Genomic DNA, 288358 nt, shown 5'->3' with positions numbered 1-288358 from the left:
AATAGATAAGCACATGTTCCAGATTCTCCTTGGATAATCCTATGACTTTTCTTCTCTTTCACATCAGGATTTATTATCCTGTGGCAGTGACTTTTATAGGATGGTAGTGTTATTGCTTTGATTTAGATTCTTTGCAAATACCACAGTCTATTAAAAGCATCAGTTCATCAAAGTCCACAGTATTAATTTACCAGGAATATCCCCACAGGATTTTTAAAAATAATTTTGTATTATGAAATCATGCTTCAAACTGAACTAATAGAAATCTAATTATAAATGGGAGCATAGTGCTAATTAAACCACCCACTCCAGCATTAAGGCCCACTTGGGGGTATTCACATTGGTAAATTGCCAATTTAAGCTAAATTGCAGGATATAATATCCAAGTATTTTCAAGCCCTACCTTTCTGCTACTTTCTCTCCTTTGGTCTGCTCCATAATAATAAAGTGCAGGAGACAAGAAATCTGAACAGTTTTCAATTACTGGAATTTTTTTTTTGTGAATAACCACAGCTTGACTCTTCACAGAGTTAAATGCAACCTGGTGTGTTCTCTAACACACTTGGCCTGTCCAGATCATCTTGTCTGCCCAAGAAACACCAAAGAAGTAAAGAAAGCAATTGTGTGCTAATCCATGCTCAGAGCTCTGTCATTTTCCAGCAGAGTGTCTCATTTCAGAAGAAAGGGATCCTCAGTACCCAGTGGCCTGAGCCATCACACTGATACGGCTCATGTAGCTTCTCAGCCTTGAGTCTTCATGATAGAGGGTAAATTCTGCAGCAGAACAGCCATTAAAAGCCTCTGATGAACCCTGTTGGATCTGCAGCCTCTGGTAGTACAAAAGCCAAGTGTCATCTGGGCCGGGCAGCCTTGATCTTGTTTCCAGTCATTCAGACTGAAAGTCTCCTAAAAAACAAGGAACTTGTGTATGACAAAATAACCTGCTCTGTTCTGATATTTTGTTCAGAGGGAGAGAGAGATTAAAATGAATTCTCAGAGCATTCATTTTAATGAGAAGGGAGATTATTTGATTCCCAGTAAGCCAGTATTCTGCTGAGAGAGACCACAAAAGTGACATGACATATTCAAGGACTTGATTTCAGAGCAAGGATAGCGGTGCAAATCTTTTGCTCTGAGCAAGTTAATTAGGTCACAGATTCCTTACCTCTCTGACTAGAGAGAGAGAAGGACAGATGGAGCAGAGTCATGACCATCAGTCTTTAGTTAGTAGTGACAGCCTGAAGATTAGGAGAAAATAAGAATAAAAGGAGAAATCTTAAAAGATTTTGTCTAGGATTGTACATGCATTACGTCTCTTATCTTTCCAATATCTATTTAGTACACCAGCTTCAGCTTCTTGGTAACTCCTTGGTGTTGCTAGCAAACACTAAGAGGAGTTTCATCTCTTTAGTGAACAGATCCATAGTCTGGGACCTTTTTTTACCCACTCACAATGTTTCCTTCCAATAGTGTATGCCTGGAGAGATCCCATGGGTAAATTTGAAAGGTTTGTTAGTGATGTATCACTACGGAGCAGTGTGATTCCATACAGTAACTTACCAAATAAATGATGTCAAGCTTGTTCACAGTTTGGCTGACAAATCCCTGAAGAAGCACAAGCACTTTGCAGGTAGAAAGGTCCAACACACAGAGAGCAGTGGAACACTGCCTAGTGCACCAGGGCTCCAAGCCAACAAGGGGAAGGCTGTGACAGATTACTTGTCATTACAACACCAAAGTGTTGACCAAAGCAAACATAGCTCCTCAACAGGAAAAATAATCCTGTATAAGAAGAAAATTTCCTCTATATATAATATTATTCTTTTGTTTTCTAGTAAGTATGGTAGCCATCATTTTTTCTTTTGTGTTTGTGTACCCTTTGTATCTCCTATACCATTCTATGTTATTAATTGCCGTAATTCATACCAGATTTTTGTCTTCCACAGAAAAATCCAATTTCTTCTTTGGGAAGTTCTATTGCTTTGAAAGATGTTATGCTTTTACATGCCTGCAAAAAAAAATCCTGAGTAAAAACATGAAGTAAAAACAGGCATTAAGCAAATAGACTGGACATACCTTATAAAATTAGATTTTCTTGATGCTGAAACCCAGTTCTCAGTCTCTTGCAATTTTTTTGAACTTTGACAGTCATGGCTGAAATTTATTATCCTGAACATTTGCCCTAAGCTTTATCAGTGTCCTGGAGGAGGTGAGAAGGATAACAGTCATGAGGTTTTTAAATTACATGAGGTTGATGGGAACAGTTTAAATGAATGAGGGAAGAACTTCCATTCAGAGGAACATAGAGAGCCTGGAGAAATGGCCACACAGGAATTTCAATATGGAAAAATAAAGACACCTGTAGTGGTACAGGTTGGGGACTGATGGGGTGGGGATCAGCTCTGCAGAAAACAATCTGGATACTCAGGCAGAGAATGAGCTGGATATGAACCTGCAGTGTGCCTTGGCCAATAGGACCCTGGGCTGTATTCACAGCACAGCCAGGAGGTTGAAAATGCTTTTTTTCCCCCTGTACTTGTCAAACACTATTGTATCTAGGCTACTGCATCCAACTTTGGGCCCCCAATACAGGACAGACACCAAGAAACTGAAGGAAGTTCACTGGGCCCACTGAGATGTCCAGGAGCAGCAGTGCTTGTCCTGTTAGGAGAGACTGAAGTGAGCAGGCTTGTTCAGTTCAGAGAAGGAAAAATTTATGGGCAGCCTCTTATTACCTATGAGGAGGTTTTATATATATATATTTTTTATTTTTTTTTTTTCTACTTCTCCACAATGAAGACAGCCAACCAGAGAAGAGGCTATGCAATCTCTGTCCTTGGACATGGTCAAGATCACATTGAAAAAAAATCTTGAGGAAACCAGTTTGATCTAATGTCTGACTTTTGTTGGAACAGGAATTTAGACTAGAGAACCCCTGAAGTTCCTTCTGACCTGAATTCTATGATAAACTCATTTTTTAAAGTTTCAGTCAGGAGATTTTGCTCATTCCCAAGAAAACTCTAGTTCCATAGGGTCTGTAAAGATGACTTTTTCAAATTTTCATTTGAAACTGCCTCTGTGTTGGAGATGTTCTTTTTGCTGTTCCATTAAAACACATTCAAGACAGAAAACCTCTTCCCAAACTGACATGGTGGGAATGTGTTTCACATAGGTAAAGCCTTATAAAATAAGGGCCTTGTTACTCATGTATAATCATGGCTCAGGCCTGCTGCTCAGGCTAAGTAGAAGGGAACTCTGGGAGAGTGACTCAGCTGGGACAAGGGAAGAGAGATGAGGGATGTGAGAGACGCTGCGTGACTGCCGCATGCCTACATCATGGGGTATGGTGGCTGCTCGACTTGGGCTTGTGCTTTAAAGCTATGCAAACTGATAACCAGATAACTGCTTTAAAAGGCCTGGGTTTTGCAATAAAGAAGCTCCTCTCTGCACCTGCCTGGAGACTCTGAGTCACTCTGCTTCATACAGGAACAAGTTAGAATTTACCAAGAAAGCTACCTGAAAATGTCCTTCTCTCTTTCCACTGACTGCGTAAAAGGACTCGTGTTGAGATTTACCTTGCCTACCTTTGGAAGTCTACAGTGTAGGTGTTAATTTCTGAGCTAGTCAGCCCATGTTCCCTTTATAGCAGAGTGTGGGCGTTAACAGCTGGTTAGTTGAGTCCTGCCTTGGATGACTAGCCTAGACACAGAACTTTTAGGAGATTTAAATTAAATTAGATTAATCTCATGACTAAGGACAGCTATCTAGCATGTGTTTGGTTTTCTACACCTTCCCTTCCTTCGAAAATGTGACCTGAAAGCAGTTTTATGTTATCATATGGCTTTCTGTAAAACCCAAATATTTTGAACACAGGCAGTATTATTTTAATCTTGGCTTGATTCTATTATTCTTAGTTTATAGATGGAGGACTGCACTATCTGCAATAAGAAATACCCATAGACATATTTGTCTATGGTCACTTTATCTCCAAGTACCTGTCCTTATCCTTGTTGGTTTGAATTAGCTTGATGTGACCTTACAGGAGCCCTTTACGTGGCCTGAAATATGGTTTCTACAACTTTTTACAAAAACCAGGCTTGTCACATAATCCACTCTCCCACACTGGCTGCAAAATGTTCCACAAATGAATGTCAGCAGGGAAGCTGTATTTATCCTCATTTAAGAGCAGAAAAATTAATACATTATTTCTGATTTTGGCTTGAAGAAGGATTCAAATTGTCATGCTAATTCTCTTAAGTGAATTGACCTCACAAGGTTTTTCTCAGCTGAAGGAAAAATATGCTTAGAATGCTTGACAGTGATCCTTGGGACTAATAAATTTCCTAATAAAAAGGAATTCTAGGAGGAAAACAGAATAATTATTAAATATCCTTTTTCTTCCAGGAAAAAAATGAATCTTGAGAAAGTTTCAAGGAGAAACCAATGGGAAATGAATGGCATGACTGATCCTACAGCACGTGCAGTGCAAGTGAAATGGACATAACCCACTGCATCTGGCGTTTTCTCTCAGATCTCTGAGCTTGTTTCTCCTCTGTCATACATCTGCATGAACAGCATGAGTCAGATCTTTGCCCTGATGCTTTTGGAACAAATGTGTCTCTGACCACACTGTTGTGAAAAGATGAATCTTACAAAAAGGTAAAACATAGATTTGACTCATTAAATTACAGCCCGCTGAAGCTGTCCACTAAAGCTTGCTCAGAAAATGCTCAGAGCATTCTTGTGGGCCTCCTCTAGACTCTCTCCAATAGATCCAGGTCTTTCACAGACTGCAACAATTTTAAATTACAAAAAGGGAGAAAAATTCAATTTTTTATTTCATACAAGGAATAAATGTTGTCTTGTGAAATGTTCCACTTATTGGTCCACATAACTACACAAGAAGAACATCCTTTTATCCCTTAGGTTCAAATAACTAGAAGGAGTCCTTGTGCAAAACACATAAACCACAGAAGTATTTAAACTTAAAGGCTAAGAGATTATCTGCAAGAAAACAATATGAACCTAAGAGATTCTTGCAATAAATTATCAAATCATATGTTTTGAAGAGCAAAACTGCTTAGATTTGGAAGATGATATGCTGAAACAAACTTTCCCATTGTCTCATTATTTTTTAATAAACTAAAAATCTTGATTAAAAATAAATTCATGCATGCTGAGGAAAGCTGCAAGAGAATATGTTAGATTAGCAAAGTTAGATTTATATTTCGTAAGTATTTCTACAGAAATTAAATCCCCAGGAAGGCAGCCATGATATCTCTGCACATACTGTGACTACTGCATGAGCAGGAAATAATCCTTTGCAATGACCTGGGAACTCAGTGAACTCTGCACATAAAAATGCTAAATTAATCCACTCACTACCCAGGAAAAAAAAAAAAAAAAAAAAAAAAAAAAAAAAAGCCCCAAAACTAAAAAACGCAACCCCAACAACAAAAGAGAGAAGGGGGGAAAACTAAGGTGACTGCAGGAGTAGTTTTCTAGAGGAAAACAGAAAAAAATCTGAGTGAAGAAAATAGTGCAAACTTATTCAAACTTTAATGTTGAAAGCAATGTGGATTAAGACAAAAAAATTAGGGTCTAACAAAAAATGCCTCAAAGGGTTACAGCAGGCTCTATTATTGTTGTTGCTCTTCCCTTTAAATGTGTGTATTACCATTTTGTGTAAGAACCCAGACACCAGCCATAATCCCCTGTGTTAGACACAGCACAAGAAGAGAACAAGAGAAGTGTCTGCTGCCCAGTGAAGGTCTAGTCCAGAGCTGGGGCCCAATAGAGCCAGGTCTGAGTGTATGTCACATCTTCCACCTTCTCACTGCATCCATCCTTTCTCTGCTACTTTTATTTCCACAAAAAATCTGTTCTAGCTGACTGGCATCTTTTTTGTAATATGTAAATAAAATGTCTATTCTGTGAAATTGGCAATATTAGTGTGCTCAGGCCAAATGTTCATTGAAATTCAGGTACTTCAAAATGCAGATTTATGATTAAGATTATTTCAAAGTTTCTCATGCATACAAGCTATTTAGATGGACTTTTATTATTTTTTATATGCTGCTCAAAATATGATAAAAGAGAAACATACTTAACACGGAGGAGAAGATAGTCATATAAATTACCAGGAGAGTCAGAACTATGTGCAGATCTAGGAACTACTCTACTTCTTTTGCAGACTGAGCATTTCAACTAGAAGTACAGTGCCAGTCAGCACAGCAGCTGTTTACAACATGGGGGGTTTTTGCCCATTTTTATCATTTAGTTCCTGGAAACTCAGACAATGCAGCAAGTAACTCTGTAACTTATTTCATGTTTAAAGGAGTTGTCTGCTTCACAGCTCTGTGTATCTAATGGAGATTTCAAGTGAATGTAAGTGTAATCGAAACCTCTTTAGAACATAAAGAATATCACATGTTCCTCAAGTCCTCAAGAGCATGCCTATGGTAAACATTCCTCTGTGGCATCTTTCCATCTGAGCATCACAGTCTCACAAAGACTTCCTGAGCTAGAGGTTGTAACCCAACATTTGTGTTGAATAGCTGCCAAACTCTTTGAGGGCTTTCTGTAGCGTAAATTTTCCAGACAATGTAAAAATAAAAAGCAAACAAACAAACCAAAAAACACATAAGAATCCCATCAGCCATCTCTCAAGCAATAGAGGATGTCCAGAAACCTGCAAGGTGATAGGGAAGGATGTCTAGAGTAGTTCTTGTTCATTCCTGTTTGTAATCTGCACTGAAGACACAGCATAGCTTGTCCTGGTTTAACAGCAAATTTTGGGAGGAAACCTCCGAAGGGGTCTCCTCTAGAAAAGCAGAATTCAGCAGCCTCTCACCCAACAGAAAGAGAAAAGAAAAAAAATCTCCTTGGAGAAAAGTGGGAAAAAACTTTATTTAACAGGCAAAGTATTCACAAGCATGAAAAATGAATAATATTAAAAAATAAAACTTCTCGCTGTTCTGAAGAGATGACAAATTCAGAAAGGTCCTTCTGTGGGTGTGGTTCAGTGTCTCAGTCTCTCCAGGGCTCAGGCCCAGCGTGCAGCTTGGGGGCCCCCTGGGTAATTCTCCTGGACCGGAGAGAAAATGGACAGTCCCAGAAGAAGAAGGCACAGTCCAGGGAAAAAGCTTTCTTACCATAGCCAATGAGGAAAAACAGTGAAAAAAACAAAGAAAAACTCCCTGTTTCTCTCTCTCTCTCTCAAAAGCTGAGCACTCAGAGAGCACTGCTGGCAGCTCCAGGAGAGTGGCACTCTTATCTCTATGTTTTCAACACAATCCGTAAAAAATTCCACTGCTTCTCCTTCTCCCCCCGTTCACTCTCGGATCTGCTTTAAAAGCACAGAACTTAAGAACCAACATAAGCAGAACAGATGACTGGGCATACAAGCATCATGAAGTCACCCTAGGACAATAGATGAAAAGGCATCTGCAGCTATTTACCAGGCTCTGGCAGGGGGTGGTCTCACTTTCAGTCCATCATAGGCTGAAGGTATGTCACAGACTCCTCCACACAAAGACAAAATTCTCAGTCCTGCAGAATTCCAGCAACTCAAAAAGGAATGGATGTGTATATTCATGTAGGGGTATTTTTCTTCCTGAGTAACATGTAAAATATTTTTAATCAGAATTAACTGCATTAAGGCTGATGGGAGACATTTTTATTCAAACTGCTGTAAATATGCAACTTTTACCAGTCGGCAGTCAGAAAAACATGTTTGTTGTTTAGAGATAATATATGTAAAGAGTTTGTAGGAATGAGCCAATATGTAGATAGTGAATAGAGATACACAGAAAGGAAAAGCATTCTCAAAGGATATTTTGTGTTCTTTGGAAAACTCTCCTCCATATACACTCCATTTTTCCAATACAGTGTAGAAGGAAAATCACTAGATTCAGAACCGAAACCTCTTTACACTCATAAATCACTCACACTCACAGTCTGTGGAATTAAGTGCTGTTACTTTCAGGCTCAGTGAATATTTAATTATTTATGCAAAGTACAGTTTTTCCATACATGTGGAGACATACAGAAATGTTAATGTGTCTAAATGGACACAGAAAGAGATGAGCACAAAGTAATAGTCAGTAATCCATTCCTAATGGCCAGAAGTTTAATTTTAATCAAAGAGTTCTGTGATTTAAAAACTTTGTAGCTAGGCACAAATTTCAGTAGAACAGTGATTAGGGATTTCCTCTCACCTAATCCAGTTGAAGATTACAAAGCCCCTTGGAATGGCAATTCCTTTCACTGCCCAAGAGCTCTGATTTCCTCAGATGAACATTCCATCCAAAGAACCCAATAGATTTGGTTGGGTTTTGGGGATGTTTTGGATGGGGGCTTTGGGATTTCATTTGATTGGTTAGGATTTGGGTTTTGGTTTGTGTTTTTTATTGGTTTTGGGGTTTTTTTTGGGGGGGGGGTGGAGAATTAATTGATTTTTTTAAATTTTAACATAAGCACTTTGTTACAATATGTATGTTCCTCACACTTTAAAATGTCTAGTTTGTCTAAAAATCGGCTAAACAGAAGATTCTCAGCCATGAGCAGCATATCCCACCCAACACTTCTATCATGTACATTAATGTAATGATATGTACCTATATGATAATGATATGCACATATATGCACATATCATTACCATATATGAACACTTGTTTGATAAACTGAATTGGAGCTTTGCTTTGACTTGCTTTAGTTGGAGTGAGGGGAGTAGAGGGTGGTGAATAAATGATGGAACAAGGAAAATGGCAAAGTTAATTTTTTTTCTGTTCTTGCAGATGTGTTTCTTCATTTAGCCATTACTTTTTGCATATGCATATGTATGTGTAAAGTAGGTTTCAGTGCTTATGTAAGCTTCTGGTTAATATACTTTAAGGGCTTCGTGAAGAACGTGGTCTGAATTATTTATCATTACAGGAGCTTTTAAGGCACTTATCACCCTGATATCTGGATGAGCTTTTTAGAGTTTGTATTAGGTCATTAATAGCTAAAAAGAGAGAGGGAAAAAAAGTATCATTCTGCTCTGCAGTACCCCAGTACCTTGTAGCTGAAGGCAAAGGGGGTGCTTTTGGTCAGACAATTTAACAGAAGACTGTTGCTTTAGATCAATTACAGTCCTTGAGTACTCCCAAATATACTCTAAAGTATTTCTCATATAAGCTAATTGCAGAGATAGACCTCTGTTCCAGAATGTCCTCCCTCCTTATCTTAGAACCCTGGTCTTATAGATCTTATGACTAAGACCATAATGAGTAGATCCCTAATCAGGATAAATGAACTGCATTCCTTGGCCACCAAATTGATGGGAATGGCAGAACTCTCAATAGCTGTGTCTCTGTTCTTGTGAGACTTTCTGCCCAACTCCAGGAACATGGGGGTGTTATGGGTGGAATATGGAACAGGCTTCCTGCATGATGTTATCTTCTGGTGTTTGATTAAGAGCTATTTTAACTTTATTTCACTAGACTCAGTAAAGTTGAACTATTTTTCATCTGCTCCAGGCTAAAAGGAAGCATAGAAGCAATTACTGCAGTAGTTGACACTCAATAACCCGTTAGCTAAGTAACCTTTGTTCATACATCTAAACTATTAGACAACTCTGATACCAAGAAAGATACCTTGAGGTAATTCCCAAAATAAAAAATAAAACCACAACTGCAGGTCCATGTCTCTAAAGTATAAGCAAGAGTTTTTTAATCTTTAGAGAAATCAATGTTTAAGGGACAAGCAGAGAAGGGTTAAAAATCTCATATCATCTTATGCAAAATGGATGTGCTTTCCTGTCCTGATTCTAAATTTTGGCAACAGACTGGCAAAGCCATTGCTGAGCAGACTTACGTTTTTTAGAGCATCAGCAGTCAGACTGTTCAATACAGCACTTCCCCTGAATCTCTCTCTCATCTTATATTCTGGATTTATTATTCACATCATGAAGCTTCCCTGGCAACATGCTGGACTTGCTGCTGCTTCTGGTGTTGCATTTCACTCATTTCCTTTTTTTTTTATTCATTCTTTCTTACTTTCTGGTTTTGGTTTTGGTTTTTTGGTTTTTTTTTTGGGGGGGGGGATTGATAGTTCAACTTCTTTCTTCAGAAAAAAAAGTAGTTTTCACTAGTTTTATTTTTTTGGTAATCTTGGCGATCTGCCCATGATTCAAGAAATAAAACAGTACAGCTGAGCATTACTCCAGCTACATTGAATCAGCCTGTAAAAATTCACACTTCTTTTTTTTTTTTTTTTTCAGAAAATAAAGATATCATTATGACCATAATCAACTGTGACAAATCACTAGCCAATAGTACAAATTTGCAAAAATATATAAGATTAAGGTAAGTTTACAGTGATACTTCCTTACTATAATATACAAGATTTTAGCAATGTCTAGTTTAGAGATGTCCTGATACAGAGATTGTACCTTCATCTTTGAATTTTGTACACTTCAGTCAACTTGTCTTCTATGAATATGTCTATTTTTCCTGAACCAACTTATAATTTGGGGCACTGCAACAATCTGAAGTAGCACATCTTTCAGTTTCATTGTAAGAAAAATACTCTCCTTTTAATTTCTTAATTTAAAAACATCCGATTCTTGCACTGTATCCTACTTCCTCTACATTTTTGGAGGGTGTGTAGAGCTCTACCAAATTCCTCTTTGACCATCTCTTCTGCAAGCTGAAAACACTAATGTGCTTAACCTTTCTCACACAGAAACCTCTAGTCCTGCTTCTGTTTTTGTACCACAACTCAGCTGATTTCCCCTATACTACACGTGGTCTTGATACACCATCCTTACCTTACCATCATCAAGGTTAGAGGCCAAAATTTAGTTATCCCAAAATGCAAGAAACCTGACTTGTGTTTTAAAATAAATGTCTTAGACCTCATAATTTGCTGAGAAAGCCACGAAGAAGAAAAACAATACATTTTTTATGTCTTCCTGGCTAAGTGTTCCATGTTTCACTGCAGCCGTGGGTTTGAATGAAACAAAGAGAAATTTCTGTCAACAGTTCCAGATTCTATTTCTTGTGCTAAAGTAGCAGAGTCTTTTTAATGTAGGAAGCTCATATGAATGCTTAAAATTTGCATGGAATTCTTTCTCAGAATTGCAGATAGAGATTCCATGAAGGCATAAACTAAAGGATTAAAAGAGAAATCACTTGCAGTAAGTGCTCTTCCACCACGTTTTTGAGCCACAGCTGAAGTACCTGAGATGCAAACGAAGGAAGCTACTTGGAAGACAATAATTACAATGAGGTAGGACACTGACAGCTCTTGGCCAGAGAAGGAAGAGCTGCCAAAAGCATTTTCTGCAAGGATATCCTATCAATAAGCAGAAATACTGAATCCTATGATTTATCAATATATTTATTCACCTTCAGACATCAAATGTATTCCAGGTTCCATATAATTGTGGTCAAAAGAAACAGAAAGTAATTATCTAGTTAGCCCCTCCTGATTCCTCTGCTAGGTAATTTAGGAGTTAATATCCTTATGTGTTAGTACTGATGAAGAAATTACTTCAGGAGCTTCCTGTTGATTACATCATATAAATCTTGTAAATGGATATTCTCTCCAGATATCAAAGAGCAACATTTGAAAACAGTTGTGTTTTTCTGTACCACTGGAATTATTTCCATTTCTTGAAATTTATCACTTTTCTCTACTAAGTTTAGTGAAATGATTAGGTAAGCCAAAGGACATAAAGTATCATGCTTGGTCAGCAGACCAAGGTAAATATTTTAGGAAAAAAAAAAACGTGAATCCATGATCAAATTTTCAATAGTAATATAGAAAAGGTTAGTGTGAGATAAACACTATACTCTGTTTAGGAAAACCAAATATGGGTTTATGTCATCCATAAGAAGCTTTGACGTGAGGGCTGAAGATGTAATTTTTCCCAGATTCAAGCTGTGCAAAATTAACATATTGGAGATGGAATATGAGTACTTCAAAACTTGGAAACTTAGCATCATGCAGCAGTCCAACAGAGAAAAGGCAAACTTGAGGCTGAAGAGCATTGCCAGATAAAGTTCTATCAGGTAGGATGAGGAGGAAAACTGACACCAACCAAAGTGTGATTTCTTTCTTTTTAATTTAAAATTAGTACAGAATATCTCTCTATTCTAGGCAGCCTGGGCATTTATCCTGCTGCCTATCAAATCATGTCAAATCTTTTGCAATTGGCACCCAATGCGCTAATCCTTGAGTAGTCAGACAAAATTAAAAGCCAAAGAAATGTCATTCCATCAAAGATCCTTAAAATCTGAAAATTTGTGTTTTCCTTCTGAAAATAATGCTTCAGTCTAACCAGAGAAGCTGTTGAAGGGTGGTGCCTTTAACACCTCTGATGCATTTGTTGAAGGTAGCCCGGTGCAACACAAACACTGAAGGAGACTTAGGAATCATTTCTAAGCGTGGTCCTAGAGGAAAATAATTATATAATTGCTCAAGACATAAAGGGTAACTATTTATGAAGAAGCCACATGTTGAGATCATGGAGACAATCCAAGTCTGCAAAGTTTTCATCCATAAAAGGCAAGTCAGACAAGGCAAGGGATATTCATTTCTGGCTTCTAGTTACAAGTTACCAGTTCTCCCTTTGCACAAAACAACAAACTGTTGCATGAATATGCAAATGGCAGGGTTTATGCTGGGTTTTGGCTAAAGTTTAAACCATAGAGGAGTCAATACTCTGATCAATTTTGCAATTAAGCCTAGTGAGTAATTTGAGAGTCATTACCAAATTATTAAAATAAAAAATACAGGAAGCTTGGGAATATTGCAAACAATGGGAGAAGTCCTTCAAAAAGCATCATCTTTGTCATGAGACTTTAAGCAACAGAGTTATCCCAAACCTTGGAGAATGTAGCCAGTGGAGGAATAACATAAATAGCAAAAACAAAGCAGTACACTAGTGCATAATTAGGAAGATGTCTGCACAAAAGGAGAAACTGTAAATAAGGAGAAAAGCTGTAAGAACTGAGAGGTGGGACAGGCCTGACAATGATACTGCATATCATTGCTTTAGCCAGAAATACATCTGTCCCTTGTATCTGATGACAGCCCCAACTTCTGAGTCATGGATTAATCCTGTCCCCACCCTCAGTGATACTTCTAAAATTATATTTTGCTATTGAAATATTTTTTGTCTCACATAGAAGTTAAGGAATTGGTACAGAATTTAACAAGTGAACCATATGGCTTGTGCTGTACAAAAAGTCAAGTCAGATGGACTTAGCAACAATCCTCTCCAGCTTTAATATCCTTTAGTCTGGATAGATCAGACTTTAGAACAGCTTCTCCAACTGTTCTATCTTAAAATAGGAAACTGAAGTCGATTTTATGTGGTGGCTGAGATCCCAGCTCAGTTTCCTGGTGTACTGACACTACAAAACCACAAGTTATGCAGTCTCGCAGAATTCAGGAGAATTATCCATTTTTTGTACAGACCTCTGAATCTTAAAAGAACTTATGTAAAGTACACCTGCAGGTTCAGACTTTACACTTGAAACCCTGAGTGCTTAGGTTTCTCAAATTGCCTTTACACTTCTTTGGCTGTGGGTAGGAAGGATTAGAAGATTTTCACCTCTCTGAATCCTATAGGTGTCAGGGCTATCCATTCTTCAACTCCTTTGTGTTGATGCTATTTACAGCTTTAAAATGGCACTTCAATCTGTTTAGGTAAATCATAAACACAGAACACAAATCACAGATATTTATAATAGTAAATAAAAATTTCCCGAAGGGAAAAGATAACTTCCAACTTAGTTTACATGGGGAAAATGACCCTGCACTACATTCTAGTCTTAAGGGAAAGTAGCAGGAAAGGGCTTTGAAGGACAAAATTGCATCTCCTATTATCATCTGTTTGCATTTGATCTAGACAGTATAAACCAGGCTTGTGTACTTAAGCAATAAAGCCAGGATGTTCAAAAGAGGACAACAACATTATAAAGTAGTTGTGTCAGCACTTTACATTTTCACAGAATTGAGGAAGTGGGGGAAAGAGGGAGGAAGTGGCACATGTAAAGACATCTGAGGATATTAGATTTAATACTTTCCATGATCAAGCTTATACAGCCATTCCTCTGCAGTATTTCCCAGCAGCTGACATGTTTTCCATTAAACCTATAAACCTCTCCTTAATTTAATAGTGCAAATATTCATAGCTCTGATAAAGATCTATATATGCTGATGTCTTTTAGCTGTATTATTTCTTTCCTAGACTATACAAATGTAGCTACCTATGTCTCATCCTTCAATCCTTGAACCATATTTATGGATTGGTTTTGTTGCTGTTGTTTTGTTGTTGTTGTTGTTCTTGGGGTTTTTTGGTTTTTTTTTTTGTTTTTGTTTTTGTTTCTTTCTGCACTTCTTTCTTCCTGAAAAACCACCTAAATCTCTGGCTCTCAAATCACTATTCAGTTTGACCACTTAAATGTACCTGTCCCCCTGAGTCAGACCCACTGTGATCATCACAAAACCTGAGAGTTAATCTTACTTGACCACTTAATCTTCACCTTCATTGCTGAAACCGACAACAGAGGTGACAAATAACTTGAATTACAGTGGACACCTACTTGGGAAAGAAAAAAAAAGGTAAGTAAAAGATTTGAGAAGAAATTTTCAATCAACATGATTTAGCAACTGAAAAAGCAGCATTGGGAAAACTGCAATGTTTGTAGACTATGAGAGCAAACAGATGTGCAAGACATACATTCTCCTCCCACTCTAGAAAATATCTTCATCACTACAGCACCCAAAGGAAATACAATTTAATGAAGGACACATTTGAGTCATTGCAACAAAGCATTCAGATTTAGAAATGTTGAGGATTCTTGTTCTTAGAGAGAACTGAAAATTAAATACTCTGCTATATCTGAGTTAAAAATGCAATGAAGTTTTGGTCATGTGGAAAAAGTATTTCACCTTTTATAAGTTCAGTAACACAAGGAATGCAGGAATTTAGTACAGAACTGAAGCCCTGATTTTTGCTTGGAGGTACCCTGCCTTGACTAAGTGCCTCCCAGAAACTCATTTCACAGAATAATTGCACAGGCATTAGATCAGCATGCCAGCACTTCACTGGTCTAAACTGAGAATCTATGATGGAGAAGCAGTCTGAAAATTTGCTTTTGTACTGGTAGCTCTTGGAAGATGCTCTGGACTTTCAATTAATACAGGGAAACTATCATATCAAAAAATGACATACAATGCATTAAAGGCCTTAACTTCTTGTAGAAAAACATTTTAAAGGGAATTAAAGTGAATCTATGAAATCTGCTACACTGTGAAAATCTCTGAGACCTAAGATTTTATCATCACTGAAGAAAGACTTGGATATTTATATAGATGATGAGGACATTTGTATGCTTGTTAACCAGACATGATAACCTACATAAATTAAGAGGCATAGAAACCTTCACATCTTTATTACCAGTTCTGAATAGGGATGATGCTGTCCCGAGAGATGTGCTGTTTACAGATGTCCATCCTTCAGATACTTACACTACTCATTGCAGAATCCTGTTTAACAGACAACAGTGTTAAATGGACTGCTAAAATGATCAGGCCACAGTCATCCTCCATTCAGAGAGATCTGGCTAGCATGCTCTGGATGGGTATGTGAGGACTTTCCTAATGGGTTGCTTTGCTCTCTCTGTAGATTTACCAACAAATGATTGGATAGGTGTGTTTATGAACACCAGATTCAGCCATCTGTAATGTCAAGCAGCAGAGAGTGGCTAAAAATATTTCTATACTTTCCTTATACCAACAGCAGCCCTCTTCTCTTCCCTCTTCTCTGGAACCAAATGGAACTTTAAAGAGAAGACATCTAGAAACCAGAGATGATGAAGACAAATAAGTTGGTTCAATGGAGGCATGCTGACTTGTGATATGCCTCTCTGCACTGCAGCATGGATCCATCCTGCTGCAGAAAGTAGATTCACAAACTTTGTCCTGGCTGACACCTCTGGTTAATGCAGAAATGTACCCCTGTCTACTCAACAAGTGTTTTAAAACTCCCAGGGGGATCAGTGCAACTAATCCACCACAAGCTACTCCCTAGAGGTTTACTTTGCAGAGCCCTACATCTTTTTGACAGTGACTTTCTGGAAGGATTGCTGAGTAATTATCACTAATTATCACTGTCAGGAAAACTGTTGTGAGAGCAGTCTGTAAACACGAGAGTGAAGCCACCCATATGCATCACTTGAGTACAGGATTCATTTTTGTGAAGTTCTCAAAAAGGTAAAAGAGGAGCAGCCAATGTTTCTGCTCTTCAACTGGCAATGATCTTGTGAGGGCTGCACAGAGTTAAGACATTCAGAAGTCTGCAGTTTTAGGCCCCAAGATGTGCTTGGAGACTGCTGAATCCACAATTCACCAGACAGAAGATATTTCTGGTGCTCAGACTAAATTTTCTTTATCAAGATGTTTCCTGGGTACCACCCAAACAGCTCCTTTCCTTTTTGCCTGGTGTACTGCAGCCTGCAGATCTGCTTTACAGCACTATCTCAGGGGAGGGAGGTAGAGGGAGAAAGAAAGGAAAGATAGGGTAAAATTAATTTCATTTCAGGCAGGATCAGCACATACTGCACCATTTATAGGGGGCCCATTTCTTCACAGAACTGCTCAGATACCATTGTGAAACAAGAAGCACAATTATGCATACTAGGACATCCATTTAGCCCATGCAGTCCCTTAATTTACAATAACTTAATTCTGAACTTCTGTATCATCTACTAAAGTTAAAAAAAAAAAAAAAAAAAAAAAAGCAGCAAAATAAATCTAAGAACCACTGTCCATATCAGAAGCTATTATTAAATTCATTCAGTAAACAGCCTGTACCATTTTCAGTGACTCGTGCTGCAACAGGAACTAGGCTGTAACAGGAACTGCCAAGACAGATTTAGGCTGTAACAAAGTGAAATTGACTGTTTTCATGATATTTAAAGTACACAGCAAACCATCATAAATCCTGCTCTCTGTGTATATATACTGCCATGCAGGGCACTAGCAGCCCATATTTTAAATAGCTCCAAAATCGGCCTATTTGTAATGTTTCTTATTTATTGACTGTATCACAGAATTTTTATTTTTTTTTTTTTGTTACCATGTAGGTAGGAAGTAATGCTGCTAAGTCTTCAAGGAGCCTGAAACTTGGAGGAGTTCTGTGGCAGAGTGGGTATATCTAAACAGTGGGAGTCCTTAAAGTTGTGGGGTCTGCTGCAGAAGGTTTATGTAAAACCAAGCCTTACACAGGAAAGTAAGAAGTGTTTAGTGACACTGCTTTTAACTCTATCTCTCATCCTCCTCCTCTGTCAGTCAAGCACTTAAAAGGGAATTAAAAATGGAGGTTCAAGATGGAAAATAGCTAGTGGAAGAAAAAAGGTTAGGGGAAATCTGACCAATTAAAAATTAACCTGCAAGCTGGAAAATATTTTTTCCTCTGTAAAGCATAATTGCAGTTTCCCTTGTTTCTCTAGTAAATGAGCTGTAAATATTTAACCAGCGTACTGGCATCACAATGCCTGCAGCATGTGCCATCCCCTGCCCAGGAGAGGCAGAACAAATGTTGCAGAACTAAAGCATCCCTGCTGCTCTCTGCTCCATGGGGCTGCTTGGCTCTGCAGTTCATCCACCCCTTCCACTCATGGCAGCTCTGCTATCCCTAGGCAGCTGCAGAGGGTGGTTCCAATACACATGAGCCAGGAGTTACCAGGTGCTGCTGGTGGTGCACTTTACATCAGATATAAGCAAAAGCCAGTGGGACAGCAGCCCTTCACAAAGAGTCCCATGGTCTACTATAGCCAGGTAAAGTAATGAATCTCCTTCATGTTGCAAGATTAAAAAATCCAATAGACGTTTCATGGAGACAAAAACGAGAATGAGATCATTGACAAGCAATAACCTGTTATTATTCTGAAGAATTTAACACCCACAGGTCTTGCTAAAATCAGTGTTAGAAACAGCCATGTGAAGCATTTGAGAAACCAGACCACAAACCAGGTAACACCCAGGCTCCCTCCAAAGACAGCATGGTTCCTTGGGCATGTATACTCAATAACACTCTGTCCAGTCTGCTTTTTCAGGTGGCATATGTAGCAAAGCCTCCATCACAGCCCTTGGTAACTATCTCATAACCTAACATGTCTCTTTTCTTGCTGTTCTGCTAAGTGTTCCCTCTTAACATACTTATCCTCATCCTACCCACTTGTACTCACTTTAAAATCGCTTTGTGAGACTATTTGGGACCTGCACTTCTAGATACTCCAAGACTGCTTTTCCCATGCTTGTTTAAAGATTAATTGCTTCCCTTTTGTAGGGGCACTAGAAAGAGAGGCAGCAATGCTCTCTCCTGTGGTTCCTTTGGCATAGAGTAGGGATCATAGCTGTGCTATGCTTGGCTAAAGAACAGGCATGGATAAGATTCTTTATGCAGGGTATGTTACTGTGGACACTAAAAGTACCTAAGAGCAGTGCCTACTTCAACCTTTGTCTAGGTAAGGAGTCCTGCTCAGTGACTCCCAGCCAACATTAAAGCTTGGACTCTGTCCTCATATTTTTTGATATCAGACTTACCAAGTCACCCTTAAGGAAGCATAGATGTCTGTAAAAAGCTGAGAAAGGCTTCTGCCTGACCAGACCTCAACCAGGGGACACAATGCAGCATGCTCTAGGATGAGTTAAATGCCAATGGCTGAAGCCTGAGTGAAGCCTTTGAAAAGAAAATCATATCACAAGATGACAGCTTACTCTGCTTCCAGCATTGCCTCACATTGGAGCAGAAGCCCAAACCTTCTGGGGCACACAGAAAGCCACACAGAGTAACTATTATGGCTCGTTCTGATATTAATTCCTATGAGTGTCTAAGGAGTCATCCCCTTCTCTGAAAGTGAAAATCTATAAATATTGACAACTCATTTCACAAGGAAAGAGCTATAATAAAAAACCAAACCTTTCCTTCATAGTGGTAAAGAGTGTAAATCCAAATTTGCCTCTCTTTTCCTTCTAATAGCTCTGCTTTTTTTGATGCAGGAAAAACACTCTGTCTCTGAAGTAACCTTTTTCCTTTTGTTCTTATAAAATCAGGTGTTCATTGTCAAATGAAATCCCAAAGAAGGAACACCTGAGTTAGCAGATTCTCTGCTCATCAGAGCCATTACACAGTCAGTGGAGTCCTCCACAAGCAGCAATGAGTTTTACAAAGTGGTTTATTTGAGAATGGCAGTATGATTTTCTGCAGTGTCATGTGAGTGAAGGGGGTCAGGAATAAGGCGAGTCTTTATTTGATTTTCTTGATTAGAACTCCTAAGATTTTACTGCAGTGATTCTAATCACAGATAATCCTTTAGATAAAAGGTAGCTGGAGTTTGGGACATAAGACTCTGTGGCTCTTGCTGATGCTTCCACTTGCAAAACAGTGTTTTCTCTAGGGTGTTGATATTTGAGCATGAAGCTGCTCTGCTTTGTAGCTCCCTTAAGCTTATATGGGAGATGAATTCAGAAGGAAAGAAAACAACAACCAAACAAACAGAACCCAAAACCAAAACCAAACAAACCCAAACAAAACAAAAACCACAAAAAAAAAAAAAAAAAAAAAAAAAAAAAAAAAAAAAAAAAAAAGTGAGAGACCAGTAGAGCTGGAGAGAAAAATTAAGGGGATGAGGGAACGTGAACAGTTTTATCTAAATCCCTGAGTGAGTGTGAGGAAATGAGCATGGCCAAAGAAGAGGAGCAAAGTCAGTGAAGAGTCTAGACAACAGGACTTATGAGAAATAGCTGGGTGATTTTCAATGCATTCATACTCAAATGAGAATTCTTTAGGAAATAGATAATATCTGTGCACCCAAAGCAACTTCCACATTAGCTGATCACTCTCTGGGAAATTCAAATCCAATGTAAAACTTCTCAAAGAGGTAGTCCATTCTGACAGAAAAAACACACTCTTCAGGTCACTAAGCTTCTTTCACCCTTGTCCTCAGAAAGATCAGACTTGAGAAGAATCCAGGTGGGTGGAAGCCTAATGTGTAAACTCACAATATAAGCCTGATTGCAGTGATCATACAACATTGTAGCTAGCTAAGTTTCTTCTCTTTTAGCTAATTCAGAAAACCACTTTATTTATTGTTGTCCTAGAAAAGCGAGGTGCTGCAAGCCCCTGAAGCTGCAGCCTGGAGCAAATGCATCTTATATTAGAAAAAGAGAGAGAGGAAGAGAGGTGATGCCTTAAAGCTTGGCACACATAAGTCTATTTCATCATTCTTGTTTGAAACAGGAGACAAAGTTTCTTCCTATATTATGGTGATTGCTTTTGTAGAAATAAGGAATAACTGTTCCATTGAGAACAGTTTTACCTATTTTATCAGAAGAGTTTTCTTGTGTAATGAAGATCCCCCAAGCTGTTTCACAGAGCTCTTCAGAGAACTCAGAGAATAAAATGAGGCAATCTTCTGCAGGAGTACTAATTTAGCAGGGTCATGTAGCACTCAAAGCGAAAAGTTAAGGAGTCCTGAGAGTTTTGCTGGTTTTCCACCTCCAGTATTAATTTGCTGGGTATCTTTGGGCAGCAGAATTGATCACTGCAAGACCCACTTTTTAAAAAATGGGTCACTCAGCGTTCTCTTACTTGTGTGGAAACTGCTGAAATGGGATGGGTAAAAGTACCTGTATTATTAAGATAAATACTTCCTCATTAAACAGAGTGCCCAAAGAGAGCCCAGTCAGCTCACACTACTTCAGACTAAACCAGGATGAGGGTGCATATGACAAACACTCATCTACCATCTTTAAATCTCTTAAGAAATTGCAGGCTTCAGATCCTTATCTCGCTAAAATCTATCCCAAACTGGCCATTGTGAAGATGAATTAATGGCTAAAAAATAGTAGATATCTCAATTCAGTTCTGCCTCAGCAGCAGGACAAGCATGCTGTATGCTAGCTACTGATCACCTCGACTGGCAAAGCAGGCTCAGTGAATCACAGCCCCTCCACCCTCTTGCAGCTGTGTGATGAAAGACTTGGCCACACCACAGAGAAGCTTATCCCTGTTAAAGTACAAGGGTGCCTGCCTTAGTCAGCAAGGGTCTCCCTGCACAGAATTAAAGGCCAGCATGTACTTAAGCGCTCCATGCCTTGAGGGCTTAAGCTCTTACCCAGCACAAGTCTAGTACTTCAAGAGTCATATTCTGCTTTCATTTAACACTGATGTAAGCATGAAGAACTTCACTGAGATTAGCAGCATTACTTTAGCTTTTACCACTGTGCAACAACACCTGAATTTGACTGTATTAACCCTTTCTTACTGTGCTCGGCTCTTCTGAGGATATCTTTGCCAGAAATTCTATATTTCTGAATTTGCTGAACTGTCTATTATTTGGGGCAAGTGAGAGATTTCCATCTCTGTAATGATAATTTCTTGGCTTCCTTTAGCATGGTGCTAAGGAACAATCTAACTTCTTTCAACAGAGATACTGATACATTCCCTAAGACGTACACTGCTTTCCTTTTCCATGTTTGAACTGAATAGATTTATAAGGCAGATATTACTTTAATCTGGAAAATATTCCCCACCAGTGAACATGCTATTGTTCTGATGGCTTAGCTGAGATGCTGTTCCTTTCTTCACCCTAGTAACAGCTTTGGCTGGTGAAAGAAATGTTGAACCAAAGAGATCTCTGGGCATCTAGTGGTTCACCAGGAAAACTGCATCTGCATGCCAGAGGCTCGGGGATGAGCCACGAGCACGGGAGAAGGTGATGAGGAATGCTGCAGGGGAACATTGCCGCCTGATCTGAGCCCAGCCGGCCCTTACTGGGCTCACAGGCACACAAGTTCAGTGTCTCTGCATGTGTCGCTGTCATTATCACCACTAGATGACACTGATACAAACCAGACAGGCTGGGGGAGTGCAGAGATGTGATTGTTTGCTCTCTGCATCCATTCACAAACTAATAAAGCAGACCTTTCCTAATGGAGCAGTAAAAATGGGGACTATCCTTGTGATTCATGGAATACAAAGCCATGAATGGGATACAAAGACATGCCTCCATTTTCCTCATATTATTAATGGCACATATTAAAAATTGAGTGTTTACAATGTGAAAAAGCTGCTCACACCCACAGGAACTGTCCCTCTGAGTACAGCAGCACAGGATATTGAGTGTAGCTGCCACAGTCACACACATATCATTCAAATCCTTATTTTTGTCCATGTAAGTGCAGATAGCTTGGCCAACTATGGTAATTTTGCAGACTATTATACACTTTTTAAGGTTAATGTTTGGCCTAGAGCTAGACTACAAGGGGCTTCTCTCTAAACTCTGCATCTTGCAGGCAACAGTTAAAATTTAGATTTCCAGAGGGCCCAGCTGAGATCAGAGCTTTGTGCCAAGCAATGAGTAAATATATGAAAGAGAGCCCCAAGTACAAATTAAAATTCTGAAAGAAACTGAAGTGAAAGAAAAGGCAATTGATGGGTAGAAACAGACAGTTTAGTGCAAGGAAATAGAACAGAGATAAGCAAGGAGGACAAATAAATGGAAACCAATTATCACTTCTATGTCCATCATCTCCCCTAAAGGCCTCTCCCCAGCCTGAAATGTTGCCTTATGTTTTAATGTAGTACAAAATAAAGCACAGAATCTCTGATTTAAATGCCATAGCCGAGAAAGCAACAAGTGCATTTCTTTCTTGATTGTAAATTAGATCTCCACACTATAAGAAGTGAATTTTTTTTTTATTAGGATTGCAACTTCACAGTGCAAAATCAGAAAGTGGCAAAACAGTTGAAGTACGCAGGATCTTGATTTGATCCTTTTGTGTCTCTATTACGGTACACTTCAGTTTCTTGATTATATGCTATTTTTCTCAGCAGCCCCCTGACATATATTGCAGACCAGGGCTGACCTGATCATCAAAATAATGCACAGCAACTAGCAGGGAAGCTGTCAGCCACTGGAGAGATTTACAACGAATTCAGTAATACCAGCAAAAATGAGATGCCTGTAGTTCACCTGAACGAGGTTAGAGTTCCGATCCATGTATATGCAGAATTTTCCAAAACAGTTTTATAGGACTTCTGATACACAAATGCAAACAAAGACAAGTGTATGATTAATGTCCTTATCAGACAGTGAACAGCTTAATATGTAAATATGTTTGGAGCCCCTTAGCAAATGCATGGTGCAATGACAGAACACATCTCCATGCAAAGGAAGGTGTGGCTGGTTTGAGTTCCAGCTACCACACAGAATGCTGCTGGCCCTTTCTTTTCCAGCACCATACAAATACTGTGCTATTTGGTGGTTGCCAAAGTAAATATATCTAAGTGGTGGTTCTAGGACAAGGTATATCATAGATAAATAGCTGGAAAAGGTAAGCAGCTAAAAGGTGAGTAGTGATGGCTAGTTCTGCCAGAGCCACTTTATTAAAAGCAATTAATACAACTTTCCTCCAGAGCAATTTGCTCTTGGAGCAGATAAGTCAGTGATGTGAACTTTCTGTGAAATAATACACAAGACAGATGTCCTTGAATTCCCAAATGATGACAGATTTGCATTTTCATCAGGTAATTTTAACAGATGTTATTCCAGTTTAAATGTCTCTCTCAGTAGATTGATCTCTGCCATGTTAAAAACCAGCACGTGAGAAATGCAACAGATCTATCTCATTCAGGCTACAGAGTCCAGGTTGATGGCAAAGATGATACTGATGACTGCAAATACCTCAAAGAGACACAATGCAGTGTGAACCAGAGTGCTTGACTTAATTTCAAAGTGAAAGTATTCTGGGCAGTAGAAATGCTTAAAAATATGAAGAAAGAAAAATTCAAACATTGATCTAAAAGAAAAAAGTTATTCTAGCTGTGCAGTGTTTAGTAATTCAATCACAGGAAAGCTACTTGAGGAAAACAAAGATTTAAAATAGTGACAGATACAATAAAGAATAAGATAATTCAGAATTATTATGAAGAATACCAGTATTAAGAAGAGTGTTTTAATGCTGAATGTTCCTGCCAGGATGAAAACTGAGAAAAAGGTTTGTGTCCTTGCTCCAGAATACCTAGCAAAATTGTTTTTTAAAAAAACCCTTATAAGATCATTGAACAAGAGTACTCTACTCATGTATGAGTACTCCTACCTATCCTACCCACAATTATTCATTCCTATTTAGCAGTTATCTGAGGTAAGCTTGTACATATCCTTAACACTGATATATTTTAGTGTTCTCTTCTTGTAACTCCAACTTGAATCAGTTGCTAATCAGTTTCCAATAATTTTAGTTAAGAAGCAGCATTTTTTTATCCCTGGCAGAGCTGTGTGAGGAGTTCTGAAAACTGTGTCTGTGAAGATTCAAATAGGTGCTCTGTAGGGCAATTTCTTACTCCTTGGATGAAAAAAGAAAGTTGTTTGCACACATGTGTATCTACTTTTTCACCAGATTATGGAAACAGACACTGGAGAAAAATAACCTTACAGTGGTTCTATTAAGAAAAGATAAGTAAGACCCATTTCTTCATTAAAATTGTGTTGTTTTCTTTCTTGTAAAAGCATAAACTGTATTATGTGTCAGCTTTTGATCTTTTTCTCCCTCCTCTGGAGTATATCTAACTCCTCATAATAACATGGGGAAAGTGGAATTGTAGGAAAGGGATAATAATGTTGTACAACTGCATCAAAAGAGATTGCTTTAGAAGGTTCTCACCACAGAGGTTAGATGGATGTCATTGTTTCTTGAAGGCAGGCTTGTTGTCAGGTGAATGGACTGACTCCAAACATGTTCTACTTGCTCCAGGTGAAGAACAGAGGCCTAGTCCTACATCATCTATTAGGGAAATCATGTGGATAATTGTTTTTTAAATTTTCTTCTATGTTTTTGGGTTTTTTTTGGTTTGTTTTTTTTTTACCCCCACAGCCTTAATGACATTCAGGGTAGCAGTCTGACTTAATCCATGAGGCAAGACTCCAGTTCCTCTCTGTAACTTCATGTCAAAATCTCAAAATCTAACCAGTTCACCCCCTTCATCTTTTTTCAGAAAAAAAATCATCAAAACTGGTGAAAGGGAGAGAGCTTTGCAGCAGACCTGAGCGTCAAAACTCTTTTATTGTCTCTCTGATTGTGCTCTGATTTGCTGTGTTACCTTGCAAATAAGGTACTTGGATCTCTCCTTGTTCATCTTGCTTGAGCTCTGTGAAATGGAGGTAATTAACACCTGCCTCAGGGAATGCCTTACATTGATACTTAATGGATTAACATTTGTAAAGCTCTTTGAAAGCCTTAGATGTGGGTCTGTATGGAAATTCAAAGCATTGTTATCTTGTGGGATAAACAGTTCAATTTCTCAAGGCCAATCCTGCTTTATGTGAAAGACAACAAACTGTGAGGGTAGATACAGCATCATAATTCAGATGAAGCAAAGCCAGCTGGCTTCCCTGTGCATATAATAGTATCATTCTGTCTTCAATATCATCTGCTTATATATTAGCCTGGAAGTCCCTGTGGGTGTAAGGGTAACTGGTACCTTTGACACAAATCCATGGATTTTTAAAATTCCATGATAGGTGTTAGAAAAAGGCATATCCTGATCAGAATCCAGAACAAATATGCGTTTTTACTTCATGGAGTGAACAAGCTAAGAGAGAAATAACTTTATCAGACTTTCTCTCCCTGCCTGTGGAAGGATGTCAATCCTTCTGACTACAAGTATTGCCCCCCTAGACCCTGGCACCAAGATAACTTTTAACTTTAGCTATTAAAGTTATCTCTTAATTCTATCAGCAGGGGCTGTACATTTTAGAGATAGTGGAAAAAAGGTTTATATCTAGTTTTTTGCTTGTATGTAGGTTCTGTAGCAGGTTTGTCTGTGAAGGAGAGACCTTCCATTTTAAAATCTCTCCAGTATGCAATGGAGACCCCTAACAGGTCAAATATGTAAATAGCACAACCAAGGTCTTCAGCACATATCAGATCACACAACTGCAAAAACAGGTGAATACTGGACCATACCAATTATTGTATTCCCCATACTTTGAGAGAAGTGAAAGCCACTGAGATTTAAATCAGGTTATCCTTTTACATGCATCTTGTGACTCTTCAATAGATATTTTTGGAATACAGCTTTTAAATATAGCAAAGCATTTTCATCCCTCCTCTAATTCTTCTGCTGCCTTCATCCTTTCCTACAAAAAATGCACCATTCTGTTTGTAATCTGACCACAGGCAGAGGAAGTGAATCAAGTCCTTTCTTTGTTGTTCTTAACAAATATAATATTCACCCAACATGTTACAATCACAAAAACACTGACAATCCTAAATAAGGTGTTTGTGGTGAAGATAATAAAGGAGGCAAAATAAAACTATTTCAGACTGAGAAAATAACTATGAGGAAATCTTTAAAAAGTTTTCATTTATTTTCATCCTTGAGAAACATATAAAGAGAGGTATTAGCTTTATAATGAATAAAATATTCTCTCTATATACTACAGAAAAATGAGAAAAGATTTCTTTAATTTTAGCAGAGATTTAGATTGAATAGGAGGAGTTTCATGCTATGATGCAGACTAATAATGTGCTACATTGGGCAGTCTAGAAATGTGAAATCAGCTTCATCAGTAATTTAAAGGAGAAGCCAAACAATCTTAGGATCTTACAGTCTTAGTTTTCCAGCAAGTTGGACTTGTACAAGAGCTGGTGGTGGAATGTTTTTGGTCTGTTACACACACACACCCACACACTCATGTGACAGATTAAAAAGAGTCCTATGGGTTCTTTTAAACATCAATAAGCAGTATAACCTGATGTAGAATGTGTATTATCAGCAAATCTGCATTCCATCATTGCAACTTGTGTGAAATCCTACCGACACCCCTAAACTTACCCTGGAATGGAATCTGACCCAAGAGGTCATCAAAGAGCAGCGTGGTGTACTCTGATCTGATGAGGCAATTATGAGCTGGTGCACTGAGGTCCTGTTCTGGCTGCATGCTGGTTTTGCATAGGAGTCATTTCTTGACTTCACTGAATTTGCATCAGAATCAAGCTTGTCCCCTTTCTTATTGCATATTTGGATCCATTAATAAATGTTTATTTTACAGGGAGAACATTGTTGGATCTCAGTCACTTCCACTCTCTGGGATTCCATGACTAACACAAGCAAAATCCTGGCCACATACAGCATGAAGCAGCATGACTGTAACAGCAGAGCATTAAAAATGAGTCACTTAACAAAGGCAGGGAGTGATTAGTACAGAACAGAATAAATGGTACTCAGCTAAAAATATTTTTCCATGACCCATTCTTTGAATTTATTTTTTCTTTGAATTATATGGATTAGGGACACTAGACTGAAATATTTCATCATATACTTCCAGCCTGAATATTGTGGTAACAACTAACAGTGTAAGTTAAGTATGCAACAAGTTACTCTGAAGAAACTCATTTCAAGTTGTGTTGGGTGAGGATCTCCTTTGACAGGGCAATTTTAAGTCAGCTAATGGTGACTCCTAGAATGCTCCACAGTGAAATATGTTCTCTCTTGTATGTCTTTGCAAGCCATTTATCTAGACACAAACAATAAAGAAAATATCAGGTGTATTGATATAGAAATAAAGAAATACTCTGAATTTACAAATGTATGTATGATACTATAATTTATCCCATTTCTGACTATCAAAGATAAGTATTTTCTGATTATTGACTAACAGATTGCTTTTATATATTTAAATTACTGTACTCTGTTCTGCACTTCTTGTTTTCTGTCTAAATCTGGAATACTCTCATCCTATTCTGTCATGTCAGCTAGTCATTTCTCGTGTCATTCTTCTATTAAACTGAAATAAGCCTGGCTATTAGCAGGCTTTCCCTTCCTCTTACTTGCAATGCTCATTTCTGCTGCCTTTCTTGTTGATCACCTCATTACTGACAGCAGCTCACTGAAAATCTTTTTTTTAAAAGTCAGAAAATTCTATATACTGTCTTCTTGATGGTCCATTATGAAGAAAACAGGATCACAATCAATGCATTTGGTCACATGAGCCTCCTCCCAAGGGTTTATAGGGACAATCTGCTCTCCTCATCTCTAAAATGGAGATGAAAATTGTGGTTTACAGGAGGGGAAGGTTAAAACAGTTTATGGACTGTTTCAGTCAGATGGCAGGAGTTATAAAAGTACTGCATAAATAACAGAAAAATGCAAATCACAACCAAGGCAGAGAGAAATCCCTGGGCTTGAATAATAAAGTACTGCAGGACAACGATGGAAGACGCACTGTAAGGTAACTTGAAAACTTCCATGCAGTACCAAGCTGAAGCCACACTGACCAGTCCTCTTTTCTAAAAGTAAAATTCTGTCAAAAGATGAATGTTAATAGGAGCACAAACAACTGCTTCTGATAAGCTTCTTATGGACTCCTATGTATCCACAGGAAATTTAGAGCAAAAGAGAATGTGATTAGAGGCAGCTGCTAAAATTGGAGGGTAGATGGAAACAAAACTCCAGAGTTACATAGGAAATGAGGTAAAATGAAATGAACTAGCCCAGCTGAGATAATAGAATGGTATATGCATTTGCCACACTTATAAATAAAACATTGACTTATTATTGCACTTGTAGGGTGTACAGATCCCAGGGAATTTAACATAGTATGATGTAAATGTGGGGGCAGAAGGCAAGGCCATATACAAATATGTGATGCTGAAAATTACTTTCATGGTGTCTGTAGGGGGAGGAAAGGAAAAAAAAGAGCAAGGACCATTCAAACCTGATTATTGTTTTTCCCTTTAAAGCAAAATTCTAATCAGTGCTTGGGCACAGAAAATTTGTTAGCCTTCTAACAGAGTCATTCAAATTATAGAGGTAGAAGGGTCCATTTATGACTGTCTTTGAAAAGCTTCTATATCTTTTTATCTATAGTTTTTGTCACCATCTCAATCTGTTGGAGCACAATGTTCTTTTCATTTCCAGTTGATGCACACCTTCCTGGTAAACAGGAAAAACCATCCATGTAACGTGAAGCATCTTGTTGAAAACACATAAACATTTGGACTTTAAAAAGCAGGTTCTCTTTCTTTAACTCCTAATGTTTTGAAAGGAAGGAGAAACTCAATAGTGTATGTTCCAAATGGAGTGGGCGAGTATTTGATGAATGAACATGAACACAATACAGAGGTATCCTGTGGAGTGTCTTTGATGTAAATAGGATTTCAAGCACTTTATGGAATTTAAATTGGGTAGAAGGAAGCAAAAATTAAAAGCAAGGAAGGCAAGGAGATTAGGAGAATTTTTTGTTCACCGGATGAGATAGAAAGAAAATTTTCAGCTCTCACATGACAGTAGAGAAAATTCTCAAACTCAGGTAGCAGAGATAAAGTCTAAATTAATAAAATACAAATGGAGGGAACTTCTAAATGTGCTTATAAAACATATTTAAAATTCCCTGATGTTTTTGCACAGTCCATTGGAAACCCAGACCTTTAGTAGGAGGAAAAATACAAAAGATATTTTAAGAGAAATAACTTCATAGCCTCTCAAATGGTGTGCCAGAAAGACAAAAGAATGTTTTCTGCTGCTCCAGAAATATTTTAGAGGAGGCAGAAAAACTGGCTCTGTGTACAAATTAAACAGTTGTCACCTTTTTAATGAATCCTATTATGTAAACATCTGTTAGTTTTTCCATGCCTTTTTGTTTGGGGTAGTTTTTCTGGTTTGTTTACATGAGTTTGCATACCCTCCTTCAAGCAAGAGCTGCCTTGGGCAGGGTTTTGTTGGTCCTCTGAAGAACTATAAATGTGAAATTGATTGTACATTCTTAGCAGTCATTCCCTGAAAGTCTGTCAATGACTCCATTACTGCTGACTTCAAATATTTGTCTTTGTGGGCCAAAGAGGGTACAACAGGTATGACATCATGTGCAACACCTTTTTGCTGCCTATTACTTTATTCCTGCACCTAGAAATGCAGGCTGCTTTCAGTTAATTTACTTTTTCATAAAAGTGCCTTGGTCATCTTGACATACACTTCTGTGTTGTGGGCAAGATGTGATACAAAGGAACTCTCAAGTCACAATTCTGCTCATGCTGTGCTGATTGTGATAATCCCAAATGCTGGATAGAGTGACATAGTTATGTTTGCCATGCCTGGAAGTTTTAATGCTGGAGAAAAACAGTATCTGGCATTCAGATATATGGACTGCTTCTGATTTATTTAAGGGTTGTACTTCCCAAGCAGTCTTTGTATCATTATTTATAGCAACAGTGTACATGCTATTGGGTATCTGCAAGTTGGCTCTGAAGGCTTACTAATATTTACAGATATCCCAGACATTTGCACTACAGCAGGGAAATTGACTATTTTTATGCTGAAATGGCTCAATGCATTTGGCCAGGTCCATTAAAATGAGTGAAAATTAATCTAATAACATACTTAGAAAAGCAAGGAAGGTCATTTACAGGACACGTTGTCAATACACTTCCCTGATGGTTATTTTCTTCTTTTTAATTTTTTTCTTTGCAAGAAAAAAAAGAAGAACATAGCCCTCATTGTCCATTTGTTCTTGAGCACCTTGAACCAACTTTGTACTGACAGCTTTACCTGTGCAATTAAGTCCTTCAAATCAGCTGGCAAAAGCTCATGGAAAGCATTGCCTTATGAAAGACCTGGGTACCAATGACCCAGCCATCTGACCAGCTTGGTTGTGTGATAACAGTGAAAAATAGTCCTGCTGAGAAAAAGAGCATCATCCCCTGATGGCTACATGGTGACGAAGAGGCTCTGAGACGGGCTCAATACATGCTCTGCTTGATGCTTCATCAGCCTGCCACCTCAAAGATGGATGTTTGTATAAGAGTGCCCCACAGGATGCTAGCACAGCACTGAACTGTGTGTTCTGGCTGTGGCTGAGATCATTTTTGCAGAGTTGCTACAGAAAAGAGGGTCAGGGCAGCCTGTCAGAGCCCACAGATGAATATGCCATCCTACTGAGACACATGAAGGGCTGCATTCCCAGGTTTGTATGCACCATATCTCCAGAGGTAAAAGCCACTGGACTGAGCCTTCTCAGAGTAAGACATCAATCAGGGTACCTGAATGTCACACATTAGCTTGCAAATGTGATTATAGGAAGTATTAATGGAAACCTTCCTCATTCCTACTGTTAACCTGTCTGGCTAAGGTCCCCTGTGATGATAATAATAATGGCGTTTCTCATGGCATTAGTCATTTCTTTACATTTGGTGAGTTGTGACTGGTAAAGACATAAAAATAAACAAGACACAATACAGATAAGCAGTAGGTAACAATTTTCCATACAATTGCACTGTACACATTTTCACTGAAAATGTCACTGTAAGAACTGTATAATCAAGGCACAAATAAGCAAAGAGCACAGAATAAATAGAACAGCCCTCTTTCTGTAACTTATATGGCTTGTACTTATTGAACTGTAAAGAGTGTACTGAACACTCAAGAATGGATCACCTGCAGTAAGCTAAATTGTTTTTCTGCTGACGATACAGTTCCACATGGTGTGGTGATTCAAAGGGAGAAGGATGGTGAAAGGAGTAGAAAGAGGAGAAAAAAATACAGCTCTCCATCATAAGAAGAGAATGAAATGCATAAACTAGAGGAAATGCAACTCAGGAAAGAAATTCAGTTGTGAGTGATGGTTCCCCTTCTCAAGTGCAGGGCGAACTCAAAGATTTTAATCCATTCAGTGACTTCAAGGTTAGACACCATAAAGGTCCTCCTTGTGGCATGAAACAGGGGCATAATTTTCAGGTAGTGCTTGAAGTCAGATGGTCTCAACAGCTCACTGAATCTTTTGGCACCTAAATTGCAGACAAGTCTCAGTTCAGATGGAGTCCCATTTCCTATTCTGCTAATGCACAACTTCCAAAGGCACTGTGACCATGTGAACTGCAGTAAGCACGGGAGCAACAGGCAAAATTAGCCAGACTTCTAGACAGATGCATATGTTATGAAAAGAGATTCAAGAAAATCACATCTCCTACTTCAGCTGAACCCTGCATTGCAGTAATTGTGTGCTATTGGGTTCAAGCTAGTGAGCACACAGTTCTGATGCTCTGTCAAATGCATTCATGCAGTCATAATGCATTTGTAATCTGTATCATTTATACTGTGCCACACAGCATTGTAAAAATCAGAAGCTGACCTCAAAATCTATATTGTTAGGAAGCACAGGAAAGATTCATCTAAAATTGTTCTGCAAAGCTCAAGAGTGGTCTGAAAGTATGCTATCTGGAAAATAAGTCATAAATATACTTAACTTGCCTTTTCCCCCAGCTGTGCAAGATTTCCATGGGAGTTTCATAAGAAAATACTTGCTATTTTTGAGGTGTTTAGGGGAGTCAAGGAAAAGTAAAGGGAATGAGGGGATTACTATTTAAGGGTAAATAAAAAAATTTGAATGTAGTATTCAGGAGAGTATCACTACAGTATATACTTCCATGTGCACTACTAGCTGAAGACACCAAACATTAAACTAAATTATCGATGTCTGTAGTTTCTCCTAGAATCTTGTATTGTTCAACTCCAGTCTCAGTGTCCTGTGGTTTTGGTAGATCTTATTTCATATTTAGCACCTGTATGCGTGAGCTTGAAGAGCTCATACAGAATTTCAGTATATGTCAGGACCTCATTACTACCTAAATTCTGGTGCTCTGCAAAAGGGTCTTGTAATTTCTATTTGATTTAAGGGTGTCAGGAGACAGGAAACAAAACTGAAGTGGCTACTATTCCTGCAGCATTAGAGATAGCAAAGCCCGTCCTCTGAAGCAGTTTATGACTCCTAGATCACAGCCTGCTTTCATACACCATCAAGTGTAGAATGGAAGTCCTCTTATAAAGCATCCCTAATTTGATTGGGATTGCATAAGCCTATGGCACCATCTAGCTGCAAACACTTGGGGTTTATTATTCTTCCATTTCAAACCCACCATTTTAATTTCAGTAGTACTTAATTAAGAAGGAGGATATGTATTTACTACGAATGTACTTATCATCTGATCTATGTTTCCCCAGACCTGCTCCAAGTCTTCTGTATGTTCTGAATTATCTCATTTGTTTGTTATAGGATGGTGCCTTAGTGCTGATCTACAGGCACTGATTTGGTGGCAAGAACTCAGCTGTCTCGGGCTCATGTCTAAGTACAAGTCTGAGCCAAGATCCTAACTGTATTTCCTCCTTCTGAACTAGGACACTTCCTGAAGTTATTTGTCTGCTAAATAGTAAAACTGCGTTATCACCCTAAACACAAAAATAAAAAAACTAGGAATATAAAACTAACCATGAAAAAAATATACTTATTTTACAGGAATTATAGAAATTACAGGAATCTACAGGAATTACAGTAGGAATTACATATGCACTTTGAAAAAAAAATCCAAAAACTTGACAAATTAGTGTATCAAACTCTGTCTTCTTTCCTGCAGCTTCTCAAAAGCACGGAAGATATTTTTTCTATAAAAATATACTCTTTTTTTCTAGTATAAATGAAAAATTAAACAAGAAATTACACAATATCCTCAATATAGGTGTCAAAATGAACATTCTTACTTTATACAGAGGGGTATTTTGTCTATTTTCCTTTAAAATATAGTAGTTTCTAGGTTAATCTAAGCCAATATGTCTTCATTCTGTTTCCTAGGATATGTCTTAGAGCCATTGAACAAAATCAAATACGTTGTAATTTGGTCAGCTCCACAAAGCAGTCTGGAGACACATGAAATATATTAATATCTTCATTTCTTTATATGTTTCCCAGAAACCTTGGCATAAAATAAGTAGAATTTGACATTTATAAAAAGGGTCTTTCATGAACTTGGTAGCCTTTGATACACTTACATTTAGATAAGATGCTTGAGTTGTAATGGAAAAGCCTTCATGACTGAGTGATGACTGACTGATTACAGCATTAATAGTTATATTTGGTGCAAGAACAGCAGGCAGATGTTTTTCTTTGTTGCTGTTCATCTCAGGCAGAGTTTAGAAAAATACCTTTGAGGAAAAAGCAGCACGTGCTTTAGAGAGCCAAGAATAGCTTGGGTGTGACTTTTGTCCTTAGAGATGCATTTCAGACACATCAACTTCCTTGTCTCTCTGCAGTATGCACAGAAGATTTGCTTATGCCATTGCTCAGAATTACTTAACCTTATAAACTGTACAGATGCTTCTTTCTGTACTATTATCAAAAGTCTTGTAGAAAAGTCAAAACTACAGATACAATACAGTCAAACGTTTTCTCAGCATGCAGCTATCTCCTTCACCTGTCCTGTGGTTGGTATTTCAGATTTATTTTAGAAGCTGAAGGAAGGAAAAGCAGGTGAAAAGGAGATCATAGTACCAGCACCTTCAATCTCATTCTTCAGACCTCAAAGAATGCTACCACAGACATGAACAAGATGCAAACTTTCTCCCCCAGAAGTCTATATTTGCAATTAATCAGAGTGCTATAAAATTTTTATTAAGCACACTGATGCTTAAGGCAAGTTGAGCTGTTTGAACCAGAGAGGTAACACTACTCTGCATTTCATTGTTTCCAATGAATTGGAAACTTAGGTGCTGATTTCCCTTAGCTGCACTGTACACAGCTTGGGGAAGTTACTGCATCCTTATTAATGCAAGACTGCATCCTGACAGCTCTGGGTAGCAAGGCCAGAGAGGTGAACTCCTGCCTTCTCAGGTCCAAGAAGCAATGTGCACCCTAAAAAACAGTATAGTTGGGGAAAAGGGGAAACATGTCATGTTTTTTGCCTTGTACTCTGTGTTGTCAGAAAGCATTTTGATATTTCGTTTCTTCCACACTGCTTTACTAGAATCTCCTTTAATTAAAAAAAAACAAAAAACAAACAATTCCAAAGAAACGAGACAAAACAAAACAAAACAAAACAAAACAAAACAAAACAAAACAAAACAAAACAAAACAAACAAACAAACCAAAAAAGAACAACAGAAAAAAACACAAAGGAAAAACTTACAAAATAGATACTTGGCCATGACAGTTGGGAAGACTTTCTGTAATTCTGAATCTTGGTTAGAGGCAGACTGTCCAAAATGTCAGAGTACACTCCCCATTGACAAGAGCAACGGGGCCTAAATATTAGTTTGTTCTAGAATTCTTAATCTGATGAGCAAGACTGTTTTTTTTTTCCTACCACAAGTCCCTAAAACAGTAACAATTGCTTCTGGTTAGAGTATGTTTCCATATGGATATTATAAAAGAATCAAATAACTGCTTATACTGATAATTAGTGAAGTTATTTAAAATTAAAGTCCTTAATTATTTAGTTTAATAAGACAAATTTTGAAAAATTGCTGAAGCACAGACATAGAAGATACTGAATAGAAAGGATTTTTTCATATTTAAAAAATGAAAAGTGATTTATTCATAGAAGTAAGACAACTGCTATTCCCTTCTGTACCAACTCCTGCAGTACCTGCCATGATATAATCTATGAGTTTGGATAACCCTTATCCAAACTGAGTCATTTATATCCAAATCAAGAGGGAAAATCCATAAGGATGACCTTTGAAGATAAGAATCTCAAGAATATTGGGAATAAGAATTTTGTGAGGAGGAAAGCTTTGACCAGAAAAGCTTTTGAAATCCAAAGATGAAAACAGAAAATTAGTTGAAAAACATTAATGTGCAGTGTTAACAAAAATAAATGGAAAAATGTTGCTTATTTGCATAAATAAAAACTAATACATTAAACAAGTGGTCCTGCTATGTATAAGGATAGTATGGACTAAATATAACTGGTATAGGGGCAAACAGTCAGTAATATGTTGATATGGGCATAGAGTGCTATAGCACAAAGACTTCAGTATGACTTTCCCTGTAATGGGATTTTAGCAGGACTTGTTCTGCTCTTGCTTGGATCTTTTTTCTCTGTGGGAGTTTTGTGTGCTGCTACCACCAGCCAAGGAGGTCAGTCTCTTTCTGCTTCCTTAGAATATGTCCAGATAGCTCTTCAATGCAGAAGCCCACAGATTAAGGTCCTGCAGGCTGATGTGCTATAGTAGGTCTAGACTACAAGGGCATTAGATCACATTACTAACACAGGAAATGAAGGATGCTGACACTGACATTCTGTTCCCTGCTCTGGACTCTCACATATCTAGCTGTTGGAGTAGTGAATTGAGGATACACCTTGACTGTCTGACACTGCTTTGGCAGTTTCTCTTCAACATAACTTATTCAACACCCCTAGGAGCTAAATAAATGAATGCCACACTTAACAAGTGGGTCAGGACTGGAGGATCCCACATACCAAGTCATAACGATGAGAGAAGGCAGCAGCAAATGCTGCAGTAAAATTAAGCAAGTATTCCTTGCTCACATCTTTAATGAGGACCATTTGGTCTATGTTACAGCTATCTTGTCACTCCTTCCAAAACTATGCTAAAAGCACATAAGCACAATTCAACAATTCCTGGGCTAGCACTCAAGTGGTAGCCCCAGAAGCAGAACAATTTAATCAGTGTATTGCTGCATGCACACAAATTATCTTTGTTAGGATTCAGGTGCTGTGGTATTATGTTTGTGCTTCTCTTGATCCGATCTGATCAGATCTGGTAGCTCTGCAGATCCAGGCAGCGTACCCTGTGATTATATCTGCTCCCTTAGCTTCAGCTTAGCAGGGTCCTGGCCCTGCTGTGTTATGCAGTATAGATAGTTCTCTAGCTTGTAAAGACCAGAGTTTCTCCTTGGAAACCCTGCCGACACCACAAGCTGTCTTTTGAGCCAGTTGTCTTTCTTAAGATGCATAAACTGAAAAAGGAGCTCCTCTGGACTGCTGAGAAATGATACATAGAGTTACTTTTATATTTTTCTCAAAGACACGTACTGTTCAAAATTCAGTACTGAAGGAGTAATCTGAACTAAGTAGGTTTCATATTCTTCGTTATTTTGTCAAATATTAAAAAAATATATAATGACACTCATACAAGTGAGTGAATATAAAATAAATTATGTTACTATAATTAAAAGTGAGAATTTGATCAGACTGTTTAAATCATAATACCTTGGAAAACTTAGGGTAAAGAAGGGAATCAGTAAGGAAGATATTTTGTTTAGTAACAGTCGTTGTGCTGTTATTAACTGTCACTGAGACTGATGCACATATTCTAACAATAGGTATAACAGGGAAAGTCAAATTTCCAGACTGGAAATAATGTTCCAGTTGCAGTCTTCTGAAATTACAGGTAATGAAGTTATAAACAATGCCTTTTACCAGAAGCAGGGTTGCACACAAGAGAAAAATCCAGTTAGAAGAGATATCACTTTTTCAGGAGACAGTAGTGGAACATCACAGGATTGCAGTTAGAGTTCCTAACCAGTTCCCAACCAAATACATGAATCTTTCAGACAGCAAGGCTGTCCTGCAGATGTTTGCAGTGGGTTTTAATTTTTTTCTGTGGCTATGACTATCTGTTTCTGCTCACTAACAGAGCCTCACAAGATAACATATGATTTCTCTCATTCCCCCATCTCAAATGCTAAGCAAGTAGATGTGAGGGAAAGAATTTAAAGGAGGAAAATAGAAAATTAGAAATAAGAAGGTTAGAAAAGGAGATGGACAGCAGGACAAGTGGGCAAGAAGCCTTGAGATGAATTTAAGAGAATGGAAAAGATAAGAAAACACACACACTGAAAATGATATGTGTGTAAGGGAATGATTTAAGAGAGTGCAGAGATGGATGGCAAAACTGGCGCTGTTTGTTTTATCTCTTAAGTACTTGGTTTTGCAACTTTAACATAGGGATTGGCTGCTGAGGGAATACCCTATAACTCTGTTATTAAAAATAAAAATAAAATAAAGGCAAATATTATTATCCAAGAGGATAGATTTGGATATCCAGTGTTGGGAATTTCAGCTAATTCCCTCTGTACCTCAGGACTGATGGTCTTTCTTGTACCTATTTCCTTTGTGTCTTAAGTACTCTCCCTGTTTTTCAGGAAGTACTATGTTGCACTGCAGATAAAGCTGAAGTTATGTGGAGAAATCAGTCTCTTGTAGAAACACGCTGGATGTTTAGCAGAACAATTACAATTAATTGAAAATGTGCAAAATCATTTTAGAAACTTCAAGGTCAGGTTTGCGCATGTTTGGCTCCAGGTTTCTTGATTGCAGTTATCTTTTTCAGCAATATCTGAAATTTAAAGTAAACTTGAAAATCAGATATCTCAGTCCCACTTCTCTGCATTGGCTTTGTTTTCTCCTCTTTCTCTTCATTTTCTGCCATTCTGTGTTCAGTCAGAGCGCTCAGCTTTCCTCATGGGTATCTCATGAGTGCTGCATATGGAGATGAAGGACATGAACAATAGCAAGATGCATACTGTCAGACCAGTACTGCCAAACTTTGTTGGATGCTTTTTGGAAGAGGAAGATTTCATCAAGATAAAGCTATTTTCTTCTTTTAGAGGAAAAAGCAACCTTACAAAGAGCAGAGAGCAGCAGCATAAAACCCCTTGACTCAAAGTGTCAAGCTTAAAAAAAAAGTAAAGATGTTCCACTGGCTAAGATGGAAAGACTTTTCAGCAAAAAAGAGTCCATTCAGGTCAGCATCAAATCAGCCTCTTCCACTTTTGTGCTTTGTTTTATAATTAATTTTCTTTATACACACAGCATTTGAAGTTGAAATAACTGGGTCAGAAGACCAGATCTCCAAGGCCAGGATTGCAATGAATACTCCATTACCCATGAGGAAATAAAAGGCCAGTAGGGTGTCCTTTTTCCCATGAAATAAATAATCCATTCCCATTTCCCCACAACAGAGTATTTCAGAGGCCCAGTGGTCAGCCAGCCACAAGAGCTGTAGTGAGACAAAGGTTTTAGAGGAACAGCTATGACAGAAAATAAAGCCTACCCCTCTCCAATGTAGTGAGGCATAGCTGTCATAACCTTTGAAACCTCCTTCCTAATGGCTTCTTGAGGTTAGTTTGAGTGCCAGGAGCTACAGCTACCTCTCAAGGGCTTGATTTTCTGTTATCTTAAAGGTTATTTGTAATCACTGATGTGAAAGTGATTGGCAGGAATCAGGAGAGCAGAATTCTCTTCTCCTCTAGGCCCACTTTCCCATCACCTAAGTGACTGAGCTGTGCAGAACAAAGTAATGATCCTCTCTCCAAAAACTCAAATTAAATTCTTTCGAGGCATTGTCATATTTTCACCTTTGTTTTTTGGAAACACATCTTAGAATCTAGCAGTACTGAAAACACTGGGAAGAGGAGATGACAGAACAGAGTGAATACGCAAACAGCTCCTTTCTATTTTCTTCTAAAATATCATAGCCAAAGATATAAAAGAGGGAATCAGACAGTGAGATTTGGTTTATAGAATCAAAATTCTTTAATGTGATTTGCAAGAACTCAAAAGAACTGAACTGCTTAAGGAATCTGAAATGACAAAGAGAAATAACAGCCTGATGCTAAATCTGGAAGTGACTCAACAGTATCTGGAAAAGTAAAGTCTTTGATGTAATCATCTAGAAAATAATGCCAACAGCCCGAAAAGATGCCCTGGTATTTTTTGTTGTTTAGGTTTTTTGGGCTTTTTTTTTGTTGGTTGAGGTTTTTTGATTGTTTGTTTGTTTGTTTGTTTGATTTTGTTTGTTCCAGTTTTCTGGCTTTTGATTTTTTAACATGGTAAATCTCTTTGGATAAGAATTAACTTTCTCAAAGTGATTTTTGTTACAGATTCACTTACCTTGATTAGATGCTTAGCAGACTGGAAATTTGGTGGTTTTTTTACAGTAATATAAGCCAAGAAATAAGCAGAAAAAAAGTCCTCTCCTAGGTAGACTGAAAACCTGGCTATAAACACTACCACCTAGTTTTGAAAGGTACAATGCAAGGCAGGTATACATCAGAACCTTAATGGAACTTAATTTATTTCCAAGTCACATAAAAGTCTTTCAGAAAGACTTGACTGTCTGTGATCTTAGCTTATTGTTTTGTTGGTATTTGGAGAAGGTTTTTTGTTGTTATCGATGAAACTTCTTGCTTCGATGCAAATTAAATGAGAAATGTTAATCACATTTCATCTGATATTATGTCCAGTTGTTTAACTAAATTAACTGCTGTTCCAAATCACTCCTAGTCCACAGGGACTAGCTTCAAGAGAGCAAGACAGTACCAGTATTGGAAAAGATTTTATTACTTTTTTTATATTTTCATAATGCTTAAGGACCAGTATGTTTCTTTCAGAGCAGTGAAGGCATAATTCCTTCTCTTAGGGTAGATAAAGACCAAAAGCTGGATCTGCACTTCAAGGAAAATGAAGGACCATGATTTTTTTTTTTGTCCAAAATACTGCAGAATTCTCAGTATTGAGAATCATCTGACCCTGTGCCTGACTACTGGAGTATCAGTTGTGCCGCTACATGGGGACCATCACATACAACCAATAGAGTTAACTTCAGTCTATAAAGTTAAGCAGGGTTTCTTTAACATGGAAGGGAGCAATGGGAGTTACTTGTGTGATGAGAGGGTAGAGCATCAGAAGTAGGGATCATCTGTCAGAAAGGAAAAAGAGTCTCCTGGTGTTTTCTAACTCAGGTAGCTCCTTTTACCATGCTCTTGAATTCAGTCAAATACAAAACAATATAGGCATTCCAACAGATTAAACTCAATCCAACACCTGGAACTGCCTGGGGCAGAAGCAGCCCACCTAGAGTTAGTCTAAGACAATGTACAACTTTGTCTAAACTTTCCTTTGGTTATGTCTATGTCAATATGATTGGATGGGGTTGTCCTGTGACCCTACATTCATTCTCTCACAGTTCTCAGGCATTAAATGAACTAAGCACATAGTCAGGCCAGTAAAAGTGTTATCAGCCCATGAACAGCCTGTTTACAAGGAATGTTGTGCAAGGGTGGAACTGTGCACTCCTGCTCCAGATACACAGAAGTTTTGCAGCTGAGCATGCAGATAAAAAAAGAGGGGACTAAACTGTGTAATACTGAGGGTGGGATGATAATATTTCATGTAAAGAAAGGAAGCCAAGAGAGAATGATATGGTCATGGTCATGCATAAATAATAAGGTCAAACTCGTATCAAAAATCCTTTCCTTCCTCCCTTTCTCTTTCCCTCTCTCTCTCAAAATCTTTCCCTTTCTCTCTCCCTTCCTTCCTCTGTCTCTTCCTCTCTCCTTTTCTCCCTTTCTAGCCTTCTTTTCTTCCTTCCTTTTCTCCCCTTTTCTAATTATATTAACCTCTACTTTATATGCATTTCTTAATTCCCTTAATCCCCTCGTTGGGTGGTTTTGCAAAAGCAAGGAAGAGTAAACATATTCTTTGCTTTAATGTGTAGGATTTCAGTTGGATTTCTAAGTATTATACTCTGGATACCACTAGATTATGCTCAAACAGAGAATACAGATAATTTCAACACTAGGTTTAGTAATATTATTATTTTTCTTTTCTCATGGTGAGCAGAAGAGATGAATGATATCAAAGGAAATGCAGCAAAAGAGGAGGGTAATAAGGTGATGGAGGAGAGGGTTTCTCCAACACACAGAAGGTAAGGAGGGAAAGGAGAAGACAGCATTGACACATATTTTCTAACCAGCATGGCTAGTTCCATACCAATTATTTTCAGACCAATTTGTTCTGATTTCTTCTTCATCTGTGAGAGTGCATCTGTTTTTGTGGCAGCCTTGGCAGTGGTATTTACCAAATCCCTGTTTGTAAGTCTGTGTGGTTTGCAACACATACTTTTTAATTCCATGGAAGCAGCATGTTCTAGAAAACTGCAGATGTTATTTTGTGTCAGCTACCAGGAAGAAACATTAGGAAGGCTCTCCTGCCTTTTTGTAATGAGGAAAGCAAACTGTAACAGAAGCCTCTGCTCTATCAGCTCCCTAGGATTTCTCAAGTGTAGACAAGAATTACTCAGCGGTGTGCTTTGAACTGAAAAATGTCATGATGGTCCTGAGCAATTGTGAGACATTCTAAGGTAGTCATTCGTACCTCACACGTGCCCTGAAGTTTGACAGTGAATCTCTTTGTAGAAGTTTCTTTTAAGAAAGGCCTATGCTGTTCACAAGCAACAAATGTGGAGAGGAATGTGTTCCGCTGTTCTGCTCTTGCAAGAGATAGACAAAACAGTGAGTATGTCTTGCAAGTTTTGTTATTTCATGCTCAGTTTGCAGGAAGCTGGACATGGAGGCTTTCCCTTGGCTTACATTCACGCAGTCTATCCTAACAGCTTTCCCAGCATGAGTCCTGATTGTGTTCCAGCTCCACCAGAGGACAGCATCAGGTCTTCCACTTTGCCCTGGTTTCTGTTCAGGCATGTAGCCCGAAGTTTCAGAAAGGTGTTGAGTAACTCTTGATGGATGCCTTGTTTCGACTATGAGGCAATTGTGATTCAGTGTGGCAGATGCATCCAGCTCACAGCTTGAGCTCCCTCGTGAGACTTTTAAGTCATTATTATTTCATTAGTAACATCTCTAAAACTTTGTTCAGTGCTTATTTGAAGCATGAATGACACTGGAAGCAGTCCAATACCTTGCATTTTTATATTGTTTTGGCCTATGCTCCCAGAGGATATGGACAGGACTCTGCCCTTCAGCTGCCCATGTGGGCTTAACTCCCCTTGGCAGGCACACAGACCTTTACAAACTGCACAGTGCAGTCTTTGGGGAAAGCTGGCTAATCCCTTGATGCGTAGAGTGCTGAGAGACCCACCCCTCAGACATTAAGTGTGAATTCAGCAAAATCTTGAAACAAATAAGCAGGCAAATAAAACAGGGCAAATCTAGGGTCCCTGGGAGTCAGAAAGGAAGACAGCAGCAGGAAGAACAGGAAATGTCTCTCTTTGGAGATTGGACTAAATAATTACCTAAATAATTACATTTAAGGCTGGGCAAGTGTTTCTGGAAACCAGCAGTAGATATTTCTGGGAGTAAAAGTTTGCCTTTAGAGGTGTAAAAGCTAATTTTAGGCTGGTTTAGTGAAACATGCTTATATTTGTACAATCTGAAAGCTAAAAATGATATAAGGCTTCAACTTGGCAAAGACAATCCATTTCTTACCTTTCCAGTTATGCCGAGCACCACCATATTCAACTAGACTGCAGATGCTGATGAAGCAAGCAAGATTTTTTTTTTTCTCTTGATGAGTTTATAACAAATTTTCATCTTTATCCATTGCACATCTAATTAAATCTCTTTTGCAACTGAGAAGTTCATTGAATTGAACAATTATGACATTTAATATGAAGCTAAATTCAACTGTCATTATCACTTGCTCGTCAAATAAATCCAGAAAATCCTTTAATTACAGTTATTCCAGTTCTACAGGGAGAAGTGATGCTTCATAAAACTACTATAAATGTCAACAGCAAACTTGTTTCTGCACCTTTTGAAAATTGCAATTTGAACCAATATTTTGCCTACTGTTTTGGTCTGTGTGTATGTTACCTTGACATCACACTGGTTTAAGTGGCTTCAGACTGGATATTTTGCCACATTGTAGATCAGTCAAGTCTGAATTTCTTTTCAAATGGCTTAAGCTTTGGGTAGGGGGAGGGAAATAGCAATACGGCCTTAAGTTTTTCTGTTAGTCTGTAACCAGCCTGAAGACTACATAAAGTCTAAAGTCCAGAATGAATTGGACAGAAGAAGGGGTTTTGTTATAGAGCAAAGATTTAAGATAACCTGGCTAAACAATTTAATCTGCAGCACACATAACTTCATCTGGAAATGATGGCTGACGCAAGCAATAGTAAGGTCAAGTTACTCAAACATCAACAAGTAATGCCCAGGACAAACACTAAAGGATTAAGACTGTGCAGAGAATTGCTAATGTGTTTTCAGTCAGTAGTTGCAAATTAAATACCTCTGACACAGCAATTTTGTAATCAAAACCAAAATTCTTTTAAAATGGAAGTGTGATCATAGAGTAGCATGGTGTATAAAATTGTGAGTTTTACTCTTAACAGCTGCACAGTTCTAAGTCTAAGAGCAGTAAAAGTCATTAAGGGAATCACATGTCTTTTGGAAGAGTAGCTGACATGATTCAGGGAAGGAGTCCAAGGGAAAATTTGGGCACCCAGCCAAGCACTCCTTTCATGTGTAGAGCATGATCAGAACAAGTGCCCCAGCTCAGCTTGGAAAAGGGTGACCATGCTCTGCAGATCTTCACCTGGATGTGGAAGCAGGATACTGGACCTTTCATCACAAGCTGTGAAACACTGAGAGTGTGAGAAAAGCTATATAAGGCAGGAAAACTGAAATACTGCTTTCTTATGACCCATCAAATCCTTTATGCCTCATTTAGTCCCCGTGCCTATCCCTGTCAAGGTTGTACAGATTTTACTTGATACTGGTGCTGGACTAGAGCTGTTTCCACTGGAAATGTTCCCCAGCTAATGTCATTCATGATTCCCAGTGCTCCGGCAGCCTTGCTGGGATGCACACCTTGTGTGTATGTCCTTCAGTGCCCACGTTTCCTTTGAAGGCAGCCAGAGCTCCGGCTCTACACCTGCCTTATGGAGGGCTGGGGAGAGGCTGGGGAAAGGCAGAGAGCAAGGCTGTCAGTGCAGCTTTTGTCTTTGCTGCTGAGGGGCATGGGGCTTGTGTCACCAACAGAGACGGTGACAGGCCTTTGAGGGGAAGCGGTGTGAGAAGTGGCTGAGGTCGCTTGGTCTGATCAGCCTGGAGGAGGCTGAGGGACACCCCATCACCTTCCTCTTGAGGGGAAGCAGAGAAGCAGGGCAGACACTGATCTCTTTACTGGCGACCAGTGAGAGACCTTGAGGGAATGGCATTAAGCTGTGTCAGGGGAGATTTGCGCTGGATATTAGAAAAAGGTTTTTCACCCAGAGAGTGGCTGGGCATTGGAACAGGCTCACGGCAGCACAGAGAAGTGCTCACAGCACCAAGCCTGTCTGAATTATAGAGGCAATACTCTTGGGCACGTGGGTATGGTCCGTCGCAGGGCTAAGAGTTACACTCGATGATCCTTGTGGGTCCCTCTCAACTTAGGATGTTCCATGATTCTGTGAGTTGCCGCTGCCCAGGGAGTACACAGCGGTGACGACGGACCCGCGAGAACCCTCCCTCCTGCCCTGGGCCCGCTGGCCTGAGGGGCAGGAACTACAACTCCCGGCGTGCAGCACGGCACCGCCCGCCGCTCCGATTGGCTGCCTCCCCCCCGCCCTCCGCGCGTGACGGCGCGGGGCTGGCGGCGGCGCCCCCCGCGCGCTGGGGCAGGGGAGCGCATGGCGGCGGCGGCGGCGGCGTGGGGGCGGCTCCTGCGGGGGGCGCGCGGGGCGGCCTCACGCCGCGCCTGCAGCACCGGGGCGCGCGCCAGGGCCGCCTCGGCCGCCGCGCAGGTGAGGGGGAGCGGGGCCGGCGGGGGCTCGGGCCGGCAGCGGGCGGGGGGCGCCGGGCAGGTGAGCCGAGCCGAGCCGAGCCGTGCCGAGCCGTGCCGAGCCGAGCCGAGCCGAGCCGAGCCGTGCCGAGCCGAGCCGAGCCGAGCCGTGCCGAGCCGTGCCGAGCCGAGCCGAGCCGAGCCGAGCCGTGCCGAGCCGAGCCGAGCCGAGCCGAGCCGAGCCGAGCCGAGCCGCGCTGCCGGTCTCTTTTGCGGGTTTGCATCGTCCCTAAGATGTGTTTTGTGGAGGGGCGCTCTGGTAACCGTGGCAGCGCCTGGCGGGGTGGCCAGGGGTCTTGGGCACCGCGCGTTCCAGAGAAATGCAACCTGTCCATAGAATTTTGCAACGTATCCCGGCCGACCTGTGGTTTGTGCGGTGAACTTGACCTGATTATGTATAGGGGGAGGGAAGAGTCAACAAAACATGTATTACTGCATAATGCTGTTGTTTTTGTTCCTTTGTTGAAATGTCACCCTTATTTTGGAAGTACGTGGGACACCCGGTCCCCTGGACCGAGCCGGTCCTGTGCTCCTGCCCAGGCAAAGGAGAGATTACACAATGGTCTTTGAGCAGCATGGGTCAAAACCCGGGTTTGGCAGCTTTCCGTGGTTGTGCTCCGATGGTCATGCGAACTTTGCGCTGAACCTGTTTGTTCTGGCGCAAAATCAACTCAGGTGTTGCCCTGATACAGCTTTCGGTCCCTCGGGTGGATTCGGTCTCCTCGTGTCCAAATGCAGGAGAAAAAGCTGTGTGGAAAGGCAAAGGTTCTGTAACTGTCTAGCAGAAACAGGGCATGGCACACGGAGCAATTCCAGCTGGAGCATGATTTATTGAGTTACTTGCAATTGCATGGCTGCCTTTAACAAACAGAAAATAAGCTAAAGCTACTAGTGACAGACTCCATGTCGCCAGAATTGAATGTATTCACTGCCACTTATTTACAGGAAACCAAATGGATTTGGGCATTGCTTTGTTGCATACTTACTTGGCTCAGAAAACTAGAAAGGTTATTGAATTTGTTTTGTTTATTTGTTTTCCTAGGCCATGAACAATTTTATAAATTCAGATCAGAATTACTTTTCACTACTTTCTTTACATCGGGTAGCTTTAACAAACATTCAGGAATACTTTTGAGAGAGCTTGATTATAATCGATCTGAAAGCCCTACATCCCTTAGGGGCAAAAAGCCGTGGCAGCTGGAAAAATGGAATGGGGGATACACATTTGTGGCATAGTAAATATGAAAAGTGTGATAACATGATAACATATGTCCAGATTCTATTACTGAATTAAAATGATCAGGTGGGATGACTTATTTCTACTACAGAATTGGAAATCAGCATCTTCTTTTAAAATTCTGTTCTAGATGTATGGTGTCCAATAAGGGTCTTGATAAAAAGTTTTGCTTCATCTTTCTTCATCTGCTCTTGTAGATCCTGTAATCCAAACACAACTACCTGAAAATTTCTGTGGCCACAATGAAGCCTTCAGTACTGGATAAAGCAAGAGTTCAGCTTGCCCAGAAAGACCTCACATGGCCCTAATTCTCTGCCAGTGGTGTCTGAAACTCTGTGTGTACTGCTGCTCTTTTGTGGGTAGCCGGTGGCAGTCCCTGGGCAGTGCTCTCCATGCCAGTACCCACAAGTGTAGCCTGCTGTTTGGGGTCAGCTGTTGGCCAGCAGCTGCTGAGCCCTCACAAAAACATTTGTCTTGGACTTCTCTGCTCAGACCTCATTCTGGCACTTGGCCTACTTAGACCCATTTCACCCTCTGCGGTTGTCTGACTTCCAGGTTGAACCAAGGACATGATGTCACCACTTCCCAAGAGACTAAGATGCTAAAGGTGAGGCATGAAAGGGAAGAGCTCTTGCTGAGTTGTGTCGGTGATGCTGCAGCAGTGTTAGGTACCACGCTGAGACAGCAGTGCTGTGCACAAACCCAGCAGGATTGCTGGAGCTTGAAGAGCCAGTGGATGCAGGAGCAGCACTAACAGTGTCATGGGTACACAGGCTGTGGTAGTCCCTGAGGCCTGTGCAGAACTCTTTGCAAGTTTTACTCTTTTTCCAGTGCACAAATATCACTGGGGATGAAGTGAAGGTGGAAGAGTAGAGCAAGGATGGTACTAGATCTTCAGCTTGATTAGTAGTTAAGAATTCTGTTGTCTGCCCCCTTGTGTTTAACTGAGCCTTTCTAGTATCTGTCAGTTTGTGGTGTTTCTGGTGGTTATTGATACCTCTGCTGACAGCTTCCAATTTTGCTGCATTGTTAGACTAGTTCTGCTGGAAATCACAGGTGAATTGTCAGGTCTGAAGGGTTGACAGCTTGTCAAAATGTAGCTGCTAGGTGCAGTCATCTAAGCTCTCATTCTTTCAGTACTAGTATAGAACATGTGATTGACAGCCCAGAGAATGAACCTGTTTTTTTCATGGATCAGATAAAGCACACTGTGTGACAGGGCATACTCCTCCTATGTGCAGAAGTGTCTCCTGTTGGCTATGGAGAGAGGGGAGTGGGGACTTGTGGGTTATAGTCATCCCTTTTGAGTGAACAAGTTATGCAATTGGGCAATGATATGTTAAAATACCAGCAACCATCCACCTTTTCCTACTTCAGGGAACCGAATAACCCTTTGTCCTGTAGCATGGGAGTTGTAGCCTTTTCCTGTAGCAGGCTTTTGCTTTCTTCCTGTTCCAATAGCTCTCACAAAGGCTGCAAGTGACAAGGTTCAACCTCAACCTATTGTTCCCCTTCAGAGAATCTACTTACACAACAGCCTGAGAGAATGCTTCATCCTTGCCCTGAGTTACTAGGAAGGCAGCTGAGTTTTCATCTCTGATAATTGGCCTTTTCTGTGGTATTGATAAAAATATGAGTCAGTGCTGGGTGCAGTAGCAGTTTTGGTAGTATTGGATCCACCTCTTCTGGAGTTCAAGCTGATGGTACTGGCTTATGGGTATCTCCTGTCTCTACTGAAATCTAATGGGACAGCTTAAAAATTCCATCTCCTGTCATTCTTCCATCCCAGACAAACCCATTTCAGTATACAACAAGAAAATTATGGAAAGAAGTTCTAGTAGCTGTGTAAAATACTTTTCTTTTCCCTGTTCTAAAACCCACTACTTTGCAGCAAGAGTTAGTTATTTCCAATAGAAACTTTAAAGTTTATTGACACCAATTTATTGCTGAGTGCCTGTTCTTTTAATAGTTTCTTGACAGTTCATTTTACAGTTATTAATGAAGGATGGTGTTATTCCTCTTACTTTAGCTACCTTACCTTTACCAGCCATGCAGATGGGTGACAGACCAGCAGCAGAACTGGCCTCCTGTGTCCCTCTCCAGTGGTGGCTCCTTCCTGAAAACAGGAAATTATTTTAAGCTTATTACTGTCTTTGAAAGTATGCAGTTTTGTCTTTCAATACATTAAAGTATTAAGTGTCCCTCATTTGTCCTCACCTTTCCTCCAGGGAGGACAACTTTTCTCTTCTTTCCCTTCCTGTAGTGCACACTCTAAAACTGGGAGGCAGGAGGTTTGTACTGCTGTGTCTTCAAGTGGAGTGGTAAGGAAGCCCAGTCCGGAAAAAAATGCGAAAAAGAGTTACTGGGAAAGAAATGTGAAAGAAGGGCTCCTACAAGAGGGGCTCAGATAATTTTAATAAACCTAGGAGTGCTTTCTCTCTCAAATGTGAACACGAAGAAGAACATCAGCTATCCAACCAGGCCAGGAAGCAGCATAGTTTTCAAGAAAAAAAAACACTTTTTTGTGTTCTGTTTTTTTCTGAGTATGGCAGATTTAAAATGTCCTTAGATTTAGTTTGTTCAGGGGTGAATTTTCTGACTGGGGAAGGTGAAAAATTGAAGTCTGGGTTTGGCATTTTTTTGGTAACGTAAAGCTGTGTAGAGCTCTTTAGGCTGGAGCATTTTCCCGGGGTGTTTAAAAACCAGATGACTTTTTCTGCCTGCTGGAGGAAGGGGAGGTGAAGGAAAGGGAGTGAGCAGCGGGTGTGGCTGCACAGTGGTTGCCAATTACACTCGTGCTGCTGCAGGAAGGGAAGGCCAGTCTATGGCCTTGCACCCCATACGCCTCTGCTGTTGCAGCCCCTGAAACTGAAAGGAATTGCTTTCTTCCGGCAGAAAAGCAATTCCAAAGAAACTACTGCTGCAGTTTTATCGGGGTAAACAGATGTTTTCTGGGCTTTGAAACAGCCACTTTGTATCTCCTTTGTCTCTTCTAGCTCCTCACTCTTGTGGATATTCTTAGAGTAAGGTCTTATCTTACCACAAAGCTGTTTGGATTGTTTAAAGTTTAGTGAATAGATTGTGCTGCCAAGAACGACTGCTCCTGCTTGTAAGTTTAGCAGAAGCCTGGTTGTTAGCACAGCTGGAAACAAAATTGCTGCAGCTGCTGGTGGCTGAAGTTGGGTCTCTCCCCAGATAACCTTTGCTGTCTGGCTGATTTGATCACTGAGGGTCCTCTATGGCTTCCACCCACCCACAAGTGTTTCTTACAAATGTTTTCAGAATTAAATGTTTTGAGGAAGCATGCCTTGGTGGTTCAACATTTTAGCTGTCAATTTCTAGGTTTCTTGCAAGGGCTGTGCAGAAATCCTATGCAGGATTAGCTCCTTTGGTTATTGGTGATGACCAGAGCCAGGGAGCTGATGGCTGTGGCTATGTGTGTTCCTGCCCAGTCCCTTGGCATCATCCCATGCATTCTGATTTTAGTATGTCCGGAGATTTCACAGGTCTGTTTTTCACTGGATGTGAGTCATGACTTTTGGTTAGGTAAGCAGTTTAAATACCCACTAGTATACAATTTTGTCTGGTTCCTAATTCTACATTTTAAATTTACGTCAAAACTGTATTTAATGCTTTGCCTACTGCACCCTATCTCGATTAGTCAGCACAATTTGAACTTGAGGCACAATTCTGCAGCTGATTCACACATATACACAAACTTTGTGAACACCATGTATACAGAAATGGTTTTGTATGTACCTTATCACTAGATATGAAATTCACTGTATATCCAGGAATCCTTTATTTGTCTTCTGGTTTCCCTGGCTGACAGTTAAAGGCTGTATGTGGTTAACTAATGAGGACCCAGGGAAGGTGGTTCCCTTAATTACTTTTTCTTTGGTTTATTTTGTGATGCTAGGCAGCTGGCCTCATTCATGAATTACCAAACTGACCTCCTATAAAATGTTAATGTAACTCTGATGTAGTTGATGAAAATACTTAGCAGAGTTTGAATTATGTTGTTTTTGAAGTTGGTACGTAGTGCCTGAACCAAGTATCTACCAGCTGATAAAAGTATGTTGGTAAACTCTTGCTGCTTTTCTGGAGTACTGTGATAAGAGTTTATTCAGTTACTGTGAGTTTCACTTGAGATAGCAGAATATTTTCCAAAAGTAGCAGAGTGGTTTCAGCTGTGCTTTACAGGTATAGGAAAGGAGAGCTATAACACTGTAATTTGAAAGTCATAGGCTAAAGGCAATGGAACTCCCTGCATTCAGACCTTGCTGTAACTAGTTGTTCTGGCATTGATGGTACTGATATTTTTAAGTTATTTGGTATAAACTTGAACTGCATTTGTTTGCAGCTACTATTTAGGATATTTATTGATACCTAATATCAATATGGTCATGGAAGCTTAGAATGGTTTGGGTTGGAAGGGGCCTTGAATATCCTCTAGTTCCAACCCCCTGCCAGGAGGCAGGAACACCTTGCAATAGACCAGCTTGCCCAAAGTTCATCCAGCATTTCCAGGGATGGGCATTCATGACTTCTCTGGGAAGCCTGTTTCAGTGCCTCACCACCTTCACAGTAAAGAATTTCTTCCTAATATCTAAATCTCCTCTTTTCAGTTTAAAATAATTTCCTTCTGTCCTATCACTGCAGGCCCTTGTAAGAAGTCCCTCTCCAGCTCTCCTGTAGTCCCCTTTAGGTACTGGAAAGTGTGAATTATGTTATAATGTCTCCCCAAAGCCATCTCTTCCCCAGGCTGAACAAATCCAGTTCTCTCTCTTTCTCCTTTCTTAGGAGAGGTGCTCCAGGCCATCTGAGCAGCTTTGTGGCCTGCCTCATCTGATCTTGCTCCAGCAGGTCCTCATCGTTCTTATGCCCTCATTCCAGAGGGCAAATACTCAGACTTCCTAAAAATCATGTTGTTTTAGAATATATTACATTGTGCTTAAAAAAACACTCCAAAATTGTAAGTAGAAATCACTTGTAGTGCTCACTTCATGACAGTAAAGAAATTTTTTAAATTCTGATCTTTTTTATTCAATTTGAACAGGTGTTCAGAATCACACATTTCTCTTCCAGTTCCACCATTCCCTGCATTATTTGTCACCTTTTAACTGAGACAAGCCTTTTGGAAGTATTCTGTTATATGGGTTTAGGCAGGAAGACTTCATTGGAAATGAAGACAGGTGTCATAAAACACAATTGTATGTAGCAGTAATTCAATTTTGCTGTTAACAAGATGTTAATATTGCACATGGAATATGGTAGGGACACAAGCAGAGATGAAGTGTTTCATCAGCTTCAGGTTCTCTTGTGCTGAAGTACAGGAAGGGCCTCTTCTGTAATTTCATTTACCCAAGGGCTGTAGTGAGTGTAGGTGATATTGGATCGTTGAATTTGGGAAGAGATAGGCAGTTGAACAGGGTGTGAAACTTAATAAATGGCCAGTTTTGACAATGGTTTTCCTTTCCTGCTGATTTCACCCCAGGCAACACCTTAGATGCAACAGGAAGAATGAAATAATAATTATCAGTTAAGTTCAAAGTTGATATTTATACAGCAAGTTGACAGAGTAACTATTCAAATATTAACACTTGCTTGTTTTTGTTATAGGAATCACAAAGCTCAGGAAGAGGACGCTTTGTGCTAGAACATGGTGCTCCATTCTCTGCTTTTTTGATGGACAGCTTTGGGCGGCACCACAATTACTTGCGAATTTCGTTGACTGAGAAATGCAACCTCAGGTGTAAGTGTGAGCTGTTTCCTTGCACAAAACTGCTCTGCAAATATTGTGCAAAGGCCAAGGTTTGGGTTAGGGTATTATTGCTGTGTTGGCCCTGTGCTGTTTGTTGTCTTCACAAACTAACAATAAAGGACAGATAGAGGCTAATTGGGGCTGAGCTATTGGTGGGATGGGAAACCTGAACAAGCGTAGAGATCTGCCAGAGACAGGTGGAAGTGGCAGATCTTTTATCAGATTTGGTGTGGTTTAGATAATGATGCTTGTGTGCCCAAAGTCTCTGTAAGCACACAGAGCTCAAACCTAGGCATTCCCACAATTACACCTGCAAAGTCTGTGATGACGTCCCAGTGCTTGCTGGTTGAACTTAGTGTCTCTGTTTGAATGCAGGTTAGATAGAAATTAGGTCATCTTTTTCTTCAAAGTGTATCCATTCTAATTTTGAGGCTCATCAAATTAGTCTTGGGTTTTCCTCTGAAGTAAACCAGGAAATTGTTAGGAGATTGTAAAATTTTTGCATGGTTGGTGTCATTTGACATCCATTAAAGACGAGTGCCCTTTCTGCATTTTGCCCATCGATATTAAATTAATTGTGATGGGTTATTTTTTTCTTTATGTATTTCTGTAATCTTTGTTTCAGGTCAGTACTGTATGCCTGAGGAAGGTGTTCAGCTTACTCCAAAATCAGAGCTACTAACTGCCCAGGAGATAATCACCTTAGCCAGACTGTTTGTGAAAGAAGGTGTGGAGAAGATCCGACTGACAGGCGGAGAGCCTCTTATCCGTCCCGATGTGGTGGATATTGTGGGTGAGTTCCAAATCAGTGCAGAGTGCTTCAGAGTGACTTGGTACATGTCAATGCAAGAATTGCTCTTACATTATCTACTGACACAGTTTGCCAGCTGGAAGAATAGTTACACATTTAACTGGTGTTTTTTCCCAACATTGTGAAATGCAAGGTACCTTTCAGAACATTTCCAGTTCTGTTCTGTTGCTTGGATGGAACTTACGTGTCCTTGTATTACACCAGCTGAACATAGCATTGTTTTTATACTCAGCATCTGCTACAGTAACTTGAAATAATGCAGCCTGAGGGTGAAAAATCAAGAACTTATATGTTCAGGTCCTCAATGGGGAGGAAGAAATGATATATTACAAACAAAACAAGCTTTCTCTTTGATTTTTTAGGAGTGTGGTTTTTTGGTGGTTTTGTTTTGCTGCCTTGATAGCAGTTGTCACTTGTGTTTAATAACAAATGGTGGAAAAACCTGTATTTACAATTATTGGTGAAGACTGTTACTTCTGGGTAAATTTTAAAAGTCTGTCTGCTTTGATTGGTACTGTGTTAAATGACACTGTGTGGATCTCTTTTGTCAGGTGGTTTTTTACCTCTGTCAAAAGTCTCATATGTTTAGAAAACTGCAGTAGATTTGTGTAGTGGTGATGTATTAGATTAAGGCTGTGTAGGTGGGTGCACTTTGGTGTATTGTAGACAACTGAACTTGTCTATTTCTGGACATACACTCTTCTAAGTATTGAAGATAAGAAAAGGTTTATGTGGAAGAAGAAGGTCTTGAAAGAAGAAAAATTGCCTACCAATGCAGTGAGCTTTTGTGCAGAAAACAGTTGATCTCTTCCTCTACTTTGTTTAGTTGAGGATTTTTCCAAAGAAGATGACCTTCCAAAGGAAGCAGCAGAGCTGTTGAAGTTTGTAGAACTGACCTGTTCATAGCTGGTGTGACTGGAGTGAGTTGCGGTGTATCTTCTTGAACTTTGATTGTGAGGAGTTCTAAAACTGCACTAACTTTTTTAAACTCTGAAATATCATTGTCTAGAGCATTTTGCCCATGCATGATGGGATTGGGGTGGTTTTAGTACTTAGGAAGCTATATGCCTTTCAAGAGGCATATTTCTTTCAAGATAACAGATTCTTTCCAATGATAATAGGTGTAATTATTGGCTCCTCTAAAAGGAAACTATAAACTTTATAAATTAGATTGCAATTTAAAATAAAATAAAGCTTTGCAGTTCCGCACATAATATTGGCATGAAAACAAGTTGAAACCAACCATGTCATCAGTTCAGTGCAGAACTTTCCTTCCTAGTGTATTGTAGGCACCTGTTTTTTTTACCAGTGGTAGCTGATGACTTACCACAGCTCTTCTGATGATGGTGGTCTAAGTGGAGTAGTCATGTCAAAATCATTATTGTATTGCTGCACTCCAGAAGTATTGGTTCTGGAAGAATAGACGTCTTAGTAGAATTCCCAAAGGTTTATTTTTATGCCTGAAGGAAAGAAATGGATCTTTTTCAACCACTGGGTTTTCATTATTCTGCCCATGTTCCTGTTCACAGCTGAAGTTTGACAGATTCATAGTGATCTTTTTAGTGGATAACAGTAGTGATCTTGGGGTGAAGGTAAGGGATGTTAAGATGTTTGTCCTCTTGTATTAGTTCATTCTGTTGTGGATTTGTATTAGTCTGGCTGGGTTTTTTTAAGGCCTGTTTCTCAGACTGTTGTGTTACTCTATGACCCACTCTGGGGTCAAGATAAAAGACTCAAAACTAAATAGATCAGTGTAATAACTATGGGAGAACTCATTGAGAGAAAATCAAGCCCAAAAATGTCTTCTGCAGAATTTGAGTAAAGCAGCTTTATTGAAGCCATCTTAGCACAATAACTTATTTAGTCTGGGATGGAGTTAGTCTGATTTTCTGGATGGTTTTGGAGAAGCTGGCTACAATATCTCAGGTTCTGAACTGGGTTGAGGTTTAAGTTAGGTTTACTTTCAGCAAGCCTTTCTCCAAGCTATAAATGATCTGTGAAATATCAGTAAAGCTCGAAAATGTTAATTGTGGATTTCTGTTACCGAATTTTTTAGTACGTACGTTTCACATTTTACAGTTGTTTCAATGAACAGATGAAATTTGAAGCTACTGTAGGAGACCATGCTATTCAGAGACCTGCTGCAGTTCTTTAGATTATTTAAAATATTCTAACAGATGCATGTACATAAACTATGAGTCAGCATTGAACACTTGCTGAAAGCTAAATCATGTCCTGAGGACTGCTGAAAACATATGTTTGAGACTTTTCTGAAGCAGCTGATAGTGGGGTATAGAATCCATCTCCTTTGAGATACTCCAAGTTTAAATAAGCACCGGATATAAACTCTGTGATAGTTGTTTGTTATTAGTAGTCTGAGAAGTACACATCTGCCACTGACAAAATCATTTTCCATGGGGTGGAGGATAGACTATTGGATGACTTTTTATAGCAACTTTTTATACCCATTTCAAGAGTGAAGTGGTATGGGATAGACTTGTTAGTTCATGTGTTAGGAAGTATATACACCTTTTATGGAGTCAGTCGGGAAAAGTGCCATTAAGGAAATGATTGGAAAAGAATATGTAAGAAAATTGTCTATTTAAGAAGATGCTCCTGATCCTAAAGGAAAACATAAATGTAAAATGGTTTACTTCATGGCACAAGCTTGACATAAAAATTTTAGCTTCATGCTATGGACTTACAGCATCTCTTCTGTTTGTTTTTCTACTTGTTAGTTTTTGTTAGTTGCCTTTGCTTGTTCTGATTGGTGCTAAAGCAGTGACTAAAGGTACGAGGAGAATTACAAAGTTATGAAGTCTCTTCAGTCCCTTTTAATTTTAGAGGCCAACAAGCCAAGAAACCAGGACACTGTGAAGGTTACACCTGGTAGAGTGTTCTGACTGTTTTAACTTTCTGGTCTTAGTGTTTAGCCTCCATCTCTAACTTCTCACAGTTGTCTAATGTCCAATTTGTTACTGCAGGTGATTCCATATATTAGTGTATTTCCAGTGCTTCATCCTGTATTTTTAATTTTTTTCCATTTTAGGCTGCAAATGACATTAGTTTTATTCAGTACCTTTATACATTTTACGTTTCTGGCAATGAAACCTGTATGGCACCTAGACTTTTTTCCCCAGTTATTTTGAGGTTGAGCATTTTTTTGAGTTTTGAGGCTATAAATAAAAGTAATGTTCATAAACTGTCCCCTGGCTGCAGCATGTATCCTTTACTCTCACAAAGATTAGGCTGCTAGTGATAGCTAGTGTTAAATAATCTTTGACAAAATTGAGCCAGTAGTACTTATCCTCTAGGGAGGGGTTATTCTTGGTCATTTGGGAGGAATTTGAAAAGGCCAGGAAAAAAATCTCTTAGTAAAGATTGCTCTTTCCCTACAACCTCATGTCTTTATGGAGCTCTTAATCATGTTCAAAAATGCTGCTGCTGTAAACTTCAGCATCTTTGCTATGACCTAGCTTGACCCATTTGAGACTCAGCTTAGGGTGAATATTTCGAAAAGAGCTAGGAAATGAGATAAAGCAGAAATAAAGCCCTTATCAACATGAAAAAACAGAGGTAAAATTGTGAGGGAAGAAGGAACCATGAAATATTTGTCCTGTAATTACAGCTGCCTCAAGAGTAAAGGTTCTTCAAATATTTCTTAAATAATTAGGGCGGAGGCTGAGGGAAGGAGGAAAAACCAAAGTAAATTACTTTGCTGTGGCTCTGCTTCTGTGAGTTGTTTATGAGGGTTTTTTTCTTATTTGTTATTGTACTGATAACTGGAGGTTTTAAAGCTTGATCTCTGGAGATCTGGTATGCTGAGGATTTCTGCATTTGCCTTATGTGGAGGCAGCTCATTTCTAAACCTTAATCTCATGATATTAACTGTTTCTTACGCTGTTTTATTTTGTTAGCCATTTTTAGTGCCTTGCGTAAGCACTCTCCAGCCGGCCAGGCTACCACTGGTAATGGAAATATTTCAGTTGTCAAGTGCACATGTTTTGTCCCTTTGAATGTTGTTGCCTTGGATTCTCTGTAATAGTCTAGTATGTTGACCTTTTTATGTTTAGTTAGGACTGCATGTGGTATTTCTTTCACAAGTTAAAGGTTCTACTGCTGGCAGCTACCTCTGGGTTAGAACTGGTTTTTGGTAAAGCATTGTAGGATGAATGTTGCTAAATAAACAGATTAGGTGTCAGTTGTGAAAGGGATGGCTTGCTGCTTATTATTGCAGAACATAAAATTTGGTTTGCAAAGATGGATGAGAAGCAGAAGGTACACAAAATCAGAGGCTGCCTTTCAACAATAAAGTAGGTATTTAAGAAATGAAGAACAAAATTAGTGTGCATTTTAATAAAACAAAACTTTACCACCAGTTTTGCTTGCAACAAACTGCTCTCTCATACTTTTGAAATGGATTTGTGCTGAAATTGGTTTCTTAAACCCATACAGGTAGAAGAAGGCCAAAGCACTGAAGCGTCCACACTTTCTTCAGAGATACCTTTTTCTTTCACATTTGTTTCACAAATCTTTTGGGTTTTCTGTGTAACTTACAGTTAAACTTATAGTTTAACTACTTCTTCAAAGTGTTCTTTTTAATTTTTATTTCCTAGGTCAACTGTACAAGCTAGAAGGGCTGAAAACCATTGCTGTCACAACCAATGGGATCAACTTAGCCAGACTGCTGCCCCGGCTGAAGGAGGCAGGACTGAATGCCATTAACATTAGCCTGGATACTTTGGTGCCAGCTAAATTTGAGTTCATTGTCCGAAGGAAAGGTACAAACTTGTCGTCTAAGGCAACTGTGTTAATACTTGTGGTAATGTCTTGAGTTGCTTACTGTATCTTTCACAGTCAGTTACTTTGGGAGGGAAGTGAATTGCTGTTCTTCTGAGGCTAGGAAAAGTAGTCAGTACTAGGTTATTCAACAGTGACTCTTTTTCCTTCCTTCTGTGATGCTTAGCAGGTAGAGCCCCCTTTTCTTGGAGCTGGTGAAGCAGTTAGTCATGTGGTTAGTTGTATAATCTATAATGGGTTAGTCACAGCTGTCAAGAGGACTCTCCAAATCTTGTGTTGGTCTTGTGTGCTGCTCTTCTTTAATACTGTTCAAAAAACCCAGATGTTTCTGTTATACCCTCTGGAGACAAAGATGCCACAAGAACTGAGCTTCTTGTCATGAATAGTGGCAGTTTCTGGAAGTTATATTTGGGGTGTGCTAGCAGTGGTCTTGCTTGTGGTTAGTGATGCTCTTTATCCACTACTTTTTAATAGGAATAAACATAAACCATGCCTGAAGTAATTTGAGGAGGGCTGTTGGCTTTGTAACTTCTCTTCTACTGAGCAAGTAGTTGCAAATAAAATTTAAAAAATGCCTGGATATGCCCAGTGTTTCAGATTCTAGTTTAAATGAATTCTGAAGCTGATCATAGAGCTCAGCTTCATGAAGGTTGGGCTTCCTTCTAAAGTAAAATTGATTTGATGTTGTATCGCTCTCTTTCTGACTTCAGCAGTCTGTGAACTTCTCATTCTGACAAAACCTCTAAGTAGCCACCAGGTGGTGCAACAGCCTCAGATGTAGGGAAAGGATCTGGGAAAGAAATCTGGAACTCTGTGAGAATGTCAGCATTGTAATCACTGTTAACAAACCGAAGTTCTGCTGGCAGGTGCAGAAAGGTGTTCTTGTCAACAGTCTCTGTGAGAGCAGTACTTCAGGTGCAGAAATCAATTCCTGTCAAAAAGCTGACTGGAGCATTATCCTTCCAGTCTAGGCTATTGCATTGATCTGGTTGTGTCTTGGCACAGTTGGCTCCCATAGTAATATATGGGAGTATCTAATCACAAACAGGTATTGACTGTGCTCTTTCCTTCTGCTCTCTGTGTTTGAGTATTACCTGGTTTGTGACATTCATCAGGAACAAGCCCTTCTTTTGCCACTGAAGGGGCAAAACTTCAGCTTCCTGAATTATAAGGCCAGAGATCTTCATATCTGATTAGAAGCTGTTAGGAATGTGCTGTTTATAAAGTAAACTAAAAGTTATTACAGGATGAGAGTAATTTTTATTCATTTAAATGTTCTCTTCTGCCTTTAAAGAAAAAAATATCTTTTACCAACAAAGAGAGAAGTCACTCAGCTGAACAGCATAGACAATGAACAGGGAAATTTCTATTACTGAATAATTTTAGGAGGAGAAAAAGTCTCCAAATCAGAGATATTTTTTCTAAGCAGAGATCAGGTAAAAATAGTAACATTTAGTTCTATTGCTTTGGGATTTTTTTTCTTTTGTTAAGGTTGAAGGCTGAAAATATGCTTTTTTTTTTTTTTTTTTTTTTTTTTTTTTTTTTTTTTTTTGAGGGTTTTTATTGACTAGGAGATTTCCAAGTATGGAATGAGCAATGAATAGAGTGCCTGCCCTACTGAGCTACCTGTCTTCTGTGGCAGTTCCAGAGGCAACAAGATATAGCTCTGTTAAGGTGAGAGGGATTCCAGGTCTTGGACTTCTACAGGCTGATAACTTCTCTGGAAAGTAAAGGTGGTGTCTGATTATGGAGCTTACCAGGATCTTGAGAAACTTGGAATAATTTCTCTGTTTAGCTGGGAAGTTGATGTAGGGTTTTAAGAAGATGCAGAAAATGTGTGCCTTTGGTGCAGGTGCCCTGCAGCACATCTACTCCTACTTGCAGGTGGTTGGGATAGACAAAATGATTGTGAATTTGTCAGAGATTTCATTGATGGGTGAAAGTACTTTAGAGTACTATATATTTCTACTTAATCTACCACATTCTAAGGGATGAACAAATGAAAAATACTTTCATGCATGTAGCTAGTCCAACCTGTTTCATGGTCTGTCCCTTTTTTTGTGTGTGTTTCATACAAGGGTAGTGAGGTAATGATGTGCTGTAACTGTATCATCAAATGTAGGCCTGAAGCCTTTTTTCCTATAAGGATTAAATGCTGTGAGGTTTTGTTCATATAGGATTTTTCTGTATGGATCTAAGGTTCTCTGTACTATGAAGCTGGCTAAAGCTCTGACTTCAGAAGAAATCAAATATGATGAAAGTATTGTAATTTTTCATTGGATGAAAGGGAAGTGGTTGCTTCCTGGCCTATTTGGTTATGTTGAGTTTCTCCTTTCTGTAATCCTATGGTCACAGATTAGATTTTCTGAGCAATAGCAGAGATTTTGATCCCATTCATGGCTCTGGGTTGTGCTTACAGCAGTTGCCACAATCTGCCTGCAATCTTGCTTAATTGGAATGAGATCTGCCACAGGTGCTGGGAACTTCATGGGCACATGCACGTGTAGGTGATGACTGAGAAGGGTTACAGGCCATAACTTCAAACAATTGCTTGCAAGACTGATTTCACTGTGTGAAATAACTTGCTTATCAACACTCTTTGCAGCCAGGATTAGCATTAGAACTGGCTTATAAAATAATTGTTTCTTCTGCTTTCCTATGTCCATGCTTTATGATGCCTTTACTAGCCAGAGAGCAGTGAAGTGAAATTTTTGTATCTTTAGTTTGTTTTTTTTTTTAATTTTGAATGCATCCCATATTAAGCATGCACAGAATACTACTGAATTATTGCCTTTTTCTGCTAAAGTACCTACAGAGTAATGAAGGTGTGATCTGTTCACTAGAGAATCTGAGTTTCCAGTAGATCATAGATAAGGAAAGGAGGGTGATGGACCTATGCAGGAAAACGTATGACTGGGAGCAGCATAGGGGTTGTCATCAAAACTTCTGAGACTTACTGCCCTTTTATTAGCATGTGTGAAGTATTTGCTGTTGGAGACTGCAGCTTTGGAAGGAGGAAAATGCTGCCTCTGATCTTCTGACTAATGGATAGTCGATAGCTTCAGGAAGCCAATTACATCTGTAGCCAGGGTGGAACAGGGAATCAAGGGGCTTTTTCTTGTTCCTAAACCCATTCCACCCCAAATGTACTTTAGAAAAATCCTTTTAAAATTCACTTAGCAACATTGTTGTCTGATTCAGAACAGAGAAATTGTGTCATTGTAGAAAATACACAAGCCATTATTATAAAATAAACATTAATTTATTATTCTTTCTTCATTGCATCTGGAGGAAGTTCATAAATTCTTTCCACTCCCTTTAAGAAGAATGTTAGACAAGGAAAACTGGCTTAGAGGGAAGTGCAGAATCATATGCTAATAATACATGGATATCCAAAAATACAAAAAAACATACCAATATTGTTGATTACTCAAATATGAGTTAAATATTGATCTAAGTGAGTTGAGCACAGTAACTTGGTAGTCTTTGGGGGTTGTGAGGGTGTTATAATTAAAGTCTCTTTATTTGCAGCTCCTCTTACTTGCAGCTCTCTGTTCTGAATCAGATTGGTTTTGTTTGTCATCTCTTTGTCTTGTACTAAATAACCACCTTTTGCATTCTGCTTTGAAACAATAAATAATTTTTTCACTCTCTGTATCTTAGGCTTTCACAAGGTAATGGAAGGAATCCACAAAGCCACTGAACTTGGCTACCATCCTGTTAAGGTAAAGCCAGTGTTTATTTACTCTGAAACTGTTGTGTTTTACCACACATGCAGATCACCTGATAAGGAATTTATTATATTCCATCTCACCTCCCAACGCACACTGTAAAAAATTTTTAGTAAAACTGGAGAAAAACTTGAAGAGCACATAAAGAAGTAACAAAGAGAATTCATATAATCAATCTCCTTGTGCAGCTGGGGGTGCAGGTCAAGCTCTGCTCACTAGTTTCTGCTTTGCCTGCAGGTGAACTGTGTGGTGATGCGAGGCTTCAACGAGGATGAAGTTCTGGACTTTGTGGATTTCACAAAGGATCTGCCCCTGGACGTGCGGTTCATAGAGTACATGCCCTTTGATGGTGAGTGCTGCTGCTTTGAGATTCTTCTTGCACAGAAGTGAGCTGGTTGGTGAATATTCACTCCATAGCCTTGTCTCAGAGGTTTTGGTAAGCTCTTTTAGGGAATTAAGAATTGCCTGAAGTTTTCTGCAGTTTATGCTATTCCCTCCATAAGCTGTAGAAGGACTAGTTTGAGCTGGGGCGCCTACAGCTAAAGTGACACTTACAGAGAATGTCAAGGTGATTCTCTGCTACTTAAGAAAACAAAATCCACGGTCTAAGGTTGGGCTGGTTTTATTAATTCTAGGCAATAAATGGAACTTCAAGAAGATGGTGAGCTACAAAGAAATGCTTGATACAATTAAACAGCGATGGCCAGAATTGGAGAAATTACCCTGTGAGACTTCCAGCACAGCCAAGGTGGGGTTGGACAGAGAACGTGTGAAATGTACCCCCATTCCCTTCCTGCCCCAAATCCCCAGATTCTCCCAAGTTCAGCATTGACATTTGACAATCAAAGTAATAAATAGTCAGTGTGGTAGCTCTTGGGTTTTGCTCAAGCTGCCTGTATGAGACTTGATGCTTATGAAGTCCTAGTTATAGTCTGTACCTTTATAAATAGAATGTGTTTTCTAGATGTATTTTCAGTCAGATATCAGGAATGCCAGGCCTGTATCCTGTATTTACAGCTTTGAAACTTTTGTCAGTCTATGTCTGCACATTTAACAATCCTGATGGAAGAGTTGTTCAGTGAAAATACTATTGCTTTAGATTGTACAGTGCCAAATGGGGAATTTCTAGCTCATGCTCCCTACAGGCATCACCTGTTAGTCGATAACTACAAGAGCAAGCATTTAACAAGTTTGAGAATTTCTAGAAACAGAGCAGAATAGATTGGAATACTTGAAAAAACTGGTTTTGCTTTTACTTTTTCTTTGATACGATCTTAAGGCTGAAGAAAATCTATGTTAAAATAGATTTTCTGGCCTTTAGGCAAGTGGAGCTATAAAAGCTAGGAGTCTGTATTTGACTTATTTGACTTTGTTTTTTTTTTTTCTCCTCTGCATTTCTTTAGAGTTACAAGGTGCCACATTTCCAGGGACAAATCAGCTTTATCACCTCCATGTCAGAGCACTTCTGTGGATCCTGCAATCGGCTGAGGATAACAGCAGATGGGAATCTAAAGGTTGGTAGTGAAACAGGATTTTCTTTGATTTAATGCAGTGAAAATAGTGTTGAAATTCATGCCCTAAAAGTAGCTGGGATGTAAAAGTGTGTAATTATTACCAGCTAGCTCCTGTTTATTTATCCTGTATGTATTCTTGTTACATTTTGTCAGGCTGTTAGGGAGATGTTACATCACCTTTTTTTTGGTTTCTGTTTTGCTACCATAGTTAACTATGGTTATAAAATATGGTTGCAAGGCCAGTAAATATAAATATTTATTCTAATCTTTGATTCAAAATCATCTTAAACATGTGACAAGCAGATGATTTCCCATTAAAAAAGGGTCCAAACAGCTGTGAGGGCTTAGCTTTTGCATTCCACAAGGATCCTGTCTTCTATCCCAAACAACTTGTAACTCTTCTCCTTCAAGAGCAGCCTGTACATTTGCTTAATGACTGTAGAACAAGGAGGGATAGCCATTTCCTGCCACGTTGAAACTGGCAGTTTCTGGGGAAAAATTAAAGTTTTCAATTAAAAATTGGCACTTATGCATTGTCACCTGATACTGACAACAGCTGTGCTGCTGCCTAACATGAGATGACCTAGGCAGCCTGGAGGCCCAATGAGTTTAGGCTGCATAAACATCCCAGGCTGTGTCTGAGTGTACAGGAGGGGAGATAAAGAAAACAATCTCCATAAATGTTCCCTTCAGTAGGATAGGCCTCTTCAAAACTCTTCACTCTGAGGTTAGTACCAAATACTTGTAAAAGTAATTTATTTTATTCTTTCTCTTTTCTCCTCCTCTACTTCCCTGGGTTGGCTGCAGGTGTGCCTTTTTGGGAATTCGGAAGTGTCCTTGAGGGATCACCTACGGTCGGGTGCCTCAGAGGAGGAGTTGATTCAAATCATTGGAGCAGCAGTGGGCAGAAAAAAGAAACAGCATGCTGGTATGTTTGTTGTACTTGAGAAATAACAGCAGTGATAGGGAAAATGATGTCCTGGTACTTATAACCTTCCATGAGAGTTAGAATCCAAACTGCCTGAAAGACTTTCAAACTGACTTTTCTTCTCAAATAGATGCGAATACCACTGCTCACAACAACTTCAGCAAATTGTAAATCTAAGTAGTTGTACTGGATCCCATTTTTTTTTTTTTTAACTAGCTTGGTGTAAAAGGACTAAAGTGAACTGTTGATACTGCATTAACATCTTTCTAGAAGTGACAAGTCTCTTTTTCACCATGCTGGATTTTGTGGGTGCACATTAGTGCTCTGCATAAGGTCATGACACAAGGTCCATGACAATTCAAGGACCATTCTCAGGCTGTATTCATCTTTTCTGAATTTATGTTGATATAAACATTCACATTTGAACCTGATTTTTTGTAATCTGGCTCCAGCTGGAAGTGCTGACCTCTTGTACATGAACTGGCTTTATAATCATGGATAAGTCCCCTATACACTAAAAATATGCTTTTGTCCTTTTATTTTCTTGCAGATTCTGACAGATTAATACGTATAGGTTTTCCCCTTTTTTCCTAATGTGTAAAACAAATTTAAAGGTAGCTTTTAAATCTAAGTGTAGAGTAACTTGCAAAGGACATTGGTCTGACCCAGATAAAATAATGCTTTATAAACCTAAGGGAAGGTGTGAAGGGATTGGTTCTTTTATTTGTAGACCCTTTATTTATGAATGCTGGTTTGGGAAAGCAGGGGGTGGATGGGGAAGAATCTACTGAAGTCATCTTGCCATCAGCAGCATCTACCTTACATTGTGTATCTTCTCCCAGTTTGGGTTAATCTCATTATTGTCCCTGGAGCTTTCTGTGATTGAACTTCTTTGAACTGGAACAGTTGAAAACAGCTTAGCTATGGAACTAGAACAGTCAAATACCGTTGTTAGAGACAGGACAGTCTCAAATAGATTGAATTCTGTAGTAGGTAGGCTGTAATTTACATTATGGCAAGCTTTCTGGGAAAGGGTTCTGCAGTGTGACAGACCCAGAGCAGCTGGATGCCTGGATACTCAGGCAAGCTGTAGTTTCAAATAATACTGCACTGGATTCCCCCTCCTCCAGCTCCCTTGGTCTTTACTGAGCTTTGTTTTTCCTAGTATGCAGATTGCACTGTGAAGAGCAGAAAATTAAACATGTAAAGCAGATGCATGACTTAAAGCCTGAAAAGCTGGGATTTTTATGTCTTCCTTATTTTATTTCTAGGCATGTTTAACATTTCCCGGATGAAAAACCGGCCAATGGTCCTGATTGGTGGGTGACAAATCAGTACGTAAAAAACATACAATGACTTTATTTGGTTTCTGCCTTTGGGAAAGCAGAGTAGATTAGGCTCCTAAGTCTAGCTTGTGGTTCTGCCTTAGATTTAGGCAAAGAAATGGGCTTCTTAATTAGCCAGGTGTAGTTAACACACTGAAGTGGAAAAGGAGGAAAGGTTTAGTGTCCCTACAAAGCCTTACCTGGTTTCCCTGGTTTTGTTTTCTCTAATTATGACAGTTCATTACATTTTCCAAAGGGATAATCAACTTTCCTACTTTATTTCCTATCAGCTTCCTTGTACTTAAGTAGAACAGTGTAGTTACTTACAAGATAGTTTGAGGTGAGTTTTCACTGTATTGCCATATAAATACAAAGGATGTAGAATGGAGTTTTATCCATGGATCAAGAAATTCAACTTTGTTTATAACATATATATATATAGCCATCAAGCTGACAGAAATGCAAGTGTTCCTACCTCACTAATACTTTAGAATCTGAGATGTGAGGCTTCATTCTTTTGAAGTTGCTTCTTATTGCTGCAAAATCTCAGAACATAACTAAGAACTATGAACCAAGAGCCTTTCCTTTCCTTCTAGTGTCTATTGAAGCTGTTTACTAACTTTCCCTTCTGCCTGAAGCTTGTTCATGAGTGATGTAGCACTGCTGTGGTTCTCTTACTGATTTTTAACATCTCCTTCAGTGTGATTTTACGTTCTTCATGCCTATGTTTACCCATTCTGTAAGATCGCTGTCTTTCCAAAAAGCTCAAGAAATGAATAGAAGAGTTAGTTCTGTGAGGTCAATTGCAAGATGTTGCTTATTCCTTATCAACAACATGTGGGTAAAAAAAACAAACAAGGGTGAAAGACATGAACATTATGTTTTAAATCCAAACTCTCATCCTCCCATTGGTGTTTTGGAGGAGGTTAGCTTCTAGGCAGCTTAAAACACAGGTTTTAAAAGTGGTATCCTTGGGGAGTATCTGCATTAATTTGCAGGTCTTTGCAACAGGTGATTTAATAACAACTACTTTATTTTTAAACCAAGCCCCTAGGGCTTGTACTTTTGTTGCCAGTATTAGGAAATAGGATCCACAGAGGTATTTAACATAGATCTTCACATGGAGTGTTTTTTCACTTGGTGTGCTACTTTAAAGGGCCATAATTTTCCATGTTGACTGGTGCAAGATTGTGTATTTGCTTGCTTGTATTTGGCCACTGCTGCACTGTGTTCCAGAAAAATGGTAAGGAGTACCCTTTGTTTAAAGTATGTATTGATTTACTGCATAAGAAAAAAAAAATGGTTGGTTTTTGCCTTTTTTTTTAAGATGAAAAATGCTGTATTAAACTCTTGACAGCTCACTGGGATCTACATAATTTTTCAAGTTGCTTTTGAAAGAATTCCCACACTGCAGAGTTAGAATTCATAGCAATGTTTGGATGTCTACAGATCAGATCAATCCAACTTCCTTTTGAAAAGTGCTTTAACATTGTCTTACATGCAGTGAAGGAGGCAGCCTGTCCAGGTCCTCCTCCTTGAGCTGTTCCATCTCCCTTGGAGACTGACTGCTGGCAGTCACTGCATCAGTGGAGATACGGGAGATGAGTGGAGAATATCCCACTGTGACACATGGAGAATCATTAGGAGATTTCCTAATTGTGTTTTAAATTAGTTACAGACTTCAAATAATGCTGGCGTGCAAGCAGTCAGTGGGGGAGTGTGTGTATGGAATTAATTTAATGAAATTTAATGAATGCTGTGGAAATCACTAATTGGTTTGCTAGATCCAGTAAGCCAAACCTAGTGTCTTCCCTGCACTGCTGTTGTCCAGTCCTTTGATATATGGTTTATATCTTATTGCCCTTAATCAAAATATTCCTTTCAGCAGGTGGTTCTTCTCTTGGGTTCATTTCAGTTATGGGAATTTCCTCATTAATTTAAGTATCTCCTGCCTTCTTTTCTCCTCCTGAGATTGTGCCAGTTGGAAGCTTAGACAATTAAACTTGAGGTGTAGTAATAGGATATGAGGAGATAGAATTTGTCAGATGGTTTCAATATACGGTGCAGTAGAAAACCACATTTTTTTGGTTTTTTTTTTTTTTTTTTTTGTAGGTATATGAGCAATTTGGGTGCAAATAGAAATGACTAGGTTCAATTTCAAGAAGTATAGGTTGTTCAGAAAAGCAAAGATGCTTTGCACTCATTACCATCTCTTGCTGTCTGTTTACTTCCCACTCTACTTGAGCATACTTTTCTCCCTGCTCCCACCCATGTGTGTTTACCCTGTGGAAGGAAGTACTTGTCTGCCTTTGCCGTCTGGCTTCTCCTTAAAACAAGACACTTTCACAGGGGTTTAGCTTCAGCTTTAGAGCTAATCAAGGAATGCAGAAGAACAGAGTGCTTTGAGTTCCTGGATTTTAAAAGGAATATTCAGGTTAGGCCCCACTATGAAAAGAGAGAGCAAGAGAAGAGGAATAAGAGAAGTAATTTTCTGTGCTTTTCTAAAGCAGAGCAATGTTGCACTCAGTACATTTATGTCCATTTAATCCCATTCCTCTGAGGTAATCACATGCCTTCAAATTTGCAGGAATCTTAATTTTACTGTATAGGCCATCAGCTGCAGATGAAAAAAGGCCTTTGCCTTAATTTAGGTTATTGCAGTGGTTATAGTCATGAAATCTAGTTGATTTAAGCTTCAGGAATGATACTTTCAGACCAGTGTTTGAAGGGTACTCTGGGTGAAAATGGTGCTAAGTGCATCAGTCTTGTTTTAGCAGAGGCTAGGACTAACAAGGAAGAGTTTGGTGGGTTTGTTTTTAAAAAAGATGGAGAAGCACAATGAGACCTTTGTCCACACTGTGTCTGTGATTGCCATATGGATAGTGCCTGGGCAGCAGAGGGGCAGGAAGCTGCTTTGAGGCACCTCTGGATAGGCTGAAAAGGGAGTCCTTGAATACCAGAGCTACCAGAGGAAGTTATTGAGCACTACCTAATTCCACATTTCTCAGAGAAAAAGAGGAGCTTCAGAAAAAGAAACATGCTTACCAATTTTGCTGTTAAACCAGGGCTTAGGCACTTACTTCTATACTGCTTTCTTTGCTTGCAAAACATTTTATTCACTTGTATGTGAAAGAGACTCCTCCTGTCTTCACACTTGGCATTTAGCCCTGTGCAAATGCCAAAACCAAAGGATTAAATGGTGAAAAGGGGCAGGAGGGCTTACTACCTCTCTGCCAGTTGGGAGCTCTGCCAGCTCAACATAGAAAATGCTTCTGAGTAGACTTAGAATCTGTCAGTGAGGGGACTGTGGTCTTTCCAATGCTTAAACTTCAGTTGTCATTAACATGTTAAGAGCTGGCAATAATACAAGGGGTTCCCATCACCCTCTGAGCTTGTAGACAGTGCAGTTGCAGTGCTTCTGGTCCCTGCTGTCCTCAAGTGCTGGCATGACCCTTCCCTGCAGAAGGAGATGAAAGGAGGAAGTGCAGCTGCCTGTGCTGGGAGGGAGGTGTTTGGAAAGGCAGAGTTGAGAATCTGAGTGTAAGAATTTCCTATTAACCCTGCCAGGCTTTTTAAAGAAGGCTGGTGCTGGGATGGTCCCAAATGGATTCTGAGATGCTGTGATTCACTTTGCTTCAGAACTGATGCTCCTATAAGCTTTCTCGGCTGCTGTTTCTCAACAGGTGTTGATACTTTTAGAAAGTAAGTTGTTTCTTTTTGTCAAGGACCTTGAAATGAGTGTTCTGAGTCTTGACATTTGTAATAGCAAACCAGGACATGCAGGGAAGTGATGAGAGAGAAGGAGCTTGAGGAAAAAATGTTTTCAGGCTTATTGAGGTTTTTGCAGCACAGGAAGTCCCAAGCAATGCTCTGACAGGGTTCTCAGCTGCTACAGACAGCTTAGCTTTTCAGTTAGTAAGATGTTCTTCTCATGTTACTTTTTGTTTTTTTCCCCAGAGCCTGCATTGATGTCATTCCCACTATGCCAAGATGCCCTACAGAATCCCCTAAATTCAAAACAGTGGGGCCACACATTTAGCCATTGGCTGACTTTGAGAGCGAGTTTACCCAAACAAAAGGGAAAAGCATCAATGAAAAATAAATTCACAGGACAACTTTTCCTGCCAGGATCTCACCCAGAGAAACAGCAGCACATAGCAACAGGAATTCTACAAACCCAGCTCCGAGGCTACTGTGTCTTCCAGAAGGACCCAAGCTCCACATTTGATACAAAGTGCCTTGATGCTTCTGTTGGCCAAGTTCCTGTGGACTGTCAGTCCAAAGAGGTGTACTCAGGATCTGAATTCCTTACCAGGGATTCAGGATCTTGCACCAAGGTACCTCGTGCCTCTGACAACTTAACTCACACTGATGAGGAAGGACGGGCCACAATGGTTGATGTTGGAGGGAAGCCAGATTCCAGAAGAACTGCTGTTGCTGGTGCCGTGGTCCTCCTGGGTGAGAAGGCATTCAGGATGGTGAGGCAAAACCAGGTGAAGAAAGGGGATGTGCTGGCAGTTGCCCAAATTGCAGGAATTCAGGGAGCCAAGCTGACCAGCCAGTTGATCCCATTGTGTCACAACATCCCTCTGTACCATGTTGAGGTGTCTCTGAGCCTGGATGAGGCCAGGCATGCAGTGGTGATTCGCAGCTCCTGTCACACCTGGGGGAGGACAGGTGTGGAGATGGAGGCTCTCACAGCTGCCAGCCTGGCTGCACTGACAGTGTATGACATGTGCAAAGCAGTCACTCATGACATCGTCATCCAAGAGCTGAAGTTGCTTAGTAAGACAGGTGGGCAGAGGGGAGACTTCTCAAGGGTCTAGATAATATCCAGATACTTCCAGCCCTCCAAGTGACCACTGCACCTGTTCAGCCTCTTACAGAAGTCCTTTTGCTCAGCTGGTGGGCTTGGAGACCTCAGCAGGCGTGTACAGTGCAGCAGCCCCATGCCTCCAGCACTGCCTTACTCTGTAAGCTCACTGCTGGGTGAACAGTGGAGCCACTTAGCCCTGTTGAAAACCATGTGTATTTCCTAGAGGACAGACTTCTCCATACTGATTTCAGTGTCCTCATGAAGAGATTGAGAAAAGATTCCTGCTTATACCACAGAGGTTTTTGGTTTATGTTTTTATTTCTTTGTGCTGTGAAATACACCTGCTGTCATCATACCATGCAACTGTGAGCTCTGGAAATTATGCCACTGCTGAAAGTGCTGTTATTTGGCAACTATTTTTAAGTCAACGATTAAGATTTCAGAATTGTGAATGCCCATCTTTTCCCTGACCTCCTTCATTGAATATAGAGGGTGACAGAAGAACACAGCTGGGGAACTTCACCATACAGCAGATATTATAAACATGGAACAGTTAGTGTCAAGGTGCAGCTCCCATCCCTATGCAGTGCTACTGCTTCCCTTCACAGAATCAAAGAATCCCATAATGGATGGGTCAGGTTGGAAAGGACAACAGTGGGTCACCTGGTCCAAATTCCCTGCTCTGTCACCCAGAGCACATGCACAGAGCTGTGTCCAGACTGGAATATATCCCATGAGGGAGCCTCCATAACTTCTCTCAATAATCTCTTTCAGTGCTGAGTCACCTGCAGAGTGAAGTTCGGTGGAACTTCCTGTGCATCCATTTCTGCTCCTTGCCTCTTGTCCTATTGCTCGGCACCACCAAGAAGAGCCTGGCTTTGTGTTCTTGGCATCTCTCCCTTAGACACTGATATACACTGAACATCAGTCATCTCTTTTGGGTGCTGAATAGGCCCAGCTCCCTTAGCCTTTCCTCATTAGACACCTGCAAGTGGGAAATATCCCCATATCAGTTTCAAAAGAAAAAAAAAAAAAAAAAGGCAGCTGCCTAGTTTTCTGCCTTGTGCTCTGTAAGACATAATGCAGAAAGAAGATTTCTGGGTTTGGAAGAATTATTTTTCTGATCTGGAAGATATGTTTTACAATGTTAGAAGCATGTTCCAGCATTTTGACCTTAGCACTGAAATACATGGATGCTCTGTTTGCATGCTTAAGAGATTAATTTGCCATGCACAGAGGTAAGTATTAAGCTCTCCCTAGCTTTAGAAAGGGATGTTGCACCAAGCCCTAGAAGACTCCAAATTTTTAATGCTATTATGCAGCTCCTAGTAACCAGCAACCTGCATACTCCTGACAGATGAAACAGACTTTAATGCTGGTGCGCACTTGGAAAATTAAGGTAGTTATATTTTCTCTGCCAGAGAGTTTTCCTGCATGTTTCTCTCTAATTTAGTTTCCATGAAGTCTTCTGGCCTTGGAGCACTTAAGTGTCCCCATAAATGTAGCAGTGGCCACAGCCACATAGCATTAATTAGGTTTGGTAATTAACTGTCCTACATAAGAAATTGCTCAGCATTCTTGTTAGTATTAATGACTGCTTCTCAAATGTTTAAGTGCTCTAAACAGGGTGCTAGTGGTTCTTTATGGCTAATGTGAAGCTGCACATGATTCAGGGTGCTCCCTCCATGCACACAGGGTTGAATACAATGCTAGTAAGGTCAAAGACACCACCAAAAATCATCTTAAGCTCAAGAGATTAAAGTACTGTGAGCACACCACACTGGCACACACATTCTGCTCACATAAAGTAAAGCACAGGTCTCAAATGGGAGCACAAATCTCATACACCAGCCAGAACAAAGGCACTCTCCATTGCAGGTGAATTGATTCTTCATTGGTTGTCACTGTGAGATAAGGTACATAAAGTGATAGACGTAGCAGCTATAGCTGAAAGGGAAAGAAATCTGGAAAGCTTGGTGCCCAGAAGCCATAACTATTTGTACATCAGTGATGTGGTTTAGGAATGGTGTTCCTCAGTTTAGTGTACCACTCTCACTCACGCCTCCTTCCGTGTGGCAGGCTGGAAAGGAGAATTGGAGTCACAGTAGGTAAAGATCATGGGTTCAGATAAAAACAATTTACTGGAAGCAGCAATGGAATAAAAAAATGAGCAGTAGCACTTTCAGTCATAGAGGGAACAGGCACTAATGGAAAAGACCCCTTCCCTGGTCCCCATAACCCCCCATGCTGTCAGCCATGCCCCCTCTTGACTCCTGCAAAAATTACCCGTGTCCTGTCCAGAAGCAAGACAATTTACATTCATTGTTACATCTTGTCCTTCCCAGGAGTGTGGCTAGCACTGCCATACTGACACCAACAATCCCCCCCAGTCCTGCAAATACAAGAGATTGCATTCATCTGTGGAGCTGCTGTACCCATAGCACAAAAGTATCCTTAGCTCAGCGTGGAAACGAGGTGCCAGGAAAAGGAAGCACACATGTAGCCTGCTAAGTCAACTGACTGACAGAAACACCTCCCCTCACCATGCACAACACACCCTGCCCTCCCCCCAGGCTCTAGCTAATCTTGAAAATGAAGAAGAAACTCGATATACTCAGTAGTAATAAAACAATGCTTTGAACAGGTGATTCTTTGGCTTCTGAGAAGTTTGCTGTCATGAGGACTCAGGGCCATACCAGGGACTGCTGAGCACACAGATGATCACCACGCACATGTCGCTACTTAACGCACATTTCACCACTTCCTTGGTTTGAGAGTGGCTGGAAGTGCACAGCAAACTGACTTTGGTGCCATTTTATGCTCATGTTACATTATCAAGTCTTTAAGCTATGCACATTTATAGGTAATGAACAAACATGAGTCAACATTTTGTGAGAGAAATGGGTTGAGAGTGCTCTGTGTTTCTGTGGTGCTGGGTGGGCCATGGTGTAATATATGTTGATGAGCTGACTACTTTTTGGAGGCTTGCTTTTTTCGTCCACTGTATTTTTAATAAATACTAGTTGCAATAGAGTGTGGTTTGAATTGCTTTGAATATCATTTTCATTTTTCTTTCTATGTTTTAACCCAAAAGCTTCTATGAATAGTTACCTCGGGACAAGCAACAAGACAGGCTTTGCAAGTTGCATGATGAGTCAGCAATTAGTGAGAAATCAGTTATAATAACTTATTACTATAAGGAATCTGATTTTTTGCTGTTGTTGAGTGAAACTCATTTTAATCTGGCTGCTCTTAAACTGTGTAATCCTGTGGGTTTAACGTCATAATTTATCATCTCTTGTCATTATTCCAGCTTCTCCCACATGCTGTATATATCACCACTGCTTTTTGTTGCAGAACTGGGGCCTCCAGAGCTCTTCCTCCTAGTCTGAGTGACCTCAACTGAAACCAAGGTTCAGAGAAGTGCCTGTATAAAAGTCCATCCCTCCTGTATCATTCCTCTTCTCATCCATCTGAACTTCCAGGAAAGCTTTCAGGTCTCCTGCTACCAAGAAGGCATCAACACTCATAGGGTTTTTTTCCAACCTAAATGATATTAAGATTCCAAATGTTGTCAATCCTAAAATAAGCACATCATTTTTCTGGGAGCAGAAACAGAGTAGAGCACCAAGCCCACCACCCCCTTCTCTTGAAGGATGCCATAAGAGTTCAAGCTGCACTTTGAAACACAAGTACTGCAGATCACAGTAACCCTCACAATGCACATACAGTAGAGATTTTGCCTGCTGGAAACTCAGCTGTCCCAGCTCCTGGCCCATTTGTGTGTTACAGTCTGTTTACTACTAATCCAGGCTGAATCCTTTGAGGCATCTCAGCCTGGCTTTCCCCTTCATGCCCACATCCTGACACTATGTTACTCCACCTTCACACTGTCCCGTTAAAAACTGGATGCAGCATATAAAGGAGAAGCTGGTCATTAAGAATTCTTAAATATATTAAATCTATGTCAAAAGACCAGTGCTTTCAGGAAGTGCTGGGGGAAGGAGAATGGGCCACAGGGGAAAGATAGCTTGAAATACCTCAAGGAGGGACTTCTTTTTTTCTGAATGGGAACTGCTCAAAACCAGATCCTGAAAGCAACAAGAGCTGAACAGTAAAAAGAGCAATGAATTTTGTTAGCTGTTTTCAGCCCCTGGTGACCTGCAGCGATTCCCTGTAAATTCCCTGTTACTGAGCTTTACATGGGATGTGATTGAACAGAATCTGGCCCTTGATCCTGCCCCTTCCTTGGCGCTTTGCTGGTTCTCAGCTCCCTCTGGCTGCCTCAGCAGAGTCAGGCAGGCTTGGAACAGCTGAAAAATGGCTGGTGCATGGTGTGTTCTTTGGCCAAGACAGAGCTGCTAATTAGCTAAACGGAAACACAGTTAGTTCACTTCCCTCCACGCACCAGAGCCTCACTCCAAGAGAAGCTCAGCATTCCAGGGAATCTAAAATCGGTTGGAGGAATTGCTGGTTGCAGTGGGCTGACCAAATTTTGCAGATGTCAGGTAAAAGCTTCATCTTAGATCTCAAAACCAGCAGATGTGAGGAGCTTTACAAAGCCATGATGATGGCAGATAACACCCTGACATGCCTGGCGTGGTGCCAGGATGAAGAGTTGAATTCTTTGTCACAGGCTGTGCCTGAAGGGCTTTGGGTGCACTCAGTGCACCCTGTCATCAGAGCAGATTCTCAATTTGGGCACAGCAAGCTTAAACAGTGGGTGGCTGAGACACAAATCCAGCTGTCTCTACCTTCCCCTGTCCCTCATTGCTGCCAGTGCCGTGTTTAGAAAGCTTCCAGTTTAGCATCTCTATCTTTGTGCTTACCCTGTTTGCTCCTTTGGGGAGTAAAGGGAACCCAAAATAGTAGCAGTAAAGTGCAGATGAGTGCAAGTCCACAGGAAGGGATGGGATGGACACTGCTGTGCTTTCCTCCAAGCAGAGAAGCACAACAAAGCAGGCACTGCTCAGCTGCACGTGCAGAACCCACCTGCAATGGCACAGCCACGGCCATGGCTCTCCAAGGTGCTGTCCACACAACACTTACTCCAGAGAACAGTTTCATGCTTAAAGATTGCTTAGGATTTGCTTCCAGAACCCCAAATTAGCAGTAGATAATTGCTTCATCAATGACTCCATCAACAGAGCGGGCATGATCTCAAATTCTGGACAGCCCACTCAAAACCAGAAACTCGGTTCTACTGAGCTCTTCCTGCATGAATTTAGCCTTAAAATCAGGTTCAACAGAAACACTCTCTTCTATACCCATGATACTTTCCGGGTGTGCAGCTGAAAGGACACGAGACCAGCAAAAGCAGAGTTTGTGTTTGCAAAGTCAAGGGCAGCTTGGCTGCAGTGGGACAGGAGGTAGGGGAGGAAGAGGAGGATGCAGCAGGAGGGCCAGGCAGCTGTAAAGTTGTGTTAATATTATGCTTGGAAGACAACACAGGCTATCAGATACACAACTGCTCCACAGGTAGTGTCCCAGGCCAGTCACCTGCTGGTGCAGGTTGTGGCAAAGCTCTGTCAACACCAGCAGAGCTGTGCAGTGTCACACCAGGCAGCATCTGCTGCTGGGAGCTTGGAGAGAGAGGTTCAGCTGCACAGCCCTGACCTGCCTCTACTGCATCCTTAACCAACTTAGGTTTCATTATCAGGGTAATTTCAGCACTCAAGGCTCCCCACGTGCACAGTTGCAGCAAGACTGGAATTGCTGTTGTGTGAGACAGTGCCTGGAATTACACCACCCATCCATCCCTCTCTCCCTCCATCCCCTCCCAGCTGCCACCCACAGTCTCAGTGCTTCAGAGAGCTGCACTTCCCCACCCTGGGCCTGACAGTGAATGGAAATGTTTTAGCTCTGTGTGGCTCATTTGGCTTCTGCACATCAACCCTTGGGGCCATCCTCAGCCCAGATCCAAGAAATGAGCTGAGCTGAGGGAAGGGAATAATTTCTGCTGCCCCTGAAGCCTCATCTCTCCTATTGCAGCTGGCAGCTCAAAAGGCTCCATCCTGCCAATACTGAATCTTAATTGGGATCAGTGGAAAAGACAAGCTGCTGCCAGGGCCGCCCTGATCCTGGGCTCACAGGGAACATGGGCAGAGCTTGCCCAACCCCACAAGAGAAGACCTTCACTATGGTATACAAAAAATAAAATTTCCTTCAGAGTATCAGTGGAAGCAGCAGGAGGAGGCCAAGGAGAGGACATGGCATAGCTGGGTAGTTTTCAGAGGAAGAGCAGGCAGAACCACACCACATGAAAAATCCTCCTGTCCCTGTAGCCTGCTGGGAAGGGAAGCCACCACCAAAGCTGAGGTACAGCTAGTAATCCCCAGGCCCTGCAATAAATTTAAATACACAAAACACACAAAACTATTGCAGTCATGCCCAGAACTGCTCTTGCCAAGTGCTACAGGAAGAAGGACAAGAGAAAGACTAGAGCAAAATCTCTTCAGGCATCCCATCTGCACGTGGCACCAGGATGCTACATGATGCTTTTTCCAAGCCACAGCTGCTGACTCCAAGCCCACTTGCTTCAAAGACCCTGGCAGAGCTCACTCATGCCTCCGTGATTAGGCACAGTCTAGCCACCCCTTTGGCTTTGTGGAGGCAACCAGAATCAACACTGCCAACTCCTAATGCACCCAAGATGGGTGAACCTGACCCAGTTTCCTTACAAGCACAGAGTCCTGTCATCTCAGCACTGCCTTGTCCCAGCAGCAGCAAAGTGCAGCAGTAGTGGAGCAGAGCAAGCAGCTGTCAGCCTCGGTTATTTTTACACCATTTTTTTCCACCTTGCATATTTAGGTTCACCTCCAAGTCCACACATCAAAGGAAGGCCACCGTGGCAAGTCTTGCTCAGACTGGGAGCTTTGGAAGAGCCTCCCTTGCTGACTCAGGGGAACAGAGTTACCAGCAGCTCATGCAGCAGATGCCATGTCAGGGCTGCTGGATCTGAGCAATAGGAATGGGCTCTTGCTCTGGTAAAATGGCTTTAATGGGATTTTCCAGCCAGCAAACATGCTTTGAGGGACACACCCAGGACATTCAGCAACAAGACTGCATGCAGAAGGCTCTTGGCCAGCCAAACTGGGAGAGGCACTTAAACACAAGTTTCTTGCCTTCATCTTTATAGCCTGCTATTTCTCTCCTGGGTTGCTAAGGATGCCCAGAGCACATCCCTCTGGATGTCCCAGATGCAGCAGAGGCACAGTCAGTAACAGCCCATCACCACTAAACTGTAGCTTTAGCAAACCTGTGCCAGAGAACTCCAGCTGAACCCCAGCAGCTGGAGGGGTTTTCATTTCCACTTCTCCAAGGCTGGTATTTCAAGGTGTTTTTATTTCTTTTTAATCAATGCACATGGCCAGCTCTGGAGGGGGCTGAACAAAGAGAGGGAGGCGGTGCAGCCACTGTTTCTGTACAAAGTATTTCCACATGCAAGTGAAGTGGGGCTCAACTTGCTCGGTGCGTGTTTTGCAGTGCGGTTACAGGCTGTCATTCCACCTCCACAAAGCTGTTATTTATTTACTTAAAGACTTGCATTCCATGGAAAAAGATGCCCCAAGATAGCACTGTGTTTCTAAAATTAAACCCAGCTGGATGGAGTGGGGAGCAAGCAAGTGAGCACTCCTGTGCTCCCAACACAGCAGCGGGAACAGGGCTCCCCATGTCCTGCACTCCCCCACCCTCGCTGAGCAGCAGGAGGGCCTGGCAAAATGCCTCCTGTGTCCTCAGCCATGAGGGAGGCAGCTCTCTGGGAAGTTAAACTAAGTGCCTTACTCAACAGCAGGGGTGCCACTTCTTCCCGTGTCAGGGGATCAGGGTTTAAGAGCAGTGATGGCCCTTCCTGCCCCAGCAGCTCTGCAAAGCCCCACCCTGCTGCAGGACAGCAGACACCTCACCATGTGCCTGACAGAGGTCTGAGTGTGGCCAGAAGTCCTTTAGCAGAATTTGTGAGGAAGGCTGCATTCATGAGGCTCATCCCCTACCTAACCTAGCCAACATAGTTTATGTGCCACTGAGCATCCTGCTCACAGTAAAGCTCAATTAGCCCTCACTGTTGTAACCTAAGTTAAGAAACCTGTTCTCACAAAAGCCATTTATAGAAGGGAAGGGGAAAACCCGAGTATTCCTCCAACCTCTCATGGCACCAGCAAGAAATCCCTCCCAGACACACTCTCAGCACCTGTTCCCCACCCACATGAGCACAGGGGCCGCCTCTACATCCACAAGTGGCTCTGCTCAGAAATGAGCACATCAGCTCATCAGAGCAGCTGTGCCAGAGGGGCTTTACCATGGCCTGCATTTAGCCTCATCCCTCAGACAAAATGTCTCCTCACACACACAGCTGAAGCTTTCCAAAGGACAGGCTGGGCACTCATGGAGCCCCCTGCACCTTGGAGGCTCTAGGGAAGCAAAGCTCCAGCAATGGCAGAGATGGCTCTGCAAGGGCCGTGGGAAGGAAATGGAGTACAGCCCCCAGACCTTGCTTCTCTGCACCAGAAGGTTCACACACATGTGAGACAAGAAAAGCTGGCAAAGCAGTCTGAGCCAGACCCAGAATGAACAGGAAAAGAAACAAGGATGATGGCTGATGGGAATGGCTGAGCAACAGGAAAAATTATGAAAACGGTGAGGTCAGGGTGCCCATGCACCTGCTGCCTCCAAGGCTCATGTGCCAGTTCTCCCAGGGCCTCAGGACATGTCCTGTCCTGAGAACAGGCAGGAGCTGCTGCTCCTTCACCTAAGAGCAAAGAGACAGTCCCTGGCATCCCATGAAGCTTGTTTCAACTGAGGCAGAAAGGACAGTTCCACCACTATTGGCCTAGACTGTGATCCAAGAGAACCTGACCACACATATGTGGGCCAGACCAACATGTCATGCTTGGTAAGTCACTCAAATTATTGTTTGCAGATGGGGACACTAAACTGGCATTCCCATTGATCTGTGCACTCTGCAGTGAGTGCCTGGAGACATTTCCAAGCCTCAGTGCTCCTCATATCTGGTGTGCAACTGGAGAAAATTATGTTTGCTACCAGATTGACAAGTTTGTTTTTAGCAGATGGGCTTTTGTCCCTTGATTTCTCCTAAATATCCGAGGAAGATTTCACCTTGCTGCCTCCCAAGGGAAAACCTTCACATGTGCTGGTGACAGCCCAGACTCTGTTCTAATGGGAGTGAGAGGTGCAGACTTTGAGGGTTCATTGCAGAGCTGAAGGGTGAGGAGGAGTAAGAAGAGAAGCAAGCTAGCCACCAGAGAAGATCTCGGGAAAGATTCTCTCATCAAAGCTCAGCTATTTCTGTGACTATGCCCATTTTCCCATAATTATACTGATTCTGCTCTGCACAGCACTAAGTTAGGTCTACTGATCCCTGTCCAAACTCCTGCTGCCTTCCTGTTTGTATTAGGGCGCCAGCATGGGTTAAAAATTAGAGAGTAAGATTGCCTCAGTATCTGATTTATCCCCTTTCTTCCTTCCATCTTGATTTGGGATGTACTGGTCAGCATCCCCCAGGGAGAGGATTAATCATGAACAGACAGAGAGCTGGCAGCTGCCTGACAAGGACAAGACCATGGCTATGGAACAAGCTGCAATTTGGAATCTCTTGCTTTGACCCTGATACAAGTCCAAGACATGCTTGCTGATGCATCCCAGCACTGACACCCCAGGAGCTGGCACAAGATCAGCACCCCCGAGGCCACAGCTAGCTCTGGTCCCGATGTCACATTGCTCAGTGCTGGGGATGCTTCTGCGGTGAAAGGCCCATCCCTGAGACTCCAGAGGCAGCTCCAGCTCTCCAGCTGCAGAAAGGGCCTCCCCTCCACTTACAGAGAAGCTCTCATTTCAGAGACCAGAGGAAGGGAAGATGTTACTGCCATTCCAGAAGGGTAACACAACACCTTGAATATTTTGTCCCTGGATGAACAACAGCTGCAGCACAAGGAGGACAATGGGAAGGTAGGACACAGCACCCAACCTGCCTGGCAACTCCAGCATTTGTGCCACAGTCAGTCCTCTGCCAGGCTTCATCTGGAGCCTGAGGTGCTCAAGCTCCTGCAGCTGTTACTACCACAGAGAAAGGGCAGCAGATTGTCCCAAGGCGGGCAAGCAAAGGGTCATGGCAACAGAAAGGAATTGTGAGGGCACAAGAGGGAGGTGAACAGAGCCCAGATATTCAAGAAAATCAGGAGCACAAGCAAGGGGTATTTCACAGCAGAATGGGGCATTGCTCTGAAGAGTTATTTTCTGCTCGGGACCCCAAAAGGAAAGAAAAACACTGGATTGGACAACCTTGGGAAAAATCTGCACTTTGGGGTTACCCAGCTTCTTGTACAAAGCAAGAGCAGATCCAGACATGTTCAGGAGCACAAACACAGAGTGTGTTACCCATGGAAACACTTGCCCACTCAAAACACTTTATTATGATCCATGGGACAGGTGAGTACTGGGCTGATTGGTACTTCTGCCCCTGAAAACACCTGGTGACTATGCAGGGGCTGACAGTTACCATCGCCCCCAAAGGCCATCACCCAGACAGCATTCAGCCAGGCAGAGCCTGATCACAGGAATATGCAATGAGATGCTGCAGAACACCATTTCTTACCTCTTAAACTCAGGGACTATCCAACCTTCTTGCGAGGGGGGGCGGAGGGCAGGAATCCATTTTGTTCTTTTACAGTATTGCCACAACCAAATGAAAAATAGCTTAAGCTTAAAGTAGATGGACATTCATTTTCCTCCTATTTTGTTTGCTTCCTTCTGTGGGCAAGGGAGCATGCACAAACTTTTGATAGCTTCTTTTCATTCCTCAGCCTCTGTGCACAAAGCATGCTCTGATAGCTTTATAGAAGACTGGCTTTCCAGGAACCACCACTGGCAAAACAGTGGCAGAGTCTGACTATCAGACCATGAGCTATGGATTCACCAGAGGCAAGTTCTTGGTAGTCTCTCATGGGTCATCCAGGCCAATTCTTACAACACTCGTGATATTTTAGGGGATGATAAAACATGAATTTTGCCCCTACAGACCTACTGGTAAGGGAAAGTCTTTACTTAAGAACAAGAAAATAACAAGTATTTGTCAGATTTCTTGAGACAATCTCAGTTCTCCCCTTCACCAGTCTTTTAAAACCTTTGCAAGGAATATGGAGAGACAGGAGTCCTCCTCCCTCCTCTCTGCAGGGGCAGGCAGCAACATCACACAATGCCCAGCACATGTCTGCCCCATAGGAAGGGGTGTCCAGGGCTGATGTCAGCCCTGATCCCCCGGTCCCTGCAGCCTCTGCATGACTGTTGTACTTTCCTTGGTTATCAGCTGCCTCAGTCCTTGCTGGAAGTGCTCACAGTAGCTTTTCCATGAAGAGAGACTATGGCAAAGCTCCTGCTATAACACAACAGACCCAACCACTACTGGTCATAGACACTTCTAGCAAACAAAAGCCTTTTTCCACATCTCACAGCCATAAATTATGAAAGTCTTTTCCCAGATCACAGAAGATTCTGAGTTGGAAGGGACCCACAAGAATCATCAAGTCTAATTCCTATGTGAATGGCCTGCACAGGGATTGAACCCACAATCTTGGTAGTTTTAGCATCATGGTCAGACCAACTGAGCTAATCTTCCCCCCTCCCATTTTCTGATTTTTTTTTTTTTTAATTAATGTAACTAGACATGCTTTCTCCTTCCATAAGCACTCAAGAAATTGGCTCAACACAATTGTGCCCTGCATCTAAAACAAGGTGGACAAAACACAATTTCTTGATTTCCACTTTAAACTATTCACAGCATTTCAGACCTTTGTGGATCCCTGGGGTTCAATGCTGTAACATGGTAGGAAAGATGCAGCAGCTCACTCAAGGAAAACTTCATTGAAAATACTCCTCTTCACTCCCAGTCATCCAGGGCAGTTAAACCCCAGCCCTAGTTTTGCTCAGAAAAAGCCATTGAGGCACTTACCTTGCTCTGTACACTGATGACAAGGACAGGGAGGTCCATGATCATGGGAAAGGCATCAACCAGGATACAGAAGGAGGCTTCTGTGATGGACCCATGCTGCAGGGCAGAACATCAGCTCCTCACTGTGAGATCCAACTCCAAATAAAATATTAAAGAAAAGTCTTCTGACCATCCAGGCAGGATGTCTGTCTTGTTCAAAGCAGCTAATTCAAATGCCACTGGATTCCACCTCCAATAAGAGGAAAAACAATGGTTTGATTTCCTTTTCCAAACCCCAGCTGCCAGGGTAGAGAGCTCAGGAAAGTCCCTGCATTTTCATCCTGCCTCTACCACTCACACAATGCAGATATTTCAGAAACATCCCTTTGCTCTACCCTTGCATCTGTACAGCAAGAGCCTAAAAGTCAGAATTTTAGCAAAGTGTGAACCAAATAGTTCAAAACAGAGAAACTGAAAGCCTTTTTAAGAACTGAAAGCCAAGAACCGTCCCACAGAGCACTAAGACTTCCATTTGCTGCCTCTTGATCTTCAGCCTGTGCAAGCAATTACACCCTGATTACTTCTGCTCGTTTCCACAATTCTTCCCACCTGAGAGCCAGAGCTAACAGCTAGGGCTTTGTCTGGGGTCCCTGGGAACATCAGTGCTGCAGGAATGGGCTGCATAGCCAGCAAGGCTCCCACTGGAAACTAGGCATGATCTTCTCAGGAGCTCAAGGTTAAAGCATTGCCCTTTGATGGGCTGAAGAATGAAATGTTGTGGCTTAAGGATAATTTTGTCAGCGGGCTCTTTCCATTAACAGAAATGGGGAGATCTGTGTATGAATGAAAAAGCTGTACTCCTTGCCTCTATGATGAGGACAAGGTTCTGCCCCTGAGTGCCAAGGAATTCCTCAGCACACCCTTCAATTCAGCCACAAATTAGCCCTAACCCTTGTATGCTTCTTGCTCACCCTGCTGTTCTGTGTCTAACTTCTCTTCAGACTCCTCACTCTGCTTTTCTGAAGTCTTCACTCCTGAAAGCTTTCCTGCTTTCTTTTCAGCTGGCCTTATTTAACTCCTTGCTTGACAGCAGTGCTCTCCTGCCCACTCCTCCTCTGAGTTGACGCTCTTGCTGTCAGGATGTTGCTCAGTTATGTAAGTGAGCTCAGGGTCAGTGCTGCTGCCCTGCAGTCCCTTCCTTTTTGGGATAGTCATGTCCAGCCATGAATTATGAGCTCCTAGATATCAGAACCCTCTTACTTTTATATTTTTCTTTAAGTGAACTCCTGTGTAGGTATGTAGTTCTGAAAGAGGAAGGAGTGAGATCTTTTTAAGAGGACCCTTGGATGTGGTAACCTGCTGTCTCCATGATCAGCTCTTCACCATTGCATGGTGTGGGGATGATGTGCTTGTGATCCATGATGTTGCTTGCTCCCCCAGAACAACCTGTGGAGTTTCTCACCAGCTCTGCAGAGACAGTGGCACCTAAAGAGCTGAACACTCTTGACCAAAAAACCCACAGCTTAACAAAAAACTGCACTCAAACCCTGATTTGTCTATCAGACTTTGTGCCAAAATGCACAGAAAATGAAGCTACAAAGAAATGTACAGAGACGCAGCGGGGGCAATATATCTTTAATTTTTTTTGCTTTTGTTTTTTAGTATTACAGTATATTCTTATAAAAAGATACAGATAAAAAGGACACTACAGGATTTGTACATTTAATTCACTTATAGTCTTAAACTGACTAAGAAATGAGGATAGGCCAAGGCATTACAGCAGCATACAACCTCCCACTTCAGTAAGCAGCACTGTACTTTCTAGCTTGGCAGGCAGGGCCACCTCCCAAGGTGACCTGCAAGTTTCAAGCTGAGCAGGCTTGCAGGGGAGCAGAACAGCTGCAGGTGGGGATGATTTGGAAGGGAGGCATTGAGTACAGAGCGGCTCAGGTACCAAACATTCCCTCACAATTCCAAAAACTGCAAAGAGCTTTAAAGATCCTCTTTGAAGGTGAGCAGGAAGGGGCAAATGGCTTGGCAGAGAGGCTTTTCTAGATCACTTGGCTCAGAGCTCCTAGTGAGGGAGGCTGAAAGGACCAAGCCCTACATGAGCTATGGCAGAAATTAGGTGGCCAATGGAGACTACTTCTTTGGATGGCAGGCAATCAGAAACCTCCTGTGTCAAGTAAAGAGGCCAAGGAGCCATGGCCATGTGATGGCCAGAGACTCCATGGGTAACAAACCTGTAGGAAGATTTTGCTGACCTGGGGTAACCTGAGGAGGTGGGCTGGAGGAGAAAAGAGGTAAAGCAGATGAAATCTTTCTTTGGCCATGAAGATAGGCAGGAATATTAGCTCTGAGGAAGGAGAACTGTCCCAGTTTGTCTCACTAGTGTGTTAAATCTGGTGAGAAGTTACAGAGCATGAACCACTTTTGGCCACCTAGCCAAGCTTCTCTGCAATTATGGACCGAATTTGTGTGGAAAGGTGAAGTTTGAGTGAGCAACAGTGCACCTTAACTCTTCTCAATCTTCTCACCATGATGCATGATTAAAAAAAACATATTTTGTAGAAAGTGTTCTAAAATAACCAGCCTCCATCAGTTCACCACAAGCTTTAAAATAAGTGCTTTCCCAGAACCAGGATCACCAGGGGCAGAGTAATTATGACAAAAGCCAAAAGGTTTTTTTCTTACCTCCCTTCCCAGATCTCATCTCACTGCTCACCTGCATCCCCTGGCCTGGCTCAGCTGGCACAGGGGCCAAGCCAGCTCTCCAGCTGGTGTAATGCCCTGGCACAGTCTCAATAGTCTTTGCTGTAATGCAGTGTATACATACAAACATAGCAAACTAAAATAAGGCAAAATAAATAGAGGTGTCAGATTTACAGGTTCCCCTTAGTGATTCCTAAAACCGTTTTTTTTTTTTTTAAATCATTTTACCCCCAAACAAACAGACAAACAAAACCCAAAACAACCAACCTAGAAACAAAACTGCATATATCATGTACATCATCTACTGTACAACAGATCTCCTTTCCCCTCATGGAAACTTCTGACACAAGCTTCTCCCGTGCAACCCAGCTCAAAGTGTGATCTTTCCTAAAGAAAAGGAAAGATTTAGCCAGTGGGGCTGATCATTATGGAAACACCTGCCCCACAGCCTCCCACCAGGATCCTTTGCAATTCCTTTCCCTTCCTCAGACATTGTGAACACATTACAGATATGCTTCTGAAAGACATCCAGGTTGTTTCCCCAGTGAGGAAGTCTCTCAGCCCTGAACACTAGTCCTACTTCTGCTCTTGTAGGGAACTGGTGCCTGGACAATGGCTGTGCTACAGACCATGGAAAGGTCTTGCTCCTTGAAGTCACTTTACCTTGTAGCATTTCTAAAGACTGATAGACTGAGAAGAGTGACTCAGTTCAAAGCAAGTGGAAGGGAGAGGGAGTCTTCTTCAGTCTTTTCTGGGATCAACCTAATGCAACCTATGCAGCAATAGTGCAGAGACACAGAGGTGAGTGAGCACTAGACCTTTAGGGACAGATTCTGGGGAGTTTGAAAGTACCTCTGCTGGGTGTGAGGAACTTCATCTTAAAGTCAGCAATTACTGTATTTCTGCAGGATGCAGAACAAGCCCTCAATTATGCCTTTCTTTCTCACATCTCTTCTTCTCCACTTATTTCCAATGACAGTGTCTTCTCTTAAAATGCTGTTTCTAGGCACAGGTGCAAGGACAACAGCAGACCCTAGCTCTTCTCCAGCTTCTCCAGATGTTAGACCTCAGACTGCTTCCTAAACCTACTCAGGAATAATATTTTCCATTATCCTTCAGCAGCTGGCAACTCAACCACAGCTGCTGGAGAAGAGAGTATTATATGCACTCACAGTACCCAAGAGATGAGAAACATGGACAAACTTGGTCTCAACAAGAATCTGATGCCAGGCCCTACAGCAGAGCCAATTTTTTCCTTATCTTCTGTGTGGGTAATCTAATCTCATACAGTAGATAATTTAATGGGTCTCTCTACTTGTCACCACTTGTATGAAAACACTGCTTGCCTCAGTGTGAAACTGAGCTTTTCCAAAACCTTCTTTATGAACTTTCACCATAAAGTCTAGCCTGGAGGACTGTCCAGCCCACTGAACGAAGCTTTTGGCCACCATCGCTGATGCAAAACAGGGAGAGCTTGGGGTGCTGGAATGCTGAGAAAGTCAAGCTGTATTGAATCAGGGCATGACTCTGAGCTTTCTGTCCATCCCCTAAAGGATCCCACAGATGATTTAGAGGAGTTGCACAATCTCTCATTATTAATGTATGAATCAAAGAAGTGGCAAAATGACAGCAGCTTTCTTTGACTCCCAGTGGCTGGAATGTTGTCGCGTACCATCATACAGAACCTCTTTAAATCAGGGCTGAACTGTGTACACAAAGGGACAGAGGATTTATCACTCTCTGCTTTTGCTACATTTGTGGCCTGGCAAAGTGACTTCAGTTTCAGAAAGCACAGCACAAACCTGGTTTGACAAATACCAGAGCAGGGGAAATGCTGTATTTATATTCAAAGGGTTTGCCCTGAGGTGTTTCTTCTCTGGCAGCTGCCATGCTGACAGGCTGCCTTATCAAACAAGTACCTGGGGAGCAAGCAAGCAGCTGTACTTGCACATCATCCTGCACCAGGACTGACCTTGGCACTACATAAGAAGTTCTGGGTGAGTTCTAAACCCAGAGAGAACAAAGAGGGAGGGAAAAAGCCCTACAATGTTCTAATCCCTAAAAGCATAATCTTTGGAATTCAGGGATTATTCAAATCTAAACTCAATTGTATACCAATTTGGCACATATTACCACCTCTCATATGGCTTACATGGCATAGGTTACATGGCATGCTTTAAAACAAGACAAACAAAAGGGCTGGGATATATAGCAAGTCTAATTCAGGGAGCAGCAAGGAGCTTGTTAATATAATTTACAAGAGACATTTCTAAAAATCCATTTGTAATTTAAAATAAAAATGCTTTAAAAAGTGAGATTTCTTTCTTAAACTTTCAAAAACCTTTATGAAATAGTCTTTCTTCTACAAGGTGCTTGTGTCCACTGCAATAGGCATTGCTGTTAATAGCTAATCCCAGAAAGGGAGTGGGATAGTAAGGGAGGAGAATGCACCCAGCTCTTGTAAGATACCAGCTCTTTACGGTGAGTATTATACAGAGGCGCGGCAGTCTGGAATGTCCTAAATAGGGAAATCCTGGGGTGGGAGACTCAAAATTCAGTAAACAATGAAACATCAGAGTTTAACAATTCTGACTTTTTTGCTTCTCTTCTCTCAATTCTCTCTTTTTTTTAACTTTTAATAGTTTACATAATTATTTAACTCTCAGAATGTTCAGAAAACCACCACAGTTTGCTTCTTCAATATCATAGTGTGTAATACTGATCAGGCAGCGTGCATTGCAGAGGAAGTTCTGTTCTGCAGACTCAGTGCAGAGCCTGAGGTTAAGTGACATTCAGAGAAAAATCAAACCAAATGATTAAACTTCCCTGGGATTCCTTGACATTTTGTGCTGTTGACTAATGCATCAATTTATAGATGGCGAGTCCCTTTCCTCAAATGTTATCCCTTTTCTTCCTGTCTAGAAGGACGAATCTATCACCATTCTTTCTTCTCCTCTTTTCCTTCTCCAGGGAAGATAATAAAAAAAGAAGACAAGTTTGAAAAAAAGGTAAAAAAAAAGGCCATGATAGCCCACAATCCAGTCCCTTTCCTAGAACCATGAAGACGTAGAATTCAAGCCTCTTCTTGTGTTCTTTGCTTTTCTGCTTATATTTAATTAATGTAACTGAACTACAAATTTATTTGTTTCTTCTGAATAAGCCCAACTCCTAAGCCTGCTTGGCTTGCACAATTCTGTGTCCTCCTCGAAAAACTCTCAGTTTTAATAATGGGGCTCTCCCTTGGTTCGTCCCGAGTGATTTCTTCAAAAGAGTCAGCGTGGCTCCAAGGCTCTTCTTTGACACCATCCATATCTTACTGAGTGATGTGGTTCCCCTTGGCAGGAGTGAGGTGTGTGCAGTGGAGGTCAGGCTGTTAGACAGAAAGACCAGTTCATGCCAACAGCAATCACAGCTAGCATCAAGAGGCAAAGAGATCTCACTTCTGGCAGGCAGTGAGCCTGTTCGCTGTTTGCTACTGGAGACCTGCGGATGATACCAGGGAGCTCCCAATTTCCAATCTTGCACAAACAGATAAGAAATTTTCCACTGATTCTCTGCCAGCCTCTAGCAATGACAAGGCTCTACAGTCATCTACTTGTAATCCCAACCTGGCAGTAGCTTAGTTTTCTAAAGGAAAGCCAGAGTTTCTTTCTAAGAAGATGCATTTCATAGCTTTGAGACTCAACCACCAAGAAATTTCAGAAAATTCCTTCTAGCAAAGCAGAATCCAAAAGACTTTTGCAAATTATTGTATGTTGATCTTGAATTTCATTTTGTTACAGAAACTGAAGACTTCTTTCTAAGCTTCACTTGCTTTGGACAGCATAGGCCACACAAAAATACTATACAGGACATGTGCTTAAATGCATTTTTCAGGTGCTAATCAATGGCTTATAAAATCCAATTCTAGAAGGGAATTGGAAACTTGAGAACCACATCCCAATAAACCCCTGAAGGCCAGTCTAGATCCTGAAGAAGTGATAATTGCTTACAGAGTTGGTCTGAAATTAGTCTTCCTTGTTATCAGCAAGATGGAGATCATGACTAGTTTTTATTTTGGCACACAGAAAATTATCTTGTTCCAGCTGTGAGGCTGTCTGCAAGGCCCAAGTGCTTTCTGTCATCACCAGGAGGCCTTTGATGACACAACAAACTCCCAGAAGCAAACCTGTCAGCTTGCATGGCCCAGTCACAGGCCCTGCTGGATCCACAGAGGCACTTTTATAATGGTTCAAATCAGGAGCACAGAAGAGGGATGAGAGGAAAGCTGACCATGGAAAGGTAACGTCTCTAGCTACAGACCAAAGAAAGCCTTTGTGGCAGCTGTCAGCCAGGCGCCATCGCACACATTCATCCTCCTTCTTTTGCACTTTTTCATCACCTTCTTTTGGTTGATTATTTCTCTTCCTCTTGTAATTAATAATTTAGCTTTGTCACCACCCGCTCACGGCTTGTCTCTAGGCCTTGGTTCCCCGAACGCTTGCGGTTCCGCTTGAGCTTGGATAAGTCTTTGTCAAAGACTTCACCCGACCGTAGTGCCGACACCAGGTCATCAAACTCCCCGCTCTCTTCAGAGATGCTTCCAGCTTTTGCTTTCTTTTGTCGCCTCTCTTTTTCCCTCTGCTCTTTTAGCTGTGGAGAAGGACACAGAGTTTTAGGATTAGCTAACCAAGATGCCAGATCACTGGGTGCATTGCCAAGAAGCAGCTAGAATGCATCAGCGCAGATTAGGGGAAAAAAAAGAGTGGGAGCTTATCCACAAGGCCATCACCTGTGCCAAAAACAACAACAGGCCATGCTCTTCTACACAGGCGAGAAAAAAGCAAGAGAAATGAGGAATGAGTAGCAGTGCATGTCTGCCTCACAAAGCACAATCGGCCTGCAGCAAGAGGACACACGGGATCTGTCCATGCTGCTGCTGTTTTGCACTAATTTTACAGCAGGACAGTGCCAGCTCAGCTCTCTCTTTCCACTTCTTAGCTCCAGAATCAGTAGAACTGGCAAGGGATGGTGGTGGCTATCAGGAAGCAGGTCACTCACTCTGCTAGCACACTCTGTGTGCTAGCCTCACACTGCAGGAAGACTCTTTCCATAAGGCCTCTCTCACAGCGTAGTTCGCCTAAGGAACTATCGCACAGTGCTTTAACAGTGAGCCCTGAGCTTTCCAGGCTGGCTGAGAGGAAACTTGAGCCTATGTCCTGGCATTCTATCCTTGTGTCTAGCAGTAAGGCTGCTGGCATCCTGGTGTTTTACCTCTCTCCTCCTCTGAACAGCAAAACCCTACTGCTTTTGGCTCAGCAAACATTTAAATCAGCAGCTCCCTGCAACCCGGCCTGGGGCCATGGCAGCAGCCAGGGGGAAGGAGGCAAGGCACTGCTGAGATCTCAGACAGCACAGAGGCTGAGCTCAGAGGGGCAGCCTGGTTCACACCACCCCCTGGGGACACACACGTCTGTCTCCCTGCAGCAAAACCCACAGAAAGCTCTCCTGCCATGTCAAGGCCAGACACGGCCCCAGTAATCAAGGCATTAAGGCTGGCCAGAGAGAAACACTGCTGGTGTGGGCTGCAGCAGGTGCCAGGGCATCTGCTGGGTCACTGTGCACTGCCAGAAGACAGGCACACAGCAGATGATGATGGAGTCTGACTGCAAGCTCACCAGCTTGGCAGCACTGAGGGAGATCTGGCTTCTTTGCTTGCATCCCAAAAGCATGATAGTCTGGCATGGGCTGGTGGCAACCCCATCCTGCAAAGTGCCAGGGCAAAAATGCCTGGGCTAGATTTGGTATCTGAATCCAAAAGCAGGTAATTTGGGAATCAAACTGTACATCCTTGAGAGCTGACAAGACAGACAGCAGGGAAAATGTCATCATGTGAGAACAGAATGATGCCAAAGAGAGGTGTCAGGGAGAAGAACATAAAACAGTGACAAACAGTGAGCATTGGAATTTCTCTCAAGACATGAAAAGGTGAGGTAAGGAAACATCTTCCTGTACCCAGATCCTCACCATGGCCTCCATGCGTGCCCTGCGCTCCTCCTCTTCCTTTTTCTTCCTCATATTCTCCAGATCTTGCTTGGCCTCTGCAAATGACTGTAAGAAAGTGTCAAAGATGCCAAAAAATTCATCTGGCTGCATCTTGCCCTCGGTCTCTCCAAAATGCTTCAGTGCCTTGGCATACTGTCAAGGGGGCAGAAAACACAAGAGCCATAATTAGGTAGGCAGTTTGGTGAAGACAGCAAGGATAGCTTATGAGTAACCACACCATGTAATTCAATACCCTCTAAGCATTCATGTGGCAAGAGTAGAAACTACCCCCAGCAACAGCAGTGCTTCTCTTTAAGGCAGGTGCCTCCATCCCTGAAGAGTCTGCCCTCCTGGAAATCCTTTGGGCAATATACAGCAATAGTGCTGGAGAGCACTGTCTGCTGATACAAAAAATGATGTTTAGTTCCCGAGGGCAATGGAGTAATTTCAGAGGATGACACTGTGGCCACATCACGGCTGCAGCTGCAGGACAGCCACGGCATGGAAGACAGCAAGCTAGCTGGGGAAACAAGTAGTTTTAGTCCATACTTTTCCCTTCCATCCCTTCAGATCCACTTTTAAAATGCTTGGAGGTAAAAGGTTTCTGCAATAAAGCTACAGTCTGTCCTCTCAGAAACCTTCTGCCATGACATCCATCTCTCTGGAGTCCTCTGAGTCAGGGTGTTGCCTGGGAGAGAGGAGACTGTAGACAGACAAGGCATGAGAGAGGAGCAAGGAAAGCAGCCAGGGCTCCCAGGCAGACTTAAAAGAGAGTGAATACATCACAAGTGGTTTTTATTTTAAAAGGCAAATGTTGAGGCTGCAGGACACATATGGAAGCAGCCAACTGGCAGGACTTAAGTCACAGGGCAGTCCTGATGGGGATATGGTAAATTCACAGCAACTCCTGACTCTTGGACATCAGTCCTGCAGTAGTTGTACTCTCTCCTTTGCATTCTCACACTCCCAAGTGTGTCTCATCACTCACCCAAATGCACTCCAATAAATGCAAGCACATATAGTCTGTCACCAGCATGTACACACGTACAGTAAGTGCTGTGTAAGGACACACATCCACTGCCCAGCCACCCTCCCTGTCCCTCCTCTGTGCTGCAGCAGGCAGCCCCAGAAACACACTCCTGACAGGACCTGTGCCCTGATGCACAGCTTCCCTAGCATTCCCTCCTTGGACTTTAGCACACAACCACAGAGCAACAGCAGCCTTACAAAACTCAACATTTACCAAACCAGGACATGGACTGTCTTCAAGCTCTCTCATGCATGTATTCAGCTCATACTAACACAGTCCAATTTCCCTTTCCTTATGCGGGTGCTCTTGCAGAATGGAAAGACAGTAAGAACAGTTCAGGCTCTGATCCCAGCACAAAATTAGTTTGGAAGCAGGTCTTATACACCCCTCTGGCCCTGTACCAGGTAAAGCATAAACAATGTCTCCCAGTCAGCTGCAGGGAAAAGAAATCTCCAAGGAAAGCAACTTCCTTCTGGCACAGCCTGAGAGATTCAGCATCTCCCCTTCTCTGCTATCCCTGCCAGGCCCACAAAGCAGTTTGAAGCAATAGATTCTTTTTTTCTTTCTTTAAAAAGGCTGTGTTCTCAGCCAGAAACAAACAAAGAAACCCAAAGAATCTTGGAAAAAAAGTGTTGGAAGAAATGCAAGTTGCTTTGAGCTACCAAACATGGCAGAAGTTGAAGGAAACACTACATAGAATCAGCAACAGATTACTTCTCTGTTTAACTCCTTTTCCCTGAAGCCTCTGAAGACATACACACAAATATGCACACCTACACCCTCTCTCCACCCCTCTCTGTAATTTTACCTGTATATAATATACACATAGGCTCTTTGAATATTAGGGAAGTGCAGCAGTCTACAGTAACCCATACTGAACCAGCGCCAGCTCTTTGGCAGAGAGAATACAGGCTGTAAATACCACAGAGGAAGATAAAGCATCTCCATATGCTTCATTTTCTTGTCTTGCTCCAGTGTGACCATCAGCCAAGGAGACAGGGAAGTGCCAGAGAAAGACTTCAGCACAGGCATTGCCACCACTGCTTAAACACACAAAGCACCTGAAGCTCATTGTTCATAGGGGATGTGCTACCTGGAGTCTCTTCCCACTTAATTTGTCATTAACTCCTGTGAAATTTGAAAGTAAAGCATAAATTAAGAGCAGTACTAGAGCTGCCAGCTAGAAGGAATGCTTGTCCAAATGCTGCAAAGCCTGAAGTGAGGGGCAGCCCACAGGAGACGGCTGTTGCACCTTGCACACCATCCTGTGTTCAGCAAAGGTGAGTGAGGGGGCACACAGAAATGAGCTGGTTGAGTACATGAATGCCTGCAGGGATTTCCTAGCCACTTAAGGAAGCTGGAGGTTGAAAAGGCAGGCGTTCCTTGCCTGGGGCTCTTGGATCCTACATACATGGAAGTCTCCTTTAGAGGGTGGTGTTGTCTGCAAATGTTCTGCATGAGGCCTGTCACCCAACTACTAGCACCAGCTAGTTTGTGTCACACTGGCAAGAGGGGCTTTTGCTACTGCCTCCCCACTGGCACTCCGAGGAGGAGCAGTGTTGCTGTGCTGGAAAGACTCAGCAGCCTGGGAGCCTTCCAGACACACTCATGAGTCTAAGGTGTTGTGGTTTCTAAGCAGCAGCAAGGAGGCTGAGAACAGCCTGTCTTTGGTGCCTTGTAACACAGGGCTAAGGAGGTCACAATCACTTACTGTAAAGCAGTGAAAGATGAAAAGCAAAGAATCTGTGAGCTGGACGACCTAAAATAACTACAAAAGGAAAAATCTGGAGCTCACTGAAATAAACATTCTCTCTCTTTCTCTACCCTCTCTGGAAAAAAAGCTGACTGAGCAGAGGAAGACAAGTCAGGAGATCCAGCTTCTGCTGCCAGCTCTACCCATGATGTGGCTTGGGAACTCATGATTTCTTTCTGAGCCTTGTGCTCTCCATTCATTACAGAACAGAAAGTGTTGCCCCACTAATCTGATACAGCAAATGGCAAAAACCCAGTTGTTCACATCTGTAGGGCACTGCACTAATGAAATGCACTACTGTAAAGAGAGACATGCTGTTTTTTCACTGTTTAATCTACATCAGGCCCCTCTGGCTTTATTACTTCTGCCCTTGTGCAGTTCTGGTTCTGCGACCACGGATGAGGCTCAGTGAGATGCTGCACACAGGCTCCTCAATGCTGCTACAAAGTCCAGCTTTGTAACAACGCCGTTCTACCTGCCCACAGTGGCTAAAATCACACTGCCTGCCCACCCAGAGAGTTAAGAGGCAGTGTGGCACAGACCAAGGTGCTCTGGATCCTCTCTTCTGCTCTCTGTCACTGTGTACAGATCGCTTGGCTATTCCATGGGCAGATTCCCTGCTGAACAACACCAGCTCTTGGGCACAGTTGTGAAAACTGTAGCTAAGTCCTCATGCATGAAAAATGCTTCCCAGAATTTCATGATGTGTTCTAATGTTGTGGAACGAGGGCTGAAACTTGCTTATTCCTGAAGTCATTTGGGGACAGATGACATGTGCAAAAGCAAAATGGAAAACTGTGTTTCAGCAGGTTTTCCACTGTAACACAGAATGGTATATCCTTTTTCATTAAAAAATTCATTTCTGCACCATAAGGGCCCCCAAGCTCCATGATATAACAGGTCCACGAGCTCAGTGCCAGTTCTGCTTCCTCTGCCAAACTTTCCACTGAATTTATCCTCTTGCCAAAGCAAATCGTTTAGACAGTTGTTTATTTTAAAAAGCCATTTTAGCAAGGAGAGGGAAAGCGGGACAGCAGCACACACAAACTCTGCTGTGCTTGCCAATGAAATGTTAAACAGTGGCAGAAGACCTCTGGAAACGGCAGGAATGGGGCTCTATGAGAAGGAGGAAAAACAGCCATGATAAAAGTTTCCTGCTGTTTGTGCTGTCTGCTGTTGCAGGAGGAACCAATATGAAACTGCATTATACCATGCAGCCATGGAACATGAACTGTACTCCCCAGACCAGTACTTTTGAGTGTGCTCTTCTGAAGACACCAATTCAGTACTGAGGCAGGTCAAATAAATGTCTTTTCTCTTTATGGGACAAATTCAGACCAGTTAATGGAAACAGGCCTGCCAATTTCAGGCAGGGCTGTGCCCAGCTCTTCTTGTGTCTAAATGCTCTTAAAGGATTCTCCCAGGAGTTTAACAGTTACATCGAGTTACAAGTGCTTTAAACATTTCTCATACATAAGATGCCAACCTGCATTGCAGCATCTGAAGTTCTAAGTTACTGTACAACAGCTATGTGATTCATTTACCAAGTGGCTGGTATCTTTTGTAGGATACCTCACCTTGACTTTCTCAGTCTCTGTCCTGATACATTCCTTATTCATTTCCCCTAGTGGCTGACAGAAAACACCAGTCCTCAAAATGCACAACCAAAGCGCACAGCCTTTAACTGGCACTTGGACTATAATATTTCTTTGTGCTTCATAACATTCTGCCATTAATGACTATTTTCTTAAATGGTTTTCACTCAGCAAGCTTTCAGTACCTTTCTGTTCTTCAAAACAGTTACTGTAGGTGCTAAGTCTATTAAATGTATGTGCTGATTCTGAACTCCTTTCTCCATCATGATAAATACCTTGCTTGGGAGGAACTGTCATCAGAGACTGGGAATGGACACTTTTCCTACCCACCTTGCCCACTAGTAGTCTCCACAGTGTCTCTATAAAGAGGCTTATGTTTGACATTTAGCACAGGAGTGGCAATATCTCACCAAGCAGACTTTGTACCCCTAGCAAGATCCAAAGAGTCTTAAAGATAGGTTTTTTATAAACCAAGCACAAAGCAGAATAGTTCTGAGGAAGTCTAGTGATCTCAGTTCATACCTGTCAATATTTAAGTACATAGAAAAGCTTCATATAGGACAAATGTCACCTTTTTCAAGTAGAAGAGTAAAATTCATACCATAGGAGGTTACTCTTCCTCTGCTTGGGCATTTTCATTGCTTCCCCACAGGAAGCAGAGAAAAAATTTTCATTAATAAAACTCAACCTCTTATTTCTTATGTAAAAAAAAAATTTAAAAAAATCAAATTTTCATCTGTTCAAATGCATAAAAACTGGTGAAGGATTCCAGGGCAGAGTTTCACTTTCTCTTGCCCCCATCTTCTAGTTTATGGGAAATGGCAGAAAACATTATCCCTTGATCTAATCTATATACTCCCTTATAAAGTGGTATTGAAAGTGAGAAAAACACAAGAAGAACAAGAACCAGCTGTGCTAGAAAGCCTGTTTAAAGAGTTGGTCTAAGTTTTCAATCAGTTCTTAACCAAGCCATCTGTTTACTGCATGAAGACAAGTAAAGTTACAAGGCTTCCTCTGCAAATATGGATGCCTGCATCTGACAACCTGGCCCTTTAAATTTAAAATATCACTTCCTCCCCATGGCCACTGACTTTGAATGGTTCTGTTTAAGCAAAAAGGCCAAAAAGGTACTGCATAGAATTGTGAAAAACATTGTGTGCTGAGAAGGTCAGCACCATACCTTGGTAATGGATTGTTTCCATAACTAAAGAAATTACTTTTGCTAATACTGAAAAAGTCTAAAAAAATATAAAAACTTCCCCAGTTTGAAAAGATAAGTTATATTGTTTTAAATCCCAGCTGAGGAAACATGGCACTGATTAACTCATGGTAATCAATTAGCCACATCTATATTTAGGATATCCAACTCCAGCTGTTAAAACTAGGGCTTCATTATTATTAATAAATCTGTAAGTCAGACCAGTTCTTCCTAGGCTCATTTGGATATTTTTCAAAGTCCTCCCTGCCCCACTACCTTTTTTTGCTCAATTTGCTTTGCTTTGAGAAATCAAAAAAAGAACAGGATAATCAGATGTCTTGGTCCTTCTCTTCCTTTAATTGGCTAGTTCCATTATGTTTCCATGCTAAGAAAAAAGCTTGTGATTCAACAAGCACAGAGAGCCCATTGAGGTTGGAAGATGTTATAAGCTTTGCAAAGCACATCTGGTTTGTTGAAAATTTCCAGCTTTCTTCTTTTCTTTTTTTTTTTTTTTTTTTTTAGATTTTATTTTCCTTTTTTAAGAAAGAAAAGAGGAAGAGGAGAGGGCCAGAATAATATGAAGCAAACATGAGAAATAGCTCAACACTGGTAAGGACAGACAGTTCCCTCACTGGAGTCCAAAAGCAGCTTTTTGCCAGTGGAAGAACCAAAGCCATAGGTTGAGCAAAAGCTGGAATGGTGTGTGTTCAAACATAGCAAGGGTGTGTGAGGAGAAGGTAAAGTAACGTTTCCTAAGCATGTTATAGTCATTAATATAAAACATCTCTTTATGTTGAGTGCTTTATGTTGGCTATGTCTAAAAAAGCGTGCAACAACTTCCAGACATACTGGTCTGTCTGCAGGGAGTTTCTCTGGTTATTTTTAAAGCAAAAGAATGGCATTTTTCCTGCAAGTGTCTGATGGAGGAAAGTTGCATTGCTGTGCTGGACATGTACCACTTGCTGGTTTTTAGCCCCCAGCTGAACTTACCAAGAATCTGCATTGGGTTTTTTGTCCTGGAATGCCAAAAAGAAAAGAGCACCACCATCTTTAACATCAAACCAAAAGTTCAGTCTAAGCCTTGTACAGAGAAAATATCCTTCCTGAAATGTGTGTCTAGCTATAATGACATTGAAAAATCTACCCAGTCAAAATATAGAAACCCCCAAACCATAGAAAATAAAGTTTTTCTCAGTAAATTTAGGGGGGTCACAGAATGTAAACTTTTTGTGCTTAGAAGCCAGTATGGTGTGAACATTATTATACTGGAAGTAGTTTGAATTTTCTTGGGCAACATGACAACAATGAAAAATGGAAGTGTTCAGGGCCAGGCTGGAGGGGGCTCTGAGCAGCCCAGTCTAGTGGGAGGTGTCCCTGCCCATGGCTGGAGGGAGGAGGCTGGAACTAGATGATATTTAAGGTCCCTTCCAATCCAAACCATTCTACGACACTATGAAAAAATGAAATGAATATGAAATGAAATGAATAAGAGATGAATATGATTCTATGAAAAAATTAGTCATGTTATTCTCCTCAGAATTTTTATACAGCCTTAGTGGTGTTAGACTTTGGCCTCTGAGTGTTGCAATAGCTACTGTCCCACTGGTGTTTGCCAGGGCAGCCCTCGCTGACACCTTGCTGATGCTGATGGCTCCTACATTTGCAGCTGCAAGTCACTAGGTTACCAAATTTATTTCCACAGTAGGAAATGTTTTTTAATCACAAAACACTACTGCAGAGGAACTGAAGAATGAGGAGTCTTACTGTCAAGACCTTCAGCCTATATTTTCAAAATCTAAGGCCTACTGATCCAACAGCACAGGTTCATTAGTAATGCAATAGGACCTTTAACACTAAAAGGACTGACACCAAAATGAAAATAATTCAATCCAAAAGAAATAACACATCTGCTTCATACAGCCAAGCACTTTTAACATGCCAGCCAACAAGGGTAGATTTGCCACTACATATAATTTACTTTAAAACTTGCTCTTCTCTAAACATTTTCATATGCTTATGATCTTTTCATATAAATTCTTCCTCATTCAGCTGAGAGACAGAGGGATTAGTGCCAGAGTCTGGTCATCAGCAAAGAACTAGCAACCTCTTAGGTGCACCAATCTGGTAATGGAGATGCAGACAGTGAAAGGACAAAATGATTGCAGAAGCACCTGAAGAGTAACACACACATGGTGAGACAAACCACACATTTGGGATTTCTATCTTTGTACTGAAATACACCCAGTAACAGGGAAGTGGAAAAGATCAAGCATAGCTGGTGTAACTCTGTACCAGTCCACTAAGAAGAAAAATAACTCTATCCCAGCTGAAACCAGGACACCAAACTACCAGGTACATTTTTAAAGGAAAGAGACAAAGCACAGATGTCCCCAGCTGAATGAGCAGAGTGGAATGCAGTCAGAAGGAGAAGGTAAAATGAGATGAAGTCACCATCACTAACAAAGGCTCCCTTTTCCAGCAATGGCTTAAAAGGCATTCCCTTCCACACAGTGGCAAGGTGTGGTATCCTGTTATGGATACTGCCATAGCAATTCTATGCTGCACAACAATAATGTTAAGGAAGATTAGAAAGAAGTGGGTAAGAGCACTGATCCTTCTTTTAATCCTAAAATATGTTCTAAATGGATATAGACCACATTGGAAAAAAATAAGAAACTTCAGCCTAAATAATTTTCAGTTCTATTAAAGTTTTCACTGCAGTCCCAGCACCTTAAATTGCTGTTTCCATTTTAATTCAGGCTTTTGACTGAGCTGGTGAAACTAATCACTTCAAAAGGATTACCTTGTCTCTAGCCTCGTTGAGAAGGTCTTCTAACTCTGAGAAGCTGAAACTGGCCACAGTGATGAAATCGCTCATCACGGGAACAAACCTGTCCCCTGATTCTCGCATGCGTCTCTTCTGGTAATCCAGCTCCTGAAAGAGAAGCAAACAGGCAAGCGTCAAAGACTCCTCAGTGATGAGGAAGGGAGCAGGAAAGTCCATCTGTTCCACTCACTGCAGAGCATGCTCTGCTCCCACATTCAGAGCCCTAACTTAAAAAACACTTTCTCACTAAATCAGAAGTTTTTAGTCGAGAGAGGGGAGGTCAAGATGGGATGAAGGAAAGTCCTCGTTATAGTTTTGCTTATCCTCAAACAACAACCACTCCCAAGAAAGCCATCAACATGCTAAGTTTCTAAAGCCACTTTGTATTTAAGCACGAAGTGCTGCATTTTTTTCCTATGCAAAATGACAAATGATAAAGAGCTTTGTGTAGCAAGTGACTTCAGGATTTTCAATAGTGAGTTTTGCTCCATCGTCTCTTCCCATGGTCAATTAAAATGCTGCATACTTGGGGAAATGTGCTCCAAATCTCCTCTTTATTTCTCTGAAACGCACAGGCAAACAGCAAAAAGACATCAAAATTGGTTCTCCCACTGAAGAACAAGTAGACAGATGCCAGGTGCAACATTTTTTAGCATCCTGATAAGCATTAGCTTGGATGTCATAAAAGTGGCAGAGTTATAAACTGGGGCTATTGTGCAAAGAACAGTTATGGTAAAAGAATACACAAAACCATAGGAAACAAAGATCTATTTGTCTGCTACCTACTAAAAGAAAAAATTTGATTGCAAGATTCTTTCTGGCTCAAGTTTTTTAGTTTTAAGCCAAGATTACCCATAGCTATCTCTTCCCTTACTTTAATCATCATGCTTGAAACATGGAGAGAGCTACAGCTGAACTCCTCAAACAGACTAATTTATAGTGAGACTGGATGTCTCCCATGCCTGTGCTTGGCTTGTGTGCTGTTGACAGTCTCATGAGGACAATGAAATTGTAATCTGGGCCTCATCTTTATTCTCAGCTGAATAATCAGTGGGAATGATAAAGCCTGACTTTCTCGGTAGGGAAAGCAGCATGAAGCAGAAGGTCAAGTTATGATCTGACCCTCTGTTCCCTTTGGAAAAAAATATTTTTTGTGCTGGCTGCAACTCTAGCTCCATGCATGTTGGGTGCTCTCTGTTACTGATTGTCAAAATAGTAGTTCACAGAGCTAAATAGGTAGGTTTATAAGCACTATGGGTAGGTTTATAAGCATCTATGCTGAGAAACATCCTGGGATTTGCTTCACATGGTGCTGCTGAATGCCAAGAATTACTTTGGCTGTCAACAATCTAAAATCTGACATGATATATCTTTTGGTCTGGTGTGAGTTGGAAAGAGGATGTAGCCAACACAAGGAAAGACCACAAAGCAGAAAAGGGGCAGGAAAAGCAATGAGGAGGTGGCCAGAGAAAGCCCACAATAAAGAAGTGCTGCTTCCCTTGCTTTGTATTACATCCTCGTTTCCTCTGGTTTTCCTGACACATCACAAGGGACAGTTCTGGGAGCATGGCTCAACACATCAGTTTGCAGTGAATTTTGTCTATGCTACAATCACTTTGAAATGAACCTTACAAATACAAGAAATGTTACTTCACATGCTTCTAAGAATTATGCATCTATTTTTCAGCCACTTTTTCCATTCTAATTTTGAAGCTTATTTTAGCTGAAAGTTGCTCCACGCTCTCCTTCCCCCTTTCTCTGGCAGGTGAGTATAGCAATTCTGTCATTTTACTCACTGTTGAAAGCTGTGACATTTGGGACTGTTACTGGAGAACAGTGTTTTTCAAAGTAAAATTAAGATTAGTTGGTCTGCTCTTCAGTTTCAAATTCAGCTCTTCCCTGCAGAATAATTATCTCAAAATGCAAAAAAAACCTTGAAACCCACACAAGCAACCAGTATGTCTATGTAATCAGCCAGAGAGTGACACCACATAATAAAAAAATCCTCTAGAATCTTTTAGAAATGGTCTCTAATGCTACTAATCATAGTAGCACAACAGAGGCTGGAACTGGCCCTGGTGGGCTGGGGTGCTGGTTCTCCAGAGGGATGAAATGATTCAGCCATGGTAGTAATTTCTCAGGTGGTGGTTATGATCTCCTTGCTGTGTGAGAGAGAGAAGGGCTCATTGATAAATTCCCTTCCATTATTTATCTGTCCTTCTGGAAGCATCATACACAAAGGCAACAGCTGCATGAATGTCTTGAAAATAGATGTATCTTATTTTTACATAGAAGTGAGCTGCAAATCCAGGAAGCCAAATGGTCCGTAGTACCTTTAAGAACATCTGCCTGTGAAACTATTTTTAGCTTTCTATTCATAAGGGGCCTTGAAGAAACACCAGTCACTGAAGCCAAGGCTGTGGTGAGAACACACTGGAATAGAATCAAGAATCACACCTTCCCCTCCTCCCCCTTCCACCTGACAGTGATCTTCTATTGTTGCTACAGTGCTGCTTTTTGCACGCCAGAAAACCACGAACTGAACAAGCAGACTGGGAGGTGCTGGCAGCCTCAGAAGAAAAATACTTAGCAGGAAGAAGACTGAGGCAGGAAGATGGTGATTGTATGGGAAGGAGAGGTTGCCCATGGAATCCATGTATGCAAAAGAGAAGAAAAATCAGCTGTCAAGGCAAAAGGACAAATAAACTCATGAAAGAAAGCAAAACAGAATTAGCTACTCATATTTTAAAGGGGGGGGAATTGTTCTGTCCCAGCCAAAAACTGGGCCTCTTCATGTCATGAACTCCATGTTAGCCTTCCCTTTACAGGTGCTTTTAATTCCCTAACACTATGCTACATGTACAGAGCAGTATTTAGTCTCATTGCTGCCTTCTCCCTTGCCCCAACAATCCAGAAATAAGTTTGGGAAGGTTTGGTTTTTTATTCATAGGAGGATCGCTGGTTAATTACATGATGAACTGGGCAACAGCCAGACATCCTGGAGGCTACTGACAGGACAAAGATGCCTTCCTCTACCCCAGAGGCAAAAGCAAATTCAGGTCATGTGAAAGAAAAATGAAGTCATCACTGTCTTGTCTCATGGTGAATGAGAAGGACTGGAGGGTCCCATGTTAGTCCCTTGTAAATAGGTAATCCTTGCACAGAAATCACCAGTGCAATTTCCAACAACTGGCTTTCATTAGTAGCAGGAAAAAACCCACCATTGTTGCTTTGCTTGCCAGCTCAGCTGCTTCATCTTTAACTAGTTTCTATCCTTCCCTTTGCCTTCCCAAGGAGTGCTTAGGATAGAGGCTAGGGTTGCATGTAAGAGAGCACTACCTGCTTACTACTACTCCAAGAGCCATGTGAAACACTTGCTCAGCAGCCATCCATCCCTCAGTAAGAAAGAGCATGAATTTTATTTCTTCTTTCAGTCCATGCCATTTGTCAAACTGTCCTTTACCTTCCAGGCTGAGATCAAACAAGCTTTTGATTAGCCTTAACTCTGCTAAGATCATCAGCAGGAGCTCCACATGAGAAGCTTTTATTTGTTTTTTCTTGGTTAATGCATTCTGGAATGGAATGGAAAGGAATGGAAAAAGAAAACCCACTTTATCTTATCATAAAATATATAGCGCCCCTGATTCTGAGAGAGATATTGTAAGTGTGGCACTTTGGAAACCTTCAGATACTTACAGTTTCAACAGCTTTCAATCCAGTCTTTATGTTGTTGACTTCCTTCTCCAGCTCTACCAGGCTGCACAGGAGACAGATGCCGAGCAGATAAAACAAAAGGAGCAGTGTTACACAGGGGTGCAGGAGCTGTGCAGCAGCACAGACCACTGGCCCATCACGTCTGGTATCCGTCTGGCACCAGCCACGCCACATGACTCAAAAGGAGGGGATCTCTGGCTGCTCTGTGCTGCTTTTTGTGTGAGATGTAAGATGAGGCAGACCCTGCTTGCCTGTGGTCACATGGAAGACTAGGATTTTCCTGGGAAGGAAAGGGGGGGGCTGCCCTCAGAACATCTGCCCTGCAAGCTGAGCCTGACCCTTCAACCAGGAGTGGACACACACAGCCAGCTTGCAGTGATCAGCTGACATGAGCACGGAGCACAGCTTTAGCACACACATCACTGGAGTCTCAGATTATCTCTACATATGATTCTTACACCACTAAATCCCATTAACAGTACATTTACATGTGATTTTTTTTTTCTTCCTCACAGTCCAAACATTGTTTTTTCCATCTGCACTTCCACCATATGGTAGTCTGGGCCAGCTTACACTGTAACTGAGCACAGTACTCAGTACTGTTAATGTTCATACATGCTTCCCTAGACACAAATGTTACACTGAATTTCTGCTCATCATATATAATCATGATTTTTTTTTCCTAAGACTTGTGAGAAAAATAAGATTTAATTTCCAGATAACTAGTGAGTACCTGTTTGTGAGTCAGCAGGCATCCCCTCTAATCTCCCCCAAATATTTGGGGAGTATCTTACATCTCAAAAACACCACTGAAGCTCAAATAAATGCCTTTAAAGTGTGAAACTACATTCATTTTTCACTTCACTAGTTCCTTACAAAAAGAATCATGTCTGGATAAATAATATGCATAGCATTTTTTGGGCAGTGCTTTGGAAAGAGAAAAAAAAAGTTAGTGTTTTGGGGGATGGCTTCTGTATTAATTTTTCACAAACTTCCAGAAATGGACCACTGACATTTTTGCAGAAAGCATGATGCTTTCCATATTTCTGTGCAAGACTGATTTGTGCAAAAGTTTGAACAATCTTCCTGAAAAAGATTCACTGTAGCCTCTGTGCCTAATTGACCCTATCTTAGAAACAAACCTGCAATTACCCAGAAAAAATAGCACACTTAGATGAACAACCATAGAATATGGTGAGTGAATTACAAACAACAGCCAGCCTAGTTAGAATGTCTGATTCAGAAATAAAGTAAATTCAGGCACATCTGGGTAAAGCTATCAATTCAGTTATGTACAACAAAGGCATTAGAAATGTAAGGCTGGCTATGGGTTTAGAAGACAGAAATGAAAAACAATTATGATAACAAAGTTAAGAAAAATTGCTGGGAACTCCAGCTCTGAGAAATAATAGCACTGGACTTACTTGACTTTTGCTGCTTCTGGAAGATGCTGCAACTCAGATTGGATATCTAGGATATCTGGGTAATTCTTTTCAAAGATCATAATTAAGTAGTGCAAGAGTGTAATGTTCCTAAAGAAAACAAAACAAAAACAGAAGGTAGAAATGAGAAGGAAGATGGTCATGAGAAGGAAAGGATGGTGAAAGGATTGTGGCAAATCAGTGAAAAATATTTGGGTAGGAAATGTACTTGTTTGGACAAAAATAAGCAACGTATCAGCAGTTAACAGCTGTGCTACTGAAAGAAAATTACAAAGGATTGAAATGGATTAGTCCTTTATGAACCATCCTTCCTAAAACCTCAAGCAATATATTGAATATACTGAATCCTATTCTGGAAATACCAGCATGCTTCCATCCTTCTGTGTAGATGGTGTAATAGAAAAGAAAATTGCATAACACAGTATAATATTTGTCATCAGATACTTCAGAGAATAAACAACTAATAATACTAAAGGGCCATTAACATTCAAGGGAGAAGCAAGCTGTCCTCAGAGGCGATGTGGGGAAAATAACCTAAGAGTTGACTAAGAAGAGAAAAAATGTCCTGAAGATTGGAAAATCTGCAAAGAAAACTACTGCAGTAATGAAACAGCTGAGCTTATGTGTAGTGGTCAGGCTCACTAACATAAAACCAATGGTAGCCCAAGCAGGAACAGATAGAATTGAGATGTATGAGGGATGCAGGAGAAGGTTTAAGGAAATTTGTAAACAAGGAATTCTGCATGTAAAGAGAACAGGCAGCCATAACAGCTACTTTGGGTGGGTGAAGTAGGGAAGAGAGCAGATGGCCACTGCTTCACACAGACTGGAGCATGGGAGCTGGGAACTCGTGAGAGAACAGGATCTTAACAGGACATTTAATACATGGAAAAATCAAGCCAAGCTTCATTAAGGCAAAAAAGAGTTCAACATTAGCTACACAAGTGTTAGCCTGAAAAGGACATTTTGGTAGTCAGAACAGTATTCTGTTAGTTCAAACTCTATTATGTAGGGATTAATTTCTTATGATATTTTACAGCTGTCATTCATTCTGTCACAGGCTTAAGTAATTTAACCACAACTATGGTCTCAGAAGATCTTCAAATTCAAGGAAGGTGCAAGTTAGTAAGAACCTGCGTAAGAGATCTCCAAGGAAAACTTTAGTGCTGCTGGAGTCTAAAATCATATTCTCTGTCCAGTCTCAACTGGATTAATTTCCAGAACCAGTATGGGGATATGGGGCAAAACACTGCGTGACTATATAGACCTGCAGTCCATGTCAATGAACAGTAAGCTCCACATTCCCAAACCAGCTGTTTTCCTTATCTGCCCTAGATACAACCAGGATCAGTCTCTCTGACTTATGCCTTGTGGTTTCATTAGTGGTGTATGCAGAGAAAAATTTGTGACAGTCCTGCATCAGAAACATATGCCATGTTTCACAGGAGACATAAAATCGTGCTCAGATTTTTTTTTTGTGTGTGTTTTCTTTTCTCGCAAAACCATGGCCATAAAACTTTGTTAGAAAGAACAAATTCCATAGAAATCCTCCTTCTCCAAACTTATTCCATTCTTGTGAAATACATTCTGTCATCTATGCAATCCAACATCAGATGTGCATTATCCAGAGAAACAGCAGAATTCAGTTGTTGTGTTAATAGCTGGTCTTAATTGCTGCAGAATCTTTTAGAGTGGAAAGCACTATTCAAATGCCAAATAAGATATTATTTTCAATAGTACCTTAGCAATAACCAAACAAAAACCCATTTTCACTACTATGCTAAGAGGGATGCAGCAGCACAATAACCAACATATTTGTGGCCTTTTACCCTACCTGTCTATGCTGGATTTGGTGTCTGCAATTTTGTTCAGGCTGGAGACTTTGAAGCCATATGCACTTCCCCTCTGTCCCTTGTTCATGTAATTCCCAAAGGCAAGAACTACCTCCAAGAGTTGCCTCAAACGCTTGCTTCGGATGAGTTCTTTGGATGCCAGAAGAATGGCTTGAAGAGAGAGAAAAAAGAAAAACAAGTTATTGCACAGTGGTTGTTTTTAACATGCTTGGGCCAGTTATTTGAAATACCCTGAATACCATTTGCACAATAAATGCTGTAACACTGTCTGTGTACTGTCCTTCCTGCACCCACACACCCTCAGAATGAGGACAACTGGAAGGAAAATGTACTACATTGAACTTGTAGGAAGCTCCTCTGAATATAGGACCAAGGCTGTTCTCCTATTACTTCACACACTAAAAGCAGTCAGTGAGAACAGAGGCAAGGCTTGAGCTCTTCTGAAAATGCAGAGTACACTCATTTCTCTGCAATAACCATGGATGTGGTACAGAAGACGTACACCTCCCCTGCTTCTCTAGGTTATACATTCCCAGAGTATCAATGTCCTGAACTCTTCAAGTTTCCTTTGAAGAGAAAAGGTACAAGGACTTGAGGTGAGAAGGGAAGGCTGACCTGCAGAGAAAGGCCATGAAAGCTTTTGGCAGCTCAGCACAGCCTGACAGCATTCTGTCATATTTGTCAGGTCATATTTATAGTGTAACAATCATGAAACTGACTTTATTAAGTCAATGGGTGAAAGAAGTGTGTCAGACAGAACTAATTTCTTAGGATATGTCATGCCTTGGGCTCACTGGCACTACAAACATATCGTGCATGTAAAATATCTCCTTTGAAGACAAGCCTCTCTTAACCTTCCCTGCCCCTCTGCCCAACTCTTAGCAAAAGCTTTACTAATCATACCTTCCACTTTTGGTTTTGCTTCTGCCAGCCTCTCTGGAAACTTCTTCTTAAAGAATAATGCTTGAAGCCGCTGCTGATAGTGGTCAATCCTGCATGAAGGGCAGAGGAAAGCCAACACTGAACTGGAACTCTTGAAGGCCAGGGCCAGTATGCTCCCCCCATAATCTAATGGTTGGATGTTCAGTCCCATGAAGCCAAGGCATAGGATTATGGACATAGTTCAAACATGAAACACTACATAATCAACTTTCTTATGAAATGGTGGAACCTCAAGTCACATTTTGCTCTCAACTGAAAACTAGCTGGAAGAATTCCCCTTACATTCAGAATATAACAGTCATGAGAGATGCCAGCTACACCTCAATTATCAGAACAAAATGTTAATCCTTATCAGGGGTGTAGCAAAGCTGAACAAGAAATATGGTCAGAGGATGAGCAGATGAGATAGCTTAACAGAAAAAGGGATCTATATGAAATCCTGACCCCTGGCTACACTGCATCTGATACTTGCATCTGCATTCCTTTTTGTGAAGAAATTTAGGCAGAGGAGGCAGATTTCTGTTTGTCATCAGGGCACAGGCCCTTATGCTTCAGAAGCACAGAGAAGTGCTTCTTGTCAATAAAGTTTGTGTCATGAACGGAAATATTTGTAACATTCACAGGCTTCTGGCAAACACAGGGTAGAATGCTGGCCCACAATCTTGCACATTCCCACCCAGTGCCAGATGATCCATTTTCAATAACAATTACAGCTGCTTCCAAGAAGTCCTGCATGCACTCTCCCATAATGTATCAAACAGACCTGCTCATTTCAAAGAGGAAACGATCTGCCCGGGCCATCCGCTCAATTTCGTGTTTGTGCTCCTCCAACAGGTCAGTATCGCTCTTTTCAGGAACAAACTTCAGTAGCTGGAGTGAGAGACACAAATCAAACACTGAGATATGAGATCCAAGGAAAATGAGAGGGGGCAGAGGGGCACAAACAAACCCTGGTGGAGAGAGAGCCCTCAGATTTCTCTGCTACCACTGGGGAGCATTACATTGACTCAGCCGTGTGACCATAACTTCAAAAAAGTACAGCTGTGTCTACAAAACTGACCTCTTCTAAACCTTTGCTTTCTGTTCTCTCTTTATCCTTCACTGACCCCATTAAGATTAATTTTTAATTCTATGGGGAATTTCCCATTTCAAAATCCTAAAGGCCAAGTGCTACTGCAACTTACCCAAGGGGAAGTACAGAGAGAACTTGATTCCCACAGCACTACTTGGAGTTTAGATTGGTGCAAACAAGAGCAGGATGTGTCCCAAACAGAGTGAAGTACCCATCGTGCCTATCGTAGAGCACACACAAAGCCTCATCTATCTCTCTTGGGTATGCCCTACACTGCTGAAACAATAAACAATAACCAAGCACTTGGATATGTGTCTGACACTGGCTGCTATTCACATGCTGACCTTAAAAACTCATACTTTGAGAGATTTTTGACATATCTGGTGGTAGTTGTGCTTTAGTATGGTTATAAATACTGTCCTGCACACAGCCACAGAAACCACTCACAAAACATATCAAGTTTTCTGTCTTTCACCACTTGTTAATATTTTATTGCACTCTGCAAATATGTGATATTCAAAGGTGTGGAGCATCAGAAGCTAGCAGTGACTTCTAGAGCAGCTGTGGTCATTCTGATAACATGAGAAGTAGGCTATAAATTTCCAAAATGCAAAAGCTTTTTGTGCATGATTAAACACTGTAACTGCACAGAAAGAAGGAATCACATTTACTAGACAGTTCATAATTATAGTGTTTTGCACACTCCTAAGGAACTTTATCACATGTCTCTTTGGTCAAAGCATCATCTGTCACCTTTTATAAATGGAAATTGGGCAATGGTGGTGTAATTGCAGGGGTTTTTTCCTCACAAGTTATACAGTCAACAAGGTGCTGGGGCTGGAAGTCCCTGGTCCCCTTTCAATGTTCCTGTGAGATCCTTTCTAGTCCTGGCTCTAAGCATTGACCTACATGGCCTGGCTCTTGGCACTTCCTGATAGAAAAGGTGGGTAAAGAAGGGAGATGCAGAAAAAGAAAAGAGAAAAGGAAAAAAACAGGATAATAGCAGGAAAAAAGTAGAGATGGGAAAAAATGATGGAAGAGAGAGGACATAATAAGAAACCTCATACCACCTGTAATCATGCAAATTTTGCACAAAGATTAGAAACAGTTATATGACAGAGGTATACCAAACAACATTGTGAAAAATACTTTGTCATGCTCTCAGGTGCAGCTCCACTGACATGACAGGGCCAAGTTCTGATCTGCAGAAAAGCCAGCAATGCCAGTACATACATCCACTTGAGAAAAGGCAGTGAAGGACCTAAAAATAAGTTATATCTGACTTTAATCTTTCTCACCTGCTCAAGCATATCCTTCGCTAGGTCTTCTTGTTCATCCATCTTCAAGATTGCTTGTCTGATTTCCTCATTAGACAGCTTCAACCTTTCAAAAGTATCAACATTGTACCATTAGTGCAAAGTTTAAGTGACTGGCAATTCAGAAAGTAGGAAGCCTGAAACACTGCATGAAACAGGCATGAAACAACCAGAGCAAGTTCTACTGTGAAGCTGTAGAATATTCAGTATGAAGAACAAATCAGTTTTAAAGACAGGGGTTTTATGGACAATATATTTTTATCCCCTTCAGCTAATCAAACACCTATCAAAAACCAGATGGTGATTAATAACAATCAAGTCCTCAAAGATCAAAAGTGCTTCCAAGTTACTCTGTACCAGATAGCTCTCTCATTAAGTTATTTTGCTATAGTAAAACCTTTCATGCCCATGTGACTTCTGACAGTGAGCTCATGTAACTCCCTGACTTGTGAATATCAAAGCACCTCCCAGAGTAAAAAATAATGGGACTGAAAACTCCCTTACTGAGGAAGGGTTTTCTTGCAAGAAAACTGCTTGTGCTAGGTAAATTCACTCTGTCAGCAGTAACAGATGACAAAGGAACAGACAGCATCTGCATATCCATGTTTCACATCCAATGTGAAACAAGCTCTGAAAACAAGAGCTTTTTAACATTATCTAAGCTACTAAGATTACACTCTCTTTACTATCTACACCTGTCAATCTATGTACAATGAGGAGTCATCAGCTACAACTGAACACAGAACCAATAAAGAAATCTCAAGGTCTTCACTCAAAATCCAGAGCAGATTAGGAAGAGTCAAAACTTGTGGTTATCAAGATGTTGCTTGATGGATACCCGAAATGAACTTGGTGGTTCTCAGAGCAGATGTCAACAAAGAAATCCACCAAGCCCAACTCATGATACAGTCATTTCAGGAGAGTAGGGAACATTGAAGTGAACCATAGAGGAAAAGCTATCCACAAGAAAATCTCAATTTTGGGACTGAAACCACAGAATGTAAAAAGAAATATTTGAAGAGTGAAATCTACAGTCCGTATGAACCTTCTCCTACCAATATAATTAATTAACAGTAGAAAGAGAAAATGTAAATAAAAATAAGAGACAGGCTGATGCATAAGGCAAAATATTTTAGTCCAGTGCTAAGAAGTTCCATGTTGAAATTTCACATTGCCATTGGCATTTGGATAGAATCATATTTTTGGAACTAGGTAAAAGCAAAAGAAAAAGCTTTATTTTTACAAACAGGAAATATTACTAAATCTAAGAAACTTAAAATATTTTAATATTGCCCAATATAACTAACAGCTGGAAACTAAAATATGAATCAACAGACATTTGAAATCTTTTAAGTATCAAATCTCTGTACTAATTGCTCTTATTGGTTTCAAGTTGGTGGTCATCATGTCATCTTTCCACAAGGAGGGAAAACTGATACTGTCTAAGCAAGATAAAGTACTGAATTTCCAGAAAAGCTTAATAATTGGGGCATGCTCAGATGAGATATAAGAATTAATAATTTTACAATTAAAAGGTTGGAAACTTTTTAGTTTAGGTTATTGGTTTGACTCTGGACCAAAAAACCAAACTTCAGTCCATGAGGTTCTGCATAAAGCTCTACAGCCTCAATCAGAAAAGAGAAGGATTACTTTTGGCTTAAATAGTGAATTGTAAAGTCCATGGCTATGTGACCCTGAACTGATCAAACACTGTGACCAGAGAAGGGCTGAAACTGGTGGCTGTGGGCCTGGTCCCTAGGATACACATACACACATTCCCAAACAATTCAGTGCCTGAAGTTTTTAAAATGCTATATTTTGTTATTTATTTTTCATCTAGAGAGCACCTTTGCATTTTCCAGAATCTGCAGTCTGCAGATTAGACTTGTAACACAGGCACACAATCTGTGAGAGGGAATGAAATAAAGTAACCCATTAACATGAGGGTGGAGGGGTTTTGTTGATGCTTTCACAGAGTTTAAAAAGAATGAGGGTGCATTTCCTGTGTTTTCCATGCAAATAACTGGAGCAATTACTCACTGACCACCCATTACACAGTGGAAGTACCTCTGCATGTGTTTGGGGATGCAGTAAACAAGACCAAATAAACAGGTTTGAGGTACATCAACACAGCAGTGTTGCATAGATTAACACTTATCTTGCTGTTCTGTATAGAAGCCCAAGGATTCCAAGCTCCTCTGTTTGCTGCCATTCATCAACACTAAACACTTGAAAACATCTTCTATTCAAAAATAATTGAGAGCCCCAAGGACGGAGTTATACAAACACTTTGATTTCTTGGATGATTCTGTGCCCCGCCAGCCATCAGCAGAAAAACATCTGGTTTGAATGGTTGAGCCCACAGTAGAGAAAAGCAGAAAGCTTGCCAGTCCCCTGCTGAGAGGCAGCTTAACTTGGTCACTTACAGGACTGCAACAGGGTCATGGTGCCTGCAGGTGTGCATCCCAGATTATTACCAATCTAATTACTAGTACAGAAGGATTTACAGCAGAACAATCTTACTCTTCCAAAATGGGCTTGTTCTTCTTCTGGGACAGGATGCCTTTCAAAAGCAGCAGTGACACAAAACACAGATCGTCCCACTTAAGAACGGTCTGAATAACTGGCCAAAGAATTGTTAATCTAGTGATTCTTGTATTTTCAAAACTCATGCCCAGCCATGCAGCAGATCTTAAAGATGGCCAGCAGTAATGTGAAACAGATGTGCTGCTTTTAAACAGAAACAGGTGAACTGATTAAAGAAGAACCTAAAGCAGATGCGTAAAGTCTTTCCATTTAAAATTGAAAAGAGGCATCCCTCAGAGCCTAAAATTCATATGAGAGAGACAGCAAAATTAAAGTGGAATTATGGCCCAAAAATTCACACTACAGAAATTACATTTTGGTATCTACTGGAAAGCTGCAATGACTTTGTAACAAGCTTTGCAGTTCCAGGCACTCTTCCTCCAGCTGCTGGAGGTAACTCAGTTTGGAAGAGCATACAATTCAAGCTGTATTCCCTCTGCCTTACACCCCCTCAAAATCATGTAGCCTGGGATCACAAACAGGAAGTAAATGTGACCAGAAGAAAATACAGTGCCCCTTTCCTCAGCTGCAGCACATTCATTCATAGAACAGATACTGCCTGTTTTTGTTCAACAGGAGCCTGACACTGGTCAGATGAGGAAGGAAAAGGATCTTTACTGAGAATACTACCTCCTCCTTCCCTCACCCGTACATCTGGTGGCAGTATATGGAAGTCCAACCGCTTGAGTCATCTCCAAGCAATGTTAAAGCTCAACAAGTACCAAATAACTTCTGATATGGTACTTAGCCTGCCTCCCTCTATCCCCTCTGGTGTCATAAATAATCTCTATTGACTCTGCAGAGTAATTCATCACTAATCTCCCCAGGACACCTCGACTGATTTAACACCAGCTTCACTTGCAGACATCAAGTGGTTTATTGTTTCGTCCTTATGGAGAACGCCGGCAGCCTGACTCGGAACATGCCTGGGAGACATGCTGCAATTTTACATCAACTTCCTTTACAGACATCCATTGCTTGCTCATTTTTTCTCCTTAAATATACCCATTCATTTAACTCACAGTAACCTCCCCCCTCCATTTCTCCCTCCCATGAATTAAAGCAAAATGCTTGTCACTCATTAACCATCTCCCTCTCCAAGGAAAAAAGTGAGTTACTTCATGGGCTTGTTCCTTGGATCTTAGCTTTTAAGAAGGAAGCATACTTTCCCACTAACAGAGAAATGGAGTTTTGTTGCAGCTGTGTTAAGCTCCCAGAGATCACAGACCCACTGTTCCCTTTGCCTGGAGAAGAGGACTGATTATCATGTATCAAGGACATGTTATACCTCATACTGAACTACGGTGCTCCCAAGAGATGCCAATAGTAGTACCTGTGACAGTGGCAGGCACTGATACTTAGCTATGTCCTAAGGCCAGCTTGTATAGCTCTCCCAAATCTTAGCTTTTACTGGCTGCAGATTTCTCCATCTCCACAAGTCATTTCACACAGGCTACTAGTTAATCCATTCCCAAACTTTGTGACTGAGACACAAAGCTGAGCTCTCCTGAGGCTGTCCAGCTCCCAAGCTGCAGGTTTTTCAATATCTATATTTTGAGCATTCTGATTGTCACTGTCCCAATAAAGGCTTCCTCTCAGAAGCAGCATTCAGAAGCCAGGCTGGTCTAACTGCACATTCAGCCAGAAGACAGAAAGATGCAGCCACTCTTTCCACATCCGCTTATGTCAGTTGCCCACTCATCTCATTAGTGAAGACAACAGTGCTTTAACTTTTCTGGGACAACAGCTGGGACATTTTACCCAGTACATCTTACACCATTATATCAACACGTCGGGGAAAAAAAAAACCTCCAGTGCCTTTTCAGAACATCACTGTGAAAGTATTCTGGCAAGTACAGAGAGAAACAGGCTTTTCTTTTCTTGTTCTCCTTCAGCAAAAGCTCATGAGTAACCAAGCAACTTTGCATTCAAATACCCTCAAATTACCTTCCAAGAAGGATCTGGGGATGAAGATCCAAGAAGGATCTTTCTGAGCCAAGAAGAGCAAAGCAGGACCAAATATGGGAATCCCCAAATTACCATGAGATATTGATGAAGTAAGTAGTGGTTCATCTTTTATCACACCCCTACCTTCAGGTTCCTAGTTGTGATCTTAGACAGGATGGCACTGATTAACTTGTTCAGTTTGCCTTGTAGTATCATACCAGCATAGCAGGTAAAGCAATTTATTTTGCATCTTTACTTAAACCCAAAAAATCTCTCCAGGAACCCAGCAGGAACTGGTTATTGCCTAGTGTTTTTCAAGCACACTGAGAAACAAGAATGCTGAATCCAATCAGCTGTTTCTGTAGCAAGATATGATTTATATCCCAGAATATCATACTGCTTCAAATTTACCTCAGAACAAGGGTGAGCACTGAATTGTCACATGGCAGAAAGGCACACAGGGACTGGGACAGTGCAAAGCCTGTATATGGAGACTGATGTTGGCTGAATAGCTCATCCCCTTAATGTCTCAACTGAAAGAGTTTAAAAGCACTAAGGAGTTACAGTGACAGTGATGTGAGAAAAATACTTTATCTCTTTGGTATTCTCATTGGAAATTCTGTCCAAGCCTTTATTCTTCTCCCTTATTGATGTTTGAATTGACAAAGCCACAAACACTTGCTAAACCTGCCTGCTAGTACCTGTCTACTGTCACATTCACATTTAAAACTATTATTCTGTAGTCAGATTCTGCCTTCAGCTACTATTGGTTTTATGTCACTTTGCTAGCACTCCTACTGTTTCCAGCCTCTTGAGAGGGTTAATACTGACTCACTGAGCCACAGGAATAACAAACACATCACATTATTCAGAAGGACACTGATATAATTATTTTGCTGGAATTCCTGCAAAATAATGTGCACAAAGAAGTTCTGTAAGTCTTCTTCCAAGCAAGATGTCTCAGAAAACTGAATCTCTCCAGAGCACTTCACAGAGCAAGACAGTAAACAATACATATCTCGGGCATATTGTGCAACAATATTTAAAGAAATGGCACTACAAAAACAGAGCAGTGAAAATATTATCCATTACTTAAGTAACAGAGGCAGGGAGAAGCCACAGTGGTGAGAGAGGTCAGAGACATTTCCAGCTGCCAGGTGAAAGCAGGGAAACATGGGGATCTGGGATGACTCTTCCAGACCACACAAGTCTGACAACAAAACTCCAGCTTGGTAGAAAATGAAGACATCAGGAAATTCATGAGAGATAGCAGATTTCCAGTGTGACAAAAGTAACAGTATGTTTAAAACACTGTTAAGAAAGCTAAATTTGAAGCTGGTGGGTGCCTGAACTCACCACAAACAGATGGTCCCATGTCCTGGCTGAACTATGGCCTACTGGAAGTACTGTGAGATAAACTCATCTTATGCTTTTTTAAGCTTTTGAAGATGGCCTATGTAACAGAGCTTCATTTTAGATCCATCAGACTCTATTAAACAAGGACAGTTTAACCCTTTCTCTGCAGGAAAACTGAAAGATGCTACTATTGAGTAGTAGAAAGAGGTATCTTTTTACAGAAATAGAGATGAGATCGGGAAGGAAGGTTTATGAATTTGTTAGATGTCAGCAAAAATCAACTAGCAGTTCAATTTTCATCTCTCTTCAGCCTACCATGTGGCAGTCTCTCTGCAAAAGAAAGCAAGAGACATCTATTTCTCACTCTTGCTAGGTTTTGGCTTGTTGGACCATATGAAATATGAGCTCTGCCTGACCCCTTCTAACACAGTGTTAGTAAAACAAAAACATTTGAGTAGGGGAGGGAAAGAAAACCCAACCCATGCAGCTCTTCTACTTTAAAGGACACGACGGTTTAGTGTAAACAAAGGGGGAATAAACTACAGGGATATATGCACAGTGAGAGTCAATTGGAAACAGCTGTTGGCAGATACTGTGGCAACCTGAAATCTGGGGCTGCAGCTCTGGGTTGCACAAGCTCCTTTTGTTTGTCACCAGTTTTAAATCCCCTCTCACTGCACGTGTGTGCACACCCCCGTGCACATGTGTGAGGTGTGCTGCAGGAGCAGCAAGTGCATGGCAGCAAACAGGGATGGCTTGGCTGGGAGTGCCTCTCCTTCAGGGTCTAACCTCAAGGAGGAAGATGTGGGGTAATGAAAAAACCTGCAAAGGCATTATAAAGCCCTTTCAACCACTGTCTGCAGCCATTCCTCCCAATTCCTATCTATAATACTAGAACCACATAATGACAAACTCCAAAAACAGAGGCAAGAATGTAAAGGTGCTACTCTAGTTCCCAAAGATTTTTGCTTTTCTGGTTGCATTTAAACAGAAAGTTTGGGGAGGAATACCAATCCTGGGCCAACCCGTACAATATTTCTGATATTCTGAGTGTAAAGCTATCTCTTACAAACATTAAATTATCTAAGCCAGTGGGATAGCCCTGGCAGGTGGTGTTTCCAATATCACAGCAGAAAAGTTAACAGAGCACAGCACAAACTTGCAGGCTCCAAATCTCTATCCTCCATGTTAGATCTGCTAACAATAAAAGCATCATATTTCCAAGTGAAGAAGCTGACAGTCACAAAGCACAGCTTTCCACCTCTGGTTTGGAGTCCAGACTAGCAGTTCAAGGTGCACTAACTTCATGGCACACTTGGAGTGAACACATGCCATGTATCTTGAAGTGCAAGGTTTGTGCTTCAATGACCTTGCTGCTGGAGGCAGCAAAAAGAAAGACAAAACACAGAAACTGCCCATTTTCTCTTTCTGTATGGAGAGGATCCTTCTCAGATAAGACTGCCCAGACTTGCACAGCAGAGGAGGTGACTGTTGAAAAACATGCATTGCTGCTGTCCACATTGCTTTTGTTTTGGAGACGGAGGACTTTTACAAATAAATATCTAGTGCCATACCAAGTCATGGACCACCTTCCTGGATCCTCCTCAGCTCAGCCAACTGAATACATGATGTTACCACTTCTAGGAAATGTTCCACCTGCTTACAGAGTTAATCTGAACCCCGGTACAATTCAGTAGGTCCATCAAACAGCATGAAAATCCGGTTGCCCTTATGCCTCCCTACCCCTCTGCCCCAGCCTCAGCCAGCTGCCAACACCAGCAAAGACATGTGTTGGCAACTGCTGCAGAGAAAGAAACGTAAGCATTTCCTCAGTGAAGGTTTGGATGGTGGGGGTCCTGCTGACATGCAGGCTAATGCCACATAAGTAGCTCAATGAGAGCCTCCATGGCTTCACTAAGCAAGGGAAAGAACTCGCTCCAGTCCTGGAGTCTGGCTGCAACCTTGCTTTAACTGTTAGCTTGCTCAAGCAGACAAGCAGCACATCCATATGCACCCATATTTTCTACTGCTTAATGAAACAGTTTTGCTGCTCACTACTGCCACAGCTTTACCAGGTTTTGTCTCCAGCCTTGCTGTCCCTCCTCTGGTAAGAAAGGCAACTTTCTCAGTTTGATCAGTGTCTGCACTCAGCTGACAGACTCAACTGACAGACCTCAAACCCAGCACTCATGTTGGTAGAAAGACATGAAATAATATAGAGGGCCCTGACGTCACTGCATTTGAATTAATTAGTCATTGCAGGAATACTCAAAGGCAACTTTTGGCTTTGAAAACCTAATTTACAAATAGAAGACTTAATTCTTCACAGAATATTCTGATTTGGAAGAGACCCACAAGGATCATGGAGCCAAACTCTTTAGTAAATGGCCCATACAGGGATTTAAACCACAACCTCGATGTTATTAGCACCATGCTCTAACCAGCTGAGCTCATCTCAAAGTCTTGAATATGAATGCCTGTGTTTACCACTGTTCTCACCACAAGTCAAAAACGAACACCACACTCAGCTCTGCTGTATTCCAGAGAGATAGTCAGAGCAATATTTGGAATGAAACACACAGAACAGAGACAAATGACAGAAACAGAACATGGGAGACACATTACTTAGAGTGAAGTGCAAGCACTGCCAAAGAGCTGTTTTCATCTACTAACGAGTAGTGATCACTTTCTGGTGATGAGTTTTCAGATAGAAGCTGATGCCCACCTGTTTGACACACAAAATGCGTGTGTAGATATTTCTATTAAGTTAGATAACACGTAGGAGAAACATGCTTCTATGATACCATAAGAGAGGTTTATCTGAGGCTCTGCAGGTACTAAACAGCAGTAGTTGGGAAAAGAAACACATCCATTTGTTTAATTTCATCCCCTCTTGCTTCTGCATTGATCATGGCCTACCTGTGAGCTAAGGCTTAGCACACTTACTTGGAAAGGAGAATGACACAATTCTGGGCCCTCCGGCCATCAATCACAGAGAGCTCTTTCACCTTTCGTGTGGAGAGGTAAAGGTCTTCTGTTGAGCCCATCTCTTTCTGCATGTATTTCAAAAGGGAGGGAAAACAATCAGTATTATGTTTCTCACTCAAGACTGATAGACTTAGTTCAGTGTAATGAACAAACCCATCCCAACCTAGAAAAATCCACCCACACAATAAGAAAAGGAGACAAAGGCAGAAAGCATGGGGGTAGATCTTGTGTTACTAGACAAACAGAAATAATTCATTAACATCTATAAGCTTATCTTTGATCCCAAATACTGGATCTGATTCTGACCTATTGGACTCACACCACCAACAATTATGCTATGTTAATGTGAAAAATGGGCATGATAAGAGAATCAGGCACATTATGATGAAGCCCACTGGTGTCACAGCATATCCTTCAGCAGATGCCTCCTCCAGGGGTTACACAGCATTCTTGAAAGGCTGCAGCACAAGCAGTAAAACACCTTCTGTTATGTCTTATGGCTGCCATTGTACCTGACCAATCCGTATTATATGACAGATGCAAACAGTAGGGAATGATGGCATTTATCTTACTAAATAAATCTTACTAAATGGTAAAAATCTACATTTAAAAAACATTCTCTTTTAAAACCTAGTCCAGTATATTTAATCATACAGAAATCACCCTTTTCCAAAGTTGTCTGTATATCCATTGCCATACTCATCACCTGAAAAAAACTTGAAAATCCAGTCCAGAACTTCTGTCATAGCACACAGAGATAAAATATTTGCAAACTCAGTCTGACCATCCAGTTTTTATTTTCGCAGCTAACTGTTTACAGGAATCATTTTAAAAATGCCTTTTCATGACATCCATATTGTCAGATCTTGAGATTTTGAGATTTACCAGTATAATATAGCTTTGACTTCACCCATCAAAGAAGCAACATAACTGCTTTTTTAGCATATAACAGCAAGCATGCTGAGTCAGATGCTGCTACCCCAGCACCCTGTCCCTGGGAGTGGTCAATAGCAGAAACTCAGGGAAACCTGCCAGATCATGGCAAGCACACAGAATGAGTGCTTCCCAGAATTCACTCTCAGGACTCAAGGTTTTGCATCTCAAGGCTTACTTACAACAGCATTCCTAATCTCTAAAGAGATTTTGACACCCAAGCATTTGCAAGTTCAGTGTAAATCATAGGTTCATACTGCTAGTTGTCATTTCAATTGTCGTTACAGTTAGCTACCACAAATCTGTGTGGCACCTGTATATACAAAGGGCTCATGCAGCCACATCCAAAAGTGCTGCAGTGAGCCACCACCAATAGAAGGTGGCATTTTTAAGCAGGTGCAATGCACTATCTGAAGACTTGCACTCAGTAAATTCTTATAGATGTGCCTAAAGAATCTGGCTTGCTATAAAGAAAATTGCAACGTTACTCAACAGTAATATTTGTTACAACAGTTACAATAGTGTTTCCAAAAAAGGCAAAATTGGCATTGGGTATGTATATTATTTTTGAGAGAGTAACTAACAATACCAACAAGAGGAGTGCTCCCAGTATAACCTTGCATTTAGAGATTTCCTAAGTTTTCTCAGTTTGTGGGAAGGGAGACAGGGGAACGTGGAGATGGGCAGCTGTTGAGAGGAATAAAACTACACGATGCTCTGTGCTCTTGGTTTAAAAGCTTCAGTGCTCCTCACTAGCTAATATTTGCAGACAAGGACACCTGCATAGTGACAACCAGCACCATCCCAAAGAAAAAAAAGTTTCAGCCTTTGGCTATGTATGTGAGGTGGGTATTTAGCCAGCTTTCCTTAAAGCCATCCACCAGGAATTCATATAATAGTCTCCATGACATTTCCCCAGCCCACAGGGTTCAACACAGATGAGTAACTTGAGCTATTCAGACATGGTCCACTTCTTGGTCATAAGGGCTAGACTCATCTAAAAATATATCCTCTTCAACTCATATTGAGGAGAGAGGTATTTATAGCTATTTATGTGTAAGCAAAAGCAGATGAAGCCTCAGGTTTTACCAAAGCAAGATTCCAAGCTTAGCTGAAGGAAAACAGATTTCATATGGACTATCCATATTTTCTCAGACACAGAAAAAGAAGAGCAAGGGGGCAGTGGTGACTATCTTTTGTGAGAGAGCCTAAGCCCTGAATGCAAGAAGAGTTGGAGCTACTGTCACCCTGACAGACAAGATGACTAAGTTTTATGCCATCATCCTTCACTGACTTCTCATCTGGGATAGCACTGTGTTATGTGCTTCAAAGAGTATTTCAGGTTTGATATTTTAGTTGCAAATTCAAAACTCAGCTAAAATTTCAGTGCTGAAATGACTACTACGTGTGGAATGTGTTCATCACATTGGTGCCTTGCTTCAAATAAAATTTGATTTTGGTTAGCTGAAGGCTTGAACCATGGCAGCACCCCAGTTTCTGGCAATAATCAATACTTCAGAGAACTACTTCTACCATATTGACTTGTTTTGCTGTGCTGCCATGTTAGCCTCCTCCATGTGGCAAAGCTGTGACTAGACTTTACAAATAGAGTTCACTGAGAACTACTTTCTTCTGAAACCACCAGAGACACTTATGATCATATCCAAACAGTCCTTTCCTAATAGCATTGCTCTTACCAAAACTGTTACCAAGAATTTTGCTTGACAGGTAGCCAGTCTAAAGACACATGCATAATTAAGTATCTCTATCTAAGATAGAGATATTTTAATCTTTTTCTGAACTTTATGAGGATTTCAGCTGTACATTTGAACTCTTCTGCTCCTCAGATGGCACAAATCATTCTGCCAAAGTGTCCAGCTCTGTGCAAATAAATATTTCCTTTATCACAAAGTCTGTGGCTAGTAAGTGCATCTGAAGACTTCAGTACTGTCCAAAGCAGACAGAACACAGATGGGAACAGTGGGAGAGAAGGCTCCCTGAGAGCCCCTTTTGTTCTCCTCTCAAGAGTATTATTTTGGTTAAGGAAGAGTTCACACTGACATTCTTCTTTCTCCCTGTCTCTTTTCCTCAGGATCATAAAAAAAGGGACTACAGAACCAGCAGTAAGATACAAGCAAGTGAAATCCTCCTAGTACAGAGATAATACAGCTAAAATAATTATTTGTACCACCTTCCCCATCAAGAAAGCAGCGTGCAAGGGCATATCAAAGAGTAGCATGAGCTGTGACCCCACAATGGCATGGTCCAGGACTTCACACACATGGCAAGAGGATCAGGAAGCAGACAATGATACTCACCTGCTTACAGGAGGAGGGGTTAGTTAGCAGGTCCTATACAGTCGCAAATAACAAAGAAGGAAACATGCCAAAAATTAGCACAGAGAAAGATACCAAGTTTAACAAGGCAGCTGAATTTAGACACACACTGTTTTCTAAGAGCATATAATGTTTAGCAAGTAATACTGGTCCAGATGGTTCAAAGGTATTTCAGCATTTCTTCCCATATTTTAAATCAGCAGATGGCATGGAACTAAGAGTCCTAGGTCTTTTATGAAAATAATAAATTTGGTCTCCAAAGCATAAATCTTTTAGGTCTTTAAATATTAACTAGGATAGTGCTTAAATACCTTTACAAATCCAGTCCAGAGCCTTACTGAAAGAACTGCCAAGGTTATAACTTGAGGGTCAGTTCTCCTCTCCTGATGCACAGACACAGTTTGTGGGTATTAACAAGTATAACAAGCAACAACTTGTTTCAAGGGCACATTACACCCTTTAACAACTTGTAGCCAAGTATTTTGAAAGCATTCAGTAACTGCCAAAGAGGCCTTACTGCACTTCTGGAAGACAGACTTCAACTATTTCATTACATACTCAGTACTCCAGGAAAACACCAGCTATACTGAATCAAAAGGTCAATATTACACAGTAAGATTAGAGCAAGGTCGAAAGACAAGTGTAAGAATAATTGGTCCAGCATTCTGTACACTGGACAATTTTGCTTTCTCTCATAGCCACCAAAAAGGATACACTGGGCTTGAGAGAGGAGAAGAGACCCTCTGTCATTAACAAAATTAGGAAAATAGAAAAAATTGTTTAATGTAAATGAAACTGGAAAAAACATGAAGATCATGTTAATAACAGCAAAGAAAGAAATGTCTTTACTCATTCAACATTTCGGATGCAGAAGAGCAGGGTTTTTCTTTACAGACATTTGGATGAAGTTTAAATGTCACAAACCCAGAGTAAACACATACTTGGTCAGAGTGGAATATTTCCGAAAGTAAAAGAAAAAAAAAAAAAAGACTAAGTATGAGCTGAAAAAAAAATCTCATAAATTTTTAATTCAAAAGCAATTTTGGTTGCCTAGTCTTAAAAAAAAAAAAAAAAAAAAAAAAAAAAAAAAAAAAAAAAAGAGAGAGAGAGAGAATTGATGAGGACTTGCTGATTGGAATCCAGTTCACACTGGAGCAAGTATGGATGAAAAAGAAAGTATCACGTAAAGTAAAACAACAAAATATTTAAGGAGGAAAAAAAAAATCCCCAAATACATGTCAAAACCTCAACAAAAGCTGTAGGGGCAGCAAGATGTCTAACTGCACAAAAATACAAGTAGCTTACATAAGTGTTACTGTAGTTTCTGGAGCCACTGTCATAAAGTGTGTTTAATGAGGAGACCCACGGAGGCAGGGGTAAGGGTCAGGTTAGTTTATGGCTGAATAGCTCAGGCTGCTTTCCAGTGATTGGTAGCATAGCCCTAAATATTATGATTCTAACAGAGACCAGGACAGCTTTGGCTGTGGATTTTGGGAACAAAAGGCAGCAAGACTGTGCAAGGTCATTTCTAGTGAGGAAGCTGCAATGTTTGCACCTGAAACATTGGAACGGAAGCTCTTTGGACAGGGTCTAAATCCAGTCTCTTAAAAGCACTGAAGTTTTGTGTGTCTTTCTTCCCCTCTGTGAACTAAGATCTTGTTTCAAGGAATGTGATTTACAGAAAGAGAGAGGAACCCACTGAAACAGCACTAGCTATTTGCAGAAGCAGAATGAGAAATGAAATCTCATCATGCAACAGTTAACATCACATTCTTCACAGCTTATCCATGTGGCTGTGAACTAGTAAATAAGAAGTTGATCATCATGTTTATTAGATTAGATAGAAAAATAAAAGAGAGAAGGGAGCAAATACAAAATCCAAAGACAAGAGGATGGATTGTTAATTTTAAGGTACCGAGTCAGTTAATGAAGTAGTTATTATCACTGTAAGGAATAATTATAAAAGTTGTTTATGGCAGTTGAGTCTGCATCTTTTCCTAAAACTTCAGAGTAATGATCCAGTTCTGCAGCATACAAAACACTGAAAATATTCCAAAAGCAAAGGAAAGCTGGGGGAGTTCAAGGAGTGAAAATACAATCCATCTGCTGCTAAATCTCATTCAGTGGAGATAGACATTGAAAGTGAGTTGCTTTCCAAGAAAAAGAGGAGGGGAAAAAGACATTCTAATAAATGGCCACTTTTAAAGTATGCTGTTTGTTCTATAATCTGTAATTCAGACAGTTTCTGTCACCTAGCCAGTTCAGGCAGCTGGGTGTTTAAGAAAAAATAGACAAAATCAAAGATAGCTAATACAGTCACCTTGCTCAGTATTCTGGGAACTAGAGCCTTTTTTCTCTGGATGAATGGGAGAAACAGAAAGCTTATATGCAAATAGAAATGTAAAGCTCTGGAGCTTTTGGAAGTCAGTGGCTGCTGACATTAACTAGAGCATTACCTGTCAGTAGGTGCTGTCTCTGAGAGCTGCCCATGAGTATGAAGTATGCCCATATCAGAAGTTTAGGCCCTGCCCTGTGTGTCCACCCCAACTTATTTTGGTCTTCAGATTTTTTGAACAGTGGCAGAGCATCAAGTGATGCAGCCTGACCACAGGTGGGCAAGGGCTCAGAGCACTGTCATGTATTCATTCCTCCTCCAGAACTTCAAGACAGAAAAGGTATGGAAGAGTTCACTCCTACCTGGTGCCTCTGATACGCAGAAAACATCTTTTCAAAATCTTCTAGATCCAGCACCTTGAATGCCTTTAAATCATCAATCTCATTCCAGATTGTGCCATGGATCCTCTCCTAAAAGGAAAGAAGATATTTTAATAAGATACCAAAAGTGTTTAGCTAAGAACATCCAATCCCATTTGGATAGATCAATTTCTTCTACTCACTGGTCACATTGCTATGTACTACTGCTGTCAATTTAGAGAACACACTTTGTTTCAAGAGTCAAAGGAGAAAAAACACTCTTTGGGGGTTTTTTGGGGTTTTTTTTTGGCTGGTTTGTTGGTTTTGGTTGGATTTTTTTGGTTTTTTTGGGGTTTTTTTTTGTTTGTTTGGTTGGTTGGTTGGTTGGTTGGGTTTTTTTGGGGTTTTTTTTGTTTTGTTTTTTTTTTGTTTTTTTTTTTGTTTTTTTTTTTTTTTTTTAAACATACTATTTTGTATTTTTCATGACAGCCAGCCTCTAATGAAAAGGCATGTTCCAAGACTAGCAGACCACATCTCAAGCATTATCCATGATCCCACAGCATATTTCCTTTCAAGAGTGGCCATCTGTCTAATGCAACGACTGTGGTCATTCTGTTACCAGTGTTACCATGAGGAGGAAAAAGCTTAGGAAAACACTGATGCATGACAAAACCCAGACACATCTTCTCTTTTGCAAATTTTTCCAGGTTCTTTTGTAAAGCCTAAAGGGTGTGTGGTTTTCATTATGTCTGTCTGTGAAAGTAGTTTAAATTATTATTTTTACTTTTAAACTTTTGAGTCTTTGAAGTCTAATTGTTTCCTATTACATGAAGTCCCTTGTCTACATGAGGTCTTTGTCAAGCCAGATAGACACAAACTATACCCAGATCCCTGAAACAGCATCATTCATGGTCACTGGAAATGTTCACAACCCTTGTGATAATGCATTATCCTGAATGCTAGGAATCCTACCTGTTTGGCAGATAATTAGCATGGAGGAAGACAGGCACTGGCTTCTACTCCTACTTGGTGTCCACCAAACCCAGAACAAACAGGCTCCTGTAGTACCTGATCAGTAGTCATCCTAAACTAAGTGAAGTTCTTGGGTCTCCTGTTGACATTCTCAGGACAGATATTCTTTCTGGTAGAGGACACAAAGATTAAACTACCATCTCCTTCCTACCGACTCTTAAGGTGCATGTTGTGTGGGACAAGCTTTGGGTGCTCTTCACACCACTAACACCACTGTTCTTCTGTTCATTTAGTTTATGAAGTGTATATTTATTGTATATTATTAATTGCGAAATTAATGAAAATGCTGATTAAAAGAAAAAAGAAATGGAATGAAATAATTGTAAAAAATGGCCTAAGCAAATCACAGGAGATGAAGAGCCAGCAGAACACTGATGCAGAGAAAGCCAGGAACCACAAGCAGTAGCAATGAAGCTCTCACACTGGTTCCAGCTCTGAAGTATCTGACTTGTACCTACACAGCAAAGTGCGTTAACACTTCATTATCAGAACTAATTAGGAACAGGCTCTACTTCCCATTCAGAGTCATCAAAAGGAATGAGGGAAATGTGCTAAGCCACAAGGCTCAAGGAGCAAGTTAAAAAAACCTGACCAGGATAAAATGAGGGGGAAATAAAAGTGTGAAGTGTTCTGGAGGAAATTCCTGGCAGGGCAGACACTGTGGAGGAAAACCAACACCCTTTCTCTAGAGGCAGCCTCTCCTTTGAGCGCCCGAGGGTAAGGAGGGGTGTCTGCAGTGCTATTCACAGTGAGAGCATATCCTAGATGGGAGCAGCACCCATCCCTGAGCAGGCTCACCGGTACCATTGTATCACCCCTTGCAATCAGTGTGGCTCTTCTTTCTACAGTAGGAAGAACATGTGACTGTAACACAGCAAACAAGTCTGGGAGGCTCATCTCAGCCAAAGCAAGAGGAGACAAAATTAATTTTCTTTTGATCCTATCCTGAACTCTGCTGCCAATCTTAGAAAGAAGCATCCAGGCAGAGTGATCACTCTCATTCAATTTCCAGGCTGGCTTTGTAAACCATGAATTATGAATCCTGAGGGATGTATTTGAACAGCAGGGCAGCTCTCTGAATGCCTCACTGTTTCAGACTATCCAATCAAACACTGAAATGGTAGAATATAACTTGACAGAAATCCTTAGAGCATCACTGGGATAGAGTCCTGAGGATGCCAAAAAGCTGTATGCTGTGTTTGGCAGAGGCTGGATGCGACCCAAGACAGCCACTCATGAGTCCTGTCCATCTACCTGTCCAGCTGCAAAAATCTCATGGGAGCGAGGTTTCCTCACTAATGGCAAGAACAGCGAAAATGTCCTACAGAACAGTCTAGTCTGAACAAACTGCAAAGGTGCCAAAACAGCAAGCTTTGGGACTCAGAAAAGGACTGCAGAGAGTAGTGCTCCCCCTACTTTCCCAGGAAAACAACCCAGTGAAAATGATTCCAACTTCAGATTCATTTTAAGAGCCAGGTTGAATCTGGTCCTGTACAGGATGATTTGTATGATACTTGTAGCAGAAAGACAAATTCCAAAGCAGCACCCACTGCAATGGCATGCACAAACAGAACTTTCACCAAAGCAATCCAATTTTAGGACTAATGCAGTCACAGAAAAATCAAGGCAGGCAGAGGTTTTGTTACACATAACACTTGCAATGGGCCTGTCCCTTCTATTTCTACTATAAGCTCTGTCCTTGAAAATTTTAATGTTACTGCCAGATAACTTCCTAGACTGAACTCTCGATACACAGTTTACACAGTTACGGATTAACTGGCTGATAGTTCCTTGTCATCAGCCAGAGAAGACAGAGCATTTTAAGAGAAACAGACTTGCATAATGTGGTTGTTATGATAAATTATTCCCTCAGCTCCATAGAAATATTTATGGTTCCTAAATAACGATTTAAAAATAAATTTTTTATTCCACCTTTTTTTTTTTTTTTCTCATCCTTTAGAAAGAAAAAAGAAATTAAAAAAAAAAAAGAACAGTAATTTTGTCTGTAATGGTTTTTCTCTCCATCTTCATTTATTTGTTTATTCATTCATTTATTCATTCTAAAAGTCTTCTACTTCTACTGTGGTTCCTGTGCTTTGGAAAGTCTTGGCCCACTTAGAGAAGCAAAGCCAGTGAACTCTACTTCCCAGTATCCTCTAACAAAATGGTGACACATACCAGGTCAGAAAACATGTTATTATGAGAACAAATATTGACAAGGCATTTGCTCTCTCAAGCCGAGTTTTTAGTATGTTGCATTTAATTCACTTGCTGTAGCAGTTGCATCATTCCAGCTTTACACTGAATCCCAGTTTGCTGACAGATCTAACATTAGAAAATGACAGTGTTTCACGGCACTACAAATCATATCAAGCTGTCCTCTGCAACATCTAAAGGATGATTTTATTTACCCTGATAGATAAATAATGATATTCTGGAAGGCATCAAAGTCCATCATGCTTCAGTAACCTCCCAGCACGAGTGAAAATCTACAGTACTTTCATTTGACCTGCAGGTTCAGAGAAACCATGGAAACGATGAGTGCTCTGTGAACACTGGAGCAGGCACTCCTGCTTATTAGTAGGTTAATATTTGTAGAATATTAACCAGAAAAGTGGAAGCAACTTAAAATTTTAATTCCAAATTCCATTATAAATCTAAAAAGTGATACAAATAAAGCACATTTTCCAAACTTTTCTCTTGATATTAAATCCTTTCTCCAGTGTGAGAAAAGTCCACTTCAATCAAAAGCTATATTTTTTGCTTGTTTTTTAATGAAGACAGCTGTTTTATCTCACTGTAGGTCTAGGCACCTACCACAGCTATTATGAGTAGCTTCACAATGAGATTTTGGAAAACTTTCCATTAGCAGCATCCTTCATCATTTTATGTCATAAACCTCAGTCTGCTTTTAGGAAAAGAGTTCCAGAAATCAGAATCATTGATAACATTATAGGAACTTTTTTTTTTTTTTTTTAATTAGTGCCAAAATAAATATTTTCTGTTTATGTGACTGGCTGTTTGGGGGGTTTGGTGGCTTTGATTTGTTTTTATATGTGTGTACAGTGTGTGTTTTGTGTTTTTAAAAAAACTCCTATATGGTATACAGAACAAATACCTTTCTTATGAAACTATTTCAGTCAGGTCTATTTAGGGCTGGCTAAAGAAAGCCTCACTGACATCACTTATGAGAGTCATTACCAGGACACTTGATGGGAAGCTGCTTCTTCAGCCATTAGATAAGAAGCAGAGCAGTTGAAGGTTGACTTGATTTATTCTGAGAACTTCAAATAAGTATGTTTATATTTATTAAATAGGTAACTATTAATCCATACTTCCAATGTTCTTGAAACTAATCTATTGCTTGGATTAACCACAAATGTTTGATCCCTTAGTGACCTTTGGCGTTGTGTACAACTCAGTGTGAGAGAGCATTGCTGCCCAGAAACAAAGAGAGGAATCTTACCAGGATATTACAGTGTTATATTGCAATATCTTTTTCTTAAAAAACAGAGATCCTTGGCACCAGCACTACTGTAGTGCTGTATGAATGGAATTCACAGACAATGCTACAGTGCTGTATGAATGGAGCTGTGGTGTGGAAGGGTTTCATCAGAACTCAGCCCATCCAGGCATCTAAATGCCTTTGCCACTGATCATTAGCTCACATCAAAGCTAGCACAAAGTCCTTAATTCTCAATGGAAATTAGTGGGCTGTTGGAGTTTCCTTATTAGAAGCATAGATCCTTTCCAGGCAAGCCTTTTTTTGTGGTGCCCATGGGAACTGTGGACAATCTGTTATTGTCAACTGCTAAGAGCTTGACTATATTTGATATTTCTCCTAACACCCAACAGCTCAGTTCTTTCCTTCCAAAGACAAAATCAGCATTGGAAAAAAAAGGTGTCATAAGAATGCCCTGGAGAACAGCCTTGATTCCACTACTGAGAAAGTATATTGCAGACAAATCCCTCTGAGCTGGCCCTGTCCACACTCCTGTTGGCTTTCCCTCACTCCCTCGAGGCAGGCTGCAAGGACAGAGAGGAGTTTGCTCTTATGTGAGCAGCCTCAGCCCTGGCACTCTCCTCATACTTACCTGAAAAATCTCCTGAGAGAGACTCTGTACTAGTTGCTTAGAGAAAGGTGGTCTAAACAGGATGCAGAGATAACTAAGAGCTGAATATTTGACCTACTTGCAGCCCTAACTTTATGTACAGCTGTTTCCAACACTGTGTTCCCTCATCTTGCTTTGTTTCATGTATTGTTCCTCAAAATGTTATCATGGGGAAAAGTTGTATTCTCGTGGATTGGAAGTTAAACCCTACCACAAATCACTTGTGCACAACTTCAAACCTCTGTTTCCCAGGCTAAAAACATGAGATGTGCAGCTCCCAGACAGTGTTTGTTTTGAGTCCTCACTCATTCCAGTCTGGCTATTCTGACAGCTCAGTTCAGAAGAACTCCACAGAGTGCAGCAAACAGAGCAAAGGGCATCACAAGGCCCATCCAACCTACCCATGACTTGGTGCTCAGAGCATTAATATCCACGTGAATAGAAAGATACTGAAGCAGGAAATTTTGGATAATTGAGGAAGATGACCAAAACATATCAGCTCCTCCAGCAGTCAGTGAAATTAAATAATTCCATAAAAAAGTACAACCCAAGTAATAACATGAGCCACCTGTATTGACACCACAACCTCTGCCATTTTGCAGAGACCATACCAGGTTCAAAACACTAACACAGGCAGACACCCCAAAATGAAGGCCCCACTCTCTTATGCCCCTTTTCCCAACTATTCTGCCTTCCTCAAAATAGTGTCTTTTAGCCATCTCACCACCCAGGTCTTCAATTTTATTAGCACAGCTGCCTTCACTCTTATCCAGAGGGCAGGATAAGCCTATGGTTACTGTACACTAAACAGAAACACCTGTGACTTTCTCTTTTTCATATAAATTCATATACATACATATATTAGTTATTATTTCTTTTCTTCAGAGCACTAAGTTCCATGTTCTGCAAAGGAAAATAAATCCTCGTCCTTACATTCTCTCCCACACCCCTCAACGTGGCCTTGACAGACAAGCACAGACGGTGCAGCAAATATTTCACTTCACTTTATTTTAAAGAAAAGGGGAGAGGGGGAGAGAGAATTCTTGTGGCATTCCAGAGGTCCCTGGACACTCATTCCAAATGCCAGAATTGGGCCCTGGGTGAGTTTCAGTCTAAAAGAGAACCTGGGTTTCTAGGCAGCAATCCAAACTCAACATAGACACTTTTTTCTTTCTAAATCAGTTAAAAAAATTAAGACCTAAAGAGAAGGGGAGGGAAAAGAAGGGAAAAAGAGAGAGAAGGAAGAGAGAGAAAGGGGACACAACCGAGACAGAAGAAAATGAGAGCAACAGGAAGAGTCCAAGTCCTCTGGGGTTTTTTTTTGCCAACCTGGAGTTTTATGACCAATGAACAGAGTTCTAACCATTCACAGAGAAAAGCAGCTTCCCTAATGGCCATAAACAAACAGTGAGGAGAATCAGGACACCTTTCTCCCAGATGGTTCTCACCATGTTTTGCCCACACTGGCTCTGGTTGCCCTTTTCCCTGGTGCACAAGGGAGGGCAGCTCTGGCACACCAGTCCTGGAGATGTCCAGCTCTCACTTATGTATTCAGCCTCCTGACAGCTTTGCTTAACCAGATCATCTGCATGCCTAGATCTATGCAGATCAATCTATCCAGCACCTTGCTCATCACAGGGGTGTGCTGTACTGCTGGAGAACTGGGGAGACTCCCTCAATACAATTAATGACTCCTACTGACCACAGCCCACATAAAGCCACTTCCTTCTATGCCACTTTGCATTTCATGGCATTAATCAACACTGGGTACACTCAGAAAGTAAGTCAGTTGAGTAATGCAGTTTCTTACCTCACTCAGCTTAGCCCAGTTGAAGGATTTCAGTGGATGTGAGGGCTGAGGGATAGACTTCTTCTTCAGACTGGGGCCACCGGTGCTGAAGGTGGTTGTTGAAGGGGGTGGCACCCCCATGCTGAAGAAAGGTGGTGCTCCTGGTGGAGGAGGAGGTCCTCCTGGTGGAGGTGGTGGAGCTGGAGGAGGGGGACAGCTGGAGAAAGGCAGAGGAGGTGGCAGAGGTGGCAAATTCTCAGACATGTGAGAAGAGGACAAAGCTAATGGGCCACCTGGAGGAGGGGGTGGTGGGGGTGGGAAGGAAATGCTGCCCCCTTGCTGGAAAATAAAAAACAGGGAAAAAGAAAGCAAAGAGTTAAAAGGCATGATAACTCCATGTTGCCAGCTGATGTGATTTTATTACGACTCTCAAAATATTTGATGTTTTCTTTAAAGCCTCTTGCACTCAAAGCCATGCAATAAAGGGAAGAATCTCAGCTTTCATTTAAGAGAAAGTTTCAAGCCCATGGAGTTGTGGAGAAGAGTTTGAAAAAAGAAACCATAAATGGCTCAGAAAAACAGAAACCTAGTAAAAGAAGCCAAAATGTATTATTTTCTCCTTATGTATGACAAAAGAGAAAAGTTCAATCTTATGAACTTTTGAACCCCTGGGTTTAAAAGCTCAGGGTTTGAAACACTGAATACCTGTCATTAGGCCTCACTAAAGCAAAGCGGTAGAGGGGAGGAGGGAATGAATTTGCTTTCTGCAGTGTCTAACTTCTCAGGGCTGTGTTCTGGTGAGTTCTGGTGGCTCAGGCACACTGCTGGGATAGAAGGAACACCAAACAGGAGGGAGCATCTCTCTGAGGCAGTTCAGATGCCCTTGCAGCATGATAGGAATCCTGTTTCTTATATACTTTTGTATCAGGGAGGTTTTTCTCTATTCCACTGAAATAACAACCAGGGCCACCCCACTCAGCAGTGAAAATTATGGCTGGAGGAGAACACTTGTGCCTCAGCAGCTCCTGCAAGGAAGGCAGCTGAGGAGAAGGAAGAGAGTAGCCCATGCATTAACCATTCTATACTACCAGCTCAGAGATTTTGGTTGCAGCTAAAAGATGAGCAGCTTCTAAGTATTCTCCATTATGACCACAGATGTGCTCTATACATAATATGCTTTTGTTCATCATTCACTAGTAGCAGCCTTTAAACACATGGGGAAGACTCCCAGTCTCATACCGAGAACTCATTAAGTTGAGCCACCAGATCATTCATCTGGTCTCGGGTCTGGCGCAGCTCCAAGGATTCCTTCTGCAGCTTGTCCTTCATTTTGTTCAGTGTCTTCATCATTTCATCCTTCTCCTGGGTCTTTGTTTCACATTCCCTCTCCTTCTTCTCTAGCCTGCTCATCAGCTCAGCATGGTCTAGGGGGAACATGCAAGTGGGAATTGATGAAATAAAGCTCAGGAACAGTCCCTGAGGAGATGTAGGTTATGCTGAAATAAAGCTGACAATTCTGTCAGCTCAAGCAGGGATGTATAATGAGAGCAAGAAAAAGAAAATAGAGTCTGACTGTCTTGACAATGACCTTCAGCAATCAAGACAGCAATGCCTAAGTTTCAGTTAGACTGTAAAACCACTTCACACGAGGACTGAAGGAACCCCCATCCTGTGAAACACATCAACTGTTCACCATGACACAAAATGCGTGCAAGAGGAAGAGTTGTGCCCAGCTCTGCTGCTCACTGCTCTGTGAATGAATTGGGATCAGTTTCTGCCTATGCAAGCACAGAGGGTGCACTCACCTTTCCGAAACTTCTCTGCCTGATCCCTCCACTGCTTGACCTCATTTTCATTCACCAGCCTGAAAGATAAAATGAGAGCATTTAAACTTTTCCTGAGCTACCCAGGTTGAAAGGCAAGTGGCCATTATGTGTAGTGATCAGCAAAAAGCAACCTGGTGAGTGTACAAGATTTTAAAGGATCATGCCAGTGGTCCTTCTGGATCCAGATTCTGCTCCCTAGCTGACAGCTAATTTAAAAATGATGCCTTTTTACTCAATGCCATAAAAAGAGATAAAGGAATGGCTGGGGAAGAAAGTGCTGATACATTCCTGTCTTCAGGTAATGCCTTCAAAGTGCCAAGTCCACTTATTTTGAAAAAGAGAAGTCATCACTAAAATAACCACAGCTGCTTTGGCTTATAAATTACCCCATCCTTAATATAAGACCAGATTGCCATCATTTTTTTCTACTTTCTGTAGTTCTATTCTTTCTTTTTTACTAGGAGGAAGAACACTTCTCTGTTGGGTAATGTATCAGTAACAAGGCAATTCTCATACCTCATACTGGCACAACTATTTCCTATTATTGACAGAAAATATGCAGGGCATGCTGGGGATAGATTAGATATGCAGAATGAGGAATAGCTATGAAAGTAGAAAGGGAAGATGAGGCATGAAATCTACAATGAAGTCTGGTATCCAACAACACTGTATTTTTCCATGACAAGAAATCAGTTTCGATTTTGGCTCACACCTATAGCAAGAGGAACTGTAAAATTTTTAGTACAGGAGAATTTGGTTTCATTTTGTTCTATAAATGTTCTTTTCAGTGGATAATTCAGAAGGGTAATGGGCCATGAATTACCTGCAGAGGCAGTTGGATGAAATGAAGAATCCAAAAGTTTGGCTAAAAAAGGACTGAGAACAGGGAAGTTGAGAAGAGAGCCAGCTCATGTAGCTAGACTTCTCAAATGATGCATCCTATGGGAAAAAATAATGGTAATGCCCCCAACCAAGTCTGTGGGTGAGAGCAAACAGACATTTTATAAAGAGGTAAGAGGTTTTGTGTGCCAAGTGGGGACTGCTTTCCCTTTCTTTGCAATCTTTCTAAACCATGTGCTTATTAGTGAGAAATGGGATCTACATAGAGATGATGACATTATTTTTACTTTTCAGTATCAAAGAAAGCTTTCATGAGCATCTGAATGAAAAAAGACATACGAGGAAGCCTTGTTACAAAATCATGAGCATTTTTTCTGCTCTTCTAACCAGAATAACATTTACTAGAAGTCAAATACAAGGAATTTGCTAGAAACTACTGCCGATCTAAGATGTCATTAGAAGGAAAGTACTTAGAAGACTTAACTACTTAACAAGACAATGAGAAGTTGTAAAATAAGAAAGTCTTCATATATGATATTTTATTTCTTAAGCATCTGCATACTGATCATATCATTATGCCTGCATAACAGAAATAAACAATAATGCAGCTTACATTTTAATGATATTTTTGACATTGAAGTTTTCCAATGGAGCTATATCTGGATCATCTCCTCGTTCATCCTGAAGAACAATTTGTTGGAGTATTCTATCCAACAGCTGCCACTGCTGGAAGTTTCCTCCATTCCTCTTATCTGTGTTGAAAAAAGACAACCCATGAGAACTTCCAACTGAACGCCAAAGTGCACAGACCTGCCAACAAATTGGCATTCTTTCCTCCTCACCTTTCATCTCAGTCCTGTGTGTGATGAATTACAGAACACAAAGACTTACTCTGAACAGTTGCTAGAAGGTTATTTACAAAATTCACAAACACCTGGCATATTGGGACAGCACATAACTTTGTGCCTGATGTGCACATTCAGGCTTTAAAACCCTTTTGACAGGTTAGCTGTAAGTTGCACTTTAAATGTCTATACAAAGGATTCCTTTGTGGTAACTAATACTCAGTAGTTTTTGGGGCTTGATGTTGAGGTCACTGTAAAAACAATGAGATGTTCTCTCTGCATGCTTGGTTATCTGCAGGTCAGTGAAACTCAACTGGCATGAAAAATTCGTACAAACATGACTGGAAAGTGCAGAGGTGAACAGAAATTGAACCAAAGGGACTGAATCCCATGGATTTCAAAACAGAAGAGCCAGAGCCACGTTAAACTCTTTAAGTTACATAACCTAGACCTTTAAAACTGCTCCAGAACAATCCTGCCCTGGCCTAACAGGATTTAGTCCTTCTGCCACCAAAAATCCCAGTCAATACATAAAGTTCAAGCTCTGTTCTAAAGAGTAATATCAAAGAGGCCACTGAGACAAAGTATTGCTTGAATTTGTGCATGGCAGTACTTGACTCTAATGAGCACCTGAGAACACACCACACATCACATCACTTGCTGAAAAGCACACTACAGTACATCTCCCTCACATTCTCTTCTCAGTTTGGCTGCTCAAATATGGATGAAAGTAATGGAAGACCAGCACCTCACACCTAACAAGACCAAGGCAGGCAGTTCTTTAGTGACCTTGCTGATACACTCTGGACGCATAAATGAATTATTTTATTGCAGTTAACAAGAAACTCTTATCTTCCTTTGGAAAGAAATTCCAGTATTATTTTTCACTTTGCATTTGGGAGCTCTCCACTGAACCACTGCCATGAGATAGCAGACTGAAGACTTACTGTGGGATTTCCCAGTGGCAGAACAGCTTTCAGTGCTGTACTGTTTTACCAAAAAAAAATCCTCAGTCTCTTTTTTTAATTTTCAAAATGCTATCTATTTCCAGGAATTCCCTGATCTGATCACAAGGACTCTTTTTTAAAACTTCTGATGTAAAATCATTAAAAGCTCTGTCAGTGACTCACTGGAATGTCTCAGCTACTCAATTTCGTTTGCCAAAAAATTTTGCTGGATGGAGTCAGTGTAAGACATGAAGTTCATCAGTCACTTCCAAGTTCTGAATGGGAGACAAGGGCAGTGTATGCCCTGGTATCTGGGAACTTGTACCTACACCAGACCTTCAATCAGTTCTCCAATACCCCTTGCTCTGGAAATCTGTAAATGTACTCACATGGCATCTGCAAGCAGTGCTGGAGGATGGATAGCAAATATGGATAGGCATCTGTATGCTTCAATCTCTTCTTGATCAACTCAAACATCTGAGAGGCACTTTTGGTATCAATGTGGATCTGAAGTGAGAGAAGAGGAAAAACCACCCGCAGTGAAAGCCTGATTAACTGTGAAAGAGACAATCAGTAATAATTGAATAATTAACAGGCAAATTTCCAGCAACTGGACCTCTGCAAAGTCTCCTGCCATGTCCAGCTGCAGGTTCCAGGAACAGGCACATGGGTTTTTTACACCACTATTTTCATCCCTATCCAGTATGGAAAAGATCTCCAAAGGGCTGGAAAGGTGGGAGGCATGCAAAGCCACCAAGATCTGTTCTGGAGCAAGCAAAACATTTGTGTCCTAGAAACTGGTGGCACCAATAGTAGAAGCAAATCAAGAAAGGGCCAGTTATTCTGTATCAGTGTGCTGCAAGAGCTGTTCACAAAGAAAGAGGGGAATAAACCATTCAGGACCCTACAGCTTTTTATTAATGCTAGAGATTGTCTTTGTTTTATGTCAGTCTTTGAAATCAACGTATTCTAAAATACTGATCCTCTCCACAGGCTCTGAGGCAACAGTAGTCAGCAGAGTTACATGTAATCTCAGGAGGAATAGTAGAAAATAGCCCAAATTTCACCCATAGTCCTGTAAAGGAGATGTCTGAAACTAGAAGGCATCCAGATCATCAGGACTGAGAACCTGAGACCACGGCTGAGAACCTCCTTCACTCCTGAACATTCAGGCAAACAAAATAAATAAATTTTTATCAAAGATACTCGTCAGAAGCCCTTTGTGTGACCACTGTTCTCATTGTTCACACACTACAAACCTCCTGCTTGCTAAATGAGGAACAGTGGAAACAAGAGCATCAGTCACTCTCAGCATCAAAGTCAAATATTAGTTTTAGGGAGCACAAAGAGAAGGTGCACCAAGCATCCCAAGTGGATGCAAGTTCAGCTTTGGTAAGTTCAGGTACTCCAAAGAAAAACTTACCAGGTCAAACCTCTTGGCAAGCTCCAGATCATCTTCATTTCTGACCATCTCAAAGAAATCTAAATGTCTAAGAGGAAACAGAAAAACAAAACATTTGCCAGTGTTCATGGCATGATTCAGACTTAAACTCAGTCTGTCACTAGAGAAGCAGCAGTACCTTAGTTCAGATACAACATGTGGCAATTGGCAAGCCTTTCTTACATGAAGTGCTGTCACAGATGTGCAAGGCAAGGGGGTCAGTGACAGGCCAAAGGAAAAGGCTTGCAGAGGTGTACATGCTCCATAATTCCTGTGCTAACTCAACTGTGTTGAGGTAAGGTGCAAAAATAAACATAAAATAGGAAAGGGATATTCTGTTTTTGATCAATGCAATGCCTGATAATACATTTCTAAAAAGTCCACACCATGCTTGCTAGCCAGCTATTGGATCATTAACAAGTTTTTCTTTTAAACAGTGGAGCAGAAATGTATTCAGTGGATCAATTCACAACAGTTTCTAGATATGCCTATTGACAAACCCAGTAGCATGACTATGTTTGGATCTGGGTGACCTGGTGAGTGACACATTTGACTATCTGGACTTGTCTTACACAGAGACTGGAGCACAGCAGATGATGTGGAGAAAGGCTGTGGCACATTCCCCTGTACAGATCTGGTACATGAGTCTATGTAATCCAGACATCTGAGAGCCTCTCAAACCTTTGTTATTCTCCTGACTCACTTGTAAAATCCAAAAGTGCCCCAAGTCCCTCCTCCACAATCCTGGTTACTGCCCAAAGGAATACAGACTACCCATAGGACAGACTCTCTTATTCTTGCTTATCATAATGTTGTGATCAAAGGTAACATGCCTGGTTCCAGCCCTGCAGCAAATTTAGACATACAGCCTGGAAACTCAGAACCTGCACTTAGACCACATGTACTCAGTCACAATGAAGTCAATGAAATACTGGCTTCCCTCCTTCCTACCAGAACAGGATTTTGTTCCAGTTTTGCTTAAAGAGAAAACATTTAGAATATTTTCTTTAATTTTTCATTCTGACTGCCATCTCCAGAAGACAAAAAGCAAAGTAATTGAGGAACTCCTTTGCCAACAGCCTCTGCCAACTTAATATGTATGTTTCCTACTTCATCCACTGATGTTAATTTTAGGATACATATTTCTTTTAATTTTGTTTTTGGTTTCTTAGAGAGTCAGTTTCAAGAAGAGACAGAGACAGCTGTCTCAAATAGAGAAGAACTTCTAAGAAGGCTTTCTGTTCATCAGTAGCTGTTCTCAGAAATTTAGTCTTACCTGTCCAGTGTGGCATTCTCATGTCCTCTGAGCTTGTCAATGACGGGTTGAATTCCCAGCATTAGAAACTCATATCGGAGATGCAATCGGAACTCCAAATTGTCCTTAAAAAATGGGAGAAAATTAAGTTATTTGTTTTCAAAAGCTGTCAATCACATTAAAAAAAAATTACTTAAAAATTCAGTTTTTCCCTTTCTAATATTCTCTATCCTGACACCAAATCCATAGGATGAGTAATTCCAGTAAAGTAAGTAAAAAAGGAATTAATACCTTTGCTTGCATTTCACTTAAAAGAACATTTACATACTTTGAACATGCAGTCATAAGAACACCACACTCCATGTTGTTCCACAAGGAACAGAAGCTACTGGTGTTCTCCTGCTAGTCCATTAGAGGTTCCCCTTCTGTTTACAGATGAACAGCACTGCAGTCTTCCTCCTAGTTTTTCTGTTTATATGTCATGAAACCATATAAATAAAATCACCTACTCTGACAAACCTTCTGACATCTATTAAGCGGGATCCCCAGGATTCCCAGAGATAGAGACAAATACATTGTCAGATAGCTCTCATGAGCTTGTTGTCTTTTGTGGTTTAACAAAAAAAAAAAAAAGCCAATGTCTGAAAAGTAACCTTTTTAATGAAATAAATTAGCTTAAACTATTCTTCAGACTCAAAAGGAAGTCTTGTTAATAAAAGCTTAAAAAACTGGGCTTTTTTTCTAAAATATTTGCCTTTGATATTTTAAAATTATAATGCTTTGAATTTGGCTTTGAGTCAAAACAACATTTTAAAACATTTCTTAAGGTAAACATAAATATTTTCTAAAAAGGCTGGAATAAAAAGGTAAAAGCCTTGCAGCTCTTAAAATAAACAAAAAACCCTACCACCAAAACAGCAAAAAACCAACCAAGCAACCAACCTAAAAACAAGCCAAACTAATCACTTCAGTCTAAGCAGTCTGTGTTATACTGAAGAAGCTCAAAATGAAATAATATGGAAGACATTATAAGACTGATCTTAACAATTAAGCATTTTCCACAAAATATATCCACACACTACCACAAGATTTGTGACTTAATCTACTAACTATTTCCAAGGTAAACTATACCAAGGTAATTTAAACATAACATCTTAGAAGGAATTTCCAGGGCAGAGACTCACCTCACCAGCACCTGCATTCAGAACAGCATTGATAAAGGACATGATGGCTGTTTTGAGGTTTACTTCATCTCGGTATCGCCCCATGCTTCGGTCTAGCTCGTTTAGCAATGACTGAAACAGAACAGCAAGCTGGGTTAGAGGACATAATCTAACTTCTTGCAGGATAGATTGCACTTCTGTATACAGGGAGAGATAATTGTAAAGAGAAGCTGTCTTTTGAGGAATAAAGCCTATGCCTGAACCTTGATTTATCCTTGTTGCCTCACTTACCACCCTTTAACATGAAGCAGACAATTATTACCTCTTGGTAAGCTCCTTTCAGGGATTTTCAAATAACAGGAATATTTGGAATGTGCACACAGCTCCAAAGCTCAAAGTTGAATTACACATCTCCACTGGAAGTGCAGTTAAGCTCCAGTTTTCACATTACAGACTCATGGAATGATTTGGGTTAAAAATGACCTTTAAAGACCATCTAGTCCTGACCCCCTGCCATGGTCAGGAACATCTTTCTGCCAGATCAGGCTCCTCAAAGCTCCATCATCCTGGCCTTAAACACTTCCAGGGATGAGGTATCTACAACTTCTCTGGCCAACCTCTTCCAGTGCCTTTCCACCCTCATCATAAAAAAAACCTTCTCCTTTTACCCATTCTATGTCTAGCCTCTTATAGTTTCACCACTTTAGTCCTTGTCCTGTCACCACAGGCATTGGTAAAATGCCTTCCTCCATCTTTCTTATAAACTCTGTTTATTGCAAGGCTGCTGGAAGTTCTCCCCAGAGGCTGCACATCCCCCTGTTAAACAACCCACAGGGGGTGCTCAGCACAGGAATGTTTTTGGTCTAATTTCTGCATATATATTGATATTTTACCATAAATCTTGTGAACATCAGGAGACAAAGAAGAAAAAGACTAGACAAATAACACTGGTGGCCTTTGCCTTACTTAGGATTAATTCCACTTGAATATTTACCAGAAAGGTTATATGCAGAAACTGATTAGCCGTAAAAGCAACTCTACTTTTAGCTTTGTGCTGATCACCATTAATATTCTATTCAGGACCTTCTCTGACCAGTTCATAAATCCAAGACTGATTTTCCTTTTTGAAAGAGTAACAAATTCCACTTGAGATCTGCCAGTTCATCTGCATGAGTCTGACTCCAGCATTAATAATAAATGCCTCACACTCATATATTTATTTTGCTGTCGCATTAAAAAAAGAGAGAATTCTTTTTACTGTCCCCAAGAAGTTTTGACCATAAGGGGATAACAAAGACAAAAATAACTTTTTAGCATTTGGCTCAGCAGACCATCTAAATAATATTTTGAAGCTATGATGCTGAGTAAGGAAGTTCATTTTCCTCTAGTCAGTCTTTTGTCCCTGGTTACTGAAAGTGTTTATTCATAGTAAAACCTTTCCTCTGCTAGTCACCATAGGTCTATCTTGTTTCCTGTAGAAAGCCACAGAGATATGCTTCAAGAAACAGGAGCAATATCCTCCTGTTCATTCTTCAGAGGAAAGAATAACCTCCTGGTTTCATGCTTATTTTTGTGCAAAAATATTTTGACTCATCATACACTGCTACTGACAGCTGTTTTTACATCTGAGCATAGTATGTTCATTTGCAAACAAGCTCGATTTCCTAAACTCCTTTCTCTTGCTGCTTCTAAATTTCCCATCAGGAATTTTCAAATTTCCCTACTCTAGGCATTTGAGCTTCAATCTCATCCAACACCCCAGTAACTGTGTTATGACCAAATAATATTTTGCCAGAAATGGGAACAGGTCTTACATAAAAGCACATGAAATGCTCTACTGAGCCAGACTGGTGGTCAGCTCAATCCAGCATCCTATCTCTGAGAAGTCTTTAAATTCACCGACAAAACCAACTGTTCCACTTGACAGATAAGTAGAAGTGAAATAAATGAGAGAACTTTATTCTGTTAGTGGCAGATTTGACACTGAAATCCAAAACACATGTGCCTTCTTGGAATAATTGAATTCCCCATCACTACAGAAGCAGCAAAACCAAGGATGGTTTTGCTGGTTTTTTTCAGAGGCTTCATTCCTATCATATTTTCCCACAGACTTTTAGGAACATGCTAGAATCTATGAAACAGCATATCAGGTACAGAATCCAGACAGATTAAAGGATGCTAATAAAAGTTTTCTACCCCCATTTCAGAACACTGAACTAGGAGCAGAATGTAATTGGAGACAAACCAAATTCAGGACAAGAAAACCCAAAACTGTGTTGACTAATCCAGTTGAAGAGCAGCACATCTTCATGTAATTGCTCATCTTGAGAAGGAAACATTGTAAGTTCTTGCAATTCCTAAACATCAGTCTACACCCATATACTGTGGCCAAACTCCAATATCTCCAACTCTTTGCAAATGGCTGAGGTTCAAATCTTCACTTGAACATTTCCTGTGAAAAAGATTTCACCACACCTCTTGGCAGCCAGTTCTGCGGCCCAATTGATCTTATGGTTATAAAGGTTTTTCCTACTATTTAAGCAAAACTTTCCTCACTTAATCCCATTATTCCTCATCACTGACAACCAGTAGGATTTCATTCAATCTGCAGCAAACCTCAAAAGGCTTTGGTTGAGCCCTAAAGAGAAAAAGGAAATCAAGGATGAATACAGGCTTTTAATTTGTTCCTTGTTAGATCCTCTACTACAATTCCAAATTGAACAGATTTTTCCTTACAAATTATGGTCTGTACAGAGGGTGTTTAATAGAAACCAGGCAAGGAGGCTCTGGAAGAAATGCTCCTGGCCTCCACCTTTTCAAATGACCGGATCAAACTTTTGTTATTCATTCACCTCAAGCTTCAAAATTTCTAGCAGCCTTAAGGAGGAAAACAAGAGTTTGCTGCCCTAAGCAGCTCAGTTAATATTTACACTGGCAAGTGAAATCAGCTTCTTTCAGACAGTATCTAACACCTAGGTTCTCTTAAGACTGAAAGGAAAATTCTTTCTCCCCACAGAGATCCACACCTATGAGTGTTTTCAATGGCAAGCTATGCTGGAAGAGCACTGGAACATCCTGATAAACTTTTTGGGCCAACAGAGCATTAAAACTTTGCAATGTTAGTTTTGTCTCAAAATATGGCATGTTAAAAAGTATAATGTGTGACAATGTCATGACACAGAGAAAAGGAGGGGAAGCAGCAAGCATAACAATAATCAGAAAGGCACTAGGGTAGGGGAGAGAAAGACTGTGCCCCTTTCACATGGAAAACCAGTCCTAGATAGGATAATGCAGACATTAATGACTTTAAAATCAGAGACTCTTCTTTCTCAGTTTTCATAGCATTTTATAAAACTTCATCTTCACAAGAGGAAAAAAAAAAAAAAAAAGACAAAGTAACATTTTTATGCTCACACAGTGCTAGTGACAGAATTACACTGAATACATGGAAAACAATCCCAGCAAGGACTCATCTTCCTAATTCCACATTTCTGCTCTGAGGATTTACTGTTTGGATTTCAAGTGTTTTCTTTCATCTCTGTTAAGGGGCAGAGTAGGATTTGTAGGCAAAGTAGCATGTTTCAAACAATTGGATGAAGACAGTTTTCCAAATTGCCTCAGGAAGGCATGCCCTAATACTACTATAGTATTTGAGTACAGAAAGTGTATTACTCTGAAGAGGACAATTTTCAAGAAATATCTTAAGATGAACAACAGACTGCCCTGTTGGACATTAAAGTGAGAATCGTTCCAGGCAGAAGGGCATTAATAAAAGAAGAGTCAATAATTAAAGCAAGCAAACAGAAAAGCTCAGGCAAGAAGCTGTGACAAATGTGAGAAAATAGGAATAGTGACTAAATAAATTGAGACACAAACATAAAGTATGGGATCTTGTTTCAAGTGCCAAGACAAGGACGATCCCGAGAGACCTATTATATCAAAGATAGAAGGTGAAGCTGCAGTACGAAAAACCAACTGAGTGAAGACTGAAGCCTCAAGAAAAAACAGTAAGTTCTGGAGAATCTCCCCAGGGCCTTAAAGTGAATCCTGATTGAAGCTAGGGTAGTAGATGAAATGCTGGCAATTCAGAAAGAAATTATATTTTACATCAGTTTCAATTCAGAGTAAAATCTGAAATTTTTTGTTAAGAAAATAGTCCTTCATATTTATATGTTTTATTTATATTTTCCATTAACTTCATAAAAAAGTTTAAAAAAATAAAGAAGCAAAGACATCCTTTTTGAAGCATTTCAGCACTGTTTGATTAATTGTCTTCCATTGGTATTACTTGGTGCAATTTAGTTAAGTTAATTTGCACTAAAAGCATTCATAATGCTCAGGAATTGCACTGTCATTTGAATTTTGACTTCAGATACACTAGTATAAAGCTGTAACTTTTCTATTCAAGTAAGAGGAGCTATTGCAGGACAGAGTTAATATAAGTTTAGTAAGAACCACACCTTAAGTCACAGATTTCCTTCTCCACTAATTCACCAGTTGCTGAGTCTTCTGACAACTTTTGGCAGCTGTGCCAGGTAGCAGGAGTTGTGGTTAGAACATTGACTGGCAATAACTACTTAGATTCAACAAAATGTGCCATGCTTTATGTTGCTGTGTTAAATACATGATCTCTACACTCCATCACACTTCTGCAAACTGGAAATTATCACTGTTTCAATCTAAAGTTGTCAGCAGCAAGTTATTCGGGAGCTCAAGTTTTAGATAGTTGTCAGTAAATTGTTCTGAACCTCTCGTCCTTCTTCTCATAAAAAGGAGTGGAAACAGAGCCATGTGCCCCAAATTATTGCTCATCATAATGATATTCCTCTTCAAAAGGGAAAAAAAACTGTTTTGGGAAAAGCAGATCTGTATTAGTGTTAATTACATTAACCTCCTGATTCCCCAATGGACATAGTGCTGGTCACCACAAATGACATGAGGGAGAATGGGAAACCTGGGTTTACTGCTACCTGTAAGAGCTGAAAATAAATCCAAACAGATAGTATACAAAGTGCCAGCTTTCACAGATGAGGAGGAATAAATTGACAGCATGATGGCTGAATGGGATGACAAATATTTTCAACCACTGTTATCAGGAAGGCAACTTAAGAAAAGCAACACTGGCACTGATACTGTCAAAGGTCAGCATCACCTGTAAGTTATTTGTTGTACATTCTAATAAAAGTGAGCTCAGTATAATTTCCAGAAAGTCCTGCAGTTTTACTTCACTGAGTAAGTGAACTGAGTTTACAAGAACTGAGTTGATTTCCAAAATTTGAGATTATTTTCCTCTTACATATTGTGTCTCTAATTTGGCCAATGTCTTGCAGAGGCAGATACAGAGAAAGACTAAGCAGTGCTTTTCCAGTTCCCACCAATTCCTTGCCCCCGCCAATTTGAATCAGTCTGCAATGATGGACCATAGAGGCAAATGAATAAATCTCTATTCTGCATAGTTTGTCCTGTTCCTACAGTTTAGTTCACAGTTTTATTACTTTCATAGAAAGATTTCTTGTTTGTGAGTTCTGCCAGATTCTTCACTTGTGGTGGGTAGTTTTCAACATAACAGTGTTTAGGCGTGGCTGGTCAAAGTCAAGCTGCCAAGTATAAAGTTTGCTGCAAGCTCCACACTTTTTGGACACTTCAATACACCAAATGATGCTGCTACATGCTCAAGCTGCAGGAAACACAGCCCCAAAAAGGGTTTAGTTTCACACGTAAAGATACTTGCAAACTCTGGGTTACAAAGATTACATTCAGAACTAAGACTAAAAAAGACTTTTGTTGTACATTACATCTTTGAAGCTTACAGGAAAGATACAGAACAAGCATTTTTCAACTCATCCTTCTTTTAAAATGGCTTCCCATATTCAAGTTACAGTGGATGCTTCTCTTGAAAATAAGCTGCAAGACTATTCTGAGACAGAGGTGCAGGAGGGCAAGAGGCAAAGAGATAGAGCACTCTTAATTTTAAGTGCTAGTGTATCAGAGAAGCTTCCTCTAAAATGTAAGAAAGACCATGACCACATTTGTTTCTTCAGGTTTTAAAAAATACCCAGTCTCTCTGTTAGAAGAATAACTGGAGGTGGATGAGGAATGTCTTTGGATGAACACTTACTTCCTCAAAATTAAACTCAAGCTATTGCTGAGTGTAGTGGAAAATCCCATTTCGGTCTCTAAACACAAGTATTAGTAATTGCAAACAAGAACACATTCCTTCTGCTAAATCATTTTGGGGGGGTTGGGTGTGGCTTCCTTTTTTTTTTTTTTTTCTTGAGAAATAAAAGAGAGAGTATCCATTTATCTTTCCTTTTTTCCCTGAATCAAAAAGTATTTTGTCAAGCGCAGCATTTATGCAAAGTACTTTTCATGAATGTAATAGACTGGTAAGCACCTGCAAATCATTCTACCAGATTCCTCAAAAGCTACCACATTTTACCCAGCAATGACTTACCTCAGTTATTCAGTAACTTTTAAAACAACACAGAAACAGAGAGAGACCGAACACCCAACTAGGGTAAACTCAGCATCTATCCCATATGGGCTTATTAAGCAGAGTCAATTGGTCCAGTAAGGGCAAGTTAACACAGGACCACAAGTGTAGTCAGGCTTGTGAATTACTGCTTTTTGCTAAGCAGCTCAAGTAATCCTCAGCTGTCTCCCAGGTATAAAAGAATGTCATATCAATTCGGGAAGAATTCTTTATTTCAGCTAATTACTAGACAACAAGCTGGCTTTTTTTCCTTCTCCTCTATAGGCAGTACCAAATAACCTCCATATCATAGCTCATGCACATGTCTTACTTCCTGCATCTGCACTGTTCATTCTTATCCTATTCCTGTACTAAAGAATGGTGGCACATTCTTATAACTGAAGCTGTAATCTCTTCACCTTCCAAGTTTTACTGTAATTATGATTTTCTCAGTCTCAAGAGCTTCCAACTGAGGCTGAAAGGCCTCCACTTCTGGAGCCATACATCACATGTGTCACACCTGTGTATCCAAGACACACATCAGGTCTGAATACATCAGCAATGCAAATGGGGCAGTGCACATAGAGGGATGGACCTGCCAATGTCAAATACAGGTTAATGTCAAATTAAGATGTCCTGCTTCCCTGTCCCAGGTCTGAGTCACAGTTAGTGAATCCCATAGTGCATTTGGTTCTAACACAAACATTAGCTTGGTTCTAACACAAACATTGGCAGCTACTGTCCATCAGTACAGACTGTTTCCCCATTCACTTTTACAGTAATAAGTTAATTGTAGCCTAAAATTCATTAGTTGAGAAGGAGGTAGGAGATAATGACTGTCAGGCATTGGGATCCAGTGCCTTTTTGGCACAACACCACTCTAATAATTTCACCTAAGAAAGATTAGTAAATGGGTGAGATTATACCAAAGTTAAGGAGCCACAGATCCACACACTGCAACAGATTCCCTACTATCTTTTTGTAAAGGTGCTCAGTTCACTGGGAAGAGGAACATTATAGTAGCAGCCAGCAGTTTCCACAATAAAAGCCTGTCACTGACCTACTTAAAGGTCTCTGAGAATGCATTTCCCTTCCATGGTCTGAATGGGAGTTACTTGAGCCAACAATTGCTAAGTGATGACGATTCACAAGTTGATTGCTAAGTGGCAAGTGGAATGCCTCCACTATACGTAATCTAATTAATTGCCTCCATTATTTAATCCACAATTCTTTTATTACTAAATTAAGGATTTAAAATCAGGGCAGAAGCTGCAGGAATTCTGTGGCTTCAGCTTCTAGGACAGAACAAATCACTACCACGTCAGAAATGCCATCAAGTTAGAGTTTGAGCAGATAATCAGCTTTCATTTAGCACAGCAAGCCTCCATTTTCAGGCAAAATATATGGAATTTTAAATTAGCATTAATGACAAGCAATATATCTTGAAATATTGAAATATAAATATATAAATAATAGTAATAATCGATTTGAGGATTTTCCCCTCCTAAAACAAAATTATAAATATTGCCTTTTTACTGCTTTGCAAGTTTGCAATGTATGCACTTTAAAGATCACTCCCGGCAGAGATTCCTCATTCTGGGTATTTCTGTCAAAGTACCCTCCTTTTACCTGGAACCTTGTCCTTTCTGCAGCATAGACTTGGTAGTGAAGCATGGCTTGCAAGACCTTTTTGTGACCGTCTGGTACCAAGCAGACAGCTCCTAGGATCTCCAGCACAGCAATCTTGGTCTTAATGTTCTCAGTCCGTAAGCTCTGGGATATGATGTTGATACTTTCTGGATGGGCCAGGACGTGAGCCCGTCCCTGGGAGTTGTTCATCAGTGCCTTGATACACCCTATAACGGATGTGTGGATGCGGCTCTCCGAGGTCTCGTAGTCCATGCTCTTCAGGAAGTTCAGCAAACAGCTCAGGCCATCCAGCTCAATAAACCTGGTCACAAACCTGAAAAGAGAAAAAAAAAAAAAAAGAAGTAGGAAAAACCAGGAAAGCAGACCAAAGGCACTTTATTCAAAAGACACCACATTATTCAACTCCAGATCTTTAAAAGCTGGCTAGTTTTTAGCCTAAATTCACAGAACAATCCCCAGGTATTTTAGAGAAACAAAGCAAACAAACAAAGAGAGAAAACATTTCAGCTAATAATGGTGTGTTGCATAGTTTCAGTGTAATTATATACTATCATCTTACACTTCTGTTTGGTCTCTGTGTCCTTTGTTGCAGTTACCACAAAACGCTGCTGTGGTTCACCTCAACAGCTGCTGCATTTTCGAGGCTGAAGGGATTCTTTTGAATTGTTCCATCTTACATATGTGCTAATACACCCAACACACAGACTTGTCACCACACTTTCAGTTCTGAGTTCAGACCACCTTGAAAACCATTTTTAGGCTTAGCTCTGCTTATAGGTTCCACCTCCAGGATTTGGGCACACTGACAGAGGCGAACTCATTCCCACTCTGTCCATCAGTCCTACTGCCTTCACACTCCAATCCCATGACACATGTTATGTTTAAAGGAGGCATGTTCTTCTGTAAATGATAACGGTCCTCTGCTCTTGTTGAAAACCAGGGTTAAAAAATCCAGATGGGTCAATTTAGACCATGCAAACAGACCTCTAGACAAATCAGTAGAAAAGGATGGAATTAGATAAGCTACTGCAAACCAAACATTCTAGCAACATTTTGTTTGAAGTTCCCAGGATTAAAAATGGGGATTCAATGACATGGAAAGGGCTGCAAATAATTTCCCTAGATTGCATTGTTTAGCTCCTGCCTCCTCTAACATGTTGCTTAGTTAGGTACACTTTTTGGAATGTCTGAATGCAAAACCACGGACATCACACTTGAATTTTCAGTGTATAAAAATGTACACCAGCAACGATTTGTCCATGGCCACACTTTGAACAGCATAGCATAGAAAGACACTTCAAGCAATTGTAAAGATTGCTAACAATTGCCACCTGTGTAACAAATTAAAAATACCAAAATTCTGTGTCACTCTGCTTTTACTCAGCCATTCTTCTTCCCTATTGTACCATCTTTCTTTTTCTGTCCGTGAGATGCTGTTACTTATAATCAGTAATGGAAGCGCCATACTGAAAGACCAAATTTCACTGGTCTCTGTTCATGTCCCTGTACCACCAGGAGAAACCCAAGCTATACTTATATTTTCCTGGATAATATGGACTTGATGTATGTATGGCCTTTTGGTGGTTATATTCCACACCACACAAGAATTTTCAGAGTCTACCTGAAAGTTAAACTCACCATGCTGATAGCTTTGCCAACTTTCAGCTTATGTGGACCAGCAATTTGACCAAAAATATGGAAAAGCCTGGTGTGTTCAACCAAGTTTTGGTCTGATGTTTGGGTTTTGTTCAAAACTGAATTTCAAAGGGACTATCACAGAGTAATGGCACACACAGCTACATGTGCATACCAAAAATGAAAACATGGTTCAACTGAACCCTGCTAAGGCAATCTGCCAAGTTTCACACAGGTCTGACTGCACATTCTCTGGATGCATCATTTTGTCTACCCCAACAAATTGTAGGAGCTAAAGCTCCTCTTTCTCCAGGCCTGAGAGCAGCATCAGCATTGTGCACCAGGAAGTCAGCCAAAGCAGTTTGTTATTCAAACTGATTACAGAAAGATTCAGACTTAGCTAAGTTTCTGTGATGCATTTAGCTGCTAGCTTGACAAAGAAGATTGAAACAAGTGCATTCACAGCTAGAAGAGCTGCTGTAAAGGATTCATTTGGAAAAAGTATAAGCACAAACTCAGCATGTCACTAAACAACAATTCTGATCACTTCTCTGGGCCTGTCAGGAGTGGATTTGCTGCTTTCTCTGCTATGGAGGGGCTACTTTAAATTCTCTGTCTCCTCCTTGCCTTCAAAGTTCCATTCTATATTTTATCTATTTCCTCTGTCTTTTGAGGGGTGGGGGGAAAAGACTATATTTTTTCCTGTTCTTTGAACCTCCAGGACTGAGAGAAGACTTAAGACTAAGAAGAATATGTTTCTGAAGTTACAGAACAACACTGATGGAAACATATTAAGAAGCAGCAGAGCAAAGGGTCCCCTAAATGCACTTTTGGATAGAACACATGATCTTAAGACAAGCAAGGCACTACAATTTTCATGTATTTTAGCCTGCTCTGATGACCATGTGAAAAAAAAAAAAAAAAGGTAAATGTACAAAAGTCACATTGTCCCAGTTAAGTACAAACTCTCACTAAATTCACTGGCAGTGCAATTTTTCTTGCACTGTTAGGATGAGGTCATTCCAAAAAGAAGGCATGGGCTGGAAAGAGGTGTGTGTCACAAAACTTGATTAATGACATAATTTAAAACAATGTTGGGACTTTCCTGTACTATTCCTAGTCCAGAGAGCAAACAGTGAGTTGTGTTACTCAATAGCAAGCAAAGCCAAGTACCTTTCTATTTCAGCTGCAAGCAGAAGCAGGAATCAAATTATGATTTTCACCTTCCTTTTTCTAAACACTTAGTTCCTTACTCTCCAGAAAAGCCAGAAGCCATGCTGGGGGAGATAAAGAAATAGCAAAAGCAGTTTCTAGCCCAAAAGATACTCTCAGTATGAGGATTTGCTTGGTGTGGGGAGGTGTGTGAGTAACTGCCTGTAGAGGGTAGAAAAAGAAGTGTGAGTTTAGCTGACAGCCTGAGAGCCACAATCCTCACTCACACTGTTGGTGTTTGTGCTTGTGTCTGCCTCTACACAGATGTCTGCCTGTACATGCAAAAGCAAAGTCAACTTACACATGTAAAGAACCTTCTCACACACAGCACATGTGCAACTAACTCCTGTCCTACACAACCCCTGTGCTGCAAAGTAAGGTCTTGTTCTAGACTGGGAGGTGTAAAGTTAAACACACTTGCCAATGCATTCTGGCTAACACATTCAAATACTCAAATGTAAATAAAGCAGAGTGTGTTTTAATAGGTGCTAAACAAGCAAATTAAAGCCTAACCTCACATCAGACTCTCACTTGACCAGTTTAGCACACTTTAAAAGGCAGGGCACCTCTTTGCCTTTCAAGTTTTAGAGAGTGCTGATCAGAATGAGTTAGCTAGCTCTAATAATAAACCTTTCATCCAAATACAGATGTGGTGGCCTAAGAGGAACTGACCCACTGATGGATTCCAAGTGTTGGGGGTACAGCTTCCCTGTAAGACTCGATCCAGCTCAGGAAAGACAGAAAGATCATATGCTGTGGGGGTGCAGAGAGCAGGATGTTCCCACATTGTTAACAGGCAAGGCTACATTTCCTTGCAGCATTAGTTTTTGAACCAGGGGGCATAGATAATCCTGATAACTACCAAATTGCTGAAAATTCAGCATAATGGATTTTGCTTGCTGGTTGCATAAACGATCCTCTTCAGTATGCACCTGGATGCGACATTCTACATCAAACAAAAAATAGCAGGAGGTAAATCTGAATAAAACAAAAGGAGAAATGCAGACAGTGAAGGCAATGAGTGATGATTCAGACTAAAGGAGATATTTTTCAAGGGCTCCAAAAAGCAATTTTTTTCTCAGTCCCTTTTAAGTTTTTGCTTTTTCTGCACTTCTGAACCTCCATTTTGGGGCACTAAAATACCAAACGCTCTTCTCTCACTGCTTCTGTCCAACAGTTTGTCAGCACAATTGTTTATAGTTCTAAGTTTTTACAAACCTGAGAGAAAATGTGTTTCTTTACAAGATGCAGATGTGGCATTTTTGTTCTCTGTGGCTGGGATTGTTCCCTTGTACTAGGACATAATCTGGCTTTATTATTTTAGGGCAGCTCCTAAATACCAAACAAGGTGTACTTGCTCAGAAGGAACCACAAACTGCTCCAGGGATACTCCAATTTTCTACAAAGAGGAGAGGAACATGAGTCTCCTTTACTTTCTACTGTTAGAACTGGTGGGTTGGAATAGAGACAGAGATTAGTAATTACTCTACATTATCTACTAGAAGAGACACAGTTTACAGTAAAATAAAATAGAGAGCCAAATGCATGCATTTTTCTTCTTTTGATTCCCCTGGATCAGAGAACTGAAGCAGAGGAGCCTACTGGTAAGCTGTCAGAGCCCCTGTGTACCCCGCTATCAAAGGGATTCTAGACAGTTCATCCTATGTGAATTTCGGTCTCTATTTTCTTCAGAGGCCTGTTGAACAGAAATGGTGAAGAAAAATAGGATTTGATTTCCAAATTAAACTAGAAAGACTAGTATTTTGAAAGCTTAGGTATCATACTGCTTATGAGAGGGATTTGATGGAGCTGAGGGCCTCTCTACTGCAACCTTTCCATCAAGAAGAAATTGGCTTGTTGATCAGGCACTGGCATGCAGCCCATTTGGCAGCTAACGAATTGAGTCGCTGGAAATTAGTTGAGACACAGGACTTAACTCAAAATTTGGCTTGGCTTAACTGTTTTTTGTTGTTTTTTTTTTTTTAAAAAGCCCCACCACCATCGCCAGCGATTTTGAAGACTTTATAGGGCAGCCCATAGATGCTTGTGCTTGTCAGGGTTATTACAAACAGATGAAGCAACAGGCTGCTGTCAAGGGGATCCAGCCGATGCAATACAGGTTGGAGAAGAGAAATCTTGCAAGGCTTTGAGTAAAAGAATTTGCTCAAATGCTCATTGCTCTTTCTTCTTCTCTACTGCCTTGTCCTCAACAAGGAGTCTGGGCTGTCTATTCAAAATGACAGAGCAGAACAACCAAGAGTGGCCGCCAAAGTGTTTCAGCTGGACAAAGCAAGAGACCTTGCTGCTGTGGCCACATTCAATGAAAGCTGTCACCTTCACAGAGTAAACACCAAACCAGCTCTGTGTTAATGTAATAGTTTTGCTATATCAAGTGTCAACAGAGCAGGACTTTGGTTTAAAAGCCTGGTAAGAATTGGAAGCTTGACAGTTGCCTTAGCTTTCATTTTAACATAGAGTCCAGCTGCATTTCACTGTGTTGTCTGCTTTAGGACAGTGATAGACAGCATTAAACAGTCATTCCTGACTGTGGTCTTAGTATAGGCTACAACTTCTCTGTTTCCACGTTAAAAGTACTCCATCTACCACATGGAAAATTATCAAAGCCTGGAGTATCTTTATGCCTGAAGAGCACCAGAATATGATTTTGTGCTCTCTTAAAGCCCATCACAACAGGAAATAAACAGGAGGTAAAAACCCAAATAAAAAGTAAAAAGTCCCAAATATATCTTCACTTCAAGTCACAGTCAATGAAAATTCTTTGACATGATTTTCTATATTGTTTTTATTTATTTCTTTGTTTAGTTTGGTTAGGATCCCCTCCCCAAAAAAAGAACTGTATTTTGTTAGGCATTACTGAAGCTCTCTGAAACTATGACTTCAGCATGGTGTGGGTACAAAAGTACTTAGCCAATATAAAAAACATTCAGAATTTTTTTGACTGAGTGTCAATGAAATCATATCAACTAAAGTTATTGTTGGTCCACACTGCTCTTCTAAGTGTTAATTGAGAAGCTTCTGTACTTGTTAGTTTGCTATTGTTCAGAGCCTTGTTCCCAGAAAAAGAAAGATGACCTTACCTTCAAAGACAGTACATGATAAAGTCTCTTTACATTATTCTGTGCCACAGTTACAACACAGAATGGGAAGAATGCCAAACCAGGTGATGTCAGATGGATTAGCTGCTTTGTACTAAACAGTTCACATTACTAAAGATAAGGGAAAGCTTAAATTCAAAGTTCAGAGTAGAGGCTGAGACTTTGCCCAAAGTGAATCAAATTACATGGGATGTGCAGGGGGCTGTGAAGACTAAAATCTGATCTTCACAGTCATTACCTGTGTTTGCAAATACCTGCCACAGATTTTTCACTGCGTAAACTTTTGTCTTATTTTCTTGAATTAGCATTAGTGTAAAATTAGTTAGCCTCCCGACTAGGCAGGCTCAGACCAGTGACTGTAGGGCTCTCTGAGGATTGTCTGAAATCTCAGAGAGCCTTGTGTGAGGTGAGACAATGAGGTTTCTGTCCGTGCCACTCTTAGGGGTGTCACATCTGACCATTGGGAGGCAGTGAGTCGCGATGAAAGGCGAACAACATTACCTCATGGGCTGAGTCCGCAGAGCTGTCTTCAAGTCTTCAACTATTTTATTTTTCATTTCTGTTTCTTCTTCATCGAAAGCATACAGAGTCTGCATCTGTTCACAAAAGAAGGTGGCAATTAGGAAAACCTGAGCTGCGTGGAAGCTGAGAGACAGGCCAGGAATTATGAAAAACAACTATCCCATCAACACATGCAGAGGTGCCTGCTGACCTCTCAGTAGGAAAGCAGTTCCTCAGCTACAAAACTGAATCCAGATGAGGCTGCTCATGTGGACTGGCAGCAGCAGCAGATCACTTTGCCACAATGGCTAAACTAGGGTTCTCAGATTACCCCCCAAAAATCACAGTTGCCAGCATGCCCACAGAAAACTGTACCTAATTTGGAACAGCAATCTGCTGTGGTGATCTATGGATGTGTGAGGCAAAGTTTGTAGGGAGAGGCAATATCTTTCATTAGAGTGACATGACTGGAGGGATTTGGAGTGGAGGGCGAAAAAAAACCCCAAACCAGATTTATGTGTCAGGTTTTAAAATCTTCTTCAAGTGACTAGAAAGCCTGGAAGCACCCTGATTTACATTTTCTGTACATACAAGTTTGAATTTTTCCCCCATGCAAAGTATATCACCTATATTAAGATACTGGTGTTCCATGTACACTTTGCCCTTGCTAATTAGGAAGATTTACTGCAAAAAGCTGGAGCATCATAAAAATCCCTGTCCCTCTTTTTTTAACAAGTAAACTGAAACACGCAAAGCCCAGATTCCCACCCTGCCCCGTAAGCAGCTTGCAATTACTAGAGCTTGCAGTCAACTGGAACTGAAGTTGCTGTGGGAGACTGTAAATTAAGGTGAGAGACAATGAGTAGAATACACACAAAAAATTATGGTCCTCAAAGTCAGACACTTAAAAAAGTGGCTTATCAGAAAATTAGGGTTCCAGATCTACACTCAGCACCACTGCAGCCTTGTCATGTGAAGCAAAACTCTTCAGCGCCCTTTGCATATATCATTCAGGCTCACAAGTCCCATGAGTGTCTTTTGAAAAAGTCAAGACTTAATGCTGGAAATTCTTAGCCTATAGCTATGTCTTCTTAGTCACTTAAACTGTAAAAGGAGAGGATAAATTACTCTCTTTTTGGCAGGACCTCTTGTGGATATCACTCAGTGGTATCTGGAAAGCAGCTCTGAACCCCTTCTCAAATGAATAACCCAATTAAATCAGTATCATCTATCGGGGATCTGATATTGTACCTCTCTGTGGTGGAATCTGAGAAGCTACAATTATGGCTCATTACAGCAAAATATTTCAGTCTTTATTTTACTGTTTAGCAAGCACCAAAGAAAATCTTTTTCTCACCGGAGCCTCCCTTAACTTTCTCCACCCTCGCCACCAGCCCAGCACCTCACTTCCCTTGGAAGGGCTCCCACTGCTTGCTTTTGCAAGTCAGGTGATGCCAGCTCATGCTGGATCCTGAGGGTGGCCATTTGGCTGCACGCCGTTGCTGTCTTACGCTGAACAGCTGGCATGGGGAGATGTGTTTAACTCTAGGGGTTCTCTCTCTGATCCACGCTGAAGTCAAACTCACTCAGTAACAGAGCAAGCTATTTCCTGCCCTAATGGAATGACAGAGCGCTACTGATGGAAAATGAGCTGATGATGTTTTATCTTTTGCCAGCATCCCCCGACAGCCAGAAACATAAATTGAAGTTCTTAAGCCAAGCCATATATGATCCCCTTCTTCGAAAAATAAACAGAAATCCTGAACAGGCATTATGGATGGCAAAGTCCTCGGGTGTGATTTGGGGCTTGATTTGTATTTTCTAGGGTGACAGCCCATCTGGTCATCTTTCCTTTGGCCTGTAAATGGTCCTTTGAAAAGTTCCCATCCCTCCAATGGCTTAATTTCTCCTCTGAGCCATTGTGGGGGGAAAGCAAATGGATGGTAGGAAGGTGCTCAACAGTACTTCGTTCAGAGTGAAAAAGGCCCATTTCCAAATGAAACAAATACAAATAATCCTGCCTTTACAACAGAGGGTGATTATGGAAAACCCCTTTTCTAAAGCTGCAGGCAGCCAAGAGCCCTTCATTTCTCACTCTTGTGAATGGCCAGGAATTCAAATCCTCATGCCCTTGCTGAAGACAGACTGGGTTTGCATTATGAAATGGCTTTCTCGGCAAGAGTTATAAAAAACATAACTGTTCCTGGGAGACAGAGGGGAGGGAACTGTCATTATTTGAGGTTGGATTTCATTCACATGGCTGACTGATGAATTGCTTTCCTGAAGTACAAACTGCACTCGAGGACTAACGTCTGCTGGGCTCAGGAGGCAGACATTTACCATCAGTTAACCAAAATACTAGGAAGGGGAAGCAAAATAGTGCCAGGTCCTTTTCTGGTGCCTAAACTTGTATATATAGGGCTCTTTTTATAAGCACATTTTGTATATTTAAAGTTTTCCAGATCAAGTGTATCACCTCGGAAAGCATAGAATCTATTTACTGGATTTGCCAGTTAGAAAAATTCAAGAATTTGTGAAAGCAATCATTCATGTGGAATATTTATGTGGAATTTTATATACAAAACTTCAAATAGTATAAGAAATTATTCTGAAGTTTTGCATCCACTTAAAATTAAATATTTCAGTTTTTTATAAAGCACAGATTAATTCCCACACCTTATCCCAATGGCTAATCAGTCCCTGAAACTGCTGGGAAGGAAAATACAAAGACCATGATGACAGCGTGTGGGGAAAAAAGAGAGAGAGAAAAAGAAAGGACAGACACAAATCAGCATCAGCAATACACTATATAACAAACTTAATTTTACTTAATAGCCTCACACATGTGAAATGAAAAATGTAAGAAATAAAAAGAATGAAGAGTGAAAAAGCAACTTTGATGTTCTGACTTCTCATTATAGTCAGTTGAAATTCAAGGCCCACCACATCTGTAACTACATTAAGGCTGAACTTATTGAATACATTATTGTTAGAATAAATTTATTTGAAGAAAGTATAAATCATAAACTATGAATAGATGTAATTTTAAAAATACCTGAATTTATATGAAAGTAAATTTAAAGTAACATAGATATCATCTAACTTGGAGGAGAGAGTTATCATCCACCTGCTAAATTCTGCTGGAAAATATATATATTTTTAACCTCCTGTGAAGCTGCTCTGCCTTAAACAAATGTTTTCTGAGTCAAGGAAAAGGGCCTGGTTACAGCTGTATTTATTAATCTTGACTCATCTCACACTCTCGACCAAGACACCTCTCCAGAAAAGCTGAATTTTCAACTACTGCTCACCTGAAAGTTTCTCTGCAAAAATGCATCCACAGCCAGGATCATAAAAGCAGCACAATGCAGTCAGAATTTTTCCTCCCCAGGAAAGTGCGAGCTTGTTTATCTGTGCTGCCAAGCAATGTCATGGGGCAAGGAGGGCAGGGGGAGCACAGGGACAGTTCTTTATATGTGATATTAACAGGGCAGCTGCTCTACTGTGAAGAGAAGAAACTTCTGTGTTTTGATGAATCAGCAGTTGACAATGACATTGATAATGGAAACTGCCTTCTATTGTGGGCATGTACCCTGTCCTCACCCCCAGTATCATTTATAGCATGTAGAGATCAGGGGATTAGACAAATTTGGAGGCTTAACTTTCTAAATTAAACATGATTAGCAGCTGTCCCTTTGTCCTAATGACTGGTCCAGAAGACAGGGTACCAATGTTCTGCTTCCTTCCAATCAGGATACCTGGAGTCTGGGACAGTGCCTCCACATGCTGTGATTGCACATTGGTAAAGAGATATATTTTAGACATTTGCTCATGTCAGAATTTGGTTTAAAATATGTAAAAATCTGAGAAACAATTGTAGGAAGAGAACCGTGCATAAATACATGGGTTTTTTGAACTGGATCAGGAATCTGTGACCTAAAGTGCTTCCTAACTTAGTGGGCTAAGGTTACAAGTAGGGAACGTCAAACACGTCAGGAATCAGCACATTGCTGTCACAGATAATCTGTGCAGGGCAGATACAGTGGGCAGCACTGCAGCAGGGCTTCTGACAAAGCGATCCTTGAGCACAGGAGCCCTGGCCCGCTGAAATGCACAGAAAGATCCTAATGATATCAGCACAAAAAAGGTGCCATTTCCACTCAGTCACTGAGTAGGAGGAACATATTTGCTAAGCTAATAGATATGAAAAAGAACTGCATAATTAAACAAAAGGACATAAAAAAGGATGCGAAAGACAAGTATGAAAATATTCTTACGCGATGAATCCACGGGAGACGCAAAGATAGAATCTGATTAAAAATAGGATTTAAGGCATTTTAAACTAACACTTTTGTGATTATTACTTTCACTTCAACCCCAATACTTCTTGCAATATTTCTAATTAAATTTCTAATATTGCAATACCTGATAGTGCCCAAGAGATACAAACTGAAATATACCAGATACTGTCAGAAAGCAACGTGAAACATGTTTTTCTTTCACAGCTTCAAAGTCAACTCAACTTGGATGCAGTTAAAAAAAAAATTTAAAAAACCCTAAACACTAAATTTAGAACTGAGATTATATGGGACCCAAAAATAACTGTTTGAAAGTTAGAAATCTCTGAGGTCTAAATAATAATGAACAGAACATGTCTTTCATAGTGAGCTGGAGTGGTTCTTAGCTGGATTACTCCAGTTTTCCACTGATACATTTTCTGCAAAATCGAGTCAACTCAGTTTCACCTGCTGAAAAATGAAGCAACCAAATCAGAAGCAGGGGTTTTAACTCCAGTGTGTCTTCTCAACACCTCAAGCATAAGAGTGAATCACGAGTCTTGAAGCCAAATAAAAGGTTATCAATCATTCAGGCACTGGCATTCAGGCATGCAAACAACATTACCAGGGCTGGTGTTTATTGGTGCTCTTAAAACACTTTTAAAATTAGAAACATTGGCCAAAATATAGTCTCATTCCATGGAGCTGTTCCAGATTTGCAACAGTGGTGTATACATATTCACTCCAAGTTTACATCAAGATCATTTAAAGACTAACCCAAAAGTCACTGAAATCAATGGAAAAACTTCAGTAGATTCAAGAGGCCTTGGACCAAATCCTACCAGAAGTATTTGGCTCAGTAACACTGCAAGGTTTCATACTAATTTTTTTCCCTTAATGGCCCTTGTAGAGTAAATTTGTTCAGTCAGGAAATCAAAGCAGAGTGTCATACCAGTCACTAAAGCTCAATGTCTTTTCTAAAAATAAGTCCATATTCTTTCTATTCCCCTATTCTGCCCCATGAAAATATGGCATGAAAGAAGGTGAAAGTTTTGTTTATTCATGACTCCCAATAGAAAGCAGCTTTTCTTTTATCCTCTTAAGTGAGTTATTATAGCTTGTAAATCTTAGGTTGTTTTACTCAGCAAGACATATTTCACCATGAGAAATACATCATTACTGCCACATTTAGCATCCATTAAGACATTAGCTTTATGAAATTATTTTATAGCTCATAACCACAATACAAAAGGTGCAGAAAAGCCTTTAGAAATCTAAAATAAAAGTGTAAGTAAACAAGCAAAGTGTACTACCTAAGATGCTAGGAACAGAACTCTATTATCATTTTAGCACAACCATCAACTAAAGTGAGTAGACACCGCACATGGGTAATTGGAGGAAAAATCTGACTTTAAATTTAGTAAAATAATCAGATTTCAAAATGTAGAATCTTCCAACTCCAAGGAGGTCAGTGAACACTATATGCAGATATTCTGACTCTGCTGGTAACCAGCCCTACTGGATATTTCAGAGGAAGAGACACACTATACAGCTATTGGACAAGGAAAATTAAAAAAAAAAGTTTAAAAAAAGGTTTAAAATATAAAAAAGGTATTTGAGGAAAACCTTTTTGGCTTGTATCTTATGTCCAAGGTGTTACAGCCTTATGCTCTTTTATTTATGTGCTCTTATTTTACTGGATACTATCTTATATAAACAACTACCTTTTCTTTAATTCTTCTACTAAACCAAGAACCCAAGTGCTATTTTGTAGATTGGTTAGAAATCAACTTGAAACCATACAACAAATAAAACTTCATCTAGTTTTTAAATAGTTGCTTTTCTGATTCATCAAATATTCTCTTAATTTTTCATTTCAGACTCTAATTTGGTTGACTTCAGTGCTTAGTATTGTAGGAATAAAATACAGAAATACTTATAGCGCTTTCTTATCTACTGTTCTGCTGGAGCAGGGATCTTTCTTAATCCCCATACTCTTCTTTTGTAAGCCCTATTTTAAATCAGTTATGTCTTTGGGTCAACATTATTCTCCTTTGAGGATTTCTTCCTAAACAAACACATCCCTATGGTAGGAAATCTTTCCTGTGTAGCAGGAGAGGTAACTTACTGCTGCCATGGAATTGATGCGATCAATGTAGTAGTCTGGCCAGCTGGTAGCGAGCTTATTAGGATCTTCTTGTTCCTGAAACAGAAATTAGGCAAGGTTACACAAAGTGACTTTACAGGATGAAAACCGCTCAAGAACCACCTGGGATTCTTCATTGCTCTGCTCTTTATTGTGTTATCTCCCTCATATTCTTGTACAATGCACATGAATGTGTGACATTTATTACAAACATTTCTGAAAGTGTAAAGGTAGCACTGTCACCATGGTATGTTAGATAAAAAGAATCCCTTTCAGCTCAGATTATTGAACACAGCATAATAAAAGTTTGATGGAGATACAGTTATCTTTGGCATCTAAGCAGCAAACCTCAGTCCCTTAAACATATTGTGTTTCCAAGCAGAAGATAGCCCATTTACAGATAGCAGATTTACATTTTGTCCCTTTATACTGACAGATCTTATAAATTATTTGGTCTCTCTATTATTATGGTGATGGTGGAATTCACCAACAAAGGGGTTCAACATCTGCAATGGAGAAAAATAAAAAAGGAACCTGAAAAGATAAAGACTGCATAATTTTGATGCGATAAAGCAAAATAGGTTCAGCCTGGAGGTCAAACAGACACTGGAAAAGGCACCCTAGAGAGGTGGCTGATGCCCCAAGACTGTTGATTATTTAAGAGGCATTTGGACACTGTTTTTAACAACCTGCTTTAATTTGATCAGTCCTGAACTGGTCAGACAGTTGTGTTAGGTGAATGTTTTCGGCCCCTCCAACTGAAATATTCTGTTCTATCCTGTCCTAATCCCATCATATCCTGTAAAGTCAAGCAAAATCTCAGAACAGCCAAAGGAGCACAAAACCATCCCCTCAGTTACAGCAGAAGTAGTATTAATCCTTATCTCCTCATCTCCCAAATAATCCATCTGAAATCATCTTCAGTAGGCTAATCTCAATCAGTCTTCTAAAAGAAGACCTACACTGACTCAGGAGCCAATTCTTTTTTGTTCTTTGGCTGCTCAAAGGAAATTAGATTTCCTTCTAATGAATATATTTATTTCTACATAGATATAAGAGTCACTGGTAACATGAGGACTGCTTTCCAGGATTCTCAACTCCCATTACAAACAATGAATAACTAATACTAACATTCCTAGCATATGGTAAGAGATTGAACCACTTGACTCATCCTAAGGATGACCAAAGGTATATGAAAACTGTGTGGATCTTGCCAATGCTATCTGTGCATGAAAGCTTACTCACACTAAAAAAACTACCCTGGAAGATAATACATAACAAAATTAAAAATGTAGGTCTGTGAGAGTACCTCAGCTATGCCACCATTATTTGGTTTAGAGATGAGAAATACCTCTACGTGCTTCCTGTTGAGCCACACTCAGAGAAAACCTTGCTACCTGAAAATTTCCTGCCAGTGTACATATCAACACACCACAACAATTCTGCCTAACTCAAAATCTTCATATTTTGAATTAAAAACAAAGTCATGAAAGAGATTTGGATCTTTCCCTCTCTTTCTTCCATTGGATATTCAACACATAAACTAAAGGAGCATCTCCATTCATGACACTGACAAAACAGCTTTGTCCTCATATAGAGAAGGACTGCAGTGCAGACACATGTCAGGTCATACAGTAAAGGTCATTAATCCCTTACACCCAACTGAACAACTAAGAAGAGCAAAAGAATTAAAGCATCATACAGATGAATATGACTGTACAAAAATTATGAAAGGCTGGCAAACAGGTAAGAGATACCAACTATATCGACAACTGCTATGCACACATCATGTACCACCTCATGATAATAGATGGTACATTTAATAACAAGGTGATGTTTCCCAAATTAATTGAGAAGTTCTACTGATTTTCCTTACGTCCCTTTCCTGGCCACAGTGAGTAGGACTCTGATAGACCCATATCCTTGTCAAATAGCACCTTACAGAAACATGCAACTCCCTACCAACACAGTTAGAATAGCCACACCACATTGGTAGGCTGCCTTTTGCTGCCCTTTCCTGTGTAGAATAATACCAGTGGCAGCCACAACCCTGAAAACAGTTTCACACTTGGCAGACCTTAACCTCCCTTAAAAAGATCAATATATAACCTTTACAATGGAAAAACAAATTAAAACATACAATAGATAAATACAGCATTATTTTCATATTATAATCTTATCATCCTCAAAGAGAACAGAAATAGGGAGGTTATCAAGAAGAATGAAGCAAGGTCATTCTGCAGGGAACATGGCTGAGCCACCCCTCTGAAGCACGAGTGCTCATGTGACCTTCTGAAATTTTTCTCTGCAGAGAATTACAAAAGTCCTAGTGACAACTGTAATAGTTTGCAGAATACACCTGACAAGAATACTGTCAGAACAGTCAATACATGTATTCTCTCTATTTCTCCTGACTCCATTCTGAATTCCAAAAAAAAAACAAACACACATAAATTAAGGAATGCCTGAACTCATCCTTTCAATTCCAAAATAAGCTACGATACTTTTTGTCCTTAAGATTCTTTAGGGGGAAAAATAAGTATAAATGCTTGAATGCTACAGCTAACATTTCTAGATGTCTTTGAAAAACATGCAGACTGAAAACCATCAGGATAGATACACTCAAAAAAATCAGAATTCTGAAGTATTTCCTATCTGAATCCAAACCACTAGAAATCTCACAATCAAAATTAATGACAAGTAGATTCTGATACTCTAAAGTATATCCATATACCATTAGCTTGACAATGAGGCAAGGTCCCTGAACTCTTCGTCTGTAAATCTTCTTTTTTGAATTAAAACTGGAAAAAAAATTGTTTCAGTGGAAAACAAAGTGTAAGATTTTTTCTGTAATTAAAGCCCAGACAGAAGATGTACATTGCTGAGGTTAAAGAAATTTTAGCAGATACCCACTAAGGAATCCTCACTTTCTGAAGCTGTTTTGGTCTAGAAGCATATTAAGCCAAAGAGTCCATTCAATCTCAGTGGTCTCGCACACTTCCTGCTCACACCAGAATTTTATGGTTGTCAATGTGTGTTTTACCTTGCTAGGATAAATGATAATGTAGTTAAAACCTGGTATTCTATTTCATTTTGGAGTCCCAGAAAGCTATTTATACTCAGGATGAGCATGAAGATTCTTATCCAGCCCCAGGAAGTCATTAGCATATCAGCAATCTCCTGAGTGACATTTTTAACAGAGAGTCACATTCACATCTGTAACATCAGAGCAACTGGGAAAAAAAAAAACCCAAATATTTAACTGCCTAAATTATGTGAGTTCTGTCCATGCTAAAAAGATTGCTAAGCCACGCTTTCTCTCAAGAAAGAGAAGATGAGTTGAAAATAAAAAGCAATTAAGTCTGTGTTGTGGGGTGCAGCAACAGGGTGCTGGGTTTTTTGTGTTTTGTTTTTAATATATTCAGAGAAAATTGCAAGGCAACTTGAAGATAATGGCAAAACCTTTGCCTTGCTCTAGGAGCCCAGAGAAGGGCAAAAAACCCAACCAACAGAAAAAAAAATGAGGCTTTAATATACAAAGCTGCATAGGTATCAAAAGCTGGAAACAATAACCCATCTGTATAAGGAAAAACATTAGCTGAAGGAACCTATTAAAGCAAAGCCTTCTTTTAGCTCCTTGAATAGTGTAAATATTACATTAAAAAACAGGCGTCAGCTTGTGGACTTTATAAGGGGCCATATCATTCTTCACTGAAGTAACAACTATGTAACTGCTGTGAAAACAGGATCTGATACTATACAAGCCTGCAATATAGCCAAGGTATTATACAGGCTTTGACACTAATTTGGACAGGCTCCATGACTTGGTGGAAAGTGGAACTTATGACTTCATCCCAACTAGGACTTAATGGAGTTCTGCAAATATTTGGACCATCTGAACCGATCAAAAATGAAAGAAAATAAAGCAAAGTGTGCACAGCTCAGCTGATCCTGAAAGCCTTTTCTGCAAATCCTGAGAGACCTGATCCAAGCAAGCTGTTCTCTAGAGACCAGTATGCCATGTCAGTGGGACTAGCATATGCAATACAAAGACTGCCATAATACACTCAAGCAAGCATTACAGACCACTGCTTTTGTTGCAAAACTTTCTAAAAAGAATTATCTAACACTAGTGTTACAAAGCTCAAGCAGAAATGCCAGATATTCATTGCTGAGTGGATCATGAAAATGAAAGAGACTGTTTATATGGTGTTTTTTCAAGATGATTTCAGTCTTGAAAGAAACAGCACAGGGAAAAGCCTGTAGAGTAGCTGCCTGAATGGAAGCTCTTTGGGGCAAGCACTGGGTTTCAGTTTCCAGTGATGACACATTGCTATTTCACTCTGCAGCAGCTCCAAAAATATTGAGCAGCTCTCTGGAGCATGTCCTGAAATTCTGAGCATATCAAAGCATTAATAAATACATCCACAAAATTAGCAGCTTTAGAAGGCTTCTTTCCTACAGAAGGAGACAAAAAGTATATATTCTGACATGACAAAGCTCATTGTCAGAGCTAGGAACAGACTGGCACACTCTAACACTAAACACAGTACTCCTTTATTTCTACCACCATTTATACCAGGTTATTTTTATGCAATGTCAAAAAATATTAACTCCCTGGGATCAGCAGGTGCTTGTCATCCCTGGCTGTCCAACCATTACATGGACTTTGCCACTACCTACACACACACACCCCTACAGTAAATTGCAGCTCTTCTAACAGGCAAACTATAGCATAAAACTTCCTCCTTGAACAGATGCATCAAGAAATGTCTGTTAAAGATGTCACAGGACAAGCATGGGTGCTGTTGGGATGACATCTATTCACTGGCAACATGATTTCCTTCTCAAATCTGTCTCTTCAGTAGGGAAGACAGCTGACCTTACAGGTTTTCACTAATTAGAACAGGATGGGAACAAGCCACACACCTGATGCTAGAAAATGTGGGTTTAAAACCTTTCTTGGACAGGAAGCCATGATACTGTTCACTGAGCTGCTCTCTGTATCAATAAAAACAGTGTGCAAACAGATGATGAATTTAAAATGAGGCTACTGTGATATAAATTCCTGTCCAAGCTTGTTCACTGCATCATGTCCAGACACTGCATGCTCAAGTTTATACCTGGGTCACAAAGAAGTGCATTTCCTTGCAACAGCCACATTGAGGTTAGTGTGGCTCCTCCTCTCAACAGCCTTCACACATCATTTGAGTACATCACAGAGCTGAAAGATGGTTATTTTACCTGGTCTGAAAGGTCAGCATCATCACATGCAGCTCAGAAAATATAAATCATGGAGTTCAAGTCACGACAAGAAACTTATAAGATTTAGGAAAAACTGAAACGTGTTATTCATCACAGCCTCCATAGATTTTTTTTTTTCAAATTTCCCACTGAAAAGCAATGGGAATTGTAATACTGATTAGAAATAACAGGACTTTTTTTGGGGAATGCTTGGATTTTTTTTTTTAGTGACATTTGACTGAAATTTTAACATGATTTACATCATGAAAGATGTAAAGATGAAAGCTTTCCTGGATAAAGATTCTTAGTTTCTTGTTGAAGCCCTCTCACACTCTTCACAATAAAAGCTTAGCTGTAAAAATGTTCATCTGAGACATGCAGGATCCAGACTCGTCCACATTCTGTTTCAAAGTGAAGGGCATGACCCTTGCTCTTCACATGAATATTCTGGCCACTAAAAAAACAAGGTGGGGTTTTTGTTTGCTTGAAGGGTGGAAGATGGTTTTTACTGGTTCTTCATTTCCCACAAGTGCAACTCTTTTCCCTTCAGAGGCATAAAAACTCAACTCATCACAACATCTGCTATTAATGCTGAATCAATCTTGCATCACTTTGCACTGCAAACTGACAAAGGTCCTTCAAGAAATTAATGTATTGAGTTTTTCAGTGTCTCTGTCAGTGAGATCAGCAGAAACAGGAAAAATGGGATGCAGACAATTACACAGTGCCCAGTTACACAGGAAATCTGTAGTACAGCCAAGAATCAATCCACATAAGTTGTATTGCACTCTCACTCAAATCACCATTCTCCCTTTTTCCACGTCTGACCTACTGACTTTCCTTCACTTTAAGAAGTTCAGCTTTCAAAGAAACATTTACTTGTTTATTAACACACTGTTCATTCTATTGGCTATGTCCCAGTTCAGAGCAGCCAAAATATCACAAATAAAAAGTGCTTTCATTAAAAGACACAAAATGTGTTTGATCTGCTGTGGGACAAAATGCTAATTCAGAAGTGGAGCTAAAATACATCTAAGCTTTTCAGACAGTTTATGCCTCCAAAAAGCCAACCATGTCCCAAGAGATGCTAATTTTGAAACAGCACAGACCATAGGACTGAGCCATTCACTAGACAGATGTGGTCACTGCTCCATTTCTCAGACTTCATGACTAGCATTTACACAAATAGTCTCAGAGTTTTGGGAAGGAAGCTATATCCAAGCCTTTTAAGCACGATTTACCCAGATTGAGAAAAACAAACATTACTTCTCTCCCTGGAATTAAGCTATTGATGTGCAGATAATAATCCTTCTGCCACAAAAGCAGTCTACTGTGTAACTTATTAAAAGAGAATATTCATTAATGACCAGTTGGAACATGAAACTGAAGAGTTCTAATTGCCTCTCACAAAGGTCAGGTATATCCATACATACTCACAGTTCACTACATTATGACACAGGGCTATTTTCCTTAATCACAGGGTGGGTTTTTCCTTTTTTACTTTCTTTGCTTCATTTAGCTGGAGCTCTGCCCTGTTGCCAGTAACTTGACAAACCTAACTATGACTTCTGATGCTCCTCACTAACCATTCTTTCAAAGGAAGAATCAAAGGCTTCAGAGTATTATTTATATTACAAAATACCTAATACTGTCAAACTGTTGAACTGACTGTCAAAAAATATAATCAAGTATAAAAATGAAAAAGGGATACATCTATAAACAATGAGGATTTCTGCTTAGAAAGCATTTCCTAATATTGAAAGAAGTTTCAGTGCTGCAGAAGTTCAGCTTTTAGAAATTAAAATGGATTATCAGTCAGTTTTGAAAGATGGTTGGCTCTACCAACTTTCCAGGCTGAAAACTTTCCAGTCAAGTTAAGTATATGATTTTTTGGGAAGTAATTATGCCATCTCTCACTTTTTTGTTTTGCTTCCTGAGCAATCAAAGACACAGAATCTCCAAAAATTGTACCTTATATACATATGATGTGTTATTTCCAACCTTCTCTAAAACTCAAAGCCACTTCAAATTAATTATTCCTAATTGATATCAGTCTAAGGGTGATGAAGGCATACTTTTATTTCTTGTCCTCCAGAAATCACAGGACAAGCATTGCATATGCACACAGGGCGAGTTTCTCACAGAAAACAGACTAGAGTGGCATAACTGGCAGGCAGAGAGGTGGCCAGTACATTGCTTTGAGCCAAAGATAAGAATTAGTGTTGTTTGAAACCTCAGAATTCTCAACCACTGATTTTAATGTATAGCTGTAGTGTTTAAACCAAGGTTAAGTTTACAATAAGCCTATCTGGCATAAGACTAACAATAGATTACTGATGGAGAGACTCTGTTTTAAGGAACTTTATATTTTAGTAGGACTGCATAGTATACATCCAGTTTTAAGAACCTGACTTCTCTTTCCTCTTTTTTTGGCATTTTATCATTCTCCTCACCACAGATAGATATAAACTTGCTGCCAGCACTGACTGCAGCAGCTTCTTCTTATCACTTACAGATCATACAAGCCTGCTTGTCCCTCTTCAAACATATTCAGCCCTGCTATAGGATGAGAATCCCAGTATCACCAGGCTTTAATTTAGGGGGGATATTGTGTGAAGTTACTGGGAAGATAACTTGCCCCTATATTTACAGAACTACTTAATTGTACAGGTGAGGTCACACTGAATTCTTCAGTGATTTCTGCCCTCAGGACTAAGCTTTCTTGCCAAATTGAAGTGTAACAATACTAAACATTGCTCCTCTGCTGAATGTTTAGCCTCTGCCATGGAAGTTGGTCTCTTGTTGAGTAAGTTCTCCTGACTCTGTTGCTGCATAAAGATCCTTCTGTACTACTACCTGAAGTCCATATTCATGTTTAATACCTTTTATATGCTCTACTTTTTACAAGTCACAAATCAACCAGCTGATATTTTGCTGTTGATAAATGTATAATCTAAATAATGAGCTGCCAAACAAGGGGATCCATGAATTCCTTACACTTTCAATGAACACATGCTCAGGAGCCTACCTTTCCTCATCCACTCCTTTAGGATGTAAAGGAAAACGTCCACTAGGGAGGATCCTACCAGTCAGACGATGGAATCATGATCATTCCACCCAGAGGGTCTTCAGAACACTAAACATTTCTCATGGACATGACCTGCTCAGCAGGTGTGTGGCTGTGGACTTAGGCTGCACTCCTGAAGCACAACTCTGTTCCCACAAACCTGCAGCAAGCCTGAGGTCACATCCTGCAGTAATGTGTGTAATCTGTGGCAGGTGAAGCCAACGATCTCTTAACTATCTCAGCAAGCCCTAAGCAGCAGCAACAGGACATATTCTATTGCTTTGTTACCAACCAAACTCTGCATTGTCCCTACTGCTGTCTACTCTGTGTTTATACAGGTGTACTATGTGTACATTTCAGCTTACGGTCAATATTCCATGGATATGGAAAGGCATTTTTCCCTTACTCAACCAAATTATCTTGTATCCTTTACAACAACACTGTTTTTAAATGTATTCCTACTACATTATAATGTTGTCACTTGGACTGTCTCCTTCCTTTTCTCCTCCTTTAGGCAATATGAAAAGCCACAGAAGGGCCCAGACCATGTAATCGAGCCTCCAAGTTTATCTTCTTGTCCTACTGTTTATCTCCAGCAAGCAATGACTTAAAATCTTTTGTAAATAAAATGAAGTCACCTATGATTCATGGCAAACACCCTGCATGTTGCTTGATGATGGGAATGAAATGTCACATACTATGCTCAGAGATGCACAGAACTACCAAGGACAGAGCTACCTAGAGCCAGCAAAGATATTTAGGACAAGTCCTTCTGGAAGCACACCAGAGAATTTTTTAATACCAAATTCTAAAAGGTTTCTCTTCATTGTTCATAACATGTCCACTGTCTGTTTTTCCAGTGACACTGCTTGCTTTAGTTTGCTTCTGCTCTGGGCCCTTTTTTAATCATGATGACAGTAAGATGGCCAGGGCAGCCAATGTATTTTCCATTTTTCTCCATCATTTAACCCTTCACTATTGGAAAAAAAAAAAAAAAAAAAAAAGTTAGGAGTTGTTGAACAAGTGAACAAAGGAAATAGAGTCTGACGGGCCCACAGCTCTTCAGCTGCTAGCCCAGTATTTGAGTGTATCACTTGGTTGCTTTATCTCTGCTCTTTCCATAAACTCAGGTAAAACTGTTTCTCCCAGCCTTCATTTCTCTCACTTAATACATCTGCAAAGGATTTGGGATACCAAGTGCCTTTCAACAGATGACTGAATTGTCATGGAAGACAGTGTGATTTTCTCCTCAATTAAGGCGTGTAGTGGAAACTGTCACATCTGACTGCGATGAAAACTAAACAACTCTCCAGAAAGTAGAAGGCAATTCCTTTCTTTCTCTTCATGATTGTCACAATATTCTGACAACAACTCTTTACTGAGTCCATTTCTAAACTTCTCACTAAAAAGATAGGAATTCAGCAATTCTCCCTGCTCAGTATTCACTAGCTTTTTTAAGGCTCATGAACTCTCAGTGAAATTCAGAGTGATCTCTGCCAAATTTGCTTCTCACACAACACAGAAACATGTTCATTACTTACATATTCTTTGCTCTTGATTATCCACCAAAGGCTAATCTGAATGGTGAGAATGGCCTTGTACAGAGTATGTATGTATGTATGTATGTATGTATGTATGTATGTATGTATGTATGTATGATTATTATTACTACTACATGCCACCAGCAGAACATGAACAATTATACTCAGATTGTGAACTTTCATTAGTTCACAGAGGACAGACAAGGACAGAACATCATCCAGTGGCATCAGCATTTACATGTACTTCCCATGCAGCAGAATTGGACCGCTCCCCATTATTTTTTTTCTTAAGTACATCAAATTACATCATGTTAGTAAGATGACAGCTGGATAAATGTTTTTTTTTTTTTTTTTTTTGGGTTTTTTTTTTCATGCTAGGGTCATCTGCTTCCACTGAGTCCTCCCAAAACTCCCACAGAAGGCAAGCCAAATGCAAAACACAGCATTAGGCATGATGAGGACAATTTTCTAACTCAGGATATTTTGGGCCTGATATTTGATTAGTGCTGAGTTCTAACTTCAACTGAAGCACAAGTAGATCACCTGAAAAACACAGACCTGCAAGATGGACACACAAATTCTGCATACTCAGAATATCTATAACAAATACCATGGCAAGTTTATGGCATTTATGTCTTCAGCAGTCTGAACTAAGGAGGTAACAAGGCATTTTTTAAAGAACAACTAACTTTTTTTGTTGGAGAGGGAGAGGGGAGGGAGGAAGAAACTAAAAATATTCCATGCTGTTCCCATGGGGGGCAGGGAAGAAAATACTTTTCAATTATACATAAATAAATATATCATTTCAAGACCCTGACCCAAGGTAACCTCTTACGCTAGGATAAATAAATGAGTCTGCAACTGTTGGCACTGCAACGTGGAAAACACAAACCAAATAAAGACAACTTGGAAAAACTTCTTATCTCCTCTTAGGTCCACTACAATGTGGTCTTTTAGGCATCACAATTCCAAGCCATAATAATGGTATATAATCTGAATTGTGCATGCATTTTTGCCTTCTTGACCCTAAAAAAAAAATTAAGAGGAGTCTCTAACATCATTGACTCTACTATATTGTTTCTTCAAGTACACACTTTGAGGTCTTTACTGCAGAAGCAAAAATAACAAGTAAAAAACTTGAAGAAACAATTACAGGAGCTCAAAGAGAAACCATAAAGAACAGGCAATGATTTTTCTAAAGAATGCTGACTTGCTTAAAAAATAATCGGGCAACAAATTTACATTATAATTATGTGAGATAAAATTTCTAAATTAATTATATGGAATTATAAAAGAATGAGATGGTGTCTTACATGAATCCCAAGTTTTATTTTTCTAGTGAGAACACATTCTCTGCATTAAATGATGTAGAAGGAGATGTATATAATTTCAGGCTTTAACTTACATTGCATTAATGGTGCTGCCCAAATTTGGGAACTACTGCTTCAGCCAATGCCATACATTTCCAGGTACCATCAATCAAACAGCTCTTTCACACTGAAAAGACCCAAGTACACCACTAATCAGAAAATTTTTTGCTGCATTAGTGACACTCTTGCAGCATTTTGTTGTTTTCTGTTACATCCTGGGCTCGTCATGGGCCAGAGCTTCTGAATTTGATTTTCTTAAGCCTACTTGCATTTATAGCAAAGTAATTTTTGAGGTCATGTGCCTGTCTTCCATACCTAGACTAAAGATACTGAAATGACCCAATGTCAGCATCAAGCTAACAAATCATTCCAAACATATGAGCATGAAGTCATTCTGCTAACAGAAAAAGGAACAGATGCTGGTGGGAAAAAAGGAAGTTAACTCCACAATTGCTGGCATTTTCCAAACATCAAGCTGAAGGAATGCCGTGGTTTGCAAAGGGCAACATCCTCCCACTGTGACTTCCCAGCATTATGAGATTTCCAGTGAGCCCTAGGCAAACTGAAAGCAAGTCTATTTTCAGGGAATTAATTTGAGAGATTCCACATTTCAGATTGTTTCACCAGAGCCTTCTGAGCTAAGGAAGTCATACAGTCTTCCCAGACAAAAAGCAGCCATGTATCCCAAGCACTGGGAGGGAACCAAATAGCATCTGCTACTGCCTCTTTCAAGGCAATAATACAGGACAGTATACAGGAGTTGCACAAAGCCTTATGGATGTTCCCTTTCTTTATAGGGCCAGACAGTTGCTTTCCTAGCTGGATTTATTAACAGTTTAGAGAATCACACATCAATTTAGGATGGAAGGGGCCTTGAGAAGAAGTGACCCGCTCAGAGCTAATGTCAAAGTTAGATCAGATTGTTCAGCTAATTGTCAAGGTTTGAACATTGAGTTAAATTGAAATGTTGACTGAAGCTGAACTTCAGCCTTGAACTTCCAAAGCATTGGTAGGAAGAGAAACCATTTTATGATGTACCAAAGACTCAGATAACGTATAATTCTTCATATACAGCGTGACTTCGCTGGCCTTTGCCCTGTGGCCATGAAACACCCTCATCGATTAGTTATCAATACTGCTAATTGTGGGATTGCTTACACTAAGAACTCAAAATCCCACACAGCTTCTGCAGCCTCCTACTGCCCACCAGCTGCTTTTGCTGATAGGCAGTCACACGAGCTGTGAGGGTTACTCTGTGTTTCCCAGACTTCCTAGGGAACAGAGAGTAAAAGTATCCACCCCCACAACCCCACATTCACCCACACTCCCCTTCAACACTTCCTGCAGAGCTGAGAGAAAATCTCTCATGAAGTCACATCCAAGACTCATCAAACTGTGAGTCCTTACAAATGGCTTCTCAAAGCATCTTGTGTGTTCACGTCTGCTGCTTCCAGATCCAGCATATGGGATAACAACTCTAAAGAAAAGAACTTATAAGGGACACATTAAATGCTCCTTAAAGCTATAAATTCATAACCAAAACAGTTTAATATTCCAAATCAATAACAGACTCTAAGAGCATTTCAAAGAGGAAAAAATAATGCAAGAAGATAGAATTGAAAACAATACAACTTCAAACCACCCACTTCATTTATTATGGGACAACCACGTGCTTGGCAGTCTTCATACAAAAAGGATGAACCCCAAAGGGCTTTCGTAGCTCAGAACAGACAATACAAAACCAAAAACCCACACTCAGACAACACAATAGTGATCTTCATCTGGCATATTGTATCACTAAATGAGACCAGATGAAGATCCATTTTCTCTCTTCTTTAGGGAAAATGTATCATCTCCTGAATACCTCAGAACTGGCTAAATGGCAGATCCCAGAGGGATCTAGTGGCCCAGGGTCTAGTTAGAGGCCTTTCACTAGTGATGTCCCCCGTGGTTCAATACTGGGCCCAGTATTGTTTCACATGTTCATCAATGACTTAGATGGAGGAGCAGATGCCTCCTCAGCAAGTTCACAGATGACACAGATCTAGGAGGAGTGGCTGATACCCCAGAGGGCTGTGCAGTCCTTCAGAAGGACAGACTGGAGAGAAGGGCACAGAGGAACCTTCTGAAATTCAACAAAGCTAAGTGCAGGGTCCTGCACCTAGGGAAGAATAACTCCATGGACCAGCACAGGCTCAGGGGCTGGAAAGGAGCTCTGTGGAGAAGGAGCTGGGGGTCCTGGTAGACAACAAGCCACCCATGAGCCAGCAGTGTGTCAATGGAATCCTGGGGTGCATTAGGAAGAGCACTGCCAGCAGGCTGAGGGAGGTGATCCTGCTCCTCTACTCAGCCCTGGTGAGGCAGATCTGGAGTTCTGTGTGGAGTGTCTGGGCTCCTGAGTGGGTCCAGTGGAGGGTAACAAAGATGATTAAGGGACTGAGACATTCCTCTTACCAGGAAAGGCTGAAGGAGCTGGGCCTGGTCAGCCTGGAGAAGGAACAATGGAGAGGGGATCTTATCCATGCCTATCAGTATCTGAAGGGAGGGTGCCAAGAGTATGGAGCCAGGCTCTCTGTGGTGCTGAGCAATAGGACAGGAGGCAATGGGCACAAACTGATGGACAGAAAGTTCCACCTAAATATGAGGCAGAACTTTACTGTGTGGGTGACCAAGCACTGGAATAAGTTGTCCAGAGAGGTTGTGGAGCTTCTCTCAACAGAGATATTGAAGAATGGTCTAGATACAGTCCTGTGCCATGTGCTCTAGAATGACCCTGCTTGCCACAGATGATCCTACTGGTGGTCTCTTACCCATTGTGTCATTCTGTGATCTCAATATGTATCTACTACTTCAAGGCAGGAACCTGAAGAAGTGAATGCCTATCTAAATACATCAAGTGTCATGCAGTCTCCTGCTCTTAGAACTTCCATAAGAAGCCTTAAATGCAAAGAAAAGACCTCAGGGTTTGGAATAAAAGCCCCACCAGTTCACTTTAGCATAGAAATAATTCACAGAAGTAACTATCTCTCCATCTTAACTTAACTTATCTAAAACTATGCTTCACAGTGCGAAATCACAGATGCACAGCAGCCCTAGAACAAACAGTAAGTGCAGAAATTTTCACTCACTTCTGAAAGCTTTCCCTAAAGGCAAGGAGGACTCCAGGTTTTATGTTTGTATCCATCATGTCATTCATTCCTAGTAATTATATAAAAAGCTGCAAAAGCAGCTTAGATCCCTCCAGCAGATTTCAAAGTATCTTACTCTACATCCAGCTGCACAGTATCAAGCTATGCTTTTTATGGTGACATTTTGCTGACAATCCAAACCTCAAGGGCAAAGCTCAAACAAAAACTCTCAAAGAAAGAAAAAAAAACCCAAACCAGACATGTAGACATTATCTTCATCAATCCTGGACAGGCAGCATGGGACCAAAGTGGGAGTTTGTGAAAATGAGCTACAAATGGTTTAAAAAGAACATAGAAAAATTACTAAAAGTTGATGTCCCACTAAGGCTAGGATTCTCAAGAGTATTTCAAAGCCTATGGGGATGCAGCCCTGATGCTAGGAAAAGAGAACTGAATGCAAAGTGAGGCTGCTTCTTTGTGAGAGAAGTGTAAATCTTTCCTAGGAGGACATCTAGGGCACTCTGCACCTGGACTGAAGCCTCAGCGGTTCAGCACCAATCTGTGATCTCAGTCCAAAGGACCTGGACTCCTTAATGATCGTGTAATGCACAAAAGTGCCTTCTACTCTGTCCTTCCTGCTCCTTACAGTGAGCTCAGCCAAACCCAGAGACTTCACCACAAGAACATCATAGAAGACAGATAAATGCATAAAGAAAAAGAATGAACAGTGCTTGATCTGAAAATATTGAAAATATATTCAGCTGTTTCAGAATGTATCTCAAAAAAAAAAAAAAAAAAAAAAAATGGAAAGGAAAAGGGGAAAGGGAGCAAAAAAAGGAATGCTGTATGCAGCCAAGGCATTTCCAAAAAGTTTGCTAACTACCTATTCTTTCCTTCAGGTAGAGAGAAATATATTTCTGCATAAATACAACAATGATAGTTTTTGAAAGTATAAAACAATTTAAATCAAAGACGTTTTGGAACCAAGGAGTTTTCTGACTTCTACTTTCATTTCCAGTTTAGTTTTTTTCGTCATTGGGTAGATGAAAAACATAATTAATAGATATTTTTAAAAATAATTGCAGAGGATGGTGTCATGAAGGATATTCTTTTATTTTTTTCATATTGGCTGTTACAGACTATGGTTGGGGTAAATTTTCCTCCAATTTTTTATATTATATTTTGCTATTGTGGAGAATTTCTTTTTCATAACAGAAAACATAGAATAAACATACAGATTATAAATATGTACTTTTTCTCAGATGCCATGAATGTCTACTTCCAGAAAGTTTCAGTGTGTTGCTTATTACCTCACTACTTGATTTTAAATAATCTCACTTGAGTGGATAAAGCACAATCCACTCAAAGCAACTATTTTAGGATACCACTAAAATTACAAGAGTGCAAGATAACATTGAGATATTTTGGAGATCTCAACACATTATTAGGACTGAAGGACTGAGATTTTTGTTGGGTTTTTTTGTTTGATTGGAAAGAAGCTATATGATACAGCTAGTCCAGTCTGACTCTACTTTGGAAAAAGATTTGCTACCATTTTTTTTTCCTCAAAGAAAGACAGAAGTGAAAAAAACCTAACCTGTTTAACTGTGCAAAATGCGTGTGCTTGGTACTAAAATCTGCTCAGCCAAAAGCTTACAAATTAGTCTCTGGAGGCAGGAAAGGTCATAAAAAGAAAACGACTTGCTTTCCAATAGGAATAAGTCTAACAGCTTGTAGGACTGTTTGGAAGGCAATAAGCTATGGCCTGCACAATGAGGCCTCACTCTTAGAAACACGGGCTGCATCCAAAGCAACGTGTGCTGAAGCAGTGTAATACCTCCATGTCCTACACTGCCTGGATCACAATATGAGCTTGTTTATAGATGAGACAAATGAGCTAACATTTTTTCTTTCCATAGAATTATTGGTTGGTATTTAAGGAGATTATGTGTGTTAGTGTCAGCTCCTGGTAAAACAGCACTGAAGAACATTGGTTTTCTAAACTTTTACATTGGAAATTTGCAAATAAATACATTTGAAATCTTGGCCTAATGCTTGATTTAATTCCTGCAAAACCTGTATCTGGTAGGAAGTCTAGAGACAGGAGTTACAGAGGTGTTTTATGTAAGTCTAAATTTCAGCTTATGGTGAGACATGAAGATTATTCTAAACAAAACCAGAATAAAATACTTGAACTTAGGAAGGATGTTATAATTTGTATTTTCTACATATGGTTTTACTTAACAATATCAGTGGAAGCTTCTTCTACAGAGGAAGAGGCAATCTAAAACATGTACTGGTGGTTTGGGTAGAGGGTCAGGGTGCCATTAGTGGTGACTAAACAATGATTCTTCCAATGCAAATCAAGCCAACTGCATTTCTCACTGTCCATCCTGTACTGATTAATGCCAAGGTAGAGAACAGCTGAGATTGAGAAGACATTAACATTTTCCAACAGACCAGCCTTTATTCCTTGCAAGTAGCTATTCCACAAATGAGAGAAAAACATCCACTAGAGCTGCCAGCTAGAGCTACTCTTTTAGTTTAGCTACTCAAATAATTGGTGATTAGTTTTTAATACTAATACCTGCCAAGATAAATGTGTGTCTACAACAATGACTAATCTTCATTTTTGCAAGTGACATTTATTTAAGGCAGCTTACTAATCTCACCACCTTCAGAGCAAATCAGGAAGCTCTGACTTTACATTATTTTTAGAATAGAAAAGGCACCTGAGATTAACAATTGTGAAGAGTTGCCTCAGTCTGCACTTCTTGACCTTCTAGTTTGTAGTGTTTCCACTTGCTGTATCTCAAAGCATAGGGCCCCTGCTTGCCAGGAAACTCCAAGAACTCAACATCAGCAAGACAGAGCCCGCTAGGGGCTTGTCCTGGGTAGCTGGAAGTGTTCTGCCAAATGAGAAATTGGACCCTTTGTGGCTAAAATTAGGCAAATTCTTCAGGGAAAAGAGGGCTTTGCTTTAAAGTGAAGCCTGGAACAGGCTTCTCTGTCACTGCAAAACAATAATGATAGGTGGATTAGGTAGTAGGCTAGAGAGAGATGTCATCACCAATCATCTGACTGCCTGTGAGGGAAACAATGAATAACACTGGACAATAAAGGTTTCAAGTAATTGAGAGTATCTACAATGTAATGAATAGACATCTGGCAATGGTATCCCATCCCATTTAGTACATCATTTTGGATAGTTGCTAACTGAAGTTGCATTATAAACTCATTATGAAGATTTTCCAGTATGCAGCTTCTTTAGCTTTGGAAGTCTTTAAGATTCTTATAGCAAATCCACTGCTGTAGAATATGGGGGAAACAAACAAACAAGCAAAAACTCCAATAAAAACAAAATCCCCAATGTAATGAGTGAATCCAATCAACATACTAAGTACATTAAAGCACAAATCTTCCTGCCAAGGCTGACTGGTCCAGGAGGTGAGATGGCTCTAAGACAACTACAAATAGATCCTCTCTCACCAAAGTTGAAAAACCCAGCTGAGCTGGCCAGTAAAAATGTGAAGCACAAATTAATCACAGAGCATGCACCTTTCCTCCAATTGCAAGTGCTGTGTACCAGCAGGAAAAAGAAATGGAGATGGCACTGAAGACAATGGAGCCTAGACTGCACTATTGCTAGCTCAGAGCTACTGTAATTAATTGATTTCTATTAACTTCCCTGTGTGAAGTTAAAAAAACCCAGTCAACCAACAAAAAAAACCCTGAATGCAAAGCACCCTGATTGGACTAGTTTTCTTTAATTACACAGTAAGAAAACTCAATGCCCCCACTTGGAAGATAAAAGGCAACAAACACAGCCTCCAGAAGGACCATGAGCAGGATTTTAATCTGCCAGGTGCAGTGTTGAAGTCTAAACCTCGTCTTCCACCTTCTGTTATGCAGACTTATGTTTAAAGACTAATGCTCTCATAGTATGACTTGCACAGTCGGGAAATAACCCACTACATCTTTTCCCTCCTAACATGTATGGCTAATAAATACTTGCTATTGGGGTTATCTTCATTTCTGACCATGTGTTTCCTAGAGCAGCAAAACCTTTCCAATGCCATATTAGTGCAGAAACTCCTTGTTTAGAAGTTTCCCAAAATGATATAACTTAACCATTAATTTGGCCATCATTCTGCCAGAGACAAAATATTAGTGTGATTGACCCTATACTGATTTGTCAGAAATCTGAAGACCTTGAAGGGAGAAGTGTTACATGGAAAGTGATACGAGCAGATGCTCCCTGCTTTAAAATGCACAGTGGAACATTTCCTACAAACTCTGGAAGACCTTGAACTACCAAGTTTCAAGACATCACTACTGTTGTGTACTTTACAGATATTTGAAGACATTCTGAAAGACTTCAGCAATGTTTTTTCTATTTTAAGCAACTTACAATTTTTTTCTTAAAATTCCTTAATGCATTTCCATGATAGTTGTTCTTTTAGCTCAAAGAGAATACAAACAAACAAAAAGACCCAAAACCCCCAAGTCCCAAACAAACAATAAAACAAAAAATCCCAAATAAATAAACAGTTCAAGCTGTGACAGTGTACTATTTTAAGATGTTAAGATCCTTTTCAGAAATTACAAGTGCATATATTACTTATCATAAAATTGTGCCATATCCACACTGATAAAAATCCTTCCATCACTTATACATGTTCTTGAGTAAACAGTAGATAAACACACAGCTCAAATCAAGATGCAGTTATGAAAATGCACACAGAACTTATTTGTGAGCTACTCCAATGGGGACAATAGTAGTACCTTCTTTTTGCTGCAGTAAATCTGCCATTTCTTCTCTGGAGGGAGTGCAAACATAGCCTCTCTGTTCTTGTCTGTGAGATCCAATTCATCCTGGAGATTGAGAAAAAGAAAAACAGAAAAAAACCAGTCAACAGCTGCACTGGTAACTTCTAATAAATTGAGAGGTTTCTCTTTTCATTCTTCCTAATGAGTTGAGAGTACCAGGCATGTTTAACTAACCTTCAATCAAGAGGACTTAGTGGCTCCCAAAGACTCCAAAGGTTATTGTTTTGTGATGATTTCCTTGCTACCTTGAGTTCTCCCTGTCAGAGCACAACCTATGAAGAGAGGCAGCCTGAACAACTCTCATGTCAAACTTCCATTACTAATGATCAGGGAAGGATGGGAAGGATCACATGAAAGGGATGAAGTGAAAAACTCAAAGCACTGGATGATGTGACACAGATGTTCCATATGACACTTAGAGAAAGGCTAAAAGTTTGATACAACTTTTTTTTTCCTGGCCGGCAATACCAAATTGCTCTTCCATAGAAAGAAAATAGTTCAATTTCTCTATTTTTCAAGCAAATGCCATGAGACAGTTGTCATGTCATCATAAAACTACAGAGTTGAAATGTTTTTCCAGATGTTTGTTCTCTAAACCACACAGTCCCCATCACAGACACCCAGCACTTCAGACATAAAGGACAGAACTCCACAGCGTCACATTGGGTTGATCAGAGCAGCACATTCAGTCTCTGTTAAGAAAAGTGAGCTCAGTAGAACATGCCCTCTTAGAGCTGAGCCAAGCTTACAATAGTAAAATGAAAGATAATGCTGTGATCTGGGACGGACTGCCAAATTCCACAGCTTCAGTTACTCCTCTGTAAAAGGTGAATAACAATAGACTCCTTTCCAAAGCATGTCTCTGAAACTATAAAATGAGAGATTGCTACTTCCTCTGTGTTAATTCAGTACTGACCAGAACAGGGCTCCAATCAAAGCTGCCAGTTTTAGATGCTAACAAAGAGAATTGAACAAAAAAGAATGGTCTTCAGGGCAAGCAGACTGCATGAGCAGGGACAGATGAAGATGTCTAAATTAGAGTTACAGTAATACAAAGAAAAACTTCCAGTAATGTTTCAATGAATCAGTTTTGGCAGGGCTTTGAATTTTTTCCCTATGTATTTGAAATATTTGGAGAAGGAAGTGTCCAGGGGTCCAATATCAAGATGACATTGTGGCACTAAAATGCTGCACACACAGATTCTGGCACCCACACTAACCTTGTCCAAGCAGAGACAATACCTCTTTAACTCAGCCCAACAATGGCTCATTTGGAAAGCGTTCAGGGCTGGGAAACTTGTGAAAACAGTGAGCAAAATTGCACACTGAGCCTGGTAGCGGCTGCTGACAGATTTAAAAGCCCACAGAGATTTAAGCTGCAAAAAGGTACAAAAGAAATGCAAACAGTAACAAGGCGAGGTCAGTGCCAGCAGCCCAAGGTAGAAGAAGCTGGAGGGTTATTTTAAACAAGAAAAAGTTTAAAGGGAAAAAAATTAGCTGTGCAAAAACAGTGCAAACCATGTGGAAATGTTTAGTGTGAGTTTCCAAACAAGGGGGCAGCCAAGCGAGGCAAGGAGTTTTATCCTTGCTACACACAATTAGAAAACTCAGGCCAGGATCACATTCTTGGGGGGAGAGGGAGAGTGAAACTACATGTAATGCCTTAAGACAAGAAAAGGAATGCTGTTAGAGGTCAAGCATGTGGAAGGGAAAGGAGGGGCAGATAGGGAATCAGAAATGCCAGGTTTGGAAGAACCACCATAGAAACCAGAATATACATGAGCTCCCTGGGTTTCGCTGAATTCTTAGGAAAAAATATGATTGTTTTATTGACCTGCTTAATGAATGCTCTTACTTAACTTTTTTTTTTTTTTTAAATACAGTGCAGCTAACTTGGTTTTCTAATCCATAGTGCTTTTTCTGGAGTCTGCTGACAGATTAGACAAGCAGCAGAAGCTCTGCATAGAAGCTGTGCACTAAACTAAATGCAGATCTCCATCAATACAGTTCAAGACAACCATTTAATCAAAAGAATGTACCTATTGACTAAACTACCCTGAGTACAGGTTTCTGACACTGCAGCTTCTAGACACTGCCCTGGATACTGGCAGTATTCAGGGATATAAAGATAAATCTGTTTTCATTGGGACAATTAGAATATGCAACTTCCATTCACATAATTTTGCATCATGAAATGCTTTTCAGGACAGAGGCCTAGAAAGTTAGTTTGAAAGGATGGAAGATCCAGAGGGAAAATAGTGCATCCCACATTACTGGGACTCGGGAGGGTATAGGAAACCAAAAGAACTTTAGAAGTCATCCCAGTAGCTCAGTAACAAGGAAACTTCTCAGGGTTTCCAGGCATAAGGGGATCACCAGAGACAGACCCAAACATATCTGGTGAAAAATAGCACATGAAAAATGCCTTGCCCTTAATTTTGAAGGTTAGTGTTTGTTAGGAGGTAGAATGCTGGGTTCTAACACCCAGGTCAGATGGGCAGGGAGCAAGCCTGAATACTCAGCCGGGAAAGAAACATCTGCAGAACGCAAAGCACAAGTCAAGGTCCTCAACTCCCTTTCCAGAAGTTAGTGTTCAGCAAGTGTGCTGCTTCACTGAGAAGAAGAAAGGAGTGGGAAGAACTGAAGAGGCCTGCATGTCCTCACCTACCTACACCATCAATCAAAACCTAGCCTATAAAAAAAACTAAGAAACCCCTGCAAAATACCAGACATGAGACCTTCTGGAACTCTCCATTTTACTTCCCCCACTCCCATTCTATAAAAAATGAAGAAAAGGTCACTGTGATTGCACAGGTAAACTATGGATCTAGCTAAGAAAGAAGACCCTAAAATAGACAGGCTATTTTTCTGTTCTGACTCTGGATCCTAACCCGCTGCCTTGGAGGGAAACAGGAGGAACAACAGAAAGAATAAATTTCAGGAGGGTAATTTGGTTCCTGAACAGGTCATTCTGACCCAATGACAGAATCAGATCTGTCAACATTTAGAAATTCAGACTGTAGAGTTAGCTCAGTGATGGCAAGTGGCTATTGAAAAGAGAAAGGAATTGCCAAATTTGGCAGGAAAGAGGAAGAATGACAAGCTGAATGCAGTCATCAAGACTGTGGTTGGAGCCAGACTAAGGAAGGCAATGTGATTGAATGCCCAGGGAGTAAATGTAAAGGGCAAGGAAAAAAGGGTCGGTCAGAACAAAGCAGGGAAAACTCCCTTCTCCAGCACCTGTGCAGGTTTCCCAGCAGAAACATAGTAAGTCCCCTTCTACATCTTGGATGGACAGATTGGTTCCAGCAATTCATGCCAGCGTGACCCTGCTCAATGGAACACAGCCTCCTGGCTCTTAAAAATGCTTGAACTTGCATGAAACACAGATGAAAAGGATATTTGCCAGGATGTACTGAGGAATATGTAAAGCATGCCCAGTTAATAGCACCTACATTTCTCTCTTTCATTTATTTCCTGTTTTATTTTATCTAGTAGTAGTTAATTCAATTAATTTCACTTTCTTGTGGGCATTTTATTAACTTACGTAGATTGAATTTCAATGATAAAACATCTTAAAAGAACTGGAACTGGATTTGAGGTTCAAATACTTCCAGTCCAGTTCTCAGGCCAAAAAAGAAGATGGCCTCCATTCAAAATGGCTACAACCCAAGGAAATAAGAGACAAAGAACAAGAAGGAGGAATGGGTAGGAAACATAAATCCAGTATTTTGCAGGATTTAAAACCACATTATGTCCCCTGTTTTTGGAAGCGTTCATCAAAGCCTGGAAGCTGGATTTGATGTTGGGCTGCCATCAGCTCAGTAATTACACTCAAAGCTCCAGAAAAGCATTTCTCACCTAGCTTGGCCAGTACTTTGTTTAGTGACACAAAATGAAATTAATAAAAAGTAAGATTTTACTAATGTAGAAGAGTGGTTCACTTGGAGAGAGACTCATTAAAGGAGAACCTTTGACACCTTCCAACATGCCTGCCTCTCTAAAGGAGAAACCTCAAGGCCATAAGTACACAGAAAACCACAGCATCCCCTGATTTGAAGTCAGAATCATGGAGGCCAAGAGCAGCAAGCTTGGCTCTCCATGGATATTTGGACACTCATAGGAGGAGATATCCTCAGTTTTAGTCTCTCATTCTACTCATTCCAGGCCCGTTGGCTACTGGATTTACTGGTCTTGGGGAGTTTCACACTGACTTAAGATTAAACAGCTGCTTTATTTTGTAAAACACAAGAAGCAACAAACCAAAACAACCAACCAACCAACCAACCAACCTTTCCAGGCTGGTAGGTTGTTTTGTTGTTGTTGTTGATGATGTTTTGTTTTGTTCTCATAAATGTTTAATGAGTCATGCATAGCATTTCCAGCATTATGAAACCCTGAATCCTCATATGATATGTTTACTGCAGGCAATAACTTGATTAATATAGGCATAACAAATATTTTGCCAGAAGGAAGAGGACATTTTGCTTATTTTCTTATGTTCAGTTGGATAACTTTCTTGTTTAATCAATTTATTTTAATTTTGGCTACAGAGAGTTGCATTACACTTTTAATTTTACCTGTAGGTCACAGTTTCTCTTACTTACAGGGTTCTTGGGAGAATAGCCTGTCTATAATCATCCTCCCCAGGCCTGTGTTTTACATTTAATTGCTATTTTTATGAATAAGAGATGTTAATTATATATAAAAGAATATCCTGATTTTTTTTTAATTTCTGCCTATAAACATATTCAGACAACTATTCAAGTATTATTTAAAGTGAAATGTTTTTATGATCATCAAATTGAATAGCTCTGACATGAAATTAATCTTTATTTTACACCCCAGAATTCAACACTAAAACATAATACACAGACAAATAGGCTTCAACACTTCCTCTGTTCAGAGGTGCCTGTTTTGACTGTCTGAATACAGCTCTATTGCATTGATTGGTTCTTGAACAGCAAATGTGTACTCAAGCAAAAGGATAGCCAGGTCCTTTTAACAGGCTCCTTGGTAACCAGATCTTCAGATGGCAAAAACTGGCAAAGCTCCCCAGAAAATCTACTCTTCTTTGTTAAACTCAACATGGAAACTTCAGAACTTCCAGAACAGATGAGAGCAGCAGTTATTTGACCTGTGACCAGCACCAAAAGTTTCAGAAGGCTGTGTGAAACCCTGCAAAATACAAAGCCACTGAGACAGCTCTGTAGATGATCAAACACTTCTCAGCTCCCTATCTGATTTTGTGTTACAGGTGAGCTAATGTCTCTTTCAAGATGGTGATAACAATACCATTTGCAATATTTTTGTGCAGTTTGCTCCTTCACACCAGCATTACCTTTAATGATTCTTTGTGAGTCATACAATAAGGAGAACTGAGACAGTGGGAATTATATCTAGATGCCTTTACACGCTCTAGGACAGGCTTCACAATTTGAAAACTATTTATTTTACTAACTTGCTTGCAATATGCACTTCAAAAATTTAGGTTTCAAGGGTATGTTCATTTTCCCACTATTCCTACTGTATGAATTTTATTTTAATGCACTGCTCTTACCTTGCTTGCTGTTCATATTCCCATATTCCTTTTATTTTCATGTTCATAGTCACATTCCTTTTTTCCTTTCTCTTGTATACACCTACCATTTCTTTTTCCCCTCGCTAATCTTTTTCTCATTCCCCTTGACCTTTTCCACCTCTCAAGTACAAATGCACTCTCCCTCATCCACCTCATCAATCATTTTATCTCAGTCTCTTAACAGCACCAAATCCACCCAAGTTACAAAATCAATTATAATGCACTGCTGCCAGTAAAAATTCCCTGTCCAGTATGATACCTGTTACTTCAGGTTCCCCAAGGTCATTTATATAGATGTCTGTCACCATGCCCCCAAAGAGGCCACATTCCAGTCCCACCAATGCTCCCAAGTGCCTTAGCACAGCTGATGGCCTTATGCTCTGAACAAATTTGTTTAAATCTTGTACAAAGTAAACAATGACTATGATACACCATGGAATCCTATCCAGCATCCACTGGCAGGCCCCAGAGAAGGTTCACGTTCATGTGTAATTTCTTCAAGGGGATCGTTAATGGTGGGTTAATCAATGCTGAAATGCAACTCAAGCAAACACGAGATAAAAGGCACTGATATGCCTGGAAATCTAGAAGAAAGAGAAGCAGTGGAAAGAGATCAGGGGCAAGGTTTTCAGCAGGACACTACAAGCTTTTGGAATAGAGAATCCTAACCAGCATAATGATTACCACTTTTAAAAATGGACTGAAGGTCCAAGTTGCTAACACATGACTGAAAGCTATGTTTTCACATTAACAACAGCCCAGGACCATTGGTATTTCTGTTCATGCTGCCTATGCCATATTCCATTGGCAAATAACAAGCAGGTTAGTCTGGTGGCTCACATTCAAGCTGTGCCCACCAAAAAGGGAGTAGCAGAAATGCTCTCGTCATAAGTCCAAAGGCAGTTGTCCAAAGAGCTGCTCCAGAGATAAGTGCAGTGAGTGAATAAAGTAATGAACCAAAGCAATCTTACTCAGATCTCAGTCTCTTTGCAAAGAACTCATGAATCCTTCAAACAGAAGAGATAAATCTTCCCTATTTAATCACTGTGTCTACCTCCAGGGGACAGTAGAGGCTTGTTCCCCTACAGTTTTCCTTCCACTGTTTTGTTTATTCCAATTCCCCAGGCTGACATGTAAGAGGTAGCCTGCTGGAAGAATGCTCAATTCCAGAGCTGAGAAGGTCGATAAGGCATTCTAAAAGACTGCCTGTCCAAACTGTCAATGAATGAGGTTTATTTGACTGCACAAACCACCTACATTCCAGTACAAACTGGAGCAATGAGCAGTGCAAAAGTTTTTGATCATTCAACAGCATTACCACCCCCACAGCAAGCACATCTCCAGGTGAAATGCACTGGTCAAAAACTCCCACTGGGGCACCTGATATATGTGCTAAGTCCATAGACAACCCATGAAGAAAAAAGCAAAATTAACCCCAAAACAAGCCAGTTCCTTCCCCTCAAGCTCTTCTATCTCATTCTAGCCCTCTGAATTAAAAGCAGCCTTTGTAAAGCACACAAGCAGCACACCATGAGAGGCATTTGAGTAACATTCTGATCAGTTTTTCAATTGATAAAGATTAGGTTCATTATAGCAAAACATCACTGGGTTTCATGTGTTTGCATACACATAGTATGTATGTGCAGACATGTATGCCCCTCACACCTTACATACACAAGAACTATATATATAAGGCACATCACATCTGCCCATACCCACAATGTTTTATCATTACATTTGTGCATTAGGAAACCACTGTGCACACATGAATTGCTAACACAGCCTGCTGGCAGAGGAAGCAATGTTTACATTTCAGCTACTGCCACGGATCTGACTGTAAAGCAGAGAAGCAGACAAACAAAAGGCTGTGATTCCCATTACACTCTTTTTTCCTCCTTGCTTTTTCAAAAAGTTGCAGCTTTAAAACCCCTTCAGTACTAGAGGCCCAAATCTCTTGATTCTCAGTCATAACAGTACAAGACAGAAAGCACCTGATGTTTACATACTGAAAGATGTGTTTCTCCTCTTCCCTGCCAACACAGAAGTTACTCATTCTTAAGGCTTAGCAGCGGCCTAAGATTTTCATCCATCAAAGGCACTGCTTTTTGGTAGGGAAATTCCTCACACAGAAAGCCAACTAACAGGGCTCCCTCTCACCCCTAAACGCACCCTGCATTACACTACTTTCTTTTTCTCTTCTTAATCACTAGTGAATTGCCTCCTTGTTTCTTGGAGAAGAGCTAAATCTTGTCCCTCTCCTACTCCTCAAAGTTCTCTGTGACTTGACAGCACACAAGTACACATAACCAGCAAGGCCTCTTGCAGCAATCCCCTCTCACAGGCCACTTGAAACAGCATCTGCCATTCATTTTTCTGTCCTTCACAGGCAAACCACATGCATGAGACAACAATCTGCTGGGCCAAACAGAAAGAGAAAGAATGAGGAAAACCAGCATCTCTTCATGCAACAACACACAGGTGTTTAGAGGGAGAAAAAGGTCAAGATTCAGACATACACTCTCATATGCAGGGCTATAATGGAGGTAGAGCAAGAGGGACATTCCATGAATATGAGCATGGATACGGGCATATGAGAACAATAATGTAAAACAGCTATCACCACAGCTTTATCTGTTAAGGTGGGCTGCATGTCCATGTCAGTGAATTTAAATGAGCCAAATCAGAGGCACAGGGATGAAAACTGAATAGTCAGGCTCATGTCTAATCTAAATCCCTGCTGCTGCAATTTAAGCCTATTACTTCCGGCCCTATCTACCACTAATGTGGTGAGCAGATTTTTTTCCTTCCTCTTGATAACAGTTTTTGAGGCTGTTAAAGACTGTGTAATGTCCCTTCTCAGTCTCCTCTTTTGAGGCTAAACAAACCCATCTCTTTCAGTCTTTCTTAGAGGATATGTCCTCTGGATCTCTCACTGCTCTTCTAATTGACTTCTGGCCTTTACCCGGTCAAAGTACATCTTTATTGAATTGCGCTGTTCAGAAGTGGGGACAGTGTTCCAGCAGAGGCCTTACCAAAGCTGAGTGCAAAGTTTATTTCATGCGTCTTCCAGACCGCCCTTCTGGTTATATACTCCACATATTCCACATAGTCATTGACCTTTTTTTTAATAAGAGCCCTCAAAACCTGAATGACTTATGTTACACTCATGCTCAACTATAATCCCTAATTTTTTCTCTGAAAAAATGTACTTGGCTGCTTTCTGTCCTGAATTACCAGACTTGCTATCGAAAGGAGTTTTAACTATCCTCATTGAATGCCATCATTTTTTCACACCATTTTTCTACCTCATTTTAAGCTTATCTTTTAACATATCCACAGTATGGATATGTGCCCAGTGACACGCTCTAGAGAGATGTGGTGCTCACTGAGGGCTTATATTGGGATATCACTGAGAGACTACCCAGCCTCACATGGTCTACTTACTAAAATGCCTCCATACATCATGTATCACAGGGAATAAACAAGAAGAGTTTGAGATGTGCACATGCCTGCAGGGCTTTGATATCACTGGCATCACAGAGGTGTGGTAGGATAGCTCCTATGAGTTGCACTTTAGGAAGGTCAGGCATAGATGATAGGGTGGCAGTGGTGCCCTCTATGCCAGTGACCAGCAGGAATGCATGGAGTTCCACCTGGGGATGGATGAGGAGCTGACTAGGAGTTTATGGGTCAGGATTAAAGGGAGGACAGGGACAAGTGACATTACAGGACAGTCTGCTGCAGGCTGCCTGACCAGGAAGCCCTTCTGTAGACAGACAGGAGCATCCTTGCAGTCACAAACCCTGGTCCCCCTGGGGGGACTTCAAGATATCTGATAGGAGGGATAGCACAGCAGAGCATAAGCAATCCAGGAGTTTCCTGGATCAACGTTGATGATAATTTCCTAATAGATGTGCTCTGTATTCCACCATCAAGTCAATTAAATGAAAATACCAAGCAAAACTCAAGCTGTTATACCTCTCCTTGATACATTTTTTCATTGCAACAGGTTGCAAGTCCTTTGGTACAAGTACCAAATTTACCCCCACGTTCTGATTATAGACACTGTACCAAATACCTCACTCAAACAGAGCTTCTAGTATCAGCATATATAACACTAAATAAAAAAAAAAATCTGCTGTTTCAGCACAGTGCCCATTTTCCACCCCTTATTTCCTATCCCTCCCCTACCCTCATTTCCTCCCTCCCTTCCCCCTCCCTGTGCCAGGATTTGTTTTTCATGCCAAGGTCCTTTAGTTGAGCCCCTGTATGGGAAGGTAGTTGTGGGAAAGGTTATTAGGAAACTGCCATCTAAACTGCTACCTTTCCGGCTTCCACACCCTCTCCCTCCCTACAAAGTCCCCTCTGTTCTGTTTTAGTACTAATGAGTTCAGAGGAGGTTCCTAGGCTGGAGCAATTCACAGTCTAGACTGTGCCAAAGCACACAGGCACACACCTCTCTGATCGCTTCCTGCCCAAACACAGTCCTGCTGGCTCAACCTTCAAAATGTGGGCTGGGGATTGCTGCTGCTGTGCCAAAGGCAGGCTGAATTTCCAGGGGCGTCAGTGCCACCTACTCCTCCCCTCACAGCCTTATCCTCTTGTGTGCATCCTATTTGCCATATGCCCCTATAGAGGAAAACAAGGGTAAGTCAGAGCTTGGCTGACCTTTAAATCTCTGATAAAATATTACGTAAAAGGGCAGCAGGAACTGAGAAATTGGTTCAGAAATTAATGAGCAAAATTGACTTCTTGTTGAGCTTTGGTTATGCAGCTTGGAAACACATGCTCAAGCTTATACACACGGTAAACTCAAAGGAACTCTAGTAAATCAACATCATTTTTTGGAAGAAGTTCAGGTTTACACAGACAAAAGCAAAATCAGAAGCTAGTTTTAGTTGCTCTCCTGCCCTCTGAGTTATTATTCCAAATTTGGTAGTGAAAACCAGAAATCAGAATGCCCCAAACTCCATTAAATTGAGTGGACTTACTCAGGATTTACACCAGTGGAAAACATTAATTAAATAACCTCTTTTAAATTATAACAGACTAAACCTCTGAGCTTAACCACCTCTAACAGTGGCTCACTCTAATCTACAGCACAGATTTCTGACACAGAATATGTTGGAAAATAGAGAACTGAGAAGTGAGAAGTCTCCTTTTCACTAATTGTTAACTTCTACTTCAATAAATAGAGATTATCAGTATTTACTACTAATCAATCCCCACCAGATAGAATATCATCCGTATATGAGGCTTCTGTTATCTCCTCTGGATTGAAGAGGAGGGAAATTCCACAATTCTTTTCCCTCACATTAACAGAGTATTTCCATAGTCAAACAGTGAATTGAAAGCATGACAGTATATTTGGTTATTCACTCACACCCTGTCCTGTCTCATTGCTCAAGTATTCTGATAAGCAGAACAGAAACTACTGCACTGACATCACTAGGCTTAAGAAAACATCAGCTAAGATGTTTTTCTCTCAATGTTTCTACTAAATAAACTATCAGAAATGTTGACAAAATACAGCAAAAAGAATAGGAGAAGAATGAGCACGTGCCTTGCATCGTCTCCTAACAACAAATCATAATTTACTGTCTGGTTAAGCATTTGTAATCCAAAGTTCTTCCACATCATTAATGTATAAGCCAACAACTTCACACCAACCAACAAACTCGTGCAGCTGTTCCTCTCTATTCAAGATGTAATGCTGAAACACAGCCACTAAAGCAATCCCAATGGATTTTCCATGACTCAGGGATCTCCCTGGACACTTTCCAAACTGTGAAACTGCAATCTGCTTTCCCCTTGTAATTTCTTTTGGAGTAGTTATTCTTCAAGCCTCCACCTAGTAAACTATTGCATAACACTGTTGTGCACACTGCTAACCTTTTCCAAAGGTTGTTAAGTGTGGGCAGTCTTTTCGTGGTCAACAAATGATGGGAAACTGCAAAATTAAAATATTAAAAATATGCCCTTAATGTTTTCAATGTAAAAGTGCATAGAATATACAAATGGTGACCAGGGCCTTTTTGCATACACCACTGGGTCTACAGGAAGGCAGTGGAGTCTTGCATCAGATTCTACCTAAAAAAGAACAAGTAGATAAAAGCAGGGCAATGTCTATGACAGGAGGCAGTAATAGAGATTTGCTCCCAAGTTCTTCAAATACATTTGCCACTGGAAGACTCCTGTACTGCCTATAACCTACACATGCTTCATCTTTTCAGCACCTTTTTAATCTGGCTACAATTATGCATTAATACTGGCCTAAGGAGCATTCCTATTCCCTGTTTCACACAAGGGAAAAAACCTCACAAATGTATGAATTTAGTTGTGTAAATTTGTAGGGGTAGCTAGGAAAATGCAAAGTTCTTGAAAAGATTTCCTCCCATCAAGCTTACAGACAACAAGGTACCTAATGTTAAAAACTCTGGGTGTGTGCTGTTACAATGCCAGGTGGAAGGCATCAGTCTGTGCTTCCTAAGAATAAAACCCATCAAAACAGAGCAGCTGTGCAGGCAGTCTGGTGTGATGAGTGACAGAAAAAGCACCTTCTGACACTTGCTTTCCATGTGCTGCTCCCACCTGGTGCTGAAGGATGAACAGAAGGACCTCTACTGTATTTAGTGACACCAAAAGCTTCTACTTACCTAGTGTGGAGGAAGGTGCCAGGAAACTGCTGACCTGAAAACCTCTGGCCCTAAAAAGGTGCTACTCCATCCACTTAACCTCTAGCACCTTGTGCTCCCCACTTTGGAGTCTTGCTCACCAGGCAAAGAAGAAGCCATCTCTCCAACACTGTAAGGGCAGTCCCAAAACACCTTAACATGTCCCCTGAATGATAACTAACCTTGAGTACTGTTTGAAGATAGAATCCACCTATAGAAGGGCAGAGAGACATGACATCATTACAAACCCTTTTCCCCCACTCTCCTTCAGGCTGTATAATCCACTATCTGAGCCATGATTATGTCTGATATAAATTGTTATTAGGTGAGCAAATACAGAAACTAATCTTAGTAAACATATTAAACAGATGATACTTCATGATTGTTATCTTTTTCTCCATTCAATTATCCTATTTTGTTAACAGTTCCTCTTAAACCCCAACTACAGTCTACCTCCCTTATGTAACTACTATCTGGCAAGACACTTACATCCCATCCTGTTTTTTGACTTTTTCTCTTCACTGGAAAATTTCACTGCTTCCCCAGCTTCATGTGATGAATTATTATAAATTATTACAAATCTATAAGATTTCATTGCCAGAGCGAGCTGGCTTCCCCTTTCTTGCTGACATCAGGCTGAGTATCAAAGCATACCTCCTACAGCATCTCAGATCTGGTTCTTCCTCTATAAACTGCAGAAGAAATAGACATCTGTCACTCAACCTCCCTTCATCACCATTCATTCATTCCAAAAGCACAGCCAAAAGATCATCTTGGCCTACCGCTCCTTTCAAATCACCTCCATATTTGCAATCAATCAGTCTTCACTCTCCCTTCAGCACCACAGCTACTTCATTGGTTGTATCTTTTTCTTCAACACTTTTCCTTCTTATCACAATCTCCTGTCCACTTACAATCTGGACAGTACTTTCCTCTTTTCTGTAATTTCTCACAGATGCATTTCCAGGTGGCATCTTCTCATCCCATATTACCTGTCCTACCTGATTTATAACAATCTCTCACCTTTCCTTAGCAGACCAAATCTAGATTCAAATATTCTCTCCAGAAGGTGAGGGATGAGGTCTTAATAATAGATTTCTAAGCCATCAATACAACTATGAAAATATAAGACACTAATAAAGAGATTTAAAGGATAGAAACCACAGAAGGGCAGGAATTATCCTCAGAAAAGCTATTCCAAAATGTTGGGGAAATAGGATTTACTGTACTGCTGCTGTTTATGCTATTTCTACTGAAGAGACTCTCTACTACTCTCTAAGTCAGCAGGCGAAGTGGCAGGAAATATATGAGAATGCTGGTGCAATTCTAGGAGGAAGGTAGAAAATTGTCTGTTCTGTATCCATCTAAGCATAGCTGGTAAAGCTCCAGAGAGCTGAAATAGAGATGAGCTAATTTGATCCTTCCAGCTAGCACATATTACTCCTACTATCAATATCATCTCAATGTTTTAGCACTTCAGCAGCCTTCAGGCTCAATCCAGGAAGTTGTTGACACTTTGTTATAGCCATGTATGTTATAGCTATAGTGGAACACAAAAAGCATTCAAATATTAATTATGCCTGACTAAGGAAAAAGGCCAGAGTAGAGCTTTATGTTATTTTTTTTCTTTTTATGTTATGCTAACACTTGCAGGTATGCCAAAAATGCTATTATTAGCAATACAGTTGATAAAGGTGTTAGAAACATGGACACAAGATTTCTGACCATTAAGCATATCCACCCTATCCATGATTTGAGGGTTAGGATATCATGACAGCTCCCAAGCATTCCCAAGAGGGAAGACATAACATTGACAACTTAGCACTTCCTTCCTCTAGTGGAAATCTGTTCTTTGCCCTGCTTCTGTATCCCACGCTATATATCTACTGTGCTCCCAAATTCCAGTACTTCTCCTCTTTTGCCCTAGATGTACTACATGCATTTCCCTGCATGTTCCCATGGAACAACAGCACCGCCCTGTTAAAAACATGCAGTCCTGTGAGAGCTTCCTCAATCATTCATGTCTACTGTAAGTAAATCATTCTTCAAACACACTCAGACATTCCCTTCAAGTATTCCAACCATGACCAACCATGCTTTCAAAAAAGGATATTGGGATATTCAGAAGCCAACAATCATCATAGACACAAAAAATACCACACAGGCCAAATTTCGGTCAATGGAGAATGATGTAACTCCACTACTATCTTCAGTGACTCTGAACTGGTTTACATTGGGTACCTCTGTCCATAAGCTTTATAGTAAAGCAACAATATCTAAAACACAGTGTATTCCTGTACAAAATCCTTAAAACTACACAGGTACTTTGGTAACACCCCCAGCTTCTTCACACCCAAAAGCTCACACGTAAGATCAGGTCTGGATTTACCTTTGTTTGCACAACCCCATTGATTCTCAGACTGTGAGACCTGGCTCCCACCTCATGCCCCTCTCCCAGCACCTGTGTCTCACACATTTGCAGCACAGTGACTGCTGCTCCTTACACAGCTGGTCAGAAGCTAGGAGCTGCCAACCAGCTGCACCTGCTGGAAGAGAGCCTAAGTGAGCAAAAAGTGCTGGTGCTGCACTCAGGGCCATAAGCCTGTCCCTATCACAGGAATCCATACGTAGGTGAGCACCTGAAAGGGGAAGCTGTCTCTGCCACAAAGCCTAAAATGCTCCTCTTATGGATTTGGACTTGAATAACTACAGAGAGCTTCTTATAGTCATATGTGCATTAAAACCAGGGACTTATGCACATGTATGGCATATGAGACACATATAAAGCAGACCCAACACTATGAAAAAGTGTCTCTGTAGAGCAGGAAGAAAAAGAAGAAACACATCCCCTGTGTGGAAAATTAAAAAAGAAAAGAGGAATCCCGAGTATGTGCAATCTTGGACTATGCTGGATATAAAGGTATTTTGCACATAACTAAACAGACTTTGATACCATGAAGAGCTTTTGCCTCCTGAGCTTCAGTACCCTTTGCTTCAGAAATTTTAAAACACCCAGTTCTTTTGCCATTATTATAATGGAAGACAAGTGCATCTGAGTGCATGAAAAATATTGGTCTGACAACTATAAACTAACCCAAGAGAAAGGGAAGTTTTTGTGGCCTGGCCACCATCAGTGAAGAGAGTGATCTCCTGCCTCAAAGTTTTGCTTTATTTCTGCTTTCAGATACAGCATCTTCTACTTAGTGGGCAATGCCAATGTTTCTTCCTGGATATGAGCCTCTTGTCAGGAAAATTCTGCTTTGGTCCCACCAGCAGCATTTTCTTACAACCTCATCTGGTTCATCACCATTAAGTGCAAGAAAGGAAGTAATAACTGGGGTGGGGAGTCTCCAATGAGCCAAGGCCAGCAAAGCCTCCTAGTTTACTGAAGTCAGAGCTCATCAAATACAAATAAATGAAGGACCTCTCCAGCTGTCGATTGAGTTTGGCATTTCACTTCCCAACAGATTAGGTAGATGAATTAATTACAGAGAAGCATAGAAGGGGTGAGGGATGGGCACAGGGAATTAAATAACTTCCTCTTATAGGCAAAACGGAATAGAGGGACTTTTAAATTATGGTTGCATAGAAATTTGCATTTAGCAACAACTCAGAGCTGCAGGCCAGTCAGAGGCATAGTCTGAAACTATGATTTACGCAAGTGACACACAAAGTAAATCCCTGAATGAATCCAGCATTAGGACAGAATGACTCAAAAGAGTATTTGAAACTAAACACTCAGATCTTGGTAACATACCTGAACTTAAATGAGAGTGAATAGAGTTATCAATACACATGACAACTGTTTGAGGGTTGAAGCAAGGACCTAACATGCATGTCTTTCTAAGTCACAATCTCCCAATGAGAGACGAAGGACTTAAATAAGCTTCAGACATAGAGGATACTTTTCTGGAAAGGTGTTGCTCCATACTGAGAGCCAAGAGACAGAACAGGCAACTGCATCTCTGCTTCCCAGAAATATTACAAGAGAGCTGAAGGAGAAATAGCGAATTTTTTCCTCAAGCCTAGCAGCAAACACATAGAAACACAGTTTATGCCCTCTTGTTCCTACATACATTGATATATGTTGTCCATATTCACATGAAAGATCACAGTGGAAGCATTTCTCATACTTTTTATCACATGAATACTCTTGCAGGTTGCAGAGCCACAAAAGGGGCCTCACAAACACTGCCACAGTTAGGACTTGACAAGCTTGAATGGGACTGGTGATATATGGGAGTACTTGTTCAATGTGGTGAAGCCTAGTTTTCATCTGAGCTTGAGGCTGAATCCATTACACTAAATGGTCTGCAAGGGAGAACTAGGTATGAAGGGAACTTACCACTTTGAAGTCAGCTGTTTGCAGTGTAAACCACTACTATGGTTATTTAGGTTTGGATCTCATCTCCATGTAGCTGTTGAAGGTATGTTATCCAGTGTGTGCCAAAGTGATGCCTTGCTCAGAAATTGCTTTGCTTCCTTTGATGAAATAAACAAATTCCCACATATTTCCATGTGTTACCATACTTTCTTTCAATATAAAACTCTTTTCCTTCCTTTTCTCAACTTTCTGTCCTCTGAGAAATGAGGCAACAAAATTTTACTCTCTTTTAAGGTAGAGAAGGAACAGATGGGGAGAGATTTCACAGAGTAAGCAAAGATCAGAATTTTCCCAAACTTTATGCTACTGGTCACTTCATCCAACGCTAATAGAAACATGTCTATGGTGACCCCACTGTTTCTTTGCCTCTGTGCTGAGGGAATTAGCACAGATACCAGTTATGTGGATGCCTCATGTACTCAGAGAACACTAATCAACTCCTTTTAGCATTCTGCCACTAAACTGCTCACATATAGTAGCCTAGTGTGTTGAGAAATCAAGAGGGCACTGTAACAAAAAGAACAGGAGCAAACATCACACTACTATAGTTCTATTTCAGGAGAAGATGAAGATGCTGATTTACTTAGAAAGGGATTTTTTCCAGTTTTTCCAACTAGATACCTTGGCTAGTTCATCTTTAATTCAGAAAGTGAGCCAACTTTCATGCTGTGGCAGTCATTGCTAAATAAAATGAAATCAGAGCAGATGAGATGATGAGATAAAAGACTAAAAATTGAATTTAGGGTTGTGTCAAGAAGGGACATAGTTCCATGTTCTTGTGGTCACTGTTGCAGAGCACTGTGAACAGAAACCAAGGTAACAGTTTCAGTGATGGTTCCCAGAATGGGCTGAGGGAAGGACAGAGACCTTGATTCAGCACTTCATCACCATCATAATTTAATTGCATTCAGGCAATATTACAGGGAAAATATGGGCTTCATTTCCAGGGGTCTTATTGTTCAGGAATATATAGCAGCTCCATATGAACCTTTTCTACAAAATCTGGGGGTTTGCAATAGGATCAGAATGCTAGATCTAGACAGGGAGAGAGAGAAGAGTGTAGGCTGCTTCATCTGAGTAGCAACCTACCTCTCTCAGCAATTCAATGGATGAGAAAAAGTTTAAAGGCAGGCCAAAACAGACAGTGGCTAATTTTAGATTTTTCAAATATAGAGAGTCCTTAAGTATTTATGCTGCTCCGCAATTGTAAATAATGTACCTTTAGATTTTATGCCAAAAGTCGACAAAACCCCCTTCCTTAGGGACAAAAAAAAAAAAAAAAAAAAAAAAAAAAAAAAAAAAAAAAAAAAAACACAAAACAAAACAAAAAACCAGCAACAAAAAAACCAAACCAAAAACAAACAAAAAACCCAAAACAAACAAACAAACAAAAAAACAAACCAAAAAAACCAACAAACTCCCAAACTAAAAATTAAATGGACTCAAATGCACTGTAAGAGAAACCATGACAGGGAATTCCAGCCAATATCCCACCTGAGGTAAATGCAAGAATGCTTCAAGGGCAGATAAGACCACAAAAGTATAGCAGCAAGCATTTCTCACATCTTCCCCAGTATAAGACTCTAATGTGCTGAAGGTAACTCATTCAAGTTTGGAGAATATAATGATCCTATCCATTTTGAAAATGTAAACACAAAAGACAATTGCATTTCTTCCCCAAGAACTTTGCATGTTAAAATAGAGAATCTTGCACTTCACCTTCTCAAATATCGTGACCATCTCACAGTCACTAAAAAATAGAAACAACAGAAGCACAAGCTTTTCACACAACTCTTCTCTCTGTGCTAGCATTCTTCCCATTTTTCTGTTTTTTCTGAATTGCCAGCATTTAAGTTGCCCTTCTTGGTATGGTCTGAGTTCCAATCTGGGATCAAGCTGTGGTTATAAGAGATCTAGATGGCAAAATCTTTAGTGTCAAGCAGCACACCACCTTTAACCACCAAGAAGAATCCAGGATTCTAACAATTAGCAGAAAGTATCAGAATCCACTGTGATAAGAATACACTGCTGCTAACAAATATGAACAAGGACATGGAAAAGCTGTTCCATGAAAAAAAGTTGTTTCTCTTTGCCTTACAATAGTTCTTCCAGATTCTTCTGTGGTTCCTGTTCAGTCAACAAATCTGTACAAGCAAAAACATGTGTCTAGCATAGATATTTTTGCCAGCAGGCACAAAACCATTTTGGAGCCTGCCAACAAACGACCATTTGCAGCAGCACTTTACCACTATATGGCAGTATGGAAGCAAAAGTGATGCTGGTCACATCACCCTCAACAGTCAGGTAGGGCCAGTTTTACAACGTGCAAGGTACAGGACCAGTCCACACACCCTGTTGCCTAGAGCTTCTCTCTCTGCTTGCTCATTGAAGGGAATATGCTAAAGCCAGCTGTTCTGTCCTCTTTCACAAAAGCAGCCTTTGGAGGGCAAAACTTGTGGTCATAAATATTTTTGTTTGATTTGTATTTTGTGCATCTAGACTTTGATAAGGACTTACCTGTACTATTACTACTGCATTAATCCCAAGGCAGTCACTGCCAGCAGATGGCCTGAGAGCTGGTACATCATCTCCTGTCTCAGCCCAAACCAAATCATTCCAAATCACCATAAGCCATCGTCTTCATTCAGACCTACTCTCTGCACATGTTCTCAATGAAATAAATCAAGATAGGTTCTAAATTCTATCTGGAACAACTCTTTCTGCTTTAATTTTCTAATTGATCAGACAAGACATAAACACAGCATCCAGCTTCAAGTAACACATAAGCCTAGAATTGTTTTCCTGGTTGAGTGGCAACGAGAGCAGGTGTTTCAGCTGAAATCAGCATCAGCTTATCATCTCACAGTCACTGCCTTGGTCAGAGTCCAGTCAGGCAGCTGCCATTGCATAGCTGGATGGTCTGGGTACATCTCCCAAACAGAGCAGCTTGCACATGTGTATCTGCCTCAGTCTGGAGACTACACAAGCAATGGGTTATGTGAACCCATCACAAATAAAGAATCCCAACACATTCCTCATTTCTTTCCCTTGAGAAATGGACATCTCCAAATTCACTTTTCATGGTACTAGTTTAAGTAGCACAACAGCAGAAGAAGACATGCTCCTGATTCTCAAAATGCCAGTTTTCCTCAGAAAGGGAAGTAGAAACTGAATACTGAATATTTACTGGATTGGAAAATTCATCACAAGGGAGACTTCTCTAGCACAGCTATGATCAGCTTTTCTTGTCATTAACTCTTCCATGGGAAAATGCCCCAGATTTTAACTGCAACAAGGGAAAAATAAGGCTTTTAAAAATTCATTCAACCACACCAATGTTTCATTATACCCTCTGCAGAGCAGATGGCAAGATGATGCTATACCCCCTGGGCCAGCTTCAGGGAGCTAACACAAATGCTCTTCTCACTACAGACCTGAAATGATGTTGGTGTCATCATTTCACTTGGGGATTTGGGTCAAAAGGCTTTACACTCAAATCTGGTTTTTATATAGTACAAGTGCACCCAGACTAGACCCTAACGGATAAGCAGCAGGGAGCTAGCACACAGCACAGAGCTCTCTCAGGCACTTCCAGGTCGCTGGTTTACACTGGTGCATTTACAGACTGAATCTTTCTAATCCAATTAAAATCTCATCTGAGCTGTCAATATAGATGTAGCCTTGTTTATTTTAGTGTCTCATAGAACATGCATTAATCCAGACCTGTGGACAAACTGGCCCTTCTAGGCAAAGTCTGCATTTTGCCAGCCCAGTTTCCAGCCCCGGTTCTCTTGCACATAAAGCCCTTAACTGCTCTCATATTACCTTGTCTAATCACGAACTGCTATGGACATGCACTGCCATCCTATCTGCCTGTTTTATAAAAATGTGTGATGTACACCATTACCCTTTTGAAAAACAGCACTTTTCTCTCCCAGCTCGCTTCTCATGCAATGATGGCTGGGTGCTATCATTAAATATAAGAACTGAATATGATCTGTTTTCATTTCAATGGCTTCATTTGTTTGAAATGCATATGCCAGTTACAAGCTGTCAGCACATTTAAAAAGTTATAGCATAAACCAACAACTCTCAAACTACTGGGGCCAAAAATTTTTACAGATCGTCACATATACTTGTCATTAAATTTTGCACCAGAAACATTATAAATTATACTTTTTAATAGACTTCCATAAGGCAGCTGCAAGCTGTTTTGCCACAAGCAAGCACATGGAACACCAGTATTTGCCAGACATAAAACTAGAAGTTAAAAGCATCATTAATACCACCACAAGCTCAAACTCCTCATAAAACTGATACACTTCTCAGTAAGTAGAAGCCCAGCAGCAACTCAAGCAGGTCTTTCACTATGACCCAAATGTAAACAGGTTCAAAGTTTAGCAAGCCAAGTTCAGGAGCAAAGCACATCTGTTGGTGACGTCTTCAGGAAGGTTAGATGGAATGCTTCAAGGGACCTTGGTATTGGAGAGAGATGAACCTTGATACAGCAGTCTGAGCTTTGCATGTGAAAACCAATGGTTAAGCAGCATCCAGAAATAAACTGTCAGCAGAGCAGATTACAGGTTACACTCTTACTCCTGAGAGATACCTGTCACCACCTGGAATGCTCCACAGTCAGACAGCTGCATTCTCTAAGAGGTACTCAAGTAGTCTCACATAAAAAGAAAACTGACCTAAATATAGACCAGAATATTGTGAAATATTTCCATAAGAGGAGATTCTCCATTTGCAAATGTTCAAAGCAACTAGACTCATCTGCTGCGCAGATTATTCTTCCTGAAACAGCTGGAAATCCTATTGACTCCTTTCTATGCCCCTGCCACAGAATACTGAAAATGCTAAAGGGTACTGGGGAAGTGTAAAGTTATTGGAAAAGAAATTTCCATTAAAATTTATTATGTACAATAGTAAACAAAATACCAATTTACTATGTACACAGAATGCAACTTTTGACTGAGGAAGTCCTTGAGCTGAAAACTATTAGAAGGTTGGAGAATATCCTGGAAAAGACCACCCTATGGCCACACCTTATAGTCTCCAACACCTTATATTTTTTCCTAGCTATCTGCTTTGGACCCTGCCTTGACCTAAAGCCTGGGCTAGGTTGTCAGACCACTGATCTGACAAACTACAGCTGTCCCTGTAGTTGATATGTCATACTATAGTTGGCCATATACTCACCTCCAACTGCATATGTAAATTACATGGTTCTTTTCATTGCTATAGCATTTCAAAGCTATGGCCATGGACAAGACTTTATTGGGCTAATGTTCTAAGTGTAACGTAGAAAGATTATTGGCAAATTCCTCTAATGCTGAGATCCAGTATTTTCTGTTCTATTCCTCACCTCAGTCGCACTCCTCAGGCATATGCACACTTACATATATCTTGCTTTACATAAGCTCCAATCTCAGAATGGTAATGAGAAACCTAATCAGCTGCATCAAATGGGCATGGCCTTTGCGACAGTTTGCAAAACAGCCCAGCCCTATGACCTCTGCGTGTGTTTTACATTCAGGCTAAACGAGAAGACGAAGACAGTGAAGTCATTTGATGCCAGGCATGAAAAGCAAGTGTCTGGCTCCTGGAGTCTGCAACATTTACCACAAAAGCAAACAACAAAGTTCATCTGAAATAATTCCTTCTCTTCCTGTTTACAGCTGCTGCTGCAACAGCACCATTTCATGGTTCAAAGGCAGCTGTGTGATGAAACATAATTAGCATGGTCACCTGATTCTTATACCTCACAAGGAAAATGCTACTCATCAACAAAACCAAATAGTCCTACTTTTATAGATCTGCAAACCCTAAGATTTTCCACTGCATTACAGTATACAGCAGATTTTATCCCAAAATTGTAAACAAGAAATTGACCATCAGAAACTTAAGAGGTTCCTTCTAATATGCCCAATCCTACATAGTGCTATGAGAATAAATCAGCACATTTAAACATTTTGTTATACTTATACCCACTGCCACTATCATCCATCCTGTTTCTTACCACCTTTCTCCTACCACATAACTAGTCATAAAAGAATGAAAAGGTTTTTTGTTTTTTTTCAATAGATGCTCTCTAATAAATCCCTTAAGTCCTCTTACTCCTCCTTTTTAAAGGGAAGATTTAATCTCCCTCATAAATATATCAATCTGCTAGAAGAAACTTACCACAAGTTCAGCGAATCTGGCATTGAGCTCTTCTGCTGGTGGGATTGGGACAGAAAACTCAAGGAACTGGAGGGGATTATTGTCCTTGAGGTTGATTTCAGGGAGGTCACTACCTCCAAAACAACAAAGAAACCCCAACGCATGACGATTCCTCTTCCGGGGGGCCATGATCATGATGTATGGTGCTATCTTCTGATCATGTTCTGTAGGAAAGAAAAACAAAAGAACAAAAAAAACAGACATTAGATGATAAAAAAGACTGTTGAATCCGTGCAGCTCTGTGCAGTTACAGCAGCTGCCACTGGAGCAACAGAAGGATCTGACACCCAAAAGAGCAAAATAAACACTCAAGGTAGCTAGGCCTTCGTATGGTATTAGCATGTTCTTCCATGGCAGTGTAGAATTGCTTCTCCCAGTTTTTCTGAAAAGGTTTTAAAAAGTCACCGTGGAATTTTACAGCAGCTAGATTTATCAGCAATGCTCTGTAGCCACGGCTGAATGCTAACACAGAATGCCAGTGTTGGCCTTTCTCTCCCTAATACAATAAACTATCAGAAGGAAAGTATATGAGAGAATTTATCCAGAACACATAAGAATCTTCAAAGGTATCCCATTTGATCAAAAGGAAAAGAACAATGAAACACCATCAATCTTCTGCAGAGGCAGACCACCAAACATTCACTTATTCCTTCACAGCCAGGACTATCACCAAGGACCATTTTGTCCATCCCATTTTCAAACACATGTAAGTAGTTTTGGCTGCTTTATGTATTCAGGGAAGAAACAGCACAGTGCTAATGCATGCCTTCAGATTTACATTTGAGCTGCCAGGTACCACCTTGACAGGACCCTGGCTTGAGGGGCTTTGGTATCAGGGGTATAAAGGGAGGCAGAAGGAGGCCTGAGGAGAAGCAGGGAAGTGACTGATTTCACTAACCACACAACACCGTTTGTGAGCGGCCCATCCAAACAGGAAGTCTCCTGCCAGCAGTTTGAAAGGAGGGATCTGTGCAGTGCACAGAGAGCCACATACTTTGCCCTTTTAAGGGACTTGTTGTTTGACAGCTCACGGGCTTATTTGTGTTATATTTTTAAGGACTTCAGTTTTTCAATTTATCTGCAGAATAAGCCATATCCTTAGAGAGTAAATAATGAAAGCTCGTTGTGAGGCTGGTCTCCCTGGACAGAGGGCAGGGCAGCAGGAGGGAGGTGGCAGGTGAACCAAACCACAGGATGCTGGATGCTGTATCAGCAACAACACAGCTGAGCTTTGTCATCAGAGCAGCTGCTGCCCTAACCTGCCCTACAATGCTTTGGTCTGTTTGCTTGCCAGGACAAGGCTGTTTTGAGCTTTCATAGAGACTGAGTATCTGTGCAAGGAAAAGCACCTTCGGGACAGCACTTGCATAGTGGGACTTAACACACAGAGCAGAGCCAGCTCTCCAGGGATGCTTTGTGCAGAAATTGGCATGCTCGCTCAAGAAAAACCTAACCAACAAACAACAAGCAAAAAAATGCCCAAACCACCCAACCTCTACCCTTATGGCACTATGTACTTGGCAGGAATCACATGCCCTACTCTGTGCTGGGATTAATTTATCTAGCACATTCTCTTATGCATTGGAGGGGCATCAGCTGCAACTCTCATGTGGCTGAAAGGAAAGCAAGCTGGTAAAAAGTACTGTATTCTGGCATGCCCACTTCGCTTTGCTCTCCATGCCAGCTCTGCAAGGGGTGGTATGTCCCAGCAGGATTCTCTAGGGCAGGATGTTGCTGGCTTCAAAAGCCCATTCATAAAAAACATCGGGTTCTCACTAAGAGATGCCAAAGGTCAGCTTAAAACTGAACTGGTCTTTGACACAGCTTCAGTCAGCAAAACCAAAATGCCCCCTAATCTATCACAATGATAAGCATGGCAATTTCTGTTTCCTCTCAACAGTGGACACTTAAGAGATTCAGTTGCTAAAATATTTCACAATAGAGCCTCAGAAATTAAACTTGTACACTACAGACCATCTTCTCAAGTACTATTTTTCCAAGTGCAATGCCCTTTATGGCAATCTGGTCACGACTGGGATTAAAACCAATTAGTTTGACAGAACTCTCTTTTGGAAGGAACTCAATTCAATAAGACAAACCTGATTTACATGCAATACAACTACATTTGCATCAATTCGGTTGTAACCAAGCTCTGGCCCACTGTCTAAAGGGCTTCCTCACCAACCATCAAAGGACCAGCATTTTCTGGGGCATGGACAATGAACCTTCCTTGGAAAAACTGGCTGAGCCATTGGAGTGATAGGACCATAACATCCTCCTTTATGAGCTCAGATGAAGATTCAAGCATAAACTTTGCCAAAAGAGGTACCTTACCAGGAAATGAGTACTATGTGAATGGATGTGAAGCTCAATGTTTTCTATAGGGTAAGTATAGCCCTGGTCTGGCTACCACAGGTTATCCTGCACTGGAATTTCATTACTTGGCTTTCATCTTAAGCAGGTTCACCTGAGAGGCTGTCAGTCTCCAGGCTTTCTTCATCCATAAGGCTGAGAAATACACAAGCTAATGTTTGTTACTGTGATTTTTTTTTTTTTACAGAATCTAAAATTCCTTGGGATCCACACTTGTGAAACTCAAGGCTGCTTACTTTTTTACTACTCTGCAGAAATGCACAGAGCTCACATGACCAGTAAAATCACTTTCATGAAACATCACTCCATCACACAACCCATACTCAAAACACTGGCATTTTCCAGGTCCATCTGTAGGCAGCAGGCATGAAATTCATACTAAATAGAGGGGTAAAATAACATTTCTGTAATTGTGCGGGCAGGTGAGGTGTCTAGATGCTTTCAAAATAAGAACAATTGGAGGACTGCTCAGAGGAATCCAGCACAGGTAGAGTAGAGTAGAGTAGAGTAGAGTAGAGTAGAGTAGAGTAGAGTAGAGTAGAGTAGAGTAGAGTAGAGTAGAATAGAGTAGAGTAGAATAGAGTAGAATAGAATAGAGTAGAATAGAATAGAGTAGAATAGAATAGAGTAGAATAGAATAGAGTAGAATAGAATAGAATAGAATAGAATAGAATAGAATAGAATAGAATAGAATAGAATAGAATAGAATAGAATAGAATAGAATAGAATAGAATAGAATAGAATAGAATAGAATAGAATAGAATAGAATAGAATAGAATGAAATTTCTATGTTGGAGCTGTCTCTCTAAAGATTACACCTGCCAGTTAAGTAGATGTCCTTCAGAATCCTGAAAGTTGTACTGTTTATGCTTTTTAACAATTAATTAAAACTTTTTGATTTTTGTTTGTGATCAACAAAAAGAAAACATTTTCTAGTTACCTCCAAGTTAATAAACTTTTGCTTTCCTCTTTCTCTCTCTTTTGCGTTTCCTTTCTCAAGAATCAAATCTAGGAAAAATGATGACGAGGGTGGGAGACAACAAAAGTAATGAAGAAAAGAGCAACTTTCATTTTTCTGAATGGTAATTGATAGCAAAGCTAACAGAAAAATTTATGAAGATAACAAAAGGTGGGGGGGGTTTCTTTTAATAAAATTTATATTGTCTCCCAACTTCAGGCAAGTAAAAATAAAACATTTTGCAATTATATATTTCTCTCCATATATATACCCCCAGTGAGAATCAATAGGAAATCTCTCTCTGGAGAGAATCCCACTATTGCACGTTACTCCCTCCCACAGCTCTTCTCAGTTCTACTGTTCTGCCCTTTTGCACAGCACAAGCAAGCTGCTGTCATTTCAGCAGCTAACCACACACCCGCTCCTCATAGCAATCCCTCTCCTGCTTCCCAGCCCCATCTGTGGTTCGGCTCAGGTCAGGAGTCACAGCCTGGAACTTTGCCCAAGGTCTAATTATAACAACGTCCTCTTCCTCTGACAGGGCGTACGTGTTCATTTCTAAATCACTTGGCCCAGTGACCAAACATAATTTAGCTAATGCAATTTTTCCAACCCTTATCAGAAGTTTTAGCCGCATGGGATCAGATCCATGTTAACTGCACACAAGAATCCTATTTCAATTGCTTTTCAGATTGCTTCATAAGCCTCACTTTTCTCTTCATTCTCATGTCAGAGATTTAACTTTCATGCCAATATATGCAAAATAAGCAACGCTCCACTTGCAGTAAGACCCCTGAAACAATTGCTTTGCCTGCAGCTCTCCTGTGCTAGAGAACTGATTTTTGTAGTTTCCATCTCACTGTTTGGTCCTTCAACACACTTAACAGCCATAGCATAACTGTAACTAAAACAGAGAAAATTACTTTTGTACCACCTCCTTTGGAAAAAGAGAAGAAAGATAACTCAGCGGGTAACTAAACACAGACAGTCATGCAAAAACAGTTCACAGTATAAGGAAGCATTAATGGTAAATGCTTTCAGTGCTGTATCTCCACTGATCATCAACAGACACATGATGCCAGTGGATGTAGCCACAGCTCTCACCTGAGTGGGAAACATGGGACTAAATGTATGATGAAGAATCACTGACCACACTAGCTTATTCCACCAGGAAAGGAATCAAAGTTAATACCATTTCCCTGTAATTCATCTTTCTCTGTGGCTGGATAAAACACATACATGTAATGTGTGATCACTGATGTAGAAAGAAATCTGAATTCAGACTGGTTTAGAACACAAGCCAACTCACCTACATCCCCCAAATCCAAGCTAAAACTCTATATAATTCAACTATCAAGTAATAAACCATGAGAACTTCCTGGTATTAAAACAACTCCCTACATTGTCACTTATTGATGATGAAATGGAGAAAATAAACACCATGCTCAAAACTGCCTGGATATATATATTGGATAAAGGGAAAGAGCTTTGTACTGATCCTATGCTCAATTCCCTGGACCACATTGTTTCTTCAGTATACAGATGGTGAAATGATGAGCTTTGTAGCATGATTTAATTACCATGGGAATTTTCCATGTATGTCACATGTAATGTGACAGATGTCAGATGCACTATATGGCAATTGCAGCATGGGGGATGGGAAAAGGAAGCAGACAAACAATCCGTTTGTTGCATGTGTAATAATAATCCAACTCCTTTGGTTTGGATTTGTCACTGCACTAAGGAGCCTCCTGGTCTCCAGTGCACGAAACAGCAACAAAAAACCCTGACCACTTAAAATCCATGAAGTTAAAACTTTTTTTTTTAGGGAAGCTTCCTGAAGATCCACAGACACCTGCCTGCTGTGTTGGACAGAAAGGCATCAGACCCAAAATAAATCAACAGATCACTGGATGTGATCTGGAAATGAGCAGGGTCCTGTGCAGCAATGGCTACTCAATCCCAATCAGCCATGGCCACAGTTAACAGTTTCCACCATCAAATAATGCTGTGCATTTTAAATCCAGTTCATGGATTTCCCCCAACAAATTGAAACAGAAGTGCAGAGCTCTTGGTGTCTATGAGGACTTTGCAAGACAGTCCAGAAACTCACTTCTGGTTTGCTTTACACACCTTCCCATTAAAACTGAGATGGTTGATAATTTCAAAGCATTCCACAGACCTAAGGATTTTCTCCTATTTTATATATATCAATATTTATTTCATTTTTATTCATTTATTTGCCTCAGAAATAAGTCCTGTGATAAGAAAAAAGGCAAGGACTATTTGAAGGCTGTCAGGTGTAACTACATTCATGAACCTACTTACTGCAACGTGTCTGTCAAAAATCTCTTTATTTTTAATACTTTAAGGATGCTCAGGATGTGCTGGGTGACTAATGACCACTAATGTTAGTCTGTTAATACCCACAAATCCACTATGTCTCACCTGATACCAACTTATCAACACACAACAACAAAGCAAAGAAAGCTAAAGAACTGTAAGAGACTTCTCTTCTGAAATACTAATTTGCAACGCTTTCTCTGCCTTCCCTTAAATGAGGGAAAAATAACTCTACAGAAAAATAAACAAACAAAACCAACAACCAAACAAAACCAGAAAAAAATATGCCTGCAGGTTCCTTTTATTCCTTCTAATCACTAATCTATCCAAATTGTATTAATAGGAAAACCATTTTAAAAGAACAGTCAAGATTCAAAATACAAAGCGAAGAGAGCAACAAAGCAGTTAAAGTCAGTGTCATTAATCTGGCTAGTAATAGCTAAGTATTTCTTTACACCTTTTTCCCCACCCTTTAATGAAGTATGGATTAATAATTTTCTAAGCTTAACTGAGCTGAACAAACAATCCATTTACTCTTTTACCTGCTAAGAAGTTATTTTATTTTTGCAAAGGTACTATAACTATGTATGTCATAGTCTCCTATAACTATGACTTCACACAGAAACATGCACGGTAAAAACTAATCTGCCCTCCTAGACACCAAATACTGTTTTAATTGTATTCTTGCATCTCATTTATATACAAGTAAATCTATCCATCTTTAACATTTCTGAATGGTGATATGACCACCACAGCTTAGACTGCAAACAAAACAAGTAGAATTCACAGCCTAACTGTTTACCCAAGATAAGTATGCCCTTCATGTTCTCAGAGTCTGACTGTACCACAAATTTGCATCCTAATTTATCAATTCCTCACTGAGGCATGCTTGCCAGCAATTCAAATCACCATGGTGGTGGAATGAACAGGGTTGCATATGGCCTAAAAACACAATCAAATGTTCTGGTTTTCATGAAGTAGTGTGGAGTCCTGTCCTTCCCTCCTTCCCCTCCCCGTATTACTTCCAATTTCTCTGGTGTTGCAGCACTGCAGTTTCAGTAACATTTACACTTACTCTCCACTTCTCAATCAGAAAGTCACTGCTACCAAGATCAATTTTATCTTCTTCACCATGAACCACATTTGTTGTATTCATATACCTCACCAAAGGTTACCCATTCCCTTTTCTTAAGAAAAAAAGCTGCTCCTTTGTAGTCTGAATTCTCCATTTCTTTCTTTTCTACCAGTTTTAGTCTTATTCTCTACTTCTTCACTGTTTCATTGCAATGTCCTCATGTTTTTCATGACAACTGTTAGAGAATTGAAAAGGCTTCCTATAGCCACTTCCTATGCTCACACTATAAAATCTTTTTTTTTTTTGAAGCAGATATTGAAGAGAAAAATACTTCCAAAAAGACACCTCCTGCATGACTTAAGCTGCAAAGACTGCATCACACTTCATGTATATTTTATTTTGGCTGTATTTTACTTTATTGCCCCAGCTGTGGCACTGAGGTTGTAGGTTCTCCAGTGTAGGGTCTTAGTCATCTGCTTAAATTATTTATTTTACACTGTCAAACAGACTGTGGCACTGTACAAACAGAAATAAAAGCAGTAGGCCAACAAAAAGGTATTCACTTGGCTGGAATTCAGCCAGGACACAACAGGTTCGCCCCCGCAGTAGAGACAGCATTTAGCAGTGTCCACTGAAGATTAAATATATCATGATGACATCAGTTAAGCAGACACACACACACACACTGACAGCCAGAACCAGCATATCACTGCTTCAGCTTCAATGCACAAGATGACTGTTTTCCTCTAGAGGAAGATGAAGTCTTGTGCCTTTTAGGTCTTATAGTGTGAAATGCCTTTAAAATCATTGTATGACACTGACTGTAATCAGTAATGTCTGTCTGTTCTATCTAATAAGACCAGGTACCAAGGATGAAGCATCCATACCCCAGAGCCACATTTTTGATCACCTCAGGAAAGAAGCCAAGGATTGAGCGATCTGTAGAACAAGGTGTCCCATTCTATCCTCTATTCCATAAGATCAGGAATACTAGTAAAGCACACTAGCACTTTAGATTAGTACCTAAGTTTGATCTAGGAACTTAAAATCTCTCCAGTATTTCTATTGGGAAGAGTGGGGTTGAGTTACAGAGGAAGTCAATCCAGAGTTTCCCAGTAGCACTAATAACTGCCATGCTCAGAAGAATGAACACACTAAACTCCACTACTAAGAGCATCCCTGTCTTGTTTGAGTCATTGTAATTTTTCCATTCTGTCACTGCCCAATTATTTCCAGACATTATGTAACTATTTTGCCAAGGGATTTGGGAGTCAAAATGTTGCCGTTGTTGTCATCATTATCCTGGGTGCTTGAATTTTCCAGACAAAATAAGCAGCTGAGGGCATTAGAGTGCCTCTACTGAGAGAGAAATACTCTGTAAGAACTGCCAGGGTGCTCCAAGAAAAACAAATAAATGGTAAAGGTCCAATCACATCCCCCCAAACTCCTTATTTCCATGTGAAACATTGTTTTCTTATTTAGACAATTAGAATAATAAAATTCCATCTATTTTCTGGTGTCCTCATAGCAAAAAAAAATTGATTTCCATTTTAACACTCTGATCAGGGCACTATGGGACATTAAAATTCAACTTTACTGGAAATATACCTTGATTATAACCACTGGAAACTAACCACAGATTTAGGTGTACAAGTGCTGTCTTTGCTATTGACAGGTAAATCAATTACCTGCACTGGTAAAATTTTCCTAAATGTCTCACACTGGAAAAAGCAATTCCGTCTTTATAGCAAATATGTATAACTGAGGAGAAACTCAACACAGAGACCATCTGAACTTCCACCTGTTTTTTGTGGATGGCACTGCATCTCTTCAAAACTGGTGTTCATCAATGCCACATGGAAAAAGCCAGGTTCCAGGCTGCAGAGCTGCCACTTTACTACTTAGCTCCCCAGCTAAAGCACAGTGTGTTTCTACGTGTCCCTACAAACCTGTACATAATAAAAATGGTAGCTCTCAGTTCAGTTCCTAGACTGAAAAGCCACCAATGTGGATAATGGTTAAAAGCCTTCTTTAGTGATCCACTAATGGAAGAAACAGCCACTAGATGCATTCAGAAAGAGAACAGGCCTTGGGGGTTTTATGCTCACCCCATCTCGGAGATGGTTCCCATAGGTCAAGGCACAGACAGGGTGAAAATGTCATCGATTCTATAATACCTAGTTTTTAAACTACTCAGATTGCAGAGTTGACAATTTGGAACCAAAAATAAATTCTCTGTAGAAAATCAAGTTAAGAAAAGGTCATATACAGCATTTTATTCCAGCACTTTTATTTTTCTTCAACATTCTGACCAGGGATACTCTGGGTTCAATGCCCTGAAACCTCAACATTACGCAAGAAGGTTTGAACTCCAAGCCAGAAGCTTGGTGAAACTGCTGAACTTTTAACCTAACGTGTCTTCATGAAGAATGGATATTTGGAAAGAGTTTTGCTCAAAGATTTTGGATTGTTCTCTGTGTGTATTTTTAAGTGACATCCAGATAAAATATATTTTCTGGCTGCTGCAATATTTTCAGGAGGAGACTTTACACCAACACTGAAGGCTGGTTTCAGAGGCGTGATGTACTGCTGTAGGTTTTGGGACTGTCAAGTGTTTCACTGCATTAAAGTGAACAAGGCTGCCTCTGCATTTCAGTCAAATTCCACAGAAGTGATGCTCTGAGTGGCACAGGTAATGATCAGTTATGAGGGTCTGAAAAGAAAGCGCTGCCTAAAACCAGCCACCTTCCTTGCACGGTCAGTGGGTGCTCTGGCTGAGAGCATTATGTGGAAAAGAGCGCAGTAAAAGGAAGGACAGGGAGACCTACCTTATAATGCACAAATGTGAGGTTCTTATCTACAAAGCAGTGCCTATCCATGTGGTCTAGAGCATTTGATACTCAGCCCTCCCTGCTTCCACCCTTGAATTGCCAATAGCTAGTTCTGGTCTCCCAGATTCTCAAAGCAAGAGATCGTGCCCACAACAAGGCCCTTTAAGGCTCATGGTTAAGAAAAGTTTAAGTTCTGAAGTATATCTAGGGAAGACTTCCTAGAACTGTAACTGACCTCTAACACACTGCCCTTTCACAAGGACAAGTCATTTTGAATGTATGCTCAGATACCCAAAGAAAACTGCCGAGAAGCTGCAGCACATGTTTGGGCAGTCATCTCCGGACTTCTAAGTGTCTACAGCAAGTCAACAGCCTGCCTGAAAATACAGCAAGTTCTTTCAGATTCTGAACCCAACCTACTTGAAGCTTGTTGACAAAGCTTGGAGCACGCTCCTCAGAAAACCAGATTGCAGTATAAAATTCCCTCAGCTCCCCACCACAGCTGCACACAACTGGAAAAAAAACCTCTAAAAATTCAACAAAACAACCAACCCTGCTTCTAAACCACCACCTGATCTGGATTCATAGTCCTCATGATTCATAAAGAAGGTCCATTGTATACAAATAGAAAAGAAACCTACCCTCTATCAGAGAAGGAACAAGTTTATCCCCTGAGGGATGCAAACATTATTATGTCCAGTGATGTATGTCTTTGCAGAACATGTACCAATATCACTTGTCTCTAGCTTGTTGTCTCTAATTTTTACAGCACTGACTTATTTGATAGCTTGTACAGAGCTTTATCCAAATCATCACCTGCTGCAGTTTGCTTTGTCTCACCCTTTGGAAAGGGTGCATTTAAAACCTATTTAAATCAATATTTTTTATTTATTTTATAGCTTAAATTTATGGATGGAATACATACAAATAAACACAGTAAGCAGTTATACATTGCCTTGTACAAGTTGAAGTCTTGGCTCTGCTGCCCTGGTCTTATGCAAGAACATGTCTCACTGCAAGAGAGGCTGAAATTGCTGTTATCCCCATTTTCTACTAACTGAAGAAGAGCCAGCACCAAAATCTTTCCAGTAACAGGAAGCAGCAGCATTTGCCCCTTTTCCTGCCCAGAAACCCATTTGAACACAGAAGCAATCTCAATTTTCATAAAGTCTTTGCCAGCAAAATAAGAGGGAACTGCAAAATGTCAGAAGCTCTGAAAAATCAAGACGAACTATGTATGTGATTTGGGTGCCAAATCCAAGAAGAAAAACTTTATGTGTAACTCAAAGATTTGCACAGAGGCTGACAGCCTATCACTAAATTTTAACTCTTGGCTGTTGTACCAGTAAGTTTGAAATGAAAGTGGCACTAATACTATGGAATCCTCATGTTTTACTTCCTCCCCTTCTCCCAGTCATTCATGTTACAAGCAAAGGGTCTGGAAAGATAAACTAGCAGATGTATAAAGCAAACACTGAGTCCATACCAATGAGACACTCTTCTGGGTGAACTCTTCCCTAGTGCTTGTTCTGTCCATACCCTAACAACAGTCAAACCCAGCCTGTAAGAAGCACAGCCACTGCCCAGGAAATGTTCTTACTGCTGGGTTTATAGTGTCATCAGCTATTAATCATGAAAAGCTCCACTGGGATAACCCTAGAATTAAACAAATTAAGAAATGCACGTCTAGAGAGGGGAGTTGGTGTGGGAAGTAATTTTAAGGAACGTTGCTTTGTTTGCAAGAAAAAAAAAAACAGTTCTTTATACAGGAGAGAGTCCACAAGGTCTTACAAAATCCTGTTCATGCTGAGATCTCAAACACAGGCAAAAATTTTCTACATTTTTAGGAGGTCATGCATGATAAGGAAACAATTCATCTCCTACAGGGCCTACTAATAGCAACATTAACTCTTCTTAATTCCCACAGCACATTTCATATCCACATCAATATTGTGGGACACATTTCTTCCTGTATCTACCAGAAGAGTCCTATGGTTAGAGTTCACCTCCACGTAAATTGCAATATTGTGATGACACGGTGAACTCTTCACAATCATCAGATACCAGCATGTGGCCATCAAGTCATCCATTTCCCTGAAAGCTGTTCACAGTACAAGGAGTGATTTTCACAGCAGCTCAGAAACCTATGTTTGAAAGAGGATGTCCAAGTGAAAAAAAAGCAAAACACCAAACCTCCACTTTAATGCTGTGACTGGATTCAGCAAGAGAAGGTGTTCTGTCTTATTCATTTGATAGAGAGAAACAACACTTAGAGCATCTTGGAAATGAGCTCTCTCTGTGCCTTTTAACCACCCACTCCTGACCAAGGAAAGCAGCTCTCCAAATTGGAGGGAGTGCCTCCAAGGACCAAAATCTGAGCTTGAGTTACTAAATAACTGAAGAGAGGGGAAACCACTTATCAGGGGAAATAGAGCAAAAGGCAAGAGGAAAGATCAGCTTTCTAGCTGGAAGGATGCTGTGCTCTGTGGGTGTACTGTAGCAAGTCACATGCTGTGGAAGGTGTGGAGGTAATGCCAGCAGATCAACAAGCCAATAGTTCAGTCAAGAAAATAAATTCATGTCTTTGTACTCAGTTCTTCAAATATTTAGGCTGAGGTTACTCCAGAGGAAATCTCTTTCTTATCAGATACATGGGGTTTATATTGTGTAAAGCAAAGTATTACAGACATTCTTTGCTAGGGAATCCCCCAAAAATCATATTTATGTAGGCACAGTCAGCAAAAAAAAGAAAGAAAAGGGTAAAAGAAATAAATGAAAAAAGAGAAGCATTTTAGCCTTCTCTTCAGAAGGACTTTGGAAGGCATACTCAAAAATCTGCTCATCTTATCAAGGCAGTAATTTCAGGGTGAATGTACTATTCAAATTAGGTTACAGAGACTTTACAAGAGCCTTTCATTCCCCAGATGAGTGAACAACATATACTCCCTATATCATTTCCTCTCCATGGGTATAACAGACTCCTATTAATTCTGATGGAAACACAGAACCTTGCAGAACAAGAGATCAACTCTTCTAAGCAGACCTCAGACTCAGTTAATTTCTGGTGAAATGGCCCTCTTTGAAATTGTGCCAGATGGGCACCTGAGATTTATTTTTTTTTTAGCCTCCCAAAATATTTTATTTCCTCCAAAGCCCTTTTGAGCTGAATTTAGCAAAGTCAATCCAAAGCATCCAGAGCATCTAAATCATCATTTCCTGACTCCTGGGGAATGAATTCCAAGTCATATACAAACTTAGTAAGGTCCAGTCTTTAACCTTAGTCTTAACTCTGAAAGTATCCTGACTACAGATTCAGAAAACAATGTATTCTGTAAGTAAGTAGTAGTTATGTTTCAGCTGTACTTCCATTTTTTCCCTTAAATTTTCCTTACCCAGGAGTACATTTCCATCTTTGTAAGAGCTCAACAAGTTTGCCTCACATACAAAAGAGATTGTGGGCAGGGTTGTCACTAAGCAGAAGCTGTCCTAGAGCTGTGCAAGTCAAAGGTTTTCTCTCTCTTGGCTCTGAGCAGAGCTTCTGCACCTGTACCAGCCAATGCCAGAGAACATAGGTGAGCACCATGGACTGCTCTGCAACAACCTTCAGCTCCCTCCATTCTCCACACCCATCACTGCTGCCAGCAAAGACCTAGATGTGGGTTTCCAGTGTTATCATAGAACAGCAGTAGATAGGCAGCACTGGCTCTGGAGGGGATAACTAACACAAGACACAGGAAAAAGCAGACTTTCCCCCACCCCTGTGATGGAAAGTGTTGTTGGGATATGTCATTCTTCTGCACGCCTCCTAGTTGGCTTCAAAGAAACATTTTATATTATTATTTTCTTCATTCTGTTTGTAGGTTGTCTTCACTAGCTACAGCTTTGGTTCTCAGCTGCCTGTCACTTCTGAGACAGCCCAATGGAGATAATGCCAGCACACTAACATTCAGGATCTGCTCAACAGCCATATTAGAGGTCTAGCATCAGCCATCCACAAACATTATGCAGCCATTCCTATCCCAAGGCACCATCAGACTATTGGTGAATAGTAAAACAATGTCCTCCTATTCTGCTGGTCAGTTGAGGTCTCACAAGTAACTCATGAATAGTCATGTTAAAAATGGATACCACTTCTGGATAGTAGAACACATACTTTAACTTCAACTACTGAAATATGAGTCAAAATTCTAAGCTTCTTTCATTATTGGTAACATATTCCTCATTTTCAGTACAAGGCATTTCTCCACAGTAAATGTGTCCACGCTTCCAAAACCCAACCACACATCAACCTCAATGCAGTTTCAAAAGAGTAAAATACTCTTTTATGTTGCTATCAGAAAATCATGAATCAGCCTCAGCACAGACACCTGCCCCCTCTGTCAAACTTCACTGACTGCCATCGTAGCAAAATATTCCACCTTAGCTCAAGCTCTCTGTCCCTTCAAGGTAAAGCAAAAGGGTTTGCATTCCAGCTTGAAAATATTCAGAAATTCTCTTCCTCTAGTTTTATTAGAACATTGAGATCACAAGTTTTTGCAACTATTCTTTCCTATCTTCTTCTAGCCAAGGAAGCACTTCATAAGGAGATTTAAAGATAGAGGGCTTAAAACAAAGCTTCATTATAGTCCATATATATATATATATTTCTCTCACTTCCTTGTTCTCGTTCCCACCATCAGGCAGACCCAAAAGCCCACAATGTTTTGATAAACACACCAAAAGTAGCTCGGGATGTAAGTATGAAAACATGTACAGCAAGTTTATTTTATGTTTTATTTTATTTTATGGCTCTCCTCCAGCATTTTGGATGCTCAACCTCACAAGGGTCACAGAGCTAAAATTTTCCTTAAACAAGTCCATCTCAAAGGTCCAGGCTTCTTTTTCCCTTTCCATACCACCTGCATCTCAACACTCCTTAAAGAAAACAGAATTTATCCCGTGCAGAAAAGAATAATGATGTGTATGTACATCCCTCTGTACTGAATCTTCTCCTGCTTGGCTGTATTCCACCTTCCTTCATCAGTGCAGTTTCCCAAGTACTCCCAAGTGGGGAGGGGATCTGTACAAGGCTGCTAAGGTGACTAGCTGCTTTAGGTCAAAAGACCCAAAAGTTGGTGGGATTGAAATTTGAGAGTTCTGAAACAAGCTTGGCAGTATAACTGGAGCATCTTGGACTCCTCAAAGCCTGAGTTAGATGAGGCAAATGTCAGGGTTCTTTCCAGTATTACATCTCCCACAGAGCCCCATCTCACAAGGCTCCAATGTTTCAATCCATGTTTTTCCATTAACAGGACATTAAAATTCCAAACAAAACATTGTATTCTGCTCATGTCTAAAAGATTTCCAAATTTACACATCCACATTCTTTTACCAGGTAGTAAAGGACAATCTCTATGAAATACATGGAAGAAATGGAGTTGGGGGAGGGAAGCAGAAGGTTGAAAAGAAAATAAAAAATAAAACATTGTCTTCAGCCTCTTTGAAGGAAATTTTTGTGTCTTTCTTAAGAAACAGTGCTTCTTTCACACACTTATAAAGTGCATTTTTCTTTGCAGACAACTGCCAAATTAACAGTAAAGATCTGACAAATTTTCTTTAAGATGACAGGTTTTCTTAAATAGGCAAACCAAACAACTCTTGGAGCAGGATGAGCCATGACCCACCTTTGATTCAAAGCAGATAAACGAGTTCTGAGTAAATGGTAGAGGGAAAAAAAAAAGGAGGAGAGGAAGACACAGTAAGTGTGAAATAACTAGTCAAAATATCCCATTTTAGAAAAATATTAAGTTGCCATCTGCAAGAGGGATTAAAGAGGAAATTTAGAACCAATGTGTACTACCAAGAATCCTTTTGAGTGAAGACCCAGCTTCCTGGCCCCATAAGCCACATGCTGAAAACTTTCACATGGTCAAAAGCCAAGAGAGACACACCACACACCTTGTGAAGCTGAGGAAAGGGTAAGCACTAAGAAGTGGTTCACAGTCTAGAGGTAACAATACATACTCATGATTCCTGCTGCTCCTTTTGGTAGAAGGCTGGGCCAGGCAGGTAGTCAATTCCCAAGAAAATGATGCGATACTGATCTCACCAGCTGAAAGGAGCCTCCCAAGAGTGTCTTACCCAGACTCCTTGCTCAAGCAGGGTCAGCTAGGGCAAATTGCTCAGGACCAGTGCTCAGACATCTCCACAGGAAAACAGTTCAGATGGAGTTCCCAGGGCTTCAATTTATGCTCATTGCCTCTTCCTTTCACTGGGCACCACTGAAAAGAGTGCACCTTTCAGAGCAAAGAGTCACATTTCCCAAAAGGCCTCTTACCAACATTTACAGCTCTATGTAATTGTTTAGGGAATTTACTCCTGTGTACAGATCTAGACTGCTTGCATGACAAGAGAATATTGCAGAAATTCTCTCTTATGCCAATGTCTGCTAATGACTGACACGAACAAGCTGCAGAACAAAGAGCCATGCACAGAAGAGATGTGTTAGAAATAAAAATACCAGTATATTTTCCCATAGGCAAACTCATTATATGTTCTCACAGCACAAAAATTCACAGACAGGGCATCAGTCAGCCAGCCAAAAAAGAGACTCCTCATATTTGCAGAAGATCTTCCCAAATTGTTACTGCCCTGCCCCAACCCTCCTCAAAATGAAATATTAATGAGAGCACAATTTTGTTATTAACATTAGAAGTTGTGAATCCCCAAACAATTTAATACCAGTAGAAGCAGCCTTAAAGAAAAGCTCTTGACTGGTAATGTTTATTGAACCACTGTTTCCCAGTTCTAGTCCTATCTTACAACATAGACCCTGTCCCTACATTATCACAGGTGGTGACAGTGACAAACAGAGGGACTTGTACATCTACTGGTTCCCATACCAGGTAAGATAATAGCCACTGCTGTTGCACTCCTTGCTCCAAGACATTCCCTGGACATTCTAGTCTACAGTCTTATTACTCCCCTGCTTGAGAATAAGTCTTTGTAACTGGTGATGATCCAAACAAAACAAATCAAAACAAAACAAAACAAAAAAAATCTGTTTGATTTGAATTCTCCAGAAGTTTAGGGTTTTACAGAATTTTTCCCTTTGCATGTCTCAGCTGCTTCCAATGAAGTCAGCGGATGTTTGACCACTGATTGCTGTGGGAATGGCATGGGATTTTACCCACAGCAGGACTGCTAACCACTACCACCTAGTATTTGCCCTTCAGAAGCTTTTCGGGGCAAATGCTTAGAAAGCAGTTGAATTCAATATTTGCAAGCAAAGCCCCAGAAAATCCATTTCTCAGAGGTCAATCCCTGTTCCCTGAGGCCTTGGTGCAAGCTGTCTTGGCAGGACTTCTCCTGAGCCTGTTGTGTGAAAGATAAGGAATTTGAATGATTTCCTGCTCTGCAGCATATAGCTCCCCAAACATCTGACAGTTTATGTCCCAGGGACTGTCTCCACAGAAACCTGGCTAGAGAGGCCATGATGCTGAGAGTTATCCAGTAGCCAGCAGCTCATCTTCAGTCTTTCACACTCCCCATCCTGTACTACTTTCTAACTACATTCTCTTGCCTGTGGCTCTCCCAAAGCACACCAGGTACTGCACACCTCCTCCCAGCCAGGTCTGAAGGAAAGGTTGTTAACTCCCACAGTAATGCACCAATACTACAGATAAACCTCCCCCCCAAAAATGAAACACACTCTCCTGTTCACCAAAATATCATGTGCCAAGTGGCAGTACACTTGGCCCTGACCTGCTGCCCTCCTGCACTGCAGACATTATCTATCAGATAAGCGCCCAGCAGAGTCCTTGTGTGAGGTCTTTTTCACACTGTTTCAGGATCAGAAGGGTTTCCCCCCAAGACAGCTTGATTTTTATCTCAGAAGACTGAAAAAAACAGGGGAAAACCAAAAGCAGCCCTCACATTTTGGGTTGTACTAAACCAGGACTGCGCGCCAACCCTACACCAGAAAACAACACAGCCCCCAAGGACTATGAGCCGGGTGTTCTGTCTCTTCAGGCAATTTTGACCATGCAGCTGCTTGGTCTCTTCAGGACACTCACCTGCTAGACTATACCCAGGAGATGCTGTGAGTGAGATTACTTCCAGCAAAATTGCCCAACATTCGTTGGGGCCAGGCCTATCACGTGCTGTAGCTGAGCTTATCTAGCCACGTCCAAATTTCATGGAGTTACTCTTTGAGGACTAAGAAGAATTTAGTATAGCAGTTCTAAAGACTGGCCTGCAGTGATGCCTGCAAAGACAGCTTGTCTGACCTCTTAAAGGCATGTGTGGCCCTTCAAGGCATTCATTCAAAATGGGGATTAATTGAAGAGAACATCTCAATTAGTTGATACTTTTTCCATTCAACTGTGTGCCATAAAAGGAACATTTTACTATTTAGAGGACATGCAGGAAATCCTTTCTCTAAATGCACTTATCAGTCTGCTCTGCAGCCTAGCACTCTTCACCGCTGTTGCTTGCAGAAAGAATTATGCATACAATCTGCAAACTTCACTTGCCATGTGTGCACAAGACATACTGAATTTCTATAATTAGAATTTAAAGAGACTTTGGCTCTTGCCTCCAGAACAAATTTTCACAAAACAAACCAGCTTCCATTTCCATGAAAACAGGAAGCAAAAATCCAAAACAGTGCAGCTTATTGAACAGGTCTGGTTAAAAGGAGAAAAGATCTGGCTTAAAAAGAAAAAATGAGTAATTTTGAAAGAAAGTGCAAGCTATTCTAATGTCAGGGATACATTTTGAGGTATTTCTTTTAAAGAAAAGCAACAACACATATTTCCCCTTTCACCAATATTTTCCCCTTCTTCTGTAAAAGAAATTAATACAATACAGAAGGGAATTTAGAAAAATCTATCACCATTGATTACATAGCATTCAACAGCATAAAAAAAAGAGAAATAAATAGTTACAAATAAATACATGTTTCTGACATGATTTATCACACATTTTGAAATATCCAGCTCTCATAAGAATGTGGAAACATTTGGGAAAATCTGTGTTTTCTTCAAAATTTGGCAATTCTGAGTACAAACCTTTTCAATAAGAAAATCTCAACGGAAAAATTTGCATGAGACATGCTGAGCTCTTAGACTGAGGTCTAACCACCACTGTCAGTAAGGGAGATGAACAGTTACTAAGACCTAGTCTGTCTTTTGAGACTAGGCATTCGAGCAGTCCTCTCCAACACCTCTACCACCAGCCACAGTCCTTCAAGAAACAGCAATAGGTGAGCTGCTAGTTTGGCCAAGGACATGGAAGTTCTCCTTTAACCCAAGCTGTGCCCTCCACTCTCAACAGGTAGCACAGCACATAGCAGGAGATAGAATAAACAAAACCCACTGGGCTCATTGTCTTGAACCATAAGACACAGGTGGGAAATGAGCAAATCTCTCTGACATAACATGGGAAACAACTCAGTAGCTAAGAATCCTTTCTTTTGCTGAGAAGTTTTGTATGCTACAGTGGTTGGGGAGAAAAACTAAAACAATGTAAATACAAATACAAATCAATACTCTATATCAATGCTAACCAAAGGGATAGCAAAACAGGAATATCCAATTGTGTCCACAATGTGATGTACTGCTTTTTAGATCTTCTCAGACTTTATCACTTTTCAAATCCCATTTCAAGCAAAAAAAAAAAAAAGAAACATCCTACAATTTTAAGATGTGCCTGGAAAGTACTGCAGATTGGTAGCAAGCTAAGTGATAACCATGGAATGCTAAGGAGATAACAGCAAAACAGGAAGATATTTCTGTATGCTAGGTGGGCAACAAACGAGTACAGGCTGGAAGCATGAAGGATGTGAAAGGCGACAGTGCAAAACCCTGGCCTCAGGTTTATTTGGCTTCCATTGGCCTCAGTGAGACTTACACTCACCAATCTGATAAAAAAATCTCATGAACTATGAAGCTGAAAGGATTGTACCAATCAGCTAGTCTGACCTCATACATAGCACAAGCCACAACATTGCTATAAATTAATTCCTGCCTGAAGTAGAATATAACTTTTCAATAGGCATCTCATTTGATTTAAAGATTTCCAGCAGTAGAAAATTTACCACAACTCTCAGTAAACTGCCTCTCACTTTAGAAATTGTTTCATCTGCCAAGTTTCAATTCCCAGAGTCTGGGCTCTGACTTACTTTCTCTAGATTGAAAATGCTATCACCAAATGTTCTCTGTATAGCTCATTATAAACAGTGATCAACAAGTCACCTTTTAAACACCTCTATAAATAATTACAGGATAAGCTTTTGAGTCTCATCCATCAATACATGGGATTAATCAATGTTAAATTCCGTAATGCTCCATTTATGACCTCTGCAGCAGTCTGTCACATATACAATGGTCACTTGAAATACAGTTCATTCTTGGATCAAAGGAATTAGTCAAGTTTAAAACAGAAATTATTTCTCATGGCAACCTGGCAGGATACAAGGATATCACAATACAGGTATGAAGAAAATGATGGTCTGCTTAAGATCATTCAGCAAGTACATGGCAGAGCCCAGAGTAATGCCAGTTCATCCAGACTTAAAATATTTATCCTTGTTCATAATGCCATCTTCCTGCACAGCACAAGACAGAAACTATTCTAAAAACAAAACAAAAAACCACATCCTGGAATCTCTCCAGATTTGGAGCAAGGCTTTTGAGCTATTTGCATGCAACTGAAAGCAATATAGAAAAAAATCTTGGTATCTGCATAATAATATCCTTCCTGATTACTTTGAGGCAGAGAAAACATACCAAGTAAATGAAATTCATAGGCCTGCACCCACAGTAGGCCCACTCACAGATTCTTGTTCTCTTGCATCTGCAGAGGTGCTTGGCAGGACCAGTTCCAGCAGCCTACTGAGGCTTTACTATCAATTTGATTTCTAGGAACGAAGTAGTCAACAAAAAAAAAGTCTGTCTCACAAATTCCAGTTTGCTAATGCAAACATCATAAAAAAACCACAACAACTTTAAAAACAAAATATTTGAAAGTCAGTTTCCCTTCTTTACTAGCTGCCAAGAGCAGAGTTCAGGGCGCCCTGCTTCTTGAGTTGATGAAACCATTAACACCTACAGCAGCGTCAGGAATGTTAGTCTGCCCTCAGGACTTGGTAAGTAATAAGAAACTGGTGTCAGTTTCACATTTAAAAACCAGTTCCAAGTAATAAATTTCCAATTTCTGATCCGGATGGAAGCCCAGCCCAAGCAGCATAGCAAAGGCTCAAAGCACTTCACTAAAAAGGTATCAACACTGGCAACTGTGCCAGCAAGATGCTCATGAAAACAATTGGAAGATATCTAACACAAAAATATGCCTTGCTGCAAAATGCATCCAGCAGAGTGTGTGGAGAGTTATTACAAAAAACCAGTGAACCACACTGGCAGCACAGAAAACTTGTGTCTCTCTTTAGTCAGTCCTTTTGTTGCTACAGACGCCAGACCAAGACTTAGGGAGACCTTGTGTGGCAACATCAGGCAGCCAGTCTGGAAGCCAGAGAGCCAGCATGAATTACAGGGTCTGTATGCATTTAGTCACTTCAATAAAGAACCCCCTTTATATTCATTACAACACAGTTCTGTCTTCACTGCTACAAGGGGTGCTACAGAGGAGGCATTAGCAGCTGCTCCTTGCAAGAGTCAGTCTTCTAATAGGATAAAGGTGGGGTGCAGCCCTCTTTCCAGCAATGTGAGACTCAAGTGCCTCACAGCACATGGGGATAGCTCTGTCATGGCTCATCTCACTCTTTCCCAAACACAGCTCCACAAGAGCCATCTTACACAAGTTGTATGTGCCCACTTCCATTTCCATTTGACACTACTGCTGTGTTTTGTTCCTCCCCACAAACATACGTCAGATACCCTTCCTGAAAACACCTCCTCTGACGTGTGGTCCCGTGCACTGCTAGTGCCATATGCCAATCCTCCAGTAAAATTCACTTCCTTGTGTCCTACCAATAGTCCAGGGTTCTCAGTCATTTCCAGTCCCTTGAATTAGCATCCAACGATGTCCTGTTTACATTTCAGGGCTGTGGTAGAAATAAACACCACAATGTCAGGACATTCCATCAGCAGGATTCCAGCGCAACCATGCTGGGCTGTGACCAGGATGCTGAACCAAGCGTGGCCTGACTTTTTACTTTATCTTATTTCCTCTTCCTTATACTTCCATTACCTACCAGAGGATACCTTCTATAGAAGACAGTCCCTGCAAGCAGTGAGCACACTGGTACGGTCTTTACAATTGTTAAGTTACTAAACAAGGAATTAATCAGTAAGGAAATAAACACAACAAGCAGGGAAGGGGTGCTAGATCACAGAAAAGGATTTTATGTTTAGTCAAACAGTAGTTCAAAGTAACATAATAGTCCCTCTATCTGCCAGATGATGAAACTGAGGTGTGGACAAGGCAAAGCCATTTCCTGGTTAGATGGTTGCAAGAAACTAAATCCTGCTGTCAACTATGGTAGCAGTAAAACCAAAGATGAGTCAAAACAAATTAATTTCAATTATTCTTAATTATATTTCACCTACTTAAGTAGCAATACTTGAATAATCAGAGGAGACATCACAAATGCATCTGCTATTAAACCTCAGCCAAGAGACACTTATTTCTAAGTAGGTTATAAAATTTCCAGACTAGAGAAAAGCCTGTTAGCAAAAAGGCTGTCCTGTGGTATGACTAAAAAGTCTCTACTTCTCACCCCAGCAATGTATAAACAAATGCTGTCTTCTCCATTCCAATTAGAATATCAAATGTAAATATTATGAAGAAGCATCTCTCAAGACACACAAATTGGATGGCTACCAAGGACAGTCTGAATGCTTTGAAAGCAGCATTTTCTATGATGCATCGGATCTCTCAGAATCAGAGAAAACAAAGAAGGGAAAGACATACTTGAAGAAAAAGAAAGCTTGCCTACTCTTTCTGTCCCAGTGTAAAAAAACCTCTACTGAATATTTAATTGAAGTGACAGTTCAATCTAGATTTCAAGTGTTGCCATTTTATGCAGAGTAGAGTTACTGTTTAGGTACTGATTCTTGGGGGAATATAACTGGAAGCCAGAAGATTGTGTTGTTGGAATGAATGCTTGCTCTTTGGGGTTGAATTAGCATGGAAATGGCTCTCTAGCACTTGTGTAAGATTCTCATCTTCAAGTCACAACCCAGGCCAGGGCTGTCTATAAGACAGTTTTGTACAATGCTTTAGTCCCACAGATATTTACGAAGACTGATAGCCCTGAAGACTATTTGGAAAACCCAGAAAGTGTGGTAAGAACTGCAATCTACTCCCTAAATAAAGGGAGATAAGATCCATGTTCCAGGCTTGCAATGATCTCCCTCCACACTTCTAGGTGTCAGTTATTATCCACCATTCACCAAGTAGACCAGACCTGACAGAGGCCTCAGTATAACAATGGCAGCTTTGAGAATCTGTCTCAGGTCCCACTGCTGCTGTGAAGATTTTCTGTTCAATGAAATTTGTTCCAGAAGAATTGTATGGAAGCCTAAGCCTCACCACATTTAGACCATGATGCAAGACTCACCTCTCTGTCCAAAGCATAGTGTGAACTGCAGACTCAGAACCTCCTGGCACTTTTCCACGAGCTGTATTTTTCTTTCTCCCTGTCCCCGAAGTTTACAAGCACATTGTTGGAGGCAGGTAGGGAGTTCTGGTACTTTTGCTCCCCCTGTTTGGGAAGCTGTTGATTTAAACCATGTGCACACAGTGAAGTCTCGACAAGGACATTATAAATGCATGTAATGATGTGACGGCTGCTGGCGATCAATGGAAAAAAAAGAGAGGAAGGAGGGGGTTACTGGGTCTTGGGCCAGCTCCTAATGGACAAGCTTCAACATCACAAAACCAAGCACTGCAGCTGCCACAAATCACATCAATCAGCTCTCTCCCCAGAAGAGTCAGGCAGCAAATGGATAGGCACTGACCAAGCTGCTCTCTCTTAACAAGGTTTCACAGGACTCTGGAGTTCACTGGCAAGACAGGCTGTGAGCAAATTTGATGTATATTGCCCACGCTTTGCCTGCCACTTTAGCATCTTTAACAAATACTACACTAACTTTAAAAATAATCAGTGGGCCCAAGTTAAAAATAAATTGCAAGTTGGCTTCCATGAGAAAGCAACTGAGCCAATACCATTTATAGTAATTCGACGTGTCACTGAATAGCATCATTTTTATAAATACACTGAAAGCCGGACATGAAATAACTGGTTAACAGCTCCCTAATCACAAGGGCTTCCTCTGCTACACATTTTTCCTATTTATCCAATGGCTTCTGTTTTATATCTAGTTTGCTAATGGAAAGAGGGGCAGGGGGAGGGGGAAAATTGGCCTTAAACTGATCCAGCAGATGCACAGAGCTGGGGCCTCAAACACTGGCTTCTTTTCTGCAGCCACCAAAGGGCGGTGGGGGAGAGACATTTCAGCAAAATTCTTTCTCTGCTGTAACTACCACAGAAACACATTTCCCTCTGTTTGTAGCCACTCAAAATAACTGCAGCTCAAATGCCAGAAGAATATTTTGTGCTCCCTGCATTTAGAAGGGAAAGAAATGGGAAAATACTAAAGAAAGTTCCTAGTATGGTGGTCTCAAAACAGCAGTAAAAGGCTTCCAAAAAAGTACACTCTCATAAAGAAAGCAAAACAATCTAGCCCAAAAATATTTGGTATTTAATGATCCTAAAGTGTTTTAAAACCATGCATAGGAAATACATCATTTTATAAGACTGTTCATCTTCTAGGCTGTGTAAACCATTCAGAGTTTTAGAACAACTCTCTGTAACAAATTTCTTACAAGTGCCAAGAATGCCTTTGCAGGCTTGACTGTGTGTAGCACAAGCAGCTATCATCATTTATGAATGTATCAAAATAATTAAACAAATTTCCTCAGGTATGTTGATTTCTGTCTGCACTGATTAAAGCTAGGATGCACATTGAAGCCTGTGTACTTTCACAACTTCAATACCCTGCCTTGTGTTACTAAATGGGTGGGACAACGCCTCACACTGGCATAAGGCCATAAGGCCAGAAAAAAGATGAGGGATTCACCACCAACTCGAAGTTCCACCTACCTTTGGTTTGTCCACTTTAATTTTAAGGTGCTTGATAAATACTTCTAATCTACAAAATGTTTTTAATCTACAAAGGTGGATGAGGGGGGCACTATACATGCATGCAGAATGTGATTGCAAAAGTTGTCTAAAACTCAAGTCAGTGCCAGAGGCAAGAAGCAAACACCTGCCTTGGGTTCTGTATACCCATGAGGACCTTAGCTCCAGGGAATAAAGTTTCACTGCATCTCTCTATTCCTGTACTGCAGTATTAGCCCCAGAAACAGGCATGCAAATCTCCTAACCAAACTAAGTCTCTTGACATCAAAACTATGCTTATGTTACTTGCATGTCCTTGCAGTCCTCCCTCAGCATCCAAAGGGACACTTCTCTCTGTTGTGATGAATTATTTCCTAATTATTTGTCAATAGTTTGTCTATCCAGAGCAGAAGGAAAGAGTGGTGGCGAACATCGATAGGTTAGTGACACTGAAATAATCTTCTTTACCCACACCAGTGTGGGTAGGTTCTGGTCTCTAAACTATATTTCTCATTGCTTAGGGTAGTCTGTGCTTAATGCACTTCCAAGTCTGGGTGAAAGACATTTCTCTTTGTGAATGAGTGAATTTGTGGAAAACTTAATAATGTATCAGTAGGAACTTAGTGCTGAAGGTCACTTCAGATGCAAAAAACAAACAAAGTTTATTCACATGGTAAGTTTGATCCCAACTTTATGAAGCAGGCCATTTATAGCTAAGTTTTATAATTCCCCCATAAGGTTAGCTACACACATAGCTTTAGGAATGACTGTCTGCAACCCATGACCTTTGCCACCAGTAGAGTTGACAAAGGAGAAATAAAAGCAAGAAGCAACTTTCAGTGTAAGCATGACTCATGTGAGCCAGGGACACCATGAGATCTGTTCCTTCTTCCCCTTGGGTCTCTTGATCTCCTTTCACCACTTGCAGGTCAGGACATAATGTTCACAGGAACAGCTCAGCAGGTTTAATTCTATAACAAATAATGCAGAACTTCCAAGAGTAGTTCCTCTCCTCTTGCTAATGGCTGAGGGGAAGGACATTACCTGGAGTGCTTAGTACTGCTAGTCCAAGCATAGATGCCCTGCCCCATGCTAGATAAAGTCAGAGAAGACAGTGGCCCACAGCTAATGCCTTGACATGCTGAGTGGGATTACAACCAAGGCCTGCACTTTGTATGAAGAAGCAGCAAGCAGACTGCCAAGACCCCTCTCTAAATACATTTCAAAGTGGGTTATTGTGAGGAGTGTGAGCATTATGATCTCAGCTGCCAACAAGTACTTCTGTGGGAAGCAGTTTGCAAGCGGGAACGCATTCTCCCAACAATCCAGGCTTTGACCCATATTTGTGCTGTGCAGTTAATCTAAGTGGAATTAGTGCTGATGAAAGGGGCCATATGGACAGCCCTTGAGACAGAAATCTTATTTACCCACAGAAATTTCCGTGGCCAGCAGCACTGTAAGATACATCTTACATGCGTGTGCCAAAGCCATGTGCACTTCTCTCCAGCTGCCTAAACAAGCACTATCCAACCCCAACTTTCTGTAAGATGGAAGGGAAAAAAATTGTGATTCTGAGGTTCATGAAAAGTAACTAGAAGAATTATGCTAATGCATTTTTATATAGCACACAGAACCAGTGCTATCTGATTAGTGCTATGTTTGTCTGGGTCTGAACAGAGGACATCTGAGAACATACCTATTGGTAGTCTTAAAATATTTTTGTCAAATTTCAAAACAAACTCAGTGTGTTAAAACCAAAGTGTGTTTTTCCATACTACCACATATTTGCCTCCCTTTCTTCTCAGTCTACAGCTCCTTTGGTGTACTCCAGAACTGCTTAGACCAAAACTTCCAGTTAAGATCTCCTTCAGTTACAATGAGAGTGTGAGACAGCGAGGAGCATAAAGGCAGCAAAACAGAAGTTATGACTGGACTAAGATCCTACTTTTCATGGAAAGTGAGGCTTATAACATAATTCCCTTGTGTCCTCACAAGGCACATGGATTGTGTCTACACAAACTTTGGAGGACACCATGCATATTCTTCACATGCAAGATAGCAGCATATCACACAGCTGTCAGAGAAGCATCCCTTGTTAACATTCTTCAGCTTGTTTTATGAACTGAGATTTTGCAGAGAAGAGCAAATAGAATAAGCTGTCCAAAAAACAGTGTTAAATGATGGTATAAGAGTAGAGACACAGGCAAAGATAGGTGGACCAGGGGTCCATGTACTGGACTGTACTCTGTCAGTAAACAGGAATAATTTTTCCTCTCAATTAGATTACATGTGCTGAAAGAACTATGGTAGTCCAGGACCCTTTAATTTCTTAAAATACAATGGCAGATGGCATTAGCAAAGCTGCAGTTGGATTCACTGCTGTTCAGCATGTGTTAGCAGAAACAACATCTGGTGCCCTTCCTTACATTTCTTTAGTTTTCAAATGGGAACATGCTTTATTTAATTACTTTCTAGCTACCCTATGCAAAGTATCCCCCACATACTCTTCTGGTAGATTCCTCTGCACGAATACAAGCTGAAGTATTACAGCAGATCATTGCCTTTCACATGCTTTCATGCTAACCACTGAAGTTCTTGCTTGACCACTACTGACAGGTACACAGACAATTCAAAAGCTTATTGCTGCAGACATCCTTAAAGCACAGATCACAGAGGAAATACATAATGTCACCAGCAGAACGTGTACAGCTTCACTGTTTGCCTGTATCCTGTCACTTCTGACCATCATCTTTGCCTGGCAGAAGAACACTGGTCTTTCAAAAGAACATGCACATAAAGCAGAGGCAACATTACATCTTGAATTATCCCTGTATGGAGATATGCATATGTCTGTATGCCATTGTCCTGTTGCACATTCCAGAGCCAGACTACTCAGGCTTCATTTGCCCCTGGCTTCTACAGCCAGAGAGAGGGCTGTATGCTTTGAGGAGACAGGGTAGGGATCTATTTGTGGCATGTCTGCCTTCAGCCATGAGAAAAAAGACTGATACTATATTCACTTGCACCTTTCTCCTGAGCTTAGGGGTAAATTGCAACTCAGTAATGAATGGAAATGAATGGAACACATTTTTCCCAATAAACAAAGCTCAAGTGTTTACATTGGAGCTTAACCCTCCCTTCCACCAAAGCAGTGCACTGAACAGTTGCACACCAGGACAGTCTTCCCAGCTAAGAAGTGTTTGGGGAACTCCCAACAACGCATTGTCCAGCCTGAATTCACACTTGGACAAGGCTCCAAGCACTAGACCTTTTCCCTTCCAAGCAGTAAAACAGTGGTAATATCTCATGCATAAAAACAACCCCAGTTCTGCTTGTACGTCTTAAGATAGTACTATTTCCACTTCTATCAGATCCTCAGTTTGTTTATACTGATAGTTCCTTGGAGCAGTGGCATCTTCTCCTTTAGCTCCTCACTGGAGCTTAGCTACAAACAATAATAGTCAAATCTGCATTGGCAACATCTTCTATGGCCAGGCATGAAGCCCAGGAAAGTATAAAAAATTCTCTCACTCCAAATACATTCTCCTACGCTTGCTCTGCACTCTCAGTTGTACCATATTCACCTCAGAGGGGGTGAGTTTGCCTTTTAATCCATTGATTACGATCACACAATCATAGCAACACCTTCCCAAAACACTGCTAATATTGGACCACCCAGAATGGTATCAGGATGAACTAATGAGTAATGGGATGAACCATCTCAAACCATACAAAGTAGGAGGCACTGAATTCACTGCACCAGATTAGCACTGCTATTTATTGGTTACAATATCTATACAGACAGGGGTTTATGCAATAAGGTCATCCATTCCAAGAATCTAAGCACTCAAAAAGATGGCAGAGAAATATCAGGTACAGAAAAATGGCTGTACTTCCCCCTTCTGCATTAGACCCCCTTGCAAAAAGCCATTCTCCCTCCCCACATCAGCACTAAAAACCTCTTGCAAGTATTGTTCTCCTTAGTGTGCAGGTGATGACTTGTTTAATACACAAATCTGGCTCTAAATTTCATGCTTTGTGGATAAATGTACAGGTCACACAACTCAGCACCTGACACAAAGATATTCCTGTTAGATGAATGTCAGAATGGACCAGTATAATCGAAAATTACCTCTTGCAGAGCACAAACTGCAGAATCTCACCTAGTAACTTATTATTCACTCTCTCTCATAGAGAAAGAAACAGAGTTGTCACTGCATGGTATAATGTTTTGGGTTTTTCTTCTGACTCCCATTTACAACAAGCAGGAGATGTCTCAACAGCCAAAGACATTCATCAATTCAAGTTTGATAACCATTCAAATTACCTTACTCCTTGACCGTCCTTACCAAGGATCAGTAAATGTTTTACAAATATCAATTAATTTAGTCTCAGGTAATGATTAAAGAAGTCCTCTTTCTCCTAACTCCAGATAAAGAAAGAGAATTAGAAACCATAAAACTACACCTATACAAAGCAGCATTGTAAGAGTCACAAACAGCACCTAAGTGCCCTCTTTTCAAGATCAGCTTGATTTTTTGGACCAACCATTCCCTTTAAAGTAATCACGTAATGCAGAAAACTTGGGGTTTATTTTCATTATTTCATTATCTTGCATAGGAGAGATCCAGAAGGGACAATAATCACATCCTGTGACCTCCACTATGCTGAACAGTAGCAAAGAAAGTTTGATCCCCAAGAATTTTTTTCATGTCCTTCTCCAAAACGCAGTGTTTCTCCATCAATGAAAGCATTACAGAATTTCATATGTATAGTGGTATGGTAGGACTGCTCAATTATAGAGAAGGCAGCAATTCTTTTAGTGTGGGGCTCCACAGACCACAAATGGGCAAGGAGAAACAATATCCAAGAGGAGAGGACAGGGCTGATTTTGGTTCTTTTTGGCTTTTTTCAGGGGCAGAGGACTGGGGTGAAGCAGTGAGCTGAAAGAAAAAAAAAATAGAAAAACAACAACAAAAAAGTTCCAACAAAAACCCATCAGACGACAACAAAATTTGTTGTACTTCAGTGCCTCTAAATGTCTCCTGCCTTTGTATGGATGTAACACAATACTGAACCTGCAAAATGCAAGTTCCACCACAAGAATTCTTTCTGCATCTCAGAAACCATTCACTGGTAGATTACCAAATTGTAGTTGATCAGGTATAGATAGCACTGACTTTCAGATGTTGCAGGCAAAATGTTTAGGAATACTGCTCAAATGTAACTTTCTTTCCCATGTAGTTTGTATTTGTGACTGAGGCAAACAGAAAGCAATTACACTACCACAAAGCTAAGAAATAGCTACAAATTTGCTGCCTCTGGCCAAATTCTTTGCTTACTCATAGAAAAACATGTCTGACTTCAGTAGGACTTTCTTAGCATTTCAAAGGTGCCCTTGGCCTCCAATGGGATGCAAGGTGTAAACAAGCCAAGAACTTGACCCAAATTTGCTTACTCTTCAAGACAACTACAAGTTACAATTCCCAGCAAATTTTATGATGCCATTACTTTGTTCCATCAACACCACTTGAACTCAGTGGCTTTCCTTTTGACCTTTTCAGCTGATTCTTCTCATTTGCCAGGCTGATCATAAGGTTCTGAGAAAGATACAGTCTCTTCCTATAATTTGCTCTTGAATAAATTAAAGCACGCTGGTTCTACTCTTCTGATTCCCCTTAAGTTCTACTTAATAATGATGTAGGTTCTTCCCTCAGAAACAGCAAGTAGGCTCCTGCATTCTGCCTGGCACAAACTGTGATCTTCACTGCAGAAGTGAAGAAGTGTTTCCAGGGACAAAGAACTTCTGTATGCACTATGGGTATACCATGGATAAGAAAAATATATAGAGAAGCAAGATATACCCTTAAACTAGCAAAAAAAAAAAAAAGGCTATGAAAAACTGAATTTGTAACCTTCAGAATTTAAATGCACCTTGAACAGGAGTCAGAAAGAACATGACCTCTCCACCACTTTTTTAATTTGAAAATAAATAAATAAAGGTAAAGAAGGGAGATATTTTCCTTAAATTCTAACTGCGCCAAATGGCTCCAGGACAATGGACAAGAAAGATTATCTCTACCAGTAAGAAGGAAATATGGGAAATCTATACTGTGTGATTTGTTTAGGGTGACTAGGATGTAACACCATAAAGTTTAGCTTATATTTTCTTCAGCATAATGCTTTTCTATTTTCCTTGCCAAAATCATTATTCTTCAAGAGTTAAGTCGAAGTTGAGAGCAGGGACACTGGCAAGTAAGCTGTGCAAGGAATGCAGGGGAATATGCATTGGCTTCCTTAAAGACAAGATTCCAGCTAAAATGATTACTTGGTCCCCTTTGGCATGGTTATTAAAGGGCTACATTTTGCTACTGTAACAGGACTTTCTAACCTTAATGTTTCTATACAAATTTAATATTGATTTCTGTTGCAGCTGCTGCCAATACAAGGTCCTGGAATATGGGGCCCCACCACAGTCAAAAGGAAAAAGCTGTACAATGGAACCAGGGATGGGTTAAAGAAAACACAGAGAAGAACATTGTACTTGGCTGTACAAGTAACTCATGAATACATCTTGAGAAATGTCCTGGATTATCAACTGCAATAAAACTCTCTCAATGAGGAAAACAGGGATGTCCTGGAGAACTATGAGTTCTGGTTTTCTGTGTGCATTTCATGCATGGTTTGAAAATATTCCAGAGAGAGAGAGAGAGAGACAGAGAGAGAAAGCGGCAGAGAGAGGGAAAAGAAAGAGCATCAAGAGAGAGGGAAGAAGAGAGGGAGGAAGAGAGAGAGAGAGAGAGAATGCAGCCACAGAAAGCTCATTTTTAGTGATAGATAGAGACAGATTTAAGCATTGCCTCTGTAAGGAGAAAGACAGCAAAACACCATTTGGAACATGGATGGGAGAACAGGGATAAAGAAATAAAGAAGGGTTTTATTTGTTTCTTATTCAGTCCAATTTAAATGAGAGACTGAGAGCCCAATTGTTAGCTTGGGGGCTAACCTCCATAGCAGTTCCTCCATAAAGAACAGATTTGAAGAAAGGAAAATGAAGTAAAGCTGAAATAATGATCAAAGAATGAAACGGCCAATAATTACACAGGTGTATGCTTAAAGTGTGCAACAATTTAAAAGTTATAAACCAAGAGACTTTAGAAACACCCATAAAGAGCTCAGATCTTTTCTTCTCAACGTTGGCAAATAACATGACCCTCTCTATCATTTGCTATGGAGTAGTCCTTCTTTCTATCTTCAAGCAACAGTTGGCAATATCTGTAAGATATGAGCCAGAAACAGCCTTCTGCACCATTACAGTAGTAATTACTTCCCCTGAATTGAGGAAGACTCACCAAGTTTCCTCATAAATTTCCCATTTCCTATTGAAACATAATGGCTCAGAACGTGAACATTTCGCTCCCTCCAGAACGTGGATGTGTTTGAGTAGGAAGAATTAACTACTCAAATTACTCCTTTATATCTAAAGAAATATAAGCTCATCACTTTCATGCTGATATCCTGGGAACACGGCACAGAAACATAGGATGAGTGCTTGTGCACACTTGGATGGAAGACTATTTGGTTTTTTTTATATTTGCTTTAGCCTCATTTGATATGGTTGAAAACTACTTCAGTCTTCAATTTCTTTTAGGCTAATATGTTTGTTATTAATTTTTTTCTTTTTTTTAGTAACAGCCAAGATTTAAAAAGTAGTCCTTCTAAACTTTGAAGAAAGAAATCTAGTAGTGTGCTGCAAGTGCTTGTTAAGGGGCTGAATTCTGCTTTATCTCAAGCATCTTTTAGGATGCCTCAAGTATATGCAGGGACAAAACACAGTAAGAGTTTTAAGAAAGGAAAAAAAAGAGTAAGCAACAACCTTATCTTCCCATCTTCATCATAAAAATGCAAAGCTACCCATATGGCCCACTGCAAAAGAATGCATTTCCTGGAGGCACTGTGCTGTCTCAGTAACAAACACATACAAGATGTACTATACAGATATAGGCTGGAGGTCACAAAATCCCACTGCTGACCAGCAAAAAAAAAAAAAAAAATCCTCATATTTCACAGTCAGGAGATTCTCACAGAGCCACATTTCACAACACAGCAGCTGAGTAAGGATTTTTAAAAACAGCAAAAACATCAAAGCATGTTTAAGGTCCCAGATCCATGATTTCTGCTCAAAATAAAAACTGTCTGCTCCCACTGTTTAAAGGAAGAGAGAGCTGGATGTGGTTGTGGGTTTGTCCAGTGACATGCATGCAGAGCACCATAGTAGGAAGTTTGCAGATCCATGAGGAAGAGCACGAGCACATGTTCATACATCCCAGGACAGAAGTGACTGGGTGCCTGTTCACACACTCAGGCACACACATGTTGATCAGGCAGGACGAAGGCAGAAACACAAGTTCACACACATGCAATTCTTACCTCTTCTCTGTATACAAAACAGATTTAGAACTTGAGTGAAATAGCTTGGCAATCAGAAAAGAGTGATATTTCTCATGTAGAAAATACCACCCAAGTTGCAGAAGTAATTTTTCTTGCTACTCTTCATTCCACGTGCATGTTGGCACTTCATGCCGACATGATGTCATAGTATATTCCAGGAACAGCTCTAGCCTTTTTTTCTCCATTTTTTTCCTTTCTTTTTTAAATTTTTTTAGAAGGAGAAGCAGCAAGTTTACCAAAATTGGCTTAAAACACGAAGACCAAGACACCGTGAAAGATACATAGATGTTTTAATCATAGGACAATTTCCCAAGAGAAAACTTGGGAATCTGTGTTCCTCTGAACACCAGCAGAGTCAAAACCACAGTGAGGTCAGTGGATGACTGTGGAAGACAGAGGCTTCTGCAGACTCTTAACCAATTTGCCTGCAACTGTACTAATATCCTGGAATCTCTGATATTCATAAAGCAATCTAATAATTTCTGATAGAATCAGTGGAGGATTATGCACATTTTGCTGTATATGACAGCATCAATTGAGGCTTTGAAGTGACACTGTGGGCCTTGGATGGCTTCTCTATGCTTTTAAGGACTGGTGCTTCAACTGAAACCCAAACAGTGCTTTTGAGTGATGTGTCTTCCTTCGCAGACATTAAGTATTTTCTAAAGCATTCTAATGAAACAATGGATTGAAAATGTGAACAGATACTCTGCCTGCCTTAGAAAAATCTAAGATTTTTAATGACCCTAAAACCACAGAATCTCACCTCCAGTTTTCCAAAGCTGTGCCACAGAATCCATATCCTGTCCCTCCCACTTCTAATCCACTAACAGAATGACAGGAGCCTCAGGCATTAAAGCAGTTTTTAGCAGGCACCACTGGAATTCCAGGCATAGAATTAAAAGCTGATTTTGCTTTGTAGTGACAAGAAATGATTCCAGCTAAAAATGCTCTGTAGCAGGAAGACACAATGACTTGGTCATCTCTATGAACTCTGAAGAGGCAAGAAACTCCCAGAAGAAATAAAATGTTACAGAAACCTACCACTGATAAATACTGATACACCTGAAGCCAAATGGCCTGACAGAGCTGGGAAGAAAGGGCTCTCTGAAGCTACAAAGCTCCATTGTCAAAATAGTTCAAGGATGATAGTTATTCATCAATTAGTTTCCAGTCACACAGCTCTGGTGGATTGGAGACCTGAATGCACAGAGATATTTTTGGTGAGTTTTTGAGCTTAAACTGAAAGCAAAAAGAAACACTGTGCATTGCTTAAAACACTGAGAAATAAAATGCACCAAGTAATATCTGTGCCAATCTTGGAAATCTGCTATTGGAAACTCCTGATTTATTAGCAGGGTTAAAATGACACCAAAATGTTCAGATCAAAGTGCAAAATCAAGGACAGATATTCTTTCTTAAATACATCTAACCACATGTACCAAGAGAAAAAGAACACTTTATCAAGGGATTGAGAGCAAATCCAAATAGAAGAACAGTTTTATCAGATTTTCCAACTTGCTGCATTAGTCTCAGTCACACAAGCAGCACTTTCATTTGCTTTGTCCTCTAAGCAAAGCTCAGTTAAAGAGCACAACTCCCTTTTACTCTGAAGCCTGCAGACTGCAAATAATCTGGACAATTTTTCCAAGCTCAGATACCACAGAAGAAGGCAAATGATTCCTGGGTCCTGCTATTTTTATTGTCTCTCTGCTATGCCATCACTTTTATGCCACTTCTGCAGAGGATGATAGCTTTCAAACAGCTCCAGTGGAGAAGATACGAAAGCCATATCAAAAAAAAAATGTATTAAGTATCTTCTTACTGTGAAAAGTGTAAAGTTGTAGCTTTTTCTTAAGACCATTGTGTTTAGAGTCATAATGTAAAGGTGATGGTCAAATTTTTCACTGTTACTCTTAAGCACTCCAAGGATCATGGGCAAACAACACAACAAAACATCCAAAAATTTAAAGTCCTGCAAAAGGGCACCAGGTTTCAGGATCAAAGGAATGTTTGCAGACCAGCCAGTTCCAGAAGTATCCTTTGCTGTTTAAAGAAAAGAAATGTGCACTGTGAAACTATTCCACTTTCCCTCAGTTCAGTTACATGCTGTTCAGGATCTTTGCTACAATGGGAAGCAGAGGGAAGGAAGAGGAAAAGAGAGAAAAAAAGGAAGAAAAATTGCAGCTTCTGACCATCCAAGTGTTTGGTAAAGGTGAAAAGAGTTTTTAGGAAAGGAAAAGGAAAAATCTGCACAGGAATATCCTTACAGTTTAGCAGAATCAGCCATTAAATAAAAACCAAAACCCTGTTCATCTTGATATAAGAACTATATAAACAATATTTTTTACAGTGAGAAGAGTCTATCACTGGAACAACCTCCACAGGGATATGCTAGAGGCCCCATCACTGGAGGTTTTCAGGATGCAACTGGACAGGGAGATAGATAATCTCATCTAGGCTTCTTTTTCCATAAGAGATTGGATTAGATAATTTTTTAAGGTCTCTTTCAACCTGGGCTTTTTCATGAGCCTATGACCACTAAACTGAGGATTTGGTTAAACCAAGTGAGGTTTAACATCCAGCTGTATACATAGGAGATTCTACTTCCTGAAGAAGTATCTATGTGCACCAAGATTGCCAAAAAAAGCCCCACATTGAGTCGATTTTGTATCATTGTTAAAATTTTAAGGTATCATCTCTCCAGTGGCAGTGATAATAGGACTGGTTGGGCATTTACATCTGTGCTATGTCCATGCTTTTTCAGCTTTATCATGATTGATTTTGGATTCTCTACTTGCAGTACAACAGTATTTACATTATGTGATTTCTAACTGTACATCTGGAGCCAAGAGAACATACTGGGTTTGTCACTTTCCAGTTGCCAATCTTTATTCTGGACCACTGAAGTTTACACAGAACACCCCTTTGCTCTGCCAGCCTCTGGTGACAAGCTTCCAACTCTCCTCCATGCATTTCCTGCTCTGTCCATGAAGAAGCTGAGACAGCTGGAATTGTTAGATGAAGGGGTCAGCATTGGTGAATGCTAATGAGGCTATTGCAAAGGGGTTATGACACATTTGGCCATAGACCATCACATCTCTCAAACTTCAAGTTACAAAGAGGTGCACAGATACAGGCACACACAGGAACTGAGGTACAGGAAGAATAAGAGACCTTTCCTGCAGAGGAAAAATATGGAAATATGAAAACAGATATAAGAGAGTGAGGTATTTTTAAATCCACTTGGTCTAAGATAAACTCCAGCTATTTCTAGCTTTAACAAAAGGTCTGATTGTGCTGCATTAAGTCATGGCTTTCTAACTTTAATTTAGATTACTTGGGTAAAAACAGTTCTGAGGGATCACAGCAGAGCCTTTTGTAAAAGCTAAGCCTGCTTAGAAGTCAGGTTACTTATACAGGTGGCTAACACGTTTTCAAGTTCAAGACACCACAGGCTGACTGCCACTGATCTCTAAGCTCTCCAGACTAAAGTGAGCTCAGATCTGTCTGTGTGCATCCTGCATTTTCCATCCTAAACCATGGAGCCAAAACTCTACACTGGTAAGTTGATGTTGCTTTACATAACTTCATTTCAGCATCAACTATCATGCATACTAATGGTTAGAGACAGAAGAAAAGGAGAATAAAAGGCATTCAGTACCATACTCATCATGGCATGGAATCAACTGGTGTTGCCTGTGCACAGAAATGTCATTTCACAGAGACATGGCATGTCACCAAAACAACTACTTGTTTGTAAGTACTTCAGGATTAAAACTTACTGGCCAAGACTAAGTTTGTTGTTTATGCTTTGATGACCTATTTAAAACATCAAGCTTTGTAAATTCATCCACTCAAGTGATGCTTGGTGAAATAGAACAGGAAAGCAGATATTTCTCAGCTATTTTATCACAGACTGTCTTAGATTGTCTCAAAAAGTGACATGTAAAGGGTTGGTTATTTCGTTCCTGGGGAAGAATAAACTTTTGGCAAATCTATACCATTTATACTATTCCTCTACATGGAAGGTTGAGATAGGAGGCCTGAATGCACAGAGATAAGCATAATCTGGGAAAAATGTCAAATGCAGAAGAAAAGGAAGAAAGGTGATAATGGAAGAGTAACCAGAGCCAAAAATTCTGGGAGGACAAATATTTCAAGAGGTCCCAATCAGAATGTTAAACATGGATAAGCAAAACCAGTAGCTGTTCAAGTTCAGTAGAAAGACAATCCCTGAAAAGAACAGACAGCTGAAAGTTAAGAATGAGACAGAAGAAAAACCATGAGGCAATGACAGACAGTCATTCAGGCCCAGATAAATATGGAACTCAAGAGATAACAGTCCATGGGAAAAAAACTACATGAGATGAATATGAATTTTAAGGCTGTAAAATTCAGCCAAGCCCTGTAATCTGAAAAGGCTGTGGTACTGTTCAGAGGCAGAGCTCTCAAAAACCCATCTCTCACTACTTGACAAGGAATCTGATGCCTGTGAAGCTTCAGCAGAGCGTAGCTCAAGACAAAAATATCATAGAAGCAAGACAGTATCTGTAACATGACAAGGGAAAAATTTAGTTCAAGATTTTTGGAAGCAACAGAGAAGGTGAGGATCCTTCAAATGAAATTTAAGTCCATGGAAATGGGAATATATGAAGACAACAAAGATACGAAAAGTCTGTCTGGGTCACTTCTACATACTCCATGCACCAATTCCATCAATGTGACAGATGTAAAAATAAAAAAATTAAGGAGGAAAAAATGACATTGAGACACCTGGGGTTTATGGAAGCTTTTCTGATTTTTTGGATGAAAGGATCAAAAACCAAATAGTATATTCTAAGTACCCTAAATTTTCATTTTTAACAACTCAGACATCTAAGTTCTAGCTAAGTTGGTCAGAAAAAGGTAGGATGAAAGCATTCCTGTGCAGCATGATTTGAAGAGGTGAGGTAATTGTACATGAACTGTCCCAAAATTGTGAATCTCTGTGTGTGTATATGTGCATGTGGATATGTAGCCACCCAAGATAAAAGCAAGGATGAGTGAAAGCTTTTCATGGAACAATTCTATTCTTTAACCTAAACAAAGAATCTTACATTCACACAAAAGAATGTGAGAGATTAATTTCATCTCTTTTAATTAGGAAGGGAGCTTTCATAATAATTCACCACTTTTATTGCTGTATTATATTTCTTTCATCCTAAAAATTCCCTAATTCAATGGAGTCTACCAGTTTAAGGCTACTGACTGTTGCAGGGAGAGAAAGAAGAGACTCAGAGATAACAGATTGTCAATTTTTGGAAAATGTCATATGCATCTGCAACACACAGGGCAAATATGATAAAAAATTAGCCCCAAAAATTATTATACAGAAATCAATCACATGGACTGTGACAGAATAGACTTTTAGAGAAGCCAAAGTAAGACTGCAGCACCAACTCTGATGAGGTCTGGATCCCACCCACTATAGACAGATGAGTCAAAGTTGGGCAGCGAGTCAGTCTTCAGAATCACACACTGCTATTCCACACCAACAAATCCAAAAGATATTTAATGAACCAGAAATCCAAGTAACCCACCCTCTGACCTACAAGTGATATTTCCCCCTGCCTTATCCCAAAGCCAAATATAGAGTCAGCAAGGCAGGAATCCAAGACCTTCTGCCATTCTCTTGAAGAATTACTAAAGAGTGCAGCAGTGCATAGTTTCTTCTGCAAGTTCCATTGGAAAGGTAGACTAGAGTGCCATCAGTTACTCATCATTATCTCTGTCTGCATAAGAGAACATGATCCTAATTAAATTATAATGATGTTTGAAGTTAAAACAAGAGAAGGAAGAAGACCTGCTTTTGGGTTGTTCAAAGGAATTGGGACAAGAAAGATTTTTTTTTTTCAGGTTGGGTTCACAGATGCCACTTAGAGATATTAACTCATTTTTTTAAAAAGGGTAAAGTGCCATCAATTTTCATTTCTCTGGTTATAGAACTGGAACCGGACTGTGTTCAGACAGGTTGGGCAGGGCACAGTTAGTGTTGATAAAGAAAAGACCCAGTAAATAGTGCCCAGAAAGTGTCACTGAGGCCTGCCTCAGGAAAGCTGAGCTCCATTTAAAACCACTTAAAAAGGAAACTCTCTACAAATTAAGACTTGGTAATGAGTAAAAGAAGATCAGAGGCAGAACTACATGCTGATTGTGAGAAAACTCAGTTAAGGAAATTGTACCCATCTGCAGTCTTCAAATGACAACAAGTTCATTTCCAGAAAATTTCCTACTTCACAAGAAGAATCAGACTACTGACCAGTTTAAAGCTGTTTTCATAAACTAGCAGTTCTGTCCACATATATTCCTCATCTCTGTCTTCTATATGAAGCACATATATCAAGAGGAAGGTTCCTTGTGGAAATATTTTCAAGCAAGAAGGTCTGAATGTTAGATTCTACTGGGTCTGTGTGCCAAGGTTTTGGTAGCACTGGCAGGGGTGTGGCTGTACAGTGGCAGCTCCTCACAGGAGCTGCCAGAAGCTTCCTCTGTGTCTGATAAAGCCAATGCCAGCTGGCTCCAAGTCAGACCCACCACTGACCAAGGCTGAGCCCATCAGCCATGTCGTGGCTCTGGGATAACACATTGGAGAAGAGGATAAAACTGTGAAACAGCAACTTCAGCTGGAACAACAAATGAAGATATGCACAAGAAACAACAATGAAGACACCAAAGGCAGCAGGGGTAGAAGTGCTTCAGGTGTAGGACCAGAGATTTCCCTGCAGCACATGGTATAGACCATGATGAGGCAGCTGTACCTCTGTAGCCCATGGTAGTCCACAGGGAAGCAGAGATCCACCTGCAGCCTGTGGAGATTCATGGTGGAATAAACATCTGCCTGCTGCCTGTGCAAGAGCCCATGTCACAGCAGGTGGTTGCCCAGAGGAGACTGTGACCCCATAGGAAGCCCATGCTGGAAGAGGATTCTGGCAGGACCTGCAGGTCCATGGAGAGAAAAGCAAACACTGGAACAGCTTGCTGGCAGGACCTATGACCCGGCACAGAACGTGTGCTGGAACAGTTCACAAAGAACAGCAGCCCACACTGGAGAAGTTCATGGAGAATTGCATCCCATGTGTGAGATCCTACATGGGAGCAGGGGAAGAGTGTGAGGAGCCTTTCCCCTAAGGAGGAAGGAGCAGCAGAGACAATGTGTGATGAATGTTGCCCTGTGCTGCTTGAAGGCATAAAGCTGAGAAACCAAGAAGAGAGAGATGGGAGGGCAGTATTTTTAAGGTTTGCTTTTATTTCTCATTATCCTACTTTGATTTGCTTTGTAATAAATTAAACTAATTTCTCTATGTTGAGTCTCTTTTGCCCATGATGGTAATTGGCAAGTTATATGTCCTGACTATCTCAATCCACAAACCTTTCATTGTATTTCCTCTCCCATGGCCAGCTGAGGAGAGTGACACAGCAGATGTGGTGGGCACCTGGCCTGCAGCCAGGGTCACCTCAGCACATACCCACATAATTGATCAAGGAGATAATCATCTTGAAACAGCTAAACTTCTGTCTTGCATAACAAATCATCTGAACAAAGCTCTAAACCATACCAGTAGAACCAGATTTGGGCCAGCTTTGTTTGACAGTCAACTCTATTTAGCCACTATAAAATGACCCAGTCTATTTCCCACAAAACTGTGAAATTCAGTTGTGTTTCAGAGGCATAATCTTTATATAGCACACATTGAATATAGTCCTGCATAAGATCTAGCATGAGATTTCTCCTGCCTCCACACCTGATAACAGGTGTGGCCATTCTGACTCTGTACTTGGCATTGGCTGCTGTCCATAAGTCAAGGGCAATCCAGCCTTTTACAAACATTAAAAGCCTTTGGTGTTGTCATCAGGAAGCACGTCAGAACTGACCAAGCAGTCAGCTGTGCACAAAGCTCCCATGAATATATCTCAAACACACAATGGAGAAAGATAACAAAAAGGGCATGGACAAAAACATTTAGCAGAAGGTCCTTAGTCAGAGTGAAAAATTTTCCCACTGAACACCAAGACAAAAATCACCTGGAAATGAAATCTCAGGTTGCTAATACCAGACAGCCAAAAAAATTCTCAAACTAAAACCAGTGCTACTAAAAATATTATTGTAACTGAAAGCCTCTTCAGCAATGAAACCTTCATAATACTCTCTTTGGCAAATTAACTAGCTTTTCAATTTAAAGCACTATATCTTGATTTGATAAATGAACATGCTGGTGTTTTTTTAAAATAAACCATCAGGTTGTTGTCCAAGCTTTGTCCAGGTTATATATGAAGTTCTAGATGGTAATAATTAAATAAATAAACGAACTCCAACCCCAAAATAAACACAACAGAATGCTTTCCTTATATGCAGACCTCTAGTTTTAAAGCATTTATTTTCTGCTAAGACCATGCTACCCATTCTTGCTCATATCACAGCAAAGCTATTGCAGTATTTTTCAAAAGAAATTCCCTTGCAGCAGCATTAGTGCTTCTGTATGCTCACACACTGAAAGTTAAAGCTTTCACACATCCTTTCCTAAAATCATATAATATCCTGTGTTGGAAGGGACCCAGAAGGATCATTGAGTCCACCTCCTGACCCTATACAGGACATCCCAAGAGTCACACCATGTGCCTGAGAGCATTGTCCAAACACTTCTGGAACTCTCTCAGGCTGGTGACCATTCCCCTGGGGAGCTGTTCCAGTGCCCAACCAACCTCTGGGTGAAGAACCTTTACATGAAATCCAACCTAAAATTCCCCTGACACAACTTCAGGCCCTTCCCACAGATCCTGTCACTGGCCACCACAGAGAAGAGCTCAGTGCCCAGCCTGTTTCTTCCTCAAAATGATCCACTAGAAATGGATTGTTTTGGTCATTTGCATTGGCCTTATGAATGAATGGCAACTGCAAGATTTAGACAAACAACTGAGCTGCATTTGCAAGCAAGGCTTATAGTACCATGCACAGTACGCTCAGTGTATCACAAATATACACATTTACTATGAAATTAAAGAAAACACAGCAGGAATGTTCATCATCAGGTCCTCAGAGCTTGAACCTGTTAAATGTATTCAATATCACATTTTTCAGGAGGGTGTTGACAGATGGAAGGTAATAGCAAAGAATTTTGTCATTCCTATAAGCTGAATGCAGCCATTTGTTTCCTTCTATGGACATTATATGACCTTATAAAAGTATGTTTATTTCTGGCTCTGCCTGTCCTGTATGAACCTTCTCCCCAGGATTACAGACTGAGAAAGTACAACTAATCCTGACCAAAGAACTCTAACAGTAATTACCAGCAGAACTCAGACTCATAACTCTTCCTCCATTTCTGTGCAATGAGTGAGGAGTCAGAAAGAGGGAACAGTGAGGAACTGTTTATTAATGTTTGATTAGAGTCCTCAGAAAGATACATTTTGGTGTATGGCGGAACTTCAGCTTCCAAAGTCCTTGCAAGTACTGACCAAGCACCAACAGCAACTCTTTTTTATTCTTCAGCATCTATTGCCTGCACACAGGGCTCAGAAACATCACTGCAGCTCCTGAACTGAGCCATGGGAGCTGTGCAAAACTTGTGTTACCTCCATGAGAGAAGAAATGCTTGGATAACACAGGGAGCATAGTCAGGCATCCTCTCCCAATTCTGTCACATATTTCCAATGAGAGAATAGAGGTGTATGTATAGTACAATTAATGTCACTTCTTCATCTTGGGAGACTATCACAAAATGCAATCAAAGCATAAGGATATATGAGATTAAAAAATGGAAAGATTGTCAACCAGACTCATTTCTTACATAAACAGGGCCAAGCATTACCATTCCTATTTATAAACTAACAGAGAACCAATTAGTGACTACAAGCCTTTTTGTAAAACAGGAGAGTATGCTGGGTTGTGAAAAGGCACAGGGCACCTCCAGCTAGCTCTACTTCAGTCTGTGCTGGCTGGCACTGATTAGAGACATTCTTCACCTGTAAATTTAGATTCTTCCTGCTGAAGTTCATTAGGATGGATGAGAAAAGAAAGACACTGGTTCTGCTTCTTTGAATACAATCAAAGTAAATTTAAAATGTATCTAATTATGGTCATCAAAGCATAAGCATCTCATGTGATGAATTATTAAGATTGTTTAAATAATCCATTGGAGAAGAGGAACAGTAATGATTTTGAATTAGTGATCAGGAAACAAGTCCCAAATATTCTTTTGCACCAGTCCCAGGAACTTCATTCCAGGAGGATTCCAGAGTTACCTTACTTGGTAAAATCCCAGCATTGGTACAATACAAGGAGTGCATAACACAGCAAGCTGTGTGTGCATACCTTTTAACTACAGAAGCAGTGGAGAAATAAAAGAGGGTATGTTTGAAAACTTGCTTTTGGAAAAATTAGTGAAAAAATGCCAATGAAAAAATTTCTTTGATAATCAAAGGAAAAAAAAAACTCAACATGCACAAAAAAAATGCAGACAACAACTTCAAAAGAGCTCTGAACCACTATATTCTCCTTAAGGGTATGGATCTGAACAGAAGTCCCACTAGTGTCACACCATCTGCTCTTCCTATCTACTATCTACCATGTGCTCTGATACAGGAGCCAGAACTTTGGTTTTGGCTTTCCCTCCTCTCAGTCTTTTGTCCTGCTGCACCAAAACTTCCCAGTATGCCTCAGACATCTTGCCTGAGGCTGGTACTTCCCTGCAAAAAGTCCTGGTGTAGTACACTGTGCTACATAAAAAGCTGTCTTGTAAGAGCCATCTATGATATCATGGTAAGGATAGCATAGAGCAACATGCTGAGTGGACTATATGATTTTTTCTACTGAGTTTAAGGGCAGCTGAAGAATCTTGTCAATGATGCCATCAAGCAGTGCCTGGAGAGGGAAGCTGCATGGGAATATACTGAGGTCACAGCAAACCTTACTCAGCTTTCCCTCTCCCCTCCATGCCCGCCCTCAAGTGCAGCCTAGCGTGGGATCCTGACAGCAGGAGGTTCCCACTGCAAGCCTTTGGCTTCATCTCTCCATCAGCCTCCGGCCTCTCAGTTCTTCTCAGGGACTCCCCATGCACTCTGAAGAAGAAAGATCCCAGGCATTTGTCTGGGACTCTGGGAGCCGCTTGCCTCATTCCTTCTGAGGAAACAGCTGGAAAGTTGCCTTCAAAAACTCATTTGTGAGCTGCATCCCCTCCAGAATTTTTATCAGCCACTCATTTCAAGCAGGTTTTTATAGAGCAATGGGAGAACTGGACTGGATGAAAAGAACTGGGTCGATGCCTTTGCCTATCCCAGGCACCAGATTCTCAAACCTAAATCATTCTTCACAAAGTCCCCAGTTAAAGCTTTTTACACATGCAGAAACATGCAGGGCACTTTCTTCCTCTTCCCATCTCACCCTTCTGTCCTCAGAGTTAGCAAAAAGTTACACATTCTATCTGTCTAAGAAAATGCAAATAGCCACCTTTTCCTGCTTCTGTCCAAGAACTAACTGGAAAAACTAAAAATATCTCAATTCTAAAGGATTTATCAAACCAAGACACAATTGCACTGAAAATGAAGAACATAATGAAGAGATGCACAATTTTAATTAACTTCTCTATTAGGGAACAACAGAAGGAGAGAAAGACAAGATCCTCTTAGATCACAGGAGGATTGCAAGAAAGGGGAAGAACTATTAAAGCTAGAGAGCAGCGTTGGCATAAAACCAAATGGGCATGAATAGGCTATGAGCAAATTTAGTTTGGAAATTGGAAGCAGATTTATAAACATCAGAGGAGTGAGGTTCTTGAATGGCTTCCCAATAGGAAGCAACAGGAGCAAAAGCCATTTGAGACAGAGATTGATAAATGAACTAAGGGAATCCTGCAACATAATTTCCTGCAATTACAGAAATGGTGTACTCTGTGACTCAGGAGGTCTCTTTCAGTTGTGCACAGCTCATCCTCTGCTGAGCCACGACAGGATAGATAAATAAATAAAAACTAGAAACAAGGTACATTAACACTGGAATATTACCAGGGCAGCTAGAATAAGGGTGAGTCTACTTTCTTTATTAAGCAAATTTATGCAAGTGTTTTAGACTGAAATTTATTCACCTGAATATACTTATGTATTTTCAGGTAAAAATTTGGGTCATAAGGGAAGAATGAAACAGGAATAAAGTTCCATGATATCAATGATCACCTGCAAGGAGCAGGATGGAGATGCACCCTCCCACCTTCCAGGCAATCAGTTGCCTACACTGTTAGAAGTTATCTTCACCAACCTGCATCCAGGGGGTTAAGCTGTCAAAGGAACTGTAAAAAGAGGTAAATAAGTGAGAAAATTAACAAAGAAAATCATGCAGGAAGAATTCAAGTGAAACAAAAAAGTTTTATAGCTGAGAAATGTGTGGATGGGTATAGAAATGATCACCTGTCTTTTTCAGACTTGACCAAAGTTTTGCTGGAAAGAACTCACCAAAAGCATTAAAAAGAGTCAGCAGGGAGAAATCTCTTCACATTCTATTTCTATATTGAAAAGCCCAGGATAATATCGCCCTACTCTACACACAGGAAAACACTAAACATTTGAAGCTGAAAAAGCATGAAAAATACAGCACTGTAACATAAGAAATCATCTGTGAACTCTCCTGTAGCACATCAAACATGAGGTATTCATTCATTGCCACAAATGGAATCAGTGCTGATCTATAAGCTGCAGCACAATATTACACATTTTGGTTTCATGATAAGCTGCAGCTCTGTATAACACATTTCAGTTTCATGCATTTAAGCCAGACAAACATTCCCAGGGGATTGAAAGAACCCGCTACAGTGAGTTGTGGTTCTATTTCGGATCATATCACAGCATAACAAATCACAGCTTCAGACACTGGGATAAGAGGCTCAATAAAGCAAGTAGCATGATAACTTCATGTATATTCCTTCTACACATGAAGTCATGTGTAGACTCAAATCCACCTCAGGCCCTTCAAACTGTACAGCTACAAAGCAACAACCACTCTCATATCTGCATGTATCCATTATTCACCAAAATATACGTTCTTAGATACACATCATTTATTACATACCATTGGACACCAGTAGCTATCTAACCCTGCCCACACACATCAACACTGTTTACCATATCTGATCTCTCGCAAAAAAAAAAAAAAAAAAAGAAAAAAAAAAGAGAACAGAAAATGTTTAATGCAGTTCTTTTGGTGGTGCTGGTTTGTTCTGTTGGTTTTTCATTCATGTCCCAGACAAAGTGGTCCTCAGAAGCAGAGTCCCCATATGTATTTGGTAACCCAGCAGCTCCCTGTGACTGCTGTCTCATGAGAAATTCTGAGGGCTGAGAATGTTGTACTGGTCCCCTGTTGGCCTACCAGATTATTGGTGTCAAAGGGGTTTGTAAATTAAGTAAGGAAGAAAAGAAAAGGAAGGAAAAAAAGAAGCCATAACTTAAAGACTGAACTGGAAAAACAGCCATTTTGCAGGTACCCTGTACTAGAACTCTGCTCCTACTGATCTTAGCTCTGGTTCTCAAAGAAACCATGTTAAAACATGCAAGAGCATTAAAAAGGAGTTTTTCTTATTAAAACACCTTACGGCACCCCATGCAGATTAGCAAATTCTTCTGAAATATGAAAAGATTTCTGTTAACAGTCACTGAGTAAAGATGAGGATCAAGACTTCCAAGAGAGTGCAAATATTTCTGAGGTACAAGATGCTATATTTTCCTAAAGAATTTTGCACATTAGATGCCTTACTATTCGTGTCATTTTGTACTCAGGCTGAGAAACTGAAAATTTCTCTCTGAGCAATTTTGATTGACTGGGCCTTGGGACATAAAGTCAAAGTAGCAAGCATGAGCATAAGTCTCCAAACTTTCACAGCCACTTTCTTGTTCTCCCTATTGTGCTCAAAGTTGAAGGACTGTAGTAGTTTCATTCCCTCCACCTAATTAAGTTGAATTGAAAAGCTAAATGAAATGGGGAAAAACAGCTTGTCTAGAGTATGTTTTCATTTTTCCATTTTAATTTCACCTACAAGTCAGCCACCTTAAACATGACATTGGATGGTTGGCAAAAGCGTAACATTATTGCCTAAAACCTCACATCACTAGAACTCCTTGTTTGTTCTTGGTTGTTTCCTTAAATGAAAAAAAAAAAGGAAAAAAAAGAAAAGGTTGTTCAATATAAAGAAATCCCTGAAGGGCTTCCAACCCAAATTCTTATAGTATTAGACGATGAAAGAACTGTTAGGGAAGTGAACAAGAAACAGGAAGTTGGAACTACCTGGCCAAGTTTCACTCTATAACCTGAGTAGTGTGCCATTAAAAAATAAGCAGCACAAAGAGTGAAAAACAGCTTCCAGTACAAATATATACTTTTATGATCAAGTTCTCCATGGACAGAAATTTATTTTTTTCCTAGAGAATGTGATTAAAAGACATCATTGTTTGAATCTTAGGGAAAAGGGGAAGCAGACATATATACAAACAAAAAAATACAAATTTTGCATAATATTTAAAAACAGTATCTCTTTATTTTAAAATATCATATCCTGCCAAAAGGTTTAGTCTATGCTACAGTTATTATACATCCTTGCAGGTATTACAACAAACCCTGTGCCACTGTCACACAGTCCCTCTGTCCACCCTGAAAGAAACCATCTGTAGTTCAGAGTCTTTGATTTCCAGATGAGCTTAATGCAAAAGCCCACATGAAACTTTCCAAAGGGCCTCTGAATCAGGAAAAGAATGCAGAGCCTAAAAACACAAGGCTTGTGTAATGCAAGTGGAGTACTGAAAAACCACATTCAATTGGGAGACTGAATGATTCACAGGGCTAGTAATGGAATACAATATGTCCTTCTACCAGGTCACCAGGCTGAATCCATTCTGGATGATGACCAAAAACCATTCTCATTTGATTACTACTCATGTGAAATGAATTGATCAAGGCTGTCCTGATAAGAGAGCAAGTTTGTCACTTGAAACAAAAAGATCCACAAGGACTTCTGTCAGCAAAACCTACTGAGATTCAAGAAGAAGCCATCTCAAAATCTAAACAGTCTACTCATTGTCAGGAATCTGACAACGCTGACCAAAAAAAAAGAAAAAAAAGTTGAACAGAAAGATGCTAAACATTGAGTTAGATCCACTGACAGACCCAGAGCATGCAACTAAAGAGCAGCACTGGGGAAGTGACTCAGCCATGGTCCAAGGCATCACTTATTCTGTGACTGAACAAAGAGACCGCAGTCCTCCAACTCTGTCAGTTTAACAGCTTTCACCCAAAAGAAATTAATTATACCTTAATGTCCTGGGTTGGTGTTTTAACCAAAAAAAAAAAAAAAAAAAAGGAAAGCAAAAGAAATCTAACTCACCAGTGAAGCTGTCCAAGATTTTTTGAAGATAATAATCCTTCAGCTTACTGGGATCTATGCTAAATAGACAGATAGGGTGCCAAGAGGTAGTTCAGCCCCAGCTGCCAGTGCACCTTTCTATTCCAGCAAACCCCACTTCCTGCCTTTTAGCACACACAAATTTGGCACATTTAATCAAGTAACTGTTCATCTTAAGAAAGAATCAAATTGCCAGAAAAAATATTTTGCTTGCCTACCAGAAGATAAAAATTGAGTCTTTAGCATATTTCCTTAAAAAAAAATAAATAAAAAATAAAAAATAAAAAAAAAGACAACAAAAATCTTGCCATCTTAAAGCAAACACTAAAGCTTTTACTTTATTTTGGGTCTGTTTCAGCTACTATAAGATGTACTAAAACAAACTCCTCCATCCACCTCTGTATCCCTGCATCAAGTCCTGAAACTAAAAGTTTATAATAATTTCCAGTGTGCTGTCAAAGGCACGAGAGTGAAGCACTGGTGTGGGCATGCACATACATGCACACTTACACATACAGTACTTATAAACCTACTGCTGTAAGGGATTTGGTGTTTATTTTTTTAATTAACTGAAAATGATAACACAAGAGCTTTTCATCTGGCATGAGTTTGGATTTCATCAGCTGTTGGAAAAGATTCTCTTGGAGAAATAAAATTACAGTGTTTCTTCATGTACTTTCCACTGATTTCAAAATAAACAGAAGTATATGGTCATGCTAGTTAATAAAGAGATGTAGGTAAAGTTACAGGTACATCTTGATACACATCCAGAAAGAGGCTGAAGAGCTAGACACACACATCATATTAGCTAGATGACAAAACACCCAGGTGAGAAAAAAAGCAAAGCACAAGGGAAAATAACCAGGAAGAGCAGTTGCAAAAAGTGCCATTGGCATTCCTGCTGTCCCTGGATATTGCATTATACACAAAATGGTATAAAAGAGAGCTCATTACTTGATGCTCCTTCTGCCCATCCGTATTTCTCACCATGTCACATTTCTCAAAGGGAAAAATATGTGACAGCAGGAAACTAAAAGTGATGCAGATGAAGATTTCAGAACTGCTTTTAATCTCTGCTCCACTTCAAAAGTCAGAAGCTGTACTGTGGATCAGCTCCATGCCACACCCCAACCCACTCCCTCCCCAAAGAGACAATTTGACAAGATAGTAAATAACAGCCCTGAGTATAAAACTTATTCTTTCCAATGAAGGCACTGAGAAGTCAGCCCTTAGTCAATAACAGCACTACCAGCTGCCACCTTGTTTTTTTCTTCTTATATGGAAACTTTACAATCCATGGTCTCTTGAATTTATGAAAAAGGAGAAGGAGGGGATTTCAGCAGTACCTTATTTGGTCCCTAGAAAGCTAAAAAATTCTGCCTCTTTTCTTCATTTCATGCTACATAACACATCAATTTGATACATACTTTTGCCAAATGCTCAGAAGATTATTTCACAGGTTTCAGGGTATAGCAAAAAGAACAAAAGGGATTTCACCATTGCTTGATTTACTGCCTGGCAAGGTCAATGCAATATTTAAATGTGATAATTTAATGACATATTAGGTCACTACCATGTTTCTGAAAGCATAATTAAACTGGTAGAGTGCCTAAAATTTTTTTAAAGACTTCTTGTTCATTATTTTTACATTTAAGAAATAATACTCTAAACAACAGATTGAGATTAAAGAGAGTTTGAAGTTTTCAAGGATTCTGATTAATCTGGCTAAGAATAAAAGAACTTTGGAATTACATATAATAAAAGGAAAAGCTCAGTCCTCAATTGTCTCAGACACAAAATGACAGATGTACCCATGTGAAGAGGAAAATAAATTAATTCTTTGGAGGATGCTAATCCACATGAGTATTGACAGATCTGATGTAGTCTCCCTGGGAGAGTCTGGACTAGCTACATAGATGTATCCACTGAAAATATTCTTTGAGGAACACATTCCTGCATTAATTCCTTTCCATATCCACCTTCAGAGCTATTAAATCTTACTTACTTTCCTTCATATTCTATGCAAGCTAACATATTTTGATCTTGCACAGGACATCTTGAGAGGTCTCCACTTATACAGATAAACTTGTCCCATGTGTAATGGAAAATGTGGCATTCCAAACACTAAATTAGAGACAAGGCAAATAAATCAGACATAAAACCACACCTATCACTGTCCAGTATAAAAAACTACAAAATCTCTTCTAGAAGAAAAGAGCAAGTTACTATGTTACTAGCACAGTCAGCCTTTGATATAAAACTGTGGTTTTAAGTGGAGATCCTGGTTCTGTTACATAAAGCAGAAAGAGGCTTTACTACAACAAAGACCAAGGCCAGATTCACCACAGCTGTGTGAACACCAACAAGCCTTCATAACCTGTGGTAACATCCAGCATTTCATAATGCTGGAAGCACTCTAAGAGAAAGGATTTTGCAGTAGGCTTCATCAAGTAAACTATTATAAGATGCTCAAAGATTAATTAACCTGAAGCTCTGTGAAACAATGACAAAAAAGTATATTAGAAACCAAGCTGACAGTAATTTGTTGAGTAATCATGAGTCTTGCTCTGGAAAAACTCACTTAGAAGAGCTCCTGTCAGTGTAAGCAAGGAGTAGACAAGTGCTCCAATGGCAGTCACAGAATTTATAGCACTGCCAACATGCTAAGTATCATCTGGCAGGTAAAAAGATTAGTGGTCTCTAATGAAAAAAGCTATTCAAGGAAGCTCCATTTCCTTAATTTAGCATAAATACAGGTGGAGGATCCCTTTACATTTTAAATATCACACACACATGTCATATTAAGCTAATGTTTTGGGAACTCTGCAGGTGTTAACTGAATGACTTCAGCATCAGCCACAGACAGACTTAGAGTGTTCACTCCCAGGTACAAGTAACTCAAAGCAAAACACTTAGGAGCAAAATAAAACAAATACTAAAGTGAATTTTGAAACAAGAGAGTCAAAATCCAATCTGGCAAATCACACTATCTTCTCCATTTGTGAAGAAAACATATTAATTTGAAATATAGGCAAGTAGGAGAATCAACCTGAAACAACTACAGCTACCATATTAAATATGTAATGCAGACAATAGTGGGGAGAAGAAACTTTTAAGAGCTTGGCAGAACATCAGTGATGGTGGAGGAGACACTTTGTATGCATAAATTAGCCTCCTACCAAGGCAAGCATCTGCTAGGTTCAAATGTGTTTCAGAGTGTCTGATAGCTCTATCATTCTCAATGAACTAGCAATCTGCTTGAAGAGAAGTGAAAGAGATTCCTCAATAAGTTACTGAGGCAGAAGTCAGACACCTGATTAATGCCTGCTAGTTCAGAGAGGAACTGAAGAGGGAAATCCTTCCTCTGATCCAGTAAATAATTTTTACAGGCCATTCATAACTGGATGTCTAATGAAGCATAAGGAGTATAAAGAAATGGCTGTTTTTTTCTTGGAAAACTACTAATATCACAAGGATGCACTGCTGCACTGTAAGTGTTTTACTGTCTCTTGCAGGTAAGAAAGTTGTCTTCTCTTCACATACTCCACTGATCCAACAGAGGTAGTAGAACTCTAAACTTTTCAATGAGGCATAATAATTGGTAGTTGGAATGGCTGCGTTCCATATGGTCATTCAGTTCTTTTAATCTGCTTTGCCCAGCATGTCTCACATTAAGGACTCAAAACCTGCAAATCTTTCCACTCCACTGCAAGTGATTTGTAAGTAACAGGAATACAGTCAGACAGAAAAGTCTTGTTTGAGGCACAACCAAAGCCCCAGGTCACAATAGAAACATCAAGTTCTAAGAGAGGTTTGGTCAGAGGAGAAATTGAGAGCTCTGGTCCTTCTTTACTCACAAGAGAGCTGAATTAATTAAAATAATAACTTCATTCCTTTTAAAGCCTTTGACTTAAGTAAAACCAAACTCCTACTCCACAAATAAGAATATTTTACACCCCAGGTGATACATAAGCAAGTATAAACACACAAAGGTAAGAACAGATTATTTCTGTATTTTCAAAATCTGTTTATATGAGTGAAATATGGCACAATTGTCAGCCTCTTGGGAGGGTATTGGGATTTCCATAAGGAAAGCTATATACCTGGACAGGACCCTTCCCCTCTCCCCAAACTACTTGACAGTATGTCATTCAGTCATTAGAGTTTACTGATCTTAGTCACTCGTAGATCTCTAACCTCTACTGCATATATTTGTACTGGCTACAAAGGATATGTTCCCATGTCAGATGCCCAATTCCAGCCTGCAACTTGATCAACACTGAGTGACAGTTCTTCCTCATTTTCTACACCACTACTGAAATAACATTTCTGTCAAGAGATTCCACATTTTCCCTCCCCTTCTTGATCCAGAATGACTCCACAATACACTCCAGAAAAGATAACAAGCTCATAACCAGACTCTAATATATTTCTCTTTGTAATTCAGATAATCTCTTACAAAACGATCGAACCAAAAAAACCGCCCTCAAAACTTAAGGGAATGAAAACTAAAAACATTGGGTGCTCCAGCTGGACGCTACCTACTACGGCTTGGTGCTTCTGCGAACAATTGGTGGTTTGATGGTTTAAAACATCTCTCCTCCACCCGATTTTCCCCTTGGATTTTCCCCGGCTCCCCGTTTCAGGGAGGATGATGCCGGGTGCAGCAACAGCGCCCTCTGTCCGCCACGGGGGAAATGGCATCTCCTGACGCTGCCCTCCCAGGGCTGACGATGGATTTACTTAAATTTAAACAAATATATACAACGTTTGCCCGGCAATACTTTGGCACCCGGATTTACACTGACAACACCGTTTTTAAAAGTTCCTTCTCCTTGCTGTACAAATCTCAGTGCATTTAAGCCTTCAACACGAGACTTGTGTTTACTCTGGAAAAGTAAATGACAACTCATTTCAAGCTTCTTGAAAGTTGGGGTTTGTTTTGTTGGCTTGTTTTTGTTTGTTTGTTTTTTAAAATCTTTAATCAAGTCCTACGGAAATGCCAATTACAACTCTTACTAGCTTTCTGTCCCCCCACATACAAAAGCACTTGCTTGTTTCTCCTTCCTCGCTCCTGCAGCAAAGCTTCTATGGGGAAAAAGGATTTCAGAAACAGGAGCACAAACATTGACAAATCGTCAAAGCTTTTTTACACTTTTATTTTGCCTCCATGTTTTCCCAGCTGCTCTGCGTAAAAGTTAAATATATATAGATATATATATATATGTGACTGCAAAGAACATTACAAATTAAGAGACTGGGAAACTGCAGCTCAAGGAAGAGGATGTGCCTCTAGTTTGACTTACCAATTTTATCCAGATGTATATGTTCCTACTTGCTTTTTACAGCGGCTGAGCTCAGCGCTCAGGAACGTCCATCCCGTGTCCGGCAGAGCGCTGATCCCCACGCTGGATGCTGCTGGGCGAGCGGAGCTGGGGTGCCTGCGGCTGCTGCTGCTGCTGCAGCGGCGGTGCTGCTGCTACGTGCGCTCCCTCGGAGCCAGAGCAGGAACTGCTTCCCATGGCCCAGCGCCGCTCCAGCGCTGCGGGCTGCGGGAGGCAGGGCCGGCCCCTGCTACTGTGCTGCGCTCTCTTAAAGGGCCCCGCGCCGGGCAGGCGAGCCGCAGGGCTCTGCTGCCTGCCTCGGGAGCAGGAGCGCTCTTCCACGCAGCTTTACTCCCAAGGCTTTCCTCTCAAGGCGTGCGGGGTTTAATCCCGGCTGCCGTGGCGCTCTCCCCGGGGCCGGCGGGCTCGGCGCGGCTCCCCGGGCAGTGGGCGCAGGATCGCGGCTGCGGCAGGGACACCGCGGGGAGCAGCGCCAGTCGCCTGCTCCGCGGCTTACACTGCCCCCAAACCACGGGCTGCAGGGTGCGGGATTTCCCCTGGTACTCCGCTCAGTCTGACCCTGAGAGACTTTATTCCCTCTAATGGGGAGAATATGATTTAACTAAATAAAAAGCCCTCATCTCCTAGTTTTTCCTCTTCATTCGTTCTTCAGATAGCTTTAATCCCGTGTAAACCACTGTTTCTACCATGTTTGCTGTTTTCTGACTTCACTTCTAACTGTATCTGATTTTAATAGCTGGATTAATGTGGAGGAGTTGTCTGCCCCGTGTGTGTTGCTGTCTGCAGTGAAAGAAACCGCATCATTCTCTGTTAAATAGAAACACTGAAATTCAGAGATAGTAACACCATCTGCAAAATCTCTCTCTCTTTTTTTTTTTTTTTTTTTTTTTTTTTTAACTCCTGGAAATACATGGTTTGCTCTTTGTATGTGTAAGACATTCGTTTTGGTTTCAATAACTGAACTCTCATGATGACAATTCCAATCAACACATATCACAAGGCAAAGTCCTGTATGTATATATATACACACAAATATGTGTATCTTCAATGACACAGCCAGAGAAAGCAAGTTACAGGGGGGAAATGCTGCCTTCAAACTCGAAAGCCAAACCAAACAAGACGAGGCCAAGTCACCACTGTCCTGTTCTCTCTGCCTTCACTTGAACCAATGCACAATAAAGTACAGAGCAGGTACAAACTGTTTGCAAGCCATGATGTCTTTCTTTCTGTTTATTTGGTCCTATGGTGTAGAACATGGGTACAAACCAAAAATAGAATGCAGCCCTTGTCATGATAATGGCCCATCACAAACAGGCTCAGTAGGTACCCGCTAACTACTGGCATGTATACCTTCTACCCTGTAAGCAAAGTAGCCACTGGCCACATGACTAAATTACAATATTCAGCACAATTAGCCTTGTGTGAAGCCACAGGGACCCATCAGTCCTCTAGTATGAGCTGTACTATGCTCCTGCCTTTCTCAACATAAAGCCTGAGAAAGTTTGATATTATTTACACATGCAAACTACATGTGATGCATGGTTTAAAATTACATCAGTCCTCCCCTCTGTTCACACATTCTCATTGGTCTGTTAATCCTCACTTCCCATTCACATCTCCAGCTGCCACATTTTTTATCTCCTCCTCTAAGTCCTTCCCCATTTACTCCCTCTTTCCCCGTTCTGCATGCCACATACTTATGTAGCTGATCTCCACCTTTCGAGCTCCATCTAACTATCTTGGTCCCCCGTCCTCACCTCTAACTTCTCAGTTTCTCATCAGAAGAGGAAAGAAGGCCTGAAAGATGATCTGGGAACGATTAACCAGTTTCTTGTCTTGCATCCCTCTCCTTTCTGCAGCAAGGGTTCTGGAGCCAGAGACCTGTATCCAGCCCTAGAAACTAACCTGCAGCAGCAGGCTGAGGCACATGGGGCTAGGTGTGCCCAGTGACCTTGGCTAGCTCCCTGTCCACAGTTCCACACTGAATCATTTATCATCATACAGTGTCACAAAGATAAATGACCCTGTTCATTACTTAAAAGTTAATGAAACACCCATCCTTAAGACAAAGCTGGTCATCCATTTGGTGCCTTAGCTAAGATTTTTCTGATGTGTTCAAAGCAGTCTGTCTACAAGACAATAGGGTAAGGTGCTGCAGTGGATGGGAAATTGAACAGCAAACATATCAATGATGGAGAGAAACTGGGGGCTGGGGGGAAGCCAAAGTGATGCTCCACTGCTCCATACACAGAAAACAAGAATGTGCAAAAGACCAGAGAGTACCAGCAGGAATCAGGCTTGTGCCACTGGAAGAATGATCTAATCACCATAAATATTAAGATAAAAAGGAATATCTGCAGTTCCTTACATATGTTGCTCCTTACTCTCCTCATATAATAATCCCATGTGAAAGCTGGCCCCCTCCCACTGCAGCATCTGGATGCTTCATTGACAGAGCATTGTCTTAAGGCTGCAGCACAACTCCTGTTTTCTATTACTGGCTGTAGGAGAAATGTGTGGTATATTAAACAAGGGCATAAATTTGAATTTTGCTGCATGCTTCAATTTTAGTCACCAGTAAATGAAACTAGAGATAATAACTGATTCTTTCTATGAGTGTTTAATCAATTACAACAAGGTACCTTAAACTCTGGTGTTGCATAATTCAATACCTGCATTAGCAACACCTTGGAATAGAAGCTGACAGAGAAGCCAGTTTTTTAATTATGAAATACTGAACTGAATCTCAGAGAAAACTGAAAAGTGTTGCAGTTTGCAAAAGTGCTTGAATCAGGGGAGCATTTCCCTTGCACAAGAAGTGACATTTAATAGGAGGTATTTTGGTGCATTAGCTTATAGGGGACAGCAAAACTAAAAGTCCTGCCAAAGGTGCCAAAAAAGAAGAAGGTGTGTTTGTCTCCTTGAACTGTGTATCACATAATGTCTTCTTTGCAAGGCAGCACAAACATATCTGCAAAGGCAGCTCCTTCTGAATTTAGGAATAAAAGTATTAAAGAAATCACCTATTTTCACAAGAATTTTTAAGTTCTGAAGACCAAGGTCACAACCAAAGAAGCTGTAGTATATAAGGGCCCAGATTAGTAAGGAAAAGGGGAAAGGGACATTTGCTGCTCAAAACTGTATTCTTTTCAGAAGACAGAAGCAAAAGCTTCTCTGAGACGTTGCTCCACCTCTGAAGATATAAAGTGTTTGCTAGATCCCTCATCAAAACAAAAGCACACGGGTATATTAATCTGACAACAAGAGTGTCCATTGTGAGAAGGGACCCAGTGCCAGGCTGCCTGCTCCATCTGACACTGATGGAGAGTAAACACCATGGCTCTGTGCACTTGGCTGCGTGCCTCGCCTGACACCACCACCCCGTGCAGCCAAGGGTCAGCAGCTCAGTCACCACAGGGTACAGGACCAACAGGACATTCCTACCCTCCCAGCATTTCTGCATGTCTCCCAGTCTCTGAAATGCCACACAATGTTTTGAGCATCCCTCCAGTCTGAAATACAGAGCAGGATTACTACTATACACTGACGGTGGATATGATGTCATGGTGGATCCATCACTATCATCACTCACCAATGAACCACACAAAATTCTGTCCCCTGTTGCTGAGGGGCTGACATGAGGCGTATATAGTCAATATAACAGAAATGCATGTGCATGCATTTAGTTTTTATAATCCTTCTAAAATTATTTTTAAGTTTAGGCTGAAACCACACCATCAGGTCTAAAGGCTGGATTCCACTCTCATTGACTGCCAGCTGAATAAGGACACTTCAATTAAATTCATATATATACATATGCTTTTTTCAGATTAAAGCTTTTCAATCCTAACCTAACCAACAGATTTAATGTTGTTGATACATCATTTTGAGAAACTAGTAGTAAAGGTCTGGATAAAGTGCATCTGAAATAACATTCATTATTTTTTAGACTGGTATTTATTATTTATAACTGGTAATGCCAGTAGACTTTTTTGCACTTGATAAACTGTAATGCATGTACACACTTGTGCATGCATGTATGCATATACACGAGTATATGCATGAAGATGTTTGAGTGAAACTGAGACAAAGCTTATTGCTGGTAGGGTGAGCTTGCACCTGATTTTTTACTGGTGGCATTATTTTTCTGCAGCATTCTTGACACTGTGGAAGAATTCAGTTTTGTGAGATCCCACTACAAACCCAGCACAGATATTTTCTTAACTAAAAAAATAGGAATAAATAAATTTGTTTCTAGAAATGAAACCTTATCAGATCTGTAAGAGTTGTGTAGTTAATGAAAGTTATGGCATTCAGTATGAAGATAATTTTTTGACAATGTCCGGAATCAATGTACTAGTTATCAAGCTACTTCTACCAATTGTTCTTAAATTAAAAGATTGGGTTTCCATTTCATAAAATGGCCCACACCACAAAATTTGGGTTTCCTGGAGGCAGCACATTTCAATTTTCACCCTTTTCCCTGTGTTTTTCCTGAGTTGTTCATAGCTCCTTGTCTTTTATTGGCTTCTCAAGCCCATTAAATAGTCGCCCCTGTATTGGTTAAGATTTAGTGAGTGATCTGCACAACTTGTGTGCTGGCAGGGGAACATGCCAGCCAGCCTGCCAGCAAGCAAGCATGCAAGAAAGAACATTAGTATTTGCTACATCTTGGATAACAGCTATGGAAAGAAGAAAGACATTTACTCTTCAAAAAGAAGAAGCTTAGGAGCTTTTGGAAAGTGAGTCATCTTTACCTCAACTGGAAGTAAAAAGAAAAAAAAAAAAAAAGAAATTTCTACAGTTGTTTCTTTTCTCCCTTTAGTTTTGCTTGGTATTTCTCAAACATCTTTAAAGTGAACCTCCATTTTCAGATAACAGCTCAACTCAAACCCACATCCCTGAAGGCAAGACAGAATCAGACAGAATTAGATTATATTTCCTGCCTCTAAGTCTCTGATCATCTGTAGGCAATTAAAGGTAGTTACCAGCCCCTGACAACAGTAAATATTTGTAGTCAGCAACTTCATCATGGCTTCATTTGCCTCCCTTGAAGAAATTCCTGTTGTGTTCACACATAACACCTTATGACCATTTTGAACTTCTTCATGTTACTTTGCACAGATCAGAGCTGTAGAAAAACAGTTGCTCAGCTGAATTTCATTTAGCAAACTAGAGGGCACTAATTTGTAAAATGCAATCTTCCTCTGACTTCCCCATAATTCTTGAATGCTTCCTTATATATATATATATATATATATATATATATTTCCATTTTCCAGAGGAATAATTTTTCTTTTAAAAATATGTGTTCAAATTGTCACCTTACAGAGAGATGCAGTATGCAGACAGGTGATATGTATCACAAATATTATTTTGCATATGTCGTTTTCTAAATTTACTAAATATGTGAACTAAGGTGGCTGGAGTGAACTTGTCCCTAGGCACCTGTTCCAATAATGGTCTGCTTAATGACATTCTTAAACGTTTTCCACTTGAAGGATTTTTTGGCCTTTTTCAAAAATAATCCAAGCTGATTAAGGTGCACTGCACTATACACTTTCATTAATAGTAATTTAAAAAATAGTTTGGGCTCGGAATGATCAGGGGTTGTTTTCCTTTTTATTCCCCTCATATTCTCATGGACTTGTTCAGCTGCATAGAGGGGAGGGGATTCTGAGCCTTTTTAAGTTTTGGCAGTGGTTAGGGAATACCTGATGTTGTATTGACCATCATTTAATTACCAATTACCTAGATTAACATGTCTTGTTCCAACCAAGAAAAGGGCATTAATGCAATCAGAGGTAATGTCAGCCTCCAGCTATGAAGACAGAGGTCTCAGTGACTTTCAGGAAAATCAAAGTAGTATCTATCAAAGGAACAGAGAAATGGAAAGGGAAAAGTTATCTCCACTCCTTACACTGATACAAGATCTAGGCCAGATTCTTTACTCTGGTTGATTACTAGAACAAAACCAAAGTGAAAGAGTAATGTCAGTTTTTAAACTGACCTTGTAACTCTGTGGTCTATAAGCTGATGGAGGTACGTTAAGGCCCTAGTGCCAATAGAACAGCCTGGGGAGTTTTCAAATGGTACTTGGCTACTATTGGATCCTGAAACAGCTGCTCAGCAGGCAGGGAACTCCAGCTAAATATCCTCCTTTTTACAGAATTGGTGACTGAGCTGTCCCACTGCTCCTATTCTGCCAAGAAAACTCGCTTCCTTGGAAAATTGTTTCAATATAGTCAGTTCTGCATGCTTTTAAGTGCTTTATAGCATCTCAGTGGAAAAAAAAAAGTAGCTGGAACAGAAAGTCCTGGCTCTACCAGTGATGCTGTGCAGGGGACAACATTTGTTTACTGTGTATTCTTTGAAGAAGACATAGAAGAATTAGTTTCAGTTGGTGTCTCTTGCTAAACTCTGATTATTCATATTCTTGGGAGTTTACATGCAAACTAATCAGCAGCACTGATCCCTTAAAAAGAAGGAGAAATCAATTAGGGAGGCAGCTGATCTTATTATAGCAATTAATTGCAAATGACATTTAGTTTCAGTATTTGATAGCCAAGCTCTTTATTCTGGCTGGGGGGGCTTTGGTGTTTTAGTCTAGTTTGGGTTTGGATTTTTGTTTGCTTGTTTTGCTTTGGGGTTTTTTTGCCTTCCCTCTGTTATACCACTTTTAACTTGCCCTGATTTTTCTTAGACATAATTTTCATCACATGAAATCTGTCCTATTTTGTGACACACACTTTCCCAAAGGATACTTGACCTTCTTTACAGGAATTCCTGTATGCTTAGGAGTCCTGGAAATGGGACAATGTTCCTACGGAAAGGTGGCTCCTTACTTCTAGGCAAAGGATGCTGACTTGCTTTCTTGGAAATCTGCTTGACTGTGAGGGTGAGGGCAGGAGAGAAGAAAACCATCTTTGTTGTACTTGGCAAGAGGGCTCATTTTACAGGGAATGCAGAGCACCCATGCTCCAGTGAGGTGCTAAGTAGTACATGCATGTTTACCAGAAGGCAGAGTTGCTCTGGAGACAAAAAATACATTGCTTTCTCTGTGAAGCAGTTGAGTGAAGAGGGGCACACCCAAGTTCTGCAAGCTTTAATTCCACCCTGGCAGTCTGAGCCAGAGGGAAACTTGGTGTATGCCAGGAGAGCAGCACATATTTAACTAGGCAGAGGCCCTGATTTTGTGCAAGGTATTCATGTACAGAGTCTGGCCCCCTCAAACCTTTGTTTGCTCCTGAACCACTGGACATGCCAAAGAAGAAAATGGTCACCTAGAAGGATGTAGCTAATCAGGAATTAGTCAGTTTATCAAAAGATTTCAAAGATATAAAATAGTAATGTTTTTAAATTATGGGGAGTATCTGTACCTTTTGAATAGATAACCATACATACAGAAAACTGGAGCTGTGAGCTGAACATCATGTTTTGTTTCATGTAACAGAATCTGAATTTACCACTTGTATTTTTTGTATCGGTGTCTGTGAGGTTCTAACAGCTGTGGATACTGACAGAGAGACAGCTACAGGAAACCTGGGTTCAGTTCATCAGGAGGATGATGGAGCTTGAGCCCTGACCACTGATTTACCACTGCCCTGCTCATTGATATCAGGCACTTCTTAACTCAGCCACACTCCACACTCACATTACACTCATGTAAATACTGCTGTAGAGCTCGTTCCAGTAGGGAACTGGGTCACAAGACTTCACAGCATTGCTTCTCATAAAGTACAAATACCATGGGAAGAAAAGGTTTCACATTATTTTGTCTCTGTAAATGACTGTTACAAGTACACACGAAAAAATTAAAAGGACATTGAAAATCAAGGGACACTAGATGTAATTGGACAAATTGGATGCATAAATTCTTAATAGACCAAAACACTGAAGTATTCTAAGTTGCACCAAGGAGAATGAGGAAGGAAGGAAGGAAGGAAGGAAGGAAGGAAGGAAGGAAGGAAGGAAGGAAGGAAGGAAGGAAGGAAGGAAGGAAGGAAGGAAGGAAGGAAGGAAGGAAGGAAGGAAGGAAGGAAGGAAGGAAGGAAGGGAGCAAAAAATCAAGAACGTTACTAAACTATAATTTCCAATAAGTTTATTTACTAACTTACAAGAAATTACTCCAGTTTAGACTATAATTATAATCAAAACCAAGTTAATATTTTGGCCCTCAGACAGAGTAATGGTGTGACTAACACTTGTAGTACAGCCTAGATATAAGTTCTGTTCTGCTGAAATGGTGATGGGGTAGAAACACAGATGGGATTGGAGGTTACAGTTTTTATGCCATTAGGTTATGTGCTGCTTCTAAACACACCTTGTTTTTCCTTTATAGGGCCTTGTGAGGCCCTGTTTGCTGTAACTTTGCTCTAAAGTTGAAAAACCTTCTTACCACCTTGCAGTATACACAAGTTTCCTTTCGCCTAGTGAATGTAGGTAACATCATACATGTTTAAGAAAACAAAACGATAGCTAAAATTATTTTCCCTGGTGTTCTGCTCCTCTCCCATTCCACATATGCAAATCAGAACTAACCTGGATGATCTGTGTAGTTTCTGACTCACTCTTCTCTCTCTCTGTAGGTCTCTATTCAGTTCAGGTCCTCACTGTGTAGGAAAAGCCCCTCTTCAGATGAATTAGTACAGCTGCTTTTACTGCAAAGATGGTGGTCTGGAGAAACAATTGCAAATAAATTGTTCTTTTTAGCTTCCTGTCAATAAAAAAGGCATCTGCAATGTTTTTTCACTTTCAAATGAAATTATAGAAGAAATATGTACAGAGGGTCCTATATGTTCTCTCTTAATTTTAATGCAGGGCTAGTTTTCTTCACTGAAGCACTCAGCAGTGCTCTTAATATATTCTACAAGCAAATCCAATATGTACATCTCACATGTACCACTATATCTTCAACACTAATTGCATCTGCACTGCAGAAAAATTGTTGACTTGTTACTCTATACATTAGCTTCGAGTACAGGGATCATAAGTGATCATCAATAAACAAAAAGAAACATTGTTTTTCTGCACGGAGTGTGATTAACATACAAAAGATGTTTTTCAGATGGTACAGAACTATTGGCTTTGTCTCCTTTCAATCAGATGCTCTAGACAGATGATTTTCAGGATTTATAAGGAAAGCTGTTTTTAATTACTTGCTTTTATCATTCAGCTAATTTTCTTGTTGTTGGGGTTTTTTTTCATTATTTTTTATTAAAGCCAAATGAGTATGCTCCAGGACATACCACAAATGCTGCTGTACTGTCACTTTAGGAAATACCATTAAGGCGACCTTTTCCTTGCTTGCTTCTCATGGTATTTAACTAAACTGTTTTAAGAGAAACATCATTAGAATTGTCAATTTCTCCATGCATGCCTTAAGGTTATTCATAGAAACTGTAGCCTTTGGGGGACAACAGAAAAACAGGGCTTTGTTTTCCCCTCATTAACCCCATGAAGTAACAGTATCAACTTTAACAGAGATCTATCAACATTAACCAAATTCAGGCCTCTCTCTTTCTTCTCCCCACCCCCCATATGTATTTGATACTGGTGAAAGACACCACATTAGAATCACAAGAGAGTGAAATCCTCTACCCAGCTTCAAACTGTATATAGTATGGGAAGCAATTCCACCGCTCACCACCTCCCAAAAGCCTTCCACCAAAGCTCCTGATTTTTGTTCTGGCATCACTTATTTTAAGAAGGTGTGGGACAAATAGCACTTGAATCAAAGTATTAAGTGCCAGCTTTGATCACAATCCTTGAGCTGCTTTGACTCAGCCATGAGAAAAAAATAGGTACCACAGAGCAGAAAACAGTTAAGGCTGGATGAGACCCCGGAAATCATCTCCTCCAAACCTTGTGCTCAAAGAGAGGTCAACTTGAGAGGGATGCCTGGAGCCCCATCCAGTCAGGTTTTTACTATCTCTATGTATGCAGACTCCACAATGTCTTTTAGCAACTTGTTTCAGTGTTTAGATTACACACCTTACATTGTTTTTCTTATATTTAAATGGAATTTCCTATGTTTCCATTTGTGCCTACCAACTCTCATCCTGCCACTGGGCACCACAGAAAAGTGTTTGGCTCCATCTTCTTTACTCCCCACATCAACAAGTATTCATATATGCTGATAAGCAGTCCCAGGTCTTTCAGTCTCTCCTCATATGTCAGATATACCAGTCCTTTAACCATCTTTGCAGCCCTTTATTGCACTCTCTCCATCTCTTTCTCACCCTGCAGAACCCCAGAACTGCACTGCAGATGTGTCCCACAAATACTGAGCAGAGAGGAAAGATCATTTTTTTGACTTGTTGGCAGTTTTTCTTAGTATTGTATAAGGCTGTTGTCTGCCACAGTGGTACAGTTCAGACTCAAGTTCAAATTGTTCCCTACCAGAACTCTGGGTCCTTTCACACAAAGCTGATTTCCAACTGGTTGGCCCCAGTCTGTACTGATGCGTGAGGCTTTTCCTCCTCAGGAAAAGGGCCTGGTATATTCCTTTGCTGAATTCCATGAGATTCCTATTGAGATGCCTCCAAACAATAGTACAGCCATCTAGTCTATCAATTTTCTTCCCAGATTTATGTTGTCAGCAAACTTACTTAAGGTACAGTAGTCAGGCTGTCACCCAGGCCATTAATGAAGATGTTAAACAGTTTTGTAACCCAGAACTAAACCTGGGATAATCTATTTGTGTGGCCTGATCTGATCTGTTTGCTGCTGACCACAACCTTTTTAGTTCATCGGCTCAGCTAGCTACAAAGCCATGTCATTAATCACTTATCTAGACCACAGTTCATCAGTTTGTCAATAAGGGCATTATATAAAACTGTCAAAAGCCTTACTAAAGTCAAAGTCAACAGCATCTACTACTCTCTCCCTATCTCATCATAGAAGGATGGTCAGGAAAAATTTTTCCTTATGGATTTCTGCCAAATACTTCTGGTCATATTACCTCTTGTCCTTTGTATGTTTGGAACTGGTTTCTAGGATGGTGTATTCCTTCACCTTTTTAGGGATTGAAATGAGGCTCCCCACCCTGTCCAGACAACCTTTCTTGTCCCTCTTGAAGATAAAAATAACAACTGCTCTCTTCCTGTCCTCAGGAATCTCCCCCAGTGGCTATAACCTTTCAAAGCTAATCAAGAGTGACTTCACATTGACATTAAACAGCTCCCTCAGCATTTTTAGGTGGTTCCCATTAGGTATCAGGGACTTGTTTATTTGTGCAGTTCAGTTAAATATTCCCTAACCCAAATCTCATTAATCAAGGGTGTCTTCCTTACTCCACATGTTGTAGCTGACAGGTCTGACAGGCATAGGATTTCTCAAGGTGAGTATTTCCAGTGAAGAAGACTTGAGCATCTCATCCTTTTTTGTGTCCTTTGTCACCAGGTTCTCACCAGATTCTCTAGACTATTCAACAGTGGGTCTATTTTTCCCCTCTTAATTTTTTGCAATCGATCTCCATTTAGACATCCTTTTTGTTGTACTGTATGTCCCTTAGCAGACTCAAGGCCAATTAGGTCTTGGTTTTCCTTATCCCATCCCCACACATACAGATAGTGACTCTATATTCCTTCCAAGTCACCTGACCATACTCCCACCTCTTGTAAACTTCCTTTTACATTTAGTTAGAAGCTCTTTGCTCACCTGCATATGACTCCTGACACCTTTGTTTCATTCCCTGCTCATCACGAACAACTTGAGTTTAAAAGAGGTGATCCTTAAAAATCACTGGTTTCTCATGGACCTCTCTTCTTGCCAGACCATGTCATGTGGAATTCTTTCAAGGAGGTCCCTGATCAGGCCACAGTCTGCTCTCCTGAATTCTAAGATTGTGATACCATTTTTTGTACTGCTTCCTCCTTTCGGGATCCTAACTCTACCATCCCATGGTCACTGCAGCCAAAGTTACCCTTAACTTTCACACCCCCAGTCTGTTCTTCCTTGTTTGTAAATGCCAAGTTCACTAGAGTGATTCTTCTCTTCAGCTCAACCATTATCTGTGTTGGGAAGCTGCCATCACTCCAAAAACCTCCTGGATTTCTTGTGCTCTTCCAGCTGACACTGAGGTGGTCATGAGCCTCCTCCACTTGCCTGAAGAAGGTCTCCTTTACTCATTCTTTTGGTCTGCAATAGACATCCACCAAAGCCTTGCTCTGGTTTATTTCCCACAAGCTCTCAATTGGCTTGTGGTCCATCACCATGATGAGGTAGTGTCAAACAGACGCCATAATTGGAGAACCATTTCACAGCAACATCAGGCTCCTCCTCTGCTGCAGCTTTCCTTCCTATATTTTTAGGGAAAACTCAGAAATTCAAATATATCCTGTTCTGGGAGGCCTCAAGCCCATTCAAATCAATACCACAGCTCAGGGTCAATTTAAATCAGTTTCCCTGTATGCCACAATTCCTTCCCAGTCTGCTGGTGTTGATATTTCTTTCTTAGTCTTGCTGCTTAGGACTTCACCACACTACCACATGATTGACTTGTATCTCTACTGATGCCTCAGACTGACTAAAATTAAGGCATCACTACCTTCTGATAAAGATGTTTCAACAAAACCTTTTCATCTATTAATGTACAGGAGCCCTCACATGGTCCTGATTACTCTGGGGCTCTCTACTAAAGGTTATCTTCATTCATGTCCTTGTTTGTTACCACTTCATGGTTCAGTCTGTCCTTATATTCCCTGAAGAGCTATCCTTAGTCATGCAGTTCACATGACATTGCATCTTCTCATCCTTGAGTCTAGAGGTGAGGTAGCGTGTCCTACAACCTTTTAACTGTAATAATTTTTCATTCTGATGAAAACACTGGATTTGAACAGGTGACCAAATCTTTGTTCAGCCACATGTAATAACTCCAATCTTACTTACCAAGCAGGCCTGTTTCTTTTTATAGTATTACTTTTGGTATGAGCCTTGTTTGATTCTGTATTCACATCTGCACCTATCAGTGCCACAGCATCTCACTATGGAATGAAGAGATCCTTGTTTCCACCTTCCCAACACACCGTGTAAAAGAGCTAGGGTGTAGTATCTGACAAGAAGAAACAGACATCCTTCTGTGTAATGCTCATTCATCTCAAAGGAAGTTCCTGCCTCAGCTGACACTAAGGCACTGAATCCATGGAGTTCTAAGAAGTATTGCCTGGCAAACTTTCTATATGCAGTCCTAAGTGGTTTTCTTAAAAGAGCTGGCAGAGACGGAGCAGGGAAAGAGAGGTTTAATGCCAAATTTCTCTACTTAATGCAAATATCAACCCCCTTGAGTAATAATTTGACATTCCTTAGCAAAGACACACTCCGCTTTTGAAATATTTACCATTCCTTTATTTTTTATAACCTTAAGGAAATTTGGGAGGAATGTGAACTGTTTTGGTTTTTGTCTTCCTATGATGGCAGAGATTTATTTATAGCCAGGAACTGCAGGACAGTTCTCACGTGGCTGCTGAAAATTAAAACAGCATGTAGAGTTTTGTTTTGTTTTGCTTTTATGCCTTTGCCGCTACAATCTCTCCCTGCGCTCCCTAAACCCCTGTTATTGTAACCAGAGCCACATTTTGCATTGCTACAATTGCAGGGTTATGTAAATTCCAAAGTCCTTAAAGGAAAGGGCCTGCAGATTCTACTCTGGGACGCAGGGCAGTTGACACAGTTATGCCCAACATCAAGGGAGAGACGAAGGTATCCATAAATTGTCAAGAGACAGGAAACCTAAGTCTCAGCCTCAGCATCAACCTGAAATTTTCTAAACCTTTAGAACTTACTGGTTTTATTTAAATTAATCACCCTCTCATTTTCAGTGTTGTGCTTTGCTAGGGCCAGGAAAATTTCCTTCAATCACTTCTGAAATCTTCATATGTTCTTTCTCACTTTTCACCAGTGTGTACTGGCTTACCCAGAAAACCCAACAAAAGAAATTTCTACAGGTACAAATATTTTCGGATCCAAGGAACTGTATTTTTACAATGATTATGATGAAAACATGGATGTTGTAATACCTTGCTTTAGTCATGGTTATTTTCATATTAAAAAGAAAATCACAGTGAAAGAAAAAACCCATACTCTTAAAAGTTGTCAAGATAAGAGTGTGCACCTGGTCCCTTGCAAGCAGTTTCTGGAGCACTTAGGGTGGGAAGAAATGCGATACACGTTGCACATCTGTGCACTTCTGAGTAACCAAGTTGTAATGCTGACACTACCTGAGCATTTCTGTGTGGGCATGGGCAAGCCAATTCATGTCTCTGACTCTGTACTCTCTAAAAGAGGGATAATCATGCCTGACTCAGACTCAGTGTTAGAAGGTTCTTCATAAGTTCATCTTAGTCCCCAGTGTTTAGACAACTCAGCTAAATGAGAAAAATATTCAGCTCACTTCTCCAGACTTGCTTCTATTTAAATTCTAAATCACCATTAGATAAATCATGTTTAGACCTCAGACAAAAAACTAGATTACATTATTCCTGAAGTATGTGGAGGTTTTGCTCAGCATGCTACACTCCAATCACTGGAGCATGCTAATGAGAGCCCATGGACTTTGTGAAAAGGGGCACTCAGAACTCCCTAGCCAATTCAGCTGACACTATAAGGAAGAATGAGGCTCCACTCTCTGACTGATACCACTCCAACATGCTACTTTCTATAGCTGTTAAATTTTCTAGTAAATCTTAAACTTACTGCAGTGGATATGAAACAACAAAATAAAAGCCAAAAATAATTAAAAAAAAAAAAAAAAAAAAAAAAAGGAAAAAAAAAAAAGTAGAAGCAGGGCTTGCTGCATTGCACACACACATCTTTGGTGCAGTCAGTCATGGTAAGTGAGATAGAAAATAAAGCACTGGCTCACACTTTGCAACCAGGTAGGTCAAGCCAACACAGAAGGAGCATTCCAAGCTATTCCCAAGCTGTGATATTTATAAAATAATCATTAGAGTGGAAAAGATGCTTTCAATAGTGTACAATAGTTCCTACTCACCTGGTAGTTGCTGCCACTGCACAGGTGGCAATAGCTATTACCATTATAAAAGTGTAGCTGTTTAGATCTGATCATGAAAGACAAGACTCACTTCTTAAGGTTCAGCTACACAAGATCCCTGCACAGCTCACAAGTTTCTATTGGTCTGGCATGCGTGTTTATTTACTTGGAGCCAGGAACTGCCCTGTGGAGCTCTGCTCCCGACCATCCCTAAGACCCAGGGCAAATAACTGAATGCCTATGCACCCACAACTTCTTCAGAAGTCAACTGGTGGTGTGTATGCTCACCAGTTCTGAAGAAATACTCAAGCCCTACAGGCCAAAGCTAAAATCTGTTAGAGCTGAGGTGTTTTGGGTCACATCATAAATTATATAAATTTTTAATACAAAACCTGAAACATCAAAACATAAGAAATATTTTTGTAAATGTTGACATGTAATTTTACCAGTAGAACCCATCTCCCAGACACAGTGCAGTGGAGTCCAAGGGACCATCTATATTAACAATTTTTGGAAGAGGACAGTTTGTTCAGAATCTGTGTTGAGTCAGAAACAAGCAACCATAAGACAAAGAGAAACTAGAAATCAAAGTCAGCTATATTAGGCTGTGTCCCATTCTTAGTGTACCTAATCATAAGTATCTGAGAACTATGTATATTGCTGAACCAAATAAAGTACTGACCAAAATTGTTACTTTATTTCTTAAGTTATGCTTACTGATAGTCTAAACTATTGTACTTTTTTCCTCACAGATTACTAGTTTAGTGCTCAAAAGCACTGTGGAGCACAGACAAGAAACTCTGATATCCTATAATATCAAATTCCCCAGATTTTGTTCTTACATCGATTCAAAATTGATACATGCCTCTAAGCAATCAGCCCTGCTTCATACACCCTTCAGTGTTTCATCAAAGTATTAAGCAAGATGGAGTTTGCTTAGCTTTTGGGACCTGTGAAGTCTGCAGCCTGTAATTATTGGCCAAAGCAGCATCATAACTCTTAACTACAACTCATTAGTTTCCCTGAGTTGACAAAGTCCTTCCTTACCCTCCATGCTTGCATAGCCAACAGATACTGCTTGGCTCAGCATAATTAGCAAAGCAGGCAGGACAAGGAACCATTTAGTCACCTCTGACACATTTTACAGCAGAGAACCTTCAGTAGATGACACACGTCAAACAAGGCAAAAAAAGTCATAAAGTACTGATAAACATAACCACGCAGACTTCTGACACATCAGAAAGACCATTTAAAGATGTCTAAAAAAAGTCCTTGTACTGGTACCAAACGACAGTAAGAAAATAAAAGGTCTCTGTTGGCCCAGTGGTTCAGTGTGGTGAGGTTTAATTAGGTCCACCTCAGATCTTCAGTGCTGATATTCCTCGGCTGCATAAAGAAAGGAGGGCAAAAAGAATGAACAATGGTAGACACATGGGTAGAAGCCATATAGAAAAAAAATAGAAAAAAAAAAAGCAAACCAAGCCTAACAACAACAACAAAAAAACCTTCCATAAACAGGAGTAGAATAGAAGAAAAATTAGAACAGTTCAGTTGGAGGGCACCTACAATAATCAGTCCAAGCACCTGATTGGTTTAATACTCTCTAATGGTGCAACACAGGTGAGCTGCAAAAGGCAGACTTGCATTGTCTTCTTGACCTGCTGCAATCAGCTGCACCCAAAAATATCTGGAGAGAAAAAGACACCTGACACAGACATGGTAAAAATGACCCAAACTAAGAAGAAGCAACTCTGAGGGTGTGGGAAAGTCTGCAAACAAATCACTGGGTGTGTCAGATACACAGACGCTGGTATAATGCGGTGATTACTGTGTCTCAGTGAGTATGTAAAAGTGAGCTTGGTGTTTTAAGAGCCAGGCACAATGACCACTGAACAAACTCCAGTCTGGCTGCATTTGCCTAGGAGCAGTACAACATTTGCTGTGACCCTAAAGCTTCATGAGATTTTCAGAGATAACTGAAGCCTGGAGCTACTAAACAAATCCAGCGTGGCATCTTATTCTACATGGAGGTTTTCTAGACTAAATATCACACAACTGGGAAAACAGCTTCTGTGACACCCATGAGTGAATTTCTCCATGAGCTTCACTGAGGCTACAGGGGCCATTGTTCCCCACCCTGGTAGCATCACAAGATGCAGTGTCTATGATTGACATCAATGGCAAAATTCAGTACTAGAAACAGGCCTCCTAAATGCTGGTGAAAGGCTTCAAAATTCCAAATGCAACAAATACCTAGAGAGCTCATGGATTTAAGTTCACACAGTCTGTACAGAAAACCAAAGAAATGAAACTTATAGTTCTGTGCAGTCTTGGTTGTTCCATTACAAGCAAGCAAGCAAGCAGAGATAGATAACACACTGAAAAGCACATACCCCAAGTTAATGGCAGTCGTCAGCCCAAGTTAATGGCAGAAGCAAGCCCAAGATTTACAATTAAAGAATTCCTAATGGAAGTCAAAGATTTTTTTCCCATTTCTTTGGAGGCATTGCCCCCCATTCTGGCACCAAACTGTCTAGCTCCCTCTAGTTTCTTCTGAATTAGGTTTATTCCTCAAGTAGCTCAAGAATCCCTAGAGACCACGACCAAAAAAGGCTCAAAGAAAAAATGAAAGTTGTCTATCTCTCTCCTCCACTGTGTAACCACTTAGCACTGAGTACCCAGAACTGAAGACAGTGTTCCCAGTGTTGTTTCAGCTAGCTCAGAGACATGTTTCCTCAGCAGGCTATTTGGATCAAAAGACTTCAGGCAACATCCCTCAAAGAAAAGACAAGGCAAAACACAGAGGGTACTTTTTCACCATCTGCTTCCATTTCAATTTGTGGCACTCCCACATGTCACTGGAGTCTGTAGGGTGGTCAGTTGGATTCTGAGCCATGTGCATTCATGGCAGTATAAGACTATAAGGTCATCACATCCTGTTTCCTACAATCACAGACAACTCTGTACTAGACACATAGTCCAGCAGTCTCCACAGCACATTTATTCCAAAACTGTCACACATTAACATGGGCCTTTTCAAGCAGCCAATGGGAAACAATTAGACAAGTTTTCCAGTCTAAGTGAGATGGCGATTTTCATTCTTAGTTTAAAGCAGATGACAATGACAAATTAGGTATTTCATTGTACAGAGGAATATTATCATCTCCCTGACCTCTGTTAACTGATGCTAAAGATTATACAATTGGTTCTCTCTGTGCATATAAATACATAAAGCTAGAGATAACTTTTTATTTATGTCAAAATTAGAAAAAAACTCCAAATATTGATGTGCATGTAATCTGATTATATGTTGACATATCTCACAGAAATCAAAGCCAGTAATTGAAAAACTGATTCTCAAAACTATTGAAGTGGCAATCTTATATTGCTTTTTGATAAAAGTACAGTGATACCATATGAAAATGTTACTACATTATGATAGGTCAACTGTAATTTGTATTTACAGTATTTCCTTAGATAAGGCTCTTATTCTACAGTAGCTTAGCTACACTATCAGGCGTGTAAATCAGAAAGAGTAGGGGTCCCTGGAGATGTCTCAATAGATGGGAACATACTAAACATCACCACTGAAAGTAAACAGGGCATGAGACAACAAGGAGTCACTTGCTAAATTTTGCCTTTGATTAAATACAAAATGTGTCATTAAGGGCACAGTAGGGTATTTATAGCATAACACATGTCCCCCAGCAGGTACACGAAGCTATTCTAGATAAGTCCAGACATAGCTGGAAAACAATTCACGGGTTCCCCAAGGAAAATTTCAGAAATTTTCAGTCAGAAAAGGCATCTGTTTTTCTCCCTATAACTTAGTAATGCTGAGTGCCAAGAACTTTGTAACATTCACACCGACTGCCTGAATCCTGCTGACGATGAAAGGCTAAGGTCAAGCTTTGTACTTCTGGCATTGGCAACACATTTGGGGGCCTCTACAACAGAGCCAGAGAGATTCACTCATTGGGATGCCTGACCCACAGGGCAGTCAAAGTATGAAACAAGCAATGAGGGCAAGTTCATATCTCAGTAGGGCACAGTTGGAAGACAGTTCATATTGGCAGGGCCCTAGCACGGTTATTACTCTATCCCTGCATAACAGTGCAGGAGGATGCTGACACATCAGAGCGCAAGCGAGAACAAAACCAACTGTCTCCCTGTGCACTCAGCTGTTAGAAACAGTTTAATTGGTTCCCGCTGTATACACGGCTGCAAAAGTAGCAAAGGACTGAAGTCTCCTCATGTTTGGTCAAGATCTTGCTTTCTTTCATCTGTTGTGCAGATGCTGATGGGGGTCACCTGCCTGGAGGGGGTCAGAATTCTGCCAAATGGATTTAAGGAGGGTACTCACAGTCCAGGCATCTCAGCTTAATGGCCAGTGACTCAGTAAGAAAACCAAGATTGTCTGCACTAGTGGATGGCTCCATTCCTAACGTTTGTAAGGAAGAATGATATCCTGGCAAACCTTCTCTACAGATCTATGCTGTTTTATCTAACAAATAAAACTACCTAGTAGGGAAATTCTCTTACAACCATTATCAGCAGTACCTAAGTTCCATACTCTCAGTACAGACAAAAACATGAATGAAGTGTGGAGTGTGGGAAGAACTGGACATTAGAACAAAGCTCTGGGTAGATACGAGGGAGGGAGTAAAAGAGGAGAGAAGTACTCACTCTGCAATAGGGTAATATTCGTGCATTCTGGGAGAAGCATGATTTTGGTGAATATATAGTTTGTCTATAGACAGGGGATTAAAAGCAACAAAATTATTAAGATTATGCTATAATATTTTAATTAATAACTGTGTCTTTGCTACACTAACACTTTAGAAGATATAAAATATCAGAAAAAAATGGTCTAACCTACCTGCAGTAAGAGAGTACTTATGTGATACTACAGACTCCCATTATTTTGCAGGCATCTGAGAAAGTTGTGCCTCAGTTTCCCAAAATGCTAAATCCACTAATATTTGTAAAGTGCTTGGAATTTTTTCAGAGGAAAGTGCTGAATGCAAATAATAAATTGCTGACTTTATCTGTGATATATATGTGATTCATGATTCATCCTCTCATTTTACACAGTGTATGACTGCAGACAAGAAAATATTCTCAGCATTTAACATCTGGTCAAATAGGAACAGTCCATTGACATGACTCAGCTCTGTCTATGAACATTCTGACTTATGGTCATACAATACCCACAGCATTCAGGATTTGATCTTAAACCAATGGAAAGTACAGAACTTGCTGTATTGTAGACTGATGATTTATTGATTACATTTTCAGAGGGAATGGACTGCTGTAACACACTTGAGGGAAAACAATGGATTTATGTTAAAGAGAAATCATGTTACACCTCTAGAAGAGTCCAGGAAACTTCTACGCAAGGATCAGCAGAGACAAAGATGCTTAAACAGTTCCCCAGTTGTTTCGTTCCTTCTTGAAAAGGTTGTTTGCTTTGACCTGACAAGCAAAGGAGCAGAATTGGCAGGCTGATGCAGAACAACATGGATTCCCACGTATTTCTGTCACAGCCTTCTGGAGATTTGAAAGAAAACAGATGGCAGTGTAGGACCAAGAGCGTGCAAAGAGATTAATGATTTTTAAAGACCAGCATGATTTACTTAAAAATATCTTTTTTTTTTTTTTTAGTTTTTAAAGCCCTGAGCTTTCCTGGAAAATGGAAGAACGTAAAATATTTGTTAGTTACGAAAGTATCAGCAACAATATGCTACTGGTAAGTATGCTTGTTTGAAATGTTTTAAGAAATATTTAAATGCAAAAGAAAATACAAAACATCTCTAAAGAAGAACTAGAGAAGGGTTAGCAAATTAAATCTTTTTTGAAAAATTGTCTCTCACTGTAACCCACTTTTCAACTGGGGAACCAGCAGAGATGCTGATCCCTTTTTTCAATGTCAAGAAGACACAGGTAGTGCTAAAAATGAAGGTATAGTTTCTTCACATGCAGTCTTGACACTTAAAGAAGTCCAAATTATGAATAAGTTTCTGGAGGTTTGTGATGTGTCTGGTCAGCTTTCTCAGTCAACATCTTACAGATATGACTGCTTCTCCCTTGGAGAATAGCTGAAACATCAGAGGATCTTCACATTGTTTTCTCTCACAAAGACCACAGGAATATAAAATTGACTACATGGAGTCAGAAATCCATCTAACCACTACCATTTCTCCAAGTAAAGGTCAGCTGCAGATATTTAGGGAAAGCATATAAAAATACCACATATAGTCTGATCCTACCCCTGCTCAATCCTTTCAGTTGTTTAGAACTTGCAGATGGGAGTATAGCCAGATTATCATGTTTAATAGCTACCAGTGGACCCATCCTCCAAGATTTTTCACCTCTTCCCACAGCTTTGTCTTAAGAGCAGAGAATATTGCCATGCGCTCTAAAGCCTTAAAATGTATTATTGCATGATTTCCTCACAATAAATCTGCTCCTTGGCAGAAATGTTCCTTCTCTTTTGTGTGTCTATGTTTGGTATTTATTTTATGAAACTGTCCTGAGAACACATCTTCACATCAGATCTTATAATGTTAAACTGGACCTGATCATATTCCTCAAAGAGGAGCACAGGACTGTACAAGTTTCTTAAGATTTCACAGCTCATTAATCCAATTCTTTAAGCAGCTAAAAAGACTGCCCCTCCAAACAGAAGCAAAATGGAAAGCCCCTCCAAATCAAGCTTGTTCACTGCCTTGAATAATAAAAGCTATAAAACAGTAGAAATCAGTTCTTGTTTATGCCTCCTTTATAAAAGTACTATACCAAGGAAACAGAACAGACTTGATGGGTCTCACAAATCAGCTTTGTCCCCATTTCAAAGAAGAGCTAGGCTGGCATATACATTGCCTGGATTTTAGTCATTTTGGGGCACAGCAAAGAGAAGAATACCCTCCAACAAAAACAAATGGGAACTTCAAAATTCATGAGCAGAAATACCAACTTCAGTAATTATTACTGGGAAGCCAGCAAGGACTTGTTATTCAGTGAGAAAGCCTATTTCTTTCTTGCTGCCAAATTTTTTCTCAGTTCCTCAAGGTTACCTCTACTGCCATTTTCACACAGTCTAAACACATCCTTCTGTTCTCCAGCTCCCATTCCTTGAATTCCAGCAAGTCTTCTGATCTCATCCCTTTCTTATCTACTTCCTTCTTTTTACCTTAAGTCCTTAATTTTTAACTCCAGAAGAGCCTTATCACTGGTATAAGCCTGACATATTGTCAGAATAACTTTTCTACTAAATCTAAAAACCTTGAGTTCTCCTGGTCAGCTTTGCTACTCCATGTTACAGAACCACAGAATCACAGAATATCCTGAGTTGAACGGAGCCCACAGGGATCACTGAATACATCTCCTGGCCCGGTACAGCACCATCCCCAAGAGCCACACCACGTGCCTGAGAGTAAGGTCCAAATGCTTCTTGAACTCTGTCAGGCTGGTGCCATGACCACTGCCCTGGGGAGCCTGTTCCAGTGCCCAACCACTTGCTGGGTGAATAACCTTTTTCTAATAACCAATCTGAACCTCCCCTGTTACGATTTCAGACCATTCCCAGGTCTATAGATTTCTGTTCTGTGTCTAGTAAACTCCTACTATTAGAAGACATTATCCAGCACCATAGAGATCACCAGAGAAGCCAAAATCTCAAGTGTTGAAATGCCATGTAGAAAATAAACTGAAAATATAAATCTAACAGGGAGTATGAACGTTGAGCAACAACAAACCAGGCACAAAGCCTCAGGTAGGGAAGAGCCTGTTTGACCATCACCAGGTACCCATTTAACACACAGCACTAAAAGAGATTGAGGCTGCTCTACCAATAGCACTGCTTGGGGTGTGATGTGTGCCTATGTGGTTCTCAGCAAACCACAGCTGGGTACATCCTGTCAAGAGAAATAGACCATGAGGACAGGACTGACACACCAAAGCTCATGGGAGCTTCCAGCAACATGGGACACATTTTCCTGTGGCTTCCACTGCTGTAAACCAGAAGTAGTTTCATGGGCCTTCAGAGAGTTGCTCTGCTGTAAGAAATATGTGAGCAGAATCAAATGAACTCTGTAGATTCGCCCAAGTCCCTAGGCCAGCATTTCAAAAACAGCTTATAATTTTGGCTACCTCAATTTTTGAGTGTCTTGGTGTCTTAAGAAACACTAAAAATAAAGAGCCAAAATTACAGGTTACTTTGCACAACTCGGGCCTCAGTTTCTCTGTACTAAGTTCTGATGTTACTTGGACTTAGAATTGAAGCAGGGAGTAAGTTTCTTGAACAATACAAAGCTACTAGATGAGAGCTGACTTGCACTCTCTATGTCTCAGGTCACTCAGGTCAGAAGATAACAATTCCTTGGCCTGATAATGACACAGACTTGTGCCAAAGAGAAGTAATGTCATTGTTAAGTGGAATTGCAGAAATATGATAAATTTTTCAGAGCTACTGCCTTTTAGTGTGCATACAGTTCTCTGCACATGTCTGGTTCAAAGGAATGTGATATCAGGGATCACAACTGGCAAAAGGAAAAGCCACATGAGACACGATTGTCAATAATCAACAAACCAAAAAGCATGGGAAAATACCCATAAACTCTTTCATCCAATGAAAATAGGAGCAGTCAGCTTTCTTTTAATTTAAGAACATGCTGTGCTTGCCTGGGGGTTGCAAGGGCAGGGAAGGGAGAAAGGGTCAGCTCTCCATAGGACTGACCCAGGTTTGAAAATTCACGGTAACTAAAGCTCTGAGAGCCAAGCCTCCCACACATCCTTCCCTAAGTGTCAGGAAATAGTGTCCCCTGATTTCTCAATCTCTAAGTCAGATGGCTGGCCTGGAGGGACTTGATGGGTTTCTCAGATACCATCGGGCCTTAGGGGAATTTTATATCGACTAAAGCAGATGAAGCAAATCCAAACAATTTTGGAGATCCCTTCAAGATGCTATTCTACTCTTGATGAGCCTCCCTGTCAGTGAAGTACAGTAAGTTCACTCCATATCTGTATTTGGTAAGGAAAATCTTTGTGACTGATTTTCAGGAAGAACACTACTACACATAAGAAGCACAACTAAAACAAACAGCAGTGATAGCAGCAGACAAGTGATATGGTGTGGTAAAGCCACTAGGATATCCAGGGAATTTGCTTACTCAGCTCTGTGAAACCATGAGACCTCACTTCGTAACACATAATATAGACTTTTAAAACCTCAGGGTTACACTGATTGTCATGAGCTGCAACAGGCAATAGCTTTCTGTTCCACAACACAAAACTGAAAAGATGCCTGCCTTGTCCATGTTGTGTTTTTTTTTTTATCCTGCTTCCAGGGTAAGTCCATCCATAGATGAACTAGTAATTTCCTGGCTGGTATAAACTCATCCAAATTCAAGGATGTTAAAACCCATGCATTCTCATTGGAACTGAATTTATGTCCTACCAGATCATTAACCTCCTTCCCATTTTTCTTCCCAGCCTTCGACTCAGTGTGCAGCTTTGCTGTTGAACCACAACTGACAGCCCACAGGGAATTTTCAGACTTGCAAACCCCTGCAGGTAGTGTTGCTAACCTCTTGGATGCTGAGCTGAAGGAAAGAGAGAGGAATAATGAGACAGATGGGTAGCAGTCAGATGAAAACAGCCTAAATATGGAATTATCTCCTCCTTAGTTCCTCTTCTTATCCTCTCAGCTTTCCGCATTTCTGAATATATTAGTCCTGTATTGCCTAAATTACTTCAGAGACTAACTGCTGAACCAGGTAAAAAGTGCTTGTGGCTCCAGACACTTGCCTTGGTTGTGACAGCTCTCAATTTTTTTATTAAGGCATAAAGGTTTCTAACAAGTTACTACATTCCTTAAGAATTTTTTTTTTCTTTTATGTTGCCAGACAATGTGATTAGCCTTTTTTTAAGAACAAAAGCAGCTTCTTGGAAAAGAAGCTGCTAGGCCCACTGTAAACAAAAGCTAGTGAGAAATAAATGGGGTAAAGGAAAAAATTCTGATATATCACAGCAAAGTAGCTCAGATCCCAGTATGATTCCTTCCAAGTCTGAAGACTTCACTTCCAAAGTACATACCTGCAGGATCTGTTTTTGAGAACTACTACTCCCATACACATGCATCAATAAAATTGCTTATTCCCCAGCTCATGAATGGCATAGCATGGCATCCCTTACTGGGACCTTAACCACCTACTCAATAAAGGTTATCCCCATTACATTAGCCAGCACAGTGATTACAGAGTTGTTTTCAGCACAGCTAACGACACAGACTCTCTGCAGTGGAGATCCCAGTAACAATCCCTCCTCCCAGCCTTAAATTTTCCTCTTTTATTTCCTTCTCCCTGCCCCAATAACGCACTCGCCACCCTCAAGAAGAAAAGTATTTGCAGACTTTTTTCATTATCAGAACAGCCTTATGCAGGGAATGCTGACTTGCAGCAGCCTTTCTTGTGACTGCTTGTTGGCTAAAGCCAATTGCTAACAGCATGGGGCATCGCATTGTGCAATTCACATGGCTTCTGCTCCTCAGCCCAGCTTTGTGTTTATGCTCAAGGGCATCATTTCTCCTTCCAGCAACTGCACAGGCCAACAATGCTCCTGCTGGCCAAGAGTTTTCTACAGTTACAAGTGCTTGCAAAGTGTGTCATCTTCATGCAGGAGGCCTCAAACTGTTCCTGGGGAAGCAAACTGCTTCTGTCATGGGTCTCATGAGAGAAGATGCCAATGAAGAGAAGCTGCCTACACAGCTGTCCCCAGAAATGCTCCCTTCTCCATTTGAAGAATGAATAGGTACCCACGTGTGAGGTTGGGGAGGTAAGGTTAATTAAATGCAGCATTAAGTTTTAATTGCAAATAGATAAAGCTGTGTGCCCCACTGAAAACATCATCTTCCTATGCAGCAGGCTTGGGAATCTCTGGACTGCAGAGATATAAGGAAAAAATTACTAAGAATCAAGTTTTAGTTTGGACTTGGACCAGATGTCTGTATGAGTATCTGCAGGGAGATTCTCCTTGTTATAGCTGATTTGTTCGTGTACGACCCTGTTACATCTAGATTTTAAATGTGAGAGATACCTCTTCTCTGCAGAAGCAGAGGGTTCTTTGGAGAGCTTAGTATCAAGCAAGTACAGGCTCAAGGTGTTAAATTTGGCAGATTTAGCCAAGTGACTCCTTACTTGTGTTATTGTATTTTTAACACCAGTAGCCTGGTAGAGCAGGACAGGACTTCATTGTCAGGGGCCAGGGAATCGCCTATCATCCTCATAAGGAAAGAGGCATTGCTTGCTGCACAATATGACAAGGGATTAAAGAGTTAAAAAAGAAATCCTTTATTGGGCAGTTGCCTTAGGAAGTTGATTTTTGCCTAAGGCTTATTTGGGATTTTCCTTTCCTGCTACCAGAACATGAACTAGCTGAATTTCAGTTAATTTTGCAGTCTTATAAAGATATGACAGTCCCCTCCTCTCTCTCTTCAGACCTTCCTCATCCACTGTCACCCCCATCCACATACAGCCTGCACTGTCAGCCTCTCTGCATACCTTTGGGAGAAGCAATCAAGCTAAACCTGAATTGTGTATGCTGCCAAGCTGGCTTCAGGATATTTCAGATGAGGAAAAAAAAAAAAAAAAAAAAAGAAGAAAAACAATCAGTACTTGCAGGGATTTGCTCTTGAAAACAAGCAAAAACATGAGAAGCTTTGCTGCTGCAGCTGCACTTACACTGTAGTAGCCGTGTCTCTGTGCAGATCCTCCCTGTTCTGCAGTCCCGTAATCCACACAGAGAAATGCCTGTGCTGCTCCTCTCGCTGGCACTGCTGTTAGAGTGAGACTGGAACTGCTGCTGTTTTCACTTTCACACCAGCCTCTCTCTCCAAATCCTCTGACGTCAGACAGCCTGCAAGAGATATTTATGGAATGAACAATCTAAAAGTTTCTCTAGGTAGATTTAAAACTGCAGTTTGGGGGGTATTTGTAATTTTTGCACTCCTGGATTGAAAACCCCTCCAAGAGGCTCAGGGAGGAAACTACATATAAGTCCCTGGCAAGAGACAGTACCTGTACTTTTCCATCCATGGTATATTATATCCACACCCAGGATGTAACTATCTGTCATGTAAGTCCCCATTTGGAATGTGGTTTTCCAGTCTCTCAGCTGTGTTTAAAGAGGGTTTGAATCAAGCGAGACATAGAGGTCTCTCACAGAAAACACAACTGAAACAGCCTTCCAAACATCTTGTCCACATCCTCTTTCAGTTTGGCACTAACCCCTTTTAGCTGGATTGTTTTTTCAAGCATTTGGGCTGTTTTGGCCATCTTCCCTCCTAATTTCAAAATATCTTCTCTAGAAGTGTGTCACCTCAGATAAATACCAGCTCAGAAAATTAATTTAGTTTTTGATGTCTATTATGCTCTACCTATTTGCATGTTTCCATTATTCTTTTGCTACTATTATTATACTTTTTACCTGCTGTGAAAGCCACTTAGGAGTTATGTGAAAGAGAAGAGATGCTAGAGCAAAAACCAAAACAGTATTAGCATTAACGTTAATCAGTACTTGAAGAATGAAATGCTCTCATGGTATAATCCTGCTGAGGTAAGTGATGATAAATTTGGACTGATAAGACGTCTTTGTTTTGTATTTAGAAGCTGAGCTTGGCTGTAAGCCTGTAAGTATCAGTAGTCCCATCTAAGAGATGAAACAAGTCTGAAGGTGAAGTGATATGTGGTGAAAGTCCTTGAGTGAGCTTTGCTTGATTACAGACAAACCTTTTTAAGAAGTTCAAAACTTATTCAACATTTTCTTCAGGAGTGTACAAATGTGCTGCTATTATAAGCAACTGGGTTTGGTTTTTTTTATACCTCATCATTTCCATTTGTAAGCAGTTAAGAAGTATATGTCTTGGTACCACTTTTGGAGATGCAATTGCTATTTCAAAATGTGCCAAGGTTCTTTTCTGTGCAACTTACTAGCTGAGCAAATCTACCATTTGGGGCTGTGTGGATTAGATTTTATATATATATAAATATATGTGTGTGTGCGTATATATATATATATATATATATGTATATATATATATATATACTTTCTTTTTTCTGCTTTACCATAATCACCACGAGCCAGGGCTCCTTCAAATCAATGAAAATAATCTGATCAACCTCAAAAGGCTTATAATCAAATTCTCTCTGATAACTTTCTAATGGCAGCTTTCCCCATGCACTGTAATATCATCACTATGACCAAAAGCTTTGAGATATAGTCCAGAACAAAATGGTATCTCTTTGAGGAGATTTCCACTTCTATACTTACAAGATAAGTCTAAGAATATGGCAGATGCGGGAACAAGAAAATTATCACAGTTCCAAAGCAGTATTCAGTCAAGCAAAGGAAGTAAACTGTTTTTATATATAAAGAAAAAAAATTAAAAGGAATCCAGTTTTGACAGTGCAACCCAAGAATTGAACAAGTGGTGTTGTTGTCCCCTCTTGTTATGAGATTTGCCACTTGTCTTCTTAGCATCTATAAGGATCACTCAGGGCATGAGTCCCTGCCTTGTTATGCTGCATGCTAATCTTATTAAAGATCAACCCTGGAGTTACATTGCTACCTGTTGGCAGTTTGTCACATGGATCTTCAGCAGGAACTCTGAAGGGCAGAGTGATTCAGGGCTTTTCTATAGGATACCAGAGCTGTTCCTTGCAGGGAGTTCCTCATCCCACCAGATTTCATTGACTTAGCTCCTTTAAAGTGCAGTAGAGGCTCCTGATGTTTGCTAAAGATGAGATGGCTATCCATGACTCCTCTTCTTTCTGTTTAGTTTATAAGATTATATTACATCTTTTCCCTGGAGAATGGACTAGGAGGAACATGGAGATCATGACCATCACACAGAAGTAAAGCATGAATAACCACAGCCTGTCTTACAGCCTGAGCCAAGAACAAACGGTATTCCTTTATTTTGAAAGATTTTGCAGCAAGATTGAAATGCCAAGAGACTGAAATGCTCTATTTACCCATATGTGACACGGACAGTGACAGTTAACCTGTGTCCAGTAGCATATTTCATTTCTGTCCTGAAGCGATATGCCCCTTACCATGTAGTTGTTAAGGCAGAAATATTAATCCCACCAGAAATGCTATAACATTCCAGCTACTGTAGGCTATGATGGTATCACTATGAACCTGTTGTATTTCTAGATGAAAATGAAAGGTAGAATAGCCAGTTGTATGGTTGTATATTCATAATCTTGCACTGAATCCCACAGGAGTCAATCCCACAAAATGCCACAGAAGCCCTTTCTGGAACACAACACCATGATATGAAGAGTACAAAGCAATCCTCTGTGAGCAATCTCTACTCCTGTTTCCTGTACTTGAGAACCCTCTCCATTAGATTTGGAATGTGCACACAAGAGCAAAAATTCTTTCATTTTAAACAGAATTTATTCAAAACAGTAATTCTCCCAAAAGCTAGTAGAGACAGGCACTTTTGGAGGGTGAGGAGAATCAGCTTTGGGTACAGGACCAACACAAGCATGGGTGCTACTCAGCCCTAAAACACAGAGGAAATACAGAGAACTGAGTGAGACCCTTGCATCACTTGTACATAACTGGGACAAGACAGCATGTGCTCCTCAGATCCAAATCAGTCTAATGTTCACATGAGCAACTACAGAAGTCCAGTTGTCACTCTCTTAGTGCTGCATAACAAAATAATAAACCAAAGGAAATGAAACCCTATTAAAATACTATTCTTGCTGCCATAGTGGAGCAGGCCATTCAGCTCACTAGTCTAGTACACTGCCCCAAGCAGTGGTTAGATACCTGATGATTCAGAGCATGAAGAATGGAAAACACACTACATCCAGCCAGTTGTGGCTGGAATGTTATGTAAGGATGAGTGGTTAAAGAGAGAAGAGAAATTCTTTCTTGAGCCCCATAGTTGATCAGTTTTAAGTATGAGGTTATTTCAGATGCTGGGTTTTCCCCTTGCTATGTATGTTATTTCTGCATATATTTTAGTTTGGGAACCTGACAGACTTTTTCCAATCCACTAAAGTCAGGAAATGCAAAGTTATGGCATGTGTTCAAAGAATAGCACACAGCAAAGCATGCAGAGAGCTCTGTCTTTGTCCTCATATGCACATAGCCTTGGCCCTAGTTTTTAAATCCACCTGGTGATTTTCCTTTTATTTTGAATGATGGAATTCTATTCACTCTATACTCTTGGCCCCTGGATTTAATTCTCCACTGCCCTGACCAGAGAGAAACCACCTGCAGGTCTCATAGATATTTTCATTTCCAAGACCTTGAAGCAGCATCATGGCTTACCAAGGATTCTAAACAGTTTAAGTGATTGGAAGGAAAGCTGATGATGTGTTGCAGATAAATGTGTGCCAGCAAGAAGGATTGCTCTAAAACACTGCCACAGCTACCTTTGAACTGTGTAAGGGATCATACTCTAATCAGAAAAGGGGGGAAAGGACACTTTCTGGAGCAATACAGTGTGTACTTGATGTGTTCCTTTAGCCACAAAGGATCATGCAGAACGTAGGAAGTGTCAGAGTATCATAATCAATGTATAGCACTGAACTGACAGCATTTTAGACTCAGTATCACAGTCAACACAAAGTAAGAATCAGTGGAAAATAAGGCTCACGCAACAGAAGGAACATTTCAAATTAAAAGTAATGCAGTGTTAAGTAGAGTTAGACTTACAAAGCCATCACTGCTGCAGCACATGGTGACTGAACTCAGAGTCTGAGACACAGGCTGGACTTCTCAAACTAAATCAGCAACTTAGATGCACAGTATTCATACATGAGAGTAGATGGAAGGCAGCTGAGAACACCCTGCCTCCACCACATGCACAAGAGCAGGGTGAGTGAGCTTTGTCCCACACAGGGAGTTGTGGCTAGACTCTGACCCCTTTGCAGCAATCAATTAGACCAAAGAAACTTGAGTAGGCAAGACTATTTGGACAGTTGGTAATTAAAATTGTTCTGCAGACATATAATATCAGAATTAAACAACATTTTGTAATATATCACAGCCCGACTAGCTATTCACAGCGCCATCTTAGATCCATTTTGTTTTCCACCAAAAAAACTGCATAGTGAATTCAGGTTAACCAGGGTCCTTTGAGAGCTTTGTGGGATAACAGTTTCTTGGCTTCTTTTACTCACATGCTGTAGTGACAACTGTTAAAGTGGAGATGCTTCAAAGAAGCCAGAGAAAAACATATGTACTCAGTAGACAATGATGTAGACAAAAATGCCAGCAATGATAAACCACATTAACAGCAATCATCACGTGTTACAGGGGAGCCTAGGTAGGAAGGAGAGTTCAGTTCTGTGGAATGTATCAAATTTAAGTGTCTTGACTGGTATACTTTCTTTCTTTTCTTTCCTAGACATTCTCTTTTCCTGCAAAAGATATATTTTTAAAAGACTCCAGGAAGCCAGGAGAGCCTATTAGACTGGCAATTATCCTGAGTCACTTCCTACAATGGTTTAAAAC

The 288358-nt window shown here is 40.4% G+C and overlaps 2 protein-coding genes across 5 annotated transcripts; one reads left to right on the top strand and one right to left on the bottom strand.

The window, feature by feature from the left end:
• Positions 1-45271: 45271 nt before the first annotated feature.
• On the top strand, positions 45272-73382 carry MOCS1 (molybdenum cofactor synthesis 1). Of its 2 annotated transcripts, none has more exons than XM_056487254.1 (11): positions 45272-45385; positions 52283-52415; positions 53050-53217; positions 57852-58016; positions 61699-61760; positions 62004-62115; positions 62402-62514; positions 63170-63280; positions 64088-64208; positions 65480-65527; positions 69491-73382. In XM_056487254.1, the coding sequence occupies exons 1-11, from the start codon at positions 45272-45274 to the stop codon at positions 70357-70359; spliced, it is 2016 nt and encodes a 671-aa protein (XP_056343229.1). In that variant the 3' UTR covers positions 70360-73382. The 2 variants fall into 2 exon arrangements, with proteins under 2 accessions (XP_056343229.1, XP_056343230.1); XM_056487255.1 differs by having other exon boundaries at positions 45274-45385; positions 65480-65542; positions 69491-69580.
• Positions 73383-83899: 10517 nt separating this feature from the next.
• On the bottom strand, positions 83900-257031 carry DAAM2 (dishevelled associated activator of morphogenesis 2). 3 transcript variants are annotated; one of them, XM_056487307.1, is made up of 27 exons: positions 256792-257004; positions 206228-206295; positions 202876-203078; positions 180006-180095; positions 160853-160927; positions 154448-154542; positions 147963-148296; positions 139883-139993; positions 138720-138823; positions 137426-137492; positions 136392-136509; positions 134824-134962; positions 133350-133408; positions 132784-132968; positions 131566-131883; positions 124615-124722; positions 121900-121932; positions 118607-118713; positions 109754-109838; positions 108147-108253; positions 107345-107433; positions 106423-106591; positions 104571-104678; positions 103129-103189; positions 99409-99540; positions 91012-91182; positions 83900-89637 (listed from the first exon to the last, which is right to left on the bottom strand). In XM_056487307.1, the coding sequence occupies exons 3-27, from the start codon at positions 203047-203049 to the stop codon at positions 89422-89424; spliced, it is 3255 nt and encodes a 1084-aa protein (XP_056343282.1). In that variant the 5' UTR covers positions 203050-203078; positions 206228-206295; positions 256792-257004; the 3' UTR covers positions 83900-89421. The 3 variants fall into 3 exon arrangements, with proteins under 3 accessions (XP_056343282.1, XP_056343283.1, XP_056343285.1); XM_056487308.1 differs by lacking the exon at positions 206228-206295 and having other exon boundaries at positions 256792-257031; XM_056487310.1 differs by lacking the exons at positions 121900-121932; positions 206228-206295 and having other exon boundaries at positions 256792-257024.
• Between the last annotated feature and the right edge of the window lie 31327 nt (positions 257032-288358).

Source organism: Oenanthe melanoleuca, chromosome 3, assembly GCF_029582105.1.
Source record: "Oenanthe melanoleuca isolate GR-GAL-2019-014 chromosome 3, OMel1.0, whole genome shotgun sequence".
Lineage (NCBI taxonomy): Eukaryota > Metazoa > Chordata > Aves > Passeriformes > Muscicapidae > Oenanthe > Oenanthe melanoleuca.
Note: the sequence above shows the minus strand (reverse complement) of the source record. Positions and strands in the feature narration are given on the sequence as shown.

Excerpts from the sequence above, each read along its gene's own strand:
- DAAM2 (XM_056487308.1), bottom strand. The coding sequence starts at position 203,049 with ATGATCATGGCCCCCCGGAAGAGGAATCGTCATGCGTTGGGGTTTCTT. Across the intron at positions 154,543-160,852 it reads GCATCAATTCCATGGCAGCA|ATGCAGACTCTGTATGCTTT; the intron begins GTAAGTTACCTC and ends TTTTGTGAACAG. Across the intron at positions 132,969-133,349 it reads GGCAGAGAAGTTTCGGAAAG|ACCATGCTGAGCTGATGAGC; the intron begins GTGAGTGCACCC and ends TGTTCCCCCTAG.
- MOCS1 (XM_056487254.1), top strand. The coding sequence starts at position 45,272 with ATGGCGGCGGCGGCGGCGGCGTGGGGGCGGCTCCTGCGGGGGGCGCGC. Across the intron at positions 58,017-61,698 it reads GTTCATTGTCCGAAGGAAAG|GCTTTCACAAGGTAATGGAA; the intron begins GTACAAACTTGT and ends TCTGTATCTTAG. Across the intron at positions 65,528-69,490 it reads CCGGCCAATGGTCCTGATTG|AGCCTGCATTGATGTCATTC; the intron begins GTGGGTGACAAA and ends TTTTTTCCCCAG.